The 221565-nt window shown below is 39.8% G+C and overlaps 5 protein-coding genes and 1 pseudogene across 11 annotated transcripts in view; 4 read left to right on the top strand and 2 right to left on the bottom strand.

Moving 5' to 3' along the window:
- The first annotated feature begins 25385 nt into the window (after nucleotides 1-25385).
- On the top strand, nucleotides 25386-58014 carry LOC148848257 (protein SWOLLEN 1-like). Of its 5 annotated transcripts, XM_088950323.1 has the most exons (18): nucleotides 25386-25846; nucleotides 27945-29845; nucleotides 30246-30653; nucleotides 30911-31069; nucleotides 36300-36688; nucleotides 36799-37277; nucleotides 37695-37747; nucleotides 37837-37959; nucleotides 38045-39840; nucleotides 40044-40152; nucleotides 42134-42314; nucleotides 50648-50715; nucleotides 51079-51194; nucleotides 51299-52162; nucleotides 55525-55627; nucleotides 55737-56087; nucleotides 56204-56408; nucleotides 57396-58014. In XM_088950323.1, exons 2-16 carry the CDS (start codon nucleotides 27955-27957, stop codon nucleotides 55751-55753), a joined length of 6756 nt encoding a protein of 2251 aa, XP_088806449.1. In that variant the 5' UTR covers nucleotides 25386-25846; nucleotides 27945-27954; the 3' UTR covers nucleotides 55754-56087; nucleotides 56204-56408; nucleotides 57396-58014. The 5 variants fall into 5 exon arrangements, with proteins under 5 accessions (XP_088806449.1, XP_088806451.1, XP_088806452.1 ...); XM_088950325.1 differs by lacking the exon at nucleotides 56204-56408; XM_088950326.1 differs by lacking the exon at nucleotides 57396-58014 and having other exon boundaries at nucleotides 37852-37959; nucleotides 56204-56623.
- Nucleotides 58015-58558: 544 nt separating this feature from the next.
- LOC148848255 (O-fucosyltransferase 29-like) lies at nucleotides 58559-122083 on the bottom strand. Its single transcript, XM_088950327.1, has 9 exons — nucleotides 121246-122083; nucleotides 119525-119615; nucleotides 89963-90039; nucleotides 89039-89127; nucleotides 87752-87941; nucleotides 86461-86642; nucleotides 63861-63963; nucleotides 63164-63492; nucleotides 58559-59162 (listed from the first exon to the last, which is right to left on the bottom strand). The coding sequence occupies exons 1-9, from the start codon at nucleotides 121492-121494 to the stop codon at nucleotides 58883-58885; spliced, it is 1590 nt and encodes a 529-aa protein (XP_088806453.1). The 5' UTR covers nucleotides 121495-122083; the 3' UTR covers nucleotides 58559-58882.
- On the top strand, nucleotides 106407-110159 carry LOC148848256 (NADH dehydrogenase [ubiquinone] flavoprotein 1, mitochondrial pseudogene; annotated as a pseudogene).
- Nucleotides 122084-134496: 12413 nt separating the features above from the next.
- LOC148848254 (P53/DNA damage-regulated protein) lies at nucleotides 134497-150716 on the top strand. Of its 2 annotated transcripts, none has more exons than XM_088952059.1 (5): nucleotides 134497-134737; nucleotides 134999-135083; nucleotides 142421-142513; nucleotides 142605-142872; nucleotides 150243-150716. In XM_088952059.1, exons 3-5 carry the CDS (start codon nucleotides 142430-142432, stop codon nucleotides 150389-150391), a joined length of 501 nt encoding a protein of 166 aa, XP_088808185.1. In that variant the 5' UTR covers nucleotides 134497-134737; nucleotides 134999-135083; nucleotides 142421-142429; the 3' UTR covers nucleotides 150392-150716. The 2 variants fall into 2 exon arrangements, with proteins under 2 accessions (XP_088808185.1, XP_088808184.1); XM_088952058.1 differs by having other exon boundaries at nucleotides 134500-134926.
- A 29797-nt stretch (nucleotides 150717-180513) lies between these two features.
- Nucleotides 180514-182819, top strand: SPL8 (squamosa promoter binding protein-like 8). Its single transcript, XM_088951954.1, has 4 exons — nucleotides 180514-180899; nucleotides 181137-181854; nucleotides 182121-182284; nucleotides 182418-182819. The coding sequence occupies exons 2-4, from the start codon at nucleotides 181262-181264 to the stop codon at nucleotides 182573-182575; spliced, it is 915 nt and encodes a 304-aa protein (XP_088808080.1). The 5' UTR covers nucleotides 180514-180899; nucleotides 181137-181261; the 3' UTR covers nucleotides 182576-182819.
- A 32428-nt stretch (nucleotides 182820-215247) lies between these two features.
- LOC148848252 (squamosa promoter-binding-like protein 7) overlaps nucleotides 215248-221565 on the bottom strand; it is an 8719-nt gene continuing 2401 nt past the window's right edge. The window contains exon 3 of one of the 2 annotated variants that reach the window (XM_088948210.1): nucleotides 215248-216206. In XM_088948210.1, coding sequence (XP_088804336.1) covers nucleotides 215752-216206 — 455 coding nt within the window. In that variant the 3' untranslated portion in view covers nucleotides 215248-215751. The remainder of the gene's footprint in view (nucleotides 216207-221565) is intronic. The other variant, XM_088948211.1, reaches the window with a different exon arrangement.

Genomic DNA, 221565 nt, shown 5'->3' with positions numbered 1-221565 from the left:
ATATATTTATATTTGTACTCTTGCCAAACTGAGTCTAATGTGCACTAGTATAACATCATCCCGAACTAAAATTAACATAATAACAAGTTTTGTAAAAACAAAAATAATGTGGGTGATTTTGACCATTATTCTATTTATTCACCACATTGAAACAATCTTCCATGGGAAATCTTGATTTAGGGCCTAAAATGACTATCTGTTGCAGTGCAGACCTGTGTAGCCCATGAATCCAAAAAATAAAAATAAAAATAAGCACACAATCAATGCTCACCTATCATGGTTCAAGAAAAATCAGCCGTGAACAAACAGCCCCTTTTTGTATTGTGTTGTTCAGAAAAAAATAAAATAAAAATGAACTACCCTTTTCTAAGCCTGGATATACTACTCACACGGTTGTGTTACTTGTGTATGACTTACTACCTAATCAATCACAATTCACAAGTGAACACGCCTGTGCACTAACATGTTGGCTTCATGTGTACAAAACGAGGCTGGATCTGCTCTTCACACATTTTACCTGATAGGCGCCTCACACACATCTTATCATGCATTGGGAACATCTCCCATACTTATTAGTTATTATTTACAGGAGATGTTCCTAATGCACGGCGGATGTGCCTGTGAGGCGCCCATTTGTGAGGAGCAGATCCCGTACAAAACACTAGTGTGTTCATTCATGATTGTTACATGGCAAGTGATACACAAAAGTGTGAGCAACAAATCCTACCTAAGTGCTCCTTTTCACCCTTAGATATATGTATGCAACTATGCATCCTTAAATGTACTATGTATTTTTGCATTGTTCGTTGCAAGCATTTATATATGTATGCATGTATGTTGTCAATACTCAAATTTTGCTTAGTCCCGCTGTCCTACATTTTTATCCCCACTTTCAAGACCCCAAAATTTGAAAGGTAACTAAATCTGAAAATTCTAAAATTCCTTTTTTTCAACAATGTCCACATGCCAAATACTTGATCAAACCATGCTCGTAAATTCATAACACCAGAATGCCTAATATTCACCTTCAACTTCCAACAAAATCACATCATTTTCAACAATCCCAATTAACAAGAACAACAAAAGTCAATATATGATACTATATGGGCATTGATATCCAAATTAGGGACCGGATCTAGTAGGCACATCAAAGTAAGCACGTTAAGTGACCACTTGATAAATATTTTGACAACTATCGAAAGTGGGCATTAATCTTTTTCAAGGGTGGCGTGAGGGTATTTTAAGGGATAGGTGTCAAAAAAATTTTCAAGTGCTCATTGAACGTGTTTACAACTTCATGCCTACCTCATCCAAACCCTCCAAATTAGACACAACCCCTATATTTAAGATATTAAAACTTGAATGTATATCAAATTTCACAACCAAGCTCCAGTAATCCATCATTCATCATACCAATATTTCTTTTAACAGGTCCAATCAATGCAATATTTAAAGCTATTATTTGTAAAATCAAATCCAACACATTCGTCACCCTGAAGACATTAGTGTATGATTATCCATCAAATCTTAACTTCAAATTATAATAATCAACCATAAAATTGCCAATATTCAATTCATGCAACCTTGGATGAACAAAACTAAAATGACTAATATCAACAAATTCTTTACCAAATCTGATTTTTTACATGATTCAACATCTTAGCTTATGCCAGCATGCTAAATTTCAGCTAAAAGTCCCATTGTTTAACCATTTGATCATAAAAAATTTCAATCCAATGTTTACAACAAAATCACATCAAAATCTACAATTCAAATAACCAAACCCCACCCATGGAGTTTGAAAAACCTTAAAATGATCTACCCATCTAATTTTGGCCATAAATTTATTTATTTCCTTTAAAACAAGCAATGTTTCTTTTCAAGCTATCCCGTTGGTTAATCAACTATAAGCTAGGATGGTAATCTCAACCAAATCTTAAATCAATACCTCTAATAAAAAAGTCTATTCATTCCATCGTAATTTATATGTTCAAAAATATCTACCCACCAAATTTCATCACAAGACTTCCCTTTTGGATCCACTATCAACCAATATTTCATTTTAGTAAACCTTATTGATTGTTTACTTACTGTTCAACATATGCGGTGCCTAACAATGCCTAGATGTCAGACAACAGTAAAAAGCATTTATCAATTACTCTTCTCATTTTTCAAGATAAATCCCGTACAAAAAATTATCCAATAAATGGCCAAAGTGGCAAACACCGCCTTAATTCACCCATTTGATCATCAAACTTGGAAGATTTCATTTTGATGCATTGGATTACATCATCAATTTGTTTGTCTCAAATTGAGACTCCAAGAGTATGGGGCTAAGTCCTCCAGTTGACGCTCCCCCACCCAAAAAAAAATTACCCCACATAAAACTTGGAAAAGACTAAAAATCCTTTATGACTAACTCCAATTTACATTCTGTCGACGCCATTGTAATCCCAAAATTCAAGCTTGCTACTAGCTACACCCTACACTCTTTTTGAACGCACCACCCCCTTGAAACTGAGCCCAAATCGAGGAAAACACTGCATCCAAAATGAAATGTTGATTACAAACATTTTTCATTTTAAATCATTAACCATTTGCATGAATAATGTCTTATTGGAACCCTTGTCGTGCTATTGGGCGAGCTTCAGACTTAACTTGCCCTTGTGTCTCTATAAAAGGGACCCAATTTGAGCCCAAAAGAGAGGAGAGATCTCATAGAAGCATTCCAACCTTTGAAGAGTTATCATTTTCGTTGTTCTCACAATAAATCACCAAATGTTGAACCCTTAGGGTCTGTTTGATTGCTGAGAAAAATTGGACTGAGAAATGACGGGATGATAAATGTTGGGATGAGAAGAGGAAATTTTATTTTTTCAGTTAATTATAATGTGTTTATTTGCTGAGAAAATTTTTGTGAGAAAATCCACTTTCTAGTGTTTGTTTTGCAAGAAAATTTATAGGAGAAAAATCATGCTAAACTATAAAAATGCATGTAATTTACTTTTATGACAACTTGCACCCCCCAAATGTTGGGATGACAAAATATAAGGTTTTGCACTCTACTTATTTACATTTTCCAAATTAAGCCTTAGGCTCAGTTTGTTTGCAGTGGTGTAAATGCAAACGAGTGTAAATGGTTGAATGCAAATTCTGGTTTATTTTGCTTTTATTTTATTTGTTTGTGGGAAATAAAATAGGAAATGGAGGTCAGGAGGATGACATCAAATAAAAAAAAGAAAGAATGGAGATAAGAGGGTATACCAATGAATTTTGCATTAATTCTTGAGATGCAAAATTTGTATTACCAATGAATTTAAATGAGACAAATTTTGTAATATGGTATAGACGGCCAAAATGGACCGAACCATACATGATACTTTATTTGGGCTTACACGGCCCATCTGGACCGGACCGGAAAAAAAACACCCCTATTAGGTATTAGCAGAATGATAGGCGGCAAATTTGGGCCCAGAAGCCCAAACCCATCTCTCCTCATTATGCACTAGACCCAGATTTACTTGAAATTCATAATCAATCGAAGCCGTCCAATCAATTGAATTTCTTTGGTTGACCAAAACCTAATAGTCCAGATTGATGACAAGTTAAAACGTTTCTCAGTAACTCAGTATTGAGTTGACTATCGAGTCGAATTAACCCCTGACAAGGAACTGCTTAGGTGTTTATCGCCTATAAATATGAAAGGCATCCGTTCAAGGAGAGAGAGACAGAGGGCGAAAGCGAAAGCGAAAGCGAAACCTGGAGAGAAGAAAAAGTTGAGAAACCAAACTTTGATTCTGATGAACCAAAAAGCTTTGAATCGCATTTAACTCGACGGACCAAACGAAGAAGAAGAGTTAAGAAGCAGCTGCTCAGAAACCCTAACACCCCCTACCCTCCCCGATCGTCATCGTCTTCGTCATGGTATTCAAAGATTGAGAATAAAAGTCGGAGGAAGAGGAGGGAGGGATCATCGACTGTGAATCTGCATGGACGAGGGGAGACGGTTATAAGGGGGGGAGCGAAGGATTCGCTGCGAGTTCAGAAGACGAGCAGACTATAGCAACATGTCTGCCATAGTGTGCGGCAAGAGATCTTTCTTTGAGGACCTGCCAACAACCACCCCTGTTTCTTCTTCTAAGAGAATCCGTTGCTCCTCTTCTACTTCTCCGATTCGATTCTCTCCCCCTAGGCCCATCTCTGCTGCCTTGTCGTCGTCTCCTTCGCCGGCCGATTCTACGCCTCTGCTCAATCATCTCAGAGCTATTTTCCCTGGCATGGATGATCAGGTTGCTTATTTGTTCACCTTTGCATTGAACAGCTTCTTCGCCACTAGAGTTGCAAAGAAGAGAAGCTGCTCACTAATTGGGAGGAGAAGAGGACCGAGGGTGGTAATGTTGGTCTTCAGAGCTCCACCAGCAATTGACCGAAAATTTTTCTTAGCTTTTTCTTTTCTCACCGGGGTCGCACCGTGCTAACTTAATTTTGGGATCCCATAATTTGGAAATATTCCCTTTTCTCATTCTTTTTTCACAATCAAACAGACCCTTAGATTTCAAATTCGTCCCATAAAGATCCATATGCCGCACTTCATAATTTCAATTGACATTATGGGAACATAAATACCTCTCCTATTTCATTTGGAAGATCAACTAGAAGCATCTCATAAGTTCAATGACTCATTCAAATGCCATTTAATCATGATTAAGTTGTTGGAAACTATTTGTCAAGGTCAAAATCGAAAGGCAAGCCCTCTCATTATTTTTTCTTGCTTCCTATGTTCTTTTTAGATTACCTAGTATCAAATTTGAATAGTTCATTTGCTTATTTTAGTTATGGGTTGTTTGAAGATTTAAAAACTTGGAAAAGTTGCATTCACAACTTCTTATAGACTTGGGTAAAGAGGCATAAATATGAGGGTCTTAAGGAAATTAATACTCGATTCTCAATAACAATACCTCAAATCAAGTTTATGAGGATTTGGAAGCATTTTTTACAAGGTTTTAAAATCCTGACAGTTTTCTTGATAGAATTTTATTAGAAGTTAAGCCTAAATAATTTTTAAAATTGGGTTGCCATTACAACTTATAGAGAGAGGTGTAACACCTTCCCCTTCCCAATCCAATTGAACTCAACATCTCTTTGGTATAATGCCTTTTGAAAGGGCAAATGAAGTCACTATTTGTCAATATTTCAAAACAAATGTTTCTTTTATAAATTTAATGTGACGACCTGATTCCTCCAAAAAAATGAGTAGTGATTCTTTATCTTAAGCCGAAAATGAGCTTCCTTGAGCTCACATATGTATATGCATATATATGTGGGTCTCTAGGGGGTTATAGCCGAGATTCATGATCAAATTCCATTGCCACAAGGATCAAGGGATTTAGGTATGGGAGTGGGCTTCCCTACGTTGTGTAGTCACATGAACTAAAAAAAGTTTGACAAAAATAACTATATGTTTTTATACATAAATACATTTGGAGAAGCCAACCCAAGCCAAAACTATTAGAATTAGGGGTTTAACATCTTGGGTTAACAGTGATTGACAAACAACTGTAAGAAGAAAAAGTTTGCTTATAAATCAAAATGTATATAATTATGACAAACAATTAGAATATGGTGCAGTAGCAAGCTTTTTGTCAGTATAAATAAAAGGACTGAAATTGGCCCAATTTTAATAATTGTTTTTGAATGACTTGTCGGGTTTTCAAAAATTGGCCAACCAAACAGAAGATTCATCAATGGATTTTGAATCATTGTTGTGGCTCTAATGTGGTAAGAAATCGACACTAGTATCAAACATCGCCAAAATTGTTTTCAGTTTTGAAAGACTTACGGCATGTTTGGTTCACGAGAATAATAATTTGGAATTGGAATCTAATTCCCATTCTTGATGGAATGGCATTCCCCCATTCGAGGGGATGGTCATTCTCTCCCTTCCCTTAGGAGTGAGAATCCATTTCAGCCCATTCTGATTTTGATTCCAATTCATGTTTGAACCAAATAGGTAGGGGGAATAGACCATTCTGATTCTGATTCCAAATCTAACTTAAAATCATAGGAACGCTTATTTGGATCCATCTAGCTTAAATCCTACGGCTTTGGAAAGAGATTACAAATGTTTTACACTAAATCAGGTTCAAAATCCACTCTTATGGCTATTGAAGCTTGTCATCAAACTAGTTGGAACTTCAAAACCTCTTATTGATATTGTGTCTTTACTTGACTTTTTTTATATCTATTCTCCACTTCAATATCCATTATTAGTTGGATAAGCAATAAAGGCCTTAGAAGCCCCAAACTCCATTCTATGCTTATCGTTGCTTATTGGTTTGTTTGATTGTTGAGAAAATAGGTTGAGAAAAGATGGGATGAGAAAAGGAAAAATATTTTCTTAGTTAGTCATATTGTGTTTGCTTATTGAGAAAATTTTTATAGGAAAATCTTTTTTCTAATGTTTGTTTAGTGAGAAAATCATTGTAAAAAACTATTAAACTATAAATGTACATGCAATTTATTTATATGATGACATGGCATGGGTATGCAACTTGCATCCCCAAAAGTATGACATGTGTTCATAAACTTAGTGATGGAGCGCAATCCGGCCGGTCTTAGCTATCAACGGTTTCGCCTCTGAGGTGGAGCGACGGGGAGCCTGAAACGGAAAAGATGAGGGAACTCCAGGGGGAAACCCGGTGAGATAAATCTGAAGCTCAAGTTAGTAATCTCTCAAAGGCAAAAGTATAGACCAGATGGCGCAAAGTTCACATACCTTGTTGTTGGGGGTAGGGGGCCTTTTATAATCACTTCGCGCACTCGCCCCGAAGCCCTCGTCAGGTCGGGTATGATTACCCTCGCATCTGTTAGTTCGGGTGTCATCCTTTCTACTGAGACCGAACCGTCACTGCCTTTTGTCGGAACCGTCTCTCTAACTGGAGATGGCGGTGACAGGAGGCGGTGGCAGGTGGCCGTTTGGAGTGCGGTGGTCAAGCGTCAGATCCCAAGTCAGTCAAGTGCGCCGCCCTTGGGTACAAACTTCCTTGGTGTCAGGCATAGTATGGTTTATTTGGTTTCGGTGCCCTGAGGGCGATGTGGTGGAGTGGTGAGCGAGGCGAAGTCTTGAGTTCAGAGGTATGTATAGTGCAGGTCAGTTCGGCGAGGTGTATCCCGAACTGTTACACGGCAGGCCAGTTCGGCTAGGTGTGTCCCGAACTGTTACAAGGTAGGCCAGTTCGGCGAAGTATGTCCCGAACTGTTACAAGGCAGGCCAATTCGACGAAGTATGTCCCGAACTGTTGAATGCAGGCCAGTTCGGACTACTTTCTGGTTTGGGGCCAATGGTGAGTTCGGGCCCCTAGTAGGGAGTTCGGACCGCTGGTTTCTCCCCTTAGTGCTTGCGCCTTAGGCTTGCTTTTGCGTCGAGCTGTTGCCTTTGCCACGTGTCGCATAACTATGAGGTCGGGCCAAATCTTCCTTCATCAATTGCCCCCCACTCCTCGCGCCAAGGGTCTTGCCCTGGCACGGGGAGTTTTGCGAGGTGGTAGGTAGATTTGTCCCGTTCTTTGAATCTCGACTACGCGATGTGCTTTTGCCAGGGTTCTTCGGTTTTCTAGAGCATCCGAGAAGGCGGGAGACGTGCCTGCTGCTCATAAATGTTGACGGACATGGCAGCGCGTGTTTATTTTAAATTTCAAAAATCCACGCCACTGGGACGTGACAACGGGTCTTTCAATTTTGAAAAAAGCGTGCCACTGCCGTTTTGAAGGGACATGCACTAGCGGTTTTGTCAGTTGTAGGGAGACGTGCGGCGCATTGTCAGTTTCAGAAAGACATGCGCCGGTGCGACGTCGGTTTAAAAAAGACGTGCGCTGACGTTTCGCTCTTTTCGGAAAGACATGCGCCAATCACGTCTCGATCTCAGGGGACATGCGGTCAGCGCGAATGCGGGCCGTCGGATTGTCTTTAATCTGCAGTGTCGGTTCTTGGTTACTATAGCTATAAATAGTAGGGGACCCAATCGATTTGTTACTTCTTCGGTTTGCCTCTTGAGTTCGCATCCAACTTTTCAGCTCGCGTCCAGGTTTTTCAGTTCGCGTCTAGGCTGGCTACTTAGCCTTCAAGGTTTTTGGCTTGTTCCTGTCTCCGGAGCCTTCAAAACTTTCTTCCGGTGAGTACCTTCCTGAATCCACCTCTTTTCCTCGATGTCTAGCTTTGATAGCTCAGACGACTCTTCAAGTAGGACTGATGTAGGTTCTACAAACCGAGTCGTATCCCCCGACTACCTTAGTGATCCTGAGGTGGAACTTGAGGATGACTATGAACCCGTAGGCTGAGCCGCTTCGGGTAGTTTGGCGTCTACCTCTCGCCGAGGTCGGATGCTAGACAGGTTTGGTCCCTCGACCATGACGCTCGAGGGGCTCCAATCTATACTTACGTCTTACAATCTGCCTGGGGGGTATACATATTTCATTCCTTCGGGTAGCTTTCCTTGGGAACACGGTCCTGATGAGCGTGATTTTTCGAGAGCAGCTCGCTGCGGGGTTGCAACTGTCTTTCCACCCCCTTCTCATCGAAGTCATAAACCACTTCGGTGTTACCATTGGCCAGCTTCATCCGAACTCTATTGAGAACCTGGTGGGGACAGTCTCCCTTTTTTGCGAGCAAAATTTCCCTTTAGACTTAGAGATATTCTCCTCCATCTTAATGCTCAAGAAACAAGCGGGTTCTCTTCCTGGGGGAAGATGGGCATATTACCTGTCTCCTCGCCCTGGCTTTAAGCTTCTGCACGAACTTCCCAATAAGGTTCCGGCGTGGAAGCGGGACTACTTCGGTGTACGAAGTGCACAAGGATGGCCCTTTCAGACCGGGTGGGGTGAGGCCGCTCTTGATTCTGGTGTTACTCTCGACAAAGAGACGGTAAAGGGCCTCCGGCAATGGGCCTCCGGCAATGGGCACGACAAGGTTTAAAGTGCCATCAGTACTTAACGGAGGCCAAGCTTATTGTGGCCGGCCTGAGTTCGGGTAGGTTTCTAGCTCAGAGGTTTCTTGTTTGTTTTGTTCCTTCGTTTTCTCTGATGTCGAATTCTTTTCTACAGGTGTGATGGACACAGAGAGGACTCGTGGGGGTGCCTGTTCCAAGGCATGAAGAAGAGGAAGCAGGTCGCCAAGTGAACTCGTACCGAGCTGCCCTTGGATGAGGAGCCTCAAGTTCCAGGCCACACACCGGAGGATCTGCCTAGGGAGCCCGAGGTGACTCCATCGATGCATGAAGCGGTCGGGGCGCCTTACGCTGAGACCACTCACACGGGTGCTCCTGCATACTCCAGTGCTCCTGCTCACTCTAGGTCTGCTCATACGCAGACTGGGCCCTCGGGTTCGGGAGCTCAAGGGGAGTTCAGGAGCGTGTTGACGCCGAACTACGCTCTTCAGAAGAGTAGGGAGGCTACTTTCCCCGAGGAGATCGCGGCGTGGACCGATCTTCCTTTGAATCAGGTCGCCTGCCATGCCGTAACACATGCTATGGTGGTAAGTCAAATTTCGCTTGCCTTCTTCATTTTCTATCCTTCTTGCTGTTGTCGCTTACTTGTTTCTTTTGGTAGGTGAATTCTTCAATTCACGCCTTAGTAGCCCAGGTGGAGAGAAGCTCGCGATAGGCGCGAGCTGCTGAGGCTACCGTCCATGCTGCCGAAGAGGCTTTCATGCCGCTGAGGCGAATACCCGAGCTGCTGAGGCGGCCGCTTATGCTGCCGAAGAGGCTGCTCGCGTTGCCATGGCCAGGCAGGCGATGTCTCAGCAGGATGCCGAGGCCATGGGGGTAGTCGTCAAGCACATGGCGGACTTGAGGTTGGACCTGCAACATCAAGTCGAATATCTTCAGGAGGACATCAGGGAGAAAATGCAGATTTTTTCCCAAGGTATTGAAGACGCCAAAAAGAAGGCCGTTGAAGACTATATTGCCTCTCCGCGTTTTGACGACTTGATGGTGGATTCTTACAGAAGGGGATTCAAGCTGAGCTGGTGGATGATCCGGAACACGTACCCCGACCTCGACGTTAGTGCCATATCCACTTCGCGTATAACTTAGGAGATGGCCAATGCTGCCAATGGCGAGCTGGATTCTGAAGGAGAGGCAGGGCCTTCGAGTGTTGTTGAAGTGCCTTCTGATGGCGAAGAAGTAGCTCCGGGCATGTAAAGATTTTTTTTTTTGGAAGTGCCTTCTGATGGCCAATGTACTCTCCTTTTTCTTGCAACGGAATAGACACTTTTTTCGGTTAAAAGTGTTCTTTTTCTCGAATTGATAATATGCCACTGTTTCTTGTCCGGTTTATTGTGCTCGCGCGACCTGTTTCGGCCCTAAGGCTCTTGTAGCGAACTGATTTTTTGCCGAGCTGATAATATGCCCGACTTTTCTTTGCTTGCTTACGCCGAGCTTCCTCTTGTTGGCTCTACATCATGGCCCTTAGGCCCTTGTAGCGATTTCGTCCACTTCATTTGGCGGTTTATAGGTAGTATCGCCTTAAGTTAACAATGTTCCACGTTCGGGGTACTTGTTTGCCTTCTAAGGTTTCGAGCTCGTATGCCCCCCCGAGCGCTCTCTTTACTTTATAGGGCCCTTCCCAATTTGGTCCAAGTTTGCCTACGCCGACTTCGAGCACCATAATCTTACGAAGGACCAGGTCGCCTACCCGGAAGCTTCGTTGCTTTACTCTGGCATTGTAGTAGCGAGCTACCTGCTACTGGTAGGCCGCTGTCCGGATGTGCGCGAGGTCCCTTACCTCGTCCAGTAGGTCAAGGTTGGTACACAAGTCATCTCCGTTTGTCCGATCGTCATATGTTTCTAGTCGCAATGTTGGTACTTCGATTTCTGCTCGGATCACTGCTTCAGTGCCGTAGGTGAGGTTGAAGGGGGTTTCTCCCATGACGGTTTTTTCTGTAGTTTGATGAGCCCATAAAACACTTGGTAGCTCTTCGGCCCACAATCCCTTAGCTCGATCTAGACGTGCTTTCAGTCCGCGCAGGATGGCTCTATTCATTACTTCCATCTGACCGTTTGCTTGCGGGTGCGCGACTGATGTGAAGTTTTGCCGAATCCCCATGTTCTGGCACCACTCTTGGAACTTGATATCCTCGAATTGCTTGCCGTTGTCGGAGATTAGTACCCGACGTAACCGGAAATGACATACTATGTTCTTCCAAAAGAAGTTTTGTATGTTTTGGGTCGTAACTGTTGCCAGAGGTTCGGCTTCTATCCACTTTGTGAAGTAATCTACTGCCACCACAAGGAATTTTCTCCCACCTGTTGCTGGCAGGAATGGCCCCAGGAGGTCGATGCCCCACTATGCAAAGGGCCACGGGCTGGCGAGGTATTTGAGGTCGGAAGTAGGCTAATGGTGGATATTGGCGTGCTTCTGACACTTGTCGCATTTTCTGACGAGCTCGACAGCTTCTGCCTTCATCGTTGGCCAATAGTATCCTTGTCGAAGTGCTTTTTGGGCGAGTGCTTTGCCTCCCAAGTGTCCGCCGCACAGACCTTCATGAGTGTCGCGGAGTACGAACTCAGCTTCGGCAGGTCGCAAGCAATGCAAGTAAGGGAGCGTGTAGGACCGTCGGTACAACCGTTCGTCAATTATGACGTATTTGGCTACCTGGCGCTGCACCCTCTTGGCCGCATTGCGTTCTGCAGGGAGGGTTCCGTCTAGCAAGAAGCTCGCGAGTGGGTCGATCCAGCTCGGCTCTGCTTCGAGGACGGAAGCGACCTCCTCTGCCCCACTGAGAATACTAGGCCGAGGTAAGTCCTCTATGTACACGGTTCTCATGTTGTTGTGGCTTGTGCTGGATAACCGGGACAGAGCATCGGCCTCAGTGTTCTCTGACCTCAGGATTTGCCTGATGAAGTGTGAATGGAAGTTGAGCAGGGCCTCTTTTACTTTCGCCAAGTATGCGATCATGGAGAGCTCGCGTGCTTCGTATTCGCCTGTAACTTGGTTGACCACGAGCTGGGAATCGCTGCAGATGACCAAGTGCTTTGCTCTTGCCTTTTGTGCTAGGTTCAGCCCGGCTATCAGTGCTTCGTATTCTGCCTCGTTGTTAGATGCCGCAAACTCAAAGCGTAGTGCGTATTCCAATTTTGTGTCGTCTGGGCCGCATAAGTCTATTCCAGCCCTGCTGCCTTGTTGGTTCGAGGAACCATCTACGTGAAGGATCCAGGGCTCCTCATCCCAGTTCGCGTTCCGCCTGACCAGGAGAGATGCCACACTGGCTGCTACTTCACGGGGTTCAGACTCTATTGGCTTGGGAGCTCCGGGTTCGCCCGAACTGGGGACCTCGGGCTCAACCTGTTGAGGGGCTTCGTGGCTGAAAATGCACTCGACGATAAAATCTGCCAAATCTTGGGCTTTAATTGCAGTATGTGGTTTGTACTGGAGATCGTACTCGCTGAGTTCGATGACCCACTTCGTCAGCCTACCGGAGACCTCGGGCTTCATCAGGACTTGTCTTAGGGGTTTTTCAGTTAAGACGACGACAGTGTGAGCTTGGAAGTACGGGCGGAGTTTTCGAGCTGATATCACTAGTGCGTACGCTATTTTTTCTATCTGTGGGTACCTCGTCTCTGCTCCCTGCAGAATTTTACTAGCATAATAGACGGGCCGCTGGACCCAATCTACTTCCTTTACTAGTACCGAACTGACCACCTCGTCGCTCGTCGAGAGGTACAGTTCTAAGACTTCGCCCTCCTCGGGTTTGGCTAAGGTTGGCACAGTGGCGAGGTAGGTCTTTAGCTCGTCGAACGCGAGCTGGCAGTCTCGGGTCCATTCGAACCCTTTGCCTTTCATTGCCTTGAAGAAAGGCAGGCAGCGGTCTGTCGAATTGGACATGAAGCGGCTCAGAGCGGCTATGCGGCCGTTTAGCCTTTGAACTTCTTTTACTTTCCGAGGTGGTCTCATATTAATGATGGCCTTTATTTTGTCCGGGTTGGCCTCAATACTGCGCTGGTTGACAATGTACTCTAGAAACTTACCCGAGGTGACACCGAAGACACACTTGTTTGGGTTTAGTCTCATTTTATACTGACGCAGAATTTGGAAGACTGAATCCAAGTCTTTTATTAATTCTTGCGAGAACTGTGTTTTGACGACCATATCGTCTACATAACATTCTATTTTCGTGCCGATTAAGGGCTGAAAAAGCTTATTTACAAGTCTTTTGAAGGTCACACCGGCATTCTTTAGCCCGAAGGGCATGACCTTGTAACAGTACAGGCCAAACTCGGTAATGAAGCTGGTTTTTTCTTCGTCGGACTGGTCCATCTTGATTTGGTTGTAGCCTGAGTAGGCGTCTGGGAAGCTTAGCAGCTCATGTCCCGAGGTCGCGTCCACTAGGCGGTCAATTCGGGGCAGGGGCCTGGCTTGCCGTTAGCTTTTTTCACCAGCACTGGGTTGGCTACCCAGCTCGGGTAATGAACTTCCCTTATGAAGTCCGCTGCGAGGAGTTTTTCGACTTCTTCGTCAACTGCCCTCCAGCGCTTCGGGGCTAAGTTGCGTTTCTTCTGTCTAATGGGCCTGACTACAGGGTCAGTGTTAAGCTTGTGAGTTATAAGGCCAGGGTCAACACCGGGCATATCTACCGCGGACCATGCAAAAATATCTAAATTTTGGAGTAAGAAACTCACCAGTTCAGTTCGCAAAGGCTCCTTGACGGAAGCACCGATCTGTAGTGTTCGCGTCGGATCTGTAGCCGAGGTCGGGACTACGATTGTTTCCTCAGTGGGCGAAGCTTGTTCCTCACCCTGCTCCGCAGGCCGCTCCAGTTCGAGGTCGTCGGCTGCCTTGGTTTTTCCCTTTAGGGCGGCAACATAGCATTTGCGGGACTCAAGTTGGTCGCCCCGCGCTACCCCCACACCGAAGTCCGTTGGGAACTTCATTGCCAGATAATAGGTGGAGACCACTGCACGCAAAATATGCGTAATTGGTCGCCCTATTATGGCATTGTATGGGGAGGGGGTCGTGACCACCAGAAAATCATGGTTGAGTCTTACCGCGCATGGTCATGTGCCGACTTCCACAGGTACTGTTATCTTCCCTAGGGGCCTGACTTCCTCTCCGCTGAAGCCCACCAGAGGAGTGTGCGCGGGTTTCAACTCGCTTTTCTACAACTGTAATTGGTCGAACGCCAATTTGAATAGGATGTCCGCCGAACTGATTGAGTCCATTAGTACACATCGGACTTTGAAGTCGCTGATCCTTAGCTTTATGACGAGCGCGTCGTCATGGGGGTAGTGAACACCTTGCGCATCGTCTTCTGTAAAAAATATCGGTTCTTCTGTCTTCGGCCTCTTGGAAGGGTTCTGCTCCTCTCGGGCGGCCTCGCGAACTGACATACGTGCTGCTGCCGAAGTGCATCCTGCCACCACCGAACCGCCCACTATCACGTGGATGGTTCCCCAGACTGGCCTCTCTTCTGAGGGAGGTCGCTGCAAGGCTTCAGCCGGTTAGCTACTTGGCTCGGGGACATCTTTCCCGTGTTCCCCTTGCTGACCTGCTTTATTACTATTGTCGTAATGTACAAAATTTCTCAAGTACCCACGACGGATGAGTCCCTCTATCTCATCGCAAAGATTATTACATTGCCCGATGCTATGACCGTGATCTTTATGAAAACTACAATATAATTTTTTGTTCCTCTCGTTTGGGTTGCTCTTCAGGCGAGGTGGCCACTTTATGTAGGGGGCATCCTTGATCGTCATCAGGATCTCGGTCCGCCTTGTGTTCAATGGCGTGTAATCTGTCCGAACTGCTAAGGGAGCTCGGGACGGCTGGCTTGGCTTCGCCTCTCGGTTCTGGCTTCTTCTGTCGCCAGGGTTGGAGGGCTCGCCTTCTCTTTTTCTTTTTTCAACCCGCCTTCGTCTCTCTGGTTGATCTCTTCCTCTGTTCTCATAAACTTGTCCGCGAGCTTCAGGAAGTCGGCTACGGTTGCGGGCTGGCTGGCCACCATGTGCCATTTGAATTCTTTGTGTGTCACCCCTCTTTTGGCCGCGGTGAGCTGTACCGCGGGGTCTAACCGAGGGATCTGCAAGCATGCTTCATTGAACTGCTTGATGTAGCTCCGGATCGGTTCTCCTTCTCTTTGGATTACCCCAAAGATGCTTTCCTCGGTTCTGGGGCACCTCTTACTGGTAACAAAGTGCGTAGTGAAGATCTGCACGAACTGGGCCCAGCTTCTTATTGATTCGGAAGTTAGGTTCTGGTACCAGGTGCGGACCACCCCTCTGAAGGTGGTGGTGAAGGCCATGCACATGCATGACTCGCTGGCCCTAGCGAGGTGCATTTGCGACCGGAACGCGTCGACGTGGTCGTTGGGGTCAAAGGACCCATCATACTTGTCCAGAGATGGGAGTTTGAAATCTCTAGGCAAGGGGACTGCTAGAAGTTCTGCTGAAAGGGGGGAAGGAACTGAGAGAATGAGGACGGTTTTTACCTCGCCCGAGCTCGTTTCTTCCTTTCCTCTGAGCTCGGGTAGCACACCGGTAGCAGTTCGGCGACTTCGCCGGCCCCTTCTTTGAGTGGGCCTGGTGCTGGCGCTGCTCGCCTCCGTGTTGCCGAGCTCGATCGGCCCGGAATGCTGGCCTGTTGTTAGGGCGCTGAACTGGTTCTCCGTGAGTGGGAACTCGGGTTTGGAGCACCGAGATGACTTTGTTGGCGAGGTTCTTGACCCACCCGCGAGCTGCGAGGCGGGGGTGATCTTTCTTTGCTTTCAGCCCGGGGATGAGGCTTGACTATTAGGGGGGTTCTGTGGTCGGGAAGCTTCTCCCTAGTGAGGTCGTCCACCTTGAGGGGAAGCCTTGACCGGCTTTGAAACAGGGTGTCGGGGGGGGGGGGGAGCAGTGGCTGGTTCAAGGGTAGCTGAGGGAACTGTTGCTGATAATGGTGTTGGGAGAGGTGGTGCAACACCTGGTGTTGGTGGAGTTGGTGCTGCTGGAATTGCTGCATTTGGGCCTGCATTGCCCGCATGCATTGCATTAGATCATCCAGCTGGTTTTGGCGGGTTGCTAGTGGGACAACAGTTGGTTCCGCGAAGTTCGTTTCAATGGGGAGTGGAAGAGGAATGTTCAACAAAGGAGTGTTCAGAGGTGCCACCGCCTATGGCACATTCAAACTTGGGATCCCATCCACTGAAAGGGGGATGGTGAACTACCCAATGCACACCGCTGGAACATGGAGTTGCTCTCCGGTAGTGGTTGTTTCTGTTCCACGTCCGGCACTGTTGGAGGAGGCCATTTTGGTGTTGGAGTTTTTGAAAGAAGGGTAGGTAAGAGAGATTTAGAGGGAGGCTTTTAGAAGCGTTCCCACAGACGGCGCCAATTGATGGAGCGCGATCTGGCCGGTCTTAGCTATCAATGATTTCGCCTCTGAGCTGGAGCGACGGGGAGCCTGAAACGGAAAAGATGAGGGAACTCCGGGGGGAACCCGGTGAGATAACTCCGAAGCTCAAGTTAGTAATCTCTCAAAGGCAAAAGTATAGACCAGATGGTGCAAAGTTCACATACCTTGTTGTTAGGGGTAGGGGGCTTTTTATAATCACTTCACGCACTCGCCCCGAAGTCCTCGTCAGGTTGGGTATGATTACCCTCGCATATGTCAGTTCGGGTGTTTGGAGTGCGGCCGTCAAGCATCAGATCCCAAGTCAGTCAGGTGTGCCGCCCTTGGGTACGGACTTCCTTGGTGTCAGGCATAGTATGGTTTATTTGGTTTCGGTGCCCAGAGGGCGATGTGGTGGAGTGGTGAGAGAGGCGAAGTCTTGAGTTTGGAGGTATGTATAGGGCTGGTCAGTTTGGTGAGGTGTATCCCGAACTGTTACACGATAGGCCAGTTCGGCGAGGTGTATCCCGAACTGTTACAAGGCAGGCCAGTTCGGCGAGGTGTGTCCCGAATTGTTACAAGGCAGGCTAGTTCGGCGAAGTATGTCCCGAACTGTTACAAGGCAGGCCAGTTCAGCGAAGTATGTCCTGAACTGTTGCATGCAGGCCTGTTCGGATTACTTTCTAGTTTGGGGCCAAGGGTGAGTTTGAGCCCCTAGTAGGGAGTTCGGACCGCTGGTTTCTCCCCTTGGTGCTCGCGCTGTAGGCTTGCTTTTGTGCCGAGCTGTTGCCTTTGCCACGTGTCGTATAACTGTGAGGTTGGGCCAAATCTTCCTTCATCACTTAGCATGTGGCAAAAGTATGACATGTGCCAATAAACTTATCACCTAGCAAGTTTCTCAAAGTTACTCTCTTGTCATGTTTAGCTTCCGCCAAGCAAGCTTCTCAAGGTTCACTTCCTGTCATGTTTAGTTTATGTTCTTCATAGTTATCAACAATATTTTTTAGAGAATAGTCTATGATATAATGTTTTGACCATAATAACCGTTTTGAAGTGTTAAGAACTGAATTACTTGGCTTTTATTTTACAATTTATTGAGAATTAGGGCATCCTTCTAAATGTAACTATACAAAACCGCATTGAGAATCAGGGCATTCTTCATGCCACTTTTATTTCCAAAATCTATGTAATCTTAGGTCTGGGACATAAAGACGAAACAATTGTCCTACGTGCATAGCTTCAAATAAGAAATTACCTCTCTCACAATCATTCAATAGACACTCTATATGTAAGTGTGATCTGCATTACCCAAATACTAGGGCTATCCTAGCATAAATGAAAAATAAAATGCAGGTACGTAGGGGATTCTAATGGGTTTTAGTTCCTTGGTTTGGATTTTTGACAAACTAGGTTTTTACAGGAATCTAAACGGGGTTTTAATTAATGGGTTTGGATTTTCCAAATATCTCTATCTAATGTTACATTCATTTGTGTGTTTTGAGGTGATGTGGACTCATAAAAATACAACTGCTTGATCACATGGTTTTGAATTCAGTACAGATTGATGTGAACATTACATTGACTGGAAGCATGGTAACGTTATTTTATTCTATGAAATAAAAAATGAAAAAAAAAGGAAGGACAACAAAAAAAAATGAATGAGTATTAACGAAAGAGGATGGCAAGAAAATAAGTGATGTTATAGAACAACCTAACCTGCTAAGCCACAAGGGTTATATCTCTAGATCAACTGATATCCATTTTACAATATTTAAAGAGGGTAAATCAACAAATGGCAACTAAATCTGGTAGGTGGGTTAGAATAGGGAAAAGAAACATGGGAAAAATGACAACTAATAATGTCCACAAAAAATGAAGTTCATTAATCCTTGTTGGATCTGATGAAGGAGACAACAAGAGTTATAGTCCTTGTCCTTGATGAGGCAACCACAATGATGGGCAAGAATAAACAATGGGCTGAAAATAGATAAAAGAGTAGAAGAATATAATCACCATCACAAGAAGAATAAGAATATGGTCTTATTTTGCTTGATACTGCCAAAGAAGTCTTTGGAGATCGCTGGGGAAGTTGAAGGGAGTAGAGGCTCGAGGTTCTCTTTTGATAAGGCCCGATAAACTTTATTAGAGAAACCTAAACTTTTCTTTTCTCAGTGGGGTCACGTTATTTTGGTGCAATCTTGTCCACTCATTCTTTGGATTTGGTGTCCCACAACTTTCTCATCCCATGACACTGTATTCTACCAAACAAACACGAGAAAATGGAATAATTTGGGAATATTCTATTATTCTCATATATTTCTTAGCAATCAAACATACCCTAAGGAAGATTAACTCTAGTAGATACATTTAGGGGGGTGTTTTACAATATAAATGTTTTGCGGTAGAAATTAGGGCAAGAATTAGCTAAATGCGATGACTTTTCAATGGGTTGCAGTCCCTGCGGAGGATCCATACCTTTTTATAGTGGGGCCTATGAATTTATTAACAAGAAAAATAATTCATGTGTAGAATGCCCTTTATTTTTTCCTAAATCCCTCATATGGACTTTTTTTTAATGCCCCTTGTGAGCACACTAAATAAGCACATTATGATTTTGCTGACACCTATCCTACAAAGTGTTTAAAAAAAGTGGGCATGGAGGTATTTAAAAGCAACATGGACCTCTTACCCAAACATACCCACAGGATCTTACAACAGTACATTGGAAACATACCCACACATAACATGAAGACATAGGAGAAGTTCTCAAAATATTGTTTTAGTGATGTGTTGGTAGGCGTGGGTAGGGGATACAAACACATTCAATATACATGTGCTATTTTAGTGCCCATTTGGTAGGGCTTCTCTAAACCTGGAAAATTTGTTGGGTGCAAACCCACAAATCCTCAAAATGCTTTGTGGAGCCAAAAAATCATCTCCCCCATGAAACTAGGTGCTCATTTGGGAGGGCTTTTGGGACATGATTTATGACATTATGAGCTAGGCCCCACGTAATGACACTAAAAGTTGTGTTTTGTGAAAATCCAAAAAACCAATTAATGTGTTTCAAACACTAAAAACATGGGTGAAATAGGAAATTATTCTAGATAGCTTCTCTGGAAGGCAGGTGCTCAACCACCATGGCTGAATCACCACACTTGACACTTGGCTTCTAAATACATAAGCTCCTTCCCAAATGGGCTATAATTTTAGTAACATCTTGAAAGCAGCTTAATGAAAGATTAAACCCTCTCAAACGAGACCTTGATCTATACAAGATACTTTACAAAGGACCCACAGAAGTTGTTCTATGGGGTCCACAGCTCCATCCCTCCAAGCCATGGGACACTACATACCTATTACCTTAAACACTCACCTGAGTCAACATCCAAAGCAGAGAACTTTGGAAGGTGTTGTGGAAATTAAAAATAGATCCCAAAATTAAATACTTCATGTAGAGATGTTTATGGAATGCAATAGTTGTCAAAATGAATTTAGCAAAAGGAAAGCTAACTTAATCCACAACCTGCCCCATCTGTGCAAAGGAGCCGGAATCAATAATGCATGTTCTTTTCAAATGTGACCATGCCAGGAAGTTATGGTTTGGTTCTGTGTTTGGATACAATTCAGATACAACTCCAAAATAATTTAATAGATGGTTCTCAGGTTGGGTAGAAATCTGCAATCAGTCGAAGGATAGAAAATAAGAGCTCTTAAACTACTCGGTTTTATTGATGTGGATAATTTGGAAAAGTAGATACAAATGCCTGTTTGATAATGAAGTGTCGAACCCATACATCTTGTCTCTTAACAGGGCTTGGAAGGAAAGGATGAAGACTTTGTTGAGAAAATGGCCAAGTACTTCGCAAGTGTCTTAAGAATATAGGTCAGTATTTTTGTGGCAACCTCCATTGCCAAATTTTTGAAATTTAACGTAGATGGCAGTTTTTTGAGTGAGGGTAAAGCAGGTTTTGGAGTGGTTGCTAGAAACCATTTGGATTTTTTTGAAGCCATCAAATTTGGTCCTTCAAATGCTGCTTCATCTCTCTAAGCAGAAGCTTATGCTTGCCTTTAAGGTGTTAGGTTAGTAAAGGCCGTTAGCAGGGGTCCTTTGTGGTTGAAAGCGACAACAAAACCATAGTACAGGCTCTGATCTCTAAGAATCCTCTGGAAGCTTTTGATGCTTTCTTTCTTTGTAAAAATATTTTGGATGAATGTAAAGACTTGGACTACTCTTTTGCTTTCTATAGGTGGGAGAACAATTTGCTAGTTCACAACTTTGCAAAAAAAGGGCTGTCATAAATAGGTATATATATTGAAGCTATACCCCTTTGGCTAGCAAATTGGTTGGTTTCACTGCCTTTTTTGTAATCTCTTATTTGTTTAATACAATTGTCTTATTACCAAAAGAAAAAAATGACATGAGTGTTATATGTCAATGACCAACTCTCTGAAATCCAAACGTCGATGGATCTAGAGAAGACGGATTCAATCAGAGCAAAGCCCATTCGAACACCTATTATAGCCTTGCATTGGGAACATGAAATAAAGCATAGAAGTGCAGAGATGTTCCCCGGTGCAAGGCTGTAAAGGCTATCCGGGGGTGTTCGAACGAGCCTTGCACTGACTAAAGCTGGTCTTTGATCTAGATCCTTCCCCTTCCCCTATGGGGTTCACAACTCTTAATTTGTGGGGCCCTCTTGGTCCTCTCACACTTATCAAACTATTTTTTTTTTAATTACAGGGCAATTGTCTAAAACTCACCATGAGTTTTCAGTATTTCTCTTAAAATCACCACAACTTTTCAAAACGTCTAGGGAACCCCATGTCAGTGAGTTTACTCACATTCCGTTAGTGCATCATTAATGTTTCTTAACAGAAGTGGCCATGTCAGCACAAATAACAAATTTCATGACCAAATTACCCTTGAATGACGAGTTAGGGGAAAAATGGTCATTTAGGTTAGGGTTAAACCGAAACACTCTCTCTCTCTCTCTGCCTCTCTTGCTCAAATCTAGGCACCGCACCACCTTCTCTTGCTCAAATCTTGAAGGTAGTCACTGCATCACTCTCTCTTACTCAGATCTTGCCACCACCGTAGCATCTTCTCTCTCGTTCTTGAAGGTAGTCGCACCACCCTCTACTTGCTCAGATCTTGTCGCCACACCACCCTCTTCAAATCTTGTTGTTGCATCACCTTCTCTCTCGCTTAGATCTTGAAGGTAGCCGCTGCCACCACCCTCTTTGGACCTTGTGACCACCGTAGCACATTCTCTCTCACTCAAATCTTGAAGATAGCCACTGCACCACCCTCTCTCTCTCTCGTTTGAAGAATGTTGCCGCGCAGATCTATTGTTTGAAGATTTGAAAGAAGACAATCAAAATTTTCAAAGATTTTCTAGGTTTTGAAACACTAGTAATTAAGCACGTATGTTGCATGTATGGATTTTTTTTCATATTAATTACTTTAATTTTAGATATATCATAGCTAGGATAGAAATTAGAAATTAATAAAAGTGAAAATATGGTTAAAAATAAACTTAAATACTTTTACTAAATGTGCACCTATAGAAATTTTAAATTACAATAACAATTACTACCTACTACTACTACTATTGATGCTATTACTAAATTTTTTGTTTCATTTATGTCTTAAATAAAAAGAACATTTATTTTAACAATTATTTTTATTTAATATGATAATTATATAGCATTAGAAATGTTCCAAAATGTCTTTGACAAAACTTCGTAAGTTTTTTTTTATTTTTCGTGTTATATCTCTTGTGTTTAAATATTTATTATTCAATCATGATATCATGAATTTCTTTGAGAAGTTGGATCATTGACCCACCATTTAAAAAAGAAATTAGCTTTGCTTTCGGATCAGTTTTAAATTATATATTTCATCTATATAATATTAATAATTTTTACTATCACACTTAAATTTTGTTTGACATAATTAAAATATAATTTTTATATATTATTTTGATTACTTTATTTTTTTTTTAAATATTTATTATTTAACTATTATATCATCAATTAATCCATTTGACCCAAAACCACTAACCCACGACCCAAAAAGAAAAATAGTTTGATTTATAGGTTGACATTAAAATTTGGATTACATTTCCATTATTGATAAAATTATATCTTATGTATAATATTTATTTTTGTGATTCTTTGTATTTTCTATTTTTAAAAATTTTATTATTTGACTATGACATCATTTCATTTCTAGGTTGATTTTAATTTTGACATTCCATTTTCATCATTTACAAAAATACTTCTTACATTTCATACTTTTTTTTTGGTTAGTATAATTTTTTTTGTATTATATATTTTATTTATTTTAATTTATATTATTTAATTATAGCATTATTTATTAATGAATTTAACCTCAAGTGGTTGAATTGCTTACCCACCACTAAGAGGGAAGAAAATGGTTTTGTTTTCAAAATATTTATTTTTATATTATTAAAATTAATATTATGGATTAATTAGTAGAATTTAACGATGAGAGAAATATATCTTAAATATAGGATTTAATAAGAGAATATACCTTAGATATAAGATTTAATGACAGATAATAGGAAAATAGTTTTACTTCAAATTGGTTTTAAATTTTACATTTCATTTCCATCACTAATAAAAACATTTATTATTTATAATCAATGTTTTTAACTTGTTATTGACTTGCCTAATTGAACCGTTCGAACTGTCACTCGGTCTTGATTCTAGGTTTGTTTCTATTGAACCCCCCTTGGTTAAAAACTGTTTAACTTGGGTAGTTCAACCATTGACCTGATGACCCAATAAATAAGTTGCATGTTGCGCATTTAATTATGTGCAAACTCTTGGAAGCCATAACTTTGCACTCCAATGTCTGACTGATGTTATCTTTTATTTTTAGTAACTTTTTAGGATTTATATGTCCCAAGGGCATTGTGCACATTGCCTTACTGTTTTTTTACAGAAAAAACCTTTTTGGTCCCAAATTGTAAATTTTAATATCTTTTATAAATAAAAATTTTAAACAGAATTAAAAAACATAAATAAATAGAACATATATAATACATATATAATAAATATATGTAAAACATAACTATGATATGTGACTGAGGTTATCTTTTATTTTTAGTAACTTTTTAGGATTTATATGTCCCAAGGGCATTGTGCACATTGCCTTACTATTTTTTTATAGAAAAAACCTTTTTGGCCCCAAATTGTAAATTTTAATATCTTTTATAAATAAAAATTTTAAACAGAATAAAAAAACATAAATAAATAGAACATATATAATAAATATATGTAAAACATAACTATGATATGTGTAAAACATAATAATATTGATTATTGATAAAATATGCATTTTTACACACACATAGTGTTGATACAGAGTAGTTTTACTTGTTTGACCTTGATAGTCGAACTGGTGACCTGTGGCTGAAAGCAAAAGTGGGTCAGCATCCGAGTTGATTCTTAAAACATTGTTTATCATACTTATTATTATTTAATATGCCAAATATATGATATTAAGAACTTTCCCATTTTTTAATTTTATATATTTTGTTCATTTTATATATATTTTTTATTTTATTATTTAATTGTGACAACATAGATTAGCCCATTTAACCCAAATGGTTTGATTTCTTACCACCACCTATATGAAACACTATTTTTTTTTCTAGGTAGATTTTAAAAGTATAAGTTTTTATGTTATTGGAATTGTTAATTTGTTATGTATGTATTTAATTGTAGAATTTAACAATGAGTAGCAACAAAGAAGACTTAAATATATGATTCAATAAAGGTGAATGCAAATTAATACCTTAAATGTTGGATTTAATGAGAGATAATTGAATGCATTGAATATCTTAAAATTAACTCTCTTCAACACATTTTATATCAATAAGTAATTACTCTATTTGTCCTCATTTTTACCAATAAATTTAAATATACACGGGTAAGTTTTGGCATCACAAAATTTAAGAAATATTATTGAGGCTATTCGTAATTTTTAAAGTACTATAGATTTGCAATGTAATCTTTTTGAATATGGAAAATCCTCATCAAGAGTTCTACAAAATTATGCAAAAAATATATTTTTTTTGTAAATTTGTATCCAAGTCTGAAATATTTTTTGAATTTTTGTTGCAATAATTGTCGGATTCAATGTCTAATTTTTGTTTATTTTTGAATTTTTTTTATAATTTTATTAGTTTGGTTGTAATTTTTGTTTTTTTAAATATATAATTAAAAAAAATATATTTTTTTAATTTTTGCTTTTTTAGTTGATATTTTATTTTTTTATCATTTTATGTATTTTGTGTAGGTTTTTATTATCTTTTTGAAAATTTTATCGCTTTCTTGTGTTCTTACAATTTTCTAATTCTTTCTATAATACATAATTTTGGAATTTTTATCATTTTATGTATATTTGCAATTTCTGTTTTTATCTAATCTTTATATTTTTTGATTTTTTGTCTTTTTCAGTTTTCAATTTTCTTGTTTTTTTTTACAGTTTTATTGTTTTGTTATAATTTCCAATGTTTTGTTATAATTTCTGTTTTTTTTTTACATTTTTATATTTTCTACAATCTACAAAATTTTCTGTAAATTTTGTTATTTATTTGCAATTGTTATATTTTTCTATAGGTGTTTTTTCTATAATTTTTATTTTCTTATTTTGTTTTTCAATTCCTATAGTTTTCCATATTTTTTTGTTATAATTTCTGTGTTTTTATTTAAAAATATTATTTGAATATTTTTATTTTTTATAAATTTATAGATATATATTTTTATAAAAGATAAAATAATAATATATTAACACTCATTAGTCATTTTAACGTCAAATTGGTGACATTGTAAATTTTAAACATTTCGAAAAATTAAGATAAATTTACTTAAAAATTTGATAAATTTAAAAAAAATACTGAAAACTCATGCTGCGTTTTAGACATGTTCCCTAAATTATATGGATAGGGATTGGATAATCAAATGACTCCTAATCTTTTTCAAAATTCCTATATGCTTCCAAATATATTTTAATTAGATCGCAAATCGCTATCACACATATTTCACTTTCCCACGCCGCCGTGCGTGAAAAAAATGATCGAACGAAATACCGAAAAGTGAAAGCAGAGAGTGAGCGAAGTCACCTGGAGAGGGATCACTCGTCCGTTTCTTCACTTTGTTATTTTCAGTTCTTTGATTGACTTCGATTTGCCGGAAATCTTACGCTTGATCCACTGGGAAGTGCGAACTCCGGCTGTTGGTGTTCCCCGGAAACGTTGAATTCATGTCGATAAGTCATAAAACTAGGGTTTCTTTGCCGAAAGATACATCCTTTTTGCCATTTAAGGCAGCTTTTGCCCTGGGGAAATGAGCCTACGAGTGTCCGTAGGATTTAGGGTCTGGTTGATCAACGACTACGATTTTGTCACCGGATGGAGGGAGATAGCTTCTTAGACCTGCACCTGCTTATTCTGGTATTCTTTCTTCCCTTTTCGATGCTCCACATGTTACGTACAATTCTCTAGTGTTGATATGAGAAATAAAGAGGAACACAGGGAACTAAGCTAGGGTTTTTGTTGTTTCGTTTCTAATGGTGACTGGTTAGTTCAGCGTAAATGCTTGTCCTTTCCCACTACGTATGTGTTGTGCTAGTGAGTTTAGGTGAGTGTCATCTCCGCTCTTTACACGGGGGAACTATGGTCTGTCGTCTGCGGGCAATGGTTTTGAGTGTGAAGTTATAAAGTTTTATTTTTTTTATAGGTTTGTACATGAAAATTGAGTGTCATTTAAGTCTATCTATGTTACGCTACACGAAATGGAACTTTGGTAAGTTCCTTTGAGTTCGTTATCAATATTTGTTCATGTTCATATGTATGACAGTAGGTAGTTACTACTATTTTGTATTTTTTGGCAGTCATAGTTTGTTGGCGCTAATGATTTTTGCCTGTGATGTTTTGAAACTGATGAAATGCCTTTTTCCTCCCTCTTGTTTATATTTTCTGTTATGTCATACTTTTCTTTTGTCATTGGCAATGATGGGTTATTTGGCAGTGCACCAAATAAGTAGATACAATTCGCTCCATCTGTTCTTGCTAATGTACTGATGGTTGGCCATAATATTTTGTTCGTTACTGCCAATGTCTTAAGAGCATATGCTCATATCTAAAATTATCATAACTTGGCTACTTAGTGCTCACTACCAAGTCTATGATGTTAAACAACAATGGTAGACATCGAATGTATTGCAATTTGCAATGTTAAAAGTTTTTAAGCCTACATTATTATAATCAAAGTATTGTCGAACATGTGTTATTGGTTAACCATGGTATTTTTTTTTGCTTCCTCTCCTTCTTTTCTTGCATGGGGAAGTCTTAATTGGTAGTTACGTAATGAAGGGGGTGCAAGGCTTTGAGACAAATAAGATCTTAACACAATTACCATGAAGGGTAAACCTAGCATTTATTGGACGGGCTGGATTTTACATCCATGGCCTTATTTCGAGGGTGATGAAACATTGTTGGTTTGGTCATTTATGTAATATATAAATCTCTATGCATGACCATGTTTTCCTTCAGCAAGACAAGTTCATGAAAAAGAATAATTATTTGAGAAGTTATGGTAGGTTAGTACTAAATGCAGAAGACCTAAGGAGTTACATAATACAAACTTATGTCCTCTTGTCTAGTGGTATTTTATGCCAAAAGGCTTATTAGTCATGATATGAAGTTCAGACATGTGCAGCAGGCAAAAACCTAGAACTAAGGTGCAGTTTGGGAAGAGTAAAAATACACATTTGCACAAAGCCTTGTATATGGTATTTGTAAACCTTGTATCTGCAGTGTACATATTTGTATTTGCACTCCTCTCAAACTGAGCCTAAGAGGTTTCTTCCTGTGTGAATTAACTATTAAGGTAGTGTAGCTGGACTGGCTTGGCCTGACCTAGAGTGCGTGCAACCTATAGTTCATGAAACTCTGCTGAGTCTTATTATTATGTATGTATCAACTTGATTTTAGTTCTGGAAGAAACTCTATTTTAGATTTTGATTAGTTCATAAGATCATTCTTGCCTAAAAGGCAACTGGTTCCTGTGGCAATTAACTGTATGCAGATTCACTGAGCAAGACATGTCAATTTTCAGACAAATGGTGGCCTACTATTTATGGTTAAGGTCTACCATATGGTTTTACAATGGCTTCTGAGAAGCCATACTTGAATGCTAATCTTTCAATAATTATTTAACAACATCAAGCATGCGAGGCAGCTTAGCAAGAGAGTGAGGTGAATCAAGATTATTTATATCAGGGTAGGGCATTCTCTTCTTTAATTGACCCATTGTGATGCTGCTAAGTTGGTCTTTTTGTATTGTGTCATTGTAATGTTGTCTTTATTTTTTTCAAATCCATAAATCTATTTGATCTTGTTGCTGATTAGAGGAAAAAGCATGTGGACATGACTTTTGATGTATATCCTGTTTTCTTCCTTTGTTATGTATAATTGTTATAAACTAGGAAATTTGATGCAAGTAATCAATAATATACCTTTCTCTTGTTCCCCATGGTCATTGTTGTAGGGATGCACCCATGGATTATGATGACAATGATTTCCAAAACCAGAATTTTCAGTTAGGTGCTGAAGAGAATACCAAATTTCCTCCAGGATTACGTTCATATGCCCTTCCCAAGTTTGATCTGGATGACAGTCTTCATGTCCACCTAAGGTTTGATAGTTTGGTTGAAACTGAGGTTTTACTTGGTATCCAAGGTCAAGAAGAAAACCAGTGGATTGAAGAGTTCTCACGGGGAAATAGTGGGATAGAATTTAGTTCTGGTGCTGCTGAATCTTGTTCTATTTCGAGGCACGAAAATGTTTGGTCTGAGGCTACGTCCTCAGAATCTGTTGAAATGTTATTGAAATCTGTTGGGCAGGATGAAATGATCACAGGAAAAACTGTTATCAAGGAGTCAGATGCTTGTGATGGAGTCGGTAGATTAACTAGTCAAATGGAACCCACTTTGAATCAAGATGGTGCCGCTCCATCAAATATTGGGGATACTATAGATGCAGGCCCTATACCACATGATGAGTGTCTGGAGAGCTTTTCAGGGTTAAGTCAGGATGCCGTGGACATGTTGCCCCAGGTTGAGATTGAGGCTACACCTCAAACTCAAAAATGTGAAAAATCTGACATGAGAGATTTGGATCCAAGTATGATTGGTGAAAAGTTGACCTCACCATTGAGTGAGGGTAACCTGGTAATTGACAAAAAATGCAGTGATGCAAATGAGAGGGAAGATGGTTCTCTGGTTGTTAAATCTAAGGAAAACAAGCCACAGGACAATTCAGCAACATCTGAGAGCATGCAAGTTGATAACTTGTCTATCTCTGTGCAGAGTCTTGTTTCAAGTGTTGATGAGTTTAACACCCAAGATGATCAACAGGAGGCAAAGGATGGTTCTGAGCAGATTATCACGTATGAGAATCAGGATGCTAAGCAAGAACTTGATTCTGGGAAAAATGTGGAAGACCAAGTTCTGAGTAAGGATGTTCATCTGGATGATCAAAATTGTGAAGGAAATGCAGTTGCAACTATTGCCAATAATCTAGAGAACCATTCAAGCTCTGTGCTGGATGTTGATTCCACAGTGCAGTTGAGGGAAGGATGCAGTGAGTGTTTAAGTTCTGAACAACCTGTTGAGGTCAGCAAAAATGAGGTTGTGGTTTTGCCCAAAAGTGGTGAGATAGGTGATAAAATTGTAGAGACACATGACTCTTCATCTATGTTGGTAAAAGGGGATGATAGTCTTGAAGGAACTGCTGTTAACATCTGTGATAGTGATGAAAGAATTCCATCTAGTCCAGTGTTGGAGATTGACTCTCTGGCACAGATAACAGAGGGACAGGGCCCAATTGTATCTTCTGGGAATCAGGAACACTTGTTAGAAGATGATGGCCACAAACTTGAATGTGGTGTTTCGGTCTGTAATACTGAGATATCTTTATTGAAAGTGGAAGACAACAAACTGCTTGAAACCGAGTTTGACTTTAGCAGCAATAGCCATATTGGAAGTCCTTCCATTTTGATGGCAGAGATCTGTTCCTCAACTAACATAACACATGAAACACAAGCAACTGAAGATATAGAAAATGGTCATAATGGTTTGGGAGTTCAGTGTGATAATGACGCTTCAGAGGATCATGTTTCAATTTCCATTAATGTTGAATCATCACAAACTTGTAGTAGTAGTTCGGTCATTGAGCCCACTGATGTTTGCAATATTCATAAAGATGTTCCTGTTATTGAAAAGGAGAATGAGAGGATGACTACTGGTTCAGGTAACAATGAAAGTGAAAATGCTGGCTCTCTTGTTATGGACAAGTGCATAGCATCTTTATCTCATGGTCAATGTACTGCTGAAGCTGATGTGGTTGTTCATGTATCAAAGTCTGATCCGCTTGTTGGCAATGAATCAGGTATAAAATTCAATCACTATCTTAGGATGGCCTGAAGTTAAAATACCCACATGCTTATAAAAAAAGTTAAATACCCTCCGAATTTCCTTTAGCTTTGTTAACCAATTTTGACACATTCCATTTTTAATAAACCTGATTGCCTAGTTAAAAAACACAAAAGGTAACTCTCTTTATAATGTAAGATCAATATATAATGTGCTTTTGTCTTTTAAAATATATACTACCTGAATGATAACTTGGGATGTGCCACCTTGTCATGGTCCCCAATTCAGTTCTTAATTTTTACTATCTTCCCTTCCCCATCCCATTTTGTCATTGTTGCCGCAACTGGATTTGTCTTGGAGGTTGTCAATCTAATCCCATGCAAAAGATCCTGATGCTGTTTTTTGTTTTCTTCCAGGAGATGGCAAGTCATCTTTATGTGTTGGGAATTTCACTCGCTTGGAAAAAAGAGAAGAATCTGTAACTGAAACACTTACAGGACCAAGTTTGTTGGTTACAAATGAATGCTTTTCCATGCCAAACGAGCCGGTTTCTATTTCTGAAGATGAAAAACCTGCATCTTGTGATGGTGTTGGAGAGCAACTGCCTGAGTCATTTTCCCAGTCCTCATTATCCACTGAAACTGTTGGTACAAATTTCCATAATGAACCTGAAGCTGTGGTAGCTGACAAAGTTAATCAAGACCACTTTGGTGAATTGGAAACTCAACCTAGTATCGATGATTCAGTTCTGAAAGAAAACAACGGTGCTGGTGATACAAAAATTTCTGCTGAGAAATGCAAAGAGTCATTCTCGAAAACCTCAGGTATTATGTTGCATCAAAGGGAAATTGACTGGTATTTTATCTATAAAAAGGAAGTAGCATTTGCCATTTAGTATCCATCTCCAACCCCACCTCCACAAAAGGAAGGAAAAAGGAAAAAGTTAGATATGTTGTTTCTATCATTTGTATTTTTAACTGGACCTGTCTTTCAGCATTAACCACAGAAAAATGTGATACGTTTAACTCCTGGTACTGGAACTCTGTTGTCACACATCCTTTTCTAATTTCCCTCTCTGCAGGAAGAAATCCTGATCATGGACAGAACCTGACACAGACAGAAATGCCATCCATAGAGGTGTCCTCCCATAATGTTGGACTAAAGGATAAGGAAGAAAAGAAATCTAATTTAGTAACTGGAGGCAACAATGACCAACAGAACATCCTTGTGCATGCCAAAGGTGAAATACATTTTTTTATTGATGCATTGTAGGTTTTTGTATCTTTTTTTTTTTTAATTTCTTTTGAAGGGTTACACAACGGGGGGGTAGCTCATCCCTCAACCCATAACCCCCCAAACCAGGTGCAGGCGGGATTTGATCCCAAGTCTCCACTATGACCAGAAGGATACCTTAGCAACCAGCTGGTTGGTAAATATCATTTCATTAATTATGGGAAAGTTCACACTCCAGGGAATTGAAACTGATACAACAACAGAGCTGCAATTTGGGTGGGCTCAACCTGACCCAGTCCAAGCTTTTACATGAGTTAGTCTGGGATTTTCAGGCTTTAGGCTGGGCTTGATCCGGAAATATTGGGCTTGACCTCAACTTGGGTTGGGCTAGGTTTGAGACCTCAGGATGTTCCAGCCTGAATCAAGTGCAGCCAACCCAACCTAAGCCCGTCTACAATATATGTGCTTATTATGTGTATACTGTCATTTAATCAAGTGCAGCCAACCCAACCCAATTTAATCAAGTGTAGCCTTCTACAATATATGTGCTTATTATGTGTATACTGTCATTTACAATATCAAATACACTTTATGGTGTATTTACAATATTTATATGATTAAATTGGGTCCAGGCTCATGCACAAACATATATAAACATACACACACACACACACACATATATATATATTGTGCATGCTAATAGGTGATTTTCTTTTATTCTTTTGTTAAGTTAGGCCATAAAACTCAAATGAAAGGTTGAAGTGCAAAAAATGAGCAAGAAGGCCTTGGAGCTTGATCAACCTGCCTAGGCCTGCCAAAGCCTGCTAAAGTCTCTTACCAAAGCCCAGCTCGAGTTGTTTTGGGCTTGGCTTGGCCTTAAAGCTGGCCCAACTTGTCTATGTTGCACCCTATATAACTGCTAAGGCTTGTCAGTCAGAAGGTGCATATTATCATCTTCTTGCAAGTTTGCCAGACTAGATGCCCCTATAACAGACTTTACCTTGCTACCCCTATTTTTTTTATCAATAACAGAATTTCATTAATTAATACGAAAATTAGGTGACAGAGGAAAGGTTACCTTTTTCAATTCTCCTCACCGAAAATGCAAATTTCAAATGACAATTATGCCCAAGACATTTGGCTTCTTCCCACCCCTCATTTTGCTAGAACATTGGCAAAAGCATTAGTAATTTTTTTAACCCAACTAAACTTCACCTCCATATCTTGAGTTAGTCACTTGAATTTCTTCTTCTCATTTGTGGGTATAAATATGGATGAGAGGGAGATGTCAGAATATGCAAACATTTTGGGATGTGTGCTGTCTCGATGGCCAATGAAATACTTGGGCATGCCTTTGGGGGACAATCCAAGAAAGAGTAGCTTCTAGGATCCTATAGTTGAAAGATCTACAAAAAATCTTGCCGCTTGGAAGAAGAGCTACTTGTCTTTAGGGGAAGGATCACTCTAATAAGGTCCACATTAGCAAACCTGCCTGCTTATTACATGTCAGTGTTCAAGATGCCAGTGGGTGTGGGAAGAAAATTGGAAAGGTTGATGAGGGATTCTTGTGGGAGCTAGGGTAGGAGAAAAAGGACCATAGAGTTAGCTAGGAAGTGGTTTGTAGGATTAAGGAGTCTGGTGGTCTATGGTTAGGTAACTTATTGCAAAGGAATGTGGGTTTGTTGGGGAAAAGGTTGTGGAGATTACCTGTGGTTAAAGATAAAACTTTGGGCAAAACTGGTGTTAAGCATTCATGGACTTGCGACCAATGGTTGGGATGCTGGAGTGCATTCTAGGGCTAATGGTGCCTCCCCTTAGAAGGCCATCCATGCTGTTCTGCCTCTATTCTTGCCTTTTGTTAGGTATGATCTTTGTTATGGAATCAATATAAAATTCTGGGAACAAATTTGGATGGGGAACCTCTTTGAAAGATAAATTTCTTTTTGTGTTTGCCCTATCAAGATACAAAGAAGAGCTTGCAAGGGATTGGGATTGGGTTTGTTCTCTCAAGCTCAAGAAGTTGTTTTGATTGGGATTGGGCTTGTTAAGGGGTGTAAGAGATTCAGAGTTAAATGATGTTATGGATTTGCTTCAGGGCCTTGATGGTTTTTTTTTTTTAATTTTCTTCTTTCTTTTGGATCTTCTTGCTCTGACAGTCACATCTGCACTCTCTCCCTTGGTGTTTTCTATTGTGCCTCGTTCTTCAAGGCTCTAACCCAACCCTCTAATAGCTTGGGCTGTCCCTTTCTTGTTAAGGAGGTTTGGTGTAAACCTATTCCTCCAAGGATTGGAGGCTTCTGTTTGGAGGTCTTCTTGTAAAGAGTTAATGCTTGCAATCTTGCTATTCCTGTTGCTAATGCTTCTACAAAATCATTAGGTGAGTTGGGTTAGTTAACTTGAATGAACAGTTAGGGCTAGGAGCCAATGCATTTGCCTCTTTTAGCAAGAACTTAGGGGTTCATGGGTCTTCATCTCTTGTTGGTGAAGGAAGGTGCTATCCATCATATGGATGGTCGAACCATGCTAGATGGCTGGGTGAAATTTCAAAAATTTTCTTTCACCTTTTGGGAATTGAATTCCCAGTTTTAAAAAAATTGCATTTTTCAAGGATCGTTCTTGCACCGAAACCGGATCATATTTGAAACCAAAAGAAGTGAGAAGAATACCTGATATGGAATCCACAGATGTAGCTTCCCAAAGTGGTTCATGCTCAAATTGAATCCCAAAACCAGCCTCCACTGAAGATGGCACAACTTGGAGTGAAGCCGGTTCAGTAATGCAATTTTCAGCAAAACTGCAATCCAACTGAATGGATTGAACAAGGGAGACGAACACGGTTTTTCTCTGTAATTTTCTTGCAAAATTCAAAGATGGAACTAGTCAAAATCAGTCCAAGAATTGGAGGTCGAACGGCAAGAGCAAAGAGAGAACTGAAAGCAAAAGATGATTTGGAGTAGTTCACCCTCTCCCTTTTTATAAGCCTTAAAAGAGCACCACTCCTAATCAAATTAGGAGATTTGTAATCGAAATCTTTATTTGGATCTAGATTCTATCAATAGATAGGCCTTATCCTCTTATGAGAATGGGTGCTCCAACCCATATCCAAATCCATATTTGCCCATGTCAGATGACTGCTTAAGCTGTCACGTGACATCTTGATTAATCATATTAATCATGGGCCTAAGGCACATTAAGCAAGTGGTTCACGTCCCAAGATAATTGCTGGCCCATTTAGGTTCAATTTGTATGGCGTTGGACCCCAACAATGATCTTACTTAAGCCCACATCGGGTTGGCCTAGCTTTTGAAAAAAAGGCTTGGTCGAATTCACTGCTAAATGTAGTGAACCCCTGAGTCCATCATTATGGGCTCAAAATGGGCCCAACATTTACAGTTAAATGATCCCTGAGTCCAGCCATCCTATGAAGGCCCAAGGATAATGGACTTAAGCAAGATATAGCCCATCAGGTAAAAGGCCCTTAATGGTCTCTTACACTCAACCTCTCACTCCACAATGATCAAACACTGCTCGACAGGGAAGGACCTCTCCCCTGACTATAAGGTGCAGTGTTGCACTCTCTACTCGGATGGTTCTAGAGATTAAAAGCCTTTTGCAAACATTTTTCTTGAATCATAATTTTGTATATCATATAAATGTATTTTGCAAAACAAATCTCAAACACGGTTGAAATCAACTGCTGGTAGTTTTGGCTTCCATCAGAGAGAGTGCAGTCCCGATCATTCACTTTGTCCGACAAAGGGGCTGATCCTATCACTATGATCATCCACTAAAGCGAATTCTCAAATTGCCCCAACATACCTAGGTTTTGACCTTAAAGGATCTCACTGATTGGCACATGAAAGACAATCCGATCCGACACTCAGTGTAGTACCATAATTAAGTCTAGGGGTTATGCATAACTTTATAGTTTTGCCCATCAGTCTCCAAGGTCCAAGGCATAACTGGAAAATGGTCTGGGTTCAGTGCTTCAAACAAACACACACTACAAATGCTTCGGGTCTAACCCTAACAGCCGAGACAGGTTACCCCAACTTCTTTGGCAGCACATTAGTATTAGCATTGGCAGGATAAACTCCCCAAGTCTATCCAACGGATGAGAACATTCTAAATTAACACAAGTCTCATAAGTGTCTAGTTTAAGGGGTAATTACACAAAAACACCAATGATAACATGAAACAATTATGTACTTTTGTTCATTTACAATAAATGTACCTGTACATCAATCTGATTAGAGCTAAGGGCATAAACTGATTAGAGCTAAGGGCATAAACTGTCTAACAGTTGGAAGTTGGTCAATTATCACCTTGACCTTCTTCCTCCACAAATCAATTCATTCCAATCCTAAATGGTTTATTTCCAGCTTGATTTATTTTTTTTTTTTTCTTGCGCTATTATTGTTGTAATTTCATCATTTTGTGCAATTTGCAATGCAATGCTAATTAATGCCTTACTCCAAAAGAACAAAAGGCAAAATTCCTATGATGGGCTTTATGGAAAAATCCTTAAATCTTTACTAGCTGCAGTCATATCAGTAACCAACTTATTTTCTCTGTTTGAGTTGGTAACATAAGATATATGGACAATTCTTTGAGGCAGAGCATTTGCCTGCTCTAAGACGAAGGGTGCATTTTGTGGATGTCACTGTTTGTAGCGTTGTGGGGTGCAAGAGATAAAATAGGAAAGCCTTTGGATGTGTTTTTAGTCACTTGCACAAAAGTGTGGATAGACACCCCCCATGTTAGGGATTGGTTATTCATGATGGAAGAATTTAAAGATATGAAGAAGGAAGCTTTTAAAACAGACTAGGATGAGATGGTTCAACCCAATATTGTTGGGTGTTAACAAAACTATAGTCCATACACATACTCTGACACACTTATATGCTATATTAATTTTTTTATCAGTTTTATATACTATATTCACTAATGCAAGTACTACATCCCAAATAGTGCTGCTCTTTTGGGAAATTACAGTGTAACATATAATGTGCAAAAGATTGTATGTAAAAGCAAAGCAAATTAGGGGTACAGAAGAGAACCACTTGGGTTTGGGGAATGTCTGGCAGTCTTGGCTTTGTACATAAAATTTCTTTTTCATAATTTAAAAAAGGTTGATATTTACCAGTCAAAAAAAGTTAGCAATGCTAATTCTTTGTTCATTGGCAGAATGACATCGACTCTTACCAGCTTTCTAATGTACAGATCTATCTTTGCAGATGTTCCTGTAAATGGTAGTGAGGTCTCCTTTAAACCTGCTGCTGATTTCCAAGACCATCCTCTGGGAGTTGGAGATAGTATTCCAGGTTCTGATGAATGTAATTGTGGTTCACCCATTGTTATTAGTTCAAGTGAACTTACTCAAAATAACAAAGAAAAACAGGAGGGGCAGAATGGTTCGTTAGACCAGAATGCCTGTGTTTCTGATTCTGTGGAGGAGCAAGGCTGTAAAATGGGATCTAGCGCTAATGATCTTAAAGGGAATGATGTGAGTGAGAATGATAGAAGCTTCACTTTTGAGGTGAGTGCACAAGCTGATTTGCCTGACAGAGAGACTGACAGGGGATGGAGACCATTTCCCAGTATTCAACCCTATGAATTTTCTCAGGTAGTTTTTTTCTTTGTTATTTATTTACATTGTCTAGGTATTTGCTTTACTTTTTGTTTTCTTTCCTATTTTTAAATAATTTAGCTTCTTTCCTTTTGATTCTTGCTAAGGCCATGGAAGGTTCTCCAACAACATATGGATTAAGCCAAATGGATCCTAAGGTGTTACAAGAAACTTCTCAGGGAAACCATCAAGCATCTGAAGTGGAAAATCTACGTGCTAGTTTTAAGGGTACACCTGAGCCTAAAAGTAGGAGAAGATCTGGCAAAGCAACTGACAGAGAAGCTGCTAAAGATGGGAAGTCTTTAAAAGATCCTCCCAGGCAGACAAAGGATAGGGGTGGAAATTCATGCAATGTATCTTCTAGCTCACGTGGGACAGTAAGCCGGGCTGTTCAAGGTGAAGAAATGAGATCCTATGGGTATATTGAAGGCAGTGTTGCAAAACCTTGTGGCGTTCCAACTGTTCAGACATCTACCTTGCCAGATTTGAATAATTCAGCTTCCCCATCCTCGCTGTTTCTGCAGCCTTTCACAGATTTACAACAAGTGCAATTGCGTGCTCAGATCTTTGTTTATGGATCTTTGATGTGAGTCACTGCTGATAGAATGTATAGATATCATAGGTTTACCATAGCACACAAATCAAGGGTGTTTCTTAGTTATGGTTATGTATGATTTGCTGGGTTTGTTGACCATTTTCAACATTCATCCTATCCTTGCATGTTGGAAAACATACAGGGTGTTATGAGTCCCATCTTGGAGATCTATATCAAAGAGAGATCATATGATGCTGTCAAGCATTCAATCTTTTTTTTTTTATGTTTTCTGAACGACCAGCTAATTGATTTGCAATCGGTCAAGTGGTTTGTTCAACCTGCATGTGTCACATAGACAGTTTTATTTATGGACTACACTGGGTTATGCGACTAGATTTTGGGATATGCCATCATATATTTCTCCCTTTGATTATTCTTATATAAGGTTGTTCTGTATTGTTGTTGCAGCCAAGGAACAGCACCTGATGAGTCATGTATGATTGCAGCCTTTGGTGATTCTGGTTCGTGTTTATACTCCACACTTTATTAACCTTCCCTTTTAATTTCTATTTGTTTGTTTATCAACCAAATACTTAACGTGTTATAATAGTATTGAACTTCACAGATGGTGGAAGAAGCTTATGGGATAATGTGTGGCATGCCTCCTTAGAGAGGCTTCACAATCAGAAATGCTTGCACAGTAATCCTGAGACTCCTCTGCCATCACATCTAGGTACATATTCTTGCTCTGTATCTGCATTAAATCTCAGCATAGTTTGCTTTTGGTCTTTAGTGGCATTTAAGAACGGAATTTGCAGGTTCAAGGGTTTCTGAACAATCAAGTAGGCAAAGTTCTCTCCAAAGCAAAACCCTTTGTACTCCTAGTCGATCTGGTGGTAAGGGCAATCCTTCGGCAACTATAAATCCTGCAATTCCCCTTTCACCCCCCATGTGGAGTATTTCAGCCCCTTCCTGTGATGGATTACAGCCTAGCAGCTCACTTCTGGATGCTAGTCAGGCAATTTCTCCATTGCATCCTTGTCAGTCTCCGCACATAAGGCAATTTGTGGGAAATACCAGCCCCTGGTTGTCTCAAGCCCCTTCGGCTGTGCCCTGGATTGTTTCTCCTCCAACTTCAGTGCTTGATGCCAGTGCTCATTACTCTGCCTTTCCCATTTCACAACCTGGTCAGACCTCTATCCGAGAGTTATCAGTACCTCAAACCTCTGGTATGCAGCATTCCCCTTTGAGTTCTTCAGTTCCTTCTGGGGGTCCTGGATCTCTGCTTGAGGCAAAAAGAACAACAGTGTCACCTAGCAAGAATGGTTCTGCTGATCGAAGACCTAGAAAGAGAAAAAAGAATCTAGCTTCTGAAGAAGATGGCAGCATCTCTTTGGTTGCCCAGCCTCAAACTGGATCAGTTTCAGCTGCAGTAGTTACTAATCTACCTACTTCTGTTGCTACCATAACCCCTGCCGTCTCTACAGCTAAAGTTGTTACTGCAAATTTAACTGCTTCATCCACATCTTTGACACAGCACCAGATAATAGGGGGTCAGGACTTGGACCAGAGGGTTATCTTTTCAAAAGAGTCATGCAGTAAAATTGAACAAGCTAAGCAACAAGCAGAAGAGGCTGCTGCTCTTGCTGCTACTGCAGTCAGGCACAGCCAGAGCATATGGAGTCAGCTAAATGTGCAGAAGACTTCTGGTTTGATTTCAGATGTTGAAGTTAAATTAGCTTCTGCAGCTGTTGCAGTAGCAGCAGCTGCTTCGGTTGCAAAGGCAGCAGCAGCGGCTGCTAAGGTTGCAACAGATGCTGCATTGCAAGCTAAACAGATGGCTGATGAGGCTTTACTCTCAAGACGAACTGGGCATCATGCTCAAACTACTGAAGCTTCTTTCTCTGATAGTGTGAAGAATATGGGAATGGTAACACCTGCATCAATCTTGGAGTGTAGAGATAAGATTGTCAGTTCGAGTTCAATCATTTTTGCTGCAAAGGAGGCTGCTAGGAAAAGGGTTCAAGCTGCTTCAGCTGCCACAAAGAGGGCAGAGAACCTGGATGCTGTGGTGAAAGCTGCTGAACTGGCAGCTGAAGCTGTATCACAGGCAGGAACTATTATTGCAATGGGTGATCCTATACCTTTGGCAATGAATGATTTAGTAGAAGCTGGTCAAGATGGTCATTGGAAAGTACAACAAGTCTCTTCAGAGAAGTTTTCTAAGTCAAGCAATACAAATGAAGGACAATCTAACCTGGACTGTGTTGGAGAAGGTCTTGATAATTCTGCTTCTCATTTGAATGAGCAGTCATCAAGGAAGCAAGAAACAGAACGAGTTACAGACCCGAGAAAGTTATCTTCAAAAGAGCTGTCTAGGCCACTGGTGGAGAACCACATGGGATTGGTGAATGGCGTTAGGAGCAGCGAAAAGGGATTGGGGGGACAAAAAGGTCGTAAAGCATCTGAATCTGCCAAAGCCATTGGGATTGTCTCTGAATCTGAGATTGGATCAAGATTTGGTTCTGTTCCTTTCCAAAATAAGGACCATGAAGGAAATCGCTCAGCAAGGTCTTCAAAAGAGAGTAGCATTAAAAAGGGTTCTGTTGTAGAGGTCTGCGAGCTGAACATTTTACTTATTCTGTCACATTTTAAATTGTGATTTCATTCTGGAGAAAAATAATAAATTGACTTTCAAAATCTTTCTTATGCTATTGTTTTACCTTGGAAAAGTTTGCTTATTGCTGATGGATGTGTTCTTAGCTGCGTACTCTTCTTTTTGTCTTTATATATTGATGTGGTTGAAATATTTTTTAGGTTCTTTCTGACAAGGATGGTTTTAGGAGGGCCTGGTTTGCTGCCAAGGTACTAAGTTTGAAGGATGGACAAGCTTATGTTTGTTACACTGAAGTTCTGCCTGATGAAGGTAAAAAATTGGGGCTAATGCCCAAATAATATATTTGTATATTTGATATTTCTTTAATTATCTCTATACTTGTGAAATGGTTTTTCTCCCCTTCCTGTCCACCAGAGGTTCACAATTTAAATTTTTAGGGAATTTCTATCCTAAAAAAATGGGAGTTTTGCAGTAAACTTTGAAATGGCATAAATCTTTATATTACAAGGGAAGCATTTGTATACTTTTCAGTTAATAATACATTAACTTTTTCTATATATATATTATTAGCATGGAGCTCTAAGGAATTAATGGCCTTAGAGGTTACATAACATTCAAATAATGCCCAGATGATGTATTTTTAGTTGAATTATCTCATGCTTGTGCTTAGATCTGGTAAAATTATATGCAGATTCTTGGTATTAACTCAATTTTAAGGAAATATTTCTTAAATTGTTGAGGTATGATGTTTTCTGGCAGAATTGTTGCCAATATTTAATAAATCTGTGTATTATCAATTATATAAATTCTTTGATTCATATCTTGGGAACCCTTCAAAATAAAAATTTCATGGGCAATTGCAAAGTTCTTTTTTTCATTGGTGTTGGAATTTGCAAAACATGCTTCCGTAATCCTTATGCAGTCTGTATAGTTTGTCCTCCTTTTTATCAGATTAGTATAATGTTGCTCCTTTTAGTCTGGGTGGCAGGTCCGTAGTTCAATTGTCTGGGTCAATTGAGTCAACCTGTGAAGTCTCCCAATAAATAATAAAAATACAAAAAATAGATAAAATTACTGAAACTTTCAGAAAATTTGCAGAAAAATTGGGCACGTCTCAAATATTATATATTCATCATAATCATATTAAGCAAAAATAAGTGTGATAAATGGGAATTCTTGTTATAAATGCTGGAAATGTCTATAAGTGGGAAAAAAGAGATTTGATGTCTAACCCATGACCTACTGACCAGGATAAATAGTTCAATTGTTCTGCTGGCTGGGTCACTTTTTCATTGGCCAAGTCTGTTTTTTTGGATGTAAGTGGTTCGAGGGTCATGCACACCTGGAAATCGGGGCAATTAATCCAACTGGCGTTTTTGACTGCTTTTTGAAAACATTGATTTATATATGTATGTGTTTTGTATATTAGGTGCACAAAAGGTACTGTGAATGAGCAAGTTTTTAGCTGGTAGCCTGGTACCAATATAAAATTACAAAGTAGTGAGGTACATTACAAGTTTACAACTAAAAAGTACTAAAAAACTGTTTCCATCCTTGATCTCTTAAAAAGAAAAAAACTATTTCTATCCTTAATTTCAACAATTGTTTCTTTATGGAATAGGGGCAGAATTTGCATATACAAAGATGCCAAGCACCTCAGATATAGGAGACAGTTGTTCCTCCATCCCCCATCAAGATGTCATTAATTCTGTCCTGGATTTTCCTTTTAAAATCTAGAGAACCGAAATATATGTACTTCAACAGCAATTTTTTTTCCTTTCTTTCCACACATGACACACCCCTTATAACAGTGAAGGGTGATAAAACGGCATTTTCTTCTGATATCATCTATGCACCTGACAATTAAACAATTTCATGAAGCTTCAGTACATTATCCAAGCAAATATGAGCATCTTAAGGTGTGCAAATTGAGCATGTGAATTTCCAGTGCAAATAGAAGGGGTTGAGTCCACTGTAAATCTGGGTTTTTCTTTTGGTTATTCTTTTCTATACTACAGTATCAAGTATTTTTTTATGCCAAAATCAGGAGATGTGAGAGGTAATTTGATTCACAAAATATGGTTGGACAGCTTTAAAAACATTGATTCTTAGTTAAATTCATGTTATCCCTGAAGTGGCTCAAATATTTTTCATATACCTTTTTGCAACATACTTGCATGAATGTTCTGTTTTGAGCATGCTAACAGGTATTGGTGCAAATATATTTTTTTGGGCACAATTATCTAAAGAAAATATTTTCCATGTTTGTTTTGCTTTCTTCTCTTTGTAGGCTTTGGTCAGCTAGAAGAGTCGGTGCCACTTGAAGGTGAAGGTGATATACCACCAAGGGTGCGGATTGCTCATCCTTGGACTGCCATGAAATTTGAGAAGACAAGAAAGCGACGTAGAGCAGCCATTGTTGACTATGCTTGGTCTGTTGGAGATAGGGTGGATGCATGGAAACGTGATGGGTAAGCATCTATCAACTTGATTTTCTTTTTCTTTCTGTTTTATTTGGAGAGTGGCTTTCTCTTCTCCCTCCATTAGAGTGCTTAGTAAATGTAGCATGTTGGTGCTTACAGAGTTGCAACATATGTATGTTATTGCATACCATTCTGTTTTCTTTTTTTTTTTTTTGATAATTTATTGCATACCATTCTGTTTATTTTGATAATTTATTGCATGCCATTCTGTTATTAGAGTGGATCATAAGAGAACCATTTTGGGGATGTTGGTTAGAAATTTACTTGTGCTTCAGTTAATTTTAGTTACTAATTGTGCATGCTTAGCTCAGGTTGGGCTATTTTAAGAAGCAATGCATTCCTTCCTTGCCTCCATAATGCGTCTTTTTTTGTCAACCCATGTTAATGTAATTTAGCATTTTTTTATAAAATTCATTTGTGCACTCTAATTTTGGTTCATTTATTTACTTTATTGCTTTGTCAAGAAGAAACATAGTGATGGAGGTATACATATTATTATTGTTGTGGGTTTTTTGTTTTTCAGTTGAATGGATACTAGACTTTTTTGTGTGTGTGTTTTTTATAAGGATAAGAAGATTCCTACTATTAAAAGGAAAAAGAATTCCATAAACATTGCCCCCCTAATCCAACTAACCGCTCATGGCACCCACAGTGATTTAAAAGGCGTGCCTCAGGCGAGGCGCATTTTAGGGTATGTGCCTTGCCCAGGTCCTAGGCACACCTCTTTCAAATGTCACACACCTGGTGCACCTAGGCGTGCTCTGAGAACCCCCCATTTGCTAATGTTGTTCATTCATTCATTGCAATAAAATATCTTCTTAAAAGGCGATGAAAGTTATAAAATCATTATTTTTTATGTGAGAAATAAGAGGTTCATACCCTAACAGACTTGTTCGGGCTTGCCTCGAGGGGCATGGTACAAAGGCGACTCATAGAATCAAGAATGCAATATGTTTTATATCACGTTAGCTACTTGAAGCAATGCAATTAAGGAAAAAAAGAGATTGTGGGTTTTACATGCTTGAAAATGCTTTATATGGTTGCTTTTCTTTTTAAATTTTCACTTGAATAAGCTTTACATGTTATGTTTATGTATTTTAATTTTAGATAATAGGTTTTTTAAAACGTTTATTTTAAAATTTAAGTTTATATTTTTTTATTAGCATTGCGTTTAATATTTTTTGCATTTTTTGGCACTTTTTTTTGCACTCTTTTTGCGCCTTGCGCCTCATGCGCAAATTGGCCCTTGCGCTTTTTTTGCGCCTTGCATTTTTAAAACACTGGGCACCCAATATCTGAACAGAAAACATTACAGCATTTAATAATAAGATCACAACTCCCTAACCTTAACTTGTATTAAAGATTTCACCAAAAGCTATTGGAAACTATAAATTCAACTGGAAAAAGAAAATAGTACACTAAGAAACACTAACAAAACCATTAATTAACTTCATTTACCACCCATAAGGAACTGACTTAAAACCAGCAATAAAGACCCAGAATGACTGACTGAAGAAAGATTACCCTTCTTCCCCTTCCTCTACCCTTACTTGATGCCTGTTTCTTGTAGGGCCAGTCTTTTAACTACTACTCCTCTCTTGTTGTTCAACTTAGGGGCTGCTTGTTAATGGCTGAAGTTGCTAACTGAAAGGCTCGTCGCTTTTTATTTTAGTTGTTAAAATAAATAAATAATAAAATTTTCAATGATATGTGGCCCACCCAACTTCAGTTTCAGCGATTAAGGTGCTTACATAGTGGCATTTATTTATTTATTTCTCTACGAACTCCAAGAAATTGCATCCTTTACTTTAAACCAACCATTCCGGTTTCCATTTCCAATGTCCGACTGATATTTGAAAGAATTCCTCTTACTGAGCATCTCATCCATGAAGGAAAACACAGTTTTCACTGATGTCAACCATACTTTTTATTGCCTTGAGCTTGTTGCTTGGCTTGTCATGATGTATAATCCCAACTATATCCAGTTTCCTCGCATTTGATGTTGAAGCGAAAGACAGGTCAGTGGAAAAAGACTCTCCTTCCTCCCCTACCTCCATTATCACACCTCACATTTACTTCACAAAGTTTACTAGTGAAACAGTTCCCAATCCTTGTTCACTGCTGCGTGATCACTCAAATGATCTACTATGGTAACTACCCTTTCCCACTCTTCTTGAGCCTGAAATTGAGACAATGAATGATAAATAACAAGATGGAAAAAAGTTTGCCCCTTAAGCAGAAACCCCACCCAAATGTTTGTTGGTTGGATAACAATTGTCTTGATGCCTCAACTTTTTTCACTGATGGAGCATCTTGAATACTGGCAGACAAGGCACAGCCCCCTGATCCAGTGAAATCCTGTAGCGTGGAAGTAACTCTAGCTTTCTTGCCATGCCAATGAATACAAGGGTTTCACTCACTTCAGGATACCTTTGGGTCCACAAGGAAAAGACTGGCTAAGGGCAACCTCATTTTTCATATGGCTTTCTTGGGCAGGCCAGATCCTTACAAAGCCTTGACCAAACCAAACTAACCAGGAAAAATCTAATTTATACTAGTCTGAAACTCAGTATTCACTATTCAGTCTGTCAGATGGATCTTTTAAACATTCAAACCATTAGAACTTTTTTTTATCAATAAACCACTGATTTCATTAATAAGGGAATAAAGTTACAAGGAATAGGAGCTAAAAATTCTTAACTCCCCAAGATATGGGAATACATCTGACTTAAAAACACAAAAACTTACAGCTGAGCCCAGAACCCAGAAACCCTATTAACCCCTTGCCTAGCTAATCCATCAGCAAAGGAATTAGCATTTCTTTTTACCCAAGTACATTGGACTTCCATATCCTTGATCAGCCATTTGAACTTTCTCTTCTCATTGCTGTAGCTCCACATCTTAGAAGTGTCTTCTTTTAACCAGTCCACTACAATCACAGAATCTCCCTCTATAATCAGCTTCTTAGCATTAATTTCTTTGGCCCTTTGCACCCTTTCCAAGGCTGCTAACACCTCAGCCCCCAAGGAGTCTCCCACTCCAATTGGGCCAGAGAACAAAGCTATTACATGATCTCTCTCATCTCTTAGTACCCTCTCAATACCCGAAGGCCCTGGATTCCCCATGTGTTGAGACACAAATAAAGGGAATATAAGTGTACAAGAAAAGGCCACGCCAGCCTTTAAAGAATATAACTAACAGCCAACCACTAGAACAAACTAAATAACAAACTAGACAAGTGGACTGGACAAGTGGAGAGGCTGGTATAACAGAATTGTAACAGCAATGTAACAGCAGTGTATAAATAACAGCAGTGTTATAACAGAACCAATTATTGAATTGGGAATACAACCTCTCTTCCTCTCTCTCTCTCTCTCTCTCTCTCTATTCTGGAGGTAGGCTCCCTCGAAAGAGTCCCTGAGTTAGGCAGTTCCTAACACCATGCTACTGCCATCAAAATTTAGTTTGATAAAACCAAGAGGTGGTGGGTTCCAATTGAGATTCGGAGTCTTATTTCTTGAAACCGAGCTAGCAACTTCTTTCCAATTTCTTAACATATCATTTGTTGAAAAATCTGTGAACTCATTCATTGTCCAACAAACAACTCTCATGCATAGTTCTATATGTCCTTGCATTTCTTTCCAAGCCTCTCTCGTTTTCCGAAAAGATCCTTGCATTTCTTTCTTTCCATATGTCCAACAAACAACAACTCTCATGCATCTCCACATAGCTCTTGATCTTTTTGTTGAGCATTCAATAGAAGAAGAGGAAAACAAGCTTTGTACACTAGTTGGAGATATCTACCTGCACCCAAACAAAGAAGCAAACCAATCCCTTTTTTTTTTTTTTGCCAAAACACAAGATATTAGTAAGTGGTAAACAGACTCACTAGCAACTTTGCATAAAACACACCAGTGTGGAGATAAACAACTATTGGGTCTTTTTCTTTGAAGTAATCACCTGCGTTGATTCTTTCTAGGAAAGCTTCCCAACAGAAACTCCCAACCCTTGGAGGTATAGGTTTACACCACACTTCCTTCACACAGGGAATGACAAACCAATAAGAATTTCTGGTTGTATTAGGGCTTTAAAGGAGGCACAAGTAAAGGATCCGGAAGGTCTTTGTAGGCTCTAGAAAAATCCCATCAAGAATGGACAAAAGAGTTGAAATATTATCCAGTTCTGTGTCCCCGAGTGCTCTTCTCGAACCCAAGTTCCATCCAAACCCAGAATTTGTTTTTGAGGAAACAAGGGAAGTGGCAATTGGTTCATTTTTGAAGGTGGAGATTGCAAATAAAGTCGGAAATTGGTCTTCCAAAGGGGTCTCCCCAACCCAAACATGTTCCCAAAACTTTATGAGATTACCCGAGTGCAAGTCATACCTGATCGAAGGAGAGAAAAGAGGCAAAACAGCTTGGATGGATTTCTAGGGTTATGTTCTTGTAGCCGTAGCCAGAATCCCAGAGTCCCAACCATTCTCTCCAAGCCCGTGAATACTACAAATTATCTTAGCCCACAATTTCTCCCTCTCCAATGAAAACCTCCACAACCATTTCCCTAGCAAAGCCAAATTCCTCTTCCTCAATTCCCAATACCTAGCTCTCCATCCTGCTTACTCCTATACACCATCTCCCATCTAACCCTATGATCCTTTTTTTCCTCCCCTAGCTCCCACAGGAAGTCCCTCATTAGTTTTTCCAATTTGCTAGCCACTCCTGTAGGTACCTTAAAAATTGAAAGGTAATAAATGGGCAGATTAGCTAAAGTAGACCTAATTAAGGCGATTCTTCCTCCAAGAGATAGGTAGTTTTTCTTCCAAGAAGCAAGGCCAGATCCTTGGGCAGGAAAAGACTGGATAAGGACAACCTCATGTTTCATTTGGCTTTCTTGGGCAGGCTAGATACTTACAAAGCCTTGACCAAACTAAACTAACTAGGAAAAATCTAATTTATAAAAGTCTGAAACTCAGTATTCACTATTCAGTCTGTCAGATGGATCTCTTAAACATTCAAACCATTGGAACTCTGCAATACTTCATCATGTCTACTGGATGGGTCCATCCCAATGTGTTTTTCTCCTTGTTGCATTGCCACCAAGTCATGCTAGACATTATGTTTTTTTACACCACCAATGTTATTACGTGTCCACCTATTTAATGCACTATCCTGGGGGCTCAATTCAACATTTGAATAAAAAATACATAATCTTTTCTCCTGCATCAAAGGATAACAAACCAGATAATACAGGAACTAAAATCGAAAAGGAATTATGGATTCAGTCTTTTAGAAATCTACAATTCTTTGTGAAAACCTAAATTATTTATAACTCAAATACTTTCTATTTATAGTAATACGTGCAATTGCTATTAATAGTGATTTTTTTATAATAAAAAGATGATTTTCATTAAAATAAAAAGATAATTACAATCTACTCTGGTGTTAAGGTAACAATGAGAAGGGACAAATCAAAAGAAACTTCCACAATTACAATTTTGTAACTCAAGAACATCCCAAAAATTAACTCCTAAATCTGATTGGGAGACTTGTGCAAGTTCAGGGAGAATAAATACCCAATCTGCTAAACACTTGCCAATGATTGCCACAATCTTTTCAATCTTCCAATGCTCATCTTCAAACACTCTTCTGTTCCTCTCTTTCCAGATGGTGGAACAGATAGCAATCAGAATGCAAGCTTCACACCTTTAATTTTTCAAGCACGTCCAGGTCCAGGAGCCTGATAAATTCTTCCACCTCCCTTTCCAGAAGAGGCCTTCTGAATTTAGGACTCCAAACCAACTGATCCTCTCTCATCTTATAGCATTGGCAGATTGTTATATCATTACCAGCCAACCTGTATAACCTCGGGCACAGCTCACTTAAATTACCCACTCCACACCAATCATCTCCCCCAAATTTTATCCTAACGCCATCCCCTACCAAAAACCTAGTTAAATTCTTGAATTCTTGATTAAACTTCATAATTCCTTCCCAAACACTCGGTCACTCACCCAAAATGAAGTGGACACCTCCCTTGATTTCCACCCAAATCTCACTAGTCACCACTCCATACTTTCCCACCATCACTCTTCTCCAAAGCGAATCCCTCTCCTTCTCTAATCCAAATCTCCTCGGCTATTTACCAAACTAAGCCTTGTTGATTGTTCTCAATTTTCTGATCCCCAAACCACCATCCTGCTTCAGCCTCCACACATTATCCTGGTTGACTGGATGGAACTTCTTGCGGGGGGGGGGGGGGGAACCCTCCCAAAGAAAATCTCCTTGAATTTTCTCAACTCTCTTTGCCACTTCTACTGGAACTTTTAACAATGAAATATAGTAGGTTGGTAAGCTTGATAAACCACTCCTAACCAGCGTGATTATTCCTCCTAAAGAGAGGTATTTAGCCTTCCACCTGTCTAGTTTTTTCTCCACTCATTTAATGATTGGCCTCCAAACAGCTACTGAAGTGGACTTGGCCCCAACCAGCATACCCAAATGGTAAAACGGAAGCTCCCCAACCTGGTATTCAAAAGCAGCAGTATGATTTATGTGAAAATTGTGGTTTATGATTCTTGGTAATCTATCATTTCTTGACGTTAAATTGCCGGTTCTTACTTGCATTAAACATTTCATTGATGTTAGAAGTTCTTAGATGTTAAGTAATCCTTCTCATGTTTATTATGTACTTTAGTGTGTTAAGGAAACTTCAGGTGTAACCTACTTGGAGCTTTATAACAATGTTGCAAGGCTTCACTCAACAAGATATGGAATGAATATTAATTGATTTAAAATTGTGTCTTTCCTGGTCTTGTGAGGTTTGTTATCTCAATCTCTCCCCCTTTTTCTTTCTTCTTTTTTGCTGTGATCACAAGCACCTTGTCTTTCTCCCTAATATAGACTATATATTTATTTCAAGTTGCATCTTGTTCTGCTAATGTTGCACTCACAACTAATTTTCTCCCCTACCTAAACACCTTCAAAACCTCACTTTTGCTCCTTCCCCATCCTAAACCCACCACATATGTTATATATGACCATATCTTGAATGGCTTGGCAGAGACATGTCACGAGTTTGGGCTGCCAGAGCTCAGCTCAGCTTGGTTCTTTTAGACCTTTAATCAACAAAGATGCCTACCAAATGACCAATACATGGGGCAATGCTCCTTGGATTCATAGACATCCCCTAAGGGAGGTTGAAATCCTAGAAAGGGAACTCAATGCCTCTTTCACATGGATCAGGTGAACTGCAAATGGGATGGCTGATTCATTAGCCAAACAGGGAGTTTATAGGCAGTAGCTTTTCTGGGATTTATTGGAACATTTTGTGGTGCAATGCCTGTTTTCCATTTTGCTGTAATTCTGTAACTGTTTCTCTTAATTGAATAAAATTCTTCTTTGCTGATAAAAAAGATTTCTTCTACCATGTGCAAAAATTTATAGGCATCAGCACCCCCACATCAAAAAATAGGAAAGAAAAGAAATGTGGTGTCTCTCCTAGGAACATGCAGTATTAACTGACCTGGTTTTCATTGTTCAACCAACATGTTCCTTCTATGCCGATAAGGTTCTCGCATCATAAGTATCTAAAAAAATCTTCTTCTCTTGATTAGCTTATTCACCCACATTTGTCCAAAATAATGATGTTTAAGGAGTGAGGTTCATGTTTTCTATGCCAGTTTCCAACCTGACACAGCCCTCTTCAGTCCAGGCTTGCAGTAGGCAGTGTGAGAGAAAACTTGGCAATTGACTCCTGCAGGTTTTATAATGTTGTTCAAATAGTGGATAGAAACCACATTGAGTTGCATGCTGTCTTGAAGCAATCATAGGCCTCCCTGTTTTCTCTCATCAGTGTATTCAAGTCTATACCAAAAGTAATGTTTAGGGGACTCAACCCCTATTCCTTTTTCTCCTTTTTGATCAGGAAATAGTTTATCAGAACATATGAAATAGCTGTTTTTTTTCTTTAGTTTGTCTGTTTCCTATGTTTTTGTTTGGTAACATTTTATGTTACACCTGTCATATAAAATCTTTGAATGTTGTTATTGATAAAGGAAATCAATATTAAAACTATCTGAAGAACACCATCTTATTTGTCACCTTAGAGCTGTACTGTCACAATAGACTGCATAAATTTTAGTGAGTTTTGCTTGGTTTTTCCTATATTTACTGCCTCGTTGAATAAGTAACATATTGTACATGTGTTGTCTATAAATATATAACTGCACGTACATGCACAGATCCTTGTAACTGATGACTGCATTTTATTAAAATTTCTGAATTTCTCTGAATTAACTTTTTTTGTGTCTGTATCTATATTCTCAGCTGGTGGGAAGGAATTATTACAGAAAAGAGCAAGGAAGATGAAACGTCTTTGACTGTCCATTTTCCAGGTATGAAATCTAATGCTGTATTTTTACCATTGAAGCGGAGTTCTTGTAGCCATGGCATATAATTTTTTCGCAAGATAAAGGACAAATTTATTAAGATCAAGAGGATCTAGCATTACAAGCAGCCCTTGGAGAGAACAGGAAAATAAACAAACTGAAAATACAAATCACAACATAGTCCAGTACAACTGATGTATATTTTCCACCTCTTGACTAAGTAAACAGCCATAATAGTAGTTGGTCTTCCCACCCATTGTTATCTCAAATTCCTATTTCTTGTTAACCACTTGAATTTCTTGATTTCATCCCATGGCATGTAAAATTTGTAGTTGTGAAAGTTCAATTTCTCTTCAATGTCTTGTTCAGCTCAAGGTGATACATTGGTTGTTAAAGCCTGGCATCTTCGACCATCTCTCTTTTGGAAGGATGGGCAATGGATTGAATGGTCCCGTTCAAGGGAAGATAACCCCTATGTTCACGAGGTCTGGTTGTTAATATTCTTTACACCACATGCTATCTGGCTGATTAATGTTTATTTTGGTATAAAATTTTGGGTGTCTATTGACTCATTTGCTACAATGCTTAGGGCGATTCTCCTCAGGAAAAGCGGCCAAAGTTGGGAAGACATGGAGCTGAAACAGATGTTGCAGTTGAGCTGAGTGGCATAGACAATACAGGGAAACCTGAGGAGGCAAGACCTCTGGCTTTATCTGCTAATGAAAAAATGTTTACTGTTGGGAAGAGTACCAAAGAAGGAAATAGTTCTGATGCTCCCAGAACAAAGAGGACTGGTCTGCAGAAGGAAGGTTCTAGGGTTGTTTTTGGTGTTCCTAAACCTGGAAAGAAAAGAAAATTCATGGAAGTAAGCAAACATTATATTGTAGATAAAGGTGGCCAGACAACTGAAGTAAATGATTCAATTAAATTTACGAAGTACTTGATACCTCAAGGATCAGGACCTCGTGGATGGAAAAATACTTGGAAAATTGATTCTGCAGGAAAACAAGCATCTAAATCCAAGCCCAAGCTGCTTAAGTCAGGGAGAACAGGTAGAAACAATTCTGAGAAAGATAGTTCTTCAATGTCTGTCATCTCTGTCTCAAAAGATGGCACTGTGCATGGTCATACCAAAGCTTCTGTTAGCCATGATGAACACATGTCAGAAAAGAAAAACCAGTTGGAACATTGTTCTTTTTCTGATAACAACAAAGCCGCTAAGGATTCAACCTTATTTTCTTCAGTTGCTCGTGCATCTGATGCTCCTTCCTCCAAGAAGAAGTCCTCTTCTATTGAAACCACCCTGAGGACTAAAGGAAAAGCTGCACCTTCTGGTCAGAAGTTGGCTAGAAGTGAAGAAAAGGATGCTGGTCAGTATGATAATACTGCAAAACAAGTTCCTGATGTCATTGAGCCTCGGAGATCAAATCGGAGGATTCAGCCAACATCAAGGGTACAATCTTATGCATCTTATTTGATACAATCTTATGTATATTCATTACCATTGTATTCTTTTGATCTTGCAAACCTTTTGAACTCATCTGTTTTTGTTTCTGCAAAATGTGCCTGGTAAGTTTGCATTAGCTGATGTATTTATAAAACAAGGGGTGGGGAGAAAATCTTTATTCTAGGCACTCTTGTAATTGAAGAAAAGCTGGGGGAGAGATAAGAAGTTTTATCTCTCACTCACTGACTCTTCTTTCTTTTGTAGTTCTTATATATTGTGCACTTTTTTATCCATTAATGAATTGAAATGATGTACTTATTGATAAAAAAAGGTTTGCATTGACATGAAATTTGGTTTCTGTGGTATTTATCTAGGAGTTGACTTGTTCTGATATGAAATTGAAGCCTTGAATTTAAGTGCACATTTAGTGAATCATTTAGTACTTGCTTTGTAAATTCAGGCATCACTTTGGTGTATTTCTTTGGAGAGAAAATAGTGGATTTTTTGTGAACATACCAGTTTATTTTTTTAATCAATAAGAATGAATTTTATTAATAATTGAGAAATTAAGGAGTTATGTCGAAGAGGAGCTAAAGAAACTTAAACTCCCTACTTCACCAATGTACACAAACCGTGAAACAATTACAAAACAGCCCAAAAGAGAGTTTCTGTTCACCCCTTGCTAGCTAAACCATTTGCCAATGAATTTGCACTTCTCTTTATCCATGTACAACGAACTTCAATGTCCTTAGTCAGCCACTTGAATTTCTTCTTTTCATTGCTGTAATTCCAGAGCTTAGAGCTGTCCTCTTTTAGCCATCTCACCACAATTTCAAAATCACCTTCTATGTTCAATTTTTTAATATGCATGTCCTTGACCCTTTGTATCCCTTCAAGATTTCCTAGAATCTCAGCCCTCAAGGAATCTCCCACCCCAATTGGACTGGAATACGTAGCTAACGGATTCCCTTTTTCATCTCTTATCATTCCCCCTATTCTGGAGGGTCCTGGATTGCCCATGCTGCTGCCATCAAAATTCAGTTTGGTAAACCCGTGAGGTGGAGGTGTCCAGCAAGAACATGAAGTCTTCTTAATTGAAGCTGAATCTGCAATCTCCTTCCAATTTCTTATCATCTTATGAACTGAAACATCTGTAAACAATTCCAAAGTTTTCAACCAATGTATCACCTTAATGTGAATAGTCTCCAAAATTACTTCCAAGCTTCTCTCCTTATCTGAGAGAATTCGTGAGTTTCTCTCCTTCCAAACAGTCCAACATACTGCAGCCCTTACACATCTCCCCATGATCTTGACACCACACTCTTTCCAGAAAGGCTTCCCAACTAAGACTGAGGGCTTTTTTTAGGGTTAAATTGATGAATGGAAAGATCATGAGAGGGTTTCAAATGATTTGATCATTTCTAGTGGTAAGTAAATGGAGAGGAGTTCAATATCAACATGAGCATCCAAAAATAAGGAACTCTTATCTGTATTAGTTGCGTTGGGTACTTGCATTTCTAGGTTGATGAAATCTTCTGAAGAACTGAATAGGAAGACAGTCACTATATTGCGGTTCTTTTTTTGGTATTCTTTGAATGGGTTTCTCAAGAGAGAATCTGGATCCTAAACCAGAAGGGATCACTACTCCAGATAATTGCTACAATTATTTATAGTAAAAAAATAGAGGGGTTGAATTCCTTTTTGGCTTAAGATTGTGGATTTCAGGTATCAATTAGGGAGTTAAGAAACAGTTTAAAGGGTTGCAGAGTGTCAATGAGCTGGACGTAGAATGTTAAAGTAAAACCAGAGGTTTAAATTAAATAAATTCTTTGGCATTTTGGGTATTCCTTGATAAGATTAAGATGCATTTGGTTTTTGGAGTGGATGAAGGGCACTGTTACATCTGTCATATAAAATCTTTGAACATTGTTATTGAGTGGATGAAGGGCACTGTTCCAGGAGTCTGACTCAATAAGACTAAAAAGAACTTGTGGGAAATGTCTATAAAAAAGTTGCAACTCTTAAATGGCTGTTAATTTTTGGGAAAAGTACGGAGACACACGATGCAGAATTCTGAATTCCAGCCCCCCCTACAACTAGCCCTGTCCCCCTCTATAAACCACATCCTGCCCGTGAATTTGGCATCAATTCACGGTCAGGATGCATTTCCCCTGTACTTTGGGCCTAGTAAATTCTGAGCTGGGCTGATTTGTACTTCTCCCTTAATTTTTTTTTCAATTCTAACATTATTTTTCTATACAGTTATATTTTATCTTTGCTAATTAATAATGTTTTATAGGAATATCATTATTGTGTGCACTTATTACTTGTTCATGTGAAATTATAAAGGCAAGAATGGAAAATGTCTCGTATAAGTGTTCTTCAAGAATCCAAATAATTTGGTTGCCAGAATCCAATATATGTACCAACATGGATGCTAGATCCATTTAGGAGAGCATCTGACATTGACAAAACAAAAAGAGATCCGAAAGGCTCACAGAAGAGTATAGGGAGATAATTAGAGGAAAACGAATAAATTGGAAATTGGAAGGCTGAGTTGCATTAAGGTGTTGGATATATGGAGGTTCTATGACTATGCTAATGGAAGGAGTGTTATCTAATTCATTGTTGGGGGGGGGGCTGATTTTGTAGTCTTAGGAATGTTGGATTATGTGGCGTTGTTGTGTTTTTTTGGTTGGAGTAAATAATATAATTCTTTAGAAACTAAGGTTGAAAATTTTTGGCCCTGCAAGTATACCCTGGAGTGGTTTGAGATCATTTAGACCCTCAAAAGTTGAGTAAAATCAGATTGAATGGATTCACATCAGAAAGGTAAATGTGGCAAGATTTCCTAGTGTTTTGATATGCTCAGAATGTGGTTTGCCTTAAATATTTGGTTCTCTTTGTAGGCTCACTTATTGAATCTTGTTACCTTGGGAGACTGGATCTACTGTTTATGTCTCAAATGTTGAGAAGAGGTGGCACAAAACCGTGATGCTAGCAGCAGTTCCAGACTCTTGCCTTTGGGGGTGTGGTGATGGCAAAGAATTTTCATTGTATGGGCTGGGCCCCTTCAAAATTTAAGAACTGTTCAACCCAGGCCCACCCAAGTTTCTCTCTCTACCTATTGAATTGTCTTCATATCAACCAAAACAATGGATGTGATTTTTGATATAGAATTGGCTGTGGTTTGAAGTATCCTACGTGCATACTTCATATCTTATATACAGATTTATGACTTGTAGGATGATGATTCCTTATTTGCCTTGAGACATTTCCTTTTTCTTGGCGTTATGCATGGATATGCCTTAGCCAGCAAGCTTTTGCATGCTTTGATGTGAATTGACACATTATTCTCATGCCTACAGCTATTGGAAGGGCTACAGAGCTCCTATATTATCTCCAAGATACCTTCTGCTCCACATGACAAGAATACCAAAACTCAACATAGAAGTGCTCCATCATCAAGGGGTAAACACATCATCTCTGTTTTGTTTCTGAAAATATACAGTAAATTCTTTTGTCTTTTGTAATTTTCATTTGCCGCAACATTCAAATCTAACCCTTTTCATTGCAACAGGAAATAACCACAGCTAAGAGGAGCTTCTGCCATGTGCCAAGAACTAAACCATTGAGTGCCAAATATCTTCTGTAGTTTGTGTAAATAGTAATTGTCAGATTTTAGGAGAGAGCCAAGGAAAACCATTATTTTTTCTTGGGTTTCACATGTATTGTGCGATAAGAGGCTTATACCAAATTTAGTTTTTTTTTTTTTTTGAACTAGTATGAGCACTGCTTTCTCTAGGTTTCTTCCCAAAGAAAATATTTTCTAGGAAACCATGCACATTTAGTTCGGCATTTTTCAGGGACAAATTCAAGGTGATCAGGACAACATATGCTGCCCTCGTTGCCTGTTGACATGTATCCACAGGTATGACCCTCTATACAATTTTTGTAGTATTTTTGGGCTTATGAAAATTTAGATTGCACCAAAATTTTAATTCCAGTTGAGTATGTGTTGGAATTGAGATATTAATCACTGTACAGGTCATCTTTGTCAGTGGCTCCAGCATCATTTTATTCTTAGAAGATAATATAGTCAGGCTCTGCTCCTTTGGCACAAATTTATCCTTTTCAAGTCTGTTGAGAAGGCTTCATGGGGATTAACCGGTCATCTCAAACAATTGAAGTCGGGGTAAATTAGCACTGACCTTGGCTGACTTCTAGATGGTGCTGGAGTCACTGATGGAAGGTACCTTGCCTTATTGTCAAAACTCTGGCATCTCTTTTATGTTCTCCAATGGATTTATGTTACCAACTGTGGAGGGTTGTACTGTGATTTCAGAAACTGTCATTTAAATGATGCAGTTTAAAATGTTGTAGATAGGCAATTATATTAGATGATGATGATGATGATGATGATGATGATGATAATAATAATAGTCTATTTTATCTGTTAGTCGTATACATCATACCTTGTACAGGGGGCGATAAACCTGGGTGTTTTGTTTTCTCCATCATTTTTCCTCTCTGGGGGCTTATTCTTCTCCGAGACTACTTCAATGCTGAAATGCTTCCCCCATCTGGAATTTTATCATGGTGCTATCTGAAATTTAACCATTTTTGTTTTCCATGGGAAAACAATAACGCGTCAAAGGATTCTCATTTGATCATGTCATCAGACTCAATCCGAATTAAGTTCATTGAATACCCAATTAGAATTTTTACCTTAAATTTTATCTATATTTGTATTTGTCAAGTCTCATGTGCACTTTTTGTGGTTGGGTTCAGGGCAGTGAATTCAGATTGGTTTTGATGGTTGAGGGCCTAGCGGACGCTTTGTCCATTTGTCTTCTGTTAGAGCAAAGTTTTTAACTTATTAGGGCCTTCTATAGGGTCCAAGCAGCCTGGGCTGTTTTGAAGCCTACTGTGCATGACACGTACCCCCTATTTAGTTAGTCTTTTGAATTAAAAGAATGATTTTAATTACTTTTTTACCATAACCCATGCTAACTTGTCATGCACACGGCTTCAAATTTCTCCTTGTTAGAACTTTGACGGTGGACCATTCTATCCCGTTGGATCCAAGTATCCAACAGTCTCATCAGAGCTTTTTCACTTCGATCAATTTTATTTATTTATTTATTATCTATACTCTATATAACATGTCCAAGTTCGAGCTGGGGGCTTTACACCCCCTTGATCCAATACGGAACTCATTTATGGATTCATTTCGTAGTTCGTTCTTGGACGTCAAATGGTGATGATAATTTAAACTAAAAAGCCAGAATGCCATCTGTTGTAGGGTAAGATTCCATTATCTTGAGATTTGAGACAGAAAAGTCAGCCACGAGAGGGGGAAGATCCGCATAAGCCACTCTGAGAAAGTGAGAAGCCATCCAGGAAGATAATTGAGATCCTAGAGGACGCCGGGAACAGGAAGAGCCTTATAGGCTCTCACATGAACCAAGGGCCTGATATCGTCGATGATAGCAGAGGGAGGGACATGAGAAGGTGTCTTCATATGGCCAGACCCATACCAAACGCCAAAGCTTCTGCTAGAACTGAACTACAGGACACCGTCTAATGATGAAATTGAATAATCCCACCAATGTCAAAGGATGCATCAGAAATTAGATTTATAAAGTTCTCGGGCCCCTCCGGTCAGATTGTTATTTAACAAATAAAAAAGTGTTGTATCAATCACCAAAAAGCGACATGAAATCATGTATGCGGTGGCATTGGTCCTTAGGATAATGGGATACAATTTTGATTTGTGGGTGAAACAAGTATTTGCAGGATTTATTTTTAAACTTGAAATCTGATTCTCTAATGAAACTAATGCTTACTTTTCGGCATGTCTGACATAAGTACGATACCAATACGGCAATACCCTCCATTAATTACAATTTGATATCCAATGTCGTACTCGCACGAATTCTATGTGCGCATGCCCAAGTGCTGGATGGTGTCTTGTATGACATTGCATACGCATATAAATGTCAACAAGAGCTCCAGTCCCTTGAAAACCATTTTTTTTATAATACTTGATGTATATCTTAAACCTTTCTACGATGAAAGCTACCTTAAAACAAATTAGATGGGGCTGTAATAAGAATTGAAATGTTTCAAATTTAAACGTGTTAGTCTGTTTGGTCTATCTTGTGATACGCTACTTTTAATTTTAATCTTCCGAACATGGCATACTTTCAACAGAATAGGTTTTCAAACTCGCCCCACAGATATATTTAACATCAAGGATTCGGGGTTTCTTGGTTAAGAATTAAGTGTGGGAGTTTTGGAGCAACCAGTCTACAATGTAATACGACGGGTGGCTTGATTGGTATGTTAGTTGGTTCGCTTTCTACAATGCATTTTCTTCATGAGTCTTATCATCTAGCGTTTGTTGGAACTGCAATCAGGGATTTATAGAAGAAAAGATCGACATTGGATCCAGACGATATGGAACAAATGCTCGGCTTGAGGACCAAAGATTTATGAGCACCTCACAAATTGTTTCAGCCAGGAGTCTACATGGGATGGATGATGATCATGTAGAACAGATATTTGCCACTTGTAATTTCTAATCCGCAGTAACCAATTCCCGTCAATATCTCCATATGGTGATATTTAGGTATTTAATATTTGTTCATTCTTCCCTCGTCAAACCCGTGCAGCTTTTGTTCATGGCCTAACTCGTCATATTGTTTCTGATTCATCCCCTCTTTAAGGCAATGAAATACTGTCCCACTGGCTGTTGTGTACGAGTGTATTATTTCTATCTTCAACATAATCTTTGTGGGGTTTTCGGCAGATGCAAGAGGACGGGAATTCATGGAAGTCACCTCGTCCTGGTCTCATCTCCTCTGGTTCTCCCATGAAACCTCTCTGGCATGATTTCACCTTCATGGCAAATGTATCCCAGTCCATCTTCTGCCTCATCATGAACAGCGAACGCAGCTTTTTTGCATTGGGTCTGATAGTCCTTTTGTGCCCCATGTACCTCCTATGATCCATGACATGGAACAAAAAAAAATTAATAAAATGAACTAGAATGACCTAGCAACGAAGAGGAACCACTAGAATCCCAAAATTGAAGACGAACATGCAGTACATATAAATTCAAATGGTTCCGTGATAATTATAAAAAAAATTATACCAAATGCAAATGTCCATGCAAACTTAAAAGGCATCCACTCTTGCCAGTAAGAGAGGTCTCCATGGTGGTAAAATTGTGATAGTTCCATGACCATGAATGCCAAAATATTTTAGATGGGTCCTTGGGTGACCTCCTAGGTCTTGCTTCCCATACCTTATTGTCCCCAGTCAGTTATGACAGTGCCCACTAGCTCTGGTGGGAGAATTGTTGCAAGGTGCCAACTGGCTGGTTAGTAAGGTCTCCTGTTGGTTGTAGTAGACTTGGGATCAAATCCCGTCTGATGGGATTACAAAGTAAATGTTTCTTTAATCTGTCTTGAAGTAGTGTTTGGTGTGCTTACTTTTAGTAGGATTAGTAATGGGTTATTAGAAGTTCTCGTTCCTAATTTCCTGTTTATTCTTCAGTTGTTAGAAAGTTCTTTACCTCATCCTTAATCACTAAAATCACCTCCATCCTAGAAAGTCCACTGCAAGATCTGAAAATTGAGGAACCCTACATGTGCTGCACCATGAGTCACTTTTTGCCATGCACCTTGTTTTTTGTTGGACTATTAATTGTAGACCTCCTTTCTTAGATAACAAACTTCACCCCAGCCTATCAAACTGATTGAACCCTCTACTACATGCAAACAGGTATAATACACTTGTTGTGATCTGTACCTATTATTTACCAGCTATTTAAAAAGAATATGAAAGGATACATAGAGAAATAGCAGAGGGCCTTCTTAATGAGGGTAATGTGGTTCCTTATTGACAAGTATCCATGCTTTCAGGTAGTGATGCCCCTCATAGTTTGAAGTAAAAACAATTTTTTGATAGTAAATATAAAAGAAAATTCAAAGCCCACACCCCGAACATTGAAGATTTCCCCATCCCTTTGAGTACAGACTTTAACTCCCCAAAACCTTATTGAACAAAGCAAAATTACACTGTCAAGGCCCAAACAAAACTCAAGACCTGGGGAATTCCCTTTAAGATTTCATAGCAGAAAATAGCCCCATTAACCTTCCCAGAGGGCTCTCCCCTTGCTAACTTTCCTCTCTCAGCACACACTTCTCCAACTCCTGGATTTTTTTCCTCAAATTCTTCTCCTTTGGTAAAACATAATCCCAACAACTTGCTTATTTGGACTTCAGTTTTCACTTTATTATCCAGGTCCATACTCCTTTCCTCACTCGATCAATCTCTATCCTCATTAGCCTCTTCACCTTCTTTCTCTTCCTCTTGTTCAACCTCAGTCCCCCAATCCTCCATATTTGATAAAACATTTTCTTTTTTGGGTAACTGAATCATTTCCTCATTCTTCCTTCACCTTTTTTCCAGATGATCTACATTTAAAGCTGATTCTTTCACTTTTCTTAGTTCTAGTTTTTCCTTTATCCCCCTCCTTTTATAGTACCCTTTTATATTTACTACAGGGATCAACCTCAATAAGCCCTTCCTTTAAGCGACAAAAAACTTTAGCAACATGAGCCAATTATTGGATTTTTTCAAGTTAACCAAAGAATTACTTTTTTTAAAAACTTCAGACGAAACTGCATTTCTTTTCTTTCCTTAGTTCACCCCCAATTTTCATATGAATACTTGGGAAAATGAAACATTGTCCACCTTATCCTCAACGCCACAAGTCACTTTTGAAAACTTTGAGATTTCGCTCCCTTTTGTTTCCTCAAATGTTCGTTCCTCCCATCTTCTGCAGCTAAAGAGCTCAAATCACTGTCAGATTGCCACTCAATATCCTTTTGGGAATTGTCGGCCTCCAAAACAATCTCCTTTGCCATCTCCTCTCTGAATCCAGCCACACCTGACTTCCCAAGTCTGCCAAGCAGCTCCCTAGATTCAAGTGCATTTCCAGCATGTTGCCCTCAGGGGAATGGTCACAAGAAATAGCATCTTCTTCTACAACCAATCCCTTCAATTGATCTTTGTACCCAACTTTTCTCCCCCTGCAACAACCCTAGCCTACACCTGGTTATCATTAAAAGATGTCTTGTTCAGGTTGCCACTCACTGCGATTGATCCATCTTTACAAGTGAACCTTGTCATCACCCACTCCCGTGCTTTAAAGTTCCTCTTACCCATTCCTTCAAACTTCCTTGAAAAAAAAGCTTTCTGAAAGCTACTGCCTGCCTTCCTTTTAGTATCCTTGAATACCACCTCTTCTTGAAGTCTCTTCTGTTTGCAAGGCTCTGCCGAGATGCACATAACCTTGTAATCTGTTTTCAGATAGACGATGATAGATCCAACTTATGATCCATCATTGCATGATACTGCTCCCCTATCTAAAATGCTTCAAGCTAAACAGGCCAATCTCACTCCTATCCTTCTCCCTCATGTGGCAATTTAAGATGTCATGCGCAGGGAAAGCTCCACTCAAACCAAACACAGTGGCTCATTAAACCTGGATCCACACTTATTTGTTACTCTCTACCACTTGATGTTTGGACACTTTGCACAGTCCTAGAAGTCAAACTGCCACTGGTCAGCACCTAAGCATATGGCCAGGTACGCGCCAATCCCCTTTCATTTCTTAACACCAAAGAAAACTCCCTTGTTTGCGTAACTTTTCCTCTACCCAAGTCTTGTCTTCCCAATCCGCATAAGTGCAATTCACCTTAGAACTATCCACTTATTTCCTGCCAAGTAGCATTTCTTCTTCAAACCCTTCGTCTTCCTCTCTGTGAGCATCTCTCCGCAAGGTAGCTTCAATGGCTGTTACCAACCATACAGAGAAGCTCATCTGGTCAGAAAGCACTTGGATCTTCCTTGGGATCTCTTCTGGTTTTACTCCACTCAGGCTAATGGCTGCCAAGTGAATTTGATTGAGAAAATAACCTTGTTTTTTTGAAACCAATATAAAAAGGTACTTCAAAAACAAAAAACATGTTTTCACTTCTATAAGATTGAATAGACTACTATCAACATTATGACATTGTGGGGCACGTCCACACCCCCCCCCCCCCAAATATCTTATATACCTCTTACAAGTGTTAGTTTAAAACTTCTATGGATCATATCAACCCAGATTTAAATGGATTTGGGTCTCAAGTATAAATAAAAACAAAAAAAGAAAGTTGATTTATATCCATTTGATCAGAATCCTTATTTGAATAGTGTATGCTTTATAAAACATACCACAACCAGAGGAAAATACATTTCAGAAACCAGAAATTCAAGAATGCATTTTTGGTTTCTCTTTTAGAAACAAGAAATAAACTACGAGACAAATCACATATTTTCTGTTTTTTGTTTTAAGAATTAATGCCTTTTCAAACCAGGTGTGGGACCTTCATTTTTTACACTCAACAAGATCAATTAAGAGCAAAACGACATAAAAAGGTTAAACTTGTCTTAGGTAAGGACCAAAGTATGGCTTCATGATGTCAACCATATTACCATAGAGAAAAAATAGACTCATATACAGTTGTTAGTGGACAAGAGCCTAGTTCTTTAATCTGGAACAGGTATCTCTCTATCCTAGTGGCTTGTGGAGGAGAAATTAAAATTATAGATGTTTCTGTAAATAACGTAACTAGGTTTCAATTTGGGTAAATTCTTCTTTTCAGTCAAATGTTCAATGAATAGTGATAAAACTAATAATAATACAAGTCAATAAGTTCCAACCAAGAAAGCAATCAGCATATAGGTGAAAAAAAAATAAATAAAAAGTAGTTCTTTTTTATGCTTCATAAAAAAATAGTTCTGCCTATGAACAATCTTGATTTTCCCAGAAATTTAATTGAATTAATCCATTTTTTTCTCTTTTGTTCAGAAAATAGAGTCTTCATCCAACTATGCGAAAAATATTCCTTAAAAAAAGAAGTGAACTCATGAGTTTTCTGCCCTTACCTTCGTCCTGCAAGAATCTTTGCCATATTCCCATTGTTATTAGTAACAAATACGTCACTCTCATCACAGACAATGTAGTCAATGGCAGCAAGGCGTGACGAGAAGGAAAGAAAAGGTCTCAATTCTTCATTAGCAAGTATCTCCTTCGTGTAAAAGTTTGGAAAGAGGTCTTTAAGGGGCTGCAAAGTCTTTTTTCCACCATATATTTCTCCTGAGGCAACGTAGAGGTATGTATCATTTCTAAAACCAAGTGCCCTCAGCATCAGACCCATTTCCTCAGGGGTAAAAGGACATCTGCCTCGTTTTCCCTCTCCATCAGGGCTCAAAGGCTGTGAATTAAAGGAAACACAATTAATTTTTTTTTTTTGAAAAGCAATAGCTATTATGTTATTTCTTTAGCTGCAGGGTATTGCATTGAAAAATCTGTAATAAGATCAATCTTTTCAGAGTTTGCAAGAGTCAGGAGTTTTTCTTTTCTAATTTTCTTCTGATTCATACAGAGAATTTATTAAAAAAAAAAGAAGAGAAGATGCAAGTGTCATTTTGCCCTGACAGAAGTGAGCCTCCATTATACCAAAAATTACACAAGGATTTTATCAAGAAATGTGCTTTACAAAATAAATAAATAAAATCTTGACCTACAGGTGTATCCTCAAGAAATGTGACTCATAGAAATAGGAGAAGGATAACATCTCACAGGTAGTGTTGGCCAATGGCTCCTGATTTTAGCAAGCTCGGCTCTTTCCTTGTCACCACCACCATAATAACAACCAGAAAATGCTAGCATATCAGGTTCAAACCTGTTAGGAATGTGAATAGTGAATTTCAAACTAGAAAAGCATTGAAAGTTATAATAAATCAGATAATGGTTACTAGGAGGATGTAATTAGTCCCAAGCAGTCAATGCCATTACAGAAAAGGAAACAAAATCTGCACTTTAATATGAAAAAGAGGAAGAGAAAAGAATTTACTGTGTAACTTGATCTGTATGGATATGTCAGCACAGTTCTTATACCTACATGTATGATACACACATAAATTTTGAGATTATTTTAATGTACTAATTTCATGTTTGGGTACCAAAAAAAATACCTGTCTGCTTTATTTTTTTTCTTTTGAAAAACAAAAAAGCTCCTATTATCTTATACTTTTTTACATGTACTAATTCCATGTTAATGAGTACTTTCTACTGTTGTATCAGATATGGATACCAAGTTTGAGTTATTTTTGGAAATCACTTAGGAAACTACTCAATGCTCAGCTGAAATTCTCTACATTGTTTCACCCCCAAACAGATGGTCAGACTGAGGTAGTAAATGGAAGCTTGGGAGATCTTTTATGGTGTCTAGATGGGATCTAGTGCTTCCAATAGCTGAGTTTGCCTATAACAGCTCAGTAAATAGATCCACAAGAAAAAGTCCATTTGAAACCTAAGCGCCAATTGGCATAGTTACCTTACCACCAGATACATGTACTAGCATTGAAGTAGAAGCATTTGCTAGGCACATAAGAGAGATACATGATGTTGTTAGGAGAAAAATTGCATCGAGCAATGATTTATACAGGGCTAGTTCATCGACAGTTGGCAAATTATCAAGAGGAAGACATGGTTATGGTTCGTATATGACCAGAGCGTCTTTCTAAAGGTGTGTACAAGAAGCTCAACTCAAAGAATAGCAGTCCTTACAAAATCATCAAGAAGATAAGTTCTAATGCCTATGTTTTAGAGTTTCCAGATGATATGGGAATTAATCCTATCTTCAATGTTGAGGACTTGACTCCTTACCATGGACATGTGGATTCTTTTAAGACTCCTATACCTAAATTGCCAACTATTGCAGCTCCAAATGACATTCCAGAGGATGTTTTAGATGAACAAATAATATCTACTACTACAAGACAGTTTGTAGATGGTATCATTTTATTTTGTGAGGGAGGAAACCAAGTTTCTGTTTCAAATCTGCGGCAAATTATCAAATCCTTTGAATCGGTTTCCACTCTGATGATAAATTGGGGAAAGAGTTGGGTAGCAGGTTTTTGGAAGATGAAAATTTAAGAGGGATAGCCGAGACTCTTGGGTGTGAGATAAAGCAATAGCCCTTAAGTACTTAGGACTACCCTTGGGAGGGAACCCAAGATCAGAGGCCTTTTGGAAACCAATGGTGGAGAGATTCACAAAGAAGCTAACTATGTGGAATTGGAACTATCTTTCCATTGGTGGGAGGATAACCTTGATAAGGGCAACCTTAGCAAACCTTCCAGTTTATTTCATGTCCACCTTTAGAGTCCCGACGAGGGTAGCAAGGGAGTTAGAGAAACTTATGGGGGACTTTCTCTGGGAGCTGGGGTGAAAAGAGAGAACCTAGTAAAATGGGAACAAGTTTGCAAGACAAAGGAGAAAGGAGGTCTAGGGCTAGAGGGCTTGTTTAAAAGAAACACTTTGTTGCTAGGAAAATGGTTATGGAGGTTTCCTTTGGAAAGAGATGGGCTGTGGTACAAGGTTATTGAAAGCATTCATCGGCTGATAAACAATGGCTGGGATGCAAAGGTAGCTCCAACATCTACATCTACATCAATCTCTCCTTGGAAAGAAATTCAAGAGGTATATCCAACTTTCTTCACCTTCATTAGATTTGATGAGGGTTGTGGTTTCAGGACTCTGTTTTGGGAAGATCTTTGGCTGGGTGACACTCCTTTCTGTTCCCATTTTCCCAGTCTTTACTCACTTTCTGACTACAAGCAGAGACATGTATCAATTCATTACCTTCTCTCATTCCGGTGTGAGTTGGGACTTGGGTTTCAGGAGAAGTTTAAGGGATAATGTGTGTGAAAGTCTTTTACGCTTGTTAGATGTTCTCAAATCAGTTTTTCTAGTTCAACCTGTAGAGGATACTACAGTTTGGACCACCTCTTCTGATGGTTCCTTTTCTTGTGCTTCTTCTTTCAACTCCCTTGTGCATTTTTCAGGGGGGGGGGTGTAGTGGTGTGATGTAGGACCAGGTCAGTTCTAGTCCTTAGAGAATGTTGAATGGTCCTCTTGATCAGAGTTTTATGGCTGTTGATGGTTGTAATGGCTTCTTGAAGGAATAAGAGAGAAAATACCTGGAATCACTCACAGGGTGCCTAGAATCACTCTAGGGCATGGAAATCACTCAACATAGCTAGCATAAGCTGAAGAAAACTCAATAAACTTCATTGCCTTTGTATAAAACATCCATATGTATTTATAGACTCTAAACTCATAATAATCCTAGGAGTCAAACTGTTAGACTCATAATAGTCGTAGGAGTCAAACAATTAGACTTAATAATCCTAGTAGGACTCAAACTAAGCTGTCATATCCTATTTCAATTCAAAGAAGACTCAATAACTCTAATCCTCCTTATGCAATGACTCTGAAATTTTAAACATAAACTATAACTAGACAATTAAAACCCTATCATTGGACCCCACAGAAAATTTCAAAATGACAAAAATACCCCTACTGTCCAAAAATACATAAAATATCATAAAATTCCAATTTTGACTCTTCAGCTCCTTCATCATTCTCCCCTGGTTAAAAAAAACTCGTCCTCGAGTTTTGAAGAACTTGAAGATGAATAGTTAATATGCCCCAATTACAAAGGGAGTAGTACTTCCCACAACTACATGCTTGGACGGTAGAGTAGAGAATGTTGAATGGTCTTCTTGATCAGAGTTTTATGGCTGTCGATGGCTTTAATGGATTCTTGAAGGAATAAGAAAGAAAATAGGGAGAGAAAGAAGAGAGAAAAACACCTGGAATCACTCATAGGGTGCCTAGAATCACTCTAGGGCATGGAAATCACTCACCATAGCTAGCATAAGCTGAAGAAAACTCAATGTAATTCATTGCCTTCGTGTAAAACGTCCATACATATTCTAAACTCATAATAATCCTAGGAGTCAAACTGTTAGACTCATAATAGTCTTAGGAGTCAAACTGTTAAGACTCAATAATCCTGATAGGACTCAAACTAAGTTGTCATATCCTATTTCAATTCAAAGAAGACTCAATAACTCTAATCCTACTTATGCAATGACTCTGAAGTTTTAAAAATAAGGGCTTGTTTTTTAAGCCCAAATTTCCAGATTTTTTAAGTGCTTAAACAATAAACACTTATTTGATTTTTTTCTGCCAAAACTGTCCCCATTTAATTTTTACAATTCCACTTATGTCCTTGGAATGTAAAAATAGGGTTGCTTTGAAGATTTGACCAAGTGAATCTATGGTGGAGGAGAGGCAAAACCTTGAGCTCAAAGGAGTTTATAAAATTATTGAATTTTCTCATGCTTGTGGTTATCTGTCCTCCACATAGTAATTATACCTCCTGATGCCCCCCACGAAGGGGCCACCCACCCAATCAATGTCTCTAGCCTTCCATAAACTTCTATCCCACCTATTATCAAACACAGATAGCTTGGATTCCTGAATTAAAACTACTGTCGGCTTTTCTTTCCTCAACACCTCTTAATTACCACTCTTTTCCTTGAGTTTCCCAGCCCTCTTGCATTCCAGCTTACTGTCTTCATTTGCTCCAATTAACTTTCCCCCTTTTTCTTCCCATCCTACCTTCCTCCTCTTCTTCGCTCCCCTCTTCTACTAAATTCTTTATCACCTTCGATATCTAATCTCAACCTCTCTGCCTCACTTAACTTCCTTTTCTTTGACTTACCCCCATCTTCAAGTTTTCTAACAAAGACTTTCAGCTCATTCGGATCCTTAAATTTACACCCTAACTTCCCAACAAAATTTGCTATTGAGTATTCACTACACCTTTTCTTCCCCCTGACTTCTAGGGTCAGCAGTACTAATTCCTAACTGTGTCGCCTCTTTCTCAGACCCTACCCTTCCTAACAACACTCCCTCATTTTCCAATTCCTGATTTTTTAGAGTCTCAAACATATTTTTTATTTACTCCCAAATCCTTTCTCCTTTGTCCTTCTCTTCTTCCTCACTACTTCCTCTAATCTGCAACTTCGGTTCCATGTCTACCCCCCTTCCTTTATCTAAATCATGGGCACTTGAGACAACGGGATGAATAGAAGCTGGAGAACCTGCTTCAGGCACAACAAGAGGGTCAGTACCAAAAACTAAAAGGACAACAGTACCTGGGGACGACTGGGGTTGAAAAGGATTAACCAATGGCTCAAAGTCTGTTGAGTTTTCCTGCTCCATTGTATGAACAAGATCTGGACCTTGGATTGTCTTTGAAGTTACCATGTCATTAATGAAGTCTTGAACTCTTCCTGACCTCTTTTGTTTACCCCCACTCCAAGTGCTTTTGCTCGGCCTTTGGAAATCGTTGTCTATCTCCTTACTGATCCCATGATCTTCTAATGGTGTAGGAACTGTAGCTCTCTTCCCCTGGGTATCAGTTTCAAACTCCATAACTGTCCTAGGCACGATTGTATCACTGCTGTTTGCTTCCATTATGTCCAAAGAGGATTTCAGTATTTAGGTTATCACTATCATCTCCTTCTTTAGTCTTCTCCCCTTCTATAGTTCCAACTTTAGATCCTTCACCTCACCAAGAATCTTCACTCTCAGAATCTGCATAGCTTACCCAGTCTGCATCACCTTCATCTGAGTTAACCGATTTTGCCTCTGTGTATCTAGGATTCGGGCGACCCTCCTGCAATGGACGAGGGGCTTGTCTAGGTTGCCACTGCTAAGAGACCAAAGCCTATAATAACCGAATTCTCACAGGTTGAACAACGTTCACTCATCCTAGAAGGAGATAGACCCAGTTTATTGTCTATCAAACCAGGATTCTAATTAACAGTCACCTAAGGTCATGTGCCTTGTATCTTTTGAGACCCCCTGCCCAACCAAGGAGAACTCGGTCTGTTGGCCTGAACTTCCACTTACTTGAACTGGTTCTCCACAGTATTTCAAACTTTGAGTTGCCAGATTGGCTGCCACCTGCCGATGACTTGCTTGGCACTTGGTTCTTTAAATGTTGGCCTTCTTTGCAAGCAACCACCTGTGCAAAGGTCTTTAGAAGGGGCCTGCACTCAGCCAGCTGCATGTGAGGAACTCCATTTTTAGGAACCTGCGGCAAGGCTTTTTGTCCTCCAAGGTTACTCAATTCCTTACTGATGCTTCCTGCTCTTCCCTGCTGCAAGACCTCTCGCAACCTGCCACGTGGTCTGTTTTCTTTCTTATCAGAAGTCTTCCCCACTGGCCAGCCCTTCCTTCCATCAACGGGCTTCAATGGAAGAGGTTAACCACACCTTGAAGGCCATCTCTTCTGTATATACCTCTACCATTCTCGGTATCAACTCTGGTTTAGCACCACTCAACTTCAAATTCACTGCTCTGAAGATCTTCAGCGTCAAAAGAGATCAGTTCTCCTCCGCAAAGTTTTGAAATCTTACTGAATATCTCCTCCGACCAAAGATGGAATTGCAATCCCAAGACTTTCAGATCAAAAATAGGTGTAGATTCCAGGAATTTTTCATTGCTTGAGAAGGCCCAGCGCTGGGTTGTGATTTGGCCTAGCTTTGTCTCCACTATAGTAGCCACAAACTCCGAAGGCCACTGTGGAGACATCAGTAACACCTTATTAGTTTCGAAAGGAACAAGCTCCAACTCTACTGTAAGCTTTAACACCCCCTTGATATCCTCCGCTGGCCAGTTCCAATCTTTTATCTCTTGATTTGCCGAAATCACCAATTTATCTTGCCAAGATTCTTTATAACCAACGAACCAGGCTTTCAGCTGCACAGCTTCAATGGTAAACTGCGAGACTTCTCCACTTTCCTCTATGGACTTTGAGTATTCAGAAGGTTCTGCACATCTTGGTTCAGCTAACTTTGCTCTCTGAAATGTCTCCTTCTTGGTCAACATTGATACTCATGAATACTCCTATAACGCCTCTGCTAGTGACAACCACCCAGAAGCATTCCTTCCTTCTGGAAAGCAAGTTAGCTGTCTAAGTCCTTCACCATAATACTCGTAAACCCCAATGAATCGTCCATTTCTGTTTGCTCTCCTAACTGCAAAATATCTCCTACCTTCTTCAACATGGCTAAGTTTCCAATCCTTCCTTGACTCTAGCTCTTTGTCTCCTTCCAGCACTGTTTGGAACCAAGAAACAGCTCTTCCTGTTAGAATCAGGGAGGCTTTCCTTAACTCTACGATCTTCAAGGCTGCGACTTTCCTTGTCCAAACTTCTTCTAGAATAAAAGTTTTAACCTCAATCTTCAGAATCCTCCTCCAACTCCTTTATGGTAAGAACTCTCCCATCTTCAAAACCTTCTTCCAATAGGTATGGGAATTTAGATTCATTTCTTTAGGTCTGAGAAATCTTGATGAAAATTTTGGAGGTTTTTCTCAAAATATTCCCTAGCATTATCTAATCTAAACACTTTCACTTGTACCCCAAACTGCGCCAACACCATATGATGGAATTGTAGTACCAAAGAAGGTACCTCATAACGGGATCTCATCAAATATATCCAAGAGTATCAAGAACAATCATCCACAAACAAAAGAAAATACTGATAGCCACCCATGAAGAAATATGATATGGTCCCCACACATCAGTATGAACAATATCAAAAGTGGAAGAACATTTTTTATTGCTTGCTTTAAAAGAATGTCTACAATGTTTTCCAAGTTAAGAACCCTTACACTCTAAAATGGACAATCTGGCAAACTCAAACAACTTTGGAAACAAAAAAAACACAAAGAACCAAAAGAAAAATGCCCTAACCGATTATGCCAAAGTATAATCTGACCCATTGACTCTGACTCATTATTCCTACTGACATGATGACTTTGATTATTGGGAAGCACATCAAGAAGATAGATTCCATTCACCTCACGATCACTCCCAATTGTCCTCTTTGATTCCAAATCCTACAAAACACAATGACCAGGAGAGAAAATCACTAAACAATTCAAATTCTTTGTCAAAAGTGCTCAATCTAGGGACATGAAGTACGGAAGGCAGGGTAATGGTATCGATTATCTTGATAAACCCTTTCCCAGCAATGGGAACATGTGATCCAATAGCTATGGAAACTTTATCTCTATCAGAGAAGAGGTGATATGAGGAGAAGATGGTGGAAATATTGGTCACATGTTCTGAAGCCCCTGAGTCTATAATATAGCGAGGTCCCCCCTTACCTATAGTGGATGCATAATTTGCACTGGCATGTGAACTACCTATATATGCAAACGAAGTAGAATGACTACCTTCTAATCCATCTGATGATGAACTGGAATTGATTGTCTCTTTGACTCAAAAATTGTCCATATCTCTCCAATTTGGCCCTAACTGTAACTGTTGCAACAGACTCTAGAGAAGTTGTAGTAGGTGGTCTTGATAAATCACCATCCACTACCATATTAACATTTCCCTTCTTGTTTCCGAGCCGGTTCGGTATAAGGTGTTGGTAAAGCTTCCAGCAGGTATATCTAGTATGCTTAGGTTTCTTATAGTAGTCATAGATCAAGTCCTTGTCCTCCTTCCTAGGTTCATTGCCACCCTTATCCCCACTCAGCTTAGGCTTCACTGTGCAACCCTTAACCAACTGCTCAAGGCCTGGGCTTCTCATCCTCACATTCTTCCTACTTTCCTCTCCAAACACAAAGGCATATGCTTGAGTGAGAGTTACACTGTCTCAAGAAAGAATATGCTATCGTGCAATGTCATATTCAGGGTTGAGTCCTGCTAGAAACTCAAATACTCTAATTCTTCTCTACCAACTTTTGATAAGTGGCTGCATCTTTTCCTCTCTCCCAAACCAGTCTCCAAGCGATCTATCTCTTGCCATAAGGTTTTGAGAACTGGAAAATAAATTGCAACAGGCTTATCTCCCTGCCTAGTAGCAGCAATCACCTGATTTCTCAACTGGTAGGCTCTAGCAACATTCTTACTCTGTGAATAAGTTTTTGCTACTCCATCCCAAATCTCCTTAGCTGTGTTAGACCATAGAAAGTTCTTACTTATATGGGGTAACATAGAATTGCACAGCCAGGTCATCACAATGTAGTTCTCTTGTACCCATCAGGTGTAGTTAGTCTCAGGTTTCTTCTCTCCACCGGTAACACACCCCGATTTCCACCAACTCCAATGGCCACCTTTGCTGATTGTGACCATTCCAAGTAGTTTGTACCATCCAACTTGACTGTAGTGATGGTCCCTGCCACGAAAAGGTCACTAGCACCTCATCCACCTAGTCCCATTTTACCTGTAGATTTGTATTCAACTCCATAACTCCCATAATAGATTAGGAAATCAATTGGAGATGAAAAGAAAAAAGTTTTATCCCCTTTAGAAGCCTCAAACACGTCCCCAGTACCCTAAAAGCCCTTTCCACCAAGATTTTCTTCTCCGTGGGAGCAGGTAAAAGGAAGAGAAGAGGTTGTCGCACCCTCCAAAGACCTTCAAAAAACCTAAGACTTAAACTACCCTCATCAGAAAACACCTAGAAATCCAAAAAACCTGGAGCACCACTTCCTAGGTCAAAATTGAAGAGTCCTACTGCAATCAAGATTTTTCCCCTTTCTCCAATTCTTCCTGATTTTGGTGATAAACCCTAGACCTGCTACAAGGGATTGTAGATCCACCAAAAAATCCAAAAACTGGGTTTTCTTTAAGTCCTCGATCAGCTCTTTAACTCATCATGCAATTGGCTGATCTAGGGCTGCATGATGGAACAACTCAAAAAATCCCTAATGTTGCTCTCATACCAACTAGAAAGTGCAAAAGATCTGATCTGATTTGAAATCTGTGATAGAAAGAAGAAAAATAAAAGATTGTAAGAGAGAGGTTGAAGAAAATGGAGAGACGCCGAAAAAATCAGATCTTGCCACCCCTTTCATTATCTTATATAGTCACAAATAAAATTGAATACAATGACAAGTATACCCTTAGTAAGTTGGCTACTACTAAAAACATAAGTGAACACTCTTAACAAAACATAAACTAATGGGCCTTGGGCCCAATAACTCTCTAACTAAACTTTATAAATAAAACAAATGTTTTTTTTTATCAATAACAAGAAACTTTATTAATGATGTGAAACTATGTGAAACTTTAATTACAACAAGAGGGGGGAGGTAAAATGTCTTAACTCCCCACCAACAGAGTACATTGGAGAAAAGTTAAAAATTATCCCAAAATATAGATTCCCTATTCACCCCTTGCTTGGCTAACCCATCAGCAACTGAGTTAGCAGTCCTTTTCACCCAGTTGTATTGTATTACCATATCCCTACTCAGCCATTTGAATTTTTTCCTCTCATTGTTATACCTCCACAAACCACTATCTTCTTCTTTTAGCCATCTAATTACCACCTCCGAGTCACCTTCAAGGACCAAACATCTGATGTTCAAATATTTCGCTCTTTGGATACCCTTCCAGGGCTGCAAGAATCTCAGCCCTAAGAGAGTCTCCTTCTCCGATTGGGCCTGAGAACATGGCAATAATAACCCCATCCTCATTCCTTAACATGTTAGATAGTGTATGCCCTTAGCTCCAATAAGCATGATGTACATTATGACATTTATTATAAATGAATAAAGTACATATTTGATTCATATTATTGTGGTATGTTTCCGTGTAATACCCTTAGATTGGACACATATGAGACTCATGTTAGTTTAGAATCTTCACAGCCGTTGGATAGATCTGGGGAGATTTATCCTGCCAAGGCTGACACTGATGTGCCGCCAAGTTGGTTGGGGTGGCTTGTCTCAGCCCCAGGGTGAGACCTGAGGTACATGCAGTGTGAGTTTTCTTGAAACCCTGAACCGGACCAAAATTCCAGTATTGCCTTGGACCTTGGAGATAGATGGGCAAAACTAGAATGTTACACCTGACTCCTAGACTCGATTATGATACTGCACTAGGTGTTGGATTGGTTTCAGATTTGGTCTGGTATGGTTACAAGAACGAACCTTGAAAATGCAATTTTCTAAATTCGGAATAGGATTCCCGGATGGGAGAAAAGAAATTTTTGAAATTTCGCCCTACCTTCCTGCAGGGTTCGGCCATCCATATGATGGATTTCCCATCCCTTCGGTGGTATCAAGGCCAAGTTTTAAGTCTTAAACCAAATTAGAACAGATCTGAATTTGCGCAAATCGGGTAGAATGGATCTACGCAAATCAGGTAGAATGGATCTACGCAAATGGGCAGAAGGCGTTCTACCCGATTTGCGCAGTTGGCATTTTTTTTCTGGAAATTGGTTTCCAGATTTTGGGCAGATGATCTGGAAAATAATTCTTTATTGTTCTGCATATTTATAGAATTATTTTGTGAATGTTTCTTGAATTTTTGGGCTGCACATGTGATAGAGATCGAATCTTTTTGGTGCCAAGATTGGCGTACCCTGCGATTTCTTTTCTATTCAATTTTGGTCTGTAAATAATTTTTTTTAGACAAATTGTATAGGAATTTGATGTGATGTAATAATAGAAAAATTAGGTTTTTCTATTTTATTTCCATCTGAAGATTGTTGAAGTGCGCAACAGAGGAGAAGAATTCGTAGAAAGGAGTTCTGCGATCTGCAATTTTGCAAATATCAATTCTGCAATATGTGATTAACTGTTCTTTGCAGGTTTGCAGGATATCCAAGAAAATCACAGCACAGCCTTCTGATTTCAGTTTCTTGATAATTTGATTATCTTGAATAAATTTATTTTTCAGATCATTATTCTTGAATTAAATCTTGAATTGGACACCAAAACTTGGGCCGATTTACACCAGAATTGGTCCAAACTGGTTGGACCGAATTGTTGGTTCGATGGGGTTGGTTTTTCTAACCCTAGTTCGATTTAGGCCAGAGGGTTGATGGCCCACTTCAAGTTTTAATTCGACCCACCTCTGTAAAAACCTAACTTTAAAGTGATGAAACTGAATCAGCCCTGACATAGCTACATGGGCCGAACTGCTTTTTGCAGTACAACCCATGTACCTAGATAATGCTATATGATAACATTATGGGCTCTGTTGGGATGATACTAATTTAATCTAATTAATTAAGGGTTTTACATATATTTTAATTGATTGGATCAATTTGTTTTATGCATGTGATGTATGGATGTATGATGTGCTACGTACATGGGCCATAAGTACTTGGCCCATGATTATTTCGATAGTGGCTCTTTCGCACACCATGGCTGAATGCACATCATTGCCATGGCCCATAGATCATTGGATGATCTCCCGGTTTAGTGGGCCCCACATCAGCTTCCTCCCAAAGAGGAACCGTGCAAAACCCTAGCCGCTTAGGGTCCATTTAAATCTGGCTTTGAGAAAACCAGTGGGAGCCACTCTGGTTTGACCTAAACAAAACTAGGGCATAATATTTTGTTCCCTCCACTGAAATATAAGTGCACGTCATAAGGAGATTCATATGATGAACTCTCTAAAGGCCTTCCATCATTATTAGCATGAAGATAGGGTCCTTCAGTAATGAGGAGATGCACCATAAAATTGGGTTATCCATTTGTTGTTGGATCTGTTGGATTGTTTCATAAGATGATAGGGGCGTCATAAACCGATGTGGGAGGGGCCTATCCTAAAATGGAAGACTCTCTCACGGTACCTTGGCGTTCACGAATATGATGGGTAAGCACTTACTGGACAGAAATGTTTAATCTAAAATGGCAATGAACCTTGTCTGACAGAGGACAAAGGGAAAGCTCATGAGATGAGTGGATGTGATCTTTCACAAAAGGTGGTGGGGTTATGCAGCTGAAACAGTTGGCTCCATGCACTGTATGTGATTTCCCACATTTCCAAAGACATAATTCGTAGTCTTCGTCACTGAGATAGGAGGAAAATCTCAAAGATGAATAAATGGAAATGGAACATAGATTAAAAGCCATATCTATGTAGATACCATTAATCAAATTAGGTTGTGGACTAATATTTGTTTTGCCTTTTATCAAAAATGGCAAACGGACAATTCGCCAAACTGTTGGACGATAATAAGCTTAAGGGCCCAAATTACGTTGAATGGTTTCATAACCTTATGTTGGTTCTAACATCTGAGAAATTGGACAAAGTTGCTAACCCTACTCCGGATCGTCCGGGTGATAGGGCTTGTAAGGCCCACAAGAGGGAATATCAAGAATGGGAAGAGAAAAACTCTCTTGCTCGATGCTACATCATAGCCTCCTTAGACAATCAGATACAACGACAATTCGATCAGATCGAAGTGTCCAAGGATATCTTGGATAGTCTAAGGACAATGTATGAAGAGCAAAATCATTTTACTCGTCAAAAGATCCTAAAGCAGTTTATGACCGCACAAATGTCCAAAAACCAGCTGGTTCATGACCATTGCCTTAAGATGATGAGATACATCAATGAACTGGAGGCTCTTGGATCTGGGCTAGATCATGTCACCAAAGTTGATGCCATACTGAACTCTTTGCCTCATTCCTTCAATCAATTCATAATGAATTATAATATAAACAAGCTAAATGTTAGCTTTCAGGAACTCAGCAATATGTTGCAGAGGGCTGAAGAATTGATAAAGAAGGATGAGCCCATAGCCATGCTTGTTGAAGGTGGCAAATCGGGCAAGAAGAAGAGGAAGGCAAAGAAGAAACCTCAGAAGAAAACTAGCAAACCTAGAAGGCAGAAGGGCAAGGCATTAGATGCCTGTCACTTCTGCAAACAGACCGGCCATTGGAAGAGGAACTGCCATCAGTACCTGGAGACCAAGAAACAAGGTAATTTTGAATCCTTTGTCATAGATACCAATATGTTGGTCACTTCTACTTCTTGGTGTATTGACTCTGGGGCTTCTACTCATGCATGTAATACATTGCAGGGGTTCAGGACAAGTAGAAGACTAAGTGACGGAGAAGTGATTCTTTACTTGGGGACTTCTGCAAGTGTTGCAGCTACAACCATAGGAACTGTGGAATTGTATTTCAGAGAATGACTAATTACATTAAAAGATTGTCTTTATGTACCCAATTTGAGAAGAAATTCGATTTCTGTTTCAAAACTGTGTGCGGATGGTTATTCTGTTCTTTTTAATAATGTGATTACTATTAAAAGAAATAACAAATTCCTCGCATATGGAGAACTTCAGAATGGTCTCTATGTTCTCCATCCCTCTCTGGAAACAAATATAACTGAAACTACGTCGGATAATAACCCCAAGAAAAGAACCTGTGATACAGTTAATCCCACGTGCCTGTCGCATTACTGACTTGGCCACATTAACATATATCATATCACAAGGTTGGTAAATGATGGTCCTTTGGATTTTCTAACTGTAGAAGATCTCCCAACCTGTAAACCTTACTTTTAGGGTAAGATGACGAAACGACCATTTAACGGTAAACCTAAAAGATCAACAGGTGCGCTTGACTTTATACGTACGGATGTATGTGGTCCCATGAATGTTAGGACACGTAACCAGCACGTTTATTTCATAACATTTACCGATGATCACTCTCGGTATGGTTAAGTGTACTTAATGAGGCAAAAGTTTGAATCCTTTGAAAAGTTCAAACAATTCAGGCAAGAGGTCGAGAAACAGTTGGGGAGACACATTAAGGCCCTTCGATCAAATCGATGAGGCAAATATCTCTCTGACGAATTCAGAGACTACTTAAAGGAAAATGGGATAGTATCACAACTAGCTCCTCCTGCTACACCACAGTTAAATGGTGTATCGGAAAGGAGGAACCGGACTTTATTGGATATGGTCCGGTCGCTTCTCGTACACTCAGAATTACCTACATCCTTTTGGGGTTACGCATTAGAGACTGCGATATACGTGCTGAACTGGGTTCCAACTAAATTCATTCCAAAGACTCCCTATGAGCTTTGGACTGGTAAGAAACCAAGTGTAAGACACTTGAAGATTTGGGATTGTCTGGCACATGTTAAAAGAACAAGTGCTGACAAATTAGAATCTAAGACCAGTCGTTGTCTATTTGTACCCTTTCGCCATAAGGTGTTTTGTAGTCGAAATGCCCATTTCTTGGAGGAAGATTACATCTTGAACAATCATCGTCAGGAAGTTGTTCTTGATGAGGAGAGCTCAGGGGTAGTGGGAGATGTCCCACAAGTTCCAGTTAGTAACCAACCTAGGAGATCTACCCGAGCATCCAAGCCTCCAGTTCGTTACGGCTATGACCAAGAAAGTTACTTGGTGGAAGCCACGACGAGTGAGGAGGATCCCGTGACATATACGGAAGCTATGTTAGATATACATTCCTTGAAATGGGTAAATGCCATGAGAGTTGAGATGTATTCAATGGAGACCAATGGAGTCTAGACTCTAGTAGATCCGCCCCCTGGGGTAAAAGAAATTGGTTACAAATGGATCTATAAGAGGAAGAAGAGCCCCGATGGTAAGGTTGAGACATACAAGGCTTGTCTTGTGGCGAAAGGGTACACTCAGAAAGAGGGAATCGATTATGAGGAAACATTTTCGCCTGTGGCCATGCTTAAATCCATTAGTATCCTACTAGCTGTAGCAGCATACCATGACTACGAGATTTGGCAAATGGATGTCAAAACTGTGTTCCTGAATGGAGATCTTACTGAAAATATCTATATACAGCAATTGCAAGGTTTTATTGTTGTAGGTCAGGAATACATGGTATGTAAACTTAATTGATCCATATATGGACTTAAGCAAACTTCTAGGAGTTGGAACATCTGGTTTGACTCTACTGTCAAACAGTTTGACTTTGAGCAGAATCTGGATGAGCCCTGTGTTTATAGGAAGACCAGTGGGGATATGGTTACATTCTTGGTTCTATATGTAGATGACATTCTACTCATTGGAAATGATGTAGGAATGTTAACTATGGTGAAAATATGGCTTTCGCAGAAATTCTCCATGAAAGATCTTGGAAGAGCCTCTTATATCTTGAGACTTATAGAGATAGATCGAAGTGGATAATAGGATTATCCCAATCTACTTACATTGACAAGATAGTCAAGAGATACAATACGGAGAACTCCAAGAAAGGAAATGTTCCTTTCAGAAATGGAGACACTCTCTCCGAAGGTATGTTCCCAAGACACCTGAAGAGATCGAGGGCATGAAAGAAGTTCCCTATGCCTCTGTCGTAGGGAGCATCATGTATGCCATGTGCACTCGGCCAGACATAGCTCAGGCCGTGAGTGTGGTAAGTAGATCCCAGTGTAACCCAGGACAAGAGCATTGGACCGCTATGAAACACATACTAAAATGCCTTCGAAGGACAAAAGGAGTCTTGTCTGGTATTCGATGGTAGTTCACTGCAGATCGTCGAGTATACTGATACCGACCGCTAGTCAGGTCCAAATGGTAGAATGTCTACATTTGGTTACATCTTTACAATGGGGTCCTGTGTAGTAAGAAAAATAGTCCACAACCCAAACTGAGCACATTGCCGTAAGTGAGGCTACCTAATGAATGAAGGTGTTCATTCTAGAATTTGGAATTCAGTACATCACCCATTCCACTGTTGTATGATAACACTGGATCTACGGGAGATTGATATTAAAATGTAGCATCAGCGGAGAATGTGGTAGACCCATTGACTAAGCCACTGACACAAAAAGTGTTTGAGAAACACGTGGAAAGTCTGGGACTCCGGCTTGTACCCGATTGGACCTAAGTGCAAGTGGGAGCTGTTAGACAGTGTATTCTCTTAGCTCCAATTAGCATAATATACATTATGACATTTATTGTAAATGAATAAAGTACATATTTGATTCATATTATTGTGGTATGTAATACCCTTAAACTGGACACATATGAGACTCGTGTTAGTTTAGAATCTTCACAATCGTTGGATAGATCTGGGGAGATTTATCCTACCAAGCCTGACACTAACGTGTCGCCAAGTTGGTTGGGGTGGCTTGTCTTAGCCGCCAGGGTGAGACTTGAGGTACATGCAGTGTGAGTTTTCTTGAAACCCAGACCCGGACCAAAATTCCAGTATTGCCCTGGACCTTGGAGATAGATGGGCAAAACTATAATGTTATACCTGACCCCTAGACTCAATTATGATATTGCACTAGGTGTCGGATTGGGTTGTCTTTGATGTGTCAATCAGTGAGATCCTTAGAGGGGTCAAAACCTGGGTATGTTGGGACAGTCCGAGAATTCATCTGAGTGGGTGATCATAGTGACAGGATCAGCCCCTTTGTCAGACAAAGCGAATGATTGGGAAAATGCACTCTCTCTGATGGAAACCTAAACTGCCAGCAGTGGATTTCAAAAGTGTTTGAAATTTGGTTTTGCAAAATATATTTATATAGAGATATACTTATATATATTATGGTTTCAAAATGTTTGCAAAAGGTTTTAATTCTCAGGATCCATGTGAGTAGAGTGCAGCACAATACCTTGCAGCCGAGAGAGAGGTCATCTCTTGTCGGGTAGTGTTTGATCATTAAGGGCTAAGAGGTTAAGTGTAAGACCATTGAGGGTAATACCTGATGGGCTAATCTTGCATCTACCCACAGTCCTTAGGCCTTCATAAGATGACTGGACCCGAGGAACATTTAGAGCAAATGTTGGGCCCATTAAAAGCCCATGGTGATGGACTCAGGGGTTCACTGTATTCAACAGTGAATTCATCCAGGCCTTGTAGCAAAGGCTAGGTTGAACCCATGTGGTTGATGTGTAGATCAATGTTAGGGTCCCACACCATACAAAGAGAACCAAGCTAGCCAGCATTAAAAGGAAGTGAGCCTGAAAGCTTAATGGGCCTAAAAGCCCATTTCAAACTAGATTAATTGGATTAATAAAATAGGGGTGGATATGGGTTTGGATCAGCAGATAAGGATAAGAGGATAAGTCTTATCCACTTAAAGAGTCCATATCCAAATAAACATTTGGATCAGGAAACTCCTAATTTGATTAGGAATAAGCTGATCTTTAACTGCAGATAAGATAAGGGATTAGCCTTATCACTTAAAGAGTTCATATCCAAATAAAAATTTGGATCAGAATACTCCTGATCAGATTAGGAGGTTGTCTCTTTAAGGTTATAAATAGAGAGCAGAGCGGACATGGAAAAGACACCAGACGCGACACAGAGAGAAGACAACTCAGTTAGACTGATCTTGCCTTTAGTTCTTTTTCTTTCTGCTCTTGCCGCCCTACCTTGTTCGATCTCCAGTTCTTGGATTTGATCAAGATTTGATCTTGATATTGTTTCTTGCTAGAAGAAACAATTTTGAAGCTGTGCTCACTACCCCATTCGATTCTTGCTGAAGAATCACAAGTTCTTGGTGAAGACCTGCTGATCTTGCCTCATCGTAAGTTGTGTCATCTTCAATGGAGGGAGGATTTGGTACTCTTTGGGCGTGAACACCTACATTGGGAGGAGCTTCTTGCGTAGATTCCGTATTAGGTATATCCCTCCCTAATCTTGGTTTCAGATTTGGTCCAGTTTGATTACAAGAACGAACCTTGAAAATGCAGTTTTCTAAATTGGGAATAGGATTCCCGGATGGGAGTAAAGAAATTTTTGAAATTTCGCCCTACCTTCCTGCAGGGTTCGGCCATCCATATGATGGATCTCTCATCTCTTCAGAACACTCCCCCAATCCCAGAAGGCCCTGGACTCCTTAAGCAACTACCATCAAACTTCAGTTTTATGAACCCAGAGGGAGGAGGGGTCAAAGAAAGGCTACGAGTCCTCTTACATAGGGCAGAGGTAGTTATCTCTTTCCAATTTTTTACCAAATCATCCACAGAATAGCCTAAGAATAGCTCCATAGTTTTCAGCCAGAGGACTACCCTTACAAGAATTATATCTTATAAATCTTCCAGGGTTCTTTCCTTATTTGAAAAGATTTGGGAGTTTCTTTCTTCCCATAGGGACCAACATACTACTGCCCTAATGCTTCTCCACATAATCTTCCCTCTTTTCTTCAGCCATCCAAAAAATGAAGAAGAGAACAAGCTTTGAACACTGCCAAGGGGTGTCCAAATACACCCTAAGAGGGACAAAGCCCACTCCCATACTGTTTTAGCGACTGAGCAAGTAACCATGAGGTGGTAACCAGTTTCCCCATCAACTTTACACAGAGTACATCTATTAGGAAGTAAACAAGAATTGGGTCTTTTTTTCTGAAGTAGATCATTTGTGTTAATTCTTTGAAGGAAAGTTTTCCAACAAAAAACCCGAGGAATGGGCTTACTCCAAATTTCTTTAACCAGAAAGGACAACCTAACAGGAATAGAAGGCTAAGTTAATGTCTCAAAAAACGAAACATAGGAGAAAGTACCTGAGGAGGAAGGGGTCCAAAATCTGGTGTCCTCCTTATTAGGGTCCAAGAAGACATTTTCAAGGATGATTAACAGAGACATGATGCATCCCAAGTCTGTATCCCTAATTGCCCTTCTTAAACCTAGGTTCCACCCAAAACTAGAAGAAGAAACAAAAGGGCTTAAGAAGGTTGAGATGGGTTCATGTTTCAAATCTGACAGAGCATACAAAGAGGGAAATTGGTCCACCAAGGGTGAATCCCCAACCCAATGGTGTTGCAAAAATTTTATTCTATTACCAGAGGTAAGACCATACCTGATCCAAGGGGAGAAAACTGGAAGCAAATCATGAATGGCTTTCCAAGGAGGGGCAGTTGTCGCCCTTGCCATAATTCCAGGTTCCCAACCATTGTCTTCCATCCCATGTATGCTAGCCACAATCTTTGTCCACAATCCATCTCTTTCCAATGGAAACCTCTATAACCATTTCCCCAACAATGCCATGTTCCTTTCCTTGATATTCCCAATCCCAAGGCCTCCTAGCTTTTTGCATCTAGTTACCACCTCCCAATGCACCCTATGGTCCTTTTCCTCACCTGGTTCCCACAAGAAATCCCTCATTAATTTTTCCAAAGTGTTAGAAACTTTTGTGGGGATCTTAAATACTGATAGGAAGTAAACAGGTAGGTTAGCAAGGGTAGACCTAATCAAAGTGATTCTCCCCCCTAAGGAAAGATAATTCTTCCTCCAAGAAGAAAGCCTTTTTTCAAATCTCTCCAATACCGGGTTCCAAAAGCATTCCTTCTTAGGATTATCTCCTAAGGGGAGGCCTAAGTAAGTCAAAGGCCAGTCCGAGATTGCACAACCTAATACACCTGCATATTCACTTAGCTCCCTCTCCTTCAAATTCACACCCACTATACTGCTCTTGTCAAAGTTCACCTTGAGATTAGACATCTGCTCAAAGAGTTGTATTGCCAATTTTAAATTCCGGATCCAATTTATGTCCCCACCTTCACAAGACAAGATTGTGTCATCTGCAAACTGCAGATGTGTAAGTAGCACCTCCTCCCTTCCCACTCTCCATCCTTTTATTAAATTCCTCGAGTCCGCTCTATGGATCAATCTCCCAAGGACACCTGCAATCAAAGTAAAAAGAAAAGGGGATAGTGGGTCTCCTTGTCTTATTCCTCTCGATGCGGGGAAGAAGTCCACCACAGCTCCATTCACCAAGATAGAATATTGGCAACTCCTAACACAGCCCCAAATCCATTTACACCAACTATCTCCAAATCCAAAACCTTTCAACACCTCCAACAAGAAAGACCAGTCAACATGTCATAAGCCTTCTCTAGGTCCAGTTTGCAAACCACTCCCTTCTTCTTGGATTTCCTAAAGCTCTCCAGACTCTCATTTGCCTTCTCCATCTCAAATCATTTTTCTAACCACTCTCTGTTTTCTGCACTTAGAGTTGGCCATTCCAAACCCTCTAACCAAATCATTTCATTTAAGGGTCTTCTAAAAATAGATTTGAAATGATTTACAAAAGCCTCTGCTATTTCTACCGGGTGGGATACGACTGCTCCTCCTACTTCCAATTTTGAGATGGAGTTCTTCTTTCTTCTACCATTTGCCATTGAATGAAAATATCTAGTGTTTTTGCCCCCCTCCTTTAACAATTTACACCTAGATTTCTGTCTCCAGCTTATTTCCTCCTTAAGCAATAAATCCTCCATCTGCCTCCTTAAAACAAATGTTATCAGCCCAATCTCAACAACTACCAAGAACTAAGGTTACAAGTGGTACAGAACTTGTCCCTATTCAATCCAAGTAGGCTTTTGTAGGTTTCTAATCCAAAAAAAAAAAGGTAATATACAATAAAAGAAAGCACCGACCTCTTAAATCACTTCAAACCAACCATCCATAGGTTTCTAGTATGATTCTTGACGTTTCATCCAAGATAGAAAGAGATGGGAAGCGGACATGGAATTCTCAGACCTAGGCCAAGGTTGTTCTTTCCATTCTCAGTCCAAAAAAGGAAAGAAAAAGACCATGATCAGAAGAAAAGATATTCTAGAGCACATTGTCCTGCTCTGATACCATATTATCGAATAAGAGAAAGAAGAGAGAAAAGAAGAAGAAAAAATGTGAGAGAGCTGAAATATCAGGCTAGCAACGCCATCTTTGATATATATATGTGTGTGTGTATGTTGTGTGTGTGTGTACTGTAGGGCAACTAAAAAATAAATAAATAAAAAGACTAAAATGCCCTTGCAACACATGACTAAGAATATTACATCATGAGTAATGTGTGGTTGCTGCATAGAACACACAAGCCAGGACATCATTATAAGATTCTCTTGCTCCAACTTAGCAAAGTTGGGGTCTTCAAGATTTGGCTTTACTTCCTTATCCATAGTTTTCAAGGCGGCAAGGCAAAGCTAGACAATAAGGGAGCTCCTTATCACCTGGTCACTTAGGCAACAACTAGGCAAATGCCTAGGTGATGAGTTTTTTTTATTAAAAAAATATAAATCCTTGAGCAGTTCCTTAGATTTCACAATAATAAGCAGTAATCTTTTAACTAATAATTACCATAATCCTCACAAATAAGTATAAACTCCATATCAAAATATAGTAAATCAACATATTTATGAAAAGAAAAATAAGAAAGGAAAGAAAGCATACAAAATATAAGAGCTGAGCCCTTGTTTTAGTTCTAGGAAGAAGAAGATCATGATGAAGAAAAGGTCCTATTGATTGTTCTTGTGTGTCAATAGGATAAAATCTTCAAGTTATTTCTTACTTGGGAATTTAGGTTTTAAAGGGTTCAAGGTTATGTCACTGACTTGTATGTCCTTGAGAGGAATCCAAGCTTGTCTCTACCTCCAATGGTAAGCTTGACTGATTGGGACCACTCCAAAAAGTTTATCCCATCCAATTTGATTGTAGTTATCTGGTTACTGAAAGTATCAATGCTTCCAGGAAAGACACTGCAAGGTACCTGGGTGTCCTTAGAAGGCTCCATCTCATACAATCAACTGCTAGTTACCTCTCACCAACTGAATAACACCCCAAATACTCCTTTGCAATCCAACAACCCAAAACAAATGGGTTTACAACAGGGGTAAAAAAACCAGTTGGTGACAAAATAGGATTAGAAAAAATGCTCCAAAATATTATCTAGGGCTCAGAAAAGTATGAGACCACTTCCTGTGGATCTAGGAATAGAAAACAACCCCAGCACTGCAGGTTTCATGTATTGAAAAAGCCCTAATCAAGCAAAAAAATCCTATAAAACAAATCTGGATTTTTCAACAATCTTTCCCCAAAAAATTCAAAAAAATACTGAAACATCCTTGATCCTCCAATGGTTAAGAAAAATATACCAAAATTCTTCTAAAAAGAAGGCAAACCAACCTTCAACAGAATCACTCAAAGGTGCTGCCAACTGTATGGACTGCTGACGTCACCCAGTGGCACTCTAACATCAGCAAGTCCCTCTGCAAGTTACAAACAGTGGTAGAAGGGCCTTGGTCTTAGAAGCTCTAATACCAAGTAGCAAATGTGAAAAGACAGAAGGAGAAAAGAATAGAGAGAGAGAAGAGAGAGGTTCCATTGAATGGAATGGGTGAGTTATTGTTCGCTACCCAAAAACATCCATTCATACTTTAGATCAGAATTACAATAATACCTCTAAATAAGCGTCCAAATAGAAATATAATTGAAAAGACAATAATACCCTTAATCTCAAATACATTACATTCTCAACATAAGTAATTGGGGTACAAGTCATGAACGCAAAAAATTCACAAACCCCTTGAGGAAAATTGAGATGGGGGAAGGGAATAAAATATTTATTCAATGGACCTTTAAAAAATAGTCTGTCTTATCTCCAGTAGACTATTATGGTTTAAACTTACGAAAATAAAAAGTAGAAATCAGGTTAGGAAAGCAATACCATTTTCCGAAGTTCAAAAACACATAGAAATTCATGAAAAGTGCCATTCAACTTTATGAAAGAAGTCACCTAATTAATCCAGTTCCCAAGTCTCCAAGCAAATAGATACCTCAAGTGGACTGCAATGAAACGGTTGGCCAACTTCCGCATTCTCATCACCAGTTTTTGACCAAGTTCCTGTATAGGTTCTGTAAATCTCAATGCATGATAATTCACCCGGCAACGCAACTTTTGTAGTTCATCATCAAGGTTATTTGCAAGCCTGTAATCAAATTTTGTTAATTGAACAACCTGCAAAACATTTCAAGTGTTAATTGGCTTACTCACTTGCTATGGAAGAAAGTCCCAACACAAAGCAGTAAGAGAATTGCTGAAAATTTTTTCATCATGCTCTAATAATCCAGAAAGATCAGAGATCATAATCATAATTTTAACTAAAAGCTGATAACTTGAGAAGCTTCCAAGCAGCTAGTATGCCAAATCTTCTAAGTGATGATATGTAGACACAGAAAATGCAGCAAGCCCTCAGGGCCCAGAAAAATGGACACAACCATGTGTATGCATACATGTATTGGGCACTTTGAATTTTACCAAATTTAAGAAAAGAATGAATGTAGCCTGAGGGGAATTAAAACACCTTTACCTACATCTTATTTTAGATAGAAGTTGAGGTACAAATGCGCATGTTTCACAGGTCATGTTTCCAATATGTGTGGACATGAGTGCCACATTAACAAGTGTCTGGCATGTTGGAAACTTCGAACAGATATTCTCCAGCATTTTTCTTTTTCTTCTTCTTTTTTTATTTCTGACAAGTAGATATCCTCCAACATTAAACAATGAAGACAAGACTGGAAACAAATATTGATGTAGAAAGCATAATGGAACCACAATCCCAATCAATTATAACTGGTTTAGTGAATGCATAGGTTAAATGTTTTTTAATTGTAACTAGTTAAAAGAATACCCCTGAGAATTGATTCTGAAAAAAATAAATGAGCATACCAGATAATAGATTTAGACAACATACCAATGAAAATGTTGGTAATTTTGATGATTTCATATCAAAGAAAGGTCCAAACTGCAGAATTAAGTTGGTATGATAGTACTCCAATCCTAAAAATAAATATAAAAAAATGGGGAAAAAAGGGGAAAGGCATGTTTTGGTTTTGTATCACTGAAAATTCAAAAATTCAAAAGTAAAAAAGGGAAAAACCATAATTTTCCCTGAGTTTTTTCATGAACCATGGAATGAAACTATATACAAAACCAAGACTTCTAAGAGGCATTACATTTCAAAGAACTCTACAAAATGGTTTACAGTATATTTTGAAAAGCACGTTGTGAATAGAGCATGAATATAGAATATAATCACCAAATTAGTTATGTTGGTTTCTTACACGCCTTCTCTTAAGTATTGGCAGAACCATTTCCAGATAATACTGAGGAGTCGACTTCCTTGGAACGCGCATTGTATATGGAGGCTTTTCCATTGACCTCATTACTTTGTCAGGGACTCTCTTAACAATGGTGACATCCTTTGCGAGAAAAGAGATGAACCAGTCAACATCAAAAACACTCTCGAAGTCACTGCATGTCATTGGGGCATCCCTCATAAGCTAATAGTAAAGAGCAACCTGAATAGTTGAACAAATCATAGATAGTAGCATAGTTGTCAAGGCATCTAGGCAATTCTAGGCAACATAGCAAAAGATCATAAAACATCATATCTAAAAAGAAATAGCATTTTAAATCAATTAATTTTAATATTTCAAACACAATTATAAGTATTTAAAAAGATCAACTGCATGTTAAAAGAAAATTAGCAACTAAAGAAAGCTTTAACTTTGTGCTAATAAAAAAATTAAGAGTAGCAAGGAGAAAAGAACGAGGGCCAGATCCCTTTCTATTTATGTTAAGAGAGAGAAACCACCAAAAAAAAGAAGAAAACTCTTTATCCTCCTCTTTTTTCTTTCTTTTTCTCTTCCAAACCCTTGGATCTTATATGCTTTCATTACCCAATGTTGATCCCAGCTATCTGGGATGTTGGGAGGGGTGAACTGGATACAGACCTAACCTCAGCATTTTTTTAGCACAAGGTGGCCATTCTCAGACTTGAACCCGCATTCTAGTAATAAAATCTTTAAATAAAGCATCAACAATATACATAACATATGATAGGATGCATTAACACACATTGTAACAAGTAGCCAGCGATAGTAATATTGTTACAATAAGGCGTGGACATGCCTCTGGTTCCTGGAAGCTCTCTTTTGTTAGAAATTTGTGAGATGTCCTCATGCTTGCAATGTAGCTTTGGAAGGATTCCCAGAGAGTTAAATCAAGTGGCAGATTATTTAGCAAAATCTGGGCAGGGAAGAGAATGTTTGTATAATGCAAATACAATGCCAAGTAATTTGTGGGCTTTTGTTTTTGTTTTTAGTTGGCAAGGCCTTGTACATCTCCTCGTATACATCCCTCCCTTTCTTATTAATGAAATCTGTTATCTTCTCTCCAAAAAATCCTATTACAATAAGGCACCTCCTTTGTGATTTTGTCACCTAGGTAGGCACATTTTTTATATAAGCTATGGCATTTATGCAAGGTGCTCAACTAAGGGTACCTTGTTACCTAGGTGATGCCTTGAAGTAATATGACCTGGATAGAGCTGCAGAAGTTGAACTTACCTATCATCTTTCCATAACGAATGATGATCCAACTGTGGTATAACTAGTGTAGCATTCAGAATACGTGCAATGACCACAGCATCACTTATCTGATTATGAAAATAGGTTATAAGAGTAAGGCAAAGAAGAAAATTGTAGTACATAAGAAATTAACTTTATATTTTTCTAAATGGTGCGCACTATAATCACCAGACTTACACGAACCATATAATTAACATTTTAATGCTAAATATAAAGAGACTAAGAATAAGCATCACTCAAAGCATTCAAATTGTCAACAACAAATAAATTCCAACATTATTCATTCACCAACATATAAGTGGCATGAATTCACCATTTGGAGTTCTGCAGTCTATTGGGTGCTTAGCCCAAAATCTACACAAGTTAATATTAACCATCTTACCATCTGTGCAAAACATGCATAGCATTGGTCAAACTTTAGCTGACTTCTACGTGTACCAGTCAGAAACAAAGCCACCAACACAAATTTCACATTAATTTCAAAAGTAAAATAACATAAACATTTATGAAGAATGAAGTTAAGAACCAAAATTATTGATATTAGAAGATTATAGTTACAAAAAGTTAGTGCAATCTGAAGCAGGAGTCAACGACTACATTTCTGTGGAAAAGGCAATAATGTATAATGTCTAATGTGAAAATGTAAAAATAGATTCTCCAACTGCAATAACAAGTCCCTGAACTAGAAACACAAATCAAAACAGAAAAGGACTTGATTAATTAGAAAAACCAATATCCCTAGGCATTTCATAGTCCCATAATGGTTCTGTAGGGGCACTGTTTGTTCATTTTTCCTAAATCTAGCATCAAACAAATCTATTCATACATATGAGAATAAAATTATTTTTATCTAGTGATCAGATGAAAATTTCAACATATCCTACACAAGACATGTATGATTACCCCTGTTCTTTGTTGGTTTAACCCTCCACTTGTTGCAATAAGCAAATAGCGATCAGAAAACTGCTCATGTACAGCATCTACATTTGAGAAAAGCAATAGAAATACATGAGCAGTATGATAGTCAATAACATCTAGATATTTTCAGTCTCTTGCAGAAGATAAACAATTACTATTCTAACTCATCAATCTTATGTTTGGGTTTAATATCATAGATATCCTGCACAAGCAAATAAAAATACATGAGCAATCCGATAGTCAATAGCATCTAGATATTGTCATTCTCTTGCCATAAACTAAACAAATTATTATTCTAACTTATCATTCTTATGTTTTAATATCATAGATATCCTGCACAACCAACATTTTCCATGAAAAAGTCAAAAACTCAAAGTAGACTCAGATTATAGATCCTACTAACACATGGTCTCAGTCACTTCAAACTGCAAGTGGTGTTAGGGTCCAACGTTGTGCTTTGATGGCCAAATGAAAATAACCAATAAAGGCATCGTCAGTATATTGTTGAATATTCCCAAGTGTAGCTACAGGGTGATAGTCGATATGGGAAAAGCAACAAGTCCAGAAGGTTTCTTAAAAAGCAAAAAATATATATTTTTTCTCAAAAGTTGCTGAACTTGAAAAGGTGCTTGAATGGATTTGCAGGTCTGTTCTTGTCCAACATTGTACTTTGATGGAGAATTGAAAATAATTAATCAAGACAATATTAGTATACTGTTGGATACCAAGGATAGTTACAGGGTGATGATCAATATGGGAAAGAAACAATTGCAGAAGATTTCTTAAAAAACAAAAAAGAAAAAGATTTTTTTCTCAAAAGTTTGCTGAACTTGAAAGGGTGCTTGAGTGGATTGCAAATCTATTCTTTCTTTGTTTTCTTTTTGATGGCCCAGATCAAACTTCATGGTAGCATCGTATTTTGAGAAAGGCTATGCTGCATATAAGTCAACACTTCCAGGATCACAAGAAAGAATCTTTTGTGGGGTGTACCAGGGTTGGGGAGAGAACATTTTGTGAAAAACATTGACAGAATAAATGTTTTTTGTGGTCCTTTTCTTGTAGTTTATAAATTTTTTTGTTGGGCCCCTTCTCCCTCAGGCTCCTTTATCTGTGACTCCTTTTTTAAGAGTCTAGTTCAACTCTCTGCAAATCATGGGCAACCTTTCCCTGTCAAGGAAGTTTGGGGTAACCCTATTCCTCCTAGGACTGCAGCTTTTTGTTGGGAGGTCTTTTGGGAAAGGGTCAACTCTTGCGATCTACTTCAAAGAAAAAGACCTAATTGGTTCCTATCCCCACACTGGTGCATTCTTTGCAAGGCTAATGGTGAGATATGCTATCACTTATTAATCTCCTGCCCCTTTGTCTTGTACATTTGGGATTGGTTTCTCTCTCTGTTTGGTCGTAAGTGGACTACCCCGCTGGATACACAAAGTTTGTTTTCTTTCTTCTATTAGGTAGCCAAAGAAGAGGGGTTGGATACTTTGGAGGTGTACTAGAGCAGCTGTTTGCTGGACAATTTGGGAAGAAAGGAACTTGAGGATATTTTTCTGAAAAAGAGAGAAGTAGAGAAGCTTTAAATGAAGTTATTTCCATCAGAGTGTTGCAGTGGGTAAAATCTTTGGAGCTGTTTGAAGGCATATCTACAGATGCGCTGCTTGGAAATTGGAAAGATGTGGCTGATTCAGCTCCTGCTAAGGATGTTCTCGAGCCTCTTTGGTCCCCGCCAGTGGAAGGCTTCACTAAGCTGAATTTCGATGGAAGTAGTGAGGGTAATCTGTGTCTTTCAGGTATTGGAGGTGAATTCAGAAATGAAAAAGGAAAAGTTGTTGCATTATTCTCTGGGCCAATAGGTACAGATGATTCACTCAGAGCAGAGATTATGGCTGTCTTGGAAGGAGCACAAAGGGCAAAGAAGCTAAATATTAGAAAGATAATTGTTGAGGATGACTCCAAGCTAGTAATCTATTGGCAGCAACAAGGAGAAAATGGTTTCTGGAGTTATATTAATGAAAAAAGAAGATTTAGGTTTGACACAGAATATGGAAGTGAGACTTTAATGGGTAAAGCGAAGTGCCAACTCCTTTACTGATGTACTTGCTAAACAAGGGGTGGGAAGGGGTACATTATTTTGGGCTCTATTGTAAGTTGGTTCTTGGTGGGGAGGGCTAAGAGAGCTTATCCCTCACCCTTTTTTCTTTGTTTCTTGTTGTACCTTTGTTTTTCTTAATCATCTAATGAATTGGTTCAGTTATTGATCAAAAAAATAAAAATAAATGTTTTTTTTTTGTTTTAAGGGAGTTTATGTCTTTTTGCCCCTTTTTAAGTTCTGCCTTTTGATATCAATAGAAGGGGCGGCCACCCACTTTTCTATTGGAGCCTTTTCCATGTCTCTCTTCCTTTCTCTTCCTCTCTTTTCTCTTAAGCTTTATACTCAGAAAACATGGTATCAGAGCCACATTCCTGATCGAACTGACTAGGCCCTCTCAACTTCTTCTCCCCTCCTCTTCTTCCTTGACTGATATCATCTTCAAGAAGTTGTGGTACTTGTTTCTGGACTGATCGAGAGGTAGGGTTTTTCCTTTTTTCTTCCTTCTTGGTTGTTGTACCAAGAGGACTCATTGCTGTGAGCAAGGAGTAGATGCAAAGAGGTTCAGTTAAGACCTCTCTCTGTTTCCTGTTTGGGTCTCTTGGCCAAGATGTTGTGTGCTGGAGGCAAGGTCTTTTGTGTTTATGGTGTTTCCAGGACTGTAACCAATGTTGGCAATTTCTTGGAGTCTAAGGAACTTGTAGTGGGGTCGGCTGGTGGTGTTTGCAGTTTAAATGTTTGCTAAAAGGTGTAAATGGCTACTGAAGACTCAGCTACTTCATCTGTAACAGGATCTCAGCCTGGGATATTAAATCAGGTGGATAATATGTTTGCCTCCATTCCAATTGTCCCTCTTGAAGGCCTTAACTACCTTGACTGGGCTAAGGGTGTCAAATTGTTTCTTAGTAACAGAGGGAAGACTGGTTATTTGACAGGTAATGTTGCTAAACCAAAAGAGAAGGGTCCCATCCATGTGATAAGTGGGATCAATAGAATTGTATGGCAATGACTTGGCTTCTCTCATCCATTCATCCTTCAATTAGAAAGAGCTTTATGTGGACTGAAATGGCTGAGGAGGTGTGGGATCATGCTAAAGCTACATACTCTGAGCAAAGGCACCATGCTAGGGTTTACCAGTTACGAATTGAGTCCGCCACTTGTACACAAGGGGATAAAAGTTTATCCACCTATTATGCCACGCTCACTACCATGTGGAAGGAGTTGGATTACCACCAAACCATTGCCTGGAAGGATGCAAAGAATGCTAAAGATTATAGGAGATTACTGTCTCAATGCAGGGTGCATACCTTCTTAGCTGGCTCAACCCTATCTATGAACTAATCAGAGTTCAAAGACTGGGGAGTAAGGATTTGCCTTATTCTCCAGGAAGCCTATGCCCCAATTCAGCCAGAGCCAGAGGAGTCTAGGAGGCAAGCTATGAATATTGGTGAGAGGGAGAAAATTGCCTTGGCTTCTAAAAGTTTAAAACGGTGATTATTTCAAGAAGACTAAGAAATTTAAAGAAATAGATAATGATAAACTTTGGTGTACTCACTGTGGTAGGAGGAGATACACCAAGGAACACTTTTGGGACTTTGCTGGGAAGCCAAAAACTTCCAACAAAACAAATATGGAAACCAACAAAGGAGTAGGGGTGCAAGTTGAGCGAGCTAGGCCGGGTTTTAGCTCAACCCAAGCCCAACCTTAGGAATTAGGCCTAAAGCCTGAACCTAGACCCAGCCTGAGGTCAAGCCTGAACTATTCATCCCAAACCCAGCCCACACTAAAATTTGATGCACTCGGGTTGGGCTCGGGCTTGGGCCGAGCTCCAATTAGTCAATTAGCCCACACTAAAAATTGATACACATGTGTGTATATTTATGCATGTATGCATATATGTATAGTTTATTAAAAAAATACATATATGCATGTATGCATGCAAATGAGTCAACATATGCACATATAGATGTATATAATCGGGTCAAGCTTGGGTTGGGATAAGGTTGGGCCAGGATTTGGTTTCCTAAGTGTTAGGCCCAAGCCTAGCCCAAACTTTTGGGCCCAAGCCCACCCCGAGGACCAAAAATTTAAGCCCAGGCCATGTAAAATTGTAGGTTGAGTCAGTCTAGGCTTGGGTTGGGCCCGCCCAAGTTGCACCCCTACAAAGGATTAGTAGTCCAACCAATGTTGTGACCAGCACACCTAGTCAAGAGGAGCAGACCTCTCCATCCACTATTGTACCTATTCAAAGTTTTGGCCCAAAGGATGATCACATCACCTCCCTTCTTGAATAATTTGGTAAGGCACTTTGCCAACTTAAGGGAAATTCCTCTAATCCCTCCACCTCTTTTGCGACTAACTCAGGTAATTAGGCTACTACTTTTCATGCTACTTTTGCTACTAGGAATTCCTAGGTCATTGACTTTAGGGCTTCTAATCACATGATCAGTAAGCCCAATATGTTTTCCTCTTATCAGTTTTTGTCAGGAAGGGATAAGGTGAGACCGGCAAATGGATCCCTCTCTTCCATTGCTTAGCAAGGAACTATTTATCTTCCTTTCAGGCTTGTGTTGACCCATGTTCTACATGTTCCAAATTTACCCATTAGTCTTCTCTCTATTATTAGTTTAACATGGTCTTTGAATTGTAAAGTAACCTTCTCTCCTACTTCCTGTATTTTTCAAGATTTGACTTTGGGGAGGACGACTGGTGAACGTTGTGTGTTTGATGGCCTCTACATTTTGGAAATTGCTATCAAATTAAGGGATTCTTCTTTTGTAGTCTTTACGAGTCTTTCTAATTGTTCTATTAAGAGTCAATTTATTTGTGGCATTTTCGTTTGGGCCATATATCTTTTGAAGCTTTAAAGTGTCTTTTTCCTTTTTTTTGTTTAAGTGCGTGTAAGTGTCCTTCCTAGTAAAAACTAAGCATTTAGAATTTCCTTTTCAAATTGTGCATTCGAATGTGTGGGGCCCTGCTACTATGTTATTTTAAGGGGGCTATTGTTATTTTATAAATTTTATCAAATATCAATGACTATTCTCACTGTACTTGGATCTATTTGTTATGTTTTAGTGAAGTGCCCCAAGTAATTAAAGACTTTCATCATATGATGTATACATATTTCCATGTTATTATTCAGATTCTCCAATCAGATAATGTAAAGGAATACTTTGAAAGAGGGCTAAACTGGTTCATGGTTAAAAATGGCATGCTTCATCATAGCTTATGTCCTCGGACACCACAATAGAATGGTGTAGCTAACTAGAAAAATAGGCACTTGCTTGAAGCTACCTATGGTTTGATGTTACAAATGCATGTTCCAGAGAAGTTCTGGGGTGATGTCGTCCTTACAGCAGCATACCTAATTAATCATACGCCTAGAAAAATTCTTCAGCACAAGGCTCCATGCCAGCCCCTCTTTCCTTGGTTTCTTTTTTTTTTCTATTCCCCTTTGGATTTTTGGATGTAAATGCTTTATTCATGACCTATCTCCATCCAAAGGTAAACTTGATCCAAAATCCATTCCTTGTGTCTTCCTGGGGTGCCCTTCTTCTCAAAAGGGGTACAAGTGTTATAACCTCATCTCTTCCAAGTACTATGTTTCCTTGGATGTCACCTTCTTTGAGTCTCAGTCTTTCTTTCTTGACCCTCCTTAGGGGGAGACATGTGGTAGTTAGGAGAGCAGAGGAAATTTGTTCACCATCCTTTGTTGTTTCTAGCATCTAATCCGATGTAGACCTTTATTTGTGATCAGCAGCACCAAAAGGTCCAGTATGTGCCTAAAGGTGTGGAGAAACTTGAAAGTGCTCCACCTGAACCAATGAGCTCCCTGGAGGAAAATCACTTACCACCTATCCCTTAGACAGGTATTGTTCTCCCCCTAATCCTAATTTCACTTTTTGCCTCTCTTGATTCCTTGTCCCCCTCTTACCATGCTTTTATTTTAGCCATTTATAGTGTCTCTATTCATAAAACCCTTGCAAAGGCCTTGGCATCCCTTGAGTGGTCTAATTCTATGCAAGAGGAGATAAGTGCCCTACACAAGAAAGAGACTTCGGAGCTTGTTGACCTTCTAGAAGGAAAGGAACCTATTAGTTGCAAGTGGGTTTTCTCTGTGAAGAATGGAGAAAATGGTTCAATTGAATGTTACAAGGTCCGCCTAGTTGGAAAAGGTTTTACTCAAATTAATGGGGTTGACTACATCGAGACCTTTGCACCTATGGAAAAGATGAACTCAATAAGGGTTTTGTTATCTCTATCTACGAATTTAGGGTGGCAACTTCATCAACTTGATGTGAAGAATGCCTTTTTTAAATAGCGACTTCGAGGAGGAGGAGGTATATATGGTTTAACCATTAGGATTCTGTGAAATTGGAAGTGAAGGGAAAGTGTACTATTTGAGGAAGTCCTTGTATGGATTGAAACAGTTACCAACGGCTTTGTTTGGCCGCTTCAACGAAGCTGTTCAACAGATGGGGTTTAGACAGTATCAGTGAGATCACACCATGTTTGTGAAGAGGGAAGATAAGAGATCTGTTGTTCTCATTGTATATGTCAATGACATTGTTATCAGAGGTGACTAAGTTGAAGAAACATAAAGGTTAAAAATTTTTCTAGCCACGCAGTTTGAGATGAAATATCTTGGTCCCTTAAAATATACTTCCTTGGGATTGAGGTTGCCAACCAAGAAGGGCATCTTCATCTCCCAAAGTATGTCCTTGATCTTCTCCAAGATACTAGTAAGCTAGGGTGTAAACTAGCCAATACCCCCATTGATCCCAATCATAAACTTGGTAATAGAGAACATAGTTTTCAAGGCACCAAGGCCCTAGGTGATAGGGGAGCGCTTTGTCACCCAGGCGATTATTTTTTCAAGTAAAAAATATGCATATATCCTAGGATAGTTCCCCAGGTTTCATAACCATGTTTCCTTGATAATTATCCATAATTTTCATAAGTATAACGTTCATGTTAAAATATAGAAAATCAACATATTCATAAGAAAAAGAAGAACGAAAAGAATATTCAAAAAAATATGGGGGCTGAACCCCTATATTTTATAGGAAAAGAAGAAAAGAAGTTGAAGAAGAAGAATATGTTGATTAGACAAAATTTTAAGTTCTTCCTTACTTACTGGTTCAGGTTTTGAAGTCTTTGAGGGTTAAATACAACATTTAGCAATGTTTGTGTTGATTAAACCCTAGAAAAGAATAAAATAATAGAAAGAGATTAGTATATAAACACAAAAAATGAATATTTAGTTTAATAATGTCCATTTTATAATTATAATCTCAAAAAATTTAAGAATATAAGATTATTTTATAACACAAAGTACAAAACTGCTTGATGATTAGGCAAGGTGAGCCTCCAAGGGTGTCAAGGCAATTAGGCATCATTTGACAACTATATTTCCAATTTGTTACAAAGATCAATGTCTTGGAGAGCACCTACACCTTTTGTGAGAACATCAGCCAATTGATTTGTAGAAATAATGTAAGGGATCCAAATGTCACCCATCTTAACCCTCTCCCAAATAAAGTGTTTATCATCTGAGGGTGGAGTTGGTGATTCCCAAAAGGTAGGAGTTTGGATGAAGAAGGGACAAGGAGATGTTACATCTGGTTCGTCAGTTGAGAATGGGGTTTATCAGGTTTTCTCATCTGAAGTGTCAAATGGCATGAAGTCAGTGGTGAGGACATGGTGGAGACTCTTCAGACTAAGGTTGAGGCTTCAGATTCAAAATTGAGGGAATCAAGAGAGTTTTTTGAAATATATGTTCGAAGGTTGGGCTATGAATTGAGAAGCAGAAGGGTGAAAAGTGCCAAGGTTGAGGATTCGAAAGCGGGCAAAGTTAAAGCTTTGGTTTGTCCATAAAAGATGAAAGGCCCAAAAAATGGCCAGTTGGTTCAAGTTATGAAGATCTTTTCTCGGTTAAAAGGTGTTTGTAGTGCTTGCCCTTCCAACAAGTTCAAAAGGGTTTACTTAAGGAAGAAAGTGAAAGATTAAGTGATCTCAAGCATGGTCAAGGAGGCGGCTCGAAAGAGATTAAGCTTGTTGGTGAGGGTCAAGGGGTTTCTGTTTCTCCTTTTAACAAGAGGAGTCGATGAAAGAAGGATTTGATGTTGGAGGGGGTGCAAAAGATCTTTCAAGTCAAGCAATGGGAACCAGAAAATGTAGAAAAAATCCTATAGAAGAAATAGCAAGAAGAGGTGAGGAGGTCTTGACTGAACCCCTTAAAGAAAAGGAGGTGATCATGGATGAAACTCATGTTGTGCAAAGTGAGTTAGATTTAGAATAGGTGGTCAACATGGAGGTAGAGATAAGCAAATTATTAGGGATTTGTTTTAGCGCCGGGGGGGTTGAGGAATTTGCAACAAAGGTTTTTAGAGAAGTTGAAGAAAACAGATGTCAACTTTGGAAGAAGAAGTGGACATCTACAGGAGGGGCTGTTTGTTCTTCTTGATTTCAATCTCGTTTGTTTTTCTTCTTCATTTTGGAGGTTGAGGATATTTTCTTTATAAGGGTGTATGCTGCGGGTGTTTGAATTTGCTTTTTGGGGTGGTTTCTTATTACTCCTGTTGTAATTCTTCCCATCTTCTTCTTAATGAAGAGGGGCTGTAAGAGGTCGGGTTGTAATCTGTAACTGCTTTTTCTTTTCTCTATTGTTTTTAGGTTCCATGATGCTAGGAGCTAGCTTTATACTTCAGGCCTGCCGCTCAACTTGGTGAGAAGTGTGGTGGTTCTATTTTTAATGAAATATTTCAGTTATCAATATACATATAAAAAATGGGCAGCCAAATGCACGAGGCTCCCACCAATGACGGGATCTGGGGAGGGACAGATGTATTCAGCCTTACCCCTGTACATACAGAGAGGCTGTGAACCCTGATCACCCAGGTCACAATGGAGCAACCCAACTGTTACACCATGGCCCACCCTCAGTTATCAATATACATATAAATACATATAAATATATGCATATATATATATAGAAAGATAGATAGATAGATATAGATATAGTTATATATTTGGCTGCATGATTCCTGTTTTGCCATTCCATTTGGTTTAAATGCCAATTTTTAAATTACAAGCTACTAAATCATTTCTTACTGCTTCAACCCACCCTGGTTATAATATGATAAGAATAATCATGGAATCTAAGAAGAAAGCAGTTTAAAGAAGGGCTTTTTGCTATTTTACTCAATGACAAGACATGGAATAATCAATGCCGCATTTACACTTCTCCCACCCCACCTCACAATTAAAGAAAAGGAATTTGTTTGCTGAAAGTACAGCAGCAGAAGATGAAGAAGAAGAGAAGAGAAGAGAAGAAGTCTGAGAATGGGCGGCAAACTATCTCAGCCGGCCCTAGAAGCTATTATATATATTTACAATAAGAAGTTACAGAAATAGACTAGAATGCCCCTGATTAGTGATGGGACACCTAGACATAATGAAGTAAAATAAAACAGGTTTAGGCCCATAACAGACTATAGAACTTAAACATAAAAGATAAACTAAGCCCACCAACATTTAACCACTCAAACCAACACTCCCCCTCAAGCTAAGCATGGATGTCAGTCATGTTTAGCTTGCCAAGTAAGTCTAGGAACTTCACCGAAGATAGTCCTTTTGTCAAAATATCAGAAACCTGCATCTCAGAGGGAGTATAAGGAATGCAAAGTTCACCCGAGGCAATTCTCTCTCTTACAAAGTGTTGATCAATCAATATGCTTAGTCCTATCATGTTGAATTGGGTTATTTGCAATGTTGATGGCAGCCTTGTTGTCGCAATACAGCTTGAGAGCGAAGAAAAACAGACCTTGAGAGTGTGGCAATGAGGGTTTAGAGTATGAGAGTTTCGAACATACTCTCACTCTAACACCCTAACACTATTTTATTATGTTAAATTTGAATAATTACAAGGGGGGCCCTTAGTTGGGCAAGAAATTACAAAGAACATAACATAGGAAGGATGGGCCCAGAATAAGGCCCATTACAAAAAGGAACATAGATAGTAAGAAAGGATAAATAGCCTATGTGCCATTCGGCCCATCTTCTCTACACTCCCCCTCAAGCTGAGCATAGATGTCAATCATGCCAAGCTTGCTAGTATCATGCTGAAGTTTTGCCTTGGGAATGCCTTTGGTGAGAAAATCTACCAACTGTCCTTCAGATGTGATGAAAGGAAGACATACTTCACCCGAAGAGACCCTTTCTCCAATGAAGTGTCGATCGACTTCAATATGCTTAGTTCTATCATGTTGCACTGGGTTATGAGCAATGTTGATGGTAGCCTGATTATCACAATACAACATCATTGGCTTGTCATGCTCAACCCCAAGTTCCTCCATCAATGATTTTAGCCATAATAGTTCAGAAACTCCATGTGCCATGGCCCTGTGTTCTGCTTCTGCTGAAGACCGAGCAACAACCGATTGTTTCTTGCTTCTCCAAGAAACAACATTACCAGCCACCAAGCTGCAATACCCAGAAGTAGATCTTCTGTCATCAATGTTTCCGACCCAATCAGCATCGGTGTAGGTTTCAAGTTTCATATGACCATGCTCGACAAACAGAAGTCCCTTTCCTGGGGAGCCCTTCAAATAACACAGGATTCGCTCTGCTGCTGCCATATGAGTGTCTCGGGGAGCATGCATGAATTGGCTAATGCAACTGACAGCATATGCAATATCTGGCCGAATCATGCATAGGTACAGAAGTTTCCCAATAAGTCTCTGGAAGACTCCTTTGTCTTCTAACAATGTCCCATTCGAGGCAGAGATTTTATGACTCATATCAATAGGAGTAGCAATTGGTCTAGCACCCAACTTCCCAGATTCAGAGAGCAAGTCAAGAACATACTTCCTTTGGGAGATAAGAATCTCATCCTTGGATCGAGCAACTTCTATGCCAAGGAAGTATCTCAATTCCCCCAAATCTTTAATCTCAAACTCTGTATGGAGGAAAGATTTGAGATCGTGAATTCCTGAAACATCATTACCAGTCACTACTATATCATCTACATACACAATGAGGTATACTGCCAGAGGTCCACTCCTCTTCACAAAAAGAGTATGATTAGACTGTGTCTACACATAGCCAAAGTTAACAAGTGTTGTTCTAAATCTCTCAAACCATGCTCTAAGGGACTGTTTTAGTCCATAAAGAGATTTCTTCAGCCTGCATTCTTCACACCCAATTGATAAAGGGGCCAGTCAAAGTGAGCAGCTAAAGATAGAAGAACCCTCATAGATGTCATCTTGGCAATAGGTGCAAAGGTCTCCAGATAATCAATCTCATATGTCTGTGTATAGCCTTTTGCAACCAACCTGGCCTTGTACCTTTCAATGGTGACATTAGCTCGATATTTGATAGTAAAGACCCACTTGCAACCAACTGGATCCTTCCCTTCAGGAAAATCAACCACTTCCATGTCATTCTTGTGTAGGGCATCAATTTCAGATCTCATAGCATCCCTCCATTCTAGAATATTAAAAGCTTCTGACACAGACCTAGGAATAGGGTTAGAGGCAACAGAAGAGAGACAGGCAAAGTATGAAGGTGAAATCAACCTGTAAGAAAGGTGTTTGGAAATGCAATGTGCAGTGCACTTCCGTTTTCCTTTCCTAACAGCAATGGGAATATCAAGGTCAGGGAAGGATGGCTACAAGGGTGCTGAAACAGTACATGTTGTCTCATCTGTGATTGGAAGTGTATGAGGCTCATGTGATGTAGGGGAAACAACGTGCTCATTTCTGGATCTTTGCCTTTGATACACCTTGGGATTGAGGATAGGGCGAGGAGGTAAAGGAGGAAGAACACTGGGACAAGGAGAATGGAACGACTGATCCGCCCTTGATTCATTTGAAAGAGAAGCGGACTCATCAAAAGACTCAACTGGGACAAGAAGAGGAAGAGCAAACACCTATGACAAATCCTCCCCCTATGGACAATGTCCTTCCGGAGAGGAACCATAAAAGGGAAAAAGCTCATCAAAGGTGATATCCATTGAGACATACCGAGTGCCAGTCTTCGAATCAAAACAACAGTAACCCTTGTGTGTGGGGGAATAACCAAGGAAGATACACTTGTGAGCTTTTGGTTCAAATTTATGCCTTTGGACACTTGGAACATGTACATAACAGGTGCAGCCAAAGACACGAAGAGGAATAGAGAAAAGGTCATTGTCTGGATCGAGGAGATTGAAGGGAGATTTAAACCCTAAAACCCTGGATGGCATACGGTTTATAAGGTAGGTAGCAGTGAGAACAACATCACCCCAAAACCTTGTAGGAACATGTGAGGCAAATAGGATACTTCTTGCAACTTCAACAATATGCCTATTTTTCCTTTCAGCAACTCCATTCTGTTCTGGGGTCCTAACACAGGAGCTTTGATGAATAACCCCCATGTCAGAGAGATAGCAGGATAAGTTCTTCTCAAAATATTCTTTTGCAATGTCAGATCTGAAAATTTTAACCCTGGTATCAAATTGGGTTAGAACAAATTCATGGAATTGTCTTACAAGTCTTGGAACTTCATCATGGGATTTCATCAGGAATATCCAAGTGAACCGAGAAAAGTCATCAATAAACAAGATAAAATATTTGTAGCCACCCATAGAGGGTAAGTGGTAAGGCCCCCACACATCAAAGTGCACAATATTAAAAGGAAAAGATCTTTTATTGCTCAAAGAATAATTGTTTCTACAATGCTTTGATAACTCACAAGACTCACAATGAAGACTGGACAAACTAATTCCCTTAAACAGTTCAGGGAATAGATGACTCAAGGCAGAAAAAGACAGATAACACAACATAATCCGACTAATAGACTCTGAAGAAACAGACCCAAAAGCAACATTCCCAGGATGATCAGGGCATTGTCCCAGAGTATCAAGCAGGTATATTCCGTTCGCCTCATGGCCACTCCCAATCACCTTCTGAGACTCCAGATCCTGAAAAACACTGTAGGAAGGAAAAAATGTTACACAACAATTTAATGACTTAGTTAAACTACTTACAAACAACAAATTTTTATTTAGTCTAGGTACATGAAGGGCAGAAGGTAGGAATAAGGAATCGGTAGCCTTGATGGTTCCCTTGCCAGAAATAGGGGCAAGTGAACCATCGGCTAAAGTGATTTTGTCACGTCCAGAAAGCAAATCATATGAAACAAACAAGGTAAAAAGGTTGGTCATATGATCAGAAGCACCTGAGTCAATAATCCAAGGGATCTTAAAATTACCTGAAGTGGTTGCATGATTGGTAGAAGCCCTTATACCTGAATGAGCAAATGCAGAAGAAGCTGAATTTCCTGAAGGGTTGGAAGAAGAAGTCACACCCTCTAGATGACTGATCATCTTCCCAAACTTTTCATATTCTACTTTCAAGGCTGCCAACTGTGCACAAGCAGACATCTCTCCAGTATAGTACTTATCACTATCTAGACCAGCAGCCACATTTGCACTCCTTGTCCTTTTACTATCATGTTTTTTCTGAAATCGAATGGGAACAAGATCAGGATGTAATTTCCAGCACTTGTCTTTGGTGAGCTTTGGCTTCTTGCAGTACTCACATACAACCTCTTTCTTCCCAGAGCCACTAGAAATCCCAGCAACCCCTTTGGGTTTAACCCCCATATTCGCAAAGTGTTCACTAATACCAGCCCCTTGAACTTGGACAACCCCTCTGCTCTCTTCGTTGCTCACCAATGCATATGCTTGTGACAATGAGACATTCTCCTTGGATAGAATATTTTGTTTTGCGATATCATATTCTGGGTTTAGTTCGGTTAAGAACTCAAACACCCTGTTCCTTTCAACCAGTTTTCTGTAGGTTCCTGCATTATTGCTGGTGTCCCAAGTTACAGGTTCTATTAGGTCAATTTCTTGCCACAGAGATTTCAGGGTTGAGAAGTATACAGCTAAAGGTTTCTCCCCTTGCCTTAAATTCTTCACATCACTTCTCAATTTATAGGCCCTAGCCACATTTAGTTTTTGGGAATAGGTTTCTGCAACACTGTCCCAGATTTCCTTTGTTGAATTCATCCATAGGTAGTGTTGGCTAATTTGTGGCTGCATTGAGTTCACAAGCCACCAATGACATTGTAATTTTCTTGCATCCACTTATCATATGATGGATCATCTTCTGAGGGAGCCTTCTTGCTCCCGGAAATAAACCCCCACTTTCCTCAACTACATATATAAATCTTTACCGATTGTGACCATGCCAGATAATTAGTTCCATCTAGTTTAACTGTGGTCACAGTCAATAAAGAATCAACTAGAGTCCCCTGAACCTGTCCATATTCAGCAACATTCTTGTTTTCAATCTCTGAGGAGTCCATCATGTAAACACTTCAAATAGGATTTCAAACAACTTCTACAAGTGTACTGAATGAGGATGACCTAGGACTGAGTTCAACCAACCTCAAGACAGCAATACACAAGGCCAAACCACACCCGGAAGCTGTAAGAACCAAGTCTGAAGCAGCACCTTGTCATCTACACGAGACACTAAAAACAGCTCGGTTCGGCTTTCAAGAAGTAACCAGAAAACTTCTAAGCAATGTGCACCCAATCGAAGTTCCTTTTCTAATCAGGGACATCTAGGTAATTACCAAAAACTACCCAAAGAGAGTAAACACCAGTCCGTATTGATGAAGAGGCCTTTTTACAAACACAGTGGGGGCAATAGAGAAGACCTCACTGTCAAAGGTGAGAAAAAGCCTCAGGAACAGTTTGTACAAGCCCCAAAAACAGCCAAATAGAAGCAATAATTCGCAACACTGAATCCAAGGATGTTTCGGCAACTTGACAGTCCCAAAAAAAACTGAAAACAACCCAGAAATCTTTGGGTTAAACCAGATTAAAAAAACAACCGAATAGTTGTACAATTTTCAAGGAAATTTCGGACAATTCAACAGTCCAAAAACAGAAGAAAAAAAATAACTCAGAAATCTGAGCACAACTTACAATATTTAAGCTTCAAATCATAAACTGAATTGTTCCCCCTTTTTTTCTCTAATTCTTCCTGGTCACTGAACCACTTCTCCAAGAGATTTGAGTCTTGGGCACCTTCCAATGACCTCCAAGAAACAGGCAACACGAGCTGAAGCTTCCAGCCCTAGAACACTCTCATGCAGTCAGCTGGACTACACCCACATGAGAGTCTAAGCCAAGTTCAGGCCTGCTCTGATACCAAGAAGAAAAACTGACCTTGAGGCAATGAGGGTTTAGAGTATGAGAGTTTCGAACATACTCTCACTCTAACACCCTAACACTATTTTATTATGTTAAATTTGAATAATTACAGGGGGGCCCTTAGTTGGGCAAGAAATTACAAAGAACATAACATAGGAAGGATGGGCCCAGAATAAGGCCCATTACAGAAAGGAACATAGACAGTAAGAAAGGATAAACAGCCTATGGGTCATTCGGCCCATCTTCTCTACAGAGAGGACCCATCAACCTTCACCCCGAGTTCACCAAGGAGAGTCCTAAGCCACAACAGTTCTGCAACACCATGTGCCATAGCCCGATATTCAGCTTCTGCACTAGATCTTGCAACCACATTTTGCTTTTTACTTCGCCAAGTAACCAAATTCCCCCCAACAAATGTACAATATCCAGAGGTAGACTTCCCATCTCCAACTAATCCAGCCCATTCTGCATTAGTAAACACCTCAATTTCAACTTTATTGTGCTTTTTGAACAAAATTCCTTTTCCCGAACATGTCTTCAAATACATGAGGATCCTTTCCACTGCTTTCATATGAGGAATCTTTGGAGAGTGCATAAACTAGCTGACAACATGTACTGCATAAGCTACATCAGGTCGAGTAAGAGATAGATATATCAATTTTCCCACCATCTTTTGGTATCTTTCTTTATCAAGGTAGTCCTCTCATAAGACCCCAGTTAACCTTATGTATGCTAGGAGAAAGAAAAGGCAGCATAAGGGGGAGATGATTAGACATGGGGCATTTATGGAGGAGGTCAGAAGGGAATAGGAAGAGTCTTGGGGCATTTATAGCTATATCAGTTATGAATAAGAAGAGTTTTTGGGCATTTATAGAGGGAGTCAGTTATGCTATCAGAAGAGTATAAGAAGGGGCTTGGGGGGATGAGGGGTGGTATGCTTTTCTTTGAGTGAAGAATACTGTGAGTGATTGGGAGAGTCAGCGGTCTCTCGAAGAACCGACCAACTGTTAAATGTTTCTTATGAATACCAGTTTCTTTTGTTGATGTTCTAGTTGTGTGAACTCTATTGTGGGTCTGAGAACTGTGAGTTTCTGGGACATAACAGTGGTATCAGAGCTCGTCTTTCCTCGGCCATGGTGACAGCTAAGGAAGTGGCATCGCAGGTGGAGGGTTTCGAAGAACGCTTGACTTCTCTGCATTCTGAAGTGGATGGCTTACGTGATGAGATAACAGTAGGACTTTCGAAGATCACATCCCTAGAAGGAGGCGTTCAAGACTTGGTAAGACGTTTTTATCTGTTGCTTCAACAACAGACCTTGCCAGCTCCTTTGTCTACAACGGACATTGCTCCTCCTGTAGCCGCATCAAGTCGTGCGGCTAACAAAGGGAAGAGTGTAGCTTTCCCGACGTCTCCTTCAGTGTCAGTCCCGGAACATACTTCTAATTCACTTCCTCGGAAGTTGGAGTTACCTATTTTTGATGGGGAAAATCTAGACGATTGGCTTTTTCGTGCGGAACGCTATTTTGAGATTAATGGCTTGCTTCTGGCAGAGCGTCTACGAGCTACAGTTGTCTGTTTAGAAGGTGATGCATTGGCGTGGTATTACTGGGAAGATGGTCGGCGACCTTTTCGTGGTTGGACAGAATTCAAAGAGCTCCTCGAACGTTTTCAATTGACTCATGAGGGTAATTTATAGGAGCAGCTCTTCTCGTTACATCAGTCTTCTACTGTTAAGGAATATCGTCGCCAATTCAAGGTGCTCTCCGCTCCCTTACGTGACCTGCGGAATCAATCCTTGAAGAAGCATTTGTTAATGGGTTGCACGACCCTTTCCTGAAAGGTGTCATGAAGCGGGGTGACTGGTATAGAACTAAAGACTTGGTACTTAAGGGATCTGATTGGATTGTCAATGAAATGAAGAAATCTGGTCTTCGAGGCCATGGTGGAGCTGGTTTTCCATCTGGCCTGAAGTGGTCTTTCATGCCACAAGTATCTGATGGCCGTCCTTCTTATCTTGTTGTCAATGCTGATGAGAGTGAGCCAGGAACATGTAAGGACAGAGAAATTATGCGCCATGACCCACATAAACTACTTGAGAATTGCCCGATTGCAGGGGTTGGTATGCGGGCCACTGCTGCTTATATCTTCATAAGGGGAGAGTATGTAAATGAGCGGAAAAACCTTGAGAAGGCAAGGAGGGAAGCTTATCAAGCTAGACTTTTGGGGAAAAAAGCATGTGGATCTGGGTATAATTTTGATGTTCATATCCACTATGGGGTTGGTGCTTACATTTGTGGAGAAGAGACGGCATTGTTGGAAAGCTTTGAAGGAAAACAAGGAAAACCATGGTTGATGCCTCCTTTTCTAGCTAATGCTGACACTGTGGCTGTTTCCCCCACCATTTTAAGGCGTGATCCTGAATGGTTTGCTAGTTTTGGCAAGAAGAACAATTCTGGGACAAAGCTATTCTGTCTCAGGCCACGTGAATAAGCCTTGTACAATTGAAGAGGAGATGAGTATTCCATTGAAGGAGCTGATAGAGAGGCACTGTGGAGGAGTTAGAGGGGGATGGGATAATTTGCTTGCTGTGATACCAAGGGGTTCTTTTGTTCCACCGATTCCAAAGCACATATGTGATGACGTGTTGATGGATTATGATGCACTCAAGGCTGTCCAAACGGGTGTAGGGACAGCTGCTGTAATTGTGATGGACAAGTCAATGGATATTGTGGATGCAATTGCTAGGCTCTCTTACTTCTACAAGCATGAAAGTTATGGGCAGTGCACACCATGCAGGGAGGGGACAGGATGGCTGTGGAGGATCATGGAGAGGCTGAAGGTTGGAAACGCGAAGCTGGAGGAAATAGACATGCTTCAAGAGGTGACAAAGCAGACACCATTTGTGCATTGGGCGATGCTGCTGCTTGGCCTGTGCAGGGACATATCAGTGCGCGGTGTGCGTCCATCCACTATGCCTGGAGCTACTGGTTTGGAAGTGCTTATTCATTGGCTGGGCCTGCCTGATTTTGAAGATTCTTGGGAGCCTTTTGACTTGCTTCGAGACCAATTTCCTCATTTTAACCTTGAGGACAAGGTTAGACTTTGGGCAGCAGGTAATGATAGGCCCCCAGCTAACCTTGCATATGCTAGGAGAAAGAAAAGGCAGCATAAGGGGGAGATGATTAGACATGGAGCATTTATGGAGGAGGTCAAAAGGGAATAGGAAGAGTCTTGAGGCATTTATAGCTATATCAGTTATGAATAAGAAGAGTTTTTGGGCATTTATAGAGGGAGTCAACTATGCTATCAAAAGAGTATAAGAAGGGGATTTGGGGGATGAGGGGTGGTATGCTTTTCTTTGAGCGAAGAATATTGTGAGTGATTGAGAGAGCCGGCGGTCTCTCGAAGAACCGACCAACTGTTAGGGGCTTTGGGGGATGAGGGGTGGTATGCTTTTCTTTGAGTGAAGAATATTGTGAGTGATTGGGAGAGCCGGCGGTCTCTCGAAGAACTGACCAACTGTTAAATGTTTCTTATGAATACCATTTTCTTTTGTTGATGTTCTAGTTGTGTGAACTCTGTTGTGGGTCTGAGAACTGTGTGTTTCTGGGACATAACATCCTCTCCAATCGATTCCTATAAATAATGATTCTGCTCTATTGGAGTATCTGCTGGTCTACTCCCCATCATAATTGTCACCTCTAGAAGATCAAGGACATACTTCCTTTAATATATATAAATGCTCTCTTGTGACCTTGCAACTTCAATTCCAAGAAAGTATCTCATATGGCCTAAATCTTTGATCTCAAATTTAGATGCCAAGAACTCATTTAATCTTTTTATCTCTTTTAGATCATCTCCTGTAATCACCATATCATCCACATAGACTATAAGTGTTGTAAGCCCGCTATCCTATTTCCTTATGAACAAGGTATAATTTGCACCAATCTGAGTGTATCCCACTTTCTTCATGGCCCCACAAAGCCTTTCAAACCAAGCTCAAGGGGATTGTTTAAGTCTATATAATGCTTTCCTCAGCCTGCATACCTTCCCATCAAAATCATAACCAGGTGAAGGATTCATGAATACCTCCTCATGTAAATCACTATACAAGAAAGCGTTCTTCACGTCCAACTGATGTAGCTCCCATGAGAAATTTGCAGCTAATGAGTAAACCCTTTCACCACTAGCCTGGCCTTATATCTTTCAATGGACCCATCCTCCTTATGCTTTACAGTGAACACCCACTTACATCCCACAATGCTCTTCCCTTCTAGTAGATCCACTAATTCCCAAGTCCTAGCCTTCATTAAGGCTTTCATTTCCTCATTCATAGCCTCCCTCTATCTTGGGTCAGATACTGCCTCTAAGTACCTAGCAGGAACATGAATAGAAGAAAGAGCAGACAAAAAGGAATAATAACAAGGAGATAAACATGAATAAGAAACGTATTCAATAATGGGATGTCAAGTAGTACAAGAGCGGGTAGGCTTATGAAGAGCAATGGGAAGATCCAAATCAGAAGTATGAGTTGATAGGATTACCTAGAACCAATGAGACAAATTGGTCCGAGTCTGATTGGTTGTTGCCACAAGTTGGAGGATCTTTTTTTCTTCTGTAGGGAATTCTCATATCTTTTTGCTGCCTATTAGTGTTATCAGTCACATCCTCAACATCTGGAGTAGTAACGGGTTCAATGGAAGTCCCACTGGATTCACCTGGGTAGTTAAGAGCAATAACAAGTTCAGTGGGAGTCTCACTAGATTCACCTGGGCAGCTAAAACTAGGAGGATCAGGAGGAGAATATGGAAGACCCAAGGCTAAAAGAGGCATAAAGAAGGAGGAAGAAGAAGAATCATCTTCCAACCTACTAGTCTCCCCCTAAAGAGGATTCCTGGAGGATTGGAAATAGGACTGAGACTCGAAAAACACCACATCCTTGGTGACATTTTTTCTTGGTAACTGGATCATAGCACTTGTAACCTTTTTGTGTGGTAGAGCACCCTAGAAAGACCCCTTTTATAGCCCTAGGATCCAACTTAGTCTTCTTAGGATCCTTGACATGAACGAAACACACACAACCAAAGACTCTAGGAGGAAGAGGGAAATCTAGAAGGCTAGGACAAAGGACAGAGAAAGGAGTTCTCATACCCAACACCCTAGATGTCATTCAATTTATCAGATACGATGTTGTAAGGACTACTTGAGACCAATAGTGCTTAGGAACCTTGTGCTGAAATAGTAAGGCTCAAGCTGTCTCCAATAAATGTCTATTTTTGCGCTTAGCAACCCCATTCTATTGAGGTGTACTAGCACAAGATGACTGATGTAACATGCCTACATCCTCTATGAACAGATCAAGGAGCTTTCAAAATATTCAGCAACATTATCTGAACAGAATTGCTTAATTTTCTTGCCAAACTGAGTTTCAATCATTTTACAAAATGCCATGGTTATTCGTGGTATTTCATCACGCCCTTTTAACAAGCAGATCCATGTGCATTGTGAACAGTGATCAATAAAACTAATAAATTATGAAACCCATCTATAGAGATAAGAGGTGAAGGGCCCCACACATCAGAATGAACTAAATCAAACGGAGCTTGAATTTCATTAATAGAAATTGGATAAAGAGTTCTACATTGTTTTGACAACTGACGCACTTTGCAAACCAAATTCTGACTCGAAACACACTTGAACAACTCAAGAAACAATCCTTGTGTTATAATTCAGGTCTGCCTTAGAGTTCGGCCTGACTGAGTTCAGTTATGTAGAACAAGAAAGAGTGATAGAGAAAGAGAGAAAGAGAGAAGAGAGAATTCTGGTTCGAACTGAAAGAGTCAACTTGACTTCTCCCAGTCGGCCAGTAAGTATTTATATTATTATTAAAACATAACTGAAAAGACCTATGTGCCCTTACTTAAGTTAAGAGCACATGTTTCAACACAACATTACAGATCAGCAACATCAATCAAGGTATAAAGACAGAAATACCCCTACGCTAACACTCCCCCTCAAGCTGGTGTGTATATATCATATACTCCCAGCTTGTTACATATGTAGTCCACTCTTCCCCGACTCAAGCCTTTTGTAAATAAGTCAGCCCACTGATTTCCTGTATTAACATGTGTAGTGTCTAGCTCTCCATTCAGCACCTTCTCCCTCACAAAGTGACAGTCAACCTCAATGTGCTTGGTTCTTTCATGAAGCACTAGATTAGAGGAGATATGAACTGCAGCCTGATTATCACAATAGAGCTTCATTGGAGTGTTAATGTTGTACCCTACTTCCTGTAGAAGGTTCCTTAGCCACACTAATTCACAAGCGGTATGCGCCATAGCCCTATATTCTGCCTCTGCACTGCTTCTTGCCACAACCGTCTGCTTCTTACTTTTCCATGTCACCAGGTTACCTACCAGAAACGTGCAATAGCCTGTAGTAGACCGCCTATCAGACATAGAACCAGCCCAATCAGCATCAGAATACCCTTCTATTTCAAGTTTTCCCCCACTCTTGTATATCAGACCGCAACCCAGGGCCCCTTTTAGATACTTCACAATTCTCAGAACCGCATTCCAATGAGTCAGAGGTTTTTGCATGAACTGGCTTACCACACTAACTGCAAATGAGATATCTGGTCTGGTAATGGTTAGGTAGTTCAGTTTGCCCATAAGTCGTCGGTATCTGCCAGGGTCTTCAAACACTTCACCCATATCACTGCTTTGCTTGGTATTTGTGTCCATGGGTGTTTCAGCTGGTTTGGCACCCAACAAGCCTGTTTCTTCCAATAAATCAAGCACATACTTCCTCTGGCACAGGTTAATCCCATACTTGGATCTGGCTACCTCTATCCCCAAGAAGTATTTCAGTTTACCCAGATCCTTTGTCTAAAAGTGATCTTGCAGATAAGTCTTCAGCCTATCAATACCAATGTTATCATTCCCAGTAATAACATTATCATCTACATACACCACCAACAGTATTTTTCCTCCCGGAGAGTCATGACTAAATACAGAATGGTCAACCTTGCACTGTTTCATGCCAAACTTCTTTACCACCTCACTGAACCTACCAAACCATGCTCGAGGAGACTGTTTAAGCCCATATATAGCCTTCCTTAGTCTGCACACCTTACCATCCTCCCCCTGAGCAACAAACCCTGGAGGTTGCTCCATGTAGACCTCCTCGAGTAAGTCACCATGCAAAAAGGCATTCTTGATATCAAGTTGATATAGTGGCCACTCATACATGGCTGCAAGAGAGATCGCAACACGAACTGACCCTATCTTAGCAACCGGTGAGAAGGTCTCTGTGTAGTCAATGCCATAGATTTGGGAGTACCCTTTTGCAACTAATCGCGCTTTCAGGCGTTCAACACTACCATCAGGCAGATACTTAACCGTATAAACCCACTTACAACCAACAGCTTGCTTCCCAGGAGGAAGAGCAGCGAGGTCCCAAGTATGATTATGATGAAGGGCTGAGAGTTCTTCTTCCATGGCATGGCACCACCCTGGAGAGGCAAGGGCTTCCTGGACATCTTTAGGAACAATAAAGAGTTCAGCCTGACTGAGTTCAGTTATGTAGAACAAGAAAGAGTGATAGAGAAAGAGAGAAAGAGAGAAGAGAGAATTTTGGTTCGAACTGAAAGAGTCAACTTGACTTCTCCCAGTCGGCCTGTAAGTATTTATATTATTATTAAAACATAACTGAAAAGACCTACGTGCCCTTACTTAAGTTAAGAGCACATGTTTCAACACAACATTACAAATCAGCAACATCAATCAAGGTATAAAGACAGAAATACCCCTACGCTAACACCTTGCATTGAAGAAAAAGGTAAATGACCTAGTCTAGCATGCCACAAATGTAACCTAGATACTGACTCCTCGTTATCCCAACCACTAACAACAGATGATTGTAAGGATGAACTGATGTCTGCATCAAAATAATAGAGACCTCTAGACTCATGACCGCTCCCAATCGTTCTCTTCGTCAATATGTCTTGAAAGATACAGTGAATAGGAAAAATATTATGCTACAGTTTAAATTTTTTATAAGCTTAGAAACAAATATGAGGTTGGAAGCAAGATTGGGAACATGTAGAACATATTTAAAAGAGAAATCCTTGTTTAGGTCAACCTCCCCTTTCCTAGAGATGGTGGAGAAGGAACCATCAGCAACTCTCATTTTATCGTGGCCTGACATCAAATGATAAGAAGAAAATAAAGAAGACATGTGTCTCATGTGGTTAGTAGCACCGGAGTCAATAATCCATGAATTAGACACTATAGGACTAGTCACATTGTGAGCAAAGACAATACTTGATCTGGCAAGAGAGGTGGAGGCAGGGGAATTGTTCCTTAGATGAGCCATGGCTCGGCTAAGGATTTCTACTTCATCAACAGTGAAATCAAAGGACCTAATGTGCAGAAATTAGTAGTCTGTCCCATAGAAGGAGGTGCAACTGTAAGTGTGTTCTTTGGGCATTCACCATTGTTACTTATGACAACATTCCCACTTGTTGTTTGACTCTTCTGAGGCTTCTTGTCTTTCCTTAATGCAGTTGGTTTCAGGTGAGGATAAAGAATCCAACAAGTCTCTTTCAAATGTATGTCACCTCCACAATGAGAGCACTTGAGATGCCTCTTGTCTGAACGCTTGCCTCCTTTTGGGGTTGAAGAAATCAAGGTTGAATGCTCAATAGGCTGTACTTGGGTGTCAACTTGCACCTCTTTCCTTCTAACCTCTTCATTCCTTACAAGATAGTAAACATGATGTAAATCTGGAATTCCATCCCCTCCCAAGGTTTTGGATCTTCTGCTCTCATACATCGGTAGGGCTGTTCACAGGTCGGGTTGGGTCAGTTTACTGGCGTTTTTCCAACCGACCCGACTTGGTCGGTTTACCTAGAAATGAAACCAAAACCGACCTAGTCGGTTTGAGCCGGTTTGGGTCGATTTGGGTCAGTTTTGTGAATGATTCTCTCAGTGCAAACAGTAAAGGATTCAAGTCTAAGAAGCAAAGGTTGGATGCCTGGAAATTAAAAATGATTTAATGGAACCAAAAATGAAACCAAAACCGACCTAGTCGGTTTGAGCCGGTTTGGGTCGATTTGGGTCGATTTGGGTCGGTTTTGTGAATGATTCTCTCGGTGCGAACGGTACAGGATTCAAGTCTAAGAAGCAAAGGCTGGATGCCTGGAAATTAAAAATGATTTGATGGACTAAAGCTGAAATTTGTATATATATAATATATATCTAAGTCGGTTCGGTTTCGGTTTTCACAACCATCGGTTTATGTTTTTTTGTAACCCGAAACCGACCAATGCTGAAGAAAAACTGGCCGACTCAGGTTGGATAGGACCGGGTTGGTCAGTTTGGTCGGTTTGGGTCTTGTTATGAATAGCCCTATACATCGGATCTAGGCCAGCCAAGAACTTAAAAGCTTTACCTTCTTCAATTTGTTTATAATGCCTCTCCTTATCTCTTGTAGTTTCCCAATCAAGTACAAGGTGGTGGTCAAGTTCTTCCCATAGTCCTTCTAAAGTTGCAAAGTAAGTTGCAACAAACATATCCCTTGTCTCAATGCAACAATATCTTGGGTTAGCCTATAAATTATTGCATTGTTCTTCCGGTGTCCATAGGTTTTAGACACCTCCCAAATCTTGGAGGCAGTAGGGAAGTGCTGAACAGTTCTAGCCACTCTTGGATTCATTGAGGCAAGCAGCCAGCACATAACAGTAGCATTTTCCTTATGCCATATTGAGTAATCAGCATCAACCTCTTTAGGTTCCTTCTTCTGTCCATCTAAATAACCCATAAGTTCCCAATAAGTAATGAAAAGCTTGGCTGCAACTGACCATTCTCTGAAGTTGTATTCATCTAACAACACACCGGTGAACTACAAGTTATGCAAATTTGTGTTTTCCAGGTTTGAAGACCTCCCACCAGTCCTATTGTCCTTAGAAGTCACTTCTCCTGATATTGAAGACATATTCTTCCTCTTACAGTAACCACAGCTGTAATCTCAACAAGAGGAACAAGATTTCAGACTTACTGGAGCTGTTACTAGGCTGATAACACCCTCTGAAACTGGACTGGAGCACTCTCTGTAACCAGCTCTGGGCTGAGAGCAGTTTTGTAGGTCAAAAAACACCACTACTGGAAGACAAACCTGGGTTGTGACCACCCTCTGCAAACTGTTCAATCTCCCAGACAACAACTAGGACTGTCCACTCAGTCCTTCTACCTAGATTTGTTTTACACAGATCTCTCTAGTAGTCGAATGGCTACTAACCGCTGCAAAACCACTGGTAGGGTATAAACTTCTGGGAAAAAACTCCCCTTGGGCCCTATAGCCAAGAGAAACCATAAACACAGACCTTTCTGTTGTCTACGATCAGTCCTAGGGCTTCTTCACAGTAGCAGAACTGAGAGAAAAGAAAAAAGAACAGAGAGTGGAGCTCTGATACCATGTTTGCTGAAGTACAGCAGCAAATGAGGAAGAAAAAGAGAAGAAGTTTGAGAATGGGCAGCAAACTATCTCAGCCAGCCCTAGAAGCTATTATATATATTTACAATAAGAAGTTACAGAAATAGACTAGAATGCCCCTAATTAGTGATGGGGCACCTAGACATAATGAAGTAAAATAAAACAGGTTTAGGCCCAATAACTAAAGACCCATAACAAACTAAATAACTTTACTACTAATGGTGATTATTTTCCTGTATGTAGTTGTAATGATTTATTTCTATCCACTTTTGAGTCTACATCCTTACATCTCCCCAAAACCTTTTCTGTGCCTAAGTTGACTATTAGTCTTATTTCTATTGGACAACTTGTTAATGATGGCAATAATGTTTTGTTTACTCGTGATGGTTATCCAGGACCAGCACATTGGAGAGCTGAAGGGGAAGGGGCATAGGCTTGGGAGGTTGTTTGCCCTAGAATTTGAAAATAAGAAAGCTTCATCAGACTCTTGTTTGTTGTTTATTACTTCTTGTAATAATGTGTGGCACTTATGGCATAGGTAAAAGTCATGTTTTGCTTTTTCCATCTTCTATTGAACATGCTTCTACACCTTTTTACCTTATTCACAGTGATGTTTGGTCGTCTCCTATTATTTCACGCTTGGGCCACAGATATTTTATGTTGTTTATCGATGACTGTACTAGATACACATAGGTTTAATTTCTTTGAAAGAAATCAGAAATCTTTCCACATTTAAGAACTTTCATGCTATGGTTATGACCCAATTTAAAAGTACTATAAGCATCTTGAGGTCAGATTCAAGGGGAGAGTACTTTGATGGTGAGTATGGTGAGTTTCAAACCTATCTCAAACAACATGGCATTCAGTCCCAGAGGTCTTGTCCAGGTACACCTCAACAAAATGGGGTATCTGAGCGCAAGAATCATCACATTGCTAGTATAGTGAGATCCTTATTACAAGACTCCCATGTTCCCATTACCTTTTGGGTGGAGGCGATCTGCACTACTGTGCACCTCATTAATATTCTTCCCACTTCTGTCCTTGGAAATTCCTCTCCCTATCAGGCCTTGTTTCATCGTCCACCAAATCTGTCCATGCTTTGTATCTTTGGTTATGTCTGCTTTGCCCATCTCCCTCTCCATGAAAGCACAAAGTTAACAGCCCAATCAGCTATGTGTGCATATCTTGTAATGTCATTTTTCCTGAGAACTTTTCCTTCTTTGAACATATTAGTAAACTGCTTGCACCATCCTTTTCTATTTTGCATCATTTTGGATCTGTAGGTGATCCTCCTCCTCTCAGTCTTCAGCAACTTTAGGTTTATTTTAGGAAGCATCCAGCTCACTCATTGACTATGCCTCCACCTCCAGCACCAATGATTGGTCATTCTTCTCCTCTATCCATCACTACTGTAAGTTCCTCTTCTCATCTTGTTGACTTGCCTTCACTTGTTCCTTTGTGTCGATCTTCACGTATTTCTCGCCCACCTAACCATTATGGCTTCTTTTCTAGTCATAGCTCCTTTTTTTTATGTTTTGTCCTCCACAAACATTCCTAAGTCTTACAATCAAGCTATACCAGTTAAGCATTGGAAAGATGCCATAGACTCAAAGGTTCAGGACTTATTGGAGAATGATACCCAGGAACTTGTCTATCCTCCCCCAGATGCCTCCATCATTAGTAGTCGATGGGTTTACTCAGTGAAACTCAAATTAGATGGTACTCTTGTATAAGGCCCACATGGTTGCTCAAGGCTACAAGCAAGAATATGGGATTATATATGATGAAACTTTTGTTCTAGTGGCTGAAATGACAATTGTTCGTTTACTTTTGGCCAACACTACTCTTAGACAATGGATAGTTCATCAGATGGATGTCAAGAATGCCTTACTTCATGGGCATTTACAAGAGATAGTCTATATGAAACCACCTCCTAGATACTGTGATAATCCTCTTTGGGTGTGTAAACTAAAGAAATCATTGTATGATCTTAAACAAGCTCCACAAGCTTGGTTTGACCACTTCCATATAGTGGTGTTGGAGGCTGGTTTTTAGCAAAGTGCTTCAAATTACTCTCTTTTTACCCTCAAGCGAGCACAATGGTTGACTCTCCTCCTGGTATATGTTGATGATATCCTTATCACCAGAGATGATGTGAACGGTATTAATAACTTGAAGCTCCTTCTCAGCAACTCCTTCAAAATGAAAGATCTTGGGCTGGTCACCTATTTTCTTGGCCTTGAAATTCAGCAATGTCCTCAAGGCTATTTTGCCAACCAACAAAAATATGCCTCTAATTTAGTTGCACTAGCTTGCTTAACTAATTCCAAACAAGTGGATACACCTCTAGAACTTAACCGTAAGTTGAGTATGGATGAGGGTGAGCTCCTTCCTGATGTTGCTTTATATCGACAGCTTGTAGGTAGTCTTATCTACCTGACTATGACTAGACCGATATTTCTTATGTTGTCTAGCTTGTGAGTTAGTTTGTATCTGATCTACGTCAGCCCCATTTTTCAACAGTTCTCCAGATCATTCGTTATATCAAGGGAATAATGTCTCGTGGCTTATTTTTCTCATCTTCTTCCTCTACTTAGCTCCGAGCTTATGCAGATGTTGATTGGGCAGGTTGCCCTAACACTCGTCATTCTACTACTGGTTGGTGTATCTTTCTTGGTGATTCTTTGATTTCTTGGAAATGCAAGAAACAACAAACGGTTTCCAAGTCATCTACTGAAGCAAAGTATAGAGCAGTGTCCTCTGTATGCAGTGAAATAGTTTGGCTCAAGGTTCTACTTCATGATATGGACATTGATCACTCATTTTCCATCTCTTTGTTTGCTGACAACATGAGTTCTATCAAAATTGCATCAAACCTAGCATTTCATGACCGTACTAGACATATTGAGGTGGATTGTCACTTCATTCGTGGCCTTCTTCTTGCAGGTCACATCTCTCTCCCACATGTCTCCTTGGCCTTGCAGCTCGTAGATCTCTTCACCAAAGCTATGACCAAAGCCCGATATAATTTTCTTATGAACAAACTGATGCTTGTTACCCAGCATCAGTTTGAGGGGGAGTGTAGAGAAGATGGAGGATAGTTCTATAATTTTACTTTCTTTATTGTAAACTAGTAGGTGTGTATATTAGTGTTCTGTCTTGTACAACACTATACCTTTATTTCTTTTGTAAGGACAATCTTGTCCATTCACTTAATAAAAATTTTATTTTCTAGGTTGGTTCGATCATACTGATCAACTCTAACATATCTGAAGTCTCTTAGTTTTCTCCATGCCTTCTCTCTCTCACACAAACTAACACCATTAACCACACGCATTACCCATGTCACATAACCTTAAACCATAAAGCCCAACTTTTCTGCTTCTTTTATTTTTTTCACAATCCAAAACTCTAAGGAATGACTAAGACCAAAATTATCAGACCATTCACTCCAGTTCCTTATAGCCCACCTATTAGTTGTCCAAAATGAATTAAGGAATTCTTATCCATCACAAGTATCCATAATGTTTTCTATGTTTCTCATAACACGACATGAAACATAATGATGCATGAAACAATTAGGTTAACACCCAAAGAAACACATAGAAAGTTAGAAACACTACATACAATGTTGTCTGAGACTATTTTCACAATAAGTGCCTGCTCACTAGACACAATTCTAGTGAGGTTACTGGGAGCTTCAACAGAAATTTCACTTCTTTATTAGTAACCAAACAAATTAAGAAATCAACTTACAAGTGAAATGAGAGCTTCTATTACTACATCCATAATAGAACTTTGAAGATGTTGATTTCCATATATTGATTGGTGCATAATGCCCCCCTTTCTGCAATGTTTTTGAGTTTAGTGTTATATAAGGAATAACAATTCAATTAAACAAGCAAAGTTGGGACCATAACTTTTCTTATCAACACAAGATACAGGGAACTGATCTGTCAAGGAGGGAGATCAAACATGAACCTAGAACTATCAGATGGTGAACTTCAGGAAATATGGTTCTTATACACAAGTTACATACTTGGAAAAAAACATATTTTTTCAAACTGTAACTTCTGGCTTTTTACATTGACAGATTTTACTAATTCTAAGAATTACAGTGCACCCATTTTAATCAAGTTTAGATCTCAAGAAAAATGGGGAAAAGTACAGGGATATGAAATAATAAGGTGTTTCTACAACATCTAAAATGGTATATATGAGATGGGAAATGAATACAATACATTTGCTTATTATTGAGAACCCCAAACAGTGTGTTTCCATTTGGAAATAATGCCATTGTACATTATATTGCCATTTCTTTTACTTCTCCATTTAACTCATTTTTTACATAAAAGCTTCGGTAGAGTATTTTATCTATTCTTTTCATTATAAAAGATCTAGCGTGTGATCTATAATATGTGACTTTTCAACCAATCTCATTTTTTTCCTTCCCAAGCAAAACATCGAAAGTACTTGTTTATTGCCTCAATGTTCATGAGAATAATGGATAAAGAGAACAATATTTAGAGGTATGAATGAAAAGAAGAGAGAAAGGCTTCATGAAAGATATCAAACAGCAAATGGAACTTAATGGAATAAATTGAATAGTGACATTGTTATTAATAATATAGATGATAATAACAATAGCAAAAGGAACGTAGATAGATCATACATGAAGGTTAGAAAAATGATTGTTGACGGATTTTGGTGTCTACCAGATTTTTGAGGGGTGGATAGATCCATTTTTTATTCATGCTTTTGAGATACATCCTTGGACTGAGTCTTGATGATGAAAATGTTAGTTTTTATAGATGCATTTCATTGTGAAGTTGGGTGCTAGCTCATTGCCTTATACGGTACGGTATTGTACATTTGCACTCCTCTTCATTTGAAAGAAATTTTCTTTTATTTGCTATCAAAAAATAATATATCTGTTAAGTGGTAAATGCTACAAAAGAACAAGAAGACAACTTCACATACAGGGGCTATGCTATGCATTTCTAATTAAGAAAAAGAAGTGTTTCAAGGACATCCAAGGAAGCCCTCAAAAAAAACCTTAGAAGACGGAACAGACCCGTGAGATATGAAAAAACACGATTTGCTTATGGATACCAACCACTATGAATGTTCCAAAATTTTCGTGTATTACAATTACTCACTTGTTTTACCTACGCAAGAAAATAAATAAATCGGAATCCAGTAAAGCAATGAAACAAAACTTCCAATCACCCTGAATAAGTATGATATCAATCATAATTGGACTAAGTAACCTTGACCTTGATGTGCATAGAAGAAGATAAGGAAAATACCAACTACGTTGAAAGCCAAGGAGGGCAACCAAATTTCAGTGCCTCTAAGAATATATAAACATTCTCGCAACTTAATCACACGTGCATGAAGACAGAAATAATACTGCAATTCACTCCCCCGACAACAAAGACAAAGTTGTAATGGAGTGTAATGCTCAAGAAACGTACCAGTCTGAAGTACAGCGCACCGGTCATTATCAAACGCTGAGAGTACCAGTCGAGATCAGTAGCAAAATGTCCAGTGAGAAGCGAAATTAAACCTAAAGTAAAAAGCATCAAACCACACAGAACGGACCGAGAGATTGGCTTCTTGTGTGATCTCCAGCGCAACTGTTTCTGCAAATGTAACAAAGCCAGATTAGCCGAAGAGAAAATCAATCTCTGGAGAGTACACGGCCGCGCCCTCCGCACGCCCATTGAGCTCCAAACAAGGCCTCGCTTTCATAATAACCATAAAAAAGATCTCCAAATAAGACGTGAAACAAAATCTTGACCAATCTCCATTAAGCTGTTGGCTGTCTGTGCTTTTTTCCCTGGACCACAAGATAGGTTCATAGCAATAGTTTCAAGGACACCATTAAAGAAGGAGGTGAATGACCTATTCATAAGCATTGGAATTAATAGGTCTATGCGAATGGAATCTAATACATAGAAGAGATATTAAAGGTGATGAATGGAGGTGGCAATCCGACTTTTCTGAAACCCTAATCGTGCAACAAATTTATTAAAGCCTTCCAAAATGCAGAGAGAGATAGAGAGCTCCTGGGTGATCGGATAATTTGCTTCGAAATACGAGAGCTGAGATGAGAGGGGTGGAAAGATGAGTGCAGCTTGTAGTGGTTTTAGGCAAAGATGAGAGGTTAAGAGGGCAATACTTTTCCGGTTTACAAGGACAGAGAAATAACTAACCTAACGGCGACCACTAACTCCATTTTGTGGAAATACAATAGTAGAGTAGGGGCATATTTGGTAGTATGATTTACGTTAATTAGGACAAGGCCGGCATGGAGTAAGACATTGGCATATATATATATATATATATTAAATGAAGGTATTCAAACTACAGCCTCCATCATTCAAATTTGTGGCATTCTCATTTTTGTGAACATCTCGACATGTGGCATTTTTTGAGAATTTGTTGTTAAAGCCCACAATCTATCATTACCATTCAAACAAGTGGTCTTCTAATTTTCTGAAAAATTAAACATGTGGCAAATTTTGAGAAATTCCTAATAAAGCCCACTACTAGGCTACCCTCCCTCCCCCCCCCCCCATTCAAACACGTGGCCTTCTCATTTTTCTAGAAAACTAAACACGTGGCATTTTCTGAGAAATTATTGCTAAAACTCACAGCCCACTACCACCATTAAGACACATGGCATCCTATTAATTCAATAAATATGATTCAAAAAGTTGGTAGTTCCACTCCTAAACATTCTTAATAGAAAGTTATTTATTAGCTTAATACATGTTTATCCATAGTCTATTAAATGCAAATGGTGGGACCTATAAAAAGATTACCATAAACACATGTTTGTTTTTAAATGATTTTTTTTAAAAAGAAAATACTTTAATTTATTAATTACATACTTGATTTAACTTTTAGGAAGCAACACAATTTGAGTTCGGGTCTCCTGCCCATACAAGCAGAGTTATCGTGGGCAAGAGATCTAAAGTGACATAATTTAACTTTTAAAAATAAATAACTCAAAATAGATTTATTAGATAAATAGAAAATAGCAAATAAAGTGGGTTATTGTTTACCAATGATATCTCATTTAACATCTTAAATCAAATTAAAAAAACATAAATTAATAGTGGGTTTCAAATAAAATAGGTCAGAATAGATTGTCATTACAAATATGCAAGACCCATATCAGTTTTTTTATTTAATTTTTTATAATTAAATAGTAAACTTCAAACTAAGGGTTTGTTCATTTTCTCTAAAATCTGACATCAGGAAGTATAATAATTGCATATGGCCCCATTTGCTTTTCAATAAGTTACTTACTCGGGTAAGTGCAATTATCTGGGTAAGTTTTTTCTTGGGAAACACTTACCGAGGTAAGTGCATTTACCCATGTTATTTTTATTTCTCATGTAAATAAGGCAATGATCATTTTAATCATAAAGAACCATTATTAAAAAGGGCATGTTTGTCTCATTCAAGTGTTGCCAACTTTTCCCTTATATGAGAAAGTTATTTATCCACCTAGGAGATGGGTATCACTTACCCGGATAAGTGATACCCAGGAAAATAAACTTTTCTTGGTCCCCACATAAATATGAAAAAAAGAACATGGGATTATTGGTCAATGGGAACCAAAATCCCATTGACTACCTTTCCCCCCTCTCAAAATCCGAAAAAAAAGAATGCCCCCTAAGAGGTATATTGGTATTAGTGAACTTTTCTTTCCTCTAAACTTTATTGAATGCAGAGAATGTTATTCTTAATTATGAATTATAAAATTATCAAATATTAATTTTGACCTCATATATGAGAGTTTTTTCTTATCTTTTTGGGGTATAATTGGAAAACAAAATGTTGTATGATTGCACCTTAGGCTCAGTTTGGAAGGAGTACAAATGCAATTATGTAGAGTGCAAAACATTGTATTTTGTATTATTTTACTTGTATAAAAGGAAAACAAAAAGTGTATAAAAGGAAACGAGTAACAATTCTTTTCTTAAAGTTAAAATATTCATCTTAAGAGATAAGAATTAAGAGAAAATGAACAGGCTCTAAATTATACACACATTTAGTTACCCCGTGCTTAGTATATAGGGTCATTCTCTAGTCTCACCATTAAATTAAAACTTTATAGTTTGTGTTTTTTAACTCCATGGGCCATAATAGGGTAGCCCATCCCCTAAAACCATAACCCCCATCTCTAGAACAGGTGAGATTTGATCTCAAGTCGTAGTTTGAATCTTTACCCCACAAAACACATTCGACATGTACATCTAAGCCTTCATTGGGAACATCTCCCATAGTTGTTATTGGGAGATGTTTCCAATACAATGTTGGATGTATTGTGGGGCATGTTGTGCCAGATGCAATGAGAAATCCTGAAGTCTTGGCTACAACCAATAGTAAACCTTACCAACATCCAATTGGCACCTTACTAACCCACTATAAAACTGGATCCGAGTTTGGATCGACTACCAATACATGGTGCCAACAATGTTTCAAGTAGTTATTATAACTGTATATTGAGAATATCTTCCTATAAATGACAAAGGAGATGTTCCTAATGTGCAACTACAATGGCTCGTTGGTATAGTTTTATGAGTGTTTTTTAGTAAAAGTTTACAATAATATTGTACATTCATTATATATATACTAAAATTAATGTTTATTTTATTTTCATTAATTATTTATTATATTTTTTGATAAACATGGTTTCAATAATTGTTTATAAATCTATTTTTGTTTTGTTATTTAATAATAATTTGTCAACAAATTTTGGAGATTAAACAACTATTATTTAACTTTTGAAATTTAATTTATTGTATTTTTGTTATCAAATTTATTTTTAGTAATTATGCATTTTTATAATCTATTGATTAATATTTATTAGAGATTAAAATATTATTTGAAATTACAATATTTATTGACTAATTTAATATATTTTCAGTATTTATTGCATTTTTGTAATTATTGTATTTTTATTATCAATTTATTTTCAATAATTGTATATTTTTCTATAAATTTCCAATAATTATTGAATATTAAACTATTGTTATTTATTAGAGATTAGACTATTTAAAATATCAAATATTAATATATATATATATATATATATTTGGTCGAGTTGGTATAATTTTGATCAGTTTACAAATGGTCAAACCGAAACTGACCTAACCTGGTCAAATCGGAAAATTGCTAAACCAAAGCTAATCAGAAATACTAGAAAACCAACAAACTTGGGTTGAATTCGACTGAATTGATTATTAAAAATTTAAAATATAAAACAATTATATATTCCTATGTATTTCTATTGTTTAACTTTCGCTTAACAAAGTTCGTGCATCTTACAGGTCCCTGCTAATTTAGTATCTAATTAGATGCAGGATTTCCAATCATGTTGGAAGGGTGTTTGAACATATTCAAACTCTAATGATGAATCATGTGGATTTAATCTGATAAAAAGTTTCACGCTTAATCTTTGGTTTTATGTCACGTTTGGACCAGACAATGGGTAGTTAGTTTGAATGATGATGTTGTGATCTGACCTATTCAATCCGATTGATCAAACATTCACCAAGAAAAAAAATATATTCGGGTCAAATTTTTAAAATATCTATGAAAAGTTGGAAACAACACAAGTTAATGAGTTAAAACCCTCCTTCCCCTCAATCGCTGCAAAATAAAAACAAGAGAAATTTTGAATACAATGTTCTTTGAAGTGTTTATGCCTTCTTATTTACAATATCGATAGACATTTATCTTATTTTTCTTATCCTCTTAACTTTCTAACCTTTTAAGAGAATGGTTGGGATCTACTACCAACAAATGGCATCGGGGTTGCTGCAATGTCTAGTTTGAATGTTGGTAGGACCATGTATTGATGGTTAATTTGAAATCTTGAGGAAAATGATGTAAATTTTTCCATTTGTATGAAAATAATTGAAAAAGTCACATTTTTCGTCAGTTTTATTTAGTAAAGCTTATGTAATTTAATAAACCTAATTAATATATTTATAAAAATAGCATACGTGATACTTTATATTATATTATCTCCCTCTCATTGTTCCCTTCGTTCTCTCTCCCTCTCACCCCTATTTCATCATTGCCGCTGCTGCAACTTGTAGCAATGACAAACCTCTCCACATCCACTTTCAATATTTCGCTCGAACCCCATACATGCCTTTTCTCCAATCATCGAAGCCCGTTGAGAGAAATAATTGAAGTTGCTTTGTAATCATGCAGTTGTTGTTTATAACATGACTTGTGGTCGTAGCATGGTTGTTGTCTGTACTGCAAATTTGTAGTGTGACCGCTGCTTGCAGTGTGTTAGGGAATTGAGATAAGACTTGATGTATGGGTTGTTATGATAAGGATGATTGGGAGTTCTCAGTAAGATAATTTGTTATGTTATGATAGAGTTTGAGATGGACTAAGATAGACTACATAGAGTCTAAGAGTTTGAATTTGAATAGGTTTGATCTTTGTTTTAGCATATAAATATGATGTAATTATCACATTAATTAATGCATTATCTTTGACCTTTCTTGAATTTTATCATGGTATCAGAGCCAAAGGTTTGAACCTTGGCCTCCCACTGTGCTTCTTGTGTTTCCAACGGGTGGCCAGAATCCTAATCACCCGTCGGATCCTGTCTCTCAATTTACATATTAGATTTCCTCTTTTTTTACATTATACATAGTTATTTATTATGTGTCCTTTATTCACCAATTTTTTATCACCCTACCGATTCATCAATCTAGCTATTTTTGCAATTCTCACCAACCTCCATCAAGATTTTCCTTTCTCACTTCACAAAAAAAAAAAAAAGGGAAAAAGGTAGCAAAGATGGTGCACACGATCTTCTATTGGGATGTTCTCTTGACCCTTCTTCAAATTAATGGGTTTTCCATCCTTCAAAAACCCAGTTCAAATTTATGGTCCCTTGGTATCCAGCATGACGGCACAAAGTATCCCAATGTTCTCCATGGTGGTTATGAGGTTATCAAGGGTTTCTTAATGGTAGGTGTGAGATCCGTGATAAAAGTTGAAGCATGCAACGTTCATGCCCCACTCTCAGCAACTTCTTGATCATAAACATTGACCTTAAAGTAGGGCCTAGCGTATAGACAATCTTTGTTTTGGGCCTCTAACTTACTTGCAACGCCATTGCGAGAAAGTTGCGAATAGAGAGAGTTTCAAATAGAAAAAGGCCAAAGAAGAAAAAAAATACCCAAAAAAAAAGAAAATTCCTCTGGAGTTTTCGTATTGTGATGGGAATCAAGGTGCCCTTTCTTACTGGTGAACTTCATGCTCCTTTGCGTGCCCAAGTAAAACTCCTCCACTACAAAGCAACTTTTGGAAGGTTTTCCTTTTAAATATGCATGCATTTGCTATAGTGAGTTTTCTCATCTCAGTAATGATAGCCACGCCTATACCAATAAGGCATCCAATATGTGAGGCACAGGATAAGAGTTTTCTGGATTATACCTCTACCTTTATCAACAAGTATGCAATTCTCCAGCTCATTACTATTGTTGTGGAGGCAACACCTTTGAGGCAAATTGGTGTTGGAAGTTGGCACCAAAAGATGTTCCCATCAAGTACACACCTCACTTATATTTTTCCAATGATAATCTAGGCAGCGTGAGATTGAAGATGGGCATCATTGTTTGACTTCTATTACATATAATTCAACCATTTTAATATGTAACTCTTTCATGTTCCATCAAATCCATCAAAGTGATGTACGGATAAAACAAAACAGAACGATTGTCTTTATTGGCCATTGTTGGCTCTTTTTTAGATTGGCTCGTTGAGGCCCATTTCATATTGGCTCAAGAAGCCAACCCATTGTGGCATTCTTAATTGGCCCACTAAAAGTGAGGTCTTTTTCATGACTTATTTTCAATATGGCCCATGGTTGGTCCATTAACAATTTTCACCTTCAACCCATGGATGTTCTCTCTTGAGGAAGCAATATCATGCTATCAGCACAACCACGCCATTGTTAGTTTGCCACATTATCATCACAAAAGATTTGGACATCATCACAAGTTCTCATCATGTCGTTCATCATTTGTCATCATCATCATCATTCCAATAGGCTTGTTATCATATTCAAAATAGGACACCGTCAAAATCACCATGTCATATCCTTGCAGCTATCATCATATTGTAGCCATTTGTGATCAAACACATGAAGATCTCTGATCCACATGTGTTTGAGGGGGCGTGTTAGGGAATTGAGATAAGATTTGATGTATGGCTTGTTATGATAAGGGTGATTAGGAGTTCTTAGTAAGATAAAACTTGTTATGTTATGATAGAGTTTGAGATTGATTAAGATAGACTACATAGAGTCCTAGGTAAAGTCTAAGAGTTTGAATAGATTTGATCTATATTTTAGTTTATAAATATGATGTAATTATCACATTCATTAATGTATTATTTCTAACATTTTTTGAATTTTATCATAGTGCAATATTCTATACTTTGCCAAATTTTTGCAATATTGTCTTCACCGTCTTCAACTACATTGGGGTGATGTTCACAACACAATGTAACTATCAACCCAAACTCTAATACATTTGATTTCAAGCCACCAATACCCAACACAGTGAGATACAACACCAGATATAACACCATAAATTGTAGCCGACTTGCCTCCACGCAAAGTTCCTTAGTAGAACACTTGGGCAGTCATATGCTTGGGACACAGTGGAGAATTGGGTATTGTTCACCATTGAACGATATTACATCTACATCTACATGACTATCAGATTCAAATATCAATTAAATGCCAAGCGTTATAGACCTAGAATCAACTCCTTCTTTCAGCTCCTTCAAACTCTCCATATATTCTCAATACATTCTTGAATCCACTTCATTCAACAACTCTAAAACTGTAAGAAACAAAAATAGTTGGGACTTACAACTTAGGGAGGAGGGCTTTATGTTTCCCATTCCATCAGGAACCCAATATTTTGGATTCTAATTTTGCTTCTATTGCTCGTGTTGTTCTTGTAGACAGGTACATAAAATTTGTCTACTCCATTTGGTGGAGACCCAAATGGCTAGAGAAGCAATTGGTTTTCTGGTTTCAGTTCCACCATGCCATCATGCCTAACACCATCATCACCGTTGATTTTTCTAGTGGAAGCATACCCACCTCAGACTCTTCCCATCACTGAACCACTTTACCATCGCCCCAGCAACGGCCCAACTAACTCTCATCTCATCACTCTCTAACTCTTTCCATCACTGAACCACCTAACCACCTCAGACTCTATCCCGTCTGGGTGAATTGGAGACAAATTCATACAATCTACTAGAAGCTCTCCCAGAAAAGGATGACCCCATCCAATCTGAAGGCCTATCCAATCTTTAGAATCAGAAGATTGAACTAAGGTATAAAGAAAAGGGTAATATTGGGTTTTGAAAGAAATTATAGGTCCATGAGTTAATTAATTGTTAAAAACAATAAGGGTACTTTAAGACAATACCGAAACAGTAAGGATATAGTTAGTCAATTTTCTAAACCTTAAGGATAGTTTAAGAAAATTGCCCTTATAGAGGTATCCCTGGAGAAAGAATCCAAATATTTTATTATATATGGTTATCATTAATTAATGCAATTTAACGGATGGGTGATGAAAATTTGAGATTATGAAATAAGAGTGGCGTCTATCAATATGTATTACATTTGACAAACGTCCAACTCATCTCTATTTTGACTAGTATAATTGATTTTGAAATCACGGGCAATAGTCCAAGTATTGATTGGGTTTGGGCAATTCGGATTTCCTGCTTACTTATTCCTCCTCTCCTCTCTACTTATCTACTTAAATCAGGCCACCTATCCCTATTTGTCGAACTTCCCAACAAAAGTCCAACAAAGGTTAACCCTCCATTAACTATTAGTTTTTAAAACTAAATTATTTTTTATAGAATAATATAGATCCTTACTTTTTATTTACCCATGCCACACCTTTCCCTTTTTCTATCTATTGGTTACTATTGATGCTCGGATTGGCTGAGGTCAACATTGTAAATTCACTTCCCGAGTCGAGGTAAGGTTGAGGGGTCTGAAGCCCGAAATTTGAGGTCCACGGAGCGCGGTGTTAGACGAATTGTGAGCATATCCTACGAGGAGGAAGGGGTTAGAGGCCTCGGGTAGAGACCTGAGGTGAGGACTCCGATGATCAAGTTAGTAATGAGGAATCAGGAGGACGAGGGGCACCCAGATGAGACCACAGGGAAACAGGTAATCTTAGAGATTGGTGAGAGAGCTTGAGTTTTTTATCCTTTACCTTACCTGGAGGGGATCACCTCCTATTTATACTTGAGGTCAACTAGGGGTCACCTCCTATTTATACTTGAGGTCAACTAGGGGTCACCTCCTATTTATACTTGAGGTCAACTAGGGGCTATAGAGCCCAGACAATTAAGATGGAATCCGTATGTGGGGAATGCGGACATCCGAGGTCGCCATGTGACCTCACGCCATTAGTTCCGTGGGGCCTGCTAAAAAAGGGCATGCACAAGCTCTAATTGGTCACGGCTGATGTGCACCCTGGGACACGTGAAGGGTTGCGATTGGATGAACCAAACATGCTACATCATTTGCCCCCCACTCACGAGGCCATGGTGGAAGTCCGAGGTGAGGGCCTTGGCTTCGGTTGAAGGGAGTGTACCAATGGTGTTAGGTAGCATTGTTGGGTTTCTAAACATGACGTGGCCTATGGTGGCGTCATTTTGACTTTGCTTCTCCCCCTCTCTAGGGTGAGCCGCGAGGCTTCTCCCATGGGGAGGCCTTGGTTTCGACTTTGAGGTTGTCCTTGGTAGGTGGGTGAGGAAGAGATCTTGCCCCATTGTCTTGTTCTAGTGTTGATGCGAAGCAAATTCGTTGCTACCTCGACCTCGGCTGTGGGGACCTTTAGTTGGGCGCCTCGGGCGCCCGAGTTGGTGACTCGGTCGCCCGCGGGTGAAGCTCGTCTTCACCAAGCGGTAATGGAGGAGATGAGTTTTGGGTGAACTGGGTTATGCTGTCACTGGGCATGCCTAATTTGTCGAGCCAGTGGGTCATAGTGAGTCAGCCGATTGGTTCGCTTGGCGTCGCTTCGTCTTCCCAAGGTGAGAGAGGCGTGCTGACATGCCGTGGAGGTGATTGCTACATGGCTGTTGGATTGGGCACGACTTGGGCCATCCATTTTTCTATAAACAAGGGCCTTAGTCGCCATTTTCCCCCACATTTGCTTCTGAGTGCATTCGCCTTCAAGACCCTTGCTTCCTAGAGCCATCGACTTTAGTTCTCATCTTTAGAACTTCTTCATCATCGTCCTCGTCCTAGGTAAACGTCTCACCATGTCTTACTATGATTTCAACCCAGAATGCTATGAACTCCCAAATTCCTCGGGAGCGAGCTCATTCCGAACCCCTTCTCCTGTCATCTCCAGCCAATACCTGTCGGTTGCCTAGATCTCGGCCCTGCGTCGTGAGGTCGAGGTGCTGAGGGAGAGGGTCGCCCCGGTGATGCCGAGTACGGCCGAAGGGAGGAAGAGTCTCCCCATGAGAGTGTCGGATCTGTGATGCCTATGAAGGCCGAGGGATCCCCCTTGGTGGTTCAAGGGGAACCGGTTCCCAAGCTGAGACCGAGGACGGTGATCGATTATGCCACCTGAGGTGTGCACATACAGTGTTTGCCGCGCTCGGAGCATGACAGTATCCTAGACGTCGACCAGGTGAAGTCCTTAGCCAAGAGGTACCACATCCCCTAGTCCTATAAGTTAAGGGTCCTCGACGTTGGTGACTGGCCGTGGTCGTTGGAGGAGGGGGAGATATGTGTTTATCAGCACTTCCTTGAGTTTGACCTCAAGTTCCCCCTCCATTCGTTGAACCCTGAGCTGCTGAAGTGGTACAGGGTCACTCTTAGTGAGTTAGCCCCAAATGCCCTTAGGACTATTATAGCTATATTGGTAGTGGCTCGGCTTCGGGGTGTGGACCTGATGCTGAAGGTGTTTCGAGCCCTTTTTGTGTCGAGGGCACACATTACCGAGGGTGGCATGTATTACTTCCATCTTCGGAGAGGCCGACTTGTCGACAACCCGTCATCTATCGACAATTGGAAGAGTAAATTCTTCTTCATCTCTTGTCCTGAGGGTTGGTCTTTCAATTCGGGCTGGGGGGAGATCTACTTGCCTGCCAAGAAGCATAAGCCGACGCTTCGGGTCGATGAAGCCATTGTGGTAACCCATCTCCTTGTGTTGGGAACGCTCTAGGCCAAGCCCCTATTAGAGGCTGAGCTCCCCTTGGTACTGATTTCTTGATTCTTCTTGCAGAGATGCCATTGGACGCTAAATGCATGCTACTGGAGAGTGCTTTGGCGAAGAAGAAGGCTCCAGGAGAGGGGCCATCGGGGCAGATGCTGAGGAGGCTTGCCAAAGAACCGAGGGTGCGTGCTTGTGTAGAGAGAGGTGTCGCAACCGCCGAGAGGACATCTCAGCCATAGGCCCCCACTAGTGAAGGGGGCGACAGAGGAAAGAAGCTGGTAGATGGAGGTCGATCAAAGGAGGTGGGGAGGATGAGGCCGGTAGATGGAGGTCGGTCAAAGGAGGTGGGGAGGAAGAGGCCGGCCAAGGCACCGAGTGCAACCCGACAAAGAAGCTGGCACATAAGGACCGTCCTGCCGAAGGTGGCAAAAGAAGGAGGGATGCCCCTATTGCTTCGAGGAGGGGCAACACCTCGTATGGGTATTTTGGCCGAAGTGGAATGTTTGCGAGGGTGAGGGTGTCTCCATCGATACTGATGGGATTGACCGAGCTCTGGTGAAGGGGATGATCCCCTAGGGGGATCGTGTTGGCATGATGCAAACAGACCCCCTCCTTGTTCGGGATCAGGGGATGGACTTCTTGGCTGAGGTAAGTTTTAGCTACTCCTGACTTTTTTTTCTCCTAACCTGCTTTCATTTGCTTGACTGTAATAGGTGTTCACTGCAGGTTTGCCGTCATTACGTTGGCCTGGGAAATCAGGTCACCCTCTTTCTTGATTGTGTAGACCAGGCTGATGAAAAGATTGAGCAGCTATCGGTGCGGGTTGCTTCGGTGGAGAGCAACCGAGATGACACCCTTAAGGCCTTGATGGACAAGAGGCAGCTTCAGTAGATACTTGAGGATGACCTGAAGGTGGAGTAGGCCTGCATTATTTAGCTTCAGAAAACTTGACGAAAATAGACATGGAGTGAGTTCGTCTCCACGGGGACACGCTGGAGGCCAACAAGCGTGTTGCGGAGGCCGAGGCTCGAGCAGCAAAGGCCGAGGCCAATTTTTGGGGCGCCATCCTTGCTTGGAAGCGGACGTCGGAATACCAAAAGTGCCTAGCAGACTATGCGGCCGAGGCCTACTTTGATGGGATCGAAGATACCAAGAAGGCACTGCTGAAGTTGGTCCCTGAGTTTCAAGTGAATGACTTGGAGGTGCTCCCTAACACCCTTCTTCTCGAGGGCACTTCCAATAACCCTATGATGTTACTGCTGCCGAGGACCCAGCTGCCCCCTAGCCGAGGGCGATGCCCCACATGCCTGAGCTCCTTGAGTGGCCCACTTTTTGTTTTTTGCCTATACATGTTTTTGTAAAGGGGTTTGGCCTCCTCGTTCAAGGTCGAAGTTTTTGTAATCTGCTGAACATTGAACGTTTAATGAAATGCACTTTTTTGCGTATCTCGTGCCATCGCACATCTCTTTTCTTTTTGTATTTTTTTTACCGAGTGGTCTATGCTTCCTCCTCTTGAGAGGTCACAAGTAGTAAAGTTTGTTGCTCGGAGTGGCTCGTTACTTGGCTGCTTGCTTTAGGAAGTTAGAGGGCATTGGCTGAGGCCGAGCTAGTTTGGGTCCATCTCCTTGTCGGGGAACGAGACTGTCATTAGCTCTCTTGGTGTCAACACCTGATTTTTTGCTCAGTTGGTCTCTTAAACCTCCAATTCACCCCGAACCTCCGATTAGACCCTTCTGATCCTTCCTAAATGCCCAAAACCCCCAAAACCCCAACTTTCACCACTAAAGCCCCTAGATCCATTGTTAAACTTATCCAATACCTATCCAATGGCCCCCAATCGACCCCCAACCATTAAATCAGACACAACCATTAGGCCCAAAACCTCCCAAAATACCTACCCATGAAATTTGAACTCAAGATTCCTCTGTTCACCTGTCTATCAAACAAAGATTCCATCTCGACCCTTCTTACACCCATAACCCGTATCCACTTGGTCCGAACACATTTAAACCAATCAAACCTTTCCAATCACCTCAAATTTCCTAAAAACCCTACCCTATAAAATTTCACCCAAAGATTCCTTTGTTTGCCCCTTCATCGCATAAGGATTCCATTTCGAGCCCTTAGATTAATTGGTTTGAGCCATTTCCAGATTTGCCCAATTCAGGCTCAGTTAGGCCAATCTGATCCCACCAACCAACTCAGAATGTCTGAAAACCCCATCTTATAAAATTTCAGCCAAAAATACCCTCATTTACTCCTTCATCCAAAAAGATTCCATTTCGGCCAATTTTTGGTAGCCCACACACAAACCCACTCTCTATGCTCAGACTCATATCAGCCCTCCATTTTGACCCAAAATCTCAGCCGTCCATCCAGAATCCCGGGTTGACCATCAATTGACCCGATTTGACCAGACTTTTACGAAACTATAAAAAGACCCCTTGGATTTCCCAAAATGATGAAAATGCCCCTGCGTCCCATGTTAATTCAACCGAAGCTCTTCATTCGCCCTAGTCCGGAGAACTGGAGGGAGGGTCTTTTCTTCTTCCCCGTTCGAACGAAGACAACCAGCGGCGGCAATATCTCCCGCTCCCGGCCATTCACTCTTCATCTCTTTCAATCTCTCTTTCCAATTTGAGCCGTTCAGACGAGAACTGTTCATCGTCTTCCACCTCTCGACAGATGCGGTGAATCAGCGGTGATTCCCTCCCCTCCGGCCTTTCCCTTCCATTTCATTATTCTCTGTGCTCCTCTCTCTTGCTCCTTGCTCCCTTGCTCTCATCGACCGAAATCGTGCAAAGTGAGAAAGTTACAGTTCATCGTCTTCCTTCTTCGACAAAAACAGAGAGGCGGCGACTGAACGGCTCGAATCAGTTGCAGCAGCAAGGCATACTTCCCCATTCTGACTCAGCTCCTCTATCTTTCACCTACCTAATCTTCTGTTCCGTTTCATTCTCAGACTAGAGGATACACAATAGCAGATCGAATCAGACCACGATACTCCCTGTTGCATCATTTGAATTCTGGCCAACATCTCAACTCAGGTAAATCCCATTTTACTTGCGATTCTTCGTTCTTTATTTCTTTTTATTGTCGTATTTGCTCCATTTCTCTGCTGGTTTTGGGGACGACAATGAAGCTCTACAGAGTCATCCTCCGCATCATCCCTTGCCATCTTGTGGATGGATCAGCGTTTTAATTATCTTGTTTCGTTTAACTTTCTCTGTTGCTGATTTCTTTCATTGGTAAATTTCTCCAATAACGAAGCATCCGTTTGTTTAGCAGTAAGTTCTTAATTTCCGTCTTCTTTTCTTTTATTCCTTATATTCAAGACAATGTTAAATTCAATGCTCGATTAGTATAGCTGAGGTTTGACCCATGCAGGCTATTGGTTTTGTTTCTCTCTTCATTTTACCTGAGTTCAGACTGAACAAACGTTGAATCCGGTCTCTAGAGTTCAAGACCGGAGACCCCCCCTTTCCCTTTCTTTTATTCTTCAATATTGATGCCGAAGTTGGAGAAGACGACCGGCTCGATTCATCCCACAAAGATTTCTTGTTATAGTAATAAAAAAAATAAGAAATAAATAATAATTTGTAAGTAAATAAATCCTACATCCGAAAAAAATAAATAAATAAAAAGAGAGAATAAGGGAAGAGATGGGATAACAGATAAGGGAGTGGATAGGATTCTTAAGTTAGAACGAAGAGGGGTATCGGTTGCAAGAAAACAAACCAGAGTTGAAACAAAAAAAGGGATAGTACTAAAAAATAATAATAAAAGTTGCGACAAAAAATACAATAAAAGTGAAGATTTGTGATAACAGCTGTAATCAAGGTCCGGGTATGTTAGCTTAACTGATAGGATGCGTTTGCGAGGGAGAATAATTCAGTAGAAATGGTAATAACGAAAAAAAGGAAAAATAAATAATAATAAAATATAAAAATCAAACAAACATGAAAAAAAAAAAATAAAAATAACATCATAAAACAAAAATACAAGAACATTCAAATAAAAAATAAATAAACAAATATATAAAAAATATTGTGGTGTGGTTTTTCCTATGTTGGTTATTGATTGTTCTTGTTATTTATCTGATTGAAGAATTGCTTTTTTGTGTTTATGTTTGTTTGGGTTTTTCATGTGGGCCCCACCTATTGGACCCGGGAGAGGAGTGCCTAACCCCTTCCCTCTCCCATCCAAGTCTTACCCTGACTGGTTAGCCAGTGCCTCAGGCAATGGAGTTACTAATAAATAAAAAATGCTTCCTGAGGTCCTATCACCTCCTCTTCATTTACTTGATGGGTGGTGACTCCATTTCCAGCCCAAGTGGCAAGTGAGCCCGTTTTCCGACGTTCACACTCGGCTTTGACCTTTCGAGGATCAACTAGGCGAGGCCGAGGTGAACCATCGAGGCGGTCGTTGTATTCCTGGCTTACCGCGCTAAGTGTTGTGGAGCCGAGGTGGTTGGTAGTTGCTGAGGTGTATGGGGCGAAGGGCCGAGTTGGCTTGATGCCATCGAGGTGCTTGGGGCGAAGGGCTGAGTTGGCCCTATGCCGCCGAGGTGCTCGAGGTGAGGGGCCAAGCTGGCCTTATGCCGCTGAGGTTCTCGGGGCGAAGGGTATACGTTGGCCGACCTGGATGACTTTTATAGGGGTGCCCTGGGGACTGTCCTTTGGGCGGCCAACATTATCGAGGCGTGCTTGGCCAAGGATGTTGTGCCCTTCCTGTTTGGCAAGGTGCTCGTGTTTACTTGTCATGGGCCGAGGGGTCCTGGCCACTTAACAACTTTTACCCCAAAAAATTGAGTGTTCCATTCTCTCCAAATCCCCAACAGACTGCAAAAAGAATGATTTGTTAAAAATGTTTTAGCTTTCCTGATGCTTGTCAATCTTGTCCATTTAGTGATGATCTCCTTTGGTTGAACTGGACACACTGTCACACTGACAACATGTTGAGGGCCCAGAAATAGGATCTCGTCACGGGTTGGTCCACGGGGAAAACCTCCTATTTTCCCTTGTTCCTTCCTGCTCGTGATGAACCTATCTTAGCGCCTTCGGTGATTTGTCCAAGAGATCACCAACTCTCCTAACTCACTCTTGACTGAATAATTTGATATCTCATTCAATAATGAGGTCTCCTTAAATAGGAGATTACAAGAGTCCTAATCAAAGGGAGTCTCCTTGCTGAATAGGGAGACTTCCAGTTCTATCTTGCTAAGGATAAGATAAGCTAATCCTAATATGATAAGCTACTAACAAGATAAGATAAGCTAAGCTAATCCTAATTTGATAAGCTATTAACAAGATAAGATAAGAGATAAGAACAATAAGATAAGAACAAGCAAAATGAGCTAATCTAATCTAGATAAGGTTGCTGTTGCCGAACTGGGTAGGATGAGCATCACCGAATCCTCGCTGCTACTGGCGGTGGGCCCGGGGCCTGTTGCTGTTGGCGGCGATGGTACGTCATCCCGAGGAAGGCGTCCATAACATTACTCCCCTCCTGGACTACGAGCTTGTCCTCAAGCTCGAAAGCTGGATATGTGGCTTGGAACTCTGCCAATGGGATCCATGTGGCTTCTGTTGGTGGTAGATCACACCATTCCACCAAGACTTCAAGGATTCCACGATTGAAACGAGAGCAGGTGACAGTTTTAGGCTGGGGGACCAGTTTGCCATCTTTCAAGGGTGGCAGGGAGGGAACTTGGTTCGGGGGAACACCCGTAAATGGTTTCAGCAAGGAGATGTGGAAGACATCATGAATTCGGCTAGTCTCTAGCAATTCCAGCTGGTAGGCCACATTGCCAATCTGTCGTAGAACCTTGTAGGGCCCATAGATTTTTGAGGGGCCAGCTTCGGGGCAGCCTTGTGGCGCAAGGAGCGCTGCCGGTAGGGCTGGAGCTTCAACCAAACAAATTGTCATGGATCAAATGATAGTTCTCAATGGTGCTTATCATAGTGGAGCTTCATGCGGAGCTGGGCCTGCTGTAAGCGAATGCGGACGTCGGCAAGGAGCGCTGCCGGTAGGGAGTGATCGATTGCGTCCAAGCGAGTAGATCCCGACTCGTAGGACAGCAAGCGGGAGAATCCCTGCCGTAAATGATGTGAAAGGGAGTCATGCCGAGGGAGGAATGGTAGGCTGTGTTGTAGCAGTACTCGGCCCAAGGAAGCCATTCCAACCACCGTCGAGGTTGATCGCCTACGAAACAACGGAGATACATCTCGATAGTGCGGTTAACCACTTCCGTCTGACCGTCGGTTTGTGGTCGGTAAGCCGATGAGTAGGCCAGGGTGGTGCCGTGAAGTCGAAATAACTCTTTCCAGAAGGAACTAGTGAAGACCGGGTCTCTATCGCTGACGATGGATTCCAGTAACCCATGTAAGCGAAAGATATGTGTAAAGAAGGCGAGGGCAACCGAAGTGGCACTGTATGGGTGTGATAGAGGAATGAAGGCGCGTATTTAGAGAAGCGGTCGACTACCACAAAGAGAACTGATTTGCCCCCTACCTTGGGAAGTCCCTCAATGAAGTCCATGGAGATGTCGGCCCAGATTTGCGATGGGATGGAAAGGGGTTGAAAGAGGCCTGCCGGGTGTAGGTTTTCCCATTTGTGCTGTTGGCACGTGGAGCAATTCTGGACAAAATCTCGAATAGAAGTCTTCATACCTCGCTAATGGAAATCAGTCCGGACGCGGTGTAGTGTTTTTTGAATGCCCTCATGGGTGGAGTTATTGATGCTGGTGATGATGGTGGGAATCAACGGGCAATCTGCTAGAAGATGGACTCGTCCCTTATACAGTACCAACCCGTCGTGAAGTGACCAATCGGGGTCGGCCGTGCCGGTTTGGATCTTCTGCAGTAAGAGCGACCATTCCGGGGACTGTGGTGCTGCCTTTTTAATGTCGTCAAACAGAGAGATCCGAGGTTGGGAAATGCTACATAGAACCATCGCGTCTTCTTCTCGCCTAGACAAGGCATCAGCTGTGCGATTAGAGGATCCCGCCTTATATTCCACCTAGAAGTCAAACCCGAGCAGTTTGCTAACCCAATGCTGCTGAGGGGAAGTGGTGAAACGCTGCTCTAACAGGTATTTGAGGCTGTAATGATCAGTTTTGACGATGAACGACCGCCCCCACAAATACGGTCTCCAGTGCTGGATGGCTCGAGCAAGGCCGATTAGTTCGCGCTCATAGGCTGGAAGCTTCAGATGCTGGTCGGCCAATCTGCGGCTGAAGAAAGCGATCGGGTGCCCTTGCTGCTGTAGTACGACCCCGATACCCTGTTCTCTTCAACAGGTTGGTTAACGGGGCTGCCAACACTCCATAGTTTTGTACAAATTTGCGGTAGTAACCCGTTAAACCAGGAACCTGCGTAGGGCCTTGGCAGATTGAGGTTTGGGCCATTTTGTTATAGCCTGAATCTTGGAACTATCAATTGTTACACCCTGCCCATGGATGATGTGGCCGAGGTAAAGAACCTGTCGTTCCCTGAAGGAGCACTTGGACCGTTTTAGGAATAAGCTGCGTTGGAGTAGGAGTACGAAAACGATCCTCAGATGGTGGACATGCTCTACCCATGATTTGTTGTAAACGAGGATATCATCAAAGAAAACTAAAACAAATTTGCGCAGATGGGGCTGGGATACCTCGTTCATTAGTGCCTGAAATGTAGATGGTGCATTGGAGAGCCCGAATGGCATGACTAAAAATTCGAAGTGGCCATGGTGGGTGCGAAAAGCAGTCTTCTTCACGTCACCTGGAGCCATGTGAACTTGGAAATATCCGGACCTGAGGTCCAACTTAGAGAAACACTGGGCACCATGCAACTCATCCAGCAGTTCGTCCACAACGGGAATAGGGAACTTATCTTTGATCGTCCGGTCATTGAGTTCTCTATAGTCAACACAGAACCTCCACGTTCCATCCTGCTTCGCCACCAACAGAACCGGCGAAGAGAAGGGGGAATGACTTTTGCGTATGATCCCTTGGTTCAACATCGCTGTACATTGTTTTTTTATCTCATTCTTCTGTAAGTGAGGGTAGCGATAAGGCCTGACAACAAATGGTGCTGAACCCGCCACCAAGGGAATACGGTGGTCGCAAGCTCGGGAAGGGGGAAGGCCCTTCGGTTTCTGGAACAGATTTGAAAAACTCGGCGAGAAGTTTTTCCATGGTTGCCGATTCTGTCTGGAGTGCATGAACCTGCGGTGTCTTTTCTTTAACACTGCAACCATGCCATGAAACTTGCTTGCCATTCAGGTGGAAGGTCATGGTGAGTGCACTGAAGTCCCATAAAATTGGGCCTAGGGTAATTAACCATTTGACCCTGAGAACAATATCGAACCCATCCAACGAGAGTACAAATAAATCAATAAGAATTAGTTCAGAATTGACCTGTATTGGGACGTCCTTACAAATCCCTGGACTGTGAATTTTTTTACCATTTGCGACGGCTACCTGTAGTCGCGGCCTGAGTTCCATTGGTAGTTTTAACTGCAGGGCTGCATGTTCACTTATGAAGTTGTGTGTGCTCCCTGGATCGACGAGAATGCACACCGGTTGACCTGCGATCTGTGCCTGTAACTGCATGGTTTGAGAGGTTTTTATACCGGCGATCGCATGGAGAGAGATCTCTGGTTCGAATGTGATGGGTTCCCCTTCCTCCTCCTCTTGCTCATCTATGAGAAGGCAAAAAAGCCTCTTGCATCTATGTCCTGCCGAGTAGAGGTCATCACAGTTGAAACATTGACCTCTCGCTCGGCGCTCTGCCATTTCTGCCCTGGTCAAGTGCTTGATGGGGGGAGTGACCATGTTACTGCCTGTACTTGTCGCTGCTTTAGATGTGGTGGTCGTGGGAGGCTTCATTTCCCGGTTGGTAGCAGAAGAGGGGGTTGTTGCTGCTGGTCTTGGGGGCACCCACGAGTTCGGTGGACAACCCACGTTAAAAATTCCGCGGCTGAGCTGCATCTTGCGCTCAAATGCGCGGGCTAAGTTCATGGCTGTGACCAAATTTGGGGGATTCTGCATCTCGACATCCACTCGCAGGGGTTCTGCTAACCCTGCTGTGAACATATCCACTTGCTGGTCTGGTCGCACAGAGGATGCCCTCGCGAGGAGGGTTTGGAACTGTCGTTGGTATTCAGCAACTGTTCCGGTCTGTTCAAGGTTAATTAGCTCGCCCAGTGGGTTGCTGGTCAATGGGGGTCCGAACCGAAGAAGGCAATAGAATTTAAACTGGGGCCAACTGAGCCCGGGTTCTTCTTGCTCTAACCGATAAAACCAAAGTTGTGCTTCTTCTGTTAAATGAAAGGCGGCTAGGCTTACCTTGTCTTGGTCATTTGTCCATTGATTCTGGAAGAACTGCTCGCAGCGATACAGCCAGCCTAGGGGGTCTCCGTTGCCGTTGTACGATGGGAACTCCAGCCTGCTGTACTTGGGGATGATGGCTGCTCCATGGCCGACAGATTGCTGTTCGCCGGAAGACTCCGTCAGATTTGGCCAGCGGTCGTTAGCTGCTGTCCCTTCGTCAGAGTCCCTTTCTCTGTTGGAAAGAAACATCTCCATTAGTCGTCGCAGTTCTCGCACTTCACCTTTGATCTCACGAACTTCGGAGTTGGTCTCCACGAGTTGGTGCTCGAGGTCGTGGACCCTGGAAGGTAGCTGCTCCAGATCTCCCATGACGCCTTGCTCTGATACCAAGTTGTTGAGGGCCCGGAAATAGGATCTCGTCACGGGTCGGTCCATGGGGAAAACCTCCTGTTTCCCCTTGTTCCTTCCTGCTCGTGATGAACCTATCTTGGCGCCTTCGGTGATTTGTCCAAGAGATCACCAACTCTCCTAACTCACTCTTGACTGAATAATTTGATATCTCATTCAATAATGAGGTCTCCTTAAATAGGAGATTACAAGAGTCCTAATCAAAGGGAGTCTCCTTGCTGAATAGGGAGACTTCCAGTTCTATCTTGCTAAGGATAAGGTAAGCTAATCCTAATATGATAAGCTACTAACAAGATAAGATAAGCTAAGCTAATCCTAATCTGATAAGCTATTAACAAGATAAGATAGGAGATAAGAACAATAAGATAAGAACAAGCAAAATGAGCTAATCTAATCTAGATAAGGCTGCTGTTGCCAAACTGGGTAGGATGAGCATCACTGAATCCTTGCTGCTGCTGGCGGTGGGCCCGGGGCCTGTTGCTGTCGTTGGCGATGGTACGTCTTCCCGAGGAAGGCGTCCATAACACAACACCTTAAATAATGCAGAGAAGAAAGGCCAAACAAACAATGCTGCATGACATTGAATGAATAAATGACATGTATCTTCCTTTGCTGCTTACATATGACACGTCTGTTCTTATGTTCTTTATTTTTATTATACAGACGGTTAAAATGGATGATGATATGAAACAACTACAACAGAAGTTAACTGAGGTTGAGATTGAAGCCGAAAATCTTCTTTTGGCCCGACACCAGGTTTAGCAAAATATTGCGTTATAAATATAAATCCTTGTTTGCATACCAATTGATTGTCTTGTCCTTAAGTATTTTGGCATGGAAATTGCAGCTAGTTGAGAATGATAGAGTGAGGAATGGAAACAGAGAAGCATTAACAGCACTTCGTAAGAGAGCTCGAACTACCAAAACCAGTGTTCCATCTCCTTTTGAATCAATAATGAGGGAGATTGAGGGACTACAGTCAAGGTCATTGGTGAAGGAGGTATGCACCACATGTGGTAACCATGATGCGACGGAGCGTACTTGGATGATGTTCCCAGGGACAGATGTCTTCGCACGGATTCCATTTCATGCAGCTCATACCATCTTGGAGAAAGGTATCTTTTGGCATTTTATCACTTAAAGGAATTTTAGGTTCACTGTTTAAATAACTAAGCTACTATTTTCAAAATTATTTGTTTTTATGTAGCTGAACTATGGGCTGTTGCTTGGTTCAATGGGAAAATCTTAGGCTAACAAGCATGAAAATGTGGTTTGAGTTTGAGAGTGGTCACTTTGTCCAAAAAAATGCCTCCTCCTAAGACCCCGAATAGTTGGGACCAACATTGGGGAACGGCCCTTACATAGCTGAAATTCTATTTTTTATTTTTGTTGTCTGCCAACTTATGTTACAAATTCTCATAAAAGGACTTCTTACATTACAAATCTTATTTGATACTTTGTTAACCTACTTTAAATATTTTTATTACCTTTATACTATATAAATTGAATGCTAATGATTATCAAATTATTTGAAGGGACATGAGCCCTGCACAGTGCCTTGTTGTGCAGGGGGTTGTAACCTTTTGTTTTTTGATATGAGTAATACAATACCTTTTTTTTATCAAAAAAATAAAAGAAAATTTACTGTCAACCCTATTTGGCTTGAATTATGCCATTCTGAAAATATAGACATGGAGACTCTAGGGATGTGATCGGACCCTACTTGATTTTTACCATTTGACCGTTAACTTAAAGAATACTCCTTTTAGATGATTTTGGGAGCCATATGACTGGGCACCAGAATACATGATCCTACTCTACTTCAATAACAAATCATCCCAACAAAACTCTAAAATAAAAAGAAGGAAACCAAACCTACAATCAACCCCTACATCCTATGTCAAATGCACTCTGTCAAATACTCCTTGAAATAACTCATGATCTAGATACCAGATGAGAAATCCAACCCCACAACACAACTCAACACATTAAATCCGGGGGAGATAGTTTGCTGGAACTGGCCACTTCCCCTTCCATGCTGATTGTGCAGTTCATGTGCAAGGAATATATAGGACTGCACAGAGATTACCCTTTTTGGAAATATCTAGAAAGATTGGTATTTCTATAAATCCTTGTTTTTCTTAACGAGCAAGAAAAAAACTTACAACAAATGGATAGAAAAATTCTCTCCTAGTTGAATTTCAACTTCAACCATTTTCTTTATTGAATCTCACACATAACCCCTAGCGACCCACAAAACTTCGTAAAAATTCATTTATAAAATTCACAAAATTAGAAAACCCCCCAAAAGTCAAAACCACCATTTAACCACGCTAAACCACTCTTAACTGCTCATTAATCAAGCTGGGAGGCTCAACGAGAGGATGAAGATCTTAAGAGCAAGTTTGGTTGGAAGGTTTATTGGTGTGGAGCTGGAGGAGGAGAAAGTGGCAGCTTGGGTTGAGTTTGAATGGGGCAAAAAAAAGACTGTCAGGAAATACCTCCTTAACATTGGTGAGTCTCCTGCTGCAGTGGTGGGAGAGATTGAAAGGTTAGAAAGAGAATTTCTGTGGAATGCTAGGGTTGAGAGAAAGAAGTTACACTTGGTTAAGTGGGAGTTGGTTTATAGATCCAAAAAAGATGGGGGTTTAGGAGTGAAAAGGGTTGGAATCTTCAACAAAGCTTTATTTGGGAAGTGGGTTTGGAGGTTTGGAAGACAGAGGGAGGATCTTTGGAGGAGAGTGGTGGCTTGTAAGTATGGCGTGATGAACTTTGGGTGGAATTCAAAGAAGGTGAGACACTCGCTTGGAGTTGTTGTATGGAAAGGTATCATGAGTTTTAACTCTTTGATTATCCCTTTCTATACTTGGAAAGTAGGAAGTGGGTCGAGTATAAGGTTTTGGGAAGATGACTGGTCAGGGGTGGGGAAATTTTCCGAATTATGCCCAAGGTTATATAATCTGAGTAAGAAGGGAGTGTCAATTTCAGTTTGCTACGTGGTAGTAAATGGTGCTGTGGTCTGGAGACCAAATCTCAGAGGACCCCTTTTTGATTGGGAGGTGGAATTTCTGGCGAAACTTCAGGCATTGGAGATCAATCCCTCAGTTACAGATGTCAGTTTATGGAAAGAGTGTAAGGATGGGAAGTTTACAGTCAAGTCAATGTACTCGGAACTGATCAGAAATCAGGTGGAGGCTGATCCAGTTAGGGGTGTTTGGGGTAAGCCTGTCCCACCTAGGGCTGAAGCTTTTGCTTGGCTAATTGTGAGAGGTTGCATTCTAACCCAGGATAACCTAAAATTCAGAGGTCTGCAGTTTCCAGGTAGATGCGTGCTATGTTGTGCTGATGAGGAAGATGTGTCTCACATTTTGCTTCATAGCAGCTTTTCATATCCAGTTTGGTCCTATTTCTTCAAGTTATTCAAGGTGGACAGAAGTCCTCTGGCAGATCCGACTGAAAATTTTAGTTGTTGGCCAAGAATCCGAGGTGGAGTTAAAGTTAAGATCCTTTGGACATATATTCCCTTTGCTGTTTTCTGGGAAATATGGAAGCAAAGAAATAGAGGGATCTTTGAGGAGAAAAAGAAAAGTATGGAGGAGAAGGTAGCTGCTATTAGTTCGACAGTTATTGGTTGGGTGCTTTTGCTTCCAGAGTTTCAAAGACTGCGGAAAAATGACTTCAGTACTGATTTTTGGACTTCTCTGAAATCTTAAAAGGAATGCTGTTATCTGTTTTGATACTGAAATGTTTTTTGTTTGTTGCTTTTTTGTGGTCTTGCGTTACTGTAATCTGGTGGCGGTGACATCTTGTACCTAGTTATGATGTAATGTTTTTTCCTTTTAGCAATAATTTTTTTTTCTTTATTTATCTTAAAAAAAGTGTGTCAGGAGTAAGAAGGCTTAATGGGGGTCTTTTTCTGTTTATCTATGACATACTATTAAGTTGGTGGCTCCCAGCGGTAGGACTTATTTAAGATTGCAGAAGGAGAGCAACGTGGATTGATGTCTTGGGAATTTCTCTACGTGTGTGGAACCTTGACACTTTCATGGTTATTGGGGATTCCTGTGGTAAATTTTTGAGTGTCGACGAAAGAAACATGAATTGGGAGAAAGTTGATGCTGCAAGGATTCTTACGGAGACTGAGGTAACCTCTGACATTCCAAATGCCTTGGTCTTGGTTTTTGCAGGTGAGAAATATAACTAGAGGATTTATGTAGAAGGAGAGGATAACGCCTACTTCAGGGCAAGCTTTGACGATAGAGAAGAAAGATGGGAGAAAGAGATGTCTGGTTTGGAGCTTTAGGTCTGTTGCTTTGGTGAATAGGGGAAGTTGGAGGGTCATTCGAAAGAGGAAGATGATGGAGGGGTGTGTTCTAAGGGCAAAAATGTAGTTTTGGAAGGGGAAAAATACTTTTAATGTTAGGCACATGGAAGAAGCTGGTGGGGGAAAATGGGAGGATGCAACTTAGAGAGCGGGAGATTAATGGAGGATTTAGATGGTTCACAACCACAGAATGAAGTTGGTGGTTTTGAAGTGGGAACCACTTCCCAAGACCAACAACAAAAGTGTTAGTTGTGAGACAATGAATATATGTTTAATAGTAAAAAAGGTAAAACCTCATCAACATGTACAACGAGATTCATGATAAAATAGCAGAACTGATGCCTAGTGGTGCATCAAGATGCAGAAGAATGCAACCTTGCGAGGTCGGAGAGAGCCTTACAAAACCTCGTAAGAGTGGTAATTAAACCTCATGAGGCTAGACCAGCTTGACCTCATGAGTCAAGCCTCACGAGGGCATATCAATTCGACCTTGTGAACCACATCATGAGGCTAGACTAATTTGACCTTGCGGGTCAAGCCTCACAAGGCTAGACTAGTTTGACCATGTGAATCAAGCATTATGAGGCTAGACTAGTTCAACCTCGTGAGTCAAGCCTCATGAGGCTAGACTAGTTCAACCTCGTGAGTCAAGCCTCATGAGGCTAGACTAGTTCCACCTTGTGAATCAAGCCTTGGGAGGCTATATTAGTTCAACCTTGTGAACTAAGCCCTACGGGGTTAGATTAGTTTCACCTCACGAGGCATATCAAACCCTATTAATCAGACTTCATGAGCCCGGATCAGGAGCATAGAGCACAACTACAGAGGTTGCTCTAAGGGTGTCAGGCACATGATTAGTTCCCAGGGAAACCATGACCGGCTTGAGTGCCGTACTGACACACATCACCCTCTAAAGAAGCTCAAGATTGTGCACTAAAAACCCAGAATCCCTTTTCATCCTTTTGCAACCACTTCACTACTAGCTTTGAATCACCTTAGTTTTCTTACGTTCATGTCCTTTGCCTTTTGTAGTCCCTCCATAACAGCCATAACCTCAGCCCTTAAGGAGTCACCTACTCCAATTGGGCCTGAAAATAGTCCAATAATTCTGCCTTCACCATCTCTAAACACTCCTCTAATACTAGAGGGACCTGGGCTACCTGTATTACTCCATCAAAGTTCAGCTTGATGTAATCAATCATTGGTGGAGATCAAGTAGGACTTGTATTGGACTTATGACAATCAGAACTAGCCACTTCCTTCCAATTTTCCATGATGCCACCTGTTGATAAATCTGCAAACAACTCCATAGACTTTACCCAATGAATCACTCTCACCATGATGGTTTCTGTCAGCCTCTAGTTCTTTCCTTGCCTAAAACCATTCTTGAATTCTTTTCTTCCCAAATGGTCCAGCTCACTGCAGCCCTTACATATTTCCATAACACTTGACCCTTTTTCTTTAGCCACTTCAAAAGAGTAGAACCAAACAAGCTTTGCACATTAGTTGGGGGAGACCCCCTGCACCCAAACTACGAGAATAACAACTTCCAAATAAAAGTTACAAAGGGGCAAGAGGTTAATAAGTGAAAACAAGTTTCTCCATTAGCCTTACACATAACACACTAATAATGAGGGGTAAACACCACTTAGTTGTTTTCCTTTGGAGTAAATCACAAGTTTTAATTCTTTTCAGGAAGACTTCCCAACAAAAACCTCCAACTCATGGAAGGATGGGAATGCCCCATACCTCCTTCATCGGAAAAGGTAACCCCAATGAATCAAAAGGTTGAATAAGAGGCTTGAAGAAAGAAGCACATGAATAGACACCAGAGGAGGAAAGGGTCCAAATACGACTGCCAGGTTTTGAAGAGTCCAAATAGACCCCATCAAGGATATGAAGTCGAAAACATCATTTAGCTCCGAATCCCTCACACCCCTTCTCAATCTTAGATCCCAATCAAAGCCATTTCTTGAACTTGAAGGAACTAGAAAAGAGGATACAACTTTATCTTTTCTTGATAGGGCAAATGCAAAGGGGAATTTATCTTTCAAGGAGAGGTTTCCTACCCAAACATTTTCCCAAAATTTTATAAGATCAAAACAAAGGTCATACTTGACAAAAGGTAGGAAAGAGGGGAGAATAGCATGGTTGGACTTTCAAGGGGAGGCTTTGGTAGCCTCAGTAGTCAGTATTCCAACATCCCAACCATTAGCTGCAAGCCCATGAATGCCTGCCACTATCTTAGCCCAAAGTTTATCCTTATCCATAGGCAGTCTCCAAAGCCACTTTCTGAGCAAAGCCACATTCCTCTTTTGTAAATTGCCCAGTCCTAACCCACCAAGCTTCTTCTTGCTTCTACTCACCATTTCTCAGCTAATTCTATGGTCCTTTTTTTCCTCCATATTAACAGCCACAACACTACTTTTATTAAAATTCACTTTAAGGTTGGAGATTAGCTAAAAAAGTTGTATTGTCAGCATGAGATTCCTAAGCAAACTCAATTACCAAGCTGCAGATGGTGGTTTCATACTTTCATTCAAGGGTTTAAAGTGAGGGGGAGGGGGGGGGGGAGAGACCAAATTCCCTTGCTCCAGTTTGCTGATGACACCATATTCTTCCTTGACTCTTCAGCTGATCAGATAGATGAGCTTCATTGTAAGGTGGTTTGAAGCTGTTAGGGTTGAGGCCTTGACCAACCCGACTTAACTTCATATTTGTGTGTATAAATATTATATAAATGTGTTTATTTATGCAAGTACTTGTGTATATTATGTGTCATGCATGTATTGTATATGCAACCATGCATCTTTATGTTTGTTTTTTCGCTGCAAGTATTTTATGTATGTATATATTGATGCATATACTTTTTATCTATCCATATATGTATGCACGTACATTATATGTCAAAAATTTTAAATTCAAAAGGGAATTTTTCCCCTAAAACATGATTACAATGTTCTTTTACACATAATGCTAAATGTTGAATTAACATAAACCCTTAGAATTGAAGAAATAATTAAATCTGACAAAAGGAGGTTGAGAAGTCAGGCCAACCCAAGACCAACTTGAACCCAACTTGAGCCTGACCTGAACCCAACTCAATCCTAACCCAGCCCAAAGTTTTTGGGAATCCGGATTAGCTGAATGCTTTGGCTGCTCAGCAGGCTGTGGAACCAATGATAATGCCCCACATTAGTGATAAAATACATGGGGCCCATAATGAGGGTTGAATGTTTGTTGGTCCCATGTATTTTACAACTGGTGTGGAGCGTTATTATTGGTTCCACAGCCTACTGAAAAGCTATTGCGTTCAGCAAAACCTAACTTGGTCTGACTTGCATCTCTTGGACTGATGGTAGCATGTATACATGATTAAGGGGTTTCAAGTTAGAATCATTCCATTATCATTTTCAAGTTTGTAACAATTTAGTGACCTGGGTGGGTCATGAAAAACAGCTGGATTGTTGGAACCTGGCTGGTTTTCAACGGTTCCACCGGATTTTGACCAATTTGAAAAATTGGAGTGGTCTTTGGTTCCTGGGTCTCACGGTCTGACCAGCCAGTCTGGTCCAAGTCTTACAACATTGCTTAGAAATGTGGGGGCAACAATCTGTATCTCTGTATCTTTTTCTCCTTTATATAATGAAACTTGCTAGTTGTTGATCAGAAAGAAAAAAGAGGGGGAGGGGGCAACATTTTCTGAAATCTCGTGTGACTTTTATGGCCATAGCTGGGAAAATGACTCTGAAACTCTTTTTTTTTTGATGAATAATGACCCTGAAACTCTTAAGTTAGTAAGGCCAATGTATTAAACAACAACAAAAAAGGTCAATGTACTAAATAACATTTGAAGAAGATTGTCTACACTCTACAATCTGTTATTTCTGGATTCAATCCCTCGTACGTGTGTGTGTCTGTGTGGGTGGGTGGGTGTGATGTGGGTATACATACATATGCTTTCATGTTTCTTCTACTAATGAATAAAAATACAAATATACAATTACTCTTTAAATATCCAAAAAAAAGGGAGTAACTTTCTTTCCGACAGTTATGTTAAGGTCACAAGCCTAGTTAGAGAAAACTTGACCTATATGCATTTTCTCTAAGCTATTTATAGATTGTGGATTTCTTAGATCTCTCCCTTATGGTGTAATGCAGATCAAGCACATCTTGATTATGACACGAAGAAACTACAGAGCTACATGAAGGAGAAATCCTTATGGATTTCAGAAAAAGGGCTTCTTGCTGACAGGATCAGTCCAGGTGTGCTTAGATCTCTAGTGACCCTAAGTGATAAATCCAAGTAAATATGTACCAAACTTCAGAGCTACATGAAGATACATTGAAGTATTTCTGCACATTTTATTGGTATATTACCATTCTGTAGTCTGTACTCAGAGAAGGGAGAGGAACGCATGTTCTTGTGCAAAACTTAGCTTTTCTTTTTCTTGTGTGTCAAGGGATTCCAGAAATGAAATATGATAGTTTTTGCTTTAATGTATCTTCCATCATTTTTATGAACCATGAATTTAATTGTATATATTGTTGTTTGATTAGGGATCATCCAAATCTTTTGTCTGGAGAACCCTTATATGTTTTACCCATTAATACATTTGTCTAATTTATTCTTAATATTTGGTTTGCTTCTATATCTAAATTGAAAACTAACATGGTGTTTGTTTCTGCTGCGTTTCAAGCTTTAAAGTTGAATCATGATATCAGGAATAAAATAAGATGGTTGAGCACAAAAAACACTTGTACAATAATTTACTATATAATTTTGAACACAGTGCATTAAACACCGTATGGAAATACCTTCTGAGAACGCTTTTTAATGTTTCCCCTACACCCCATGCATGCAACCCAATGCAAAATGTAGTATCTTTTCAAATGGCAGGATTGACATGTTTTAAAAGTTTGGATACTAAATTGTCACATTTTAAAGTTTGGAGATCAAAATGACACTAGGCCCAAAGTACATGTATTAATTGGGAATTTACCCTAAAAGTAATATGAGTGACATAGGCTATATTTGATTTGATTGGAAAATAACTATATTATGGGCCTCAACAAACAGATGAGGGAAAGTTTTTAAGGAATTTTACTAACTTTGGCTGTCCATGGTTTTGATAATTGGACTGTCGACTGGGCTCAACAATTCCTTTCATTTATCCAAAAAAGAAAAAAAAACTGAGCTCAACAATTCATTCAGCAATCGGCACTAATACTGTTACAAGGAATTTGTATGAACCAAGGTGACATGCAGAGAGAGCCCTATTAATGGTCCAGGTTAAATTTACACTAAAATTTTATTAAGAAATTTTTGCAAAATTCCTTAAAAGCAGTTTTAGGGGTCATTTGATAATAATTGAAGTTGCTAAATTGAAAGATTTATTTTTAATGGATAAAATAATCATCGATGGTATATTTATCTATCAAATTTCAGCTTCAGCCATTAAGGGGTGTACAACCTCCTTCAAAACTCATTCAAAAGACAAACAAACGAGCTTTTTAGTTCAGCCACTTCAGCTGTTATCTAACCCTTAGTATTTTCTTCATAAATTGATTACTGAATAATGAATATGGTAGAGGCAAGGTTCAATGTATTGATAGGTTATGCTTGATACAGGGAATACTGTATTGCTATCCAAGCCAAGAGCTGTGGCATGGGTGGATTGGACAAGGTGCCAAGCATTCCATCTGTGCCCGCATGATATTGCATGTATTAGATTGTATTGACCGATATAATGTGATACTGTATAGTATCATGGCATTGTATTGGCCGATAAAATGTTAAATTGAGTTTTATTTGGTAGAATCTCTACTTTTTTCCCCAGTGTATCACATCGTCCGAGTTAGTGGAATTTGTGTTTTTAGTCTTTAACATGTGTTGGAGCTTTTGGTCATGTCATTGTCTCCTATGTCCTATATTCTACATTATTGTCTCCTAAGCTCATTGGAGAGAGTCCCAAGACTCCCAATTGCATAGTCAAGAAGGGTATGTTTAGTAGATCTATGTATTTTGGTATTTCAATTGCAAAATTATGGTGATTTGTGGTTAGATTTATGATATTAGTAGATTTATGGATTTTCCAAAAAAGAAAAATGTGAAACTTACAAAAACAATTTATTTTGTCTTAAATGATTTCTATCATTTATTTATTAAACCCATTGGTCTAACAACAATTTATGTCAAAATGATGTTTTTTTTCTTAATTTTTGTAATTCACATAAATAAAAAATAATAAAATAATTATATGAATATTTAGTGACTACTAATTGAAAATTCTGAAGTACATATTATGTTTATTTTAGAAATTCTGATGGACCTTATATTTTTAAATGAAAATTATATTTTTCTGTAAGTTATTAATTAATCATTTCGTTCTCATTAACCAAGTAATGAAAATATATTGATCATTTGAAGAAAAGTTCTTATTTATAGAAAAAAATTAAATAAGTAACAATTTATCATTATTAAAATTATTGTGTGATATCCAATTATTTAAGATATCCATTATCTTTCACCATATTTATGTATATCCAAAGCGTATCACTATATATGTACCTTTTTCAAACTTACCCATAAAGATACATGATACTGATATTTTGAATCTTATGCGGAGGCTCTCTACTCATGAAGGTAATCCGTATTATATTCAAATTTTGAACCTTTATTTCCAAGTTGATGGGCAACTTGATTAGGTGTCTGTCAGTAGAGTGCTTGCCTTCTTCGAGGAGAGATGCTTAAATCATAGCTAGGGTTGTCAATGAACCGGATATTGGTCCACCCTAATTCAGTCCAATATGAGTCCATTATAGATGGATGAGGTTCAATCCAAATTGTTAAATATTTTGGACTGGACTGTCCAATTTGATTTCTTATTAGACCGTTCAAATTGGTTTTAATTTGGATTGTGTCTAATCCAAACTTGACACCCTTACTCTTATCTCTTATCAATGGACCAGATATTGGTTTAACCCAACCTAATCCAATATAAATCCATTACAATGGACTAGGTCCAATCTAATCCAATAAATACTTTGGACCATTTGGTATGGACTGGTCCAATTCAATATATATCTTGTTGGACTGTCCAACCTGTTCAAATTAGTTTTGATTCGGATAGGATCCAACCCAAACCCGGTCCATTGACACCTCTAGTCATAGCCATAACCATTACTGGTGTAGATATTCAACGTTGAACTTTTAACTATAATGATTAACGAAAATTGTTTGATGAATAGTCTCTTACCAGTTTAGATATCTGGCGTAACAAACAATTTTGCACATGCTTACTTTGTAATAAGAAACCCGTTTTACCAACTAGGGGTGGCCACGAACCGGTAAACCGAGCTCGAGCCTGATATGTAGGCTCGTTTATTATTAATATTTTATTAGTAAATACATACATACATACATACATACATACATACATACATATATACATATGTATATTTTTTTTTCTTTTTATGTATAATAGTAAATTTTTATAATTCTTATTTTTCGTATGTAAAACAAAAGCATTTTTTATATGTATATATATTTTTATTTTTTATAGGTATAATAATAAATAAATTTTATAATTTTTAATTTTTTGTATGTAAAATAAAAAATATTTTTATCTGTATAGTTTTTATTATTTAGAAAAAACTTGACTTGCAGTCGAGCTAGAGTTGAGCCGAGCTTGAACTTGTGAGCTTTGAACCGAGCCGAACTCGAGCTCAAGCCTCTAACTTGAATCAAGATCAAGCTCGAGCTTAAGACAATTTCAGCGAAAAGAGCTCAAATAGCCAAATATTTGACTCGAATCCACCCCTGTTACCAACTAACGTGTTGCATATATACTGAATTGCGGTTGCTCTATTCAAAGCATCTGTACGTAAGTAAGACACATTTCCTTTGTGATCAGGATCTTCTACATATTTGTTGGATGTTTTGACTCTTTCTACCCAGAAAGGAGAAATTGATCTTTCTATTTCCATAAGGTGAGGTGCAGAGATGCATCTAAGCAGTTGCTCTAGTGGAAAAGGAATCCTAGACTGTGGAAGTAAGATGGGCCTTAGCTATTTAATGGTTAATGGCCTGCTATGGGAAATACAGGAAGAAAAAGAGTGGAGAGGGTCCACCAAACAGAGTCACCGTGCAATATCTGTTCAATATATGTATATGTCAATCATTCAATGATCAGAATTTGAGATATTGACTGAGCAGGAAGAAAAAAAATGCTGTTGGGAGTAAATGACACCGACTTTGGGCTATTGTGCATTAATGGAAAAGCTGAGTTACTTGTGCAAGGAGAAAACCAAGGAGCTAGGAGGACGCAAACAGCCCATCACATGGTGATAGTCAAGGACTGATATGGATATTGCAAGAGAGTAATTAATTCGGTTTTCATCTTTTGTCTGCCAAGAGTCCTCACCAAATTGAAGGAAATAAACCATTAATCTGCTGCTTTCTGAGAAAATGGGATTCATTGGAGATGGAAACAATTTCAAAACATCATCTGATGTGCTATTCCATGTTTCATTGAGGGCAGCAAGGTAGTATTGAGACCGTACTATCTCCCATTTTAGGGGGTCAATGTCGGTTCATCATCATCTGCTGCTGCTGCTTCTGCAACCTACTGTCTTGTGAGCCATAATAAAACATGGACAAGCCAGTCCTTTTGATAGAATTCAAAACATCAGACATATGTATTTAATTGGAGGGTCGTAGGGAAGTCACTGCAGATGTGAAATAAACCATTTATCTGATGAGAAAATGGATACATTGGAGATGGAAATAGCTCTCCTCAGCAAATTGAGGGAAATAAACCATTTATCTGATGAGAAAATGGATACATTGGAGATGGAAATAAATTCAAAACATCACTTGATCTGCCTTATTTTTATTTTCCATCACTGGTGTGTTCATGTTTAATTAAGGCTGTGTTTGATTAGAACGAAAGAGTAGGGAAAGAAAGGGAAAGGTAGGGAAACCTTTACAAATCTTGTATGAATTTCCCTATTTTTTTCTTCTTTTCTCTACCTTTTCCTTCAAACCAAACATAACCTAAGGGATTGCAACTGCGGTTGCAATACTTTTCTATGAGCCATAATTAAACATGGACAAGTTGGTCTTTTGTTATAATACAAAACACGAAGTAGCAATAGATATAAATTCATCTAATTTAATTTATATTATAAAATTGTGATTCCTTAAATCATTTCTTATTACTTTCACCCAAATTTTCTCATAACTGGCAAGTGTTTCTTCGCTTTTAATGCGCATGGCTCAATATACTATTTTTTTGATAAATTGGAAAGTTAAGATGGGTAGAGACCTTGTATAGTACACTCTTGGGTTATGGTCCGCTCAACCACTTGCCAATTACTTTATCAATAGAGGGCCCCATCATAGGGTTTGCCTTGAAAGTTTATCATGTCCTTGAATCCATCCCATATCATGTCAATTAATAAAGGGAAAAAGATATAATTCATTAATTCTAGGTCACTGATTAAATGTTGCCAAATACAGCCTTGGCTTGGCTGTGACCTTGGGCAACAAAATCTGGTACAATTCTGTATGCTTATGAATGTGTAGGAGATACCTACCAGTGTATGGTGGTTAAAAGGTGAAGAGGGGTCCAAGATTCATGATTGTCAGTCTTATCAATTTAGGTGGTGTTCGTCAATATTTTCTCTAACAGACCCCACATAAATTAATGTATTTCCACCACTATCACAGTCTGAAAATAGTGGAATCTATTTTCAAATTTAAAGAGTGAGAGTCCCACATAATACATTGGCAGAAGTAATACAAATAAAAAAAATAAGAAGCATGGCCTACTGAGGTGGTACCTTATTTTCAGAGTTGAAAGTTTCTTTTTCAGCTTGTAAATTGAAATCAGAAGGACAATTTCTGAGATTTGAAATCAAATATGGAAATGACATAGATTTCTTTGTTTTGTGGTGGAATTTCGTGGCAGGAAATGACCAATGATCTGATGAACAGATATTCTGACAATTGAGAAAACCCTGAGGTAGATGGAGAAATGGTGACAAAAGGACTCACTTTCTCTATCGATACCCTACCCACAGTATACTGCACTAGTGCAATTGCACGTCTCACAATACAAAATGGTGATGTTTAGAGAGTTGTGGGCAGGAAATCCGGATTGAGAAATTAATGGTGCCATGCTGGCATCAACCGCCGATTTTCTATTTGGTTAGAGACTATTTTAGGTTGTGTTTGGTACCATTGATTTTTCATCCATGAAGAGATTTTGGGTTGAAACATTATTTATACTTTTTATTTGGTAATTGTACATGTCTTTTTTTTTTTCCTATGGGGGCATAATCTCAGTTTGAGCTTGGACTAGTACATAATACCCAGTTAGTTTGAAGTGCCAAATTTTATTTGTACTGTTGTAGTAAATGCATGAAAGTGCAAATAGGTTGAATGTGAATTCTAGTTCATTTTTGCTTCAGATTTCATTTGTCTTATTTGTTCATGAGAAGTAAAATATAGGAATCCAAATGATGTGATTTCCACTGATATGAAATAGAATAGAGGTAGGAGGAACAGGAGAGTGGTGCAAATTGAAGCAACAGGTGAGTGGTGCAAATTTTGCATCGGTTTTTGGGATATAAAATTTGCATATGAATGTAATGAGCCAAAAAGTACAAATTTTATATCAGGTAAGAGTACAAATCATAGTTACAAATAAATGGACAAAAGCTAAGGCTCAGTTTGAACGGAGTACAAATACAAATATATACAAAATATAAGATTTTACATTCTACATATTTGTATTTATACACTTTCAAAACTGAGCTTAAGTTGTATGTGATTCAGATTTACACTATAAACAAAGAGCCTAAAAATTTACATCATGCATGCTCTATTTCTTAATTTTTGTAGCTTTCTAAGAGCTGCATGCAAGCTTTTTCTCTCCCATGCATTATCCAATTTGTACAGTAAAGCTAAACAGATGCATATATGCATCCATCTTCCCAGCCCATGCTTGGCTGAGTTACCTTTCACATTCAATGTTTTGGAGGGTAATTGGGCCCTCGAAGTTTTCGAGGAAAAGCCGCATAGACAAAAAAAAAAAAGTATTGCTGCATTGAAGTCAGCAGACTCAGCACGAAGCAGAAGTAATTGTGTTGTGTTTACCTAATGAATCCTCTTTGTTGTAGGGCTGCAGGGTCGTGTCTGAGTCCATTCTATGAGGTACAATTTGCTATTTGTCTTGGGTTGACACTTGACAGGATTAATGCATGGCTCCTCCCACTGAGTTGATGAATTGAATGCATCAATCCCCAGTTCCCTCACGACCACTTAACCGATTAAAACTGTGCTAGAGATGGACTTAGATCCCAGTTGATCACACTATTTAATCAACTGATAACAGATGAGCCATTCCTTTTGCAGCCTTCTGAGAACTTGTATTCTACAATCTGAACAAATAAAGCAGGAAGATACTGTCCCCTCCAATTATTTTTGGCCTGTTATATCGTCTCCCATTCAAATAAGTGCGTGGGTCCTTGACTCCTTGTGGATCTGAACAATTATAAGTGCTCCAGCCAGTTCTTGTAGGCCGTATTGCACCAAATTCATGATTTGCCTTATTTTGATAAGATACGTAGATAATTTCAAACCCTTTCTCTGTTTTTTCAGTGAAAAGAAGTATAGGAAATTTGGAATTCATCAAGAAAACAGTAAAGGCTACTCTCTACTTTTGAGGTGCAAGAGATAGGATTCTGATTGTGAATAGGACGTGGACAGATAGTCTGATAGAAGAAAGCATGGTTTTTAAAAACGAATCGGTGACCGAATCGATCAGGGGTCCGGTTATCAGTTCGAATAGTTGAATGGTCGGCCCCATTCTGACAAAAAAAATTAAAAAACTGAAAAACGGTTAAAACTGTTTGAACAATTAACCAGCCAGTTCAGCGGTTTGCTGATCGAAATCAACGATTGTAAGAGAAAAAGCAATTTTAAAAGAAAACAAAATTGGTCTAATAACCGGTTCCCGGTTTTTTAGGTCCAATCGTCCGGTCCAGTCCGGTTTTGAAAACAGTGGAAGAAAGCATCAAAACCGTTCAAAACGTTTGAGTGAATAAAGCCTATTTAAAACAGATACACCCACGCGGTCACATCTCAGACTTGAAAAGGAATGAGAATCAAAGAATGGTGTGTTCATGCTTCTGGATGGCTCTGGCTTTGGGAAATGGGACCCAGATGATAATGCACCCATTTCCATGCATATTTTATATTGAAAATGAAACATGAACATGCTTCTAAAGCCGAATAACTTTTTTGGTTATAAGCCCTCTGGGTGCTAATTAGGGAATTAAAGCCGGTCAAGGCTTAACGTATTGATAGGTCTCACATTGTATCTATCATATCTACACTATTGAATATGAAAAATACTAAGTTTGAACATTTTAAGAGGTATTCAGTAATATGGTTGATTTTGTTTTAAAAATAAAAATAACTGCTACATCAGAAAAATTGTATTGTTTTTGCTGACATGGCAGAAATGATGTTGTGAAACCCCCTCCCCCCCTCCTTCACGGTTTAAAATATTATATACTTTTATTCATCTGTATATGTGTAGAGTTCAAATCTTGGAAACATCGTCTTCTGTATGTGCAGGGCAGTACGGGTAGAGTCCGGCTTTGGTCAGGGCAAAGTCCATTCCAACAGGCTTTACAGCCTTCCATTGGGAATATCTCTGTATTTATATCATTTATTTCATGGGAGATATTTCTATGCAAGGTTGCAAAGGGCTACTTGAATGGTGCAAGCACCAACTTTGCCCTAATAGAAGCCGGACTCGTAGGGTAAGGCTGCGTAAATCTGTTTTTCCCCAGATTCCATATTGGCGGGAACGTTGTGCATTGAGTTGCTCCTTTTGTTCATGTGAATAAAAATAAAAAAAGGGTTATATCATTGGTGTTGATATTTTAAACCTTGGCTATAGGGACCGGATCTGCTCCTCACACATGGTGCCTCACACCTATCTCACAAGTACATCCCACCGTGCATTGGAAACATCTCCCATACTTATTTTTTACGGGAGATATTCCCAATGCACGATGAATGTGCCTGTGAGGTTGTTGTGAGGCGCCCTATGTGAGGAGCAGATTCCAATTCTTGGCTATATCCCATGTCAGCCTGTGTGGGGACAGGACCCATGTATACAGAACTGACGTGGTGCATCATGATTGGCCTAATATATACTATGAGTAGAACTGTAGACGATTGCAATTTGATAGTGTTGCATCGTTCATCACTCGTTCATGCCCTCAACGATCTAAGCTAATCTTGAAAGCATTTTTTACAGCCTTGCCAAACAGTACGCACATTAAAGGGTATTGCCATAAAGTATGCCGTGAAAGAACCCTATGATCATTGATCAATTTAATCCAAGCTAAGAATGATCTTTCTCATCATCAAATACATGATTATGTGAATGTGGACTAACAAAAATACATACATGCATAGGTGCATGAACGAATACCTATCCACTCATCTTCCTTCATATTCATCACTTTTCATTTGTTATCACCCCCACATTGCCATCATCTATCATCCATTAATCAATTACGTTTCATGCCCCATCAATCTTCTAGTATTAGCATCTCCCCACCACCTCAAGATCTAACTCATCTTCCACCACATTCAGTCTGCTACGTACCCATTAAAAAAATGAGTGAATATAAAAAAAAAAAGGTCAAGAGTTTGGGCCTGTTGGTTCGTGGGAATAGGGGTCTGAAATTGGAATAAGAATGGTCCATTCTGATTTCAACCCTCCCCCTTGGGAATGAGATTCCTTTTCCATCCAATCAAACAGTTGGAACCAGAATGACCCATTTCAATTCTGATTCTAAACCCCTATTCATGTGAATCAGAATGGTCCATGATTTTTACCTATTTCCTTGGTTTCAACTTTCAATGATAAACCCCTTATTTTTGATTCCTTGTGCTGAGGTCCGGGTTAGTTGCCTTTCTCCATTGTTTTGCTTGTCTTTATCTTTTCTTAATAAGGACTCTATCGCCACGTCACAAGGATAGAGTTGTACACCTCAAGAGCACTAAAAGATAAGCATTATCTACTATACGGTTAACTGATGAGCTTTAATCTATTGTATAGAGAACTATGTTCTATTTCATTCAAACTCTACCTCTATGTACTTAGCATATATAAATACTTTAACTGTGATCATTACACACGCGGACTTTTCTATGGTATCAGAGTCATTTTGATCAAGTGATCTCGTGTTTGATTTTCGTCATCCCATTATAATTAATTAAATTTCAGCATAAAGCATAGGAGGGTCTATGCTATCCACACATCAAGTCTAATAGACTTTCGGATAAGGGGGAATGTTAGAGAATAAAATCTATTTAAGAACTTCACATAACAGGTTAAACTTTTAGGTTGAATGATTCTTTGAGAAGGCATCAGAACTCAAGGTTGTAGAGTCACCACGAGCTCCTTCAACAGATCATCATCCTCATCTGCCACTAGCAATGATTCAATTAGACAATCCACTATGGCCTCTTCATTTCAGTTCTCAAACATAACCCATTGCATCCCGGTCAAACTAATGGGTGAGAACTTTCTAGCTTGGAAAGCACAAATGACACCAATTCTCAAGATCCACAAATTAATGGGGATCGTTGAAGGAATAGAAAAAGCTCCAGCACAGGAATTTGATGATGAGAACACTCCAGGAACGAAGAAACCAAACCCAGCATATGAAAATTGGGAGCAACGCGATTTCTTCACTCATGGAGACTATTCTCAATCAAGTAGTTGGTCTCAAGGCAGCAACAGACGTGTGGAGTGCTCTCAATAAGTCCTCTACTCAGTCCTGTGCCAGATTCTTTAACTTCGTCGTCAGTTACAAACCATGCGCAAAGGATCTCTATCAGTTACTGACTATGTGCAAATCGAACCATTGCAGACAAGCTCTCAGCCATCTCTGATTTATTTCCTCAACATGATCTCATTTTATGTATCCTTGCAGGATTAACTAGTGACTATGAATCACTAGTTACAACAATGGAAAATTGCCCAGACATTGATTCCTTAACAATTGATGATCTCATTTGGTTTTCTGCTTAATCACAAATCTTGGTTGGAACAACATATACAACTTTATGATACTACTACTGCTCTTAGTGCTAACCAATGTCCAGAGAATCAGACGGAACCGGAGAAGGGAGAGGTTCGACTGGGGTCAAATTGTAGGTCAAACTGTGATGATGTGGCATATATATATTATGGGTCATATAAATATTATATATAATATATTTTATGACTTTTAATGTACTTAGATATGGTGGATGGATGAAAAGCTTCTTAATTTTTAAAACAAATGACTTACATATATATATATATATATAATTTACATTTTCTTTAAAATACGTGCATAATAACATAATATGTATAATAAATAGTCATTAATTAGTATAAGTAAAGAGGTGAATTAGTGCTAATTAAGTAATTTGTAAAAATAAGATGTCTTAGTTCAAATCTTATTAATAACATTTTAAAATTTCACTTATGTATGGATTCGGGCGGTTTCATGAAATTGGGATCGGTTCACCGGTTTTTTAGTTAAACCGGTCAGTTAAACGATTTTTAATAGGTTTTGAGCAAATCCGCTTATTGGAGTATGACCGAACCAGTCAAAGCCCCGGATCATGGCTCAACTAGTTTGACTGACCGATCTGATCCGGTTTTCTAAACATTGGTGCTAACATCACTCATGCATGCAGGTTCTAAATTTTCTCCCAACAACAATCAGTCCCAAGAAAAACCACAACATGGCTACAGAGGTTGTGGATGGGGAAGAGGGGAACGTGGTGGACCCTCTTCATCTGATCGTGGTGGATGGACTCATTCATCCATTATATTCCAGTTTTGTAGCAAGGAAGGCCATGGAGCATTGCAATGCAGACATCGATATGATGACCTAGCATACCATGGAGAATAGCCCAATGAACATCCAACAATAGCAGCATATCACACTGGGACTAATACAAACAATAGCACTTCTACCGTTGATATGAACTGCTATCCAGATTCAGATGCAAAGTTGGCAATGGTAACTCCTTATCTATTCATCATGTTGATTCATTAACTTTATCATACAAAAATCATTCTCTCTCTTTAAACAATATATATCATGTTTCCCATATTTGCAAGAACTTGCTATTAGTGAGTCAATTCACCAAATTAAAGATAATGCTGTTACTTTTGAGTTTCATAAAGATTGTTCCTTGATTAAGGATCAGTCGGGGATAGTACTGCTTTGCATCCGGATCTCCTGCCCACGTCTACCCACAACACACTACCCCCGTGAACTAGGAACATCTCCCCCTGCATAATACTATGTAGAGGATGAGATGCTCTCCATGTGTGGCGGCGATAAATGTGGACAGAGTTTCTGTGGGTAGGAGATCCGAGTTCGGCATGTACATCTTGATCATGCAGCTCTTTGCCAAGCTATCACATGGTTTGGGCTTCCTGTTCATAGTAGCAGTCATTCTAGTTATATTTGTGAGTCATGTCAAATGGCTAAAAGCCATAAGTTACCCTTTTTTATCATCTGCATTAGTATCTTCAGGACCATTAGATATTTGGGGCCTGACTCTCGTATTATCAAATAATAGATATTGATATTATGTGGTCTTCTTGGATGATTTTAGCAAGTCATGTTCTTGGCATCTTTAGATTGGGGAGGTGAATACCACTCCCTTTCTAATTACAAGGCCAAGGAATAGTTCATCGATGTGCATGCCCCTACACACATGAACAGAATGGCACGGGTAAACGTCATCACCGCCATATCATTGAATCGGCACTTGTCTTACTTTCCATGCATGGCTTCTCTCCTATAATCCTTTTGGGATGATGCTATCAATAAAACAATTTACTTAATTAATAGGCTTTCAATTGTGTCTCTTCATGGTGACTCTTCTATGCATAAACTTTTTAATAAGGAACTAGATTATCCTATTTTACAGATTTTTGGGTGTGCTTAATTTATATCCTTACCTCCACCCTTACACCAAACACAAGATGGATTTTCGATCAACTCTTTGTACATTCATTGGTTACAGCAGTGAACACAAGGGGTATCGTTGCTATCATGATCCTATCGGAAGAATTTATTGGATTTTAATCTCATTAGAGATTAAATTCAATGGGGTTTGATTGATCAATTACATGAAAAGCACACCTGCACACATGTCTTGGAAAAAGTTTCTTCTTTTACTAAAACCAGTTTTCAACTTGTCCCATATTGGAAAATTACAAAACTTGTTTTGAGTTTTTAAATAGGAGCTTATTTACACTCCTTATGAAGGCTTGCTACTGTGCAACACACGTGTGTGTGTGTGTGTGGCACGATGAGGTGCTTTAGTTAGAGTGGCTTTGACTTTTGGTGTGAGACTGGCCATTGATGTTTCCAATGATCACGATTTGATCAGGTGTGATCAAGAGGAACTTTTCTGAACCAACACCTTCTTCTGCTCCATGACTCTTCAGAAATTATTTAAGGAGCATGAATCAAGCAAATGTACACACAAGCTTTTTGAAAATCATTATTGTCCCTCTCTGTTCGATCAGCTACTCTCTAACAGAAGGTTTCTTTGGAGAATTTTTAACTTTGCTAGTTGCAGACTCTTGCCCAAGGCTCTGTTGTATACTGGGAATGGATTTGCCTATAACCTAACAACAAATTCAATGGAGCTGAGTGGGGGAAAATAACGTTTTAAAGGCAGTGTCTTCAGACATGCCTCAAAGCTTCTCCTCTAAGTTTCAATGACCCCAATTTCCCAACCATTTTAGAATGTTAATTTGCAGTGGAGGTAGAAGGAAGCATGAATTCAATCAAGATGATGAATCAAGACCTTGTTTAACTTGACCAATTTGATGGAGCAAATTTTATTCGATGGCAAGACAAGATGACCTTCTTTCTGACCACATTGAAAATATACACTTTCCTGGATCCAGATTTGCAACAACTTCTTGAACCCACCGACAAGGACATTGAATACTAAAGAAGGAAAGAGCAAAACAAAAAGATGTTTTACTTTTGTGCTGAGAACATATATTGAATGCCTTATTAGATCGGATTTACAAATTCTACAAGGAACTCTCATCACCATGAACGACCATACGCCCATACTGGAGCAAGTTCACGAACTACAGGTGATAGTCAATAGAATTCGATCCCTTGATATCATCATTCCTGAATCTTTCCAACTGGGAGAAATAATTGTCAAACTTCCGCCCTCTTGGAAGGATTATAGGAAGAAGCTTCTACATAAGGCAGAAGAACCTACCTTGAAGTAAATTTAGCAACACCTTCACATTGAAGAAGAGTCTCGGATTAGAGAAAGTAGGGATAAGACCTTGACCAGTATGCTGAACTCTGAGGTAAATTTTGTGGAAAATGGATCAAAGAAGACTAATAATACATTACAAGTAAAGAAGAAGGATGAGAACTTTAAGAATAACAACAATAACAAATGAGCCTACTATGTTTGTGAAAAGAAGGGGCACTATGCCCGAGTTTGCCGACATCGAAAAGGTGGAACCAAGTTTACAAATATGGTGGAAGACAATCTAGTGGCCATGATTATTGAAGTCAATATGATAGAATCATCTTTTGGATGGTGGTTTGATTCAGGCACCACGGTCCATATTTGCAAAGACAAGTCCTTGTTTAGGACATATGAAGAAGTGACTGATGGCTAGGAGGTACAGATGAGAAACCAAACATGTGCCAAAGTTGTAGGATGGAGCAATGTGGAATTGAACTTTGCATCTAAAAAGACACCAACTCTCCTGAATGTTCTCCATGTTTCTGACATTAGAAAGAACTTGATCTCAGTAAATCTCGTTTGTAAGAGATGATTCAAAATTGTATTTGAATCCGACAAACTAATACTATCAAAAAATGTGATGATTGTTGAAAAGGGATATAGTTGTAATGGTATATTCAAATTTAGTATTAATGAAAGAAAATGTCCTATTTGTTTTGTTGATTCTTTTTCTTTATTGCAAGATAAATTAGCACACTTAAGTTTTAGATCCATAAAAAACATGAGCAAAATTGGTTTAATTGCTTATAGTAATGAATTAAATAAAAATTGTAAGATATGTATAAAATCTAAAATGACCAAGAAACATTTTCCAAGTGTTGAGAGAAATTTTTAACTTCTAGAACTAATTCATTATGATATTTGCGAATTCAATGGTATATTAATTAGATGGGGTAAGCGATATTTCATAACCTTTATTGATGATTTTTCAAGATATACCCATGTTTACCTTATAAGAACTAAGGATGAAGTCTGTGACATGTTTAAACTATAAAAACTGAAGTTGAAAATCAAATGGAAAAGAAAACTATATTTTCATTCGAACTTTGTATCTGTATTTCATTCAAACTCTATCTCTATGTATTTAGCATGTATAAATACTTCGACTGTGACCAATACATACACAACCTTTCCCATTCAATTGATTGTTATTATACTGCTAGATTTGCGTTTCATCTCTTTGGGTTACCTAGAAGAGAAGAAAACTCTATTTTTGAAAGAAGAAAAGAATATTGGGCTTGAGTATTGAAGGCTAAAGCTCATGATATTTGGTTCATGTTATTAGTCAATGGAGGTGAGACAACCATCAAGGAAAAGTTGCTGAAGCAGTCTTTATTTCAAAACCAAAAGTTAGTACTTGCATTCATGCCAAAAAAGAAAAAAAAAGTTATAACTTGCATATGTTAAACACCAGAGAATTGTTTAAAAAATATTCATTTTTGGATTTTGATTGGGTTCTAATGTAATTCAATTTTGTGATTCTGATTGTTTGTTAATTAAGTTGTACTTCTCTATTTTAGTATTTAGATTGATGTTCATGACATGGTTTTGAACTTTTGATGAGTGATTATGATCATCAACGGATTTTCAGTAGCCAATGCCAATTTCTTCACATGCTCTCAATCTCCTTAATGGATGCTCGAGGAAATACCCGAGATCTCTGCTAGTTGTGTTCTAGCTACATAGAAGGTAAGTGATGTTATATTTGACCAGTGGCGGATCCAAGACCTTTGATCAGTGAGGGTAGGGTATCTGGTGTGGAGGATAGATACCCAATGGGGACAAGGAAAATTGATAGGTTTGAGTAGTAGAATACAAAATATCAATACAAGCTGATATGCCAGTTGGAGTATATTGGCCTGCATCAACCTATGTTTTTTTTTTTTTTTAGTTTTTAAACCAGTTTAGAGGGATTGGTTTAACTACTCCCTGAACCATGTTAGACTCTGAAACACCCACTATAGGGATGTATTGGGAGGTTACTGATACAATACATATTAGCCAATACATATCGATATTTTGAACCTTGAGGGGAATGAAATAGAGTGATGAGATTGAGAGAAGGATAACAAAATATAAAGTTAAAACCCTAAATCCCAAATCTCTTGGTCAACATGGAATAGGAACATAGGTGTCATTCTTGTATATATTTTATTTATTTCTTTCCTATTCGTTTCTAAAAAATTACCCCATTTAAGTAGCCAAATTTTAATTTACATGCTATTATTTTATTTGAGTGGGGGCAATTATGAAAAAAATGACCCCATTTAATTGACGTGTCCTTCTCTTACACGTTTTTTTCCCACATCATATATTTTCCCTTGAAATCTTGATTTAATGTATCACAAGTATTCTTTAATGCACCTTAGTTAAGTAGTTTTGTGATTGGTACATTTTTATTGATTAATACAAATTGGTTAAAGATATGTATTGTCACATCAATATCAATATGACCATGAGAGTCACTTCAACTAAGAGTAGTTAATGTCATTGATGTTTATACCTGAAATATCAACTTGATGTTTCTACGAAAGACCTCCCACATTCAATCTTTTATCAGATTCACAACAATTGTGTCTTATAATGGATAAGGAAAATGAAGGTTCCACCTTTAATATAAGCTGTTATCTACTTATCCTCTATGTGAAATTAATAGGGTCTGGTGCGATGCATGTGATGGGGCACCCCTCCTTGTCCCTTGCCCTCGTAAGTCAAGACACTCTACTCTATCCCTGCCTTGACCCCAGTGGTGGGGTGGGTTTAGGGCGAGGCACCCATTCCCCTATGGAGATGGGGATCCCCAAATTTTTCCCACCTTGAGGTAACCACCTAAAAAATCTAATTTATGAATATTTTACAAATAGGATTATAGGATCTTAGGATTATAAGGATGTGAAGAAAACTTAGAGATATTTTAAAAATCAATATTAAATCTATGGATATTTTACTAATTTACCATCAGGTTCGAGGAATTATATGCAAATTCCATCCCTAGTTTGGGGAAAAATAATTTCCTTGTCCCCATCTCGTCTATGTTTTGTCCCCGTTTAATACTTGAGAAAACTTTCCTTGTTCGGGGTGGGTTAGGGCCCCGGTTTTACAACAAAAGTTTTCATCCTTACAATTCTAATAATTTTCTATAACTAATTAACTAAAAGTAAATTAAATAACAATAAATTATACTATTTTATAATAATTTCCAAAAAATTATTAAAATTTCTATTGACTAATAGTAATGTATAGTAAATTAATTATTTACAATAACAATAAATTAATGAAAATTATTTACTATTAATCAAAGCAAATGTAATTATAGTAAACCAATTTAATTATGGTAAATTATATTATTTTAAATTAAAAGTAAACCATTTGTTGTTAATTAATGTAAAACCAGGTATGATTGAAGTCAACAAGTGGTCTAGATCAATGTGGATAGACTTAATAACTTTTCTAAATTATTTAATAATTATTTGTTGAAATAATAGTAATGGATCATTATTTAAATAATTATAAAACAATTTTTGATAGATTAACTTCCTAATTTAATTTTCCTAATTTTTTAATAATTATTTAATTGAATAATAATAATGGATTATTATTTAAATAGTTTTGGAGAATATTTTTTCATAGATTAATTTCTTAATTTTTAATTAATCATTTAAAAAATAATTATGGATTATTAGTGTAGGCACAGTGGCGGATAGGCTAGGGAGGTGGTCTCTTTGAAAGACAAAGAAAGATTGAAAGCATGAGAGTTAATCCAAAGGCTAGGGGTTTATCGTAGGGGCGAGTGCGTGTGAAACTCATCGCAGGTTAGACCCGGGTTTGCTTTGGCTTGAGCTAAGAATAGGTTCATTGTGAGCACGTGATGAACCATGGTTTTATCGCAGTCCTGCGATGCGCTGTGGGCTCATCGCAAACCTCAGATGCACTGTAGGTACATCGTAGAGGAAAGATTGGCTACAGACTAATAGACGATACCCATGTGGTATCAATCCAATGTTTACTGTACCTTGAGGGACTAGGTGGGCACTATGTACCTACAAAGAGTTACCCTAAATTATTTGATAGTTGTTAACTATAACTATTTATTGTATAGAAATTAGTAAATTGTGCTAATTAGTAATATCTTTTATCAATAAATTATTATTATAAAAATTTATTAAATTACAATGATTAATGTAAATTATGCTAAATGTTGAAATTTTGAACATTTATTAATAACAAAAAAATATTAAATAATGGGTTATTTATTATTTTTTGTAGATTATTAAATTATTTAATATTTGTTAAATAATGGATTATTTCTGAAACAATTATTTCATAATTTCTATAACTAATGAATTATTTAACAATAGATTATTATTTAAGAATAGATTATTTAACAATAATGGAAAATGCCATGAATATATAGGAAATATTGAATTCCCCTTATTCCCTTCTCTTTAATTTGCCTGAAATCATGCATATAGATATAAATATTGTTTGATTTGGAAAACTAAATATTTATAAATTATGGCCCTATTTTTATTGGAAAATGGAGAGAATAGAGGGGAATTAAAAATAGAAATGAAGGAAAGAATAAAATATATATTGTGCTAATTAAGGATAGAAGTTAGGTTATTATAGAAAGTGAGAGACATGAGTTGTGGGGGAGAGAGAAACCAATGAAAAGGGAGAGGAATGAAGAGAGAGGGGTGCTGGGATGGCAAATTGGGAGTAGTGGGAAGGGGAAGAGGAGAGAGAGTCAAAGAAAATGAAGAATTGATGTAAATAAAGAGAGAAAGAGTAATTTTAGATTGATAAATATTTACATTGCATTAAAATACAACCTTAATTAATATTTACATTCACTTCAACTAGAATAATTAGTGCCATTATTGCTTTCAACTGAAAGGTCAATTTGATGTTTCTACAAAGGGCCTCCGGCACAACCCTAGTTTTCTTAAGTAAAACATCTCACTTTGGATGTGGTTGGTGCTTTGTTACTTTAATTGATTTTAATTTAGTAAGCTCTGGTTTAATTATTTTTTCTAGTTTTGGTTTGTTGTTGTAAAGCTATACTTGGACGTTTGACTTGTTAACCTCATATTTGTACCTATATCCATACTGAAGTAATGTTTATGTAGATACTCTATATTTAGATATTATTAATTAAATTACTATATAATCCTAAGGTTTTAAGGGGGCAACACAAGTTTAGGGGTACTCATAAAAACCGAAAAATCGAAAACCAAATGGAAATTATTAATCCAAATTGAAAAATTCTGATTGGTCTAACTGACTAGTGTGTGTATATATGTAAAACATTTTTACATATGTTATATATAATCCATATATAATATATTTATAAAGGGTTCGACTATGATATAGAAAAAATATGATATCCAAACACTATTTGGCCAATAAATTGGAATCATAAACGTGGTAATGAATAAGATATTATTTATCAAAATTGGGTGGGTTTTGATTGGTCAAAACTCTTTCCATACCATATATTTTCTGCATCATAGATTTTCCCATTTATAAAATATTAATATAAATATAAACAAATGAAAATCGAAAAACCAAACCAATAAACTGGTTGTTAACCGATTGATTTGGTTCTTTTTCATTCGTCAATTCTCAAAACCCTAAGGCCAAAGGATTGGTTTGGTTTCAAATATGTATCCTTGTTTATTGTGAGCACCCCTGTTTCAAACAAATAAATCTTGGCCCACCTCGTTGACAAAACAATTAATTTAAAATTAAAAAATTAATATAATTTAATAATTAAGAATTATTAATTATTTAATAATAAATAATAAAAAATTCATTAATTATCACAACTATTAATTAATTAATACTAAAGCCCGGTTTGCCACGTATTTTCACGTGGGCTGTCGGCTTTTTAGAAGCCTGGCAGCCCATGTTTTCGTCTTTTCCCATTTGATCGGGAAAAGATCTAGTTGTCGAAAGATACATCCTTGAAAAAAAAATGTGAGAAATCCATTTGGGCTATTTTTGAGAAGCTCCAAATGGAAATTTTCCACTTATTTCGCCTTATCATGCATTAAGATGTACAAAAAAATGTAGGCTACCAACATCTTTATGTAAAAGTTCACCATGACTTTTGGCTTTGAGATCTTTCAAAAAATTGCCAAACAACACCTAAACACATCAAACTTAACCAAAGGGTATTTTTGACTAAAAATATTAAAAGCCGTTGACTACGGCCAAAACTTTTTGTCAATCGTCCTGCAGAGGTAATTAGGTAACAAGAAGTTACGTACTAAAACAGTCTTGTCTCTGAAATTAATTAGGATCGACATTTTCTTAGTCGGAGTTAGCATACCAAGAGTCCAAAATCGGACGCCACGTGTCAACATAATGTGGCGTCTTGCATTTAAATCTGATGAGAAAAAGGACACACGTGGGAATTAAAATCGTACGTTCATACAGTGGCCCGATTGGAACTAATCCTGGTCGACAACGTGGACGGACGATATGGAGAGGCGAGGATCAACGGGGCGTGGCGCGTTTCTTTCCTCACAGGTGACCAGGAGTACAGGACGTCCCCCTGCGCTCGTGCCCACGGGCCACCTCTCTGTCTCTGAGCCTCTGACACCATTCATCTGTTATCGAAGGATGGGCCTCCAGCCCTCTATCGGCTCTACGGCTTTTTGTTTTTTGTTTTTTTTTTAATTTTTTATTTGCAAAAATGAATTTAATTTAATATTAGAAAATAAACGAAGTTTTTTGCCCCCGATTGGATGCAATACCTGTCTATCGTACACGTGGACCATAGTAGACTGAAGTCAAACGAAAAGTAATCGTCCATCTAGTGATGTCAGAGAGTGGGACCTGGACCATGAATGGTTCGATACAAAAGGGATGAGATCAAAACACATAGGTGGTTAGGTACTTCGATATCTGGGTCAATTGGTCGGGTCTGATGGATCCGAATAGATTGAGCTGGTTTTGGTCCTAGAATCTGTACCGATGGGTCAGTTGCCGTTTTTAATCTATTGTTTCGATTATTACCGGTTTTAGATCAGTTCAGATTTGACTCAAATCATCTAAGGTTTATTATAATTGGGTCAGTTGTCGTTTTGAGTAAGTTTATTATAATTGGGTTCATCAAGTCAAGCCTAATTGTCTTATTAGTTCCATTTTTGGATATAAAATGGTTAGGGGTTTGGTTTCTGGGTTGAATGATTGGTTCGTTTTGACAATAAAATAAAAAAAATTAAAAAATAGTTTAATTGTTCGGATCAACGGTTTATTGATTAAATCAATGTTTTTTTTGGTAAAAATCTGATTTTGATGAAAAACGGAACCAATCCCCTGACCAGTTCCCAATTTTTTCGGTCCAACTATCCGGTTTTGAAAACCATGGATGCAGGTGATGTTTCACATCAATAAGGATTTCTTAAAAATCACTACCATATCGAACCCATGTCAGCATTAGAGGAATCAGCTTTGAAATTTCTGTTTGGTTAGTTGATTTTGGTGATTTTCAGAAAATGGCCAAAAATCAATTCTTTAAATCAACCCTTTTTAGGGATCATCCTTTTTTGATGATTTTCTGATTTTAATTAATTTTAAATTTTTTGAGGATGACATGACATCCAATTTAACATTGAATAATAACTCTAATACAAAAATAATTGACCCTAAACAGAATAAGGCTTATTTCTTATTGGATTGATTCCATTTCTACTCTTTCCTGATCCAGACCCGACCCGTTTGATAGCGCAGTAGAAAGAGGAAAAAGGAGGAATGGGCATTTTCGGTGTGCTTCGCCACCTCGCCACTTTTGCAGCAGAGCTAGCAACCGGGGCCCACATCATAACACACAGAGAACCGGAACGATCAAAGGACATTTAACCACCTGATCTCTAAGATTAGAGTTTTGAAGTAAAAACAACGAGTGATGCAACTTTGGGAAACTTCTCTCTAAACACACACACGATGTGGGACCCGTAGAAAAGACACGCTAGAAGACAAAGTTGGTCTTCATGTGGGTCCACCCTTGTCTGTAGGGCGAAAAAAGTCCAAGAGTTGCACATATTCGTTGTTTAGCAGCTTTCTCTGAGAAGTGCTGGAAAGTCGTCGTTGTATTATTTCTCTCTCTTAATAATGAAATAAAAGCATTCCGTGCAAAGCAGGTCAGCATCTGTGTCAGGCTTTTCCAGAATTCCTGCTCTACAAAATATATAAAAATTCCTATTACCCTTACTAGTCCTCATACTAGTTCCGACCCAAATAATACATGGTACATACTTCATGCAATGCCTCCTCCATCAGCTTTTGAACTTTGAACCCAAAATCGTTTGGGAAAGCTGAGTTGAATGATAAGCTTTGGTCCAGCTGCTATAAAGCTATTTGGCTCAGCTGCATGAAGACTAAGGTTGCATTTAGCATCATTGTCGTTTTTTAAGAAAGACCTTATCATTTCAACTGAAAAGATAATGTGGGAGATTGTGTTGAAACATCAAATTTGACATTTCATGTAACAACATCAATTTGTATTATATTGAAAAACTCAAAATGCTTATGATTATATGACATGACAATTTTTTATTGATCAATCGAAAAATGAAAAATATCAACAATTAAGGAATATTAATAGTTTGAGACTTTGAGCTCTAATTTTCCATCCTAACAAACCTATTTTTAAATAATAAAACGAACAAAGGAGTATTAGACAATTGACACATATGATACCCAATTTTTTGGTATGGTTGCAAGGTGTTCTGGATAAGTTATTCAAAGAGGATGAATAAGAACACAACCAATTGGGCTCCCTAATTTTTTCTCTCGCATAGATGCCTGTTTGGAAGGGCTTTCATGTAGCGGCTTTTTGCATTAAAGGAACTTAGGAACCTAGAACACTATTAAGATATGATTGGTAAAAATCTAAAAGTTGAAAATAGGCTTAGATGATCCATAAAATCGACTTTCCAGGGAAGCCATCTCAATTCTCAAGTAACCTCTTAGAAGAGCTCACTCGATGCAGCTCAATTCATGCAGCAGCCCTCTCAAATGGGCCCTAGGCAACAGCTAAGCTGTTTTAACTTCTTTGGCATGCTCTGGATAAGCTAAGGAGACTGAAATGGGCAACCCAAAAAAATGGTTGACTAGGAATTTTATTGATCAGTCATTATCAAAAGGAAATAGAATTATAGGGGAGGATGTAGCCCGCCTAATCGAACGACTGGGAGCTGCATATAGTCTTCCTATCATGAAGTTCAAGAGATCCCGAGAAAGATCCTGAGAAGAGTGAAACACATGTCTACTTCCTGAAATGAGGGGAATATTAATGATATTACTAAAATGACACCAAATCTGGTTACCAACAACTCCATTGACAAAAACATGACTTAAGCTTTCTATACAAGGCTGACCACAACAGTTACACTTTGAAGCCAAATGAACACCATGCTTCCTAATCACCATATCAACTTATCAAGAGGCAAAGCGCCATGTAAAAATGGTCGATATGATATGCATATCGGCAATATCGTGTTGGTACTTAGAAATGGCCGAGATTCTATTTTTTTTTTCAAATTTTGGTTTTTTGAGAATCTAAAACACGTATTAAAAAATTGAAGTTTCGAAACGCTTAGAAACAGACATTTTGGAACGTATCTTTTTCAAAAGATACAATACAATACATCCAATATGGGACGTATAATATGGATACTTTAAACTATATTGACCAAGAGCTGATTTAGGCTTTTTAGACTTTTCACAAAAAAGTCTAAACCAAGAACTTCGTACTTCTTCCTTGCTAAGTCAAATGAGAGCATGGATATATCTCCTTTTAGCAATTAAAAACTCCTCTTCATGGAGGATGTTCCCAAAGTGTGGCTGGATGTCCCTACTTTCAGAGTGTGTGCAAAGCTTTTGTTTGAAATGCTCCTGTTCTTCTGAATGGCATCTGCTTTCAAGGTTCAAAATATTGATACATCCTAATACGCACTAAAAAGGGGTGTATCGATAATTTGAGACTTTACTTGTATTTTATTTTTTATTTTTTCCCAAAATTTTACAGATGTATCTTTTAGCAAATGATACGATACGATACGATACATATCGTATTGATATATTGAACATTGTCGGCTTCTACAAATTTGGATTCGGATTCAATTCAATTAAAGCGATTTGAATACCATACGCTTATAATTGGATTTAAAATGGGTTATCTCATTATGACAATTATATCTCCATAAACTTAAAATTTATTAATTATTAAAGTTAGCTTTAGTGATGTACGTATGTGAACCAAAGAAGCATTAGAGAAGTTATTTTTAAGTTATTTTTATTTTTTATCAATAAATATTATTAAAGTGGATTTTCTTTTCTTTCTTTGATTTAAAAGCTTAACAAGGAGTTGTTTACCTGTTTAAATGAATGATACTAGTATTCCAAAATGGTAACATAAACAATTAAAAAACTAATTTAATTAGTAAAATAATTGAAATTTTAATTTGGTTTTTTTGAGTACTAATATTACATATCATACAACAAGGGGAATCCGGGGTAGGGCAAAGCAGGTGCACATGAGACCCACTAACTAACCGAGTCCATAACATTGCAGCCATACATGAAGAACATTTCATCCTCCAACATGACATTATACAGGGAGAGACATTCCCAATTTACGGGGATAGTGTGTTGTGAGTAGACGTAATCAAAATTCTCGTGGACAGATGATCCGGAGTCTAACCATACCATGGAGAGCATGCAGTTTCGCGTATTTGATCCTATTTATAGGGTGCCAAGTCGTGATCTTGACAACTGAGTCATTGGCATTGAATCTCATAGTTCAAGGTAGTAATAAATAAATACAGATTAACTAAATTAAACAGAACCTTAATCCCAATTATTTGGTTAGGAGTCAAATCTGTCTAGTAATTATACTGGATTAAAAAGAATCACAAAAATATCAACTAAAGTTTATTATGGTTCAAACAATTCTAGTCATATAGGTATGTAATTTAGGGCTGCAAATGGTATTTGATTGTGTAAATTCATTTATAATTTGATCAGATATAGATCTACCCCTACCCAAACCAATTCAAGTTATGCTCATATATATTTGGAATGTATATTGTGCCAATTAGTAAAGTTAGTTTGAATGTTGTGTTTTTACTAAGGGGGTGTTTGGCAAATCTTTTTGTATGATCTTTTGAGTTTTTAAAAATACGGAAGACCAAAATTTAGTTTTTCTCCGTTTGTCATAGTTCCAAGTTTCACACAATTAATTTCTATTTATTTTTAAAAGTCACTTTTAATTCATTTTATAATAATAATAATAATAATTCATTTTTAATTTAATTTATTTATACTATTCAATATCCAACTACAATGTGGAAGGTTGCTTGCTTTTGCCTTTTAAGGTCTAGGCTCTTAAGTGAACATATAAATACAAAATTTGAAGCACAAATCATTAGAGTGTTGGCAACTAAGAGAAAAAAAAAATTTTTAAGTCCAATTGGGGTAACTCTTTGAGGTGAAAACTGAAAAGTGGTCATAACTTTTGATTTGGGTATCGTTTCAGGACGCTCAAGTACTTAGTTGGAAACTTGGAGTCACATTGACAAGCCCCTTAGTCTTAGGTTAGGGGTTGGGGTTGTTAAAAGGCCCATAAGGCATCTGAGCCAAAGTCAAAAAGGCTATTTCTAGGGCTGAAGGTCGGTAATTCTTGTCCTACTTACCACTTCAGTAATTTTTTTCTATATTATTTTAAGGTTTTCAAATCTCAAGGTCATAGTTGCATGATCTTTTACGCTTGGTTGAAGACTGAAGAGTTTCAGTCAATTTAAGGTTTTTCACTGTTTTCCATAAATTTTACTATTTTGCAGGTGTGGCAAAAGGGTATCTTTTGCCCTGATACCTTGCATTGGGGCTATTCAATAGGGGTTGGGTTCAAAAATAGCTAAACCGGGTCCAACTCGGCTTTCTAGGTATGGAAATGGATAATCATAGATTCAGTTTGTAAATACCGGACCATTTAGAGAAATAAAAAAATACATCATTTTCATTTTATTATTAACTGTATATATGCATTAAAAGAATTGGGATAAGTAGACCGCAATCCACCTCAGAAATATGATAAACTGTATTCTACCTGTGGATTTGACATCAATCCATGGTCAGGATTCATCCCACCTGTACAATGGACTAAGATTTTTAAAGGTGGACTGAATAATAAAAATCCCAAACGATCCATAGTCATGATTCAAATCCCACCTGTACGGCAGAACTAGAATTTCTGGGGATGGATTAAACAATAAGAACCCCTTAATAAGGTATTGGGCAGAAAATTTGCTTACTTGGGCAGATTTGACCTAAGAAACACTTGCCTTAACAAGGCCTAAAAGTATGAGTCCCATAAGTCAACTTTCCCCCAAGTGTGTGTTTTGGCACCTTATCTGGGAAAGGCTTACTTATCATCCAAATGGGTAAGTTATTTATCCATGGAGGGGGGAAATTGGCTGAGCTTGGTGGGATTAAAATGCCTATACCATCATACAATCAAGAGAAAATTCTCACACACCCAATTAACATTTTTTTTTTTCACAAAAGAACACAGATGAATATGCTTCATCAGATAATACTTATTCAAGTAGGGATGGCAATTTTTACCATTTCTCCAATCCTGTGGGGACCAACCCCAAATCAGGTGGGATGGGATATTTTCCTCCCGTGGGGACATAAATGAATAAATTTATATCCCCATTGGAGGAGATAGGTAGAGTATTCCCTGCCCAGCGGGCCCCTGATCCCCGTCCTATAGGGATCCTCGCTTATATAATATTTTTAAAATATATGATTGAACATGTTTGAATATATTTAGATCTTGTTTAATAAGATTGTAAATTTCAATTATTTTATTTTTAATTTTTTAGATGAAATAAAAAGCAAAAACAAAAACATGATTAATATCATAAAAAATCGTAGGGAGTAGGGATCCTCACAAGGATGGGGATGAGAAAGCGATAGAGATTTTTGTGCCATGGGGATGGGGAAAAGCTCCCTGTTCTTGTCTGCCCTGTTGCCATTCCTATACCCAAGTAAGGTAAATAACTTAGTTACAAATGAACAAGGTCTTAGATTTTAGTATTATTTATTAAGGCTGTATTTGATTTGATAGAAAACATGAAAAAGACAAAAAAGTTGAAAGAAAGTTATCAAGAAACTTTACAAAATTTATTAAGAACTTTCCCTAACTTTTGTTTTTCTTTTATTTACCATCAAACCCAGCCTAGCCTAGGATTTTATCAAATTCTTAATTCTACATAATACCCAATTAGTTTGAAAATTTAGCAAGGCCCAGGTCTAAATACTATAGTGGATAGATCTACATTTGTAGTTAGAAACAAGTACAGAGTAGCATTGTAATATCATGAAGCGGATTAAGGAGATTTTGATTATTTCAATTGAGAATCTACTCAGCATTTTCTTCACTGTTCAAGAAATTTGTTACTGGGAATCAAGAATGCAATCTTGTTCTTATCCCTTTCATGTTATTAATATATCAAGACAGATGATATGGTACAAAAAATGCACTATAAAACAAAACATTAATCAATTATAAAGTAAGACATCACAGTTGTTATCTTTATTGTGATTGATAAATACATCTTGTAAAATGTGAATTAATAAAAAAAATAAATAATCTTTAATGTGATTGATTGATACTAGAATCTAACGTGTCACAATTGTTCATTTTTGCACGGTAGTAGAAATCTTAGCTTAATTAACTGGATCTTCTATCAAGAAAACACGTCCCAAAAACCTACCAACATGATTCGACACTGTACATATCATACGCAGCGGGTTCCACTTTTATGGATCCCAGTCTTATAGAATCACATTTGTTGGCAGGAGATCTCAACTTCAAATTCATTGATACAAACACGACGTGGTGAGGAGTTCTAGTGCACTGTTTGTAAATTTTCATTTTTTTTTTTTTTGGGGGGGGGGGGGGTGGTTTCGAATCTACTCTTCATCACTCAACTAGAAGAAGGACAATTTAGACACAACCCGTCTATCAACATCATTAGTTTGGGCCAGACAAACAGAGTTCACCATCAACAAATTGTATCATAGCTAGTTGAAAGATGTTGAGAGTCTTTTCCAGCCTTGTTTGAGACACTTCCTCGAACCATCCCTCTGCTACTAAGTGTTTAGTAAGTGAGCTCCATACCAACTGTTTACATATGGACTCTTATAATTTATAACAAATGAGAGAGAGAGAGAGAGTTGTGAACCAATGTAGTCTCAAAGTACTCAGTCTGTGAGTTCTCTCGTATATTCAAGGAGATCTCCCGACTGAGGCTATCATCGACATGTTTTTGACAATGTTTCCAAAACCCACCTCCTGAAAACTACCTCGAAAGTGGTTTGAACAGTTCAACTCAACCAAACAATCAAAACCGTCCAAAACCAGTGAACTGGTTAGTTTTGTTTGGATCAGCGTGGTTCAACTGCCTGGGTCTACAACAGTTTCAATTTTGTAAATAACCATTGATGTTACTTAATAGTATTATTATTGGTTAGGAGTGATCATCAAAAACTGAAAAAGCGAATCTAATTAATGAAACTGAACTCAAAAGTCTGGTTAATCAAACCAGTTGGTTCGGATTCTATTTGGCATGAAAAACCAAAGATATTGATTCGATTTTGGTTAATTAATATAAACCACCAATGCTTAACCGAATCAATCAGTATATATATTTATATTTATGTTTATAATATATAATATATTATTTTTGTTTTCAACTATGAAACCGGAAAAACACGATATCGTGATATTAATTAAAATTCATGGGGATGCTTTAATCGGTCAAAATCATGGTTTTCAAAATCGGACTGAATCGGAAAAATCAGAAATCGGTAAGGTCAGGTGACCAATTCCATTTTACCCCAGAGCTGTTATTTCACCAAAAAAACATTGATTTGGTCAGTAAACTGTTGATCCAGGTGGTTGAACCATCCAACGGTTTTGACCATTTTTAATTTTTTTGTCAGAACAAGCTGCCTACTCGATTTAAACGATTGGACTGTTCGACCTGAAAACCGGACCCTGACCAGTTCGTTTGCCGGTTCGATTTTAAAAACCTTGGTAAAAACTCTTTTTGGTATAGATTTTTGTTTATAATATAATATATTATATGTATTTTTACATATATTTCTTTATAATATAAACCAAACCGATGAATCGATTAACGGGTTGACTTCGGTTTAATGTCAATTCATGGTTTTTTAAAAACAAGTAGTTCCGGTTCAGTTTGAAAAATATGAAAACCCTTATATTGGTGAATCATCAATGCACGCATTAATAGGCATGGCAAGGAGTAAGGACAGATAAGGGTATTTTAGTAAAAACATAACTTAGGTGGGTGGGCTTTCAGTAAATTTTGGGAAGCAGCAAGGTGAAAAGAACGTTAAACATGGTAGGCTTTCGTAAGCTCAGAAGAACCTACGTCTCGTTGTTATCGTTTGAATGGAAGTGCCAGCTGGCTTCCCCGTAAAGCCTCTGCTGGCTGTAGACTGTAGCTCTAACCCGGACTCGGAGAGACTCCTCCCTCGCTTTGTACCGCCTACGTTAAGGCCTCGAATGATCCTACTGTCCTCCCCTGGAACTCGAATGACCGAACTGAAAAGGTAAATTTCATTTCCGTCAAGGACAGTTTCGTCAACCGACGATATAAATTTGGGTGGGCGGTCGGTCGGTAGCGATACCATTTCGTCTCGTCCTTTGGCAGTTGTCCTGTTCCAGTCAAACACACTTTAATGGTCCCTTCGATAATGGCTGAAGTGGCTGAACTCACTGATTTATTGTTTTGTCCTTTAGTAGGGCTACTTAATAAGAGATATTTTAAAAATTTAAGTACTGTTGATAGATTTTGGTCGTTCAGTCTTCAGTTCAGCCACTTCATCCATCTGGACCCTGGACGGGTCGTCTTGGAAAGTTGGGAGAGGTACTGCGAGCTTTATTTCCGGCAAATGGCTTCCAGGTAAACTTTTTACTATCAGGGGTCACTGTCGTAATTTAATCTTCTATGTAAACAATAAAAGGACGGAGCTGTGTTCGAGCCGCCTAATGCCTCAGTTCCCTAGGGTAAGAGAGAGAGGAGAGTGAGCGACTGAGCGGGGGAGTGTTTTAATGGTGGCGATTTTGAGCTGAGCTGAGCTGAGCTATTCTGTTTCTGTCAAAGGGATCGGTTTTGATCCTCTCAGATCACAGCTTTCTTTTCTATCTAGGAATAGAAAGAGATCCACAAGAACAAAGATTTTTTTATTTAATGTATTTTCTTTCTTGCCTTGACGCACACGCCATTACTGAATAGGGAAGAAGCTCTAATGGCGAACAGGGTTTCAGTTATGGCTTGGTTTTCTTCTCTGGGAGTCTGCACCACCAGGTATGAACATTTTATCCATAAAAATAATAAAAGATAACTGAAATACCGACATGCCCGTAAAAGCGATTGAAACCCAGAATGGAAGTAAACCCATTAAAAAAATCGTAAAAAGGTCGACCCAAGATCGAGAAAACGAAGCTTCTTTCTTTGCTCAATAATCTCCCTAGGAAAGCTGACACATCTTCTGCTCAAACCCTTTTTCCAGTTTAACTCTATCCCTGGTGTTTTCATGTACAGTTTGAACAGTCCCGTCTGACGACCGGAAAATGACGTCTTAGCTGGCCGGAAGTGCTACGTTTCTGCAGAGGGTACGTTTTTTTTTCTGCACTTTTTCTCCTCGGACGAAGAAACGAGAAGCAGAAATGCTGGACTACCAGTGGGGTAATCCATCTGCAATGCTACTGTCTGGGGAGGAGCCAGCACAGGATTCCGACCAAACGCGCCAGATTTTCGACCAGTACAACCAGACACTCGCGGGGAGCTTCCTCTCTCATGCGACTTCGTTCTCTCCTCATCCCTTCCAACAACCGCAGCAACAGAACCAAACCCATCTCCAGTCCCTCTACGACTCACGACCTTACTCCCTCGCTTACCCGCAGCAGCTTCCGCCGTCGGAACATGTCGCTGGACCCACTAGCTTCCTGGTCATGCCGAAGACCGAGGAGGTCTGCGGCCCGAGGGGAATAGATTTTCCAGCCAGAATCGGGCTGAATTTGGGTGGTCGGACGTATTTCTCGTCGGCGGAAGACGATTTCGTCAACAGGTTGTACCGCCGGTCGAGGCCCATCGAAACGGGTGCGTCCAACTCCCCGAGATGTCAGGCCGAGGGATGCAACGCCGACTTGACGCACGCGAAGCATTATCACCGGCGTCACAAGGTCTGCGAGTTTCACTCAAAGGCCTCTACTGTTTTAGCAGCCGGGTTGACTCAGCGCTTCTGCCAACAATGTAGCAGGTTCGAAATGCCAAAATTACCCTTCTCGTTCATCTTGCATTATACACTTAGAAAGACGATAATGCCCTCGGGAGCTCCTGTGTTGAGCTAATGATTGGCGTTGCCGTACGTAGGGGAATCCCGAGGGCATGTGAGTCCCGGAAATTTTTCGTAATGTCCATCGACGTACTGTTCCTTCTGTTTCTTATACTGGGAATCGCCAAAGAGAAGGATAATTTTAGTTTATTCAGTTACTTAAACATTTAAGTATTCTGTAATGAGATCAGGTTTCATCTTCTGTCGGAGTTCGATCAAGGGAAGCGAAGTTGCAGAAAACGGTTGGCCGATCACAACCGTCGGAGGAGAAAATCACAACCCCAGCCACAGACTCAACAGCAGCAACAGTCCCAGCTGGAAACTGCTAACGTTCCTCCACCGGAAAATCCTGCCAGTGAGCTTTAACTGGGTTTCTTTCTTTCGTCTTCATTTTCCCAATTTAGATTTGTATCATTTTCACAGTTCACATAAGAACTGAAATATATAATTTCTCGGTTTTGTTTGTCGGTTGTGGCTCATGAATTTAGAGTCCTCGCCGGAGTCCGGAGCACAGTCATCCTCAACAGTGACGGTTGCGGTGTCGCCACCCCGAATGTCGTTGGACTGTTTCAGGCCGAGACACCAAGCTCCGGCGTCGTCGTCAACCTCTTTGTTCACGCAACTGGGCGACTTTAGAATGTACTAGCGTCATGTTCAGGGTTGAAGCTGGGATGAAGAGGCCGAGCAGTGAGCAAGAGATAGAGAAGCAGTGAGGGAGGAATTGCACCTGGTTCTTTCTACTTATGATCGATCTACTTCTTTATCATCGATCTACTTCTTTTTTTCTTTTCCTGAAATGCTAGATTTAACGTTGATGAAGATGGTCTTACAGAAAACATCAATGCAGCAGATCTCCTTCTGTTGTTAAGAAATTTGATTTCAGGATTTCAGTCTCTGGTTGGTGGGTGGGGGTTGCAAATATTTAATCTTTTTTTAGTTTTTATTTTTCTTGTTTGAGTGATTGAGTGAATTTTGTGTAGTTGCAGGAATTACTCATGTGTCTGCAACGTATCTTTTCCTTTCTTCTTGTTGATTTTTCTCGATATCTTTAGATATGGCAATGTCGTGGACTCAATGTGAGGGACCTCCTGGGAGCTTGGCCCATTTTGAGACGATCAGGATGACATAAAATTAAAGGGGCCCAATCCCACAAAATTAATCAACGGGCCCATAATCGGCCCATGTAGATCATCGAGATCATCGCCATCCATCCCTTAGTTTCCCCTTTTAACTAAAAATGCATGGTTGTGGGAGAAGGACAGGAAAAGAGGTTCCCATGGAAGCTCAAAAAACAATTAAAGCTCCTAAAATGCCTTTTAAAGAAAAGCTCCAAACAAGGAGCAGAATTATGTGTTTACTCTGATTTTCCATTGGTGAACTAAGACGGGACCCACGCCACACAGTTTGTGGTTCGGACTTCTCAATCCTTAAAACACGTGACGGGTTACACGGTCCACAGACACAAATCCAGGCCCCGTAGGCCCATAGAGCGGATCTTGCTCTTGCTTCTAGTACTCACTGATCTTAAGGCTGTATTTGGGTTTTGATAGAAAAATAACTAAATAAGACACTGGAATTTGTTAGCTTCTTATCAAACCAAACGCAATCTCAAACTTTAGTGTAATCCACAACGTGATTCCATTGATTAAGAGAAGATATCTAGGTTTTGTCAATATAGTGTATGCATGGCTTTATGTGGAATATGGGAGATAATTATTCGGGTGATGGTTGAGCTGGCCAAGAATGCCACGTGGCTATCTCCATGATTGCCTCTCTTTCGGGCTACGTTGACGTTAAGCATAATGGATAAACACGACCAAGGAGTATCGATTTTGTCATTATAGTGTATGCATGGTTTAATGTGGGATATGGGAGATAACTGTTCGGGTGATGGTTGAGCTGCCCAAGAATGCCACGTGGCTATTTTTGCAGTTGCCCCTCTTTTAGGTCACGTTGACATTACACGTAACAGAAGAGCATGACTAAAAAGGATTATCCTGCACGGATAAGGAAGCGAACTCCATTGGGGAAGATGAAACCCCTAGAAGACCTCGACGGATGCCCTCATCAAAATAACCCCAGAAACCCTATCCATTTAAGACAAAAACGCCAAACTATAAATAGGTATTCCCTGTTCCAGATAAGCAACTTTTGGAACTGCACACTTTGAATACCTCTTTCCACTAACTCTTTTGGCCCGAACCAGCGTTATTTCAACCTGCTTAGCCTGGCCACATCCTTCTCGATTTTATTGACTTAAGCATTGGAGTACTTACACAGGAAATAACTCCTTGGGTATTTGACCTTTCTCCTGATTGTAGATCTCAGTGTGTGGCTTCGTTCTTCCACCTTAGCCTTGTCCAGTTGGTAGGACTATCTGACTGTGTCATCGGTTCAGAACACCTCGGATCATATAGAATTAGATTGGTGCCGTACGTGGAAAATGTACAAAAAGTCATTTCCCAAACCCCTTTTCGTGCACTAAAAGCAACCATGCCTAAAAACACATCCGACCACTTTGGAGTCCGTTACCCATCTCGGGGGATCCCACTTACTTCGTAGCTCTCCGCCTTAGGAGCCCCAACATCAGATAATGGTTGACCCTAAACAGTTCCTTGCCATGTAGTACAAAATTGACCATATCCTCACCATGGTGGAGAAATTGGGACAACCGGCACACGCCCCCAAGCCACTTGCCTTGCCGCATAGGCGCCTGCCACAGTCGATCCTCGCACCGAGGACTCCAAAAGGTGCCACACAGGTTGGAAAGGGGCCCAGTCCGACCATGAGTGTTCACAACCATCTTGGAGGTCCAACCCCCCAGATCGACCTCATGCATGCGATGCCTGCAATAAATCACATTGCTTCGGCACAAGAATGCCGATGTGAGAATGACTGCCAATGTGTGCAATAGCCCCCAATCTCAATAGCTGAATCCAGCTTAATCCAAGATCGGCAAGCATCTCCGAAAGCAAAGAAGTCCATCAACGTGGCACTAGCGGGAAGAGATGCTAAAGTCAAGGACCTATGACAACAATTGGCTGAGTTGGAAGGCAGCCAAATGGATTGTAACGCAGCCCCTCCAATGGCCCAACCAACAGAGCAACGTCACGGTCAACAGCCCGCAAAAGAGCCCATGTTCGTCCAAGAGATTGTCAACAAACTTCCCCTAGGCGGATGGTGGTCTCCTCAGTTTGAGAAGTATGATGGGGCCTCATACCCAAAAGACCGCATTGAAGGGTTCAAGGCGATAATGGTGCTGCACGACTCCTCCGAGGGTATCATGTGCAAGGCCTTTGTCAGCAGAACCTAGTATGCCTCCTTTCTACCGAAGTCCATATCCTCCTGGGTGTAGTTGGTGACATAGTTCCTGGCATAGCACATCGCTAGCCAAAGGCCTTTGAAGACATCGGCTAGCCTCATGCAATTACGACAGAGGGAAGAAGAGACCCTAAGGGAATGAATACTTGGCAAGGTTCAAGGTCGAGGCCCTCAATGCTCAGTAGCCATCTATAGACCAGTTGGTGGTTGTGACCGCCATTATGAGCAAGCTGTGCTCCTTAATATTCAACTTCGCTTTGCAAAAGAACCCTCCACCCAACCTGAACGTGTTCATGAAGCACGTGTAGAAGTATATGAATGACTGAAAGCATAGTAACCACGGTGGCCGAAGACTAGACCGAGATGCTAAGAAGCAGGATTGCTGACCTAACAATAGACCGAGGACCTCGCCCTTGACGTCTCACAACTTCACTCTACCTAATGCTCTACGGGCCGGGATACTAATGCAAATCCGCAATCACAACTTTGTTACGTGGCCTGAGAAGATGAAAACCCTGGGCAACAATAGAAATCAAGACAAGTATTGCGATTTCCACTGAGACCACAACCATGAGACTAAAAGCTTTCATTACCTTTCTTCACCACCTGGAAGAGCTCATCCGACGTGGATACCTTCGTGGCTTCTTTCACATTAAAGAGCATAAACCTAGAGAACAACCACACCTCACTAACAAGCCCCCAGCCCAAGCTCAACCCGTTGGGGCCATCACTGTCATCTCGGGCGGGAAGGCCACTAGAGAGGAGAACAACTAAGCATGGAGGACCCACACTAAAGAACTAGAGTGTTAGGAATTCAAATGCAGTGACGACAATAGGTGCCGAGCACTAACTGCGATTGAGCTCTACAAACTCAATGGATAAAGAATTTTCCTTCAAGCATAGATGACCAAATGCCTGCATACAGTCTGATCAATCTCCAACGGCCGAACTCCGTGTTGACTAATGGTCGCAACACAATGACATCCTCATCAAAGACTCGACCGACTTATAAAGGCTGAGGCCTAACAACCATTACGAGACCCAACTGACCACAAATGGTTTAAGTCAAGGACAAACCATCGATGGGTACCGTGGAAATGACGTCCTTGCCACTGAATGGCAAGAGGATGACCATTGAACTCCGTGCACCCTCCTAACTTGCAGTCAGAGAAGAGCTAACCAAAGACCATAGCTAGCCCAATCAAAGAGCGTAAAGCTATTTAAGCCAAGATGCCACTGAACTCCCAACAATAATGAGAGCTTGGTACCACCTTGGCCAACCTAAGACCGAGGCCACTAGGCCAAAGACCTCGGTCAATGCACGACCGAGCAACGAAGCCGAAGACCTCGGCTAGTGAGCATCAAGCCAAGCACCTTAGCCAGCGTAAGACAGAGGACACTAGGCTAAAGATCTCAACCAATGCAAGAATGAGACCATGAAGCTGAAGGCCTCGATTGGTGAGCATCAAGCCAAGCACCTTGGCCCACTAAAGACCGAGGCGACGAAGTCAAACGCCCCAACCATCCGACATGAAGTCTAAGACCCCGACTAGCTTGAGAACAAGTATAAGAGCACAGCCTGTGAACCCTATCGATTTTCCGTTGGAGGTCCTTGGCATGCTCTTGGGCATTGGCAACGATAGTATCTCCATGATCGAACTCTTCAGTATTGAATGGGCCAAACCCATGAACAACATCGGCCACCTCTAGGAACTAATGCATCACCTACTACTGATAGAGAGTGAATCCCTCCTGCTAAGAGTCGGTAGCGTAGTCATCCAACTCGTTCTAATGAGCCTTCGAAGCTCTATACTCAGTGATGCCCTCCTCCTTCATTCGACCTATCTTTTCCTTGGCCTCCTCAAGCTCTTTCCTCAGCACCTCCCGTGCCTCTTTGAGATCATGGACACGACACTTTAGCTTGAAAATAGTGTCATCCCTCTCCTTGACGCCGCACTTCAGCTCAACCATATCTGCCTTCAACTAAGCATTTTCGATCTCTTGCGACTCATAAATCGTGGTAGCCCGTGGATGTGGTCGACAAGGCCCCCAACTGAACAAACCAACTGAAGGGCACCGAATAGTTAGTACAAAATAAGAGAAACAAAGAAGAATAAGTAAAACCAAACATATTGCCATGATCTGATGGCTAGGCCGAACACCAAGTATCTAAACATCGATAGGGTAATTTCAATAGCCTTGAGAGTGTAGTAACAGAGTAGCTCAACCAGGTACCAAAACGAGTTTGACATCAATTGAATAGGAGAAACCAATACCACCTTAAGACGACCACTACCCCAGGATCAAAAGGGAACCTGAGGTCGTCAATCAAACTGTGGATGTACACATTAATCTCTACGGGACAGGCTGAAGTGGCCCTCTCCCTTATCCTAGGACACCTTATTTCATACTCCTCAGGAAAGCAATACACTTCCCTGATTTGAGCCAGGTTGGGCGGAGAAAGGCTTTACGAAGCTGAGGCAAACCACTCCCCAAATCTCCTCTCAAGGCTTGCTCTTCCGACTCCACATCGACTTCATCCGCTTCCTTGACACCAATCTCCTCTCGAACCTCAATGTTACCCTCGTCACCGACCTCAACTGCATTGGCATCGGTCTCTGGTACCCTAACCTCAGTCACCTCGTGCCGAGGACTACCCTCACTCTTATCCCCCAAAGTATACTTAGTGAAAAGGGAAGACAGGGAGGACGTAGTGGAAAATATCTTATCGAAGAAAAAAAAGATCGGGACACTTGAGATATCGAGCAAGGAACATCATCCAAACTCCAAGGTGCACACTCTTCCCAAATGATAAAGTGAAATGGCTTGCCTACCCCTTGCTTATAAAGGCAACCAATAGTCTAAATCAAACCAGATCAATGACGCTGATTTGATGATGCACTTTGCACATGCGTGACCTCGGGAAGACGAAATGATGCATCTACTGACCTGTAACAGAAATGCACTAGCGTTGAACTAGTTGATCTACTCAGTGAACCAGTCTTACCCAGGCCAACCAACTCGAAGAAACTAAAGTTCCTCAGTCGAAGACTGTAGAACTCTTCCACACCTAGCCGGAACTGAGCACTACACTCATCGGCTTAAGAATTAGAGTATTGGTATTGAGGTGATGATTGAGTTGGCCAAGGATGCCATGTGGCTATCTTCGTGGTTGCCCCCCCTCTTAGGCCACGTCGACACCATATGTAATGGAAGAGCACGACTAAGAAGGAGTATCCTGCATAAACAAGGATGCGAACTCCACCAGGGAAGAGGAAACCTCTCAAAGAACTCGATGGACACCCTCATCTTGACAACCCCAGAAACTCTATCCATCTAGGACACAAACACCCAACTATAAATTGGTATTCCCCACTTAAGGTAAGGGACTTTTGAAACTGCACTCTTTGAATACCTCTTTGCACTATCTCTTCGGCCTGGATCAATGCTATTTCATTTGCTCGACCTGGCCATGTCCTTCTCAACCCTATTGACTTGACCATCGGAGTACCTACTCAGAGAATAACTCATCAGGCTTCTGACCTTTCTCCTAGTTGTAGGTCTCGGTGCATAGCTTCGTCCTTTCACCGCGGCCTTGTCTAGTTGGTGGGACTATCTGAGTATGTCCTCGGTTCAAAACACATCGGATTAGAAAACATCAATAAATTAGGTGGATAGTGCTCTTATTAATAGAAGACTTGGGTGTTTAATTGTTGAATGAACAAAGCAAGGGATTAATCGGCATGTGGCTGAAAATAGCCCCACAAATTTGTTCTGAATTTTCTCCTGATGGACCAAATTAGAGTCTAAAAATTCTTGTCACGTGGCCAGAGCAAACTCCTGGGTTAATTAAGGATTTGTACTATGTACTTTGGGGTAGAGACAAAGGCCCCCTAAACTTTCAAATTCTATCATTCTAACACTTTGCCCCTTCCAATAGTATTATGTAAGTTAACTTTGAAAAGATTCTCACATGACTGCCATGTGCTTATTTAACATTTTTAAATATCCAAATTACCTTTTCACTCTTTCTTTGATTTCTATTCAGGGTGTTGGCTTGATGCTATTTACTACTGGCATCTCTATCAGGGCTCGAATATGCTCCTCATAGAGCGCGTCTCACACTGACATTACAGCATGTTTCAGTTGTGCATTGAGAACATCCTCTTGTGAATAAAAATTTACAATTACAAAGATGCTCCAGATGCATGGCTGAAATGTGGTGTGAGGTTGGTGTTAGGCATGCTTTGTGAGGAGCAAAACCGAACTCAAGATCTGCTACCCACAAGCTGTTCCAACATCTCTACCCATGAGACATTACAACGTCACATTGGAAATATCTCCCTTGTCATTCATGGGGAGATGTTCCCAATACATGATGGTGGTGCTATGGGGATAGAGATGTGGAAACAATTTGTGGGTAGCAGATCCTGAGTGTCTCTATCCCCACCCTACCACGACCTCTCTCTCTCTCTCTCTCCTATTTATCTTCCAAATACAATTCCTCTCCATTTCTCTCTCCACCTTCTTAAGAATCAATGGTTACCATGATATTCCCTTTGGATCTCTAGATATAGAGATCTACCCTCTGAATCTATGGTAGTTAAATGGAAGGAAGAGCTTTCCTCTAAATCGAAGGCAGTTAAATGGAGTATAAAGCTTGCAACCTCTCTCTCAAGATTCTATGTTCACTAGTGCAATGAGTCAAGAGAACCATTGGAATCAATCCCCTAGAACTTTCAAACACAAGGATGAACAATCAATCCAAAGGGAGTTCCATCCCAGCAAAAATCTTTCACTCTAGTTCTACCATCTCTGGGCTTCAAAGCTACTTATTTTGTTGCACCCAAAAAGTAGCACTCCATGAACAAATAAAGATCATCTTCCTCTATTTTCCATTAACTCCAGTTTTGTAGTTTTGTTAGGGGAAAGTTGAGAAATAATAAGAGAGATGAGAGAAAGATGAAAGAGTGATCAGGAGAAAGATAGGCTCTGTTTGAATAGATTTTTATAAAGTACTTTCATGCTTTTGAACGTATAAAAGTACAAAAATCACTACATGTTGTTTGGATGGCATACTTTCCACTTGTTCTTTCATATTTCTTAAAAGCATGAAAACCCACCAAAGCACAAAGTTGGCTTTATTACTTCGTGTTTTTGGTGAAATTGTGCTTCCATTTTTGTGTGAGTGATCACCCTTTGATAAAACCGCTCGGTCGAAGAGTCCTCATTTGCATGTTGTCTTCATGCCTTAGATCTTCTTGTCACTGTGAGTTCTTGCTCCGCCATCGCCTATCTCCAACCACAAACCCATTGGAGATTGTCACTCGGTCGAAGAGTCCTCATTTGTGGCACTGCTACTTCTTCGATAGAATCGCCATGAACGGTAGAAAAATTGCAGGTATGGGTTCCTGGTTTCATGTTCTCCCCTTTTTGAATGCTTTTTCTCCATTTGTTCCACTATTCAATGTCCTATCTTCATCAATCAGCATATTGTGATTCCCCTATTTTTTGGCATTCTCGTTATTGATTGTTGATGGAGCGCGATCCGGCCGGTCTTAGCTGTCCGCTGCCTTGCTTCCGAACGGGGTAGTTGGGAACCTGAAACGGAGGAGATGGAGAAGCTCCGGGGGGAATCCGGTGTAGAGGCTCCGAAGCTCAAGTTAGAATCCTACAAAAGTAAGGTAATACCAGATAGCGCAAAGTTTGCATACCTCCGTTGTCGGGGGGCAGGGGGCTCTTATAGTCACTTCGTGCACTCGTCCCGGGGCCCTTGTCAGGTCAAGTATGATTACCCTTGTGCTTGTCAATTCGGCCGTCGTCCTTTCTGCTGAGACAAAACCGTCACTGCCTAACCGTCATCTAACCGGAGATGGCGGTGTCAGTGGCGGTGGCAAGTGGCCGTTTAGGGTGCTACCGCCAAATGTCTGATCTCAGTCAGGCGCAGCACCCTTGGGCACGAACTTCCTTAGTGTCAGGCGTGGTACGACTTGTTTGGTTTTGGTGCCAAGTGATGCGAAGTGCTGAGCGAGGCGGTCTTGAGCTCGGAGGTATTTATAGGGCAGGTCAGTTCGGCGAAGTGTATCCCGAGCTGTTACAAGGTGGGTCAGTTCGGCGAAGTGTATCCTGAGCTGTTACAAGGTGGGTCAGTTTGGCGAAGTGTATCCTGAGCTGTTACAAGGTGGGTCAGTTCGGCGAAGTGTATCCCGAGCTGTTACAAGGTGGGTCAGTTCGGGCCCCAGTAGGGAGTTCAGTCCGCTCGTGTCCCCTTGTTCCCGCCTAGGCTTGGCCCCTTTTGCCGAGCAGTTGTTTCTGCCATGTGTCACGTAATAGAGAGGTCGGGCCAAATCTTCCTTCATCAATTGCCCCCCACTCCTTGCGCCGGCGGTCTTGCCATGGTGCGGGGAGTTTTCGCGAGGTAGCAGGTGGATTTGTCCCGTTCTACGAACCTTCACTACACGAGATGCTTTTGCTAGGGTTCTTTCGGTTTCCGAGAAGGCTGGAAACGTGCTTACTCAAGAACGCTGGTGGTTTTGACAGCGCGCGTTTTAAATTTCAAACCAATTTGCGCCGCTGGGACGTGACAACGGGTCGTTTCAAAAAGGCGCGCCACTGCTGTACGTGCATGGGTGACTGTCAGGGAGACGTGTGGCGCGTCATTTTCAGAAAAGACGCGTGTCGAAGCGACGGTTTCAAAAAGACGTGCGCTGATGTTTCGCTTTTTTCGGAAAGACGTGCGCCAATCACGTCTCGACCTTAAGGTTTGTGCGGTCGGTAAGAACGTGGGCCGTCGGATCGTCTTCGGCCTGCACGGCCGATTCTTGGTTACTGTAGCTATAAATAGTGGGGGACCCCGGTTGGTTTGTCACTTCTGCGGTTTGTCTACTGAGTTCGCGTCCAACCTTTCAGCTCGCGTCCAAGTCTTTTCCAGCTCGCGTCAAGTCTGGTTATACAGTCTTCACGGTTCTTTGGCTTGTTCTTCAAACTTTCCGATGAGTACTTTTCTGAATCCATCTTTTCCCCAATGTCTAGCTTTGATAGCTTAGACAATTCTTCGAGTAGGGCCAACGTAGGTTCCACCAACCGAGTCGTGTCCCCAGACTGCCTCAGTGATCCTGAGGTGGAGCTTGAGGACTATGAACCAGTAGGCCGAGTTGCTTTGGGCAGTTTGGCATCTACCTCCTGTCGAGGTCGGATGCTAGACAGGTTTGGTCCTTCGACCATGACGCCTGAGGGGCTTCAATCCATACTTCTGTCTTACAATCTTCCTGGGGGGAACACATATTTTATTCCTTCGGGTAGCTTTCCTTGGGAACACGGTCCAGACGAGATTGTGATTTTTCGAGAGCAGCTCGCTGCAGGATTGCGACTTCCTTTCCATCCCCTTCTCGTCGAAGTCATAAACCACTTCGGTGTCACCATTGGCCAGCTTCATCCGAACTCTATTCGGAACCTGGTGGGGACAGTTTCCCTTTTTTGCGAGCAGAACTTCCCCTTAGACTTAGAGATATTCTCCTTTATCTTGATGCTCAAGAGACAGGCATGTTCTCTTCTTGGGGGGAGACGGGCGTATTACATTTCTCCTCGCTAGGGTTTTAAGCTTCTGCGTGATCTTCCTAATAAGGTCTCGGCTTGGAAGCGAGACTACTTTGGAGTGCGAAATGCACAAGGATGGCCCTTTCAGACTGGGTGGGGTGAGGCCGCTCCTGACTTGGGCGTAACTCTCGATAAAGAGACGGTGAAGGGTCTCCGGCAATGGGCACAGCAAGGCTTAAAGTGCCACCACTACTTAACGGAGGCCAAGCTTATTGCAGCTGGCCTGAGTTCGGGTAGGTTTCTAGCTATGCGGTTTCTTGCTTGCTTTGTTATTCCATTTTTTCTGATGAACTCGTTTCTGCAGGTGTGATGGACGCGGAGAGAACTTGTGGGGGGCGTTTGTTTCAAGGTATGAAGAGGAGGAAGCGGGTCGCCAAGTGAACTCGTACCGAGCTGCCCCTGGATGAGGAGCCCCAAGTTCCAGACCATATGCCGGAGGATCTGCCCAGGGAGCCCGAAGTGACTCCACCGGTGCACGAAACTGCCGGGGTGCCTTACTCTGAGACCGCTCATACGGGCGCTCCTGCGTACTCAAGTGCTCCTGCTCACTCCGGGTCTACTCATACGCGGGCTGGGCCCTCAGGCTCGGGAGCTCAAGGGGAGTTTAGGAGCATGTTGACGCCGAACTACGCTCTTCAGAAGAGTAGGGATGCTACTTTCCCTGAGGAGGTCGCGGAGTGGACCGATCTTCCCTTGAATCAGGTCGCTTGCCGCGCCGCAACACATGCCATGGTGGTAAGTTAGATTCTGTCTTCCTTTTTTATTCTGTTGCTTCTGCTGTCATTTGCTCACTTGTTTCTTTTGGTAGGTGAATTCTTCAATTCATGCCTTGGCGGCCCAAGTGGAGAGGAGCTCGCGACAGGCGCGAGCTGCTGAGGCTACCGCTCATGCTGCTGAAGAAGCTTTCCGTGCTGCAGAGGCAAATACCCGGGCTGCTGAGGCGGCTGCTTACGCTGCTGAAGAGGCTGCTCGCGTCGCGATGGCTAGGCAGGCGAGGTCTCAGCGTGACGCCGAGGCCATGGGGGTAGTTGTCAAGCATATGGCGGACTTGAAGTTGGATTTGCAGCATCAAGTCGAATATCTTCAGGAGGACATCAGGGAGAGAACACAGATTTTTTTCCCAAGGCATTGAAGACGCCAAGAAGGCATTTGAAGATTACATTGCCTCTCCGCGTTTTGACGATCTGATGGTGGACTCTTACAGGAGGGGATTCAAGTTGAGCCGGTGGATGATCCGGAATACGTACCCCAACCTCGATGTAAGTGCCATAACCACTTCGCGTATAACTCAGGAGATGGCCAATGCTGCTGATGGCGAGCCGGACTCTGAAGGAGAGGCAGGGCCTTCGGGTGTTGTTGAAGTGCCTTCCGATGGCGAATAAGTGGCTCCGGGCATGTAAATTTTTTTTTTGCCAATGTACTATTTCTTGCAATGGTGTCTTTTTCCCCTTGCTAATCTTCCCCGAACTGTTTCTTTGTCGGGTTATTAAATTTCCACGGTCTTTTATGCCGCGAACTGATTTTTTGCCGAGCTGATAATGTGCTCTTCTTTGTGTCTACGCCGAAGTTCCTCTTGGCTTGCCCTGTGGAACATAGGGCCTGATTTCGTCCACTTCGATTGGTGGTTTATAGGTAGTATCGCCTTAAGTTCACGATGTTCCACGTTCGAGGTACTCATTTGCCTTTCAAAGTTTCGAGTTCGTATGTGCCCCCGAGCGCTCTTTTTACTTTATAGGGCCCTTCCCAATTAGGTCCAAGCTTGCCCATGCCGGGTTCGGGCACCATAACCTTACGAAGGACCAGGTCGCCGACTCGGAAGCTTCGTTGCTTAACTCTGCTATTGTAGTAGTGAGCTACCTGCTGCTGGTATGCCACTGTTCGGATGTGCGCGAGGTCCCTTACCTCGTCCAGTAGGTTGAGGTTGGTATGTAGCTCGTCTCCGTTCGTCCGGTCGTCGTATGTTTCAAATCGCAACGTTGGTATTTCGATTTCGGCCGGGATCACTGCTTCAGTGCCGTAGGTGAGGTTGAAGGGGGTTTCTCCCGTGGCTGCTTTTTCGGTAGTTCGGTGAGCCAATAAGACACTTGGTAGCTCTTCTGCCCATAATCTCTTAGCTCGATCCAGACGTGCTTTCAGTCCGCGCAAGATGGCTCTGTTCATTACTTCCGTCTGACCGTTTGCCTGCGGGTGCGCGACTGACGTGAAATTTTGCCGAATCCCCATGTTCTGGCACCACTCTTGGAACTGGATATCCTCGAACTGTTTGCCGTTGTCGGAGTTAGTACCCGAGGTAACCCGAACCGACATACTATGTTCTTCCAAAAGAAGTTCTGTATGTTTCGAGCCGTAACAGTCGCCAGAGGTTCGGCTTCTATCCACTTCGTAAAGTAATCTACTGCAACAACTAAGAATTTTCTTCCGCCTGTTGCTGGTGGGAATGGCCCTAGGAGGTCGATGCCCCATTGTGCAAAGGGCCACGGGCTAGCGAGGTATTTGAGGTCGGAGGCAGGTTGATGGTGGATGTTAGCGTGCTTCTGACACTTGTCGTATTTTCTGACGAGCTCGATAGCTTCTGCCTTCATCGTTGGCCAGTAGTATCCTTGTCAAAGTGCCTTTTGGGCGAGTGCTCTGCCCCCAAGTGTCCGCCGCACAGGCCTTCATGAGTGTCGCGGAGTAAGAACTCGGCTTCGGTAGGTCGCAGGCACCGCAAATAGGGGAGCGTGTACAACCGTCGGTATAACTGTTCGTCTATTATGACGTATTTGGCCGCCTGGCGCTGCACCCTCTTGGTCGCATTGCGTTCTGCAGGGAGGGTTCCGTCTATCAAGAAGCTCGCGAGTGGATTGATCCAGCTCGGCTCTGCTTCTAAGACGGAAGCGACCTCCTCTGTCCCCCCGAGAATACTAGGCCGAGGTAAGTCCTCTATGTACACAGTTCTCATGTTGTTGTGACTTGTGCTGGCTAACTGGGACAGGGCGTCGGCCTCTTTTACTTTGGCCTGATGATGTGTGACCGGAAGTTGAGCAGGGCTTCTTTTACTTTGGCCAAATATGCGATCATGGAGAGATCGCGTGCTCGTACTCGCCGGTAACTTGGTTCACCGTGAGCTGAGAATCGCTGCAGATGACCAAGTGTTTTGCCTTTACCTTTCGCGCTAGGTCCAGCCCGGCGATCAGTGCTCCGTACTCTGCCTCGTTGTTGGATGCCGCGAACTCAAAGCGTAGTGCGTATTCTAATTTTGTGCCGCCCGGGCCGCACAAGACTATTCCAGCTCCGCTGCCTTGCCGGTTCGAGGAACCGTCCACGTGAAGGATCCAGGGCTCCTCATCCCAGTTCGCGCTTCGCCTGACCAGGAGAGAGGCCACACTGGCTGCTACTTCACGGGGTTTGGACTCTATGGGCTCAGGAGCTCCGGGTTCGCCCGAACTGGGGACCTCGGGCTTGACCTGTAGGGCTTCGTGGCTGAAAGTGCACTCGGCGATAAAATCTGCCAAAGCTTAGCGGTCCTCGGTTTGTACTGGAGGTCGTACTCGCTGAGTTCGATGGCCCATTTCGTCAGTCGATCGGAGACCTCGGGTTTGAGTAAAACTTGTCTAAGGGGTTTGTCAGTTAGGACGATGACGGTGTGAGCCTAGAAGTATGGGCGGAGTTTCCGAGCTGCTATTACTAGGGCGTATGCTAGTTTTTCTATCTCCGGGTACCTTGCCTCTGCTCCCTGCAAAATTTTACTAACATAATAGATGGGTCGTTGGACCCGGTCTGTTTCTTTTATCAGTACCGAACTGACCGCCTCGTCGCTTGCCGAGAGGTACAGTTCTAAGACCTCGCCCACCTCGGGCCGGGCTAAGGTTGGCACACTAGCGAGGTAACCTTTTAGTTCGTCGAACACGAACTGGCAGTCCTGGGTCCACTCGAACCCTTTGCCTTTGACTGCCTTGAAGAAGGGTAGGCAGCGGTCTGCTGACTTAGATAAGAAGCGACTTAGAGCGGCTATGCAGCCGTTTAGCCTCTGAACCTCTTTTACTTTCCGAGGTGGTTTCATATCTAGAATGGCTTTTATTTTGTCCGGGTTGGCCTCAATACCGCGCCGATTGACAATGTAGCTTAGGAACTTGCCCGAGGTGACACCGAAGACACACTTGTTGGGGTTCAACTTCATGCTAAACTGACGCAGGATTTGGAAAACAGAATCTAAGTCTTGTATTAATTCTTGTGAAAACTGAGTCTTGACGACCATGTCATCTACATAGCACTCTATCTTCGTACCAATCAGGGGCCGAAATAGCTTATTTACAACTCTTTGGAAAGTCGCCCCGGCATTTTTTAGTCCGAAGGGCATGACTTTGTAGCAATATAGGCCGAACTCGGTTGTGAAACTGGTTTTCTCCTCATGGGATGGGTCCATCCTAACTTGGTTGTAGCCCGAGTAGGCATCCAGGAAGCTTAGCAACTCGTTTCCCGAGGTCGCGTCCACTAGGCGGTCAATTTTGGGGAGGGGGAAGTAATCTTTCGGGCAAGCTCGGTTCAGGTCGGTATAGTCGACGCACATGCGCCACTTGCCGCTTGCCTTTTTTACCAACACCGGGTTGGCCACCCAGCTCGGGTAATGGACTTCCCTTATGAAGTTTGCTGCGAGGAGCTTCTCGACCTCCTCGTCGACCGCTCTCCAGCGATCTGGGGCTAAGTTGCGTTTCTTCTGTCTAACGGGTCTGACAGTTCGGCTCGTAGGGGGTCTTCGATGGAAGCTCCGATGCTTCGAGCTGGGTCCGTAGCTGAAGTCGGGATTGCGACAGTTTCCTCCGTGGGCGAAGCTCGTTCCTCACCTTGCTCAGCAGGCCGCTCCAGTTCGAGGTCGTCGGCCGCCTTGGTTTTTTCCTTCAGGGCGGCAACGTAGCACTTGCGGGACTCGAGTTGGTCGCCCCGCGCTACCCCTATACCGAAGTCCGTAGGGAAATTCATGGCCAAATAGTAGGTGGAGACCGCCGCCCGTAGGATATGTGTGATCGGCCGCCCTATTATGGCGTTGTGTGGGGAGGGGGTCACGACTACTAGGAAATCATGGTTGAGTCTGACCGCACAAGGCCATGTGCCGACTTCCACAAGGACAGTTACTTTTTCGAGGGGCATGACTTCCTCTCCACAGAAACCCACCAGGGGAGTGTTCACGGGCTTCAGCTCGCTCCTCCGTAACTGCAGCTGGTCAAATGCTGATTTGAAGAGGATGTCCGCTGAGCTGCCCGAATCTACGAGTACGCGCCTGACCTCGAAGTCGCTGATCCTTAGTTTAATGACAAGCGCGTCATCATGGGGGTAGTGGACTCCTCGCGCGTCGTCCTCCGTGAAAAAGATTGGTTCTTCGGTCTTTGGTCTCTTTGGGGGGTTCCGTTCTTCGAGGGCCGCTTCGCGAACTGAAGTCCGGGCTGCTGCCGAGGTACACCCCGCTACCACTGAACCTCCCACTATTACATGGATGGTTCCCCAAACTGGCCTCTCTTCCGGAGGATGCTTCTGCAACGGTTCGGTAGGTCTGCTGCTAGACTCGGGGGCATCCTTTTCGTACTCCCCTTGCTGACCTGCTTTATTGTTATTATTGTGCTGTACAAAGTTTTTCAAGTATCCGCGATGGATGAGCCCCTCTATCTCGTCCCGGAGGTTATTACACTGTTCGGTGCTATGACCATGGTTTCTATGGAAACTACAATACAAATTCTTATTTCTCTCGTTCGGATTTCCCTTTCGGCGAGGTGGCCACTTAACGTACGAAGCATCTTTGATCGTCATTAAGATCTCTGCCCGCCTCGTGTTTAACGACGTGTAGTCCGTCCGAACTGCTAGGGGGGCCCGGAATGACTGGTTCGGCTTCGGCTCCCGGGTCGGGTTTTTTCTATTCACCGGGTTGGGGAGCTCGCCTTCTCTCTTTCTTTTCTCGTTCCCGCCTTCGGTTCGTTGGTTGATTTCTTCCTCTGTCCTCATGAACTTATCCGCGAGTTTGAGGAATTCGGCCACGGTTGCGGGCTGGTTGGCCACCATGTGCCATTTGAATTCTTTGTGCGTCACCCCTCTTTTGGCCGCCGCGAGCTGCACTACGGGGTCCAACCGCGGTATCTGCAAGCATGCTTCGTTGAACTGCTTGATGTAGCCCCGAATAGATTCTCCTTCTCTTTGGACTACTCCGAAGATGCTTTCCTCCGTTCTGGGGCACCGTTGGCTGGTGACGAAGTGTGTGGTGAAGACTTGCACGAACTGGGCCCAGCACTTTATCGACCCGGGGGCCAGGTTCCTGTACCAAGTGCGGGCTACCCCCCTGAGGGTGGTGGTAAAGGCCACGCACTTGCACGATTCGCTGGCCCTGGCGAGGTGCATTTGCGACTGAAAGGCGTCAATGTGGTCGTTGGGGTCGAAGGACCCGTCGTACTTGTCCAGAGGTGGGAGCTTGAAGTCTCTGGATAAGGGGACCACCAGGAGTTCCGATGCGAGGGGGGAAGGAACCGAGAGAACCGGGGCAGCCCCTACCTCGTCCGAGCTCGTGTCTTTGCCTCTGAATTCCGGCAAGGCGCGGGTGGCGGTTCGACGACTTCGCCGGCGCCTTCGCCGTTGAGCGGGCCTTGTGCTGGCGCTGCTGGCCTTCGTGTTACCGAGCTCGATGGGCCCGGAATGCTGGTAGTCTGCCGTCAGGGTGCTGAATCGGTTTTCGGTGAGCGGGAGCTCGGGCTTGGAGCGCCGGGGTGCCGACCTCGCGGGCGAGGTTCCCGACCCGCCTGCGGGTTGCGAGGCGGGGATGACATTTTTCTCTCTTCGGCCTGGGGACGAGGCCTGGCTGTTGGGGTGGTTTTGGGGCTGGGAGGCCTTCGCCTGGTGGGGGCGCCCATCCTGCGGGGAGGCCTTGACCGGCCTCGGAGCGGGGTGGCGAGGCGGAAGTAGTGGTTGGTTCAGTGGCAGTTGGGGGAACTGCTGTTGATAGTGATACTGGGAGATGTTGTGCAGCACTTGGTGCTGATGAAGCTGGTGCTGTTGGAACTGTTGCATTTGGGCTTGCATTGCTCGCATGCACTGCATCAGGTCCTCCTACCGGTTTTGGCTAGCTGCCAGGGGGACGACAGCCGGTTCAGTGAAGGTTGTCTCAATGGGGAGAGGAAAGGGGATGCTTGTGGTAGGAGGGTTTACGGGTGCCACTGCTTGTGGCGCGTTCAAGCTGGGGATCCCATCCGCCGAAAGGGGGATGGTGAACTGTCCGACGCACACCGCGGGGACTTGAAGTTGTTCCCCGGTGGTGTTTGTCTCCGTGCTACGTCCGGTGTTGCTGGAGGAGGCCATGAGTGTTGGGTTTTTTTTTGGAGAAAAGGGGTTATCGAAGTTTGGAGGGAGGCTTTTTGAAGCGTTTCCCACAAACGGCGCCAATTGATGGAGTGCGATTCGGCCGGTCTTAGCTGTCCGCTGCCTTGCTTCCGAACGGGGTAGTTGGGAACCTGAAACGGAGGAGATGGAGAAGCTCCGGGGGGAACCCGGTGTAGAGGCTTCGAAGCTCAAGTTAGCTTCCTACAAAAGCAAGGTAATACCAGATAGCGCAAAGTTTGCATACCTCCGTTGTCGGGGGCAGGGGGCTCTTATAGTCACTTCGTGCACTCGTCCCGGGGCCCTTGTCAGGTCAAGTATGATTACCATTGTGCTTGTCAATTCGGCCGTCGTCCTTTCTGCTGAGACAGAACCGTCACTGCCTAACCGTCATCTAACCGGAGATGGCGGTGTCAGTGGCGGTGGCAGGTGGCCGTTTAGGGTGCTACCGCCAAACGTCAGATCTCAGTCAGGCGCAGCGCCCTTGGGCACGAACTTCCTTAGTGTCAGGCGTGGTACGACTTGTTTGGTTTTGGTGCCAAGTGATGCGAAGTACTGAGCGAGGCGGTCTTGAGCTCGGAGGTATTTATAGGGCAGGTCAGTTCGGCGAAGTGTATCCCGAGCTGTTACAAGGTGGGTCAGTTCGGCGAAGTGTATCCTGAGCTGTTACAAGGTGGGTTAGTTCGGCGAAGTGTATCCCGAGCTGTTACAAGGTGGGTCAGTTCGGCGAAGTGTATCCCGAGCTGTTACAAGGTGGGTCAGTTCGGCGAAGTGTGTCCCGAGCTGTTACAAGGTGGGTCAGTTCGGCGAAGTGTATCCCGAGCTGTTACAAGGTGGGTCAGTTCGGCGAAGTGTGTCCCGAGCTGTTACAAGGTGGGTCAGTTTGGGCCCCCGGTAGGGAGTTCAGTCCGCTCGTGTCCCCTTGTTCCCGCCTAGGCTTGGCCCCTTTTGCCGAGCTGTTGTTTCTGCCACGTGTGACGTAATAGAGAGGTCGGGCCAAATCTTCCTTCATCAATTGTTATTTCCCATTACTTAACAGCTGCATTGCTATACTATCTGTTATTTTCCTATGGCATTCCCTTTCCTATATAGTTAACATGATCATGGTTTTCATGCAGTTTTTTGTGTGCATGATATGTACACGTGGCCTGTGTGTATCTTCAATGCATACAGGTTGATAATCATGGGTACTATGGTATTTGTCACATGTAAGATCAATTGAATCACATGACTGCTAATGTGGTTTTACCAAATAGGAAATGATTCTATTTTGAAAAGCATATTTTACAAAATTTTTTACCCAAACAGTTTTCACAACAAAAATACCAAAGTTTTAACAGTTTATGTACAGTGTACTTTGGTACTATTAAAGTACAAAAGTAAAAGTATATCCAAATGGTACTATTAAAAGTACAAAAGTAAAAATATATCCAAACATAGTCATAATTTATTGGAATTTCTTTCTGAATCATCTGAAAATTTTCTACTTCCTTGAAGTTTGGATTTCAAGTCTCATGATACAAGAGTTGCTCCTCTTGGCAACAAGACCACCACCACCACCATTCTCTGGTTCACCGACAGCCTCTTTTTCTTTGGTTACTCGTTATAAGAAATCATTTAAGCGGCAATAATTTATGGCATTAAACAGAATGGAATTGAGAAACATAATTTATGTAGCCAATCCTATATAGTTAGGATAAATTAAAAATAACTTTGATTACATTTATTACATATTATAAACATTATGAAAGGGCCAGGGGTAGGCTAAAAAGGACATTGATAGAAATAGTAAGGAATGATGTAAGTGGCCATAATTTAATGGTTACGACATTAATAAGATGGAATGATGAATTGGAATTCATATAGCCAATCCTATATAGTTGGGATAAGGCTTGCGTGATGATGATGATGGCGATATTGATATTCTGAAATATGAGCTTGTCTTACATTGCCAATCCCAAGCTAGGATAAAAGGGAAGGGTTGTGTTAGGTTGGCAACTGACGTTTAAAACTTTTTCCAAACTCTAATGGTCATGGATCCTAATGAAAAATGAGATTCATGTAAAAGATCCATAATAGTTGGGATAAAGCTTAGATGATGATTCAAACTAACTCAACATATATATATATATATATATATATATATATTTAGTATCTGTATATTCGCATGCTTAAATACTTTGATTGGGATTGTGTAATGGATTGGATGGGATCTAATACCTCATCCAATTATAAAGAAAGTTGAATTTGAATCACCTTAATTAGATCGAATCACAAACATGTACCATTTGTAACCATGCAAAAACTAAATGGTAAAACATCATAATTAATTTTTGATGGTCAAAATAAATCGTAATAAACCATATGACACAAGCTGATATTGATCACAAGATTGAATAAGTAGAGGATCTCTATTTGGTGGGTGGCTTGAATTTGTCTTGTGATCCTTCTGCATGGAGAAATATAACTACCCAGTATAAGAAAGGGGTTACTAATTTGTCATTAACAAAACAACAATGGACATATAGCCATATTATACCACTAGCCATAGATTGAATGAAAGTGCAAAAGATTTAGGCTCCACACAGACAAACTTTTTCATATTGTTAGAAAATAAAAACCCATTAAGGGACCTCACCTAACAGCCTAATCTTTTAGGTTGAATGACTTGTTGAGATGGTATTAAAACCTATTTGACCAAGTGGTCTAGTGTTTGATCCCCCCCCCCTTACCCCATTATATCATAATTAATTAAATTTCGGCATAAGATACGTGTAAGTTTGTGTTTGTCCACACTTCAAGTCCAATATCCTTTTGCAAAGGGGCATGTTAGAGAACAAAACAATATTTAGGGATCTTACCCAACAACTTAAGCTTTTAGGATGAATGGTTCCTTAAGACATCTCCTACACTTCTTGTGCACTTCCATGAATCAAAGTGCAAGAGACTACGTCCACAGAGAGATAGATAGATAGATATAGAGAGAGAGAGAGAGAGAGAGAGAGAGAGAGAGAGAGAGACTTGAATTAGTTGAATGTGATAGGCTGTGGAACCAATGATAACGTCCCATGCTCATCATAAAATATGTGGAACCCACAACCATTTAATCTCTTATTATGGGCCTTATGACCGGCATGGGACATGTATGTGTGTGTGAGTTTCTATTTTCAAATAGAATTATTATTAAACAATATATTAATGTCACAGTAAAAACCCTCTTAGGTTCCTTAATTTTCTATCTTTGATAAGGTTCCTTTTAAAGTTCTCTCTATCTTCAATAGTATTAAATCCATTGTTTTTCTCTAAAATCTACTTTGACCTATTTTTGACACTCTTAATAGAGTAGGGGTATAAATTAGATAGAAAAAATATAAGAAGTCACAATATCCCCCCTTCTCTCCTCTCTCCAATAGTTAATATTTGTAACATCAGATTAGATGCCTTTGAACCTCAGGTTAGAGAACCAAACTGATGTTAAAAACCCAAAAATGGCCAACACAAACCCAACAAGTCTTCCATTTAATCCCATCCCATGCATTAAGAGAGATAGAGAGAGGTTTTAAAATCGGCCACACCATGATTTTTAAAACCGAACTGGATCGGACCATCGGATTGGAAAAATTGATCGGTTTCAATTTCTCCAAAATCAGAAATTTGTTCAAAACCATTGATTTTGGTACTGATCCAAACAATTAACCATTTAAACCATTCGAACCATTTTATAACTTTTTTATCAGAATGGGCCGACTGTTTGATTCAAATAGTCGGACCATTCGACCGAATAATCTGACCGATTCGCTCTCCGATTCGTTTTTAAAAGCCATGGACCACAAACACACTCAATTGCCGCGGCAGGAGAGCTTACTTAATTAAGGCAGGCAACTTTCAAGATTCAAAGCCGTATCCTATATAATTGGACCACAATTGCCACTGCTGATGATTTGACAGTTTCACGCTTGCTAGTAAAAAAAAATACACATGCTGGTCAAATCAGAATCATCATTTCATCCAACCTTCTTTTTTTTTTATTATCACAGTTCAGGGCCCAATTATTGGAATCCCGATTATCTGCACTTGATGGCTTTGTTAACTGTCTACTTCTGTTTATCCAATAATAATTAATTCCTCTTGTCAGCCATGCACGCTAAAAGAAAGATTGCTCTGCTTTGTGGGGCATCTATATATACTACTTGATGGCTGACGTAGCAAGTTCTTTTCTTTTGCACGTAGTAAGTTGCTGTTGGTTAAGGTTGCATTTGGCACTTCTTATTTTAATAATTTATCTCATTTTTACTGTAAAAAATTCTGCCTTCAATTTAAATCGTTTTCTAATGCTGTGACTCGTGAGTTTTATAAATAAAATAAAATAAAATATTTGGGTTTGAAAACAAATTTATATTATGGGGATGCTTGTCATTGATGACAATTTCCCAAAATTAGTGCAATGTTGGAGCCAGGTCAATGTTAGAAGAATCAGCACTGAAATTTCTATTTGGTTGGCCGATTTTGATGATTTTTGGGAAATCATCATCCAAAATCGATTCTTGAAATTGGCTGGATCACTATTTTTAGTGGTTTCCTTATTTTCAGCTGATTCTGATACTTTTGAGGATGATACATCCAGCATGGCATTGAATAATAACTCCAATGCAAAACTAATCAGTCCTTGATAATCGGAAACAAACATATTCAAAAATCATATTACATGGCAGAAATGATATCAAACAATAAAATTCACCGATTTTTGAAAAATCAGTAAGGAAAAATCAGCATCGATGCCAAACATCACCTATCTAAAACAAATATTTGAGTTGGTTTTGGTGCAGGTCATAAACATTAAATTTGATTATATAATGTTTACCCAATGTACCCCTTACACAAGTTTTTTTTTTTTTTTTTTTAAAAACAAAAAACATGGACATGTTCTTGTTGTACATGTGTTTAGGGGTGTCAATTGGATTGGATTTGGTCCAATCCGATCCACTCCAATGTGAGTCCATTATAAATGGATCAGGTCCAATCCAATCCAATGAATGTTTTGGACCAATTTGCACCGGTCCAATTTAATGTCTGGACCATCCAATCTATTCAAATTTATTTTGATTTAGACTGGTTTCAATCCAAACCCGGTCCATTGGCACATATATTCTTATCTTATATCAATGGACCAGATATTAGCTTAATCCAACCCAATTTAATATAAATTTGTTACGGACGGAGCAGGTCCAATCCAATCTAATAAATATTTTGGACTGGACTGGTCCAATCTATCCAAATTTATTTTGGACTGGATGGGGTCCAATCCAAAACCGGTCCATTGACACCCTTACATGTGTTTTTTTTTTTTCTAAAACTGAAATAAAAAAAAAAATATGTTCTTAGATTTCTGGTTAAAAAACATGTTTTTATTTTTATTTGAAATCATACAATATACCTCGTCATCTTTCATCCATCAAATATATTACTCCAACATATGTTTTTGTTTCAAACATGAATTGTTTATTTTTGAAAAACAGACTTCAAGAGCAATGTTTTAGTGGGCTTTTGCTAATTAAGATTTAGAGAAATTAATTTCATATCATGTTAACAAGCTTTTTCCTTTTCCTTTTCCTTTTTCTTTTCATTCTTGTTTTTTTTTTTTTTATTTGTACGAAATTAGAAAGATAATGAAGAGAGAGGGAGAGAAGAATGTGGATGTCAATCTCAGTAAGAAAGCACATCAATTATATAAGCTAGGAACTGTCTCACCAAGAATAAATAAACAATATAGTATTAATAGATAATGCGGAAACTTGCTTTTTATTTTGTGTGTTGTCATATTCCTTGTTTATTTTCTCTCTGCATTTCTCTTTGTGATTTTATTTATTTTCTTCATCTCACGTATGTTATAAGATGGCTTTTGTACATGCCTAAGGACACTAGGTCCCCTGCAATGATTTGAGTACTGAAACCTTTTTTCCTTTTGATGACCACACACTGCATTTGCTCCTTCAATCTTTTAAACATATTCTTTTAATCTATACATGACCAAATGATTATACATTTTGCCGATGACTCGGTAGTTGAGATGGACTCTCATTGTCCCTTCAAGATAAGAGACAAGGGATAACATGTGTAGGACTGTAGGCTCTCTCTCTCTCTCTCTCTGGAATAGCTAGTGGGCCTTACATGCACCCTAATATGTACTACTAAAAAAACAAATTTGTATACATATTAGAAAGTTATTAGTTTTTTTAATAAAAAAAGTAATTCAAAATTCAGGTGGTTGATACTAACATTTTCGGTGGTGTTTGGTATTATTGTCATTTTCTCATATAACGGTCATGTCTTGGAATTTCGTAAAGTAACTCTAGGTTTTGTGCATATTTTATATTTTTATTTGGTTTCAGTTAGGCGCCATTAGGCATCATAAAGGGAAAAGGGTAAAAAATAACATTATTTCCCTTGCAAGGAACGTCAAAATGAGATTTTCTCCAAAAATGATTCTCATAGAATTCAAGGTGTTCTATGTTGCTTGAGACAACTTAAAATGCACAATCAAACAAACAAAAAAAAAATGCGGGAGAGAGCAAAACACCTACATGATGCTAACACGGAGCTAAACCACATTGCATGCCCACCAAGAGTTACATAACTTAATTCATGGTTTTCTCTAAAATATATGAAAACTTGATTATTTATCTGGTTAGACTAAAAAATCTTTCATAATAATTCTCTCAACCAATATATAAATAACAATAATAATGTGCCACTTTATCTCACAAATATCAAATGTAGCACATGTAACAATAGTATCTCCATTCATATGTTCACCCATGACAAGTGACAATGGGACCCCATTTTATCAATTAATAATGATGCTCATGGCTTTTAAAAGAAAAGGTAAAAATAAATAAAATGGAAATTATTAATAAAACATTAAATTAATTTAAACTCATTCTTATCCTCTCTCACTTACAAGCCATTTGAATAATGGTGAAAACCATTCATTTAAAATTTGTTAATTAGTTAATAATAAAACTATAAATTAATCTTCTACAATACTAGTGAAAATGTAAATTAAGTAACAAAATTATTTTGTTTAGATGGAAAAATGTTATAAATGTAAAATAAAATTTCAAAACATAGCATTCATATTAAAACAAATATATATGTAATAAAGAAGTAAAAATACAAATTTTCTATGAAAGAAATAATTGCAACCTTAAATACATAAAAATTATAAATATATTTAGTTTAGGCAGAGAAAAAGGTTATATATACATATATAAGTATAAGATAACACACACACACACACACACACACACACACATATATATATATATATATATATATATATATAGGGGTGTCAATTGGACTGGATTTGGTCCAATTCACTCCAATGAATATTTTGGACCATTTTGGACCAGTCCAGAGACTGTCCAATCTGTTCAAATTCCTGTTAATTTAGATTGGTTTTAACTCAAACCTGATCCATTGACACCTATGTTCTTATCTTCTATCAATGGACCAGATATTGGCTCAATCCAATATAAATTCATTATGGATGGACCAGGTCCAATCCATATGCTATTTGATGTTTTTTTCTTAAACAGGTGATCTTCTAGCACTAAACTGATTCCATTAATCAACAAATCCTCCAACAACTTAGATGAATGGATCCCTGGGGAGAGACAACACAATGTGATCAACTCAGTACTTATTATAGAACGTGTGGGCAACCATGCAAAGTTGCCATGGACATGATTAACTGAGATAGAAGCAAACGTGAACATGAGCTGTTAACAGTGGGCGACCACTAATCAGATTGGCCAGTGTGGTTCCAATGAATCCATTAAAGAGTAGCTTTGAATTGGTTTCTGTATCACCTTTTACAACCGAAGATGATATACTCATCTCCTTTGCAGGTTAAAAGCAAGAGCCTCGGATACTTCATGACTGCATTGTTCTATACACTAATTAATTAGATCTATTACATGGGGCACATGTTGAGTGAAGGGACAGAACTTCTTTGCAGCTATAATGAGGTTCGGCTCTTATTCCTCAAAGTAGCTGCTTAATTTGCTTTTCTAATGATTTCTGAGCACCAAACCGTTTGATTGTCATAGGCTGCTTTTGACTTCCTATAACAATCTATTATCAATATTATTTGACCAAATATCATGATCATCTATACTCAATTTTGATAGAATGAACTAAAAAGCTAGGTGGAGTAAATTTTTTTACCCCAATATTTACTCCAAGTGTTATGGATGAACAGCAAAAGAAACCCATCATCTGTTTTCAATTGGGGGATCTACCCATAGAAATCAGTAGTTTTAGGAGTATGAGAGGAACTAATTAAAATGGGTCCATCTGGGATTTACTATGATGCAAAATAACTAGATAAGAAACTTGAATTCTTGATGTTTTAGGTCTTCTATCAACTCAATTGCCATCTATATATTGGTTGATGGATTACCCATTTGTTCTTCAGTGACATATAGCTCTGTAGGTGGGATAAAAAATATCAACACAACCAGAGATTAGATAGGGTTGTTTGAGGGGAGTATTCAGTTTCAGACCAATAGTGAAAGACATTAGTAAATCATCTGCTTTTCTGGGGTGCAATGAATGACGGATGGGTTTACTTGATATACAGGGGTCCTACCCATCAAACCTTCAAAGCTTCAACTGACTACTTTAGCATTTAACGTCACGGCCGGACTATCACCTTTTCAAATAACTTCGATTACTAATGAAAAGAACTGTCAATGGGTGACAGACAGGTTTGATATATACACGTTTCGTACCCATCAAACCATCAAATATGTTTAAATTTGCTTTAGTATTTAACGTCACATAGCTTCGATTACTAAGAATTCAAAGGTAACTGTCAATCCATGACCCATGCATCCAATGCTCCCCAACCCATGATGACTGACCCATAAAAGAAATCTCATCTATGGATGGCTGGAGAAGGGTACGTCTCTTTCCTTGCACCATTATGATCAATAACTTAACCTTTGAGTTTGGATCTGCTGCACTTGTTAGCGTTGCATTTGTTGTGCACTTGCTTTCAATCTTGCCACGTGTCAATATCATGTATACACGAGACAATATGCATAAGAAGACACCTGCCGCAAGTTGAACGCAATTGTACAAGTTTAAGCAAATCCTGTCAAACTCTGGATCTCCTACCCACAAGGCACTACGGTTAATTTGGAAAGAGTATAAATACAAACATATACATTACAAATACATACAAAATATAAGTTTTTGTACTCTATATAACTTTGTATTTCTACTCCTAAACTAATCCTACAGAACATCTCCATATAGAAGATGTATCCAATTGTGGCTGCAATGTTACTTGGGTAGATATGGTTAGGGTTCTTGTGGGTAGGAACTGTATGATATCTGCGAGTGATCCGGACTCTCGTTTTCATTGGTCCTTCGTTCATTCTCGCTTCTTTGTTTCTTTCTTGTCTTGTTTTAGACTTTTGAAATATGACCGGATCTAGTAGGCACAACTTAAGTAAGCACGCTAAATGAATACTTGATAAGCATTTTGACAAGTGCCAAAGGTGGATTTTAATCTTTTTCTAGGGTGGGGTGAGGGTATTTTGAGGGACTGGTGTTAGAAATTTTTTTTTAAGTACTTATTGAAAGTGCTTACAATGTTGTGCCTACCAGATCCGAACTGCTTTGGAACATGTAGGTTGTACGTACTATTGTTATTATACAACTATTTTTTATTACTTTGTAGAAGTTACTACAACTGAGTTTTACACAAAAATGTTTGAACACTTGATCCCTGATTGCTTGTAAGGTTGTCAATGGACTGGTTTTGGATGGGGCCCTGTTCAATCCAAAATCATTTTGGACGGATTGGACCGACTAATAAGACATATTGGATTGGACCAATGTGGTCCAAAATATTTATTAGATTAAATTAGACCTGGCCCGTCTGTAACAAATTCATATTGGATTGGGTTGGGTTAAGCAAATATCTGATCCATTGATATAAGATAAGAATATATGTGTCAATAGACCGGGTTTAGATTGAAACCAATCTAAATCATAATGAATTTAAACAGATTAGGCGGTCCAGACATTAAATTGGTCTAAAGCATTCATTGGATTGGATTGCACCTGGTCCATTTATAATGGACTGGATACACCCTAATTTCTTGTTCGCAAAAGTACTGTTAAAAAAAAAAAAAAAAAAAAAGTATTGTACACCAGTATCCACACTTACCGAAGGGTTGTAGCTACCTTACCAATCTTGATCTCCTAGACTAATGACTTAGACTAAAGGCATATAATAAGCAATGAAAAGAAGATGCGTATGCTCACTTAATTTTAAACTCTCAAATATGAGAGTGGATGGGTATGATGTCGAAAGAGCTTTGACCAATCAGAAACCCCGTGATGATTTTTGATTCATTTTCATTGGTTAATTTACACTTTACACTTATAATATGTTTGGTTTGAAGAAAAAGTAAGGAAAAGGAAGAAAAGTTAGAGAAATCTTTATAAATCTTGTATAATTTTTTTTTCCTTATGTTCCTTACCTTTTCCTTCAAACCAAACATAGACTTAAGGCTTAAGTGTAAGACGGGAGATCCAATACTGTTAGGTGAGACATGAAATGTATATGATAATAAGTCGGAGAAAGATTGCATTATCGGTTAATTTGGATTAACTGAATGAGATTATCAATTATTTAACAAGCTGTGGAACCCATTACAATGCCCCACGGCAATCATAAAATACAGGACTCATATAGAGAGATTGAATGGTCGTGGCGGAACCCATTACAATGCCCCACGGCAATCATAAAATACAGACTCATATAGAGAGATTGAATGGTGGTGGCCCATGTATTTTATGACTGATGTGAGGTGTCATCATTGATTCTACGGGCGGATAAACAGCTATTGTGCAAGGTTTTTAAAATCAATTTAGAGTATGAATCGGTCAGAGGTCTGGTTCCTAAGTCGATCGGTTTTGAGAGAAAATGGAACCGATCACTTGACCGATTTCCAGTTTTCCAATCTGATTTTGAAAACCATGCTATTGTGCTCAATTAATCCTATCTGATTATCAGTGAAATAGGCACAATCAGTCTGTGGCACCTTTCCCTCAAGCATGCTTAAGCCATTGTATGATGGAGTCAGAGGCATACTTGCATGAAAGGTGTCCTATACTGATTGTATGCCTATTTATGTGTTAACTGAATATGCCGGGTAGATCTGGACTTGCATCCATACTTAGTGACATGAGTTAATTGGGGGAAAATTAATACATATTTTAGGTCTTCAACATGAGAAAGAGAGGCAAAAGAGGCTATTACTTATCAGCGCGATAAGAGAAATGTAATTCAGAAACAAATGAATAAAGAGCTTTTTATTTTTAAATGAGTTAAGAAAGTAGATATAACTTAGAGCTCAATTATAGTGCATTTGTTAACATATTAAATCCATATCACAACCAATCACGTTAAATTCTTAAAATCTATGTATTGATTAGATTTTCATAAAATGTACTTTTGCGTTTAACAAGATATACTTATCACCACATGTTCAACCAATTACATCTTTTGCTACAGTGCCGTGGATGCACGACAGATTTCGCCTTAAAAGAAAGATTAATAAAGAGACAATCCTCTTATATTTGGGGGACAAGATCACTACCATATTACATTGCTCTAGACGAGTAAACTAAAATTGGTGATTGCCTTTGTCTTCCTCTGTCTTCTTCTTCGTTGCTGTTAAGTGCTAGATGTTACTGTCATAGGTGCGTGTTGATTCATAAACCATCAATAAACCATCAAAAACCGGTGCTCCTTGTTGTTGCTATAGTTTTATGAAACTCTGGATTTTCTGGACACCAAATAATCCAACTTCTAGTTTTGGGTAAATAAAATGGGCTTGAGTAGCGTTAAGTGAACCAACAGCCTCCAAGCCCAAGTAGGGGTGTCAATTTGGGCTGGATTTGATCCAATCCGATCCAGTTTAATGTGAGTCAATTGTAAATGGATAAGGTCCAATCCAATCCAGTGAATGTTTTGGACCAATTTGGAGCAGTCCAATTCAATGTTTGGATCGTCCAATCTGTTCAAATTCATTTTGATTTAGATTGTTTTCAACCCAAACCCAGTCCTTTGACACATGTATTCATATCTTTTATCAATGGACCAGATATTGGCTTAATCCAATCCAGTCCAATATAAATTTGTTATGGAAGGACCAGGTCCAGTCCAATCTAATAAATATTTTGGACTGGATTGATCCAATCCAATATGTCTTGTTGATCTGTCCAATCCGTCCAAATTGATTTTGGACTAGACGGGGTCCAATCCAAAGCCGGTCCATTGACACCCTTAAGCCCAAGAACACATCTGTTGTGACTGTGGTTATAGCACTCCCTTTCCGTTCACCGAGTTTGGCTTTGGCCAGTGCAATGACCGTTCGAATAGCCTTTTACAGCCTTACAATGGAAATATCTCCGATTCTCTGTGCACACACTTGTGTAGTTTATTCCATAAGAAAATATTTCCAATACAAGATTGCAGTGTAAGCATCAATTTGCACTGACTGATTCCAGACTCCCACTCACCCAATGGAAATAAATTAGTGGTTCATATTTCATGGGGGGTGGCAAGGAAGTGTTGAATTTAGATAGTCAATTTTTTTCCTATCTTATGAATGCAGGGGTGACCATTTTCCATTTATTAACTCTCCCCTTAATAGACTTAGATAAGACATTTTATTCACCGAATCGCTAAGCATGATTCATGTAGCTGACCCATATAATTATGATGAAACTTTATTTAATATATATTAATGATCCAAAAGCAATAATGTAGCTCATTATTCGACAACCACAAGTGTTGATTGGGACAGCCATGTAGGATTGCTTGATTTGAAGAATTTCAAGTACACTGGGCTTAGGTTAGACCTATTGAAAATTTGACAATTACCCGACTATATGTACTTAATTTGGGGAGAAGCACCGAAGATAGTAGCTTCTCGCATGGCATTTAGTACAAACACGTAAGGAACATCTCTTACACTATTTGTTGTCATAGCCCCTAGGGTGATGTTCTCTGTAAGAGTATAGACATGCAAACCACTACAGACCTGGTTTAATCTACCTTGAACAGAAGCTCAATGGAGACAGCCCGATCCAATATGACCAACTCAAGATGTTACTAATTAAGTATATATGAACAGCTGCCAACCTAGAATCCTTTCTCCCTTCTCTCCGATCACTAACATCTCGCCGGAAATATGACCATCTTTGATCCCTGTCCAAGGGTACGTAGTGCAGCCCTTCCATGAACCGCCCATGCTCCCATCTGCCCCAATCAGTTTCTTATCGGACTTTCGGAGACTGAACATGTCGCTGATGTCTTGTGCACAGGATGTAACCAACGTCTTGTGGTCAGAAGAACCAATGAAACACTCTTTTCCCATGCAAAAGAAGAATTGTTTTCCCGAGTGAATTTTTGCTGTCAAATGCAAATGAATCGCTTTCCACAGGAGTCTCTCGCTGCGTGTTAATCCATAGGTCCATACAGACACCACGCAAGCTAGAGCCTGGAGAATTCACTTTCGCTCATTCAAGGATGACGAAAGCATCCGTACCGACATTTTTATTGGGCCAGTTGGATCTATTAATCCACGTCACAGTTCAGTTGCTTGTCCGAACGTTTAAATGAGAAACTATAACGATGTCAGATTTAATTTGAACAATTCCAACTATTTTCAACTTTTACGGCTTGTGTTGTATATTTTTTTTTTTTCCCAAAATCAAAAAGCAAAGAGAAGATGGAGACCGACCTTACTCTTCCCAATCACCATTGCAGAGCACATGATAAGCACAACCATTTTCGTAATACGAACTGGTTTCTGTTACGCCAATATCTCCTTTGTCTCACCATTGCATAGAACAAGAAAGGAAGCACAACCATTTCCATAATACGAACTGGTTAGCTTTTATTTTTTATTTTTTTTATTGTCTATATTTTCATTCTGATTTCTGTTACGCCAATAACTCTCTCACCATTCTGAAAACTATGGAATATCAAGCAAAAAAAGATGAAATATGGTTTTAGTTCTAATACGTTAACAACTCCCTACATGTGAAACCTAAGGTTAACAAGCCAAATATTACCCTTGTCTTTTTGTTTATATATTGGTGTTTGGTGAGATGCAAACAAATGGTTTCATGCAATAAAAACAAAGTTGTTTTCTGTAAGTCATTCATGAAGTTATCGGCAGAACAAAGAAAGATTTTTTTTGTTTAAAGGCTTAAAACTAACTTGTTCTAATAAAAGAAACAAAGGGGTTATTGGCGGAAATGAAAAGGTTTATTGGCGTAACAGAAACCAGAATGAAAAAAAAAAAAAAAAAAGACAAACCCAAATAAAGCTGTAAAAGTAGAAAATATTTCGAGTTATTCAAATTAGATCTAACCTGACGTCGCTAGACAAACGCCGTGACCAATCGATTCTCATTTAAACGCATTGGGACAAGCAATTCTGACGTGGATTAATAGATCCAGCTGGCCCAACAAAAATCTTGGGACGGATGCTTTCGTAGGAAAGTGAACTCGACCCTGGAGGCATGGCTGTGTGGACTAACGGGCCACACACTCACACGAGGCTAAGGGTGTCAATCAACCAGTTTTGAATTGGACCTGGTCAGTTTGTGATAAATTTATATTGGAATATAGGTGTTAATGGACCGGGCTTGGGTTGAAACCAATATAAATCAAAATAAATTTAAACAGATTGAACAGTTCAGACATTGAATTGGACCAATCCAAAATGGTCCAAAATCTTCATTGGGTTGGATTGAACCTGGTTCGTTTTTCATCCATTCCCATCATCAATTCTGAGTTAGGGGTTGGATTGGTGTTTAGGGTGGAGGTGTTTGACATTTTGAATTATAATGCATTCAACAAATTTATGGAGTACGTTCATCGTTGGAGCCTGGAAGCTAGCAATCTACGTGACGTCCGTCAGATGTGTTAATGTATATCATGTCTGAGTTAATCATGGGACTAAACAATGCAGACTGGTGGAGATAGTACATAAAGAAATCAATATAATAGAATCAAAAAAACACTCATGATTCAACCACTCAAGTAACCCGTAATAGACTAAATACTGAGTAGCTCACTGGATCCGTCGAATCAATTGCTCCATCATATACATACTGGTTTCTCTTCGTGCTTCCATGCAACACCCCCACATCAACTTATACATCAGAGAAAGGTAAGTACGTACAGAAAGGAAAACTAATGGGATGCCAACATGCCATAACGACCAACTTATTTAGGTTGCAATCCCAGCTCCCCACATCCCTTTGTTCATGCAGTGATCGAGCATTTACAATCCCCACCGCATGCAATGTCATGGCACCTGCCTTATGCACGTACTGTATTTGCACTGCACCATGACTGTATTGTCAGTTGTAACAGATCAGATCCCAACTTCAGAAAATGCAAATTATTCAGGAAATACAACAGACAAGGATGCTTGGAGGAATGAGTTCAAGAAACTTCAGTTCAGTTCAGACTTCAGACTACATGGGTTCCTTCCAAAGACTTCCAGATGTCACAGCACTCGTCTTCCTCTTCTTTTGATTTTGTTCTTCCTGAGAGGAACCCGAAAGGTGAGCTTGGTGCCTGCATGAGGTCTAGTGTCACGTGTGCACCAGTGTCCTGGAATCTGTCCCACTCGGTTGACTCGGGGAATGCTTGGGTTTGGTGAGACATTTGAGACACCAGCCCTGGTTGTTGGGTGCCACCCAACTCATCCATCGCGGCATGGTGATGCAAGGTTCGATCAAAGATGAGCTGCCTGGCCAAAATGGCTGCCCGATTCTCTGCAATCAGTTCCCGAAGTGCAGCACTGGACCGAGAGGAGAGGTCAGATGGAGAAACCCAGGAGGAAGATTTGGATGACAGAAGAGAGAGAGCACGCCCTGTCGACGATGATATGCATGAGAATCTTCCACCCATTGATTTTTGCTCTACACAACACCGCTGCATGTAAGAATTTTCTATACAATGCAACAGAATCTCTCATTGCAGTCAAGAGAACAAGCACCGAAAACAACTGAAGAATCAAATTTATACATTTTAGAATAAAAAATTCCACCTTTTAACTGCAATAAATCTTCACACAATAACAGCCATCACATACCAGAACCCAATTAGTTATGGGCAACATCCTCAATCTCTCCTTTGTTATTAATCATTGAACTAAGGTAACAGAAGAGGTCACAGTGTCTAGATTAAAACCCTCTTTTTTTGCCCATAGACTTAATTTTGCATTTAATGCTTCTCTAGTTTCATTCTATACATATATTGCATATCATATGATATAAAGATATATACAATAATAATAAACATAATGTATTTAATGACATACATCCAAAGCCAGGCCCAACCCAAGATCACCCCTATAATTAATAGTTGTGGGGTACAGAGACCAATAGTGAATTAAATAGATGTTAAGTTGAAAAACCAAATTCCTTGATGCTAAATGGCCACAAATAGATAAAAGTAAAAACCATGATTGAAGTATGGGCAAGTATAGTATGGTGGTAGTTCAAGCAGAAACTCTTGCAGGAAAGAGAGATGAATAAAATATGTAGAAATGCTGGGTAGAAAATAAAGCCTCCAAAAACATTACTTAAATTCCTCCTCATATTAGTAATACCTTGGACAAGCTTTTTATTCCCTGTAATTTGATATCAAAGCCAAAACTCATGGAAGAAAATAAGTTAGAATTGGATGCGGATGCGGTATTTTGTCCAAGAGGATATATCTGCATCTCATGTCACTTCCATGAATAGCAGTTTCTTTTATCAGGCCACATGTACCTAATATTTAACTAGAAACCAAAAAGGGGAAAAAATAAAACACCCAAAAGCAGTGAAAGTAATTATCCAGCAATATGTAAACACTGCACAAAGTATGGAATTATCCAGCAATATGTTGCATGTATGACTCGTGAAAGTAATTCAGCACTCTCGCCTCTCCAACTCTGTTGCACATACAATAGCAAGATATGGTTGTACAATCCAAAGCACTAAAACTTGTTCTTCTTCTTGGACTTTTTTTCATTATCTGATTTTATCTGAGTACTCTTTTTAATGATTTGCTTTGGTTTGCCTAAAAAAAAATGCAATCAAATACAATACGTGATGCACTTAATACTAGCAAGTATGACACAAAGGCACAAATATATCGAACAAAAACCATCCTCAAAACAAAACTCCTGCGGCAAGTTCATCAAGTAAATTATCCGGATAAGTTTTATTAAATTATCAGGCGTATATTGCCCCCACAATTTTATTTTTCAAAAAACCAAAAAATAAATAAATAATAATAAACTCTCATCAACTTCAATCTACTCGGTTTCAATGTCAACTTCACTTGCACTAAATGTCCTACTGACAAATAACTAAAAATGCAACTATTAATCTCAAGTGTACAAACAAAGCACTCAAAAGGGTAGCTTGGCCTTTAAGGAAGTTTGAAGGCATCCTAAAATTCACAAAGTTAAAATTGTTATCATGAAAGTCTAAATATATCATGTGATAGCATACTACTTGACAAAGTAAGAGTATCAATAATCATTAATAACTTGAGGTAAGTAGAGACTGCAGAGCAATTTGGAAACGTAGGGTAGATATTTGTTGTTATTGGGAACCCCATGCAAGGTATAGGCTACTAGAGTAGTTATTGTGGTCCGAACAATTCTGAATGTCTCAGGAGATAGAGTGAGCTTGAGGACCAAAGTTCTGAGTGCAAGAATGGTGGAATGGATATAGAATGCCTTGAATGAGACAAGCCTTCCCTTTTTATAGTTAATGAAATCTCAGATCTTGTCAGAAAAAGAATCTATATGTCATTTTCTTGATTCGGAGGATTTTCGCATACTCATTTGAAACCTAAGCACCAATTGTAGTTCAAAACTCACATAGTCTCTCTGATTATACTCACCATTCACAACAGTAAACTTACTCATCCTTGGGAACCCCCCATGTTTGCAACTCTCTCATCTTCCACAACTCATGTCTTAATTCCCAATTTGCGTTCTCCTTATTCTATTACATGTTTCGCACCTCTACCCTCTTACACAAGGTATTTGTAATTAGCCCAAATAAATGGAGGACAGGGGAGCAAAAACCACACTTTTTATTTCATAAAAGGGTATTAAAGTTGTGACAAGTCCTATAACATTTTATTTGAATCCATATCCTCAAAGATTACCATGGTTACTATCTCCATGTTACACTCTCAAAGATGAATTGAACAATGATGCAGTGTATTTTATCAGTGAAATCCATTTCAATTTTCAACCATCGCTCACATTGTTTACTCTCTAGTCGGGTCTCCAAATTAATACAAACCAATTACCATATACAACTTAAGATGTTCTTGACTCCTTTATACCATCATCATCTAAGCCATATCCCAACTATAATGAAATTAACACTTGCGACCTTTCAATTTGGAACTAAAAATAAAGAAGAATGCAAAGGTGTGAAAATACAAATTTGAGGAAAACCAAAACTACATAGAAACTAAGAACATAGAAGACAACTACTACTGGTATCATGGAAATAGAGACTAAGATGTTGTGAACTATTGAACACCTTTACCCAGTGATAAAGCTGGATGCAAACGAAACCTTTGTAATTTTTTACCTTAGGACAAAGTGGCCATTCTCAAACTACAACCAAGGTTCGAGTATTGATATGATATGCCCATATCATATCATATCAGAAGGGTTCCGATACACCTGTTTAAAGGTGTTTTCAGGAACCCATTTATTTATTAAATAATATTAAAATGAAATTTTGAAAAAAAAAACTAAAAAAAAATAAAAAGTGCATGGTTAAAGCACCGATACGACCCTGCCAATACACAAAGGTATATCAATTCTTTGAACCATGACTACAACACATGTTCTCACACATGCCAACCTGAAATTTTACCATTGCATTAAGAAATTCCCAGTGCTGTAAACTCTTGAATGTAAATACAAATATATTAGATATGTAAAACAAAGCTTGGTTTTTCTAATATGCACTCCAGTCTATTCCATGTGAGCTTGTACCACCCTACATCATTGCACCTCAGTGACCATGTTACTAATGCACATACACATCCAAAATAAGTACAACCTCTCAAACTTACATCATTGCACCCTTGGTGAGCAGAATAGCCTAACAACATGATTATACAAAAAAGGCACCCACCCAGGAGAATAGATACCCATGTAGGCAAAAGCAATTATTTCTAATATCATACCAAAACTTCTTTTACATTCCTTACTTTGTCACCTATTGATGTCACCCATACATTCACAGAAATGCATTTTTTTCCAATATTATTCTTCAAAAATATGCCATTAATCCATCTCAACATTCACACCCTATCTTCATCTATTGGATTTTAATTCCTGATCCTCCAAAATCATACTCAATGCAGCATCACCAGCACTGAAACACACTGATAATGCAACCATGCAGCACTATAAATGCACATAACAATGGCTTTCAAAGTACCTCCGATGGGCAACATTCTCTTCATTCTCTTTCTTAATATAGATTATGAATCTTAGCCAGCAACATAACAACGGCTTTCAAAGTACTTCCCATTCTCTTACCCAAAAAAAGGAATCTCCCATTCATACAATTGCCAAATCTGTATTTCTAATACCTCCATTTTAACCAACATTCTAATACCTCCATTTTACTTTCTTCACTACTAATGCAATTTTTCCACTTAAAAGCATGGAATTAATTTCTTAATTAAACAGGTAACTTTAATTAGGAAACAGACAACAAAAGTGAATTGTTAAGGCAATCATTCTTTTGTATCAAGTTTCTAAAATTGGTCATTTACCAATTTATTAAAACTTTTGAACAATCTGAATGCATTCATTTAACGAAACATGAACTGAGCGAGTCCATATCATAAAAGAAAACGTCTGTAAGCAGGTGTATCGGGGACCCAAAGATATGATACAATACACCCAATACAGGGCATATCGTATCGATACTTTGAAACTTACTTGTTACGTAATATTCCAAATTCCACGTTGAATGTACTTTCAATTCAAAGAAATTGTGAGACAAGAGGAACAACATATATTCAAGCTACTCTTACAGTTTTAGACACAGAAGCATTGCATGGTATCTACATCAACCACCAGAATTAGAGATTGCCCCTTTTCCTTGATTAGTACAACAGAAGATTTATATTAAGCATATATAGGGCAAAATATGCATATTAGACAAACAAGAACCACATCTATCTCTTAGCCCACCAATTTTGGTGTACACAAAATTCTATCTGCACTAGACAAGTACTTCATCCAAACAACAAAACAATGGCACTCTATCATAGAATACTCACAATACTCTTTAGTCCCCTAGCCTCTTCCACATGGAAATGAAGAACCAAAGAACTTAAGACAGTTTGATGAAAATTTAACATAATTAAAACATGTTCGAACGACTAATCACTTTCCATCAGCATATTGGATAACCCATGGAGTCGAGATTTTTATTAACTGACTCTACTAACAATAGGGATGCAACTTGGGTGGGCCAAACCCAACCCAAGCCTAGTTTTTGCATGGGCTAGGCGGTTAGGCCTACATTTTTTTTGGGCTTGGGCCAAAAAACTCAGGCCTAGCCTAAACTTGGGTTAGGCTTGGGTTGAATCCTCAGGTAGCCCGTGCCCTATCCTAGCCCGGCACAACTCAACCCAGGTGTCCAATCCAACCTAAGCCTGCCCAAACAAACACATATACACATGCATTATAGTTGTACATAGACATCTTTTTTTTTTCTAGTATACATACATGTATATGAAAATTTCTAAATGAAACTTGTACATATTTTCGTTCAATGATACTCTTTAAGTTGGGCCACAAAGCCCAAGGAAAAATGACCATGTAAATGTATCCATAAATTCTTTCAAACCCAACTAACCTGAGCCAAGTTGTGTTGGGTTAACCTCGGGTTTGTCTTGGGCCTGACATCTCAGCCTGATTTGTGCATCTTTGGGGTTAGGCCTGGGGTTACGAAACCAACCAGCCCGAGTTGCACCCCTAGCTAACAGGAAAATAACTACCATTTCCAGGAAATGTACTACACTTTTTATGATATAGGATGCTTTACAATGGATTTGCATGTGATGGTTTGCATTTTAAAAGAATAAAAGTGCAGTTGGATAAAAAGTTTTAAATCTTTTTTTGCCAATGCCAAATTTATAACTCGATTCCTTGGATCCACTTTTTATCTAAAAGAACTTTGGGTTGAATCTTTCAAAAAATTAAGCAACAAACTCAAGTATAAGCAACAT

The sequence above is a fragment of the Nelumbo lutea genome, chromosome 6 (assembly GCF_056320005.1).
Source record: "Nelumbo lutea isolate HS-2025 chromosome 6, American lotus-T2T, whole genome shotgun sequence".
NCBI classification, from domain to species: domain Eukaryota; kingdom Viridiplantae; phylum Streptophyta; class Magnoliopsida; order Proteales; family Nelumbonaceae; genus Nelumbo; species Nelumbo lutea.
The sequence above is the reverse complement of the archived record's forward strand: the minus strand, read 5'-3'. Positions and strand labels throughout refer to the sequence as shown.

Bases quoted from the DNA above. Each gene is read 5' to 3' on its own strand.
- LOC148848254 (XM_088952059.1), top strand. From the start codon at position 142,430: ATGGATGATGATATGAAACAACTACAACAGAAGTTAACTGAGGTTGAG. The intron at 142,514-142,604 runs GTTTAGCAAAAT...TGGAAATTGCAG, and splicing joins TTCTTTTGGCCCGACACCAG to CTAGTTGAGAATGATAGAGT. The intron at 142,873-150,242 runs GTATCTTTTGGC...GGTGTAATGCAG, and splicing joins TCATACCATCTTGGAGAAAG to ATCAAGCACATCTTGATTAT.
- LOC148848255 (XM_088950327.1), bottom strand. From the start codon at position 121,494: ATGGGCGTGCGGAGGGCGCGGCCGTGTACTCTCCAGAGATTGATTTTC. The intron at 119,616-121,245 runs GTACGTTTCTTG...AAAACATTGCAG, and splicing joins GTGCGCTGTACTTCAGACTG to AAAGGGGGGCATTATGCACC. The intron at 63,493-63,860 runs GTGAGATGTTAT...TTTAATTCACAG, and splicing joins GCCATTGGCCAACACTACCT to CCTTTGAGCCCTGATGGAGA.
- LOC148848257 (XM_088950325.1), top strand. From the start codon at position 27,955: ATGGATTATGATGACAATGATTTCCAAAACCAGAATTTTCAGTTAGGT. The intron at 30,654-30,910 runs GTATTATGTTGC...CCCTCTCTGCAG, and splicing joins GTCATTCTCGAAAACCTCAG to GAAGAAATCCTGATCATGGA. The intron at 36,689-36,798 runs GTAGTTTTTTTC...ATTCTTGCTAAG, and splicing joins AACCCTATGAATTTTCTCAG to GCCATGGAAGGTTCTCCAAC.
- SPL8 (XM_088951954.1), top strand. From the start codon at position 181,262: ATGCTGGACTACCAGTGGGGTAATCCATCTGCAATGCTACTGTCTGGG. The intron at 181,855-182,120 runs GTTCGAAATGCC...TAATGAGATCAG, and splicing joins TTCTGCCAACAATGTAGCAG to GTTTCATCTTCTGTCGGAGT. The intron at 182,285-182,417 runs GTGAGCTTTAAC...TCATGAATTTAG, and splicing joins TCCACCGGAAAATCCTGCCA to AGTCCTCGCCGGAGTCCGGA.